The sequence below is a fragment of the Mustelus asterias genome, chromosome X (assembly GCF_964213995.1).
Source record: "Mustelus asterias chromosome X, sMusAst1.hap1.1, whole genome shotgun sequence".
NCBI lineage: Eukaryota > Metazoa > Chordata > Chondrichthyes > Carcharhiniformes > Triakidae > Mustelus > Mustelus asterias.
Window position 1 is genome coordinate 14874738 of NC_135834.1, and position 286334 is coordinate 15161071.

A 286334-nucleotide genomic window follows, 5' to 3' on the forward strand; every position below is an offset into this window, starting at 1 on the left:
ACATTTAGGAGCGTTTTATGTATTTGCTTCAAGTTTTTTAAGCTTGCAGCTACCCACATAACCAAATACAATGTCATGTGTTTCGTTAAACTGCTGGCTCAGTTGGCTGAGGAATTGGTGAGAGACATTGATTTAAATACTTACCTAATTGAAAAGGGAAAGTCTTGTTTGGTTAATTATACAAAGACTCTGCTGCCCATCTTAATTCCTTTGCCAATAGTTGGCAGCAAGAAGTCCAAATTGGTGATATCTTCTACCCTGTCGTACTTGAAATGTTGCCGCTACAATGCACACAGTGGTTTGTGATATGATGTCACTTACTCTGCCATTCAAAATGTAAAGTTCATGACCTGAAAGTTGAAGCATGGATGCTGGGTAAGGGAGCGCTGTGGAGATGTGCAGAGCCATTTCTTTCTTAAATTCACTCTATTACACACTGGAATCCTGGACAATTATTGCCGCTTTCCCAATTCAAGTTAGATTTGCAACTCCTAATTTCCCGTAAACCTTTACACTGCAATGTTTTGACTACCTAAAATAAAGAGTTTGAAATATTTCTTTCAAAGTTGGGCGAAAAATGATGGGGCGATTTTCATCTTCAACATGCAGCCGGTAGCTGCAGATTGCCTGCCCAACTTTAATCCAATTGAGCTTGATGTCAGTGAAAATGAAAATAACCCTATGTCTGGCCTTTCTAGACAAGTGTAACAGGTGTTTCCATAGTTAACATCTAAAACTGCACCATTTACTAACATGAAAATCAACAACTTGAATCATAAGTTGAGTCTATATTTCCAATTGGATACTACCCAACATTGCTCATGCTTACCCAAATAGGCGTTTGAATGAACAACACTTATATTGCACTGATAACCTGCTTCTATGTTCCTGTGCTACTGATTCTGTTCATTTTTTAATTGTGCACTGCATAAGATTTTTTTAAAGTTTACTTTTTTGAGATTTTTAATATGAAGATGATTGTCTTAATTCAGTAAGTATTTTTATTTTGAGATGTACTGTGAGTGGATATATGCGTTTGGAGTGGTAATGAGGATTGTGTGTATATTGGGCTCAGTTTTGGCTAATTTCAATGTGGGAAAAATGATAAAACTCCTGAGTATATGAATAAAAATATTTTGTATTCCTTTTGCCTTGTTTTTTAATACAAGCACTGGTTGTGCTGTTTAATGACAATACAAGAGGGCTAAGACCTGAGGGGTGATGGTATGACGGGTGAATTAAATTTACCGACATAACATGTTCCATGTCCACACGTTCAGAGTTTTCAGTTCCCTCTCTGGAGATCAACAATGGCACATAGTGCTTTCAATGGAGGAAAGTCCCAAAGCGCTTCGCAGATGGATGATCAGAAAAAAGACACTGAGCTAAAGGATACATTGGGTGGGACAACTAAATGTTTGGCTAAGGAGGTAGGCTTTAGCGGGGGGGGAGCTCTTGATGAAGGAGAGAAATCAAGAGTTTGGGGTCTTGATGGCTAAAGGCAAGTCTGCCAGTGATGGTGCAAAGGAAGGGAAGGACACACAGGAGGTCACTGACAGAGGAAGAGAGAATGCAAGGGGAAGAGGGGATGGATGAGACTTTGCCGCTCAGTCTAATCCATAGCATCTACACGTTATGAAATGAGTTAAACTTCTTCACAGAGGCTCATGTTTCTTCCTGTGTGAAGTATGTTTCTGGGCTAAGATGCCACCTAAAATCTACCCTTTTGGTCACCTGTACTGATATATCCTGAAGTGGCTGTGTCAAATTTCATCTGATAATTCTCCTCTTCTGCAAGTTTAGGGACCCTGATTCTATTCTGCTTCTACAACAGTTGTATTTCAGTCTTTGCTTTTAAAATAGTTCCTGAAAGCAGCTTGGTTGGAATTGGAGGCTGGGTTAATTGATCCTATCATTTTTAAATGAACTAAGCGGCTGGAGTTTCAGTTTATATTTTCTCCTTTTGTTCATTTTTCTTCTATTTATAATACCACATGCCATTTGGCAACAAGAAGGCAGATATGCAAGCAAGCAAGCCCATGCCATTCCTACCTTGTTCTAAAACTGGGAGACATACAAGCCTGGCAAGTTTGACTCTCTCACTATCTTGTTACAGTAGAAATTGGTAATGGACCCACATGTGCAAGCAACTGATCATGCTAATTTGTGCACCTGATTCCATGAGAGAAATCAGGCCATCAATCGACAGGAGACATACCTGGCAGAAGAACTTGCACAAAATGAGCAAGCACAGTCATGAAACAGAAATGCTTTAATGTTTTAAATTAAGTCCTCAGAAATAATGGGACTGATTTTAATTTGGATAAACTGCTGCTAATAATGCCCTCAAGTTGTGGCTGATAGACTTGCCTCTCCATTGATGCAATCACCCCAGCCACTGCCATTTTTATAGGGGCCTACCGTGGGTGGCTAAAACACCTGCCAGATAGATCCAGTACTCCAGGGTACTGTTAACAATTAACCAACTGAGGTGGCTCACCCTGGAAGGGTAGATCTTCCTGTATAATTGGGGGAGGGGGGCTGGAATTCTTCCCACAGCTCCAGATAACCATACAAGCTGATGCCCTAACAGTTAGGGTGGTCCTAATCTGACATGCACTGAGAAGCTTTGTTCTTTCTGGTACTCTGTGCTACATGTGGGCTTTTCCTTTTGATCTCATAGATAGAATCATAGAATCCTACAGTGCAGAAAGAGGCCATTCGGCCCATCGAGCCTGCACCGACCACAATCCCACCCAGGCCCTACCCCCATATCCCTACATATTTTATCCACTAATCCCTCTAACCTACACATCTCAGGAAACTAAGGGGCAATTTTATCATGGCCAATCAACCTAACCCGCACATCTTTGGACTGTGGGAGGAAACCGGAGCACCCGGAGAAAACCCACGCAGACACGAGGAGAATGTGCAAACTCCACACAGACAGTGACCCGAGCCGGGAATCGAACCCAGGTCCCTGGAGCTTTGAAGCAGCAGTGCTAACCACTGTGCTACCGTGCCGCCCCAAGTGGTGAGGGAAAAGACTGAACAGAGGCTGGGCTATGCATTCATTGGAGAGGAGAGCCCACTTTGGCAGGTTCTAATCCATGATGTGGAGATGCTGGCGTTGGACTGGGGTGGGCACAGTAAGAATTCTCACAACACCAGGTTAAAGTCCAACAGGTTTATTTGGTACTTGTGCTACCAAATAAACCTGTTGGACTTTAACCTGGTGTTGTGAGACTTCTCACTAGGTTCTAATACAACAGAGGTCTGCTTGGCCTGTTTCTCCAACTACCTTGGCAGTATCTGCATAGATGAGATTCCCATCAACAACCATGGAAATTGGTTCTGGAGCAGGATAGTGCCACTTGTAGACAGCCTTCTGCATGAAAAGTGGAGCCAAGACAGCACTGAACAAATCTGGAAGATTTACCAGTGTGTTCAACATTTTTGCATCCACCCCCTTCTAGTCTGTCTCCACCATCAGTCACCAACTGTGGCAGCAAATCTTTTGCCTCATACAGCCTTTTTAAAGGTTATTTTAAAAATCTCTTTCCAAAAGACTTTTTAGCCATTTTCTTTTCATTATCTTCAGTATAATCTGCATTAATGTCTGTCCCCATTTATGCTGCCACTTACCTTCAATTTTCTCACAAGTTAATGACCCCTTAAAGATGACATTTAATTTCCTGTCGTCCTGCTGGGCAAACTTCCAGTACCTGCTCCAATCTGGGCCAGGAGCTCACATGTATATAATCCTGAATATGTGAAATCAACTGACTACAAAAAAGTCTGTCACACTCTGCCTTTAGCTGAGGTTAGAAAATTCCTGTTCTCAGGACAAAAGCAGAGATTGAGAGGGAATGTTGAAAAAGATCAAATAGGGCAAGGGGTGCTCAAGACTGCCAGTTTGACGCAAGATGCGCAGCCACAAGTGAAGCGGGATCACTTATGGTCCTTTTGAAGTAAACTAGATTTTTCTTTTAGATTTCTAAAACAAGGAACCTGGTTACTTTTGATAAAAGCAAAATCCTGCAGAAGCTGGAAATCTGAAATAACAGAAAATACTGAAAAAAAACTCAGGTCTGGCAGTATCTGGAGGAGAACCAGAATGAATGTTGAGTCCAATATGACTCGTCTTCTGAATTCTTCCATTCCAAAAAGGTCATATACGACCCACAATGTTAATTCTGATTACTTTTGATGCTGCAGATTAACATACTTCCAGCAGATTTTATTCATTAGGTTAATTTCACAGTAAAGAAGATTCATTGTTCCCAAAGATCACATTTACACATGCATCTGGACTGTTACATCTGATGTACTCCTGCAGGATTGAGAGTCAAGTAAAGATTGGCACCTGGAGTCAGATGGACCCCCTCGCCCTCCACAGTACATACAGTACAGCACAGGCGCCACGGTGGCACAGTGGTTAGCACTGCTGCCTCACAGCACCAGGGACCCGGGTTCGATTCCTGGCTTGGGTCCCTGTGTGGAGTTTGCATGTTCTCCCCGTGTCTGTGTGGGTTTCCTCCGGGTGCTCTGGTTTCCTCCCACAGTCCGAAAGATGTGCTGGTTAGGTGCATTGGCCATGCTAAATTCTCCCTCAGTGTACCAAACAGGCACCAGAGTGTGGCGACTAGGGGATTTTCACAATAACTTCATTGCAGTGTTAATGTAAGCCTACTTGTGACACTAATAAATACTTTAAACTCTCCTGGGAGTAAGGGCCACCACTTGCCAAGCATGTAACAGTATTGGCAGTGGTCACCTGGACCTTTTTGTCTTAACTGCTAGTCTGGTGAGGAAGGAAAGCCTTGAACTCCAAAATAACAAGACGATTTTGCTACACTTTCACTGCATCAGATGTTGACTAACCAAAAAAAAGGGGGAGGGGAAAAGGTTTCTGTATTTTTTTACACCAAGAATGTGGCCCTTTTCAGTATTTTATATGGGGTGGAGTGTGCTTGTGTGACTAAAGAGGGAAAAAAACAGCATCATGACCCCTGCACAAATGTGAGCCCTGAGGTTCACAAGCTCATTCTAGTTTTGTCTCCATCACACAGATAGCACAACAAATCTAATTAAGGAGTTTCTGAGTGTCAAAGTTCCAACAACCTCAAGATTAGATCCTAACCTTGAGAATCATCTTTGGTCCTGGTGTGCAATAATATAAAAGGTGCTAATAAACCACTACAAATGATTACAGTGTCTCAGTTGAAGAGGTTTCCATCAATATTAAATACATGTATAAAAACACTGCAGCTGTGTCCATCACACTTGCTAGTCTGGCCTCAAGTTGACCCGAGGAGCTGCAAAGAGCAACCAGTCTTCAATTAATCCACGGGACAGAGCTTGGACCCTTAAAATTCTTAGCACTATCAGGATTGATTGATGGAGCAGGTCTATGCATTGTGCTCTATTCAGCTTGGGGGACAGCCATTCTCTGGTTCATTCCCCGTGGCAATGCCTTGACCAGCGTCAACCTGCCTGGTTTGAATTTGAACAAAAGCTTAGCAGTTAACTGGCCCCTAGTGCATTCTCCATGGCAACACCTCTACCAAAGACTCCAGTTGCCAACCAATCAGCACTCTCTTCTCATGCAGTACAAATTGTTGCTCTCTTGATACTCTTGCTGTCCTGATGAGTGCAAGATGAAAAGCTACAACAGCATGTCTCTTTCTCCAGTGATTCTCAAGTTCTGTACTACCATTTTTTTATTGTAAAAAAGTGTTTTCTTTTTTATAATCGAACATTGACAGCCTTGAAAGAGGAACTAAGATGAGAAAATGTACCAATATTTTTTTTTAAACTCTAAATTCTCACTTTGTTGCCAGAAAGGTCACTTAATTCAAATAATGATTGGATAATTCATTTCTAGTGCAAAAAATTACATTGTTATCAGGAGGAGCATATTTTTGTTTTAAGGCTTCGTTTACGTATCGAATTGAAGGAGAAAATTAATTCACCATGGCGACGCAGCTTTTTGACAGCACCATCAAGCATCTGTAAAATGTATCCACACCTCAATCGAGCCAGGCGATGGGGGAGGGGAGTCACCAGTAATCCCAAGGACTTTGATTGGACTTTACAGTGTGCCTTCTTCAATGGACCATGCAAAAAAACTCTGCAAAATGGACAACTGTGTAAGAATGAGCTCCATTCAAGAATAAGGACTCTCTAGGTATTAAAAGCTATTACTTTGTGCTTTAATGAGCAACTTGCCCCACATTCCTGTGTAGGTAGGTGACATATAGTAAAAATAAGAGATTTTAATGAGACAGATTTTTGCTTGAAAGGTCAGAGTACACTTGTAGGATATAATTTAAAAGAATTCAGAAGTGGTATATTTTTAGATTTAAAATCAAGAAGTGCAGTCTTTCCTCTCTTTAAATGTTGATGGGCATTATCCCGATTCTCAAGTGCCTCAGGTTTGACCTGCATCCTTTTAACTGTTAATAAGATCTTGACTGACAAGTGCATTACCAGAGCTCAGTAACAAATCACAAGCATGTAAAGAATATCAAGCTTGCTATTGATTGCAAAATAAACAGCGAGGTAAGATTATTTAGTTTAAGGATCTTAGTTTCTTTATCAAACGATAAAGCCTTTGGTGGTGAACAAGCCTTTTCACAAAACAAAAACAGAACCTGCAAGGATCATATGGACTTGAAACATTAACTCTATTTTCTCTCTCCCCAGATGCTGCCACTCCTGCCGAGTTCATAGAAATCATAGAAACCCTACAGTACAGAAAGGCCATTCGGCCCATCGAGTCTGCACCGACCACAATCCCACCCAGGCCCTACTCCCATATCCCTACATATTTACCCACTAATCCCTCTAACCTACGCATCTCAGGACACTAAGGGCAATTTTTAGCATGGCCAATCAACCTAACCCGCACATCTTTGGACTATGGGAGGAAACCGGAGCACCCGGAGGAAACCCACGCAGACACGAGGAGAATGTGCAAACTCCACACAGACAGTGACCCAAGCCGGGAATCGAACCCAAGTCCCTGGAGCTGTGAAGCAGCGGTGCTAACCACTGTGCTACCGTGTCGCCCAACTGAGTTCCTCCAGCATTTCCTGTTTTGCTTTTATTTTAGCCTTTTCATGAGTTTGAGGGGCAGCACAGTGGTTAGAACAAAGAACAATACAGCACAGGAACAGGCCCTTCGGCCCTCCAAGCCCACGCCGTTCCCTGGTCCAAACTAGACCATTCTTTTGTATCCCTCCATTCCCACTCCGTTCATGTGGCTATCTAGATAAGTCTTAAACGTTCCCAGTGTGTCCGCCTCCACCACCTTGCTTGGCAGCGCATTCCAGGCCCCCACCACCCTCTGTGTAAAATACATCCTTCTGATATCCGTGTTAAACCTCCCCCCCCCTCACCTTGAACCTATGACCCCTCGTGAACGTCACCACCGACCTGGGAAAAAGCTTCCCACCGTTCACCCTATCTATGCCTTTCATAATTTTATACACCTCTATCAGGTCATCCCTCATCCCCCGTCTTTCCAGTGATAACAACCCCAGTTTACCCAATCTCTCCTCATGACTAAGCCCTTCCATACCAGGCAACATCCTGGTAAACCTCCTCTGCACTCTCTCTAAAGCCTCCACGTCCTTCTGGTAGTGTGGCAACCAGAACTGGGCGCAGTATTCCAAATGCAGCCGAACCAACGTTCTATACATCTGCAACATCAGACCCCAACTTTTATACTCTATGCCCCGTCCTATAAAGGCAAGCATACCATATGCCTTATTCACTACCTTCTCCACCTGTGCCGTCACCTTCAAGGATCTGTGGACTTGCACACCCAGGTCCCTCTGCGTATCTACACCCTTTATGGTTCTGCCATTTATCGTATAGCTCCCCCTACGTTAGTTCTACCAAAATGCATCACTCCGCATTACTTCGTTAGCCCTACTGCCTCACAGCGCCAGGGACCTGGGTTTAATTCTGGCCTCGGGTGACTGTGTGGAGTTTGCACATTCTCCCCGTGTCTGCGTGGGTTTCCACCGGGTGCTCCGGTTTCCTCCCGCACTCCAAAGATGTGCGGGTTAGGTTGATTGGCTATGCTAAAATTGACCCTAGTGTCAGGGGGATTAGCAGGGTAAATATGTGGGGTTACAGGAATAGAGTCTGGGTGGGATTGTGGTCAGTGCAGACTCGATGGGCCAAATGGCCTCCTTCTGCACTGTAGGGATTCTATGATATGATGCAAATTGTAGTTAATTGTTGGCTAAATGCAGGAACATGAGACACGACAGGGCCAGAAAAGATGTTGCAAACCATCGCACCCGGCCCAAAATCAAAACCTGCTCTCTCATCCCACAAATGTTTTCCAATCCTTTAAATGTTCTCGCACGACTGCCTTCGCTACCTTGTGTAAACTAACTAAATCTACACATTTGCTCCTTTGCTTCTGTAAATCCCCAGCCCACGTCCCCAAATTCTAGAGTTTGTGGCAATCTCACACATATAGTTCATTTCAGGTTCATTTAATCAATTCCCTTTAATAATCCCTCCCGTGTCTTCTCTTCACCAGAGTAAGAAGATGCAGACTTTTCACCCCGTCAGTTTGTTTGTTTTCTCTGCACTGCAGCCAATGCCTGGGTATCCTTAGTGTCATTTAAAGTTTATTTATTTAGTGTCACAAGTAGGCTTACATTAACACTGCAATGAAGTTACTGTGAAAATCCCCTGGTCGCCACACTCAGCGCCTGTTCAGGAGAATTTAGCATGGCCAACGCACCTAACATGCATATCTTTCGGACTATGGGAGGAAACCCATGCAGACATGGGGAAAATGTGCAGACTCCGCACAGGCAGTGACCCAAACTAGGAATCAAACCCGGGTCCCTGGTGCTGTGAGGCAGCAGTGCTAACCACTGTGGTGCCTGTGCGTATATGTACTGGGGGAGGAGGGGTGGGAGGGGGGGTGAAGGGGTCCATCTGGCTCCAGGTGCCAATCTAATTGACTCATTTCCTTGGCCCCAGAGCCTCGCATCATTTAGTTTAGATTTCAAGTCTGATCTCTCTTCCTGAGTTTCGTTACTTTACATTAATCAGCATTAAGTGAGATTTGCCACTTATCAACCAAACATTTTCACTCCCCTGTGAATTTGCACACAGTTTGGACAGCTGTATTTTTGGTCCCTGTTCCAAATCACTGGGATCAACCAGATGGATTAGATTGGTCTTTTCCAGCTCAGCACATTTATACCTACTCTGTAAACAGCAATGGCCTTGAAACTGGTTGCCAATTAAATGGCTGGGTAACCATAGTATTCCAATGAGCAAGAGACCAGAAGTCTGACCACTGACTCAACATCCATACAGGGATCTTACAGGGAAGGATTACTGACTCCCCCAGCATACCTAGCCAGTCCAGTCAGGCTGCGTTACTGAGTTACAAAGAGGGGCTTTGTGAGAAGGAAACCTACCCAGAGTGCGACCCACTGAACAGTGCAAAAAATTGGTTCAAAAGCAAAATACTCTGTGCTGAAAACCTTGATTAAGCATGAAATTGTTTTGACTCGTGCTGCTAAGACTTGCATTTATATAGCACCTTTCACAACTTCAGGGCATCCCAAACTGCTTTCCAGCCACTGAAGTCTTTTTGAAGTGTGGTCACTGCCACAATTTACACACAGCGATACAGCAATATTATACCCAGATAATCTATTTTTAGGTATTGATTGAGGGATAGATTTGGCCAGGACCCTAGGAAAGGTTTCTCTACTCTTCAGTTTTCTTTTCATTCATTCATGGGATGTGTGCATCACTGGCTAGCCCAGCATTTATTGCCCATCCCTAATTGCCCTTGAGAAGGTGGTGTTGAGCTACTTTCTTGAACTGCTGCAGTCCATGTGGTGCAGGTACACCCACAGTGCTGTTAGGGAGGGAGTTTCAGGATTTTGACCCAGTGACAATGAAGGAACGGCCGATATATTATATTTCCAGGTTAGATGGTGAGGAGGGGAATTGCCAGGTGGGGGTGTTCACATGAGCCTGTGCCCCTTTCGAATGTCCCATGTCCTTTTAGATGGTAGTGGCCATGGTTTTGGCAGGTGCTGAGGAGGCCTGGTAAGTTCCTGCTATATGCATCTTGTAGATGGTACACACTGTTACTACTGTGCATCAATGGTGGAGGGAGTGAATATTTGTGAATGGGATGCCAATTAAGTGCAGCTGCTTGGTTCTGGATGGTGTCCAGCTTCTTGTGTTGTTGCAGCCATCCAGGCAAGGGGAGAGTATTCCATCACACTCATGACTTGTGCTTTGTAGATAGGTTTTGGGGAGTCAAGAGGTGAGTTGCTTGCCACAGGATTCCTAGCCTCTGACTTGCTCCTGTAGCCACAGTATTTATATGGCTGGCCCAGTTCCAATTCTGGTCAATGGCAACTCCAGGGTGTCGATAGTGGCATGGCATCTTTTGCATTCATCAGAAAGAGCCTTGCTTTAACATCTCATCCAAAAGACAGTGGAGTGTCAGCCTAAATTAAGTCTCTGGCGTGAAACTCGAACCCACAATCTTGACTTTTAGAAACAAAGAGAAAGACATCGCATCACACTAAAAACAATACAAGGCTATTTCACTGAGGGGGAGCAGAGCCCACACCAGAAAGTTGAAATGCTAAGTAATCACCTTGCTTTGCGCTTAATTTTAAGTGGAACCCAGTCAGTAACATTGTCACACAACAGAAACTGGACTCGTGTTGAAGGAAGTCAACTTTGCAATAACGGTTCAAAGAGAGAGAGACTTTATTTTTTAAAAACGTTTTGCAGTGTTTGCTAGCCGCTGAACTCAACGTTGCAATTTGCGTCAAGACAACAATTTTGCGACACGCTGGATGCATTGCGATGGAAATGGTGCCGAGGGGTTTGTGCGTTTTCATGCCTGGAGATGGTTTGAAGGGAGGATGTGACCCCTTTACATTTGCGCAGGAGAATAGGGTCGAGGGAATGAGAGAAACAGGAAGGGTTACAACCAACACAATAACAAAGCACAACAGTCAGAAAGAAACAACTTAGATATGAACCAGCTTGCATTTGTTCACATAACACATCGTTTCTTGTTGGTCGGTGTAGAAGCATTCTGCTGCTGCCCATACTGCATTACAGGCTCGTAATCTCCAACACTATAGTAGTCTGCGGATGGTCACATTGTAAAGATAAGTACTTTGAAGCAACTAACTTCAGGCCACCCCCCAAACGCAACACTCAATCCTTCCCTTCTGGCCCCTAAAGCCCTTTTACACACTAAACTTACTGTAACATGTGGTGTATAAATCACACATTGATGCGTCTCCGTTCTCTACAAATAAGCAACTGATACAATGTGGAAGATTGTTACAAAAAAAACTGCTAGCAATGTATACATTTGCTTTACAGTAGCTTCTGGTGCAGAACTCTTTGGATGTTGGACAAGTAATGTAGCTAAGTTCGACCTTATGGTACATTTCTACGTTTGCTGCTCTGGCAGCACAATCTTTGCAGTTCAAAGTCTTTAAGGCATTGAGAATGCAGTGTCGTGAGTGACATGTTACTTTCTCCACGCACCCACTAAAAACTCAAGCCACTGCACAGACTCCCACCCAGTTCAAAACTGTTCAGTCGTGAAGCTGCATTTCTAAATACCTCTGATGAGGCACCCATCCAGTTTTGAGTCATGTTGCACCAACAGTTGCAATTCACAAAAGAAAACCAGGTTTTAGCAGCTATGCAATGGCAGAGGGGTCTGGGGATTGAGTTTGGAAGCCATCCTGCTAAAGTTCTGCAAAAACAAAACAGCTTCAAAGTTAATGCAGAAAGAATTTCAAAGTGTTACAGCACAAGTGACTTGCAGACTTACCCATTCACCAATCACTAGCCTGTTTGCTCATTGTTGTCTGGAAGATTTAAGAGATTTTTTTGTCTCAATGTCTGCTGCTGCAGTATAATTGTAATGTTGATTTTCCCATGAAGGGGGCAGCAGTGGAAAAACTCTGATCCATACAGACCCATTTGCACAATTCTGGTCATAAGGCTGCTTTCAAAGTGCAATAGTGACATCTGTTGGCCGAGAACCTACATTATTCAAATCTCCTTATTTCTTTCACTTCATTTGTTTAAAAGAGCAAATACATTTATTAATCACTGGATGCGAATTCTTGAATCTCCCTGAATACCTGGTGCTGAACATATTTTGTTTTGTGTACGAGTTTTTCTATCAAGCAGTCAAAGTAGTACAAGAGATTTAAACGCAGGATCAAAATTTCTTGATTGCATCCTAACAAGATACTTACAATTCCAGTTTCAGAACTGAACCAATGCCGCATCTTTCCACATAAACCATCTCTATGACCGTCAAATAAGACTAGGCCTGAGGCTCCACCCTGTCCTTTTGGACACACAGGTTTATTTTTCAACCATCTGTTGTCACTTGTTTGTTCTCTTCTTTCTATCCCAACTTTGCAAACCAGACAGCAGAAATTCAACCGTCATCTGCTGACTTTCAAGGCCTGTGGCTTCTTGGCTATACATAGCTGCACTCAATTCGCACACTGCCCTCACAAACATGGCACCTGTTCAGCTTCAAACATGATGTGCTCACACATGCAATTTTGCTTTTTTTAAAAAAATGATGACCCTACAGTAACACTCACTACATTTAAAACAGAGCTCCATACTCAGCTGTTTCTAATATTTCTTTATTGGGGGGGGGGGGGGGTCTTGTTGGTGTCAAGTGATCCCTGGACATGCCAAATTTAAAAAATAGTTTTGATACTTAATTCACTAAAATCATAACTATTTAAATAAATAAAAGATGCTCCCCACGTATCAATCTGGTTTGCCAAAATGTTTTTCAAGCAGGTTGGATTCCACACGTGGTTAAACATCAGGCTACCTCCCGCAAAAGAGTAGGTAATTTAAAAATAATAATTAAATAGGATCATGTACTTAAGATATTTGTTTTGAAGTATAAGCCCCCTTTGGGAGGGGTTGGATGAAACATGCAGGATTTTAAAACAATGATTGATAGTAAAGTTGGCTAAATAACTCCCTCCCCCACACATCAGAAAATGGCAGCCTTTCTCAAGCATACAGCTTAAATCCTCTGTACAAGTTTGGGCACACCCATTGGGAATTGGACTAAAATTAGTTGAACGAGTGTCGCATGCAGCCCTTAAAGTAGGCAGACAAGAGACAAATTCCATCAATCTTAAGTCAGCTGCAATCCCATAATGAAAGGGTTGTGCACTAATCCTTCTGACCCACTCAGCCCTCACTTGTCTGAAACTGCCCTGACATCAGGGAGCAGATCTCTCTGTGAAGCAGAGTATCACTCAGTGGCTACACATTGGCAACTCAAACACCAGCTCCGCAGGCTGATGGGATGAAGGTTTGTGCCCAGAATTTACACAGTGGTACAACTATCGCCCTGTACAATGGCACCGGGCAGGCACTGGGAGTTTATGCGCCGAGGAGAGGAAGAAAGAGAAAAAAAGATACAGTGAGCAACTGCATCAACGGCATTCGATCTGGAAAAAGTGCGAGTTGAGAGGAAAGAACGTCCACTTTTCTTTTACTAAATAAAACAGCACCTTGTTAAACAATAGCGAAGGCAGAACTTCAAGTAACATATGCTTAAAACAATTAAAATAGCTGTTTAAAATTTAAAAAGAAATATGCTGAATGATGCAGATTAGTTGCAATCTCTGCTAGAAACCAGCTAAGCAGCTCTTTGTTCAGGGTGGTGGGGGTTGGGAGAAAGGGCCATTACACGTGATGGTAACATTAGTCATGATTTCTGTAGTGACATGTCACTTGAAAATGGTGTGCCTGAGAATACTCACTTATCATTCACACAAAAGCCATTAAAATCCCATTTTTCAAAAATGACAACTACCAATTTTGATATGGGAAACCCACAAAATGTCCACTTCGAAACCAACGGCTTTGAAAGTGTCAGGGTAAAGATAGAAGCATTGAGAAATTCCACTTACAATGGCTCAACAGGCCAATCTCCTGAAATAAAAGACATTGTACAGAATGCACATCAGCCCAACGGGGCAACAGGCAGAAAGAAGTATTTCTCCAGTGGATTGAAGTTTAAAACTGGAAATTTTGATCCCACCCCAGACTGAACTTGAAAACGATTTCTTCGTTAGTCTCAGATCACTTGCCTTGCGGTATTTTAAAAAATTAGAAATAACATTGACTCAATCAAACTGGCACTTCATTCTGGCTGCAGGTGAGACCACAATCAGCTATGATCTTACTGAATGGCAGAGCAGGCTCAAGGGGCAGAATGGCCTACTCCTGGCTCCTGATTCTTGTGTCTTCTATCGCCTTACATCTCTAGCAGAGTGTTTCACAAGTTGGGCTGAATTTAAGGGTTTGTGCACCCAGGAGGACACAAAGTATGGCAGGATTTTCCAGTTCCGCCAGCCCTGAGACCAGAAATTCCCATGGTCAATGAATCTTTAAATGGTCCGTCAAACAGCCTGTCCCGCCTGTGACGATTCCCGCGGCAGGGGGGACCGGAACATGTACCCTCAACACTTCTGGCAGGATGAGCGACCTCCAGTGCCAGTGGTTATTTTCAATCTGGTCGACCCACCTGAAGCATAGCTAGTTTTGGAGGCTGAAAGTACATGCACAGCCCCCAGTCAGAACCAGATATACAAAAGACACGGATGCGCACAGGTGGCACGCACGCGCGCACAGGTACAGGTGCGCACACAATTGGCAAAGTTCCGTAATAGGATAAAACTGAGGAATAGATAAGCAATTGGTAATTGTTAAGGAAGTGCTTAGAAAATCAGAAACACAAAGGGACTTGGGAGTCAGTGTTCAAGATTCTCTTCAGGTTAACGTGCAGTTTCAGTCAGCAGTTAGAAAGGCAAATGCAATGTTAGCATTCATGTCGAGAAGGCTAGAATACAAGAGCATGGATGTACTTCTGAGGCTGTATAAGGCTCTGGTCAGACCCCATTTGGAGTATTGTGAGCAGTTTTGGGCCCCATATCTAAGGAAGGATGTGCTGGCCTTGGAAAGGGTCCAGAGGAGGTTCACAAGAATGATCCCTGGAATAAAGAGCTTGTCGTATGAGGAACGGTTGAGGACTCTGGGTCTGTACTCGTTGGAGTTTAGAAGGATGAGGGGGGATCTTATTGAAACTTACATGATACTGCAAGGCCTGGATAGAGTGGACATGGAGAGGATGTTTCCACTAGTAGGAGAAACTAGAACCAGAGGGCACAACCTCAGGCTAAAGGGATGATCCTTTAAAACAGAGATGAGAAGAAATTTCTTCAGCCAGAGAGCGGTGAATCTGTGGAACTCTATGCCGCAGAAGGCTGTGGAGGCCAGGTCATTGAGTGTCTTTAAGACAGAGATAGATAGGTTCTTGATTAATAAGGGGATCAGGGGTTATGAGGAAAAGGCAGGAAAATGGGGATGAGAAAAATATCAGCCATGATTGAATGGCGGAGCAGACTCGATGGGCCGAGTGGCCTAATTCTGCTCCTATGTCTTATGGTCTAAGTGATGTTAGGGGTGAGAGGAAGGGTTGGAAAATATGCCATGTGCGGTGCCCCAGGATCAATGTTGGGATCCCTGCTTCTAATTCACAACAAGAACCTAGATTCTGAAACTGTGCAATCTGGTCAAATTTGCAGATGACACCCAACTAAGGAGAGTTTGATTTGATTTGAAAAGGCAATAAGGAGCTACAGACAGGTTTGCTAAATTAGAAATGGGGGGATAAATCATAGAAATCATAGAAACCCTACAGTGCAGAAGGAGGCCATTCGGCCCATCGAGTCTGCACCGACCACAATCCCACCCAGGCCCTACCCCCACATATTTACCCGCTAATCCCTCTAACCTATGCATCCCAGGACTCTAAGGGGCAATTTTTAACCTGGCCAATCAACCTAACCCGCACATCTTTGGACTGTGGGAGGAAACCGGAGCACCCGGAGGAAACCCACGCAGACACGAGGAGAATGTGCAAACTCCACACAGACAGTGACCCAAGCCGGGAATCGAACCCAGGACCCTGGAGCTGTGAAGCAGCAGTGCTAACCACTGTGCTACCGTGCCGCCCAAGTTTAGACTCAGTTTAGACTAAAGGAACCAGCCAGCCTACATCACAGGTGGGAAACATTTGCACAGTTTTAATTGAGCTTCCGGCTATAGCAGAAAGACTAAAACTCCTCTTACAGACACTAATTTTGCAATCCCATGAAGAGAGGCCACAGAATCAACATCCTGGAGGTTACCATTGATCAGAAACTGAACTGGACCCAGCCGTATAAATACTGTGGCTAAAAGGAATCCTGCGGCGAGTAACTCACCTCCTGACTCCCCAAAGCCTGTTCCCCCTCTACAAGGCACAAGTCAGGAGTGTGATGGAATACTCCCCACTCACCTGGATGGGTGCAGCTCCAACAACACTCAAGAAGCTCAACACCATTCAGGACAAAGCAGCCCTGCTTGATTGGCACCACATCCACAAACATTCACTCCTTCCACCGACACACAGAGACAGCTGTGTGTACCATCTACAAGATGCACTGCAGCAACTCACCAAGGCTCCTTAGGACCTTCTAAACCCATATTCCCAACCATCTAGAAGGACAAGGGCAGCAGATACCTGGGAGCAGCATTGCCTGGAAGTTCCCCTCCAAGTCACTCACCATCCTGACTTGGAAATATATCACCGTTCCTTCACTGTCGCTGAGTCAAAATCCTGGAACTCCCTCCCTAACTGCACTGTGGCTGTACCTACACCAACCTCCCCCGATCCAGTGCTAGATAACACCAAGATTCTTCCTGTTCACCCCCTGCTTGTTGTGGTATCCTAACCAGGGTCATTTAAATAATTCCACACGGGAAGGTCAAGAAAGCAGGTTTCTCTGTTTCAGCTGCAGGTATGGTTTATGATAAATTATAAACTGTCCTTGTGTCCTTTCCCCCACCAACCTGCCACCAGTTCTCAATCTTCATTTTGCACATAAAAGCCATTCTTGATTTGTGGTTTAATTATTGGCTCATCTCTTTTTGTCCGGACCAATTCACCCACTGAAAAGCTACACTGGCAATACTCAGTTTTTAATGTTACCACTGGCTGGTTAACTGAGGTGTGATGTTCCTCATAAGAGGCTTTTTTCACTCCATCTGACGAAGGGGCAGCGCTCCGAAAGCTTATGGTATTTGCTACCAAATAAACCTGTTGGACTTTAACCTGGTGTTGTGAGACTTCTTACTGTGCTTACCCCAGTCCAACGCCGGCATCTCCACATCATAACCCTTGAGAAGACAGTGAAGAAATCAATTAGATCTCTGGTCAGTCCACACATCTTTAGTCTTATAATGGCTGGCAAGAAACCAGAGAGATATTTAAGTGCTGGAGGTGGTGTTGGGACAATGCACAAGGCTGAGGGTGGAGAATGAGAAACGACTGGTGAAACTGGAGTTATTTATCCTTGAAATGGAAAGGTCAAGAGGGAACGTCCTAGATACACAAGTGGTAAATCCAGGACTTCAAACCTTTTAGTTTCTGTGAGGATACCACCAAAGCTTGGCTAATTTTGAACCTTTGACTTGGCCTGACTACAGTTAGCTGAGCTCCCTCAGCTGGGCCTACAGTTTTAAAGTTCCTTACTGGCTGGTTACAGATTACATTTCTGAAACGCTGCTGTTATTTCTGCCTCTGGTTACTCAAGTTTTTTTTAAAAAGTCCTGTTTTGGAGGAGATTTTGGGGGGGTGCGAGGAGAGCAGGAAGAGGCTGTTTCATGCTTAGGGAGCACAGGCCAACAAAAGATAAGCTGTTCAGAGCAGTTGTAACAGCTAACATTCAAGCTAGGAATGCCGCAAATACCACGGAGTTATTTGTAAATGTGATCATTTCACCTGCTGGTTTTAACTTGATGCTGATCAGAGTTGGGCATTTTTATATGACAAAGGAAGGATATGTTTATTCAGTAGGCTGACACAGGGCTGCAGGGACAGGCTCTCTTTCGTAAGGTGCTATTTGATGAATGACCAGGCCCAATAATCATCTGTTGGCCCACATTCACAAGCGTGCGCACTACGCAAGGCAAAAACTTAAATCACAGGCTGAAACCCAAGTGGCTGCTGAGGCCTATTACACAGGCTGACATCAGCATACTGCAAAGATATTTGTTACAAAATATTGAGAGTCCTGGGAACGCACAAATGATTATTTTTTTCCGAATAGGGAGCAACAGAAAAACAAAATCTGATGAAGCAAGTGACACAAACGTTCACATCAACACCCTCTTCGTCACTGAAAGTTGAGAACAGGTTTCAAGTCGCTGGTATATTCTGATTTTGACTTTTCACTAAAGCAGGACTGGTGAGGAGCAATGCAGCACTTGTGTGGATATGTAGGTTCCGTACAACTAAAAACGCAAACCCAATTCGAAGGGGAGGGGCACACACTCTTATGAAAAAGGCTCACCAACAATATATTAATTTTTTTTAAAAATCACTAAATGCACAACACCATAACAAATGATGTCAAAACACAATACGGCACTTGTACAAGATTTGATATTAGTGGCTCTTCCCTCCCTCCCCCCAAAAAATGTTGCCAAATACTTTTAATAAAGACAATGCCTCTTTGAAGCTGCACCCAACGCAAGTAACCAGTAGGAAGTGTTCCAGTATTAATTGTGATTAGTGCAAGAAGCAACTTCTGTCAAGCTTGGAATGCTTGTTGGTGCATTCAATTTTGGGAACAACCAGACCCAGGATTCATTCAGAAAAGCAAACGGTTCACTGGACAGAACTGCAAAGCTCCAGCTACTTTGGACACCCCAAATTGGCCCCACATTTCGAGCTGCCAGTTTTTGCCTTGCAAGATTTCTGTCCGAGATCACGCATCCCCTTTGGGGAAACATCTACTCAAATTACTCAATCTGCCTTGGAGTTCAGAACAATGCAGCCTCTATCCTAGGCCACAGCTCCCTTACACAGTATGTAATAGCACAGGAATATTAGAGAATGCACTGATGGAAGAAAATTGATTCAAAATCCTGACAACACAAAACGCAGTCTGAAGCATTCCCTGTACAGGAGTTAACCATTGTTCTCTGTGCATGCACTTGTGCAACAAAGGGGCAGTAATAGTTGTAAAAAAATTAAAAGTTAGTTTTTTTTAAAAAAAGACTAAAATTTTAGACACTGATTCTGCACCACAAACTAGAGATTAAGTTGCTGTGGCCTAAAATTATTTCCTACCTCCATCCCCTGTGTCAGGTAGGTTTAGCGCCAGAAAAATGTGATATATTCCCCCCCTCTCCCATCTGATCTAAACATTTTTCGCCTTTTTTTTAAGTCCTAACTTCAGTCTTCAGCTACGAGATTTATTTTTTTTTAATTTTTGTGTTTTACTGCAAAAACATCCTAAATAAATAGACATTTAAAATCAGCAAAAAGCTACAAGCAATTGTGCAAACTAGCTGCAGAAATGCATTACATAGTTAGTGAGTTTGCTGCAGGGGTTTCCTCTGCGGATCTCGGACCTTCAGACTGGGAACACACGTTCTCCACAGTCAGCTCAGGCACACAAAGGTTCCTATCAGAGGCCCTGGGGAAGCCATCTTGAAGCTTTGAATGCAACTGGAACTCCTGCTTAGTATTTTCAGCGTACGCATTAGTACCATCTACTGGGGAATTGTCATCTTCTATTGAGGGAAATTGTACGTCACTGTATTTAGAGGTCCCTGTGTTCTCAGCAAAGTGCCCTGTGACAGGCACGTAAGGTGCCAAGGAGCTATTGGTAGCAGCAATTAAATTTTCTATAGTGTTTTCCTTTGTGTAACCGGATCCTAATTCTGCTTGCACATAATTGGTCTCCCTATCCCTGCAGTTCACATCTACAGCACAGGTCTGATCTATCTGATAATATAACACTGTGGAGTCGTTTAAATATGTCTGTTGCTCAGGCGTTGAGCTACTTTGAATAGCGCTGTCAGCAAAACACAGCACAGGAGAAACAGGAGTCACTTCTGCCTGGATCACAACAGGTGTTGCTAGCCCTTCACAGGCCTCATCAGGTCCAGTCACCGGATCTCCTAATATACAGACTTCTAGGCTTTCTACACTGGTATCCATGGTTACACTAGAACTGGTCAAGTCATCCTCCTCCTCCTTTTTCCTGTCCAGCTCCTCAGCAGACTGTAAATGCAGAACCGCAGTTTCATTCTCCAAGTCATAGTTTTCTGCCGCGAACTCCTGGTAATCCTGTACCTCTGTGTGTCTGTCATTGGAGCAATGGGAGATGGCCGGCAACAACTGCTGATGGTGGTCGTGCTGCTTGTTTTCCAGTTCCAGTTTCATGATTGTGTGCAAGTAATGAGTTCGCACGCGGATGGGGTTAAATTCAATCCGGCCAGCCGCATTAGCGCATCCATCTTTGGAGCACCCACAGGGAAAGGACATCCTGTCCACCTGAAGGAGAAGAGATTGATATTAATAATTAGGGGACAGTAGCACAGCGGTTATGTTACTGGACTAGTAATCCAGAGGCCTGAACTCATGTTCCAGAGACACGAGTCCAAGTTCCACCATAGCAGCTGAGGGAATTTAAAGTCAATTCATTAATAACACATCTGGAATAAAATACTAGTCTCACTGACTCTTAACCACCCTCTGACAGAACGTGGCAAGCTGTTCAGTTGCAGGCAGCTCACCACCACATGCTCAAGGACAATAACTGCTGATCTTGCCAGTGATGCTCACATCCCATTTTCAAAAGGCCCAGAGGACAGATCTGTAGTTATATTGGAATACCTTCTGGATACCCTGCCTCAAAGCGGAGGAACAGTCTGCCACAATAAACTCATTGCAAGTTTGCAAAGAAACTCATTGTACTTCCAAAGATGTGCGGGTTAGGTGGATTGGCCATGCTAAATTAATCCTAGTTTCAGATAAATATGTGGGGTTACGGGGATAGGGTGGGATTGTTGTTGGTGCAGGCTTGATGGGCCAAATGGCCTCCTTCTGTACTGTAGGGATTCTATGACTGAATCAGCCGTGGCTCAGTCACCCGAGTCAGAAGCTTTAAGTCCCACTCCAGAGATTGGAGCAGGAAGATTTAGCTGACACTCCAATGCAGTATCCAGAGTGCCCTAAGCAGAGTTGTCAACTTTCAGATGAAACATTAAACGTTCAGATGGATATAAAACATTCCAGGGACCTCCACGTTTGAACCCCTCCAATCAGGTTTCCACCCCTGCCACAATGCTAAAACAGCTCTGATCAAAGTCACAAATGATATCCTCTGAGATTGTGACAAGTGCAAACTTTCCCTTCTCGATCTGTTTGCAGCCTTTGACATGGTTTGACCGCCCCATCCTCCTCCAATGACTCTGTCATCCAGCTGGGTGGGACTGCTCTCATCTGCCTCCAATCTTATCCATCAAATCAGAGCCAGAGAATCACTTGCTTTCTCTTCCTGCTCCTCCACTGTTACTTCTGGTGTTCCCCAAGGAGCTATCTTTAGCCCCCTCCTATTTCTCATCTACATGCTGCCCCTCAGCACAACATTCAGCTTTCACATGTACATTGATGACATCCAGCTCTCCCTAACCACCACCTCTCTCGACTGCCCCACTGTTACTAAATTATCAAACTGCTTGTCCCACATCCAGTACTGGATCAGCAGAAATTTCCTTGGAAACCACTGTTTTCGGTCCCACTCCAAACTCCATCCCCTTCTCTGGCAACAGTCTGAGGTTAAGCCAGTCTGTTCACAACCTCACTGTCGCATCTGACCCCGAGATGAGCTTTTAACCTCACGCCATCACTGAGACCACCTATTCCCACCTCCATAACATCGCCCGACTTTATCCCCGTCTCAGCTCAATTGCTGCTGAAACTCTCATCCATGCCTTCGTCATCTTTAGACTCGCACATTGGGACACACTCCTGACCGCTCTCCCACATTCTACCCTCCATAAACTTGAAGCCATCCACAATTCTGCTGCTCTCGTCTGAACCCGCACTAAGTTCCATTTCTCTATCACCCTGTGCTTATTGACCGACATTGACTCCACGTCAAGCATTTCAAAATTCTCATCATTCTTCAAATCTCTCCATGATCTTGCCCCTCCCCATCTCTGTAATATCCTCCGGCTTCACATCCCTTTGAGGGATGTACTTCTCTAAATCTAGCCTCTCGAACATCCCCAATTTTAATTGGCCCACTATTGGCGGCCATGCCTTCAGCTGCCTGGACCCCAAGCTCTGGAATTCCCTCCCTGAACCTCTCCACCTGCCTTTCCTCCCCCAAGGCAGTCCTTAAAAAAACAGACCTCTTTGACCAAGCCTTTTGGCCACCTGACCTAATATCTCCTTATGTGGCTTAGTGTCAGGTTGCTTTGTAACGCTCCCGTGAAGATGAGGGCAGTGCAGTTGATGTTGTCCACATGGACTTTAGCAAGGCCTTTGACAAGGTACCGCATGGTAGCTGGTTGCATAAGGTTAAATCTCACGGGATCCAGGGTGAGGTATCTAAATGGATACAAAATTGGCTTCTGTCGGGTTGTAGAGAGTTGTTTTTCAAACTGGAGGCCTGTGACCAGCGGTGTGCCTCAGGGATCAGTGCTGGGTCCACTGTTATTTGTCATTTATATTAATGATTTGGATGAGAATATAGGAGGCATGTTTAGTAAGTTTGCAGATGACACTAAGATTGGTGGCATAGTGGATAGTGAAGAAAGTTATCTCCAATTGCAACGGAATCTTGATCAATTGGGCCAGTGGGCTGATGGAGTTGGAGATGGAGTTTAATTTAGACAAATGCGAGGTGATGCATTTTGGTAGATTGAACCAGGGCAGGACTTACTCAGTTAATGGTAGGGCGTTGGGGAGAGTTACAGAACAAAGAGATCTAGAGGTACATGTTCATAGCTCCTTGAAAGTGGAGTCACAGGTGGACAGAGTGGTGAAGAAGGCATTCGGCATGCTTGGTTTCATCGGTCAGAACATTGAATACAGGAGTTGGGACGTCTTGTTGAAGTTGTACAAGACATTGATAAGGCCACACTTGGAATAGTGTGTGCAATTCTGGTCACCCTATTATAGAAAGGATATTATTAAACTAGAAAGAGTGCAGAAAAGATTTACTAGGATGCTACCGGGACTTGATAGTTTGGGTTATAAGGAGAGGCTGGATAGACTGGGACTTTTTTCTCTGGAGCATAGGAGGCTGAGGGGTGATCTTATAGAGGTCTATAAAATAATGAGGGGCACAGATCAGCTAGATAGTCAATATCTTTTCCCAAAGGTAGGGGAGTCTAAAACTAGAGGGCATAGGTTTAAGGTGAGAGGGGAGAGATACAAAAGTGTCCAGAGGGGCAATGTTTTCACACAGAGGGTGGTGAGTGTCTGGAACGAGCTGCCAGAGGTAGTAGTAGAGGCAGGTACAATTTTGTCTTTTAAAAAGCGTTTAGACAGTTACATGGGTAAGATGGGTAGAGAGGGATATGGGCCAAATGCGGGCAATTGGGATTAGCTTAGGGGTTTTAAAAAAAGGGCGGCACGGACAAGTTGGACCAAAGGGCCTGTTTCCATGCTGTAAACCTCTATGACTATAAGTGCCTTGGGACATTTAATTCCATCAAAGGTGTTATCTATCATACATGCAAGTTGTTGTCGTATTTCAAAGAGCAAGGGAGGTTATCCCCAGTGCTATGGCCAACATGTTATCCCTCAATCAGCGTCACAAAAAACGTGGTCATCATCACATTGCTGTTTGTGGGAGCTTGCTGTGCACAAATTGGCCACCACACCTCCCAACAATACAACAGAGACCACACTTGGTAAATAACTGGCTGTAAAGCATTTTGGGTGGGATATCCTGAGGTTGTGAAAAGCACTATATCAATGCAAGTTTCTTTTTCCCTTATGGACATTTGAGTAACTTCCAATTAAATACATTTGCCTGGTTACATCTAAATGTTACCAGAGCCAACAGGAGCTGCCTCAGTGGGAGCCTCATATGTTGTAACATGGAGTGACTGGTCACTCCCTTCACCATCACTGCTGAGAAGCAGACATTGGAGGTCCCAGCAGGGTTCAGACAGGGGAATATTTGATTCAGGAGGATCTCCTGCAACCAGAAACTCCACCCATAGCACAAGACACCTGTATATTTTCTGGGTTCTCAAATTCTAGAGGCAGCGACATGGATATGAAAATCGACGTTATCGCTGAAAAGATATTACCAACCAGCAGACCAGGATATGTTACTGCTGAAGGTCACAATGCTTCATGTTTCCTGACAGCCTCTTGGGTCAATGCTGATCTTATGAAAAGCTTGCTTTTCATCATTGTATAACCACGCTTGCAAATTTCATTGCAAAGCTTTTCAATAACTGTACTGGGGCTTAAGCACACAGCCCCAATTAAAGGGACACACTTTTGTGGGCCCTTAATGTAATGTTCAAGTTGGCCTATGCTCAATATAGGAAGCAGGAAATTAAGGTGTTGGGAAAAGACCTACATTCTAAGGGCCGTGGGAGGTAGTGTCAGCTCCAAGGATCTGCTTAGAAAATTGTCTGAGGGACGAAATGAGCTGAAGATTTCCGAGGCTTCTCACACCTGTTTAAAGTTACTTTGGTGCAATTAGCTACAAGCAGTAATATTCAGGGCATTTGAGGACATTATCCCTCGAACTAGCTTTAATGTTTAATCATTTTGAGCAGTCTGCTTGGATTGCTGATTGTGACCCAATGTGCTGAATGACGCAGTGTTACCTCTGACCCCAACCACTGAATAATCAAAAGTAAAAATCACCCTTTTCAAAACTGCGAGTGCGTTGCTTCCGAAATCGCTTTCCCTGGGCAGACATGAAAGCATTCCCGGTGCAGCCAACCGCATCCCCGGAGCCAAGCTCAGGCCAACCTGTGATAACTTTCACTTCTGACTAAAGGAGTCCTAGCTTGCCCACAATCCAACACAGACCCCGTGATTAAAATTCATTACTGGGTGTAATGTGTCATTGAACAAGGTTAAACTTGGGGCTGTCCTCATCAGGACAATCAACTACTTGCAGTTATATAGCATGTCCCAAGGCACTTCACGAGACTAATGATCAAACAAAACTCGACACCAAGCCACACAAGTATTAGGTCAGATGACCAAAAGCTTGGTCAAAAAGGGAGGTTTTAAGGAGGGTCTTAAAAGAGGAGAAAGAAGCAGAGAGATTTGGAGGGGAGGGGGGAGAATTTCAGAGCTTAGGGCCCCAGATAGCTGAAGGAGCGGCCGTCAATGGTGGATTGATTCAAATCAAGGATGCACTAAAGGAGGAGTTACTGAAGGAGTGTGGAGTTCTTTGGAAGGCTATAGGGCTGGAGGACTGGCACGGGGAGAAGAGAGAGAGAGAGAGAGAGACACTGCTGGACTGAAATGGTGGTCAGCGAGCACAGTGAGTGATGGATGAACAGGACTCAGTGTGAGTAACGACTAGGGCAGCAGAGGTTTGGCTGAACTCAATTTATGGAGGGTAGAAGATGACGGAAGCATTAGCAAGGACCACTGAAACCTCGTTGATAGTTGGAGGTACGTTGCCGAATTGTACTCTGAGCACCAACAAAATTAGAACCAGCACTACTCAATTTTCACAGCGGGAAATAGTGTTTAGTCTGTGGTTATAGACAGCCAGAGTTATCATCAGTGCTATTCTGATTGCTGTACAGTCTCAATATAGGGAAAGGGCCCACTTGGATATTATTTTAGTCCAGCACAGGAAACCTGTTCAGACAATCCAGGAGGACAGAACTGAACCCCGGTTTCTCTTTGCTTTCATGTAACCAAATAAACTGTCTACTTTTGATGCTGGAGATTTAAAAATGAGAGAATAAAGTCTTCAGTCTAAGTGAGGCTAATCGAAGGCCTTAAAACCGCCAGTTTACAATAGTTAATTCTTTTCAAAAATCGTTGCTCGCAGTTCAATTCTTACCTAGAACGTGTTAAAAGTTTTATTATATCCCTGGTCTGCATTAAGCAGATCTTAGCTACAACAGCAGTGCGGTGCTACATATTGCTATTGTGTTCCCAGGCCAAAGAGAGAAGGGGAAAAACAGCCATGACTCCTGGTCACTATTCAGTGGGCCTTGCTGGAAAACACAAAGGCAGGGACGTTTGCTGAGATGAGGATTAGGCTTGCTTGGCATGGTGAAAATGGCTGTCAGCAACTCACTGTGAGCCAACAATCCAAGATACCAGAACTGTGGCCCAGCAAGAGGAAGTGGAGCTGAAACTGGTCACTGGCAGCACCTCAAAACTGATAGCAAATCGCCATTCAGTTTTCCATGGTGCCAGATTTGCATTTCCATTGAGTTTGGGCCGCGTGGTTCCAATTTCTCAGCCTCTCAGGAAGGAATTCAGATTTGTAACTGCCACAAGAGAGATGGGATGAGAACTCTACAGGGGACAAGCAATTTCACCGTGGAAGTATTACTTTAAGAGGTACACCCAAAATGCTAGCAGAAGCAAAGGGTTTTTTCTTCGACTAATCTTTAGGTGAACACAGGTGTTAAAGTCACCGAGTTCCTTTGCCCGAAAAGGGTTTCAAATTTGTGCTGTAGTCTTAAAGAGTTTATTATTGGGATAATCAGCCTTTTGATATTAGACTCTTCTCAATACAAGGGTTTACATAAAACAAAAGCCGAATGGATCTCTTCAGGTAGTATAATAGTCATTTCTATTGGCCATAAGCTTTGACCTTACCTGGCATTTGATTCCCGCTTTGCTACAGGGGCACGCTTCAGGATCACAGTAAAACCTACAGTCGCACCCGCATTCCTCCCTGGACGAGCGAATGGCTCGCAGCTCATGCTTTTCCTCGGTATCAATCCTGTTGACGCCCGATGCACGTAATAAAGCTCTTCGCCTTTTTGTGGGTAGTGGTTGTAAAAAGAAATAGTCATCTACCTCAATACTGTCCACATCAATGTCATCATCAGAAACGTCATCAATGGTGAGTACATTGGCTTCCTCCGACTCAACTGTACCGTTTTTGGTCAACTGTTGAGAAAAGTTTAGAATGGTTTATGGTTAGGCAAGTGTGGTACAAATAACCTGCCTTTTCTTCCACAACTCTTGCAATTTTAGAACTAAAACCTTAATGCTTTTTAATTCACCTAACACTTCCTCCCTCATAATGATGACTTGTTTTAAAGGGTTTACACACCCCTCCGAGACACCATCCATCGACGTGTCCCTCTCCTGAAGGGTTGACAACCCAATGCAGTGCTAATACACTCATACCACAAGCTAAGGTGTCCATAACCAAGTCAATTCACTGAACGAATTGCTGATGTAGATCAGTAACTGCAGTGCTACAGCACTGGGACCCCAACTACAGGACTCAGATTTGAAAACCCATCTCAATAACTGAACGGTGTCACTTAATGACAATTTTAGCACAGGTGACTAGACAGAGTGGCTGAGGACTAATCTTTGGTAGAAACACGGAATGGAAAATGACAGAGTCCTCTTCAGAAAAGGGTGCCACCAGTCTGCAGATTAGAGCCTAGGAGTCTAACAATGACTCTGCTGGTGAGGGATGGGCATGAAGGATATCACAGAATCCCTACAGTACAGAATGAGGCCATTTGGCCCATTGAGCCTACACCGATAACAATCCCACCCAGGCCCGATCCTTGTAACCCCACATATTTACCCTAATCCCCCTTACACTAAGGGGCAATTTAGAATGGCCAATCAACATAATCTGCACATCTTTGGAGTGTGGGAGGAAACCGGAGCACCCGGAGGAAACCCAAACAGACATTGGGAGAATTTGCACACTCCACACAGACAGTCATCCAAGGCCGGAATTGAATCTGGGTCCCTGGTGTTGTGAGGCAGCAGTGCTAACCACTGTGCCACCGTGCCACCCATATCAACATTGCCTACAATCCTAGGGATGTGCACAATGCAGCCTGAAATGGCAGCCTCCATCTTTTCAATCACGTTGCTTCGAAAGTCAAAATGACTTCATCCAAACATGGTGGCCCATCCACTCAATTTAGGATGGACAGCAATAAGGTGAAGGTGGAATTGCCATCCTTATTACAAAGTGGTTATAAATCAAAACTCTTACGTGAGACTATATCCACAACAATCTAGAAACCTAGCAACAGCTGGCCGAGCCCCCAAAAAAGCTGATAACTCAGTAACAGCCTTGGCTACCAGTCTATGACGCACAAGAACAAGTTGTTACACAGAGTTGGACCTTAAACTCTCAGTATAACAAATATTCCTTCAGCAGTATTGAAGAAGCAGAAACAAAGTACTGACAGACTGGAGGGTGAAATACAAATATCAAAGATACATTTACTTTCCAAGTGAGTCTGCAAGAATGCTCCTTCTAAAAAGTACTGGTTTCTGACTGGCACAACAAGCATCGGCACTACAATTCTTATCTTTTACAGTCACTGAATCTTATTGAAAACGGCTTGCTATTTTGGAATGAATTGTTTCTCTTTACACTTTCTCCCAATGGAAGGGAATCTATAATCAAAAGAAAACTGGAATTTTAAAAAACCCAAAATAATAGAACAGAGGGCTTCCAGTCAGGACCTGTAATGGCAAATTTGAAATGTGCACACCAGGTCCAAATACAGTCCCCTCTCGGCACACAGCTGCAGTCACATATCCACCGAGTCGGGACATTAATAGCAGCACATTCTAGTTGATTTTACATCCACACAACTGATCATCTTTGCTCCTTCATAAAACAGTGCTTAGCACTGCTGCCTCACAGCGCCAGGGACTTGGGTTCGATTCTGTCCTTGGGTAACTGTCTGTGTGGAGTTTGCACGTTCTCCCCGTCTCTGCGTGGGTTTCCTCCGGGTGCTCCTGTTACCTCCCACAGTCCAAAGGTGTGCAGGTTAGGTGGAGTGGCCGTGGTAAATTGCCCCTTAGTGTCCCAAGATGTGTAGGTTAGGTAGATTGTCCATGCTAAATTGCCCCTTAGTGTCCAAAGATGTGCATGCTAGGTAGATTGGACACTAGGGAGCAATTTAGCATGGCCAAAGATGTGCGGCTTAGGTGGATGGACCATGGTAAATTGTCCCTTCGTGTCCCACGATGTGTAGGTTAGGTGGATTGGCCATGCTAAATTGCCCCTTAGTGTCCAAAGATGTGTAAGTTAGATGGCTTAGGTGGTAAATGCACAGGGTTATGGGGATAGGGCAGATGGGTAGACCTGGGTGGTTTGCTCTTTCGGAGACTTAGTGCAGACTTGATGGGCTGAATGTCCTCCTTCTGCACTGTAGGGATTCTATTCTATGGTACTTCCCCTTCCCCCCAATCATACCACAGTTCACAGTGGCACTGCACCCACTCCAGAACCCCAGTCTATTTACTCCTTCCTCAAGCCTCCCAGTTCAAGCTGGTACTCTGGTTCTCTTTCCCTTCCTCGACAACATTCATACAGGCTTTCTCCCCCATCCACCCACTCCCAATTCAGCTGCCACCCTTCCTGCCCACTTCCCGCAGTTCAAACTGCTCCCACTTCCTCCCACATCTGCTTCCTCTTTCATTTCCCCCGACCTTTCGAATGAGATGTTCAACCAAGACTCGGGAGACATAAAAGATCCTATGGCGTTAGTTTGAAGAGGAGCTTCAGTTTTCAGAAGAAGACTTCACTGAGGAGATGGAGGGAAATAGGTAAGGCTTGTGTCAAGAGTAAACAGTGTGTGGGAACCAAGATGATTTGATTTATTGTCACATGTATTGGGATGCAGTGAAAAGTATTGTTTCTTGCACGCTATACAGACAAAGCATACCGTTCATAGAGAAGGAAAGGAGAGAGTGCAGAATGTAGTGTTACAGTCATAGCTAGGGTGTAGAGAAAGATCAACTTAATGCAAGGTAGGTCCATTCAAAAGTCTGTCAGTAGCAGGGAAGAAGCTGTTCCGAGTCGGTTGGTACGTAGATTGGGTCGTAAATGCACAGATTTGGTTATCTTAAATTGTGCTGATTTTCAAAGCCCTGTGAAGATTTGGTGAATCTTAATTGATGTTGAAAATCCTACCAGAGAAACCCTATCTTGGAAGTGTCAGCCATGCTTCCAAAGAGAAGCTACCAGAACTCATTCATTTCCAAGGTGCTGACAGGTTCTTCAGAATTTGTCGGACTCCAAATAGTAATGGTCATTTTAAAAGAGACACAGAGCAGGTAGAAATGGAAAAATGTATCAGAAAATGAGATTGAGGCATTGTAATGTGACATTACGCTAATGAGCTCAGCTTCTCCATTGATGATACAAAGTAAGCCAAGAGATCCAAACTATGTTCTATCTGCTACGTGCAACTGTAACATTTTGTTCTGTACACATAACACTGTTAAAGAACAATCAGGTCTTCAAACCATTATGAACAGACAAGGCAAAACGAGGAGCAAACTTGCCAAGATCTCACTGAAAACTATTCAAACATCTCTGTTTGCTGCTGGACTTTGTGCTTGGATGTGCAGCTGTCCCATTTTATAACTGTACCGCTACGGTACTCTGTGTCCAAAAGAATTCACATGTTGCTGGTGAAATCAGCCATGGGTTAGAAATGTGAGCAGCTGCCAGAACTCCAGCAAGGTACACTTGCACCTCACTCCACCCTTTCCTCAATCCACCTTCCGAGATTGAAAGGAAGGACCTATCATGCCACTCAGTGAACTTATCAATAGGCCAAAAGCAGTCCTCAGAGGCCAGGATCCCAAGGCATTTCAGAGAGTGGGCCATGTTATAAGAAGGGGGCTTGTCTTTTTTTGGGAGGATGTTGCGATTAGCCCCAAGCTGAACGACAGTGAAGTTCATTACGGGAAAAGATCTACAGATTGATGTACTTTGGAGGCTAAACTGTGACGAGCAATTTTGATGGGCAGTTCATTCACTGCAACCTTCCAAACAAGGAAATAGTCCAAATCACATTAACCCACCCTGTCCCCAGATCTCCCTTTCCTTCATCCACTTATCACCATTCAGATTAAACTGGATTTTGTTTCTGCTTTCACTAACCACACACCCTCGAGATGCAATCTGCAGGTTCACAATCCACTCTCAGCATTTAGCTATTGGAAGCATTGCTATTTAGCCCTCTTCACACACTGCATTAAACTTGCAATGCATCCTGTGTCAGCCAAGCCATCGGAGGTATGGGGAAACCAATCTTCCACGACTACGTCCTGAAGGCATTCTCCCTCAGAAGGCCATTTCTTTGGCCCAGTGTGGACTCAGACTGTTATCCTCAATTAAAACCAGCTTGTTTCATAAAGAGAGATTAGTTCGATAAACTATTTGCATTCCATTTAAAACCATTGGTTTTCTCAGGAAGCAGACGTCATTGGGAAGGCCAGCATTTGCTGTCCATCCATCAAGATGGTGGTGAACAGCAGCCTTCCAGAAGTCCTGCAAAGGTTTGGCACATTAGAGTTGCTCGCTAGGCCATTTCAGAGGGCAGTTAAGCACATTGCTGTGGCTCTGGAGTCACACGTAGGCCAGATAAGGATGGCACATTTCCTTCCGTAAAGGACATTAGTGAACCAGATGGGTTTTTACAACAGTCTTGTAGTTACTTGGTCACCATGGTTGCTCGCTTTTTAAATCTAGATTTGTTGGTGTCAGAGTAATATTTGAACTGATGTCACTGGAGTCCAGGCCTTTGGAATTACTAGTCCAGTAACGTAACCACTATCTCTTTGAGCATGAAATAATCAAACAAGATGATGCCAAGGCTTCATGCAGCCGAGAATTACTCTGTTACATTGCCAAGAGTGTGGTGAAGGAACCTTCAAAGTTCTGTCAGAACAGCTGCTAGGTTCAATTTAATCCAGTGTTAGATTTAGGTACAATATATGGAATTGTCAATCGTCTGTGATTACATTTCATTCAGCTCAAAGGGATCGGTTATGCAGCAGGATTTTACATCAGAGGAAATGTCGGGAACAGCAACAGAGGAGGGACCCCGACCCTGACACCCCCACCCCCCTCACGTGCCTGCCAACAGCCCCAATCAGGCATGCCTTTTTACCTTCATTTTCCGCACGTTGAGTTTCTCTTCCTTCAAGTGGTCGCGGAGCATTTCCCGATGCAGGTGCTCTTGCTCCTGTGCAAACTCGCACAGTGTGTACCTGCGGATGCAGTTGTGGCGCCGGGCCATGCCCAGGGAGCTGCCCCCCTGGCTCGGCACGCTGGTGAAGCCTTGGCGGCGTGTGAAGTAGTAAACAGTGACCTGGTCGAAGCGAACGTTCTTGGCTCTCAGCCGTTTCTGCTTCTTCAGGATTGAAGTTGCTGCAAAAGAGTTCAAAAGTAGTCAACGACTGTGCACTGAAATCAGAACAAGCAGAAACATTACAGGAGGGGAGTGGACCAAAAGTGTTAAGAACTTGTGTACAGGCCACTCACTGCAGTTTAATCCATCCACTTTTAAACTCCTTTGTGGAAACTTGTGTGCGCAAATTGACTGCCGTGTTTCTGATATGACAATAGTTACTACACTTTAGACTTTATAATAGAGAAGGACACAAGTTAATAGACTGGGGAAAGCTAATTTTGAGGGGCTGAGAATAACATAAGAAACAGGAGCAGGCCACTCGGCCCATCGAGGATGCTCTGCCATGCGACACGATCATAGCCAATCTGATTGTGGCCACTTTCCTGCCTGTCCCCCATAACCCTCGACTCCCTTGTCGATCAAAAATCTGTCTAACTGAGCTTTGAATATATTCAATGATCCAGCCTCCACTGGTTCTGTGGAAGAAAATTTCAAAGACTAATGACCCTCAGAAAAAATTCTTCTTCATCTCCGTCTTAAATGGGAGACCCTTTCTTTTTAAACTATGCCCCATAGTTCTAGAGTCCCCCCACGAGGAGAGACCCTCTCAGAATCTTATATGCTTCATTAAGATCCCCTCTCATTCTAAATTCCAGTGAGAATAGGATCCCAGCTGCTCAACCTTTCCTCATAAGATAACCAAAAGTAATATTTCCAAGTTTGCTGACAACACAAAACTTGGTGGGAATGAGAGTGGTGAGCAGGATGTTAAGCGGTTTCAAGGTGATTTAGACAAGTTGACTGAGTGGGCGAATACATGGCAGATGCAGTATAACGTGGATAATTGTAAAGTTATCTACATTAACAGGAGAAACAGAATGGCAGAGTATTATTTAAATAGTGATTGATTGGGAAATCGTGATGTACGCCAGTGAAAGCAAGCATGTAGGTTGAGCAAGCAGTTAGGGAGACAAATGGTATGTTGGCTTTCATTGCAAGAGGACTTGAGTACAGGAACAAGGATGTCTTACTGCAGTTGTATGGGGCCTTGGAGAGAGAATTGCACGCAGTTTTGGTCTCCTTACCTAAAACAGGATATATTTGCTTGAAGGAGTGCAGCGAAGGTTCACCAGACTGATTCCTGGGATGGCAGGATTGTCATATGAGGAGAAATTGGGTCAACTAGGCCTGTATTCACTGGAGTTCGGAAGAATGAGAGTGGACCTCATCGAAACGTCTAAAATACCGACTGGGCTGGACAGACTGGATGCAGGGATATTGTTTCCTCTGGCTGGAGGGTCTAGACAAGGGGTCACAGTCTCAGAATACGGGGTAGGCCATTTAGGACTGAGATGAGGAGAAACTTCTTCACTTGGGGAGTGGTGAACCTGTGGAATTCTCTATCACAGAAAGCTGTGGAGGCCAAGTCACTAATTATATTGAATGGCAGAGCCTTCTCAAAGGGCCGAATGGCCTATTCCTGCTCCTATTTTCTATGTTTCATCCCAGGAATCAGCCAAGAGAAGCTTCTCTGAATTGCTTCCAATGCCTCCTTAAGTAAGGTCACCAAAACTGTACACAGAACTCCAGGTACAGTCACACTAAACCCTGTACAATTGTAGCGAAACTTGCCTACTTGGATACTCCATTCTCCTTGAAAGAAATGGCAAACTTACATTTGCTTTCCGAATTGCTTGAAATGCTGTACACCTGCCTTTTTGTGATTTGTGTACCAGAATACCCAGATCCCCCTCCGTACCACAGAGTCCTGCAGTCTCTCTCCAATCAAATAACATTCTGCTTTGTGATTCTTCCTGCCAAAGTGGACAACCTCACATTTACATGGAAGAACATGAAAATAGGAGTAGGCCATTCAGCCCTTTGAGCCTGCTCCACCATTCATTATCATGGTTGAGCAACCAACTCAGTAACCTGCTCCCACCTTCCCTCCCATATCCTTTGATCCCTTTAGCCCCAAGAGCAATATCTTTCTTGAAAACAAACAAAATATTTTGGCCTCAACTGTTTTCTGCGGAAGAGAATTCCACAGACTCCCTGCTCTCTGGGTGAAGAAATTTGTCCTCATCCCAATCCTAAATGGTTTACCCATTTCCCCACATTGTACTCCAGCTGCCAAATTTTTGCCCACTCACTTAACCCATTGCTATCTCTCTGCAGACTCTTTATATAGAACTTGAGAAAATAAAATGATCAGCTATTCTGGCAAGCATGGATGTGCAACGACAATGGCAAATGTTTAAAATGGTGATCAGGGTGCAGGAAAAATATATTCCGCTAAGAGGAAGGAACAAATTAAACACTAATGGGACTGTGTGGATGATTAAAGAAGGGAAACAACTGAGGGTTAGGAAAGAGCCATACACTATGTACATGGACGGCAAAGTAGTGCAACACAATTAGGAAGACAAAGAGGAACTATGGAGTTAAATTATCCAGGATCAAACAAAATAGTAAAATACTTTACAGGCATATCAACAAAAGGGAAAGCTGCGAGGGGGAATTAAGGACCATGAAGGGATAGACAGGCAACAATAGAGAGATGGCAGAAATACTAAATACTTATTTTGCTTTTGTACTTACCAAGGAGATAGAATAGATGGACATGACACTGAATGATGAGATGAGCAATGAGAGAAGTACATATAAAATAAAAAAAGAACGGGATGTATTGAATAAATTCAAGGAGGATTAAAACCCTGGTCCAGATGGATTGCATCCACATATTTTAAAAGAATCTAGGGAAGAGATAGCAGAGACATTACTACTTATATTTAATAATTCATTAGAAAAAAAGTGTAGTGCCAGAGGACTGGCTAAAAGCTACAGTAATTCCTACATCTAAGAAGGGGAACAGAACATGTCTCAGCTTAACATCAGTGGTGGGAAAAATAGTGGAATAATTACTGAGGGAGAGAATAGAAGAACATTGAGAAATGATTTTCTTTTATTATTTGTTCACGGGATGTAGGTGTCTCTGGCTAGACCAGCATTTACTGCCCATTCCTAATTGCCCTTGAGAAGGTGATGGTGAGCTGCCTTCTTGAACCGCTACGGTCAGAGGTGTAGGTACACCCAGAGTGCTGTTAGGGAGGGAGTTCCAAGATTTTGACCCAGTAACCGCAAAGAAACGGTGATTATATTTCCAAGTCAGGAAGGTGAGGGACTTGGAGGGGAACTTGCAGGTGGTGGTGTTCCCATGCATCTGCTGCCCTTGTACCTCGAGGTGGTAGAGGTCGTGGGTTTGAAAGGAGTCGAAGGAGTCTTGGTGAGTTGCTGCAGTGCATCTTGTAGACAGTACACACTGCTGCCACTGTGCATCAGTGGTGGAGGGAGTGAATGTTAGCGGCAGTGGATGGGGTGCCAATCAAACAGCGCTGCTTTGTCCTGGATGGTGTCCAGCTTCTCGAGTGTTGTTGGAGCTGCACTCATCCAGGCAAGTGGGGAGTATTCCATCACACTCCTGACTTGTGCCTTGTAGATGGTGGACAGGTTTTGGGAAACAGGAGGGGAGTTGCTCGCAGGACAATTCCCAGCCTTTGACCTGCTCTTGTAGCCACACTATTTATATGGTTAGTCCAGTTCACTTTCTGGTCAATGGTAACCCCCAGGGTGTTGTTGTGGGGGATGCAGTGATGGCAATGCCATTGAATGTGATGGGGAGATGGTTAGATCCTCTCTTGTTGGAGATGGTCATTGCCTGGCACTTATCTGGCACAAATGTTACTTGCCACTTGTCAGCCCAAGCCTGGATATTGTCCAGATCTTGCTGCATTTGGACATAGACTGCTTCAGCATCTGAGTCGCTGCAAATGGTGCTGAACAGTCATCAGCAAACAGCACCACTTCTGTTCTTATGTTGGAGGGAAGGTCATTGATGAAGCAGCTGAAGAAGGTTGGGCCTAGGAGACTACCCTGTGGAATTCCTGCAGTGATGTCCTGGAACGGAGATGATTGGCCTCCAATCACCAAACCATCTTCCTTTGTGCCAGGTATGACTCCAACCAGTGCATCGGTTTTCCCAATTCCCATTGACTCCAGTTTCACTAGGGCTCCTTGATTCCACACTTGGTCAAACGCTGCCTTGATGTCAAGGGCTGTCACTCTCACTTCCTCTCGCATACAGCTCTTTTGCCCATGTTTGAACCAAGGCTGTAATGAGGTCAGGAGCTGAGTGACGTGGCGGAACCCAAACTGGGTGTCAATGAGCAGGTTATTGCTGAGTAAATGCCGCTTGATAGCACTGTTGGTGTTACTTTCTATCACTTTACTGATGGTCGAGAATAGACTGATTGGACAGTCATTGGCCAGGTTGGATTTGTCCTATTTTTTGGAGTATAAGACATACCTGGGCAATTTTCCACATTGACAGGGAGATGGTAGTGTTGTCGCTGTACTGGAACAGCTTGGCTAGGGGCGTGATTAGTTCTGGAGCACAGGTCTTTGGTACTATTGCCAGAATATAAGGACCCATAGCCTTTGCAGTATCCAGTGCCTCCAGCCATTTCTTATCACGTGGAGTGAATTGAATTGGCTGAAGACTGGCATTTGTGATGCTGGGGAGCTCAGCAAATTACAGGAGGACATTAATAAACTTGTAGAATGGGCAAATAATTGACAAATGAACTTTTACACAAATAAATGTGAGGTAGTACATTTTGATAGGCAGAGTAGGGAGGTCACCAATTACTTGTGGAAGGTGCAGAGAGGAACAAAGGGATCTCCGAGTACAAATATATCAATCACTAAAACTTGTACCACAGGTTAGTAAGGTCATTAAAAAAAGCAAACCAAGCACTAGGCTTTATTTATAAATGGATAGTATTGAAAAGTAAGCGTGTTATGCTATTCCCTGTATCGAGTCTTGGTTAGACCACAAAAGAGCAGTGCACGCAGTTCTGGTCACCATATTATAAAAGGTTATAGAGACACTGGAGAGGGTGCAGGGAAGATTTACAAGGGTGATACCAGAAATGTGAGGATATACACATCAGGAAAGGATTGATAGACTGGGTCCCTCCTCCCTTGAAAAAGGAAGCTATGGGGTAGAAGTTTTTAAAACTCTGAAAGGATTTGATGGAGTGGATACAGAGAGAGTGTTTCCTCTTGTGGGGAAGAGCGTAGAGGCCATCAATATAAGATAGTCACCAAGAAATCCAATCAGGAATTCAGGAACTTCACCCAGAGAGGGATGAAAATGTGGAACTCTCTCCCACAGGGAATGGTTGAAGTGAAGAGTACAGATGTATTTAAGGGGAAACTTGACAAGGATATGAGGGAGAAGGGAATAGAGTTACCATGATAGATTTAGGTGAGAAAGACAGGAGGAGACTTCAGTGGAACATAAACACCAGCATGCACTGGTGGGGCTGAAGGGCCTGTTTCTGTATCGCAAGTCCTATTTAAGCCGATGTAACATCAAAAAAGTACAACACTGGCTATAAAGCACCATGGGGAGGTTGTAAAAGGCACCACATAAATGCACATCTTTATTTTTAAATAGGCGTAAGGGTTGGTTACAGGCCCGCAGCAGCAGAGCCAGAAATTGAGGTGAACTTTCCCGATTCCATAAACCTATATAGATTTTACTGCAATGGGAGCTCAAGTTACTGATCATTAAAAGCCCACCACAGTTAAAATGCTCCAACTGATGGAAAGAAAACACTTTCAATCAAATAGCAATCATGAACCCAAAGGTCAGCGTCAGCACAACTAGTTTTTCAGGGTCCATCAATCATTTCAAGCACTAAGGAAGGATTACATCAAAATAAAGTGGCTTGTCCCTTTGTGAAAAAACAGACAGTGCCTGACTAAGGGAAATCATCTGTGAAATGTCGTTAAAATTGAACAGAGCTTTTCACAGAGATGGGAAAACAACGTTTATGAGAACGCTATTCCCACATTCAGGAAAGAAACACCATTTCACCAGTTTAAAACTGGGTTTTCATTGAATTTGTGTGAAGACCAAAAGCTGCAGAAGTGTCACTCACTACTTAGCTTGTGCTCAGCTCCAGCTAGTTGAAAAAGCAGCCAGTCAGCTCTTTGCAAGCTACTGTTATCACTCCATCCTTCAATTCAAATGCATTAGTTGCCTGTCTCCGACCTTGTCCACCTACTCATCTGTGCCCAAAGGTCACTGTGAACTCTTTTGTGATTAGTATCCTCTGATTAAAGTTCAAGTGAAGCAACTTGCAGAGGTACGGAGCAAACCCCAGTCACCAAGCAACTGTAAATCTCTCCCCAGCCGTGGTGCACACTGTTGCGAACAGTGGGGAAGAGCCAGGGAAGCATTTCGCCAAGCAGAGATGCTAAATACGCGGACACCCGCTACATGGCCCATTTGATATTCAGTTCCAGTGAAGTGAACCAACTGAATATCGTGTAACAGGGAGCTGACATGCTATTGCCCATTTTGAATACCGCCCAAAGACCAATGTGCAGCAAGAAGTCAATGAAAATAAGCCCAAGTACCATCCAATCGGGTTATTAGTTACTTCCGGCAGCACAAAGAACAATGTGCATGGTTCCCAGTTTCACTGTTCTGAAAGCATCTCCTTTTTGCATTTATTAAGGTTAGGAAACTTCAAGCTGGTGAATAGAACACGCTCACTTTCAGAACTCAGCGGGTGAAACTGGTCTACGCTAATAGCGTAAAACATGCTGCTGATTGACTTTAACCATCCAGTGTAGACTCGAGATACTGGCACCATTTCCCCAAGAACAGAGAAGGTGAAGAGGAGATTTAATCAAGGTTTCTAAAATGAGAGAATCGGGAAAACGGTTGGGGGGGTTACAAGACAAAAGGTCATCAAATTAGAATTGTTAAAAAAAAGATTGAGGAGAAGGGTGAAATTCAGTGTCAAGTGCCACCACTGATCAAGTGGATTTAAGTCAATGGGAAAAGCAATATTCAGTGGATGGATAGTGTGATGAGAGATGTATTTTTAAAATATTTCTGGGAGGATTATATCGATATTCTGTTTAGGTGAAGAAAACTCTATGTGGGGGTGTGTTCAGGGTTTTTTAAAAATACTTTTCCAATTCAATCAAATCAAATCCAATTCAGAGTCTCAACAAGTTGAGACATTTCAGATCCAGGCTGACAAGACAGGGCGAGCGACCAAACCACCCTGTCCTGGGCCTGATCTACATGAGCCAAGCTGATTGGAGAAGGGGGAGGTTCCTCCTCCAAGACTTGAGCTCATTTGCATCTTAGCCAAGAGGCCGAGATGCCGCTTTAAAAAATTGCTTCATATGAAACATATGAAGCCTCAGCGTAACCTAATGACCTCAACCAAGTGCGGCCGACCATGGGCTGCCGATCATACTACACTTGATCTTAGCCAAAAGGCCGAGAAGGGTTTATTTAGCAGGGGAGAAGGACTCGAGACAAGTTGTCTGCGAGGTCGAAGAGATGAAAGGTTAAAGGTGTTAGGTTGATGCATTTGTAATGAGAGGTTATGAGAGTTACAAGTAAATAAGTTGGATCTAAACATTGGCATTGTAAGTGGGAAACCTGGTTTTTCAGCTGTTGAATTTCAAAAGGGAGTTCAGGGTGACTAGGAACATTTGCATCTTCCAAAGGTTCCATGAGTAAACAGGAGAATATATATTAAATTTCACTGGCCCAAAAGTAGAAACAAAATAGAAAACAAGAAAGGTTTTTATATTTGGAGAAATTGAGTTCAAAGTTGGTTTTGAGGAACCGGAGATGAAAGGGGGAAAGATATTTATGGAGAGATGTTTAACTGAGTGGGATAGCTGTGGGAAAAAACCCTGAAAACCAGTTCCTTTGTGTGTGAGCTGCTGGGAAAATGTTGAATTGGAAGCAGCCACCAGCGTTAAGCCAGATTTTGGAAAAGTTTGTTTCTAAACCCCCTTTTGGAATTCCAAATCAGAGTGGAAGTGTTTGAGAAGTCATGCGGTACACCTTTACTAAAGTGATAACAATTCCTTGATCTGGGTAATATTACTGGATCTTTATGGTTATAAGGGGGCTGTTGCCAAGAACGCATCTGCGTGGGTTTCCTCCAGGTGCTCCGGTTTCCCCTCACGGTCCAGAGATGTGCGGGTTGGGTGGATTGGCCATGCTAATTAACCCCAGTGTCACGGGATTAGCAGGGTAAATATGTGGGTTTACAGGAAGAGGGCCTGGGTGGGATTGTGGTTGGTGCAGACTCGATGGGCTGAATGGCCTCCTTTTGCACTGTAGGGATTCTATGATTCGAAGGTAGTTTACTTGTGTACTTTTGACCAAGCAGGTTTTTTTGGGGGATTGATCTGTAAGACTGTTTTAACTGTGTAACTTTAATCTTGTGTGCTTCCATTATTTTTCGCTCAAAATAAATCTTTTAATTTTTCAAATTCTAAAGGCGGTACTGGAGTTCTATGCTTTTGGGGTCAGTAGCTTTTCCTCCTTATTTTCACAATTAAAAAGAAAGGTTTCTGATCAGTGAGACAGAACTCACTCTGGGATAAAGACAAAACACGACAGATGCTGGAGTCTGAAACAGAAACAGAAAATGCTGGAAAACCTCAGCAGATCTGACAGCATCTGTGGTGAGAGAATAAAGCCAACATTTCGGGTCTGGATGCCCCTTCGTCAGACCTCAATCTGGGGTCTGGTTTGCCCAGCAATGACATCTGCTGTGGAAGTAACAAGAGCAAACTAGGCCGCAGCCTGACCTGTCTCATAAGGTGTTTGGCGGTTTAAAGAGTTTCCAAGCAAGGATGAGATGCATAATGCCCCACAGGAAAATACCGAACATTTAATATACTTCAATTGTTTTCCTTGGCCCCCCCTCCCCCCCTTGGCTTATGAAAGCTGAAAGGGACCAGGTTTTGACAACACTTCAGACAAAGGTAACTACAGACGATAATAGTAGGGCAGTTGAGGGCCTGTTAGTTTGCTATAGGTTTCTTACACATAGGTCTTCACAGGGAGTGATAAGGAGAAGAAAGCCAAAAGAGAAGGTAACTTTGAAATAGTTGGCTTCATAGCTCAGCGGTTAGCGCACTGGTCTTAGGGCGGCATGGTGGCACAATGGTTAGCACTGCCTCACAGCACCAGGGATCCAGGTTCGATTCCCAGCTTGGGTGACAGTGTGGAGTTTGCACGTCCTCCCCGTGTCTGCGTGGGTTTCCTCCGGGTGCTCCGGTTTCCTCCCACAGTCCAAAGATGTGTAGGTTAAGTTGATTGGCCGTGCTATATTGCCACTTAGTGATGGGGGGTTAGTAGAGTAAATAGGTAGGGTTATGGGATAGGGCCTGGATGGGATTGTGGTCGGTGCAGACGCGATGGGCCGAATGGCCTCCTTCGGCACTGTGTAGGGATTCTATGAACTTTGGTAAGAATTAGCGGAGAACTCTGGAAAAGGCTGATAGCTGCCTCCTAACCTGTTGCTACGCTACAAAGAGTTGGTGCATCACCAAAAGATGCAGCTTGCTTTGAGGCAGCTTTTCAGTGTCCTACTTATTGTTTCATTGTCAAGCAGATGTCTCCATGGTGAATTGAAATATTGTGTAAGGTGTTTCCTATGTTTGAAGGCTTTTAAATAAAGGACACAAAATCTCAGCAAAAACAGGGACAAAGTTACATAGAGTCAAAAGGCTTTGTTGAATATTGCCTTCTTGGACATTTTTTTTGCTTAAGATCGGTCACACAGCAGCTGTAATCCAGTCATCTGACTGGGGATTGATGTCTATTCACACAAATATCCAACATTTTCCTCTTTTAATATCAAGTCCTGAAGATTTGATGTTTAGCATGCAGTTCCCGCATGCAGGTACAGTCCTACAGATGCCTGTCACTCTCTGGTTATTAAGCATTGTTGCCATTTTTCATGCGTAACCATGTTGGGAGTGCAAGCAGGACATTCAACAATGGAGGGCATCACAGATGACCCAATATTCTCCGCACTTTACATCCACACATGTGCGCTTTTCAGAAGATAATGTTCAGGAGTAGGAGTGTTGCAGTACTTTTCCCTTCTCAGCTCCAAGAGATGCCAAGGCGAATAGTAGGGGTCTCCCCACTATCCTAGCTATGGTTAACAACCAAAATGGCAAACAAACCTCAGGCTTGCATGTGGTGGTGCATGCACTGATTGAACCATTAGTGGATGACCAAATTGAAACATTTCCGTCAGTGGTAGACCTATGCACAATGTGGGAAGGCCGTCCGGGACAAGTTGCACTGGAAGAAATCAGAATTCACCTACTTGGCGGATCAGTGGGGTTTAGAATTTATTTCACAACTGAGAACTGAAGTTGTTGGGAGCAGGTGGCCAGGGCCAGAACCACAGATTAGTAATTCAGGCCTTGTTTCTCTGTGGAGCTGCCAACATTACACAATTATCAACACAAATCTCACACTTCACGGGAGCTGCTTTTATACTGGCACTCGGTTAGATTGGATTTCAGGAGGCCAATATCTTACGAGTTAACTCTGTTTCACACTGCTGCATCAAAATCCATCCCAGGACAGTCAGACCCACACACAAAAAAAAACACAGGACACATGAGTCAACTGGTAAGAAAGCCAAGATTTAGTCCTCGGCCTTCTCTTACACTATTGAGCTGAAAACACGCAGTACGCCTCTCCTCCCAGCACCAGCACCCCCAGCATTCCCGAGAGGTATATTCTTAGGCTTCTCTACCTCCTCATCTGCTCACTGGTCCTCAGGAAGATTTGCTTTTTCTTCCAAGACAGCACGTAATAACTTAGCTCGCTCCAGTTACGCGTTATAGTTGTGAATCCAAAATGAAAGCCTGTCTCTTTTAATTGCCTTAGACACTTACGGCTCAGCTCCCTGGAGGTGGGAGGGTTGAGGCTGTCACAGCTGTCTGCGCTATCACTGCTGGAAATGTCATCATCCGATTCCTTGGGTGAAGAACACAGCGACGAACCGTCTACCTCTTCGAATTTTCGCTTTATGCTCCCACTGACAGCCATCTCCATTTCTTGCCCTGTTGAAGAGAATTGAGGACATGACTGGAAACTTCAAATGCACTTCTGACTTTGGAAAAGGCGCACTTCACTTACCACCTCAGCCAACCTGCATCACTGCGAAGACATGAAAAGCTAACTGTACTTCAATTACCACCTTCACAGCTCTCCCACGTTACAACAACCTCCCAAAGCAAAAGGAAGTAAAGAACTTGCATTTATATAGCACCTTTCACAACCTCAGGATATACCAAAGCACTTTATAGTCAATGAAGTACTTCTTGAAGGATAGTCACGGTTTTAAAATTGGAAATGTGGCAGACAATTTGCACACAGAACAATCCCACAAATGGCAATTAGATAAATGACCAAATCATCTGTTTCAATGATGTTGATTTCGGGGTAAACGTTGACTAGGACATTGGGGATAACCCCCCTACTGCACTCAGAATAGTGCCATGGGATCTTTTACATCCACCTGAGGGGGAAGAGAGGGCCTCAGTTTAATGTCTCATTGGGAAGATGCCACCTCCAACAGTGCAATATTCCCTCAATATCACATTGGAGTGTCAGTAATAACTCATCACTGATGTACTGAATGAAAATATAAAGTATTCACTTAATTTCCTTGAATCTTAGGTGTCTCCTGGGCCTTTTGGATAACTTGTGTGTAGCGCTGTCTAGCTTCAATGTTCTTCCGCCCCCCCCAACCCACTCAATAGCTTCCCACAGACAGCTGCCAGGAGTGTGAAATGTGAACTTTACAAATCATTTGTTAATCCTTTGTCCTCACCAAAACAAATCAGACAGTGTTAAAAAAGAATCCACCAGTAAATGAGCTTTCCTGACTCGTCATACAACACTGGAATGTTGGCTCTAATTGATCGCTCAGTACTTCCAAGTCACCTAGGGCGATATCTTTTCTTTCTCTCCCATTCACTTCTGATTCCCGCCCCCAAATAAAACAGCAGCTGCCCTCCCCCCTCAGATCATCAGCTTGGCTCGGTAAGCAGTGCATCCACCTGAGTCAGAGGTTGTGGGTTCAAGCCCCAATCCAGTAAGAGTGGGTAATCAAGGCTGACAATTCAGTGCAGTACTCAGAGGGTGCTGCATTGTCAGAGATGGCGTCTTTTGGCACAACATTAAACCATATCTGCTATTCCGGTGGAATTACAAGATCCAATTCCAATATTTGAATGGGAGTTCTCGCTGGTCATCATTCCTCACTCAACCAAATGCCACAAAATGCAGACACACCAGTCACTCATCTCTGCTGTTTCATGGCATCATGTGGCACACAAAATGGCCACCACAATTGCCAAAGTCATCATCAGCTGACCCATCGATTTGAGGACGGCATCTATTCAGGGTCACAAGTTTCTGCCATAGGTTTTCATTTGACTGAACAGGTTGATTCTCGACCAGAGATCTTTTGAGAAAACGGGGCAGGACGTTCCATGAGGTAATAGGATCCCAAGTGCAGGATTTGGTTCCTTTTCTGCCTCATCATTAAGATGTTCGGACTCAAAGCATGATGCAGCGTGATGGACAGGTTCTTGAACGATTGGTAGCAAACTCCTCCCAGTTATTGTCAATGCTGCCGTGCTTCAAGCAGAGCTTCAGAGTATCTTTGAAGTGTTTTTCTTGTCCTCTTTGTCCAGTATTGAAGTTGATTTTGCAGGAGTTTTCCCTGAGTGCTTGCAGAGCTGGCTTCAAGGACACCAGCATTTGTTCAGCCGTCTTCCCACTGAATCTGGAGAATGTGGGAGAGGTATCGCTGATTGAATCTCTCCAGCACTCCTATGCGTTGCTGAGCTCAGGTCTCACTGCAGGACAGCAGTGTGGTGTTGCCAACTGCTCTGTACAATCAGGCCTTCGTGGAGGTCTTTGTTATCAAACACTCTTTGCTGCAGTTTGTAGACAGCCGAGGTGACAGTCAATCCAGTGTTGGATCATAGAATCCCTACAGTGCCATTTGGCCCATCAAGTCTGCACCAACTTTCCAAAAGAATATCCCACCCAGGCCCCTCTCCTCCGCCCTAGCCCCATAACCCCACACATTTAGCATGGCCACTTGACTTAACCTGCACATCTTTGGACTGTGGAAGGAAACCGGAGCACCCAGAGGAAATCCACGCAGACACGGTGAGAATGTGCAAACTCCACACAGACAGTCACCTGGGGAGGTGATGGCCTAGTGGTATTATCGCTAGACTATTAATCCAGAAACTAAGCTAATATTTTGGGGACCCGGGTTCGAATCCCGCCACGGTAGATGGCGGAATTGGAATTCAATAAAAAGAATCTGGAATTAAGAATCTACTGATGACCATGAAACCATTGTCGATTGTCAAAAAAACCCATCTGGTTCCCTTTAGGGAAGAAAATCTGCCATCCTTACCCAGTCTGGTCTACATGTGACTCCAGAGCCACAGCAATGTGGTTCACTCCCAACTGCATTCCAAGGACTGACTGACTGACCAAGCACAGGTTGATATGAGTTTTATTTTGGCAATGTTCAAAGACAGGCTGAGTCTCTTGTATATGGGTTCTGACAAAGGATCATCCACACTCGAAACATTGGCTCTACTCTCCACAGATGCTGTCAGACCTGCTGAGATTTTCCAACATTTTTCTGTTTTTGTGTACATGGACATGAGGGTGGCTTTCCAGTAGGTGTAAACACCAGCTTGTTCCTTCAACTGCCCCATCCCAGGAAAGTGGCTCTCTGAGGCTGGTGATGTCAACGAGGAATCCTGACAGCTCACGTGACACAATCGCTGCTCTTCTTTCCGGACAGTCACTCTCGAGATTATCCATAAGTGTTCAAACATTCCAAGTTGCAAAATTGAATGTTTTCTTTTTTTGGCCACAAAGATGGTGCTTCCGCAGGGCGTGGCTCCCCAGCTCGGAGAATGCAGGACAGCCTATTGTTAGAAATGTTTTCTAGCCCCTTACTCGTTTGAGGTGAACAGAGAACATCCTAAAGAGGACTGCTCAGTCACAGATGCTGCTGCCCAAAGACACCTATGCTTTCCACGGGTGTCCAGGACCTTGATGAAGCTCGAGTGCAGATCCTTGACTAGACTCAGGTTCACAGCCCTGCCTCCGATCCTACAACACCACAGGATTTGGCTGATGGAACCTGGTACAAGCCTGCACATGACTTTGTTTAACCTGGGGACTTTGGGGCACCTTAATTGTCAAGCGGTTTTGATGGGTGGCCAGACTTTGGTGATGTGTCACACTATGAGTACTGGGGTCAGCTCGCTGCTGCAGCCTTTGCACAGTCTTCTTTCGCCTGCTCCGCTGTTCAGGATTTTGCGGACTGGACTTTCCCCTGACCTTGCCCATGGGTGGCCCTACCAGGAGCAAAGATTTCCCGACAGCGTTGCTCAAGGAACTGGAGTGCACACAAGCCTCTCCGCCACGCCAAGATCACAATCCACCCAAGTGATTGCGGTAACAGCAGAACCACAATTACCAGCAAGCGTTAGCAAACTGCTGCAAGGACGCAGCACGATATTTCACTCCTCTCCCAATTTTCACACAAGAGCCACTGAGAGCGCTTCCTCCCAGTTACCCCTTGCTCCAGTTAAGCATAAGAGGCATTTTTAAGGTGTCTGCCTCTGCCACCCAATCATTCAATGCAGAGAATACGACTCAATCATTTGGAATTGTACTGTGGCCTGACCAGCACACAAAACAACATGGGATTGGGGTTACCAGTGGTAATTTAGGAAAGCATCAAGGCAGCTAGACCAGAGTTTTGGTCCCCCTTTAACCAAAATCAAGACGTTTTACTACAGAGAGTATAACTGATGATTTAAGATCCAGTCCAATCTTGGTTCTCTTTGGAAGAATTCGCAATGTGGAACAAACAAAAAGCTTTTAAATTGCTTGGGTTTTCTCCCCCCTTTTATTTGAACTGCACACGCCCATTTGGACTAAACTTCCATTTTCTTGGCAAGAAAAATGAATGCAACTTTCAACTCAATCATGGAGAAACTGGGACAAGACTCTCAACTGGTGAATTGAGACAATGCTGCACGTACGTCAATAGCTTTTAAAGTTAAATGGAGGTGGATGTGAGGTAGGAAAGTGCAATAAATTTCATTTGCCCAGGGAACAGTTCAACTCTGTTCATTGCACCAATGAAGAAGTCATCTATGTTGGGGTCAGTTCGTTCACTGGAAAACAATCGACACCTTGAGGGCCATGAGCTTGTGGGCCGATTTGTCCAGTTTGCTGGTGGTTCCCAGATGGAACATTCTGTCCCTGTATCTGGAATACAGACAACATGGCTGCCACTTTTCTCCTCTCCATAATTAGGTAACTTCAGTCCATTGAAACAAAGAACTGTCCAGGGACAGTCTCCTATCTCAGACTTACAGTTAAGAGTGAAGTAAACTTCACTCTTTCTCCATTGCAAAGTGTAATAGTTGCTGATTCAAAAAGAGCTTTATGATTCATTAGTAGTAACACAATTCACTAGATGGAACACCAGTAGACAATTCTTAGAATTTTCTGAAAAATTCATTTTCCTTTAGGTTTGTCCTTATGCTCTCCACCATTGGCAGTGTTCATGTTTTATTTTTGGCCGACACACAATAATAGACCAATCTGTTTCCTCTCTTCACGCAATGTGTCCTTGGCATCTGCTCCAAACAGATGTTGTTAGCTTTGTGATGTAGGGAATGGGTGCCCCTAGCAACCAGATCACATGCTTCTCTACACCAGTCAGTCGTCGTGTTCTGCACTTAAAGGCCACTTCAGACCCTAGTGCTGAATGCAGGTTTAATAAATACATATGAATGTCCAAGGCTAAAAATATGAGTGCTGTTGAGGTGATTTGCATTCCCATCATTCCAGAATCCAGCATAATTTACACGTGAAGTGACAACAGTGGAGGGAAGGACGGATACTGAGGCTAAGGATGGAAGCTAAGAGGCTGAGCCTTCACTCTAGCTGTCCATCCTTGATTTCAAATAACTGAAAGCAGGAGGGAGTGATTGGAAATCCATTGCATCCAACTCCTCTTTGAGGAGTTTTCTTTTCAAGTGAACTCTGAAAAAGCTCATCAAGGTTTAATTTCCAATGAATTGGAACTTTTAAGTCTTGCATATCACCGGTGACCAGCAGTGCCCTGTAATCACCAAGATTCTCCAGTTATATGGAATTGACTCAGCTTCCAAAGGTGGTCAAATGTGCCTCATTTTCACCTCTCTCGTTCTGCCACCAGTGACAATCCTTTCATACCATGACTGTTTGTTTACGTGGCCAGTGTTCCATTTATTGCAATGTTGTCCAGTAGAAAAGGCTGATTAGCCAGCGGTGTGGCTGTGGTGGTACCAGTGTAGCCCCATGCACTATTAGTAAATGTCTTACACATTCACTCATGTTACGGGTAGATATACATATGTATACTTTCTCAGCAAACATCTACAATCATTCAGTAACCAAAGGATAATGATTAAAATTCATATCAGTTTACCAAATGTTCAAAAAGGTTATAGTTCACATGTATACACTGAGCAAATAAGAGTATTGCGATCAACAAAGGTGCTTATTACTCAATTTGTATTTATTAATCAGCAATGTAATTAGCCCAATCTAGATTTCCAATTAGCTACATGTGGTTTTTGGCTAATGTTGTAGGCAACACTTACTTCTAGCTTTCACAGAATCCCTACAGTGCAGGAGGAGGCCATTCGGCCCATCAAGCCTGCACCAACATCAATCCCACCCAGCCCTATCCCCATAACCTCATGTATTTACCCAGATAATCCACGTATTTACTTTAATAATCCCCCTGACACTAAGAGGCAATTTAGCATGGCCAATCAACCTAACCCGCAAATCTTTGGAGTGTGGGAGGAAACCCACGCAGACATGGGGAGAATATGCAAACTCCACAGACAGTCACCCAAGCCGGGAATTGAACCCAGGCCCCTGGCGCTGTGAGGCAGCGGTGATAACTACTGTGCCATCATGTCGCCCTGAAGTCAAACATTCAGTTTGACTTATTAATTAAAAGTGATCTGTGGAATCACTCTAAGGGATTATGCGCTGAAGAGTGGCCAACTAAAGGATCAGAAGGGATGGGTTGGATGGCGTGGCAAATCTCCTTTAATTGATATCTTCAGCCTCCAGTGCTTCCATTAATGTCCCTCAACGTCCAACAAAGGCTCCAACCTGTGCACATTTCCACAGGCACAGGAAAAAACAAGGAGGAGAAAGGCATGGCATGAGTGCCATGGAGGTTCATACTCCGCAGAGAGCACCTTCTAGTGGCTGGTTGCAGTACATCATCAGCAGAGAGCTACCCTCAGGCAGGTGGCGTTGGAGGAAAAGAGCCTATAAACGATGGAAAAAAGTTAGAGGAGATGTAGATTAGATTAAACATTGATTGAGCATCCTATATAGGCATTGCACAATTTCACAAAAAGAGCTGAAGTAACTTTGACAGTCCAGCATATTGCTAGTTACACTATTTTCTGCACAAAACAGAATGTTGCCTCTTTGGAAGGTTACAAGAGTGGTGATTGAAGCAACCTTGAATCACAGCAATACTAGTGCCCTCAAACATAGCCCACCCCCACAGCAACGCAGTCCACAAGTAATGTGGTATTCTAGTTAAGCTTTATCTAGCCAGTCCTTGGAACTAACCTTCACAAGTAGCTGTAAAGGAGCCCTAGATCTTGTACGAGGAGCAGCATACTGCCAACTTAAATTCCCCAAAACCTGAACTCCCGAGGAGTGTCATAACTGCCCAGCACCATCAGCAGTCCTTTCCGGAAGATAATGAACTTTCCATAATAAGTTTGGCTCCACTTTGTCCCCTGAAAACAACAGAGTGGAATTTCAATACTCCAGGTTAAAGGTTCAGACCAATCTGAAGACGATTTATTGACAAAGTAGTGTATTCCTATACAAATAGCTTCCTTGCCTGCAGAATGTCACAGTCATATTTTGCTCCCTCCAACCCTGAGCGCCTTGAATTCTCCAGGAGAAATTCCTATTTGTGGCTTTGATCTGACAAGTCCATTTCAATGGGCCATGCTGTCAGGTGAAGTCTCTTGACACACCGTGTGTCAGATAGTGCTGCTACCCACGCCACTATATTTACATCTAAATAAAGAACATTCTGCATTGGCAAGACAAATCGGTTCCCAGAGCCCAGATAATCCCAGTCCCATCACATCCATCAGTCCAGCAACAGGCCAAGGGCTTGTTGTGTGAAAGGATAGTTTGGAGGTGGAACCCCAATTCATCAAACACAGTCCAGCACCTGCTATTCCCCCATCCCCCCCAAAAAATAGGTCCCAATCTTATTTATACCATTTATTGAGACACCGCGTGGAGGGCTGGACACTTGATAATAATTCCAGAGACCTAATTTAAGTATCAGTCGCTCTTGCCTCAGAGTTAGAAAGTTGTGGGTTCAAGTCTCACTGCAGACTTCCCAGTGCAGTGTTGAGTGAGGGATGCTGCACTGTCGGAGGTACCATCCTTCAGATGAAATGTTAATGAGACTTTGGGCCTGATTTTACCATTTTGAGTCTAAGTGCCGAAACTGGGCATCAAATGGATCCGAGCCTGGAATACTCTTTGCAGCGCGCCCATACGCGTTTTGCCAGCTCCAGTCCAAACCGCGCTGTGGGCGGGGCTTAGCACTGCCAGAACGATCGGAGCTCAAAAAAATCCGAAGCAGCGCGCCCGGGCGCGAAAGAAAAAACAGCAGAGGGAGCGGGGGGTGGGGTGTGGACTTGGGAGAATCTTGCAAACTGCAAATAATGTAGCATCTTCTTTGTGCTAATTATCTATGGGAAAGGTAATTAAACTAGTGTCCTAGTGAGCAATTAGTGACCTGTACAATACATTTGTGATCTGTAACTGGATTGTTGATGCTCAAATGTTCAGAGTCCTATGGTGAACTTGGCAGAAGTGTCCCCGTGTTGAAACTTGGTCGGAAATAAGATTCAAGGAGATTACTAAATCAAAAATTTGGGAAAATATTTCAAAATATGGATGGGGGATATATATTTTGAAATATTTTCCCAAATATTTGACTGTCAGGTTTTTAGTTCCTGCGATGATAATTTTGACATTATCTTCCAAAGGAAATTCCTCTAATTCTGTGCAATGTTCAGATGAAAACAAGATTTAGTAATCTCTTTGAATCTTATTTCCAACCAAGTTTCAACACGGGGACACTTCTGCCAAGTTCACCACAGGACTCTGAACATTTGAGCATCAACAATCCAGTTACAGATCACAAATGTATTATACAGGTCACTAATTGCTCACTAGGACACCGTAGTTTAATTACCTTTCCCATAGATAATTAGGCAGCACAAAGAAGATGCTACATTATTTGCAGTTTGCAAGATTCTCCCAAGTCTATCCCCACCACCCCCCCACCAGAGATGCATCTGAGCCCGCCCCCCTCCTCCAGCAGACGCCAGCGGAAGGCCAGGAAGGTGCTGCAGGCTCTCAAAGGGCTGCAGGTCGGAAGGATGGTGGAGGGAGACCAGCGATCGAGATAGGTTGGGGGTGTACTCTGCTGAGGGGGGGCCTGCCTCCCAGGGGGGTCTGCCGGGGAGAGGGGGGGGGGGGGCCTGCCTCCTAGGGGTGTCTGATCCCGGGGGGGGGGGGGGGTCTGCGAAGGATGGTCGGGGAGGATGGGCTTCGGAGATTCCCCTGCAGAATAGAAATCCGCTTCGGACTTTTATTCTGCAGGTCGCTAAAAACGCGGATCCGGATTGGGCCGCGCGGTGGTAAAGTGGGATTTGGCGGTAGAGTTGGGCGCGCGGTTCATTAAGTCGATTTAAATGCATGCATAATGCATTTAAATCGTCGGGCTGCCCAATTCGGGTGTGGGCCGGACCCGCGCCCGAATCGGGTGTCAGTAAAGCCGCAATCTGCTCGGATTCGGGTGCAGATCGCCTTAAAGGCCCGACGCCCAACTTTACCGCGATGAAAACAATTTTTGGTAAAATCGGGCCCTTTGTCTCCCCCTCTGGGTGGAGGTAAAAGATTCCATGGCACGATTCAAAGTGCAGGTGAGCCGTCTCCAATGTCCTAGCCAATACTTATCCCTCAACGAAACAGGTCATCTGGTCATTGTCAGATTGCTATTTGTGGGAACTTGCTTTGTGCTACTTTGCCGACATTACAACAGTGACTTCACTTCAAAAGTACTTCATTGGTTGTAAAGCACATTCTGACAATTGTGAAAGGTGTTGCCCAAAAGGCAAGGCTTTTTTAAACATTCTGCATTAGTATGGTTGCAGTAATCAAAATAAGTCTTTAGAAAAATGGAAATGAGGATCAATGCTATTCAATCCTTTAATGATGTTGTGATTGAGTAAAGGAGAGACCAGAAGTCTTCTAGGATTTGTTATGTTTCATTTAGCTGCTCAAATGGGCTATTCACATACTTTAAAAACACCATTTAGAACCAGTCATGAAACAACTTTTGCAAAGTTGGAAGACGGAACCAAAAGTTGACAATAAGCAACATATAAGCTACCGAGTGAGCTGTAAATCGGACATAATCTTTCAGAAAGTATAGACTTTATTGTTGATGGCAAAGAAAGTCATTCTTTTCATTCTCTGGATACATTTATTGCCCATCCCTACCTGCCTCGAGAACCATCCCAGCTGTAGCAGGTTCTTTGATACAACCGAGTGGCTTGTTAGACCACTTTAGGGGGCAGTTAAGAGACAACCACTTTGCTGTGGGTGGGGAGTCACATTTGGTCCAGAATGGTTAAGGACAGCAGGTTTCGTTCCAGAAAGTACATTAAAGAAGCAGTTGGATCCCTGCTTTAAAAGGGTGAAGGAACCGAGTTATTTAAATGGTCACTTTGGATCAAATGGTGTTGCTACCCACACCCAACTGGAGATTTGATTTCCAAAGTCCCCTTTGAGTTGCACATGTGGCTATGGAGAACAGCAAAACACAGGTCATAACTCTAAGCAGAGTCCTAAACAGTGGAAACAACTGGTATTTATACAATAACATGTGTAATGTATATTTCTGTGGTAAACAAAGATGGGATATGATATACACAAAGTATAGATTCAACTTAAAACTATTTTGATTATTGAGCATCATAATGAATAGTTTCAATTGTTGGATTTAATTTAAAAATCCTAAATTGTTGTATTGGGTCAGCAGAGAAGGTTGCACAAAGCGTTCTGCAGTAGGTGTCACCCCTGGTCAATAATTCTTCAAAATCAACTTTTGGCAAAACAATTTTCCCAGTGCCCGCAAAACCCAAATTCCCTTTTCCTTGTTACATCTTAGGGCAGAGCGCCATCGAGAGCTGCTTTCCTGGAGTGGCAGTCACCTGTTCAGTTTAAATGAGAGAGAAAAAAAACAGAAAGGAAAACTTGCAGTTATACAGCAGGTCAAACCCCGCGGCTTTGCACTTGGCGATTCAAGGCCATGTGTCATCTTCAGTGAAACGGGTTGAGCGCAAGGGCCAACTGGACCAGGACACTCAGACACAATTCAGACCCCATTTAATCCTCATTAAATCAGTCCTTAAGGATTTATATAAACATAAAATTATATACTGCTGAAATAAAGATGTAGAAACATAGAAAACTACAGCACAAAACAGGCCCTTCGGCCCCACAAGTTGTGCCGAACATATCCCTACCTTCTAGACCTACCTATAACCCTCCATCCTATTAAGTCCCATGTACTCATCCAGGAGTCTCTTAAAAGACCCTATTAAGTTTGCCTCCACCACCACTGACGGCAGCCGATTCAACTGTGTCTAAACCTTTTGGTAGGACAGTTTGTAAGATTACCAATAGTAAAGGGAACAATTTATAATTCTTTTTTTTTTATTCGTTCATGGGATGTGGGCGCCGCTGGCTGGACCAGTATTTGTTGCCCCTCTCCAATTGCCCTTGAACTGAGTGGCTTGCTACTGGCCATTTCAGAAGGCATTTAAGAGTGGCTCTGGAGTCACATGTAGGCCTGACTGGGTAAAGATGGCAGATTTCCTTCCCTAAGGACGAGTGAATCAGATGGGTTTTTAGAATCGAGAATGGTTTTGTGGTCATCATTCGACTGTTCATTCCAGATTTTTATTGAATTCAAATTTCACCAAAATGCCATCAAACCCAGGTCACCAGAACATTACCGGGGGTCTTTGGATTATTAGTCCAGTGACAATATTACTATGACAGAATGTGTGTAGACAAATATTTTTAACACATTTGATTAATATATTCTCATGTACCACAGGAGAAACGATACTTAAACCAACACATCCAGTGCTACTATTAATTCACTTCGACTTGTATCCATCCATTCTAGAATTATACAGCTCACAATGCTCTCTCCAAACACATCTCCAGTTCACTGGGTGTTTTTACAGTGGAAACAGATATGCAAATGACTGAAATCCACATTTAACATACAAGTACATTGCACTGTGAAAACTCTGCACAACTGAAATCTCACTTGCAGTCCCTTTTAATCACACACAAAACCTTTTCGCCAAGAGCTGTCACAATAAGCACAAAGCCTTTTAAAGAATTTTGCAATCACCTATATGAGCAGAGGTAGCATTAAAAAGACACGGGATGGGATTTTGCAACACCCCATCCCGGGCAGAATTCTCTGGTCCCGCTAGAGCCAATGGTGGTTTGAACGGCTCGCCACATTCTCCAGCCCCGCCCGCTGCCATGATGGAGCTGTAAAATTCCGCCAAAGGAGTGAGGCGTTTAAAAAAGATTTTTTTTAAAACCCGGGGCAGCACGGTGGCACAGTGGCTAGCACTGCTGCCTCGTCATGCCAGGGACCTGGGTTCAATTCTGGCCTCGGGTGACTGTGTGTGTGTGTGTGTGTGTGTGGAGTTTGCATGTTCTCCATGTGTCTGCGTGGGTTTCCTCCCACAGTCCAAAGATGTGCAGGTAAGGTGGATTGGCCGTGCTAAATTGCCCCTTAGTGTCAGGGGATTAGCAGAGTAAATACGTGGGCTTACGGGGATAGCACCTGGGTGGGATTGTTCTCAGTGCAGACTTAGGGGCAGCATGGTGGCTAGCACGGCTGCCTCACAGCGCCAGGGACCCAGGTTCGATTCCTGGCTTGGGTCACTGTCTGTGCGGAATCTCCATGTTCTCCCCATGTTTGCGTGGGTTTCCTCACGTTTCCTCCTACAGTCCAAAAGACATGCTGGTTCGGGTGCATTGGCCATGCTAAATTGCCCCTTAGTGTACCCAAACAGGCGGCGGAATGTGGTGACTAGGGGATTTTCACAGTAACTTCATTGCAGTGTTAATGTAAGCTTACTTGTGACTAACAAATAAACTTTAACGGGCTGAATGGCTTCCTTATACTCTAGGGATTATATGAGCAAAACTGTCTTTTGTGGATTGCAAGTACAGCAGTAAACAACCTAAATATGAACTCCCAGACTGGTAACATTCAATTACACAACAATTTAGGAAATAAAAGCCTCTCTTCCGCTGTGCAGCCATTTCCTTCACTGGTAGAATGTTTGTGGCCTGTTTATTTTTAGACCGAGAGATTTTTTAGACCTTCTTCACAAAAAACAATTTCTTCTCTTGCTTCTGCAGCTGCTTGAGATTCGTCATCAATTCAACACTCTCAGCACATATGTTTGTTGTTCCCAATAAGTCTTCTGCCAAGTGTCTACCTGAAAAACTAGCTGAATAAACAGTGATGGGCTGAGTGGACAGACTTTCATTCTTTACACATAAAAAATGTTTCCCTCCCCTTTCCAGTTCGGAGCAGTCCATCCAACCTCTCAAACGTGTTCTGCCATTTGATGGTTGATCTGAGATGCCTTTTCTCCGCCTCCCTTGATAACTTTACCATCTATAATCATCAAAATGTAATTTTTAAAAATACATAACAAAGGGGATTCAATAGATTTTGTGGGAGATCCTTAGTGCAAGAGATGTTAGCCCTGGACAACGGAGTGCCTCCAAGCGAGCCATCAAATATCAGAGGTGTCATCCTTAAGATGAGACATTAAACTGAGGCCCCATCTGCCTGTTTAGGTGGACCCCACAGTGCTATTCAAAGAAAAACAGGGAGTGTTCTCATGTGCTGGGCCAACATCCCTCCCTCAATCAACACCAATGAAAACAGATCAACTGATCCCTCATCTCATTTGTGGCACCTTAAGTGCTGCAGATTTGTTGAACCATTTACCACAGAATAATGCGTTGTATTTGAGGTGCGATGAGGCCCTATGTAAAGGCAAGTCTTCATTTCTTTCAAAGAAGATTGTTCTTAATACTGAAGGAACGATTGGGGAAAATACAGAGACCCAAGGGGGAAGACAACATCAACCCAGTCACTGGAACCTCAAGCTCATGCAACCAGACCATTTAAAAATCATAATTATCCTCTGCATTATCCAAATAGCCAATGGAAATTATTAAAATAAACCGGTTATTTATTCTGCTTGGATTTCACAAGACACAGCTCGGCTTGTAGTGAGCTCCCTTAAGCACAGGCTCTGCAAACAAATGAATGTTACCGTGGAAACACGCCGCCACAAACTATTTAAAAACATGTCACATGCTTTCCATTCTAACTTCCCTCCAGGTCAGGTCACTGTGTATAATTTACAAATGTTTGAAGTCCAACACTAATTATGTAAATCTATTTGGCTACTGTTTAAATGTATCCAGTTTCAGACACTCCCCAACAATATGGTAAATTTTGAGTTTTCCACGGCCTTTCAAGTTCCACACTTGAAAGCAAGACTCATTTGGTTTAAAAAATGTGACATATTTTAAACATATGTCGCATTGGAAGAAAAAAATCTAAACACAGCTCCACACATTTTAGATGCATTTGCAATCTGTGTCACCGTTTTTGATCTTCACACAACAGTGACAGCTCGGGTTGGACAAGGATCGCTTCACGCAGGTTGAATTTAAAAGACCCATTGCTAAGGGGAACTTGCTTTCATTGTAAAGACACCTCAACCCCACCCCATCCCTCAAACATTTTCACAAAAAAGACAATTTGTCTCCGAGAAGATGTGTGCAGGAGAAGCAATCCTACTGAGTACTAATCTTCTGAATGGCATTGTTGAAACAGCATTAGTGGCCAGACCTGGGAAGGACAGCACTCTCCCACTCACGGAAATAGCAGCCAACTAGAGATGCATTAGAGTGACTCTTTTCTCTCAGCTGGGAAATATTCATTGTTTTTGGTTCTAGGTCATGCCTGGGGAGTAGGAAGAATTTTACACAAAGTATTCCTCTCCAGCCCTTGAGATTACTTAAGAACTCTTATTTGCATAAAACCACATTAAATAAAACAATGCTTTCATCATTTTGCTGGTATTAATTCTCATTTCATCTTTTGCCAATTATTTTTGTAATATTTCACCATCAATATGCCAACTATCCATTATTTTGGGAACATTCCACTCACAATATGAATCTTTGGCTGGTTATGCCAAACAGGCTAACCCAAGAAACAACATGATGTCAAAACTGAGTTTTACGTGGAGAGATATTTTTCGTAATGAAACCATGCTAAAACTACAAGTTACGGAGGTTGAATCTTTCCCTCATTGCTTTTCACATAATCACAGAATTGTTACGGCGCAGGAGGCGGCCATTTGGCCCATCATGTCTGCACTGGCTCTCCAGATGAACATTTGGATTTAGTGTCATTCCCCTGCCTTTTTCCCTCAACCCACATTTTCCACGTGTGACTACTAATTTCATCCCCAACAGTTGTTTCTAGATGCTTCCCCACTGGTAAAGTTTAACTGACTGGTCTGTAATTGTTGAGCTTGTCCAGTCCTCTGGCACCTCCCCGTGTTTAGGGAAGACTGAAACGTTGTGGCCAGCGGCCCTGTAATTTCCACTCTCACCTCCTTCAATATCCTTGGATGCATTGCACCTGGCCCCAGTGTCTTGTTCACTGTAAATACACACAATCTATCCAACACTTCCTCCTAATCAATTCTGAACCCTTCTAATGACAGAATTTCCTCCTCTGTTACCATGGCCTGGATAGCATCCACTCTCTTTGGTAAAGGCAGATGCAAAGTTTACATTTAATACCTCAGCCACACTTCCTGCCTCCATGCATAAATTACCTTTTCCTAATGGGCCCTACTCCTCTTATCACCCAGAGAAGACTTTGGGATTCCCCTTTATGTTGCCTGCCAGTCTTTTCTCTCAATCCCTCTACATTTTTCTAATATACTTTTTCATCTCCCCTTTGAACATTCTGAATTTCTCTTGGTTTGCAATTGTATTTTCTACCTGACATCTGTCATAAGCAGACTTTCTTCATTTTAATTTCTGTCTTCTTTTTCATCCAGGGAGCTCTGGATTTGTTTGCCCTACCTTTTCCAATTTGAGGGAATATACCTTGATTGTGTCCGAACCATTTCATTTTGAAGGTAGCCTATTGTACAGCTACGGTTTTTCCCACCAACCTTTGGTTCCAGTCTATCCAGCCCAGCTCAATTCTTACCCCTTGGAAGTGGGCTCTCCCCCAGCTAATTCTTCTCGCTCTGGATTGCCTGTTGTGCTTTTCTACTGCCATCGTAAACCTTACGATACAATGATCGCTGTCTCCTCAATGTTCCCCCACTGACACCAGGAATGTTTGCCCCACTCCACCCTTTACACTACCACTATCCCAATCTACATTCAAGTCATTAAAGTCCCTATAACTACACTACAATGTTTGCATCTCTCAATAATTTCCCTGCAGATTTGTCCTTGTACACCCTCCCCATTAGTTGGCAGTCTATAGACTACACCAAGCAATGTATATGCATGCTTAACACTAGCCAAATTGATACTGTCCTTGAACCTTCTGATGTTGCATGTAAAACTGGTTTCAATTCTCAGGATGAGAATTTTTAAATCAGGACATTGGTAAAACACCAGCCAACATAGGTTAGCAAGGACAGAGGTGATAGGAGGACACAACTTTGTACGAGTTAGGATACAGACACAGTCTTGCATGAGTGCAACTTTATGGAGAATGGAAGGTGGGAGGCCAGTTAGGAGAGTAGAATAGTCAAATGTGGAGGTACATAAAGCATGGAAGAGGGTTTCAGCAGCATTGGGTACCACAATGAATGCAATAAAATTAGCACGTTGGAGACGTTGAAGGAATGGAAAGTAACAGTGGACTGCTCACTTTCAATGTTGAGACAATGTGGAGAAGAACCAAAACTTTTGGATTCCAAGACAAACAGAGCACAAGAGGCTATTCACTGCTTCTTCCGCTCTTTTCTACCTACCAGGAAGTAGGTGGAGGAGGAGAAACTATGAAACTTTGAATACAATCACACAGGTCACATTTGGATGGTACACAACTAATCAACTTATTAGACATTTATAATACCTGGAAGCTGGGTCTCTGCCCACTTTCAGCTGCAGGTGTCAGCCTAGGTAGACAAAACAATACTTTGAATAATTCAGTAGTAACATTTATTTGAAATCACTGCACAGGAGTATGGGGGCGGGAGTGAAGTAGTTACCTTCTGAGCTCTTCTGCTCCAACTCAATCGAGGGATTGAGTTTAGGAATCCGGGGATAATGATGCAGCTATACAAGACCCTCGTCAGACCCCACTTGGAGTACTGTGCTCAGTTCTGGTCACCTCATTACAGGAAGGATGTGGAAAAGATTGAAAGGGTGCAGAGGAGATTTACAAGGATGTTGCCTGGATTGAGTGGCATGCCTTATGAGGGTAGGCTGAGGGAGCTCGGTCTTTTCTCCTTGGAGAGACGTAGGATGAGAGGGGACCTAATAGAGGTATATAAGATGTTGAGAGGCATAGATCGGGTGGACTCTCAGAGGCTTTTTCCCAAGGTGGAAATGGCTGCTACGAGAGGACACAGGTTTAAGGTGCTGGGGGGTAGGTACAGGGGAAATGTTAGGGGGAAGTTTTTCACACAGAGGGTGGCGGGCGAGTGGAATCGGCTGCCGTCAGTGGTGGTGGAGGCAAACTCAATAGGGTCTTTTAAGAGACTCCTGGATGAGTACATGGGACTTAATAGAATGGAGGGTTATAGGTAGGGATATGTTCAGCACAACTTGTGGGGCCGAAGGGCCTGTTTTGTGCTGTAGTTTTCTATGTTTCTAAACCACATGGCTCCACAAAACATGACACCAACTTCTAGCAGACTAGGTTCATGCGATATATCCAGGTCCCATCACTGGTGATAACTAAACAAATGGTTGGAGCCATACCTGGCACAAAGAAAGATGGTTATGGTGGTTGGAGATCAATCATCTCAGTCCCAGGATATCACTGCAGGAGTTCCTCAGTGTCCTAGGTTGCTTCACCAATGACCTTCCCTCCATCATAAGGTCAGAAGTGGGGATGATCATTGATGGCTGCATAATGTTAGGCACCAGTCACAACTCCTCAGATGCTGAAGCAGTCCATGTCCAAATGCAGCAAGACCTGGACAATAACCCAAGGTTGGGCTGACAAGTGACAAGTAACATTCATGCCATGCAAATGCCAGGTAATGACCATCTCCAACAAGAGAGAATCAAATCATCTCCCCTTGACATTCAATGGCATGACCATCACTGAATCCCCAATTTCAATATCCTGGGGGTTACCATTCATAGAATCCCGACAGTGCAGAAGGCGGTCATTCAGCCCACCGAGTCTGTAATGACTCTCCAACAGAACATCTTACCCAGACCCACCCCTGCCCCATTCCCTTAACCCCACACATTTACCCCACTAATCTCCTAACCTACACATCTTTGGACTCAAAGGGGCAATTTCACATGGGCAATCCACCTAACCTGCACATCTTTGGATTGTGGGAGGGAACTGGAGCACCCGGAGGAAACCCACGCAGACACGGAAAATGTGCAAACTCCTCACAGACAGTGACCCAAGGCTGGAGTCAGTCCTGGTACTGTGAGGCAGCAGTGCTAACCACTATGAGGCAGCAGTGCTAACCACTGTGCCACTCTATGACCAGAAACCGAACTGGAGTAGCCATATAAATACTGTGGCTACAAGAGCAGGTCAGAGGCTGGGAATACTGCAGCAAAATCTACAAGACACAAGTCAGGAGTGCGATGGAATACTCTCCACTTGCCTGGATGAGTGCAGCTCCAACAACGCAAGAAGCCCGACACCATCCAGGAAAAAGCAGCCCCGCTTGATTGGCACCCCATCCACCACGATAAACATTCACTCCTTCCACCATCTACACAGTAGCAGCAGTGTGCACCATCTACAAGATGTGCTGCAAGGCCTCTTCAACAGCACCTTCCAAACCCACAACCACCACCATCTAGAAGGACAAGGGCAGCAGATACGTGGGAACAGCACCAGCTGCAAGTTCCCCTCCAAGCCCCATACCATTCTGACTTGGAACGATAATCGCCGTTCCTTCACTGTCACTGGGTTAAATACCTGGAACCCCCTCCCTAACAGCACTGTGGGTGTACCTACACCACCGGGACTGCAGCGGTTCCAGGATCTCACAGGCAATTAGAGCTGGGCAATAAATCCTCGCCTAGCCAGCAACACCCACTCCCTGTGGACGAGTAAATAAACAAAGTCAGCCCGTCGTCCACCATTAAGCTGAATCACCAGCACATTCAGTTTCAACATTGATCAAAATGATGGTTAATATTTAAAAACACAAATGCCCAGTAATGCAGCATTCATCGGAAAGCACTTAAGGCTGCAAATTTAAAGCCAGCTAGAAAGAAATGCAAGGTTCAGCTTCTGAGCCAAGTACTCTCTTCTGTTCTGTCCCTTGTGCCTCACTGCAAATGTATTACTGTCATCGTCAACATTTATTTCTCAGAGCAGCTGGTCCACTGTAAATAGGGCGGCACGGTGGCACAATGGTTAGCTGTGCTGCCTCAGTGCCAGGGACCTGGGTTCATTTCCATCCTTGGGTGACTGTCTTTGAGGAGTTTGTACGTTCTCCCCGTGTCTGCGTGGGTTTCCACCGGGTGCTCCGGTTTCCTCCCACACTCCAAAGATGTGCGGGTTAGTTTAAAGTTTATTTATTAGTGTCAAAAGTAGGCTTGCATTAGCACTGCAATGAAGTTACTGTGAAGATCCCCTGGTCGCCACACTCCGACGCCTGTTCGGGGGTGGATCGCCCATACTAAATTGCCCCATAGTGCCCAAAGATGCATAGGTTGGCGAATTAACAGGGTAAATACATGGGGTTATGGGGATAGGGCCTGGGTACGAAGCTCTGTCGGAGAGTCAGTGCAGACCCGATGGGCCAAATGGTCTCCTTCTGCACTGTAGGGATTCTATGAAATAGAAAGCATCAATTTGTCAATTTTGGTGGCCCATTAACTGAATAGATTACTGGACAATTTCTTGACTGAAGTTCTGGAAACAGCCAGAGATCTGAAGTCAGACTGTCCCTTCAGCGAAAGCATTGTGCTACCCACAAGCCTGACGGTCTGTTCAGGATTCAGGGAGCACTCCACCATGTAGAAAGACATGTAAAAGGAGCTGTAGAGATACTCCTTCAGTAAGCCTTTTTAGGAAGCCCCTTGGGATCGAGGATGACTTGCTTCCTTTCTTTAAGTTACAAAGCCAATGCACAGAGTGGACAGGGAAGCCTTTAATCCATCTCCTTGTTTGCTCCAAAAACCAATTCAGATTCAAACTGAATCTAATTCATGGTCCCCACAAGAGAGACAAACAAGATCCAAGCTGACAAGAAAAGGCATTACACCTGATCTTGGGCTTGATCTGACACGTGATCTTAGCCAAAAGGCCGAGAAAGAAAAAATATGGAACACTTCACAATTGTTTGTGTCATCCCTGCGCCGGGACCATGCTAATCTTCTCTGCATTGTACCAATTTTAGTGTATGTGCTGCCGAAGCAAGCATAATAAACTCCCCATTGGGGAATTGAACCCTGGTCTCCTGTGTGACAGGCGGATGATTTGCTTCCACTCCAGTTTGATTGGTTCTGAGAAGTCCAATATGTGATCTGCAGACTTTGCCAAGAATGGAGCAGGTGGTGCTTGAAGGGTCAGGTAGATGGGCTGTTTGGAGGTTTGCGTGCTCTCTCCTAAAGCTCGACTTTACCTGTGTTCTAGACAAAGTCTCTCAATCTGTTCGGAGCCTTCTCAAATGAACCTCCTCCATTTTGCGCGGTCACAAGCAGGATCTCCCGTGACTTAGTCGGACGTTTGACCTCTACGGGAATACTTTGACATCCCAAAAGCATTTCCATTGTCATCCTGGGAGTCTACTCCATGACCAAGTTCCGAATAGAGCAGTTGCTTCCTGAGCAGAGCTAGTTTTAAGTGACTAGCGCCTCAACACCGGGCTTGGGAATGGATGCTGCTTTTGGACCGTCTTTCTTACCACTGGATTTGGAGGATTTTATGGAGGCACCGTTGGTGGTACTTCTCCAGTGCTTTGAAGTGCCTGTTGTAGGTTATTCAAGTCTCCAATACATATAGGAGCGCAGGGATCACTGCTGCCCAATAAGGAAGGAATGTGGTATTGCCTCCCACAATGATCTCGGTTCATTTTGCCAAGTTGGCTGATTTCAGAGGCAGTAGTAGGGGAGCTACAATTGGCATCAGCACACGAAACACAGGGTTCCTGCTCCTGATTACTATCCAGCAACCTCTTTGAAATTGGTCATACATGGCTGTTGGGCAAGATGAGATGGAGAGGAGAGAAATTGGGTATTTGATGCCAGATCTCAGTATTGGCTTGCCTCTTGAAGTTCAGACATGTTGGAAAAAGAGAATTTGCCATTTCATCCATAGTACACCCCATCATACATTCCTGGTCAAGGCATTTAGTTAGAAAATCCACATCCAGCCATGCGCTGGATCATTCCTCAGGGCAATGTCTTGAACAATCAGAGTCAAGCTGCCTGGTTTAAGTTTTCAAACAATGCTTGACAGTTAACTGTCAGTCACCATCAACTGATGCATTTTCCACAGCACCATCTCTACCAGAGTCCACTTGCCGACCAATCAGCACTCTCTTCTCATACAGTATAAAGTCATTGTTTCCCCTGATATTCATATTCTTGCAATTCACCAGATGAATGCAAGATGGAAAGCTTTAACAAAATGCCTTTTTTCAGCAATGCTCAAGTTCTGCATTATCAAACAACTATTTTCATGACGAATACTTGAATTTGGTCTGTGAACCTGGGCTACGTTGCCACAGTCCCCATTGGGCTTTTTTCCCCAACTATACTAGTGAAAAGCTCAAGTATTACAATGTGTTAAAATCTGGTCTTAAATTATCAGTTTCCACAAATAGCCAAACAAGAGTTGTACTTGGAGATGGCACTTCTAGAGAAATAACTCAGAGTCCGGGATTTGAACAAAAACACTGCTCACAAGCTTAGTTTACCAAGTGAATAAAAGTAGATAAGAAAATTTACATATCGCTACCAATATTTGACAAAATAAACCACTTTCACTTGACCTGTGATCAAAGCAAGTGTAGATGCTCACTCACCCATCATAAGATTGACAATTTTTAAGAGCTTCGCAGTGATAGGAATAAAGTACCACCCATTTAATTCCCCAAGTCAAAAGTGCATTGTTTCTGCTACTAGTCTGAATGCAGCCATTGATCACAGCGAGTTTTCCTTCAGCCCTGCCTCTTATCAGCAGAACCATCAGTATATAAAAAATAGTACAAGGCAGCTGAGAAATGACACACTTCATTCCTGTCTACTGTGTGCCACTTGCCTTCAATTCCTATGGAACCACAAAGGTAAAGTACCAAATGCAACACAGTGCCCTCTCCTCCATTTGTTTGATGGAGATGGTTGCATACAGTTACATCACTATTCTCAGGCACAAGGAGAAGTGATTGGGTAATTTTGTCCAATCGCATGGAGACCACCAAGTTTCTGGGCTTGATTTTGCAAACATTTTATATTACGTAACTATCTTCCGCTCGCTACACCTTGAAGAAATAATCCTGCTTTCGTTGGGGATCCTGCTGTACTTTTAGTCGCGTGTTCTAACTTCTGCTTGCTGTTAGTCCAGCCATAAGGCCCACCCTGCCTTGAACTTATTGGCTGACACAGTGGTGGCAATGCGCGCTTCATTTTGTTTTAAAGACACAACCCATGCCATGCGAGACTCCTGTTGTCACTAAAACATAATTTGCTGTGGTTGAGTTAATTCTATTAGATACCTTTCCCTGAAAAGGGGATTCCTACAACTAATCCCAACCATTACAGGTTGGGCCTCTCTTGGACGGCAGAGTGGCACAGTGGTTAGCACTGCTGCCTCACAGCGCCAGGGACCCGGATTCAATTCCCGGCTTGGGTCACTGTCTGTGCGGAGTCTGCACATTCTCCCCATGTCTACGTGGGTTTCCTCCAGGTGCTCCGGTTTCCTCCCTCATGTGCATTGGCCATGCTAAATTCTCCCTCAGTGTTACCAAACAGGTGCCGGTGTGTGACAACTAGGGGATTTTCACAGTAACTTCATTGCAAGCCTACTTGTGACACTAATCAAATAAAAAAATAAATAGTTAAGGAAATGTATTCAGATCATAAATCACAGCAAAACAAATGTTAAAAAAATCCAAAAGCATTCATGTTAAAATTCTGTGGTGACAGATGCCATCATCAAAAATTAGGAACAGTAAATGGCTAATTGTTCAATAAGTATCCAGTATTCCCCAAGACCCTGAAGAGAATGATCAGGTACAGAATGTGCAATTGACTAAGGAAGGGAATTCCACACTGACGGCTCAGTTTTGGCACCACGTTAGCCAGGCTACAATGCGTAAAGGATTGCTTGGGTTCCCATTAACACAACACTGTTCCACACAAGTATCTCCTTTATTCAGGAGAGTGTCTTACCATCATTGTATTAAGAATCAAGACAGAATAAGGGTGGGCAGCTGTCATTTCTCTTCACCTCAAAGAGGTGTCTGCTTTGAGAGAGGGTGTGCTGAAGAGGATCATTGCCTACTGTAATCACAGAGGCAAAACTGTTAAACCTGACAAAATAGTCATTTATTTGTCATTAGCATTTAACCATTCTATTCACGTGTCCATTTTAATGATGGTCTCAAACTGGGAAAACTAACAATGGAATGTAGACCGGATTATAATTACAATACTGTTTCTTTAAATAATGGGCAAAATCACGGAGCACAAGTATTAGCGCCTGACGAGGCAGTTTACACACCTAAACAAAGTACTTGTCACGGTGATTGCACAAAGTGCTCAAACCCCAGCACCTGATGAGCTGGAAAAGACTCAAATATCGCTGAATTGGTTCCTAGGCAATTTTCGCACCTCAATAAAAATGCTTGTAAAAAAGCTATACATCGATTGTCATAAAGGGCTCAACACGTGGGCTTTACTGAGGGAGTACTATGTGAATAAATGCAGACTTTCATTTAATGTTTTATTTGTTTAATAGGGGCAAGAATCATCAGAAGACAGAAAAGGAAATGTGAATCAGGATGTTATTCTTTAATCAACTACTCACCAATTTAAATGTGCCTGCCTGCAATATTGACAGCACCTAACTGTGGAGTCACCCTTCTTTCTTGCTTCTAGCCAATATGGGCGACATCAGGACAGAGGCATCACTGAGCTTGAGAATGTCACCTGTTGCTGAATTCATGACTGTAACTCAATGGGTGCTTATTCAACTCCCTCACATGACCAGGTTCAGCAATGCCTGCCATTATCAATGAAGGCCTCAGTGGTTCCTATCAAAAATCAAATGCGCTTTGAGGTTAAAAAGTCAAGGATTCTGAGCTCAAACAGGTCAGGAACTATTACATAGCCTTCATACTTAATACGTCCTACAATATAAATGTATGGGCTATGCTCAATGGGCAGGGGCTACATAAAAGAACAAAGACCTTTATTTGTGACAAATATTCTCCAACAGAAAATAGCAAAATCACTTGAGCCTCATTGTCGATCTTTACTCTGTATCAAGTAGACATTGAAGGGACACACCTACTTTAACACCAGAAAATACCTTGTGTTTCGGATAACGCCCTCGTCCAGGGCTGCTTTTAGAATCGAGTCAATGGGAATAGAACAGATGGGCCCAATGTGGAGCAAGCCCAGAACAGGCATAAGAACATAAGAAATAGGAGCAGGAGAAGAGCACATGGCCAGCTCCTTTTTTTGGGTTATTTCTGGCTAAGTTAACTGGCTAAGGATGCATAAAGAGCTCAAGATTGTCCACTGTTCAATGAGAAAACTTGAGCTTCAAATGTTTGATCCAATTCAGTAGTGAATCTCTTTACATAAATGACGTTGGGCTGGTTTGTCCTTCCTGATAAGAACCAATGTGGGCTATGTGATCTCCTGGACTGGCTTCAGTCAACCTGAAGCGGATTGGCAAGACAGTTTCCAGCGTATTTTCCTTCCATTATTGGCCTGGAATCTCCTTGCCTGTCTCGGAAGATGACATATCTGGCTTGATGACGCAACAGGAGGATATATGATTTTGCTTCGACTTTTTTAAGATGCTAGGGCAGAAGGGAGTGCAATATTAGTGCCCAAGGCTGCATCATTTCTTTTGGGGGGAGGGCGAGGTGCTACAAATGTATTCTTTAGTATCTCCCCAGTTGTGTTTATGAGTAAATTAAAAAAGCACATGCAGACTTTTGAATGGACCTACTTGTATTAAGTTGATCTTTTTCTACACCCTAGCTGTGACTGTAACACTACATTCTGCACTCTCTCGTTTCCTTCTCTATGAACGGTATGCTTTGTCTGTATAGCGCGCAAGAAGCAATACTTTTCACTGTATCCCAATACAGGTGACAATAATAAATCAAATCAAATCATCTGATTTTTCGGGTGCTCCAAACTCTTGACCCAATTACTAACTTATTAAGTTATCATGCAACATCTCTCAACCACAGAGCCAGTTAGTGAGACAATCAGCTCTGCCAGTCATCATCTGCTGTGGTGGCTGAATTTGGAACTTAAAGAGCGCAATCATTTTCACAAGTGATGCTGGAAAGAAAATCAGAGAGCTTCGGGGGACTCGAATACAACACCCCACACGTTAAAAAGTTCTGACCCCTTAATCTGGTACTTTGTTCAAAGAATCTGTACAAGTAGGCGGTTTATATTGGCGCACATTGTCTTTATTCAGTAATCTTCTTAACTTAGTAGGTCAAGGGTCATGAATAATTTTCAAATGTGCCCTGGACTGTTGCTCCTCAAGCCATTTATGTGAAATGTTGACTTGTTGCAGTGGATAAGGATTGGTTCTCTTTTGTAAATTAATAGAATTTGAAGCTATTTAAATGACCAAAAGCTTGCGTGGGGGTAGGGAACAGAAAGAAGAATCCCTGGCACAGCGCAAGAATTTAAACAGTTACTTGCTTGTGCTTATTGAAGCTTATACATCTTGCAACACAATCTGTGGACTTTAGCAAATGGATGCAACCATTCATGACAATCAGCAGGCTGAACAGCCAGTTAATGCCTTGCATGCAAAGTAAACCATGTCATTGAGGGAAGAGCACAGCAAGAGCCTTTTCTCATCTGCCGAAAGTGGGTGAAAGGAAACCTGTACATTTCATTTCCTGTATGGATAGAGTGTGCTCTAGGTGACAAACTAAAGGCTTTGCAAATGGGGAAAGATTGCTGTCTAAGACCTTTCAGTCATAGTACACCAAGGGGCTGGAAAATTTGTTAACCCCCTGGGCCCAAAGGCGGACACAGAATGTATGTTGTAAATATTACTTTTGTACAGAAGTACCTCAAAGTGGAACATGCTGTATGGAGACAAGTTGAATTTTATTGCACTCACTGTAAATTGAAATGTTTTGTAACGTACTGTTATAAATTTGATGAATAAAGTATATTTTGGAAAAAAAGGCTAACTAGAAGTTTTGTATGTTAAACCAAGTGGCTGCAAAGAGAACAGTTATTTTCCCTTCCCTTCCCATGACATTCAATAGATAAATAGGTGTTAAAGTAGACAAAGTTGGTGGGGATGCATTGATCCCATAAATCAGGTAGGTGGCAGGCTGCAAAACTGGCTCATTTGCAGTCTTTGTTCGATGGCTGAATACAGATGTTGTCTCTTTATTCAAACCAATATATACAGTACCATTCGTCTTGGTTAGCAATGTGTATGGCATTGTGCCTTACTTATTATTTGGGTACGAGGTGGTTGAGCTGCTTTTTCCCATCGCTGTTTGAGCTCAGCATTAAGGAGGTTTGGAGAGCACAAATGGTATCAATGGATCTCTAATTCTTCCTTGTGGGAATGTGCCAGGACACAGCTCTACATCTCCACACTGAAGAAACACACAGCTCAAGAAAATTGGCAAACAAGTATTTGTCAGTACACGCCCACATTCTACTTCTGTCAAAGCAGCCAAAAGTGCCAACATATTACTTGTCTCACCTCAACAACATCGCATTCCTGGTGCAAATGTCTGAAGATATTGGTATCTCCATTGCATTCACTAGTAGTTGAATGGGACAACTTTGAGAAACAGATTTCACCTAACTGCCAATTTTACCAAATAAATACAACTTCCCCCATCACGCACATAGACGTGATGTCTCTCCACTTCTCTCCCCTCCTTTTAAGATGTTCCTTTTACCTCTTTGACCAAGCTTCTGGTCACCTGTTTTAATATCACCTTTGGTTGCTCAATGTCAAATCTTGCTTGATAATGGTCTTGTGAAGCAACTTGGGTCATTTTACGACATTAAAGGTGCTATACGAATGCAAATTGTTCTGTAGTCTTTTCATCTGTAGGAAACCTTCTGAGAATAGGCCCAGCGGAGCCCAGTCATTTCAGCAATAGATATAAGTTGAAGCTCAACCAACTTGCGCATCTTTCACTCCCATTACCCACTATTAGGGGTTGAGCCTTCAGCCATCTAAGCTCGGAAATGCCCCCTCTCTCTCCTTACAACCTAGCACTGACCAAGTTTTTAGTGACCCCTCCTAATATATCCTTCTTTTGGTTCAGTGTGGATATTTTGTTTTTAATTATGCCTGTGAGCTGCTTTGGAATGTTCCCCTACATTAAAGGCACCCTATAAAAGCACATTTATAGCTCATTCTCCTTCTGGTTCCATTAACACAGAACTGTCATACCTGTAACAAGTCTACTGAACATAATTTTACTTGTACTGATGTTTTATGCCCATTATGTGTGGAGGTTTAAAAAGTACAGTCTTAAGGATGCCTTGTACAGGAGCACATTGGAAAAACAACATTGTGTCAGGGTTTTAGAAGGACTAAAATCTACCAGGTGTGATAGGGGAATTTCATAGTAACACCATTGCAGTGTTAATGTAAGTCTTACTTGTGACTAATAAATAAACTTTAACATTATCAATCTCACCCAGCCAAGTGTCAGCACACGCCTGTTGCCTCATCTCTGCCAAATCCAATTTGCAATAGTAAAGCAAGATGCCTACGAGCAGCATTTCTTTTTGGGATATGGGCAACACTGGAAAGGTTGGCATTTATTGCCCCTCATTAATTAATCCAGAAGTTGGTAGACTTTCTTGAACTGCTGCAGTCTTTGTGCCAATGGTGCTCCCACAGCGGGCAGAGAATCCTTCCCTTTTACTTACTTGGTTTTCAGTCAGGAAGATGGGAAGCCTTCTGGGTTCCCAAGCAATCCCACTACAAGTTAGTAAAATGTTATTAATGGCCAGAAAGGATTGACATGCAAGGTGACTGGTTTTCATTTTTCTCAAGAAAGCAAAATCATACAACACAATCCCCACAAGATGGATCAGAAAAACCCCAGAGCTTCATGTATTAACAGAATTTGATTTATTCATAAACCGGTGACCATTTATAAGGACAGCAACTCTTTTGTGGACACGTTTTTGGTTTTCATGGAAAAATGGAAGGAATTGAAGAACATGATCCCTAGAAAAAGGTGGCAACGGTTCTGCAATCCCAAGCAATAACAGAATAGAATGGTTACAGCAAATGAAGCAGCCATTCAGCCTCTCAAGCCCATAGTGGATCTTTGCAAGAGCAATTCAACGACTCACATTCCCTTCCCCTGCAATTTTTCCCCTTCAGGTGCTTACTCAATTTCCTTTAGACACTTTTTTCTCAATTTTACACCATAAACCAGTGAACCCAATATGCTTTGAAACCACGAGACCCAGAAATCCTTGCATATCAACGTCTCAAAATGGGGTCCTTTTCTGAACAGTCCTTCGCTTTGGCGATTAGGAAACTACAGTGTTATGAGATGAATCTGTGATTAATAATGTGTCCATTTTGTTTCCAGTGGCAGTATTACAACTGTACGTTGCCCTGGGGCAGGAATCCATTAAAAAACAAGCTTTATTAGGATAGCCTGCACAAAATCTCAAATAAACTGCTTTTTCTCATCTGGTTCAGCGACAACTTAGTCTTTTAAAACTCTTTTTTAACCAACAGCCTTGCTGGATTATTCACTGCTATACAGGACTGAACGTAAATCATAAAATAAAATCCCCTGAGACTTTCAAAGCATATCCAGCACTCCCCATAACATTTTTACTGTCATTAAAATACATAACATATCCATTGCCAGAGTAGCTGAACTCTTCATTCACACAAGTGCCATGTCACAATGTCAGTGTCTTGGGGGGATTGGGAGTAAGACTCCTTGATATTTACACACTATTAGTTGATTTGCTGGTAAATTTATATTAGAGAATGGGACTGTTGCGGATTTCAATAGAGGCAGAACAAAAAGGGTCCCCCAACTTATGGAGAAATATATAAAGGTGCGGGAGATATGAGAGAGTTCAGCAAGCATTAACACTGGATGCAAGTTATTTGCTCAATGTTTTACTGTACCGTTTACGGAGTGTTACAGGAAGAATGCCCTCACTACATTGCAGTTGACCCGCTTCACTGTAACTGTGGGCAAACTAGATTTGGACATTTGATTTGCACAACTAGTGGGTAAAGGGCAACGCCGCTTCAGTCAGGTAAATGGAGAGCAATGGGAAGGAGGTGGTATTTAACATGACATGATTCATCAACTGCTCACTGCTTCTGACGAAAATTCACCGGCGACTTTCCCGGAAACCGCATCATAAACGGTGTCAAGGCTTGTTTATAGCCCAGCCGAATCATTAAGCAGAAAATAGCATTCTGCCAGCCTTGTTAATGACGGACCAATGATCATGCACAAACAAGAGAGAGAGAGAAAAAAATGCATTCCCCTACCTGAAATGTAGATTATAATCGACAGTTTCTCTCCTATTTAAGTGCTGTACAGGGATTTAAATGGCGCTTGGCTGGGCGAGTCCCTTTTTTTTCCTCCACAACAGCTTTTCATACAATATAACATTCAACCCCCCCCCCCCTCTTTTCCCCCCTAAACAGATTCGTGTTAAAGGAAAGTGTTCTTTTTTTTGATGCCGGTGGAGGTGTCTGGGTTTGTTGCAATCAGAGGGAGGGTTGGCAGGCGATGGTTTGGATTGTAGGGTGGTGGTGGGAGAAGAAGGGAGGTGGTGGGGAAGGGAGGGTGTTGGAATGAAGGTAACTAAAGTTGGTGGGATTGGTGAGAGTGACTTGTCGCAGTCCGGGCTCTGAACAGCGACAATGTACCGAGCTGTCTAACAATAGGCTCGGCGTTCCACAGCGCCGCTATTTATAGACGTGACGCCACCCGCCCGCCCGGGGGGGGGGGGGGGGTGGCCGCGCGCCTGCGCGTGGGAGATGCCCGGAGCATCCTGGGAGTTGTAGTTCTTTTTAAAAAAAACTCCCTCTCTCGCTGTCAAGGGTTCAAACCCCCACCCCCCAAACCAAAAAAAAACTCGCACATTTATCTGAGCCCTTCCTAAAAAGGGACGCGCTTACATTCCAATTGTCGGTTTTAACCTTATCCATCATTGTAAATCCATCCCCCAGAACGTCGATTTTCGAGCAAACCCACCTTCGCAGCGTCAACCCAGGTAAACAATCGCTCATTCATGACACACGGGCTAAAGGTGTCAAAACCCCGAGAGAAATCGCCTCAGCGCCATAGGTGGGCAAAAGGTTAAGGTGAACGTTCACATATCTGCACAGTTGAAGCGTTCAAAGGTTTTTTCTCTCCTGTTCTCAGTTGTGTGCCCTTTTTTTTTAACGACGAAACGGCATGGAGAATAAAGAGGGCACGAGTAAGCCTGACTCTGAGGGCACTGTCCTGACCCCCAATGCGAGTGAGAGTGACCTCTCCACCACCGTCCAGCGCGCCATTGGAAAAATCGAGACAGCGCAGCTAGCGCGAGCAAGAGAGGTAAAGTCACCACTCGGAGAAATATTGTCAGGAAAAATATATGATCAGTTATCAAAAGCAAGTAAATATTTTCACGCAATTGGAGAAGGAATGTGAGGAAAAATATGATCAGTTATCAAAAGCAATTACATTATTTTCACATAATTAGAGAAAGTATGTGAGGAAAATATGATCAGTTACCAAAAGCTATGACATTATTTTCACATAATTAGAGAGAGAAAGTATGTGAGGAAAATATGGTAAGAAGTCTCACAACACCAGGTTAAAGTCCAACAGGTTTATTTGGTAGCAAATACCATAATAGTAAATACCAGTTATGGTATTTGCTACCAAATAAACCTGTTGGACTTTAACCTGGTGTTGTGAGACTTCTTACTGTGCTTACCCCAGTCCAACGCCGGCATCTCCACATCAGGAAAATATGATCAGTTATCAAAAGCAATGACATTGTTTTCACAATTGGAGAAATATTGTGAGGAAAAAGCAAAAGCAATTGTATATTTTCGCACAATTGGAGAAGGAATATGAGGAAAAATATGATCAGTTATCAAAAGCAATTACACTATTTTCACATAATTAGAGAAAATATGTGAGGAAAATATGGTCAGTTATCAAAAGCTATGACATTATTTTCACATAATTAGAGAGAAAGTATGTGAGGAAACTATGATCAGTTATCAAAAACTGACATTTTCACATAATTAGAGAGAAAGTATGTGAGGAAAATATGATCAGTTATCAAAAGCTATGACATTATTTTCACAATTGGAGAAATATTGTGAGGAAAAATGTGATCGTTATCAAAAGCAATTGTATATTTTCGCACATTCGGAGAAGGAATGTGAGGGAAAATATGATCAATTATCAAAAAGCAATGACATTATTATTACACAATTGGAAAAGGAAACTGAGGAAAAATATGATCAATTATCAAAAAGCAATGACATTATTTTCACAATTGGATAAATATTATGAGGAAAAAATATGATCAGTTATCAAAAGAAATTATATTATTTTCACACAATTGGAGAAAGAATGTGAGGAAAAATATATAAATCAGTTATTAAAAGCAATGACACATTTTCACACACAAAAAAGTCACTTCGAAAGTCGGTTCCTGGCTGAAATTCTTAGTGCTATTTAAGTTTGTACTAAAATTTACATTCGACGGAACACCCAGTGAAGTTAGAAGCGGGAGCATCATCTCAATTTCAACACTGCAACTTGGAAGGATACAACGTATTTATGATTCTGACTAAATATCTATATCCGAAACACGAGTCTTTTTTTTTACAGAAGCTGACTGACCTGCTGTAGATTTCTCGCATTCTCTACCTTTGTTTTCAGATTTCCTCCTTTTTTTCATTTTTGTTTCCCCATGACTTCAATCTGGGACCGGAATCTGGGCGGAAACATTGTATTCCAAAGGAGCGTTCCTTGACAGGAAGAAAGCAGATAAAGATGTTTATCGTGCTAGTGGCACTGCCCTGAAAAGCTCGTCAGCCTTGACATTTACATTCCCCTCCTCCGTTAAAAAGTGGTACTCGGTGTAACAGCGCGAAAATGCCGCAAAGTTGCGAGCACATGGGTCGATGCAGTGCTCTCTCATTTTTCCGATCTTTCTGCAGCCTTGGACAAGTAAGAAGTCTAACAACACCAGGTTGAAGTCCAACAGGTTTATTTGGTAGAAAACGCCACTAGCTTTCGGAGCGCTGCTCCTTCGTCAGGTGGAGTGGGAGATCTCACCTGACGAAGGAGCAGCGCTCCGAAAGCTAGTGGCGTTTGCTACCAAATAAACCTGTTGGACTTTAACCTGGTTTCGTTAGACTTCCTACTGTGTTTACCCCAGTCCAACGCCGGCATCTCCACATCATGCCTTGGACAAGAGCAGGTTAATCTGCTGGAAGCGTTCTGCCTTGGCAGTGCTCCTGAGTCCTCCTAGTGGCTATCCAGGGGGCACACAAGCAAAGAGTAAGGAAGCAAGTTACCTTTTGGCAACAAAAGCACGATTTCAAGCAGACTGAAAAAGGTATGGGATGGATGGAGATCACAACTTCATCATCATAGAATCATAAAAGAATACAGGCCATTCTGTCCATTAAATCTCCATTAAATCTGCATCAGCTCTTTCAAAAAATAATCCGATTGGTCCCACTCCACTTCTTTTCCCAGCGCAGGAGGCCATTCTGCCGATTAAGTCTGCGCCAGCACTTTCAAAAAGTAATCCATTCTGTCCCACTCTTCTGTTCTTTTCCTGGAAAATAAGGGCCATTGTTTTCCCTGTCACCATTTGGAGGATGGCCTACTAGTATTATCACTAGTCAATTGATCCAGAAACTCAGCTAATGTTCTGGGAACTCGGGTTCAAATCCCGCTGTGGCAGATGGTGGAATTTGAATTCAATAAAGAATATCTGGAATTAAGAATCTACTGATGCTCATGAAACCATTGTCGATTGTTGCATAAAACCTATCTGGCTTCCCCTTTAGGGAAGGAGATCTGCTGCCCTTACCCAGTCTGGCCTACATGTGACTCCAGAGCCACAGCAATATGGTTGACTCTCAACTGCCCTTGGGCAACTAGGGATGGGCAATAAATGCTGACCAGCCTGTGACGCTCATGTCTCATGAGTGTTGAGGGCTTTGTGGAGGTGTTAACAATTTCTGATAGGTAGAAATATTCTTCTTACTCCAAACTTTATGGGATCTTTTTGTTTAGAACTATTTTGGATCTTGAGGTTTTGTTGAGGAACGTTGTTGTATATGTTCACTTAGTTATTTTGATTTGCACAGAAACATACACAGAATGATGGCAAGTTTTAGTGACTAGCCAGAACTGGGAGTTGAAGATGATGTTGGCATTTTGTCTGCTCCTGAGACTGGAACTGTATTTTCAGAGAAACAGGGATGATTAGAGAGAATTGTGGGGCATGTTTTTAAAATAATCTTTGGAAACAGGAATTGTCAGTCACAGAGCTGATTAAATTTCTCATTGCGCTTGCTATATGTAGTACCATGACATTTTATTTTTCAAAATGTGAATGATGTTTGTGGATACTGTTATCTCAGGACAAAACTTCAAATTCTAAAATTGCCATTTTTCAGAACCCTATTGTTATCCATGGCCTTCGCAACCGGGTGTCACTGTGGCAGATTGTACGGAAACAAAACAGATCATTTTTCCTGCAGTGTTTTTAACTTGGTGGTTCATTTGGATTTTTTAAATTAAATCATTCGTGGGCATCACTGGCAAAGCCAGCATTTATTGCCCATCTCTCAATGCACAGAGAAGTGGTGGGCCTTCATGAACCAGGAATAGCAATTTTCGCTACAAATTAGTGGTTTGCTACATCTCTGTGTTAGATGTCTGATACTGAATAAGGTCTGCCATATTACGCACATGAGGAGGGAGAAACACAAACCTACTGGTGATTTTCTTTTGTTTTGGCTCGAACAAAGGATTAGCAAATTATTTGTATTTGTAAAGTTTTCACATTTTAGTACTCCTAGAGTTATCTGTGGGAAACCATTGAGTGGGGAGGGTATATAGATGAGAACATTGGAGTCAGACAGTGCTACACAGTACAGGTTATCAGGGAGGCACCAAATATTCAATGAAATAAAAATATTTTCTATTATCATACTGTACATTGGTAATGAGTCATTACCCCGGTTGGGAGGTAATGGGGAAGAGCTGGGATGATGGTGATTGAATAGGCGCCAAACTTTAGCCCTCAAGCAAAATTACCAAAAGAAAATCTGGTCGTTTATTTTATTGTTATTGTGGGATCTTGCTGAGCACAAATTGACTGCAGTGTTTTCTCACATTACAGTAAGAAGTCTCACAACACCAGGTTAAGGTCCAACAGGTTTATTTGGTAGCACGAGCTTTCGGAGCGCTGCCCCTTCATCAAGTGAGTGGAGGATTGGGTTCACAAACAGGGCATATATAGACAGAGACTCAATTTACAAGATAATGGTTGGAATGCGAGGTAATAACAGGTAATCAAATCTTTACAGGTGCAGACAATGTGAGTGGAGAGAGCGTTAAGCACAGGTTAAAGAGATGTGTATTGTCTCCAGCCAGGACAATTAGTGAGATTTTGCAAGTCCAGGCAAGTCATGGAGGTTACAGATCGTGTGACATGAACCCAAGATCCTGGTTGAGGCCATCCTCATGTGTGCGGAACTTGGCTATCAGTTTCTGCTCAGAGATTCTGCGTTGTCGTGTGTCGTGAAGGCAGACTTGGAGAAGGCTTACCCGAAGATCAGAGGCTGAATGCCCTTGACTGCTGAAGTGCTCCCCGACAGGAAGGGAACACTCCTGCCTGGTGATTGTCGAGCAGTGTTCATTCATCCATTGTCGTAGCGTCTGCATGGTCTCGCCAACGTATCATGCCTTGGGGCAACCTTTCCTGCAGCGTATCAGGTAGACAATGTTGGCCGAGTTACAAGAGTATGTACTGTGTACCTGGTGGATGGCATCCATGTCAATGATCCGGCACATCTTGCAAAGGTTGCTATGGCAGGGTTGTGTGGTGTCGTGGTCACTGTTCTCCTGAAGGCTGGGTAATTTGCTGTGTACAGTGGTCTGTTTGAGGTTGCATGGTTGTTTGAAGGCAAGAAGTGGGCGTGTGGGGATGGCCTTGGTGAGATGTTCGTCTTCATCGATGACATGTTGAAGGCTCCGGAGAAGATATTGTAGCTTCTCCGCTCCAGGGAAGTACCAGATGACGAAGGATACTCTGTCCGCCGTGTCCCGTGTTTGTCTTCTGAGGAGGTCGGTGCGGGTTTTCGCTGTGGCGAGTCGCGACTGTCGATCGAGGAGTCGAGCGCCATATCCTGTTCTTATGAGGGCGTCTTTCAGCGTCTGGAGGCGTCTGTTATGATCCTCCTCATCTGAGCAGATCCTGTGTATATGGAGGACTTGTCCGTAGGGGATGAGTACTGAACTCAATGCCGACAACTACCAATCTCCAGAGGCAATTCTACAACTCATCTGCTTCATTCTGGACCACAACCTCTTCACCTTCAACAACCAGTTTTTCATCCAGACACGTGGAACAGCCATGGGGACCAAATTCACACCTCAATATGCCAACATCTTCATGCACAGGTTCGAACAAGACCTCTTCACCGCACAGGACCTTCAACCGATGTTATACACTAGATAAATCGATGACATTTTCTTCCTTTGGACTCATGGTGAACAATCACTGAAACAACTCTATGATGACATCAACAAGTTCCATCCCACCATCAGACTCACCATGGACTACTCTCCGGAATCGGTTGCATTCTTGGACACACGCATCTCCATCAAGGACGGTCACCTCAGCACTTCACTGTACCGCAAGCCCACGGATAACCTCACGATGCTCCACTTCTCCAGCTTCCACCCTAAACAAGTTAAAGAAGTCATCCCCTATAGACAAGACCTTGTATACACAGGATCTGCTCAGATGAGGAGGGTCACAAGAGACACCTCCAGACGCTGAAAGATGCCCTCATAAGAACAGGATATGGCGCTCGACTCATCGATCGACAGTTCCGACGCGCCACAGTGAAAAACCGCACCGACCTCCTCAGAAGACGAACACGGGACACGGCGGACAGAGTACCCTTCGTTGTCCAATACTTCCCCGGAGCGGAGAAGCTATGACATCTTTTCCGGAGCCTTCAACATGTCATCAATGAAGATGAACATCTCGCCAAGGCCATCCCCACACCCCCACTACTTACCTTCAAACAACCGTGCAACTTCAAACAGACCATTGTCCATAGCAAACTACCCAGCCTTCAGGAGAACAGTGACCACGACACCACACAACCCTGCCACAGCAACCTCTGCAAGACGTGCCGGATCATCGACACGGATGCCATCATCTCACGTGAGAACACCATCCACCAGGTACACGGAACATACTCTTGTGACTCAGCCAACGTTGTCTACCTGTTACGCTGCAGGAAAGGATGTCCTGAGGCATGGTATATTGGCGAGACCATGCAGACACTACGACAATGGATGAATGGACACCGCTCGACAATCACCAGGCAGGAGTGTTCCCTTCTTGTCGGGGAACACTTCAGCAGTCAAGGGCTTTCAGCCTCTGATCTTCGGGTAAGCGCTCTCCAACCCGGCCTTCACGACACAAGACAACGCAGAGTCGCTGAGCAAAAACTGATAGCCAAGTTCCGCACACATGAGGACGGCCTCAACCGGGATCTTGGCTTCATGTCACACTATCTGTAACCCCCACGACTTGCCTGGGCTTGCAAAATCTCACTAACTGTCCTGGCTTGAGACAATTCACACCTCTTTAACCTGTGCTTAACCCTCTCTCCACTCGCATTGTCTACCTGTAAAGACTTGATTACCTGTTAAGACTCGCATTCCAACCATTATCTTGTAAATTGAGTCTCTGTCTATATATGCCATGTTTGTGAACCCAATCCTTCACTCACCTGATGAAGGGGCAGCGCTCCGAAAGCTCGTGCTGCCAAATAAACCTGTTGGACTTTAACCTGGTGTTGTGAGACTTCTTACTGTGCCTACCCCAGTCCAACACCGACATCTCCACATCATTCTCATATTTCAACAGTAACTACATTCAAATGGTACTTCAATGGTTAGCACACTGTGGGACATCTTGAATTCATGAATGACACTACATAAATACAAATCTTTCTTTTTTCATCATTGAGATATAATTACTTTGTCTTCATTTTACACAGCAGGGCATAGCTAGGCTGAGTGAAGTGATTTGTGTCTTTTTGGAGTAAATAACATTTCCAAAAATAGGTATGCTATTTTTGAAACTACTAATTTGCTGAATAGCTTGCTTTTTTTCATTTTTCTTTTAACATTTGCCAACAGGAAGTTGCAGAACGTTTGAGGGACATTCTGGACAAAGTGAATTCTGCCTTGAGCCACGCGAAATTTGACCACCAGCAAGTGCCAAAATTCACCTTTCCCCCTGAAAGGAAGGAAAGGGAGTGGTTGATAGATACGATCACTGAGTTTGCAACTGGCAGCAGCACCAAGGAGGAAATTTTAAAGTTTATTCTGCAATGGCTATCAGACAGCAGTATGCGATTTATTATAAACTAGTTAATCTCCAGTGGCTTTACATACTGAGGAGCAATTTTAACCTAACCGTCCCAAAGTGAGAAGCAGAGAAGTAGAGTTGGTTGGAGTGTTCGACTAACTGCAGTACAGGCTGAAAAGCTGGGTGATGTAAAAACAAGACATTTCAGCAATACAGCTGGTGGGAGGGTGTAACTACAGCGTGACAAGTTTACACTGGCAGATTCATTATAAATGTGGACAGAGGAATTTATCATGGGAAAGGTTAACATAAAATTTTAACAAAAATGCGATGAGGAAATAAGGTTTTGTACACAGAAAGTGTGCATAAATGTAAAATTTTTGCTATATTATTACAGATAGTGTATTGAATACAGAACAGTAGGGACTCAATAATTTGCATGCCCTATTTGGAATGCACGCAAGAGAAATGAACTTCCAGGTCATCCTATCAACCAGGATCCAATTCAACCATTTCATTTCATTTTGCACCACAATTCCCTTGCTCTCTGCTGGAAATGGGCCAGATCCAGTTTCAGTTCGAATACCTCAACAGAGGTATTTGTGTCACAAAGTGACAGTTTAGTCGACAAAGCGACACTCAGTGAAAATTATACTTTTTTGATTACCCAGTGAGTAAAGACACTGATATACAAGCTAGTAGGTGCCAGGTTTGATTCCTGGTCTGTGTTGCATTATCTTGGGCAGCTGTGGGAGCACTACATTTTGGTTTGTGAGGGGAAATCAGCCAGGGTTGATGAATATTTCTATTCAGCAGCTCTTGATGGAATATGTATTTGTGTGAATATCCAGTAAGAATCAAATCACAGTTAAATTGCTGAATATCATTAATTGGCAAAAAGCACAATGAAAGATACTAATTTAACAAGTTGGGATACATTGGGTGTAGGTCAAATATTGTATCGAACTGATGTTTCTCACTTGGTTAAATCACATATCAATCCCATGCACCTTAGGTGGAGTCAGCTGTAGGTTCGAAGGCAGGTTGTTGACTGTATGTGTAGACCTGGTTTGGAAGCTTTCAAAGTTATTCTCTCATGTTTATCAAGTGGGTCTTTGTGATTTTATATTTACTATGTAACCCAAAACGCATGTTTCAACACATCATTCAACTTTAAAAGGACTGCACAGTACGACTAATATTTCATTCATAATGCAACAATCATAAATATGAAGCCAAAACACTTCACGTGAACAGAATTGTAAATGCACCTTTAGTTGATGTGTCACACATAGACTCTTAAAATATGTACTGTGAAGCCTTTCAGGGACTGGAATGATGAGCCTTTAGGGTGAGCAGTCTTTGGATAAAATCAGCTCTTAAAATTCCCAGGTTTTATTTCAAGCCTAATAATGTGCTTATCAGGTTTTTTTTTAGAAAGAGTTATTTTTGTACAGTTTCACATTACTATGATGTGCATTAACACTGACCAACTAGACAGAACAATTTCTCACAAAGTAATATTTTACTGAACCAATACGGCCTTTTGGCTAAGATCAAGTGTAGACAGGCTATCGCTTCTCGGCCTTTTGGCTAAGATCAAGTGTAGTATGGTCGGCAGCCCATGGTCGGCCGCACTTGGTTGAGGTCATTAGGTTACGCTGAGGCTTCATATGTTTCATATGAAGCAATTTTTTAAAGCGGCATCTCGGCCTTTTGGCTGAGATGCAAATGAGCTCAAGTCTTGGAGGAGGAACCTCCCCCTTCTCCAATCAGCTTGGCTCATGTAGATCAGGCCCAGGACAGGGTGGTTTGGTCGCTCGCCCTGTCTTGTCAGCCTGGATCTGAAATGTCTCAACTTGTTGAGACTCTGAATTGGATTTGATTTGATTGAATTGGAAAAGTATAAAAAAAAACAATCTGATGTTAGCTTGGAGTCAGCCATTTCATCATAAATTCCCAATTTGGACCTAAAAATTATAGACAAGAGTATCTTTGAAATGGTGAAAAGCTAGGAACAATGGCAGTCCAAAGAGACTTCAAGGACCAGGTTTTTGATGTCATAAATGTCCTAAGCAGGTACAGAAATTAATCAAAAAGGCTAATGGAATGCTGATCTTTATATCTAAAAGACTACAATACATTAGGGTAGAAGTCTTGATTCAGCTATACAAAGCCCTGGTTAGATCACACCTGGAGTACTGTGAGAAATTCTGGCCATCACATCTTAGGAAATACATATTGGCCCCAGAGGTAGTGCAGTGTAATTTTGCTGGAAGAATATTCAGTTCAACCAAGAGTTAAATTGCAAGGAGAGATTACACATACAAGGATTGTATTCCCGCAAATTTTGAAGGTCAAGGGATGATTTAATTGAAGTTTTCAAATTTAAAAAGAGTTATTTTTGTACAGTTTCACCTTACTATGAATAGATTGGTTAAAGAGAAACTAGTTCCATTGGCTGGTTGGGGAGTCTAGAACTAGTGGGCATAGTCAGAAAATGGGAGCCAGATCTTTCAGGAGTGAAATTAGGAAATACATCCACACACAAAGGATGGTAGAAGTTTGGAACACTCTTCTGCAAGCAGCAAATGATACTGGATCAAATGTTCATTTTAAATCTGAGGTTGATAGATTTTTATTTTGATATGGGGCAAAGATGGGCTATATGGAGTTAGATTACAGATCAGCCATGATTTCACCGAATGGTGGAACAGACTCAAGGAGGTTAAATGGCCTCCTCCTGTTACTATTAATGGCACTCTTAATGATATCCTGAATGGAAATGTTGGGATAAGGGTGGAGTCTCATTAGAAAAAAAGAGGTTACATTTGTATAATGCCTTCCCCCATTTCAGGACATCCCACTTTACAATCAAAGCAATATTTCTGAATCATAATTATTAATGTCATGAAGGAAATAGAGCAACCAGTTTACACAGCAATATTCCACAAGCAGCAATTAAATAAATGATCAGATCATCTGTTTTGAGGGTGTTGGTTTGAGGGATAAATATTGGCTAGGCGGAATGGAAGGAATTGCAGATTGTGATCTCAAACAAGGCGGTACGAATATGGCATTCCTAAACAGAATTTGACTGAATCAGTCACAGTAAACCAGTGACCCTGGTCATGATTTGAAATTATGTGACCCAGCCTCTGGGATGGATGTGTTTAATGGGGACAGTGTAGAGGGACCTTTACTCTGTATCTAATCCCGTGCTGTACCTGTCCTGGGAGTGTTTGATGGGGACAGTGTAGAGGGAGCTTTACTCTGTATCTAACCCCGTGCTGTACCTGTCCTGGGAGTGTTTGATGGGGGACAGTGTAGAGGGAGCTTTACTCTGTATCTAACCCCGTGCTGTACCTGTCCTGGGAGTGTTTGATAGGGGTCAGTGTAGAGGGAGCTTTACTCTGTATCTAATCCCGTGCTGCACCTGTCCTGGGAGTGTTTGATGGGGACAGTGTAGAGGGAGCTTTACTCTGTATCTAACCCCGTGCTGTACCTGTCCTGGGAGTGTTTGATGGGGACAGTGTAGAGGGAACTTTACTCTGTATCTAACCCCATGCTGTACTATCCTGGGAGTGTTTGATGGGGGACAGTGTAGAGGGAGCTTTACTCTGTATCTAACCCCATGCTGTACCTGTCCTGGGAATGTTTGATGGGGGACAGTATAGAGGGAGCTTTACTCTGTATCTAACACCGTGCTGTACCTGTCCTGGGAGTGTTTGATGGGGACAGTGTAGAGGAAGCTTTACTTTGTATCTAACCCCATGCTGTACCTGTCCTGGGAGTGTTTGATGGGGGACAGTGTAGAGGGAGCTTTACTCTGTATCTAACCCTATGCTGTACCTGTCCTTGGAGTGTTTAATGGGGACAATGTAGAGATAGCTTTAGTCTGTATCTAACCTCGTGCTGTACCTGTCCTGGGAGTGTTTGATGGAACAGTGTAGAGGGAGCTTTACTCTGTATCTAACCTCATGCTGTCCTGGGAGTGTTTGATGGAACAGTATAGAGGGAGCATCAGTCTGTTATATTATACTTAATTTGAGAGTGTTCACTGCTAATAATGCTCCATGCTCAAGGTGGAAAGTGTTTCACTGACGAGCACTAAATTCTTCATCTTCAAACAAAGATATAAATCAGAATAAGTGTTCTTAAAACAGGAACAGCTTTATAAAGGCCGGATAGACTGTTTCAATCTAATTTACAAATATAATTTTATCTTACCCATGTATATTGCAGATCAAACATTAATCGATGAAGAAGAGTTCGAGGAGGATGGAGAAATTGAAGAACGGTCAGCTGAATGGATTGAGGAAGTGAATGTGAAAGTGCAGTCAAGCTTGGCTTCTTCACAAGAGTGTATAGACAGTCTCCATAAACTATCTAACACTCTGTTTAGTCTTCAACATGAGCGTATAAAGGAAAAATCAACAGGTAAATTTAGAAACGTATTAGATTTTGCCATGTGTCCTAGTGTCCAAATTAACAGGAGACATCCACAGTTTTGAGTCCAGGAAAATAATGAGATGCAATGTGGTAAGTGTTGATTTAGGCACAACTATACGATGGAAGGAAGAGAAAGAGCATATGGGACAGCAAATTATGAGCTTAGAAGTTTTTATTCCAAATGTATATGAAAATTCACATTTCAAGTTGCAGTGGACACTTTAAAATGTTGTCACTTTCAATCTCAGCAAAACACTTCAATCTCCAAACTTCTGTAGATCAGAACACCAGAATTTAAGGATGTAACTTTAAGAACACTTTGCCTAGAGGTTGCAGTCAATGCAGGAAGTGGCCATAGATGTGTACAGGGACATGAGCAAACCTCAACTCACCAGAAAACAAAATGAAAACTAAGCCAGGAAGCATCTTCTCCAGACTACCTAAGACCACCCCATTGAAGGCTGTTTAGAGCAGGCTAAATATTAGACTGACACCAGACAGGAACAAATGAGTTTTAAGACTGTACAGGAGGAAATATGTGAAGGATCGTCTCAGGAACCATGACATGCATGACCATGACAATGAAGCCAGTTCTCTCTCTAAACTAAAAGTAAAATACTTTAGATGCTGGAAATCTGAAATAAAAACAGAAAGTGCTGGAAAAACGCAGCGGATTTGTTTTCTTCATTTACAGGATGTGGGCTTTGCTGGCTAGGCCAGCATTCATTACTCAACTTTAATTTCCCTAGAGAAGGTGGTTGTGAGCTGCCTTCTTGAATTGCTGCAGTCCATGTGGTGTCATAGGTACATCCACAGTGCTGTGAGGGAGGGAGTTCCAGGATTTTGACCCAGTGACAGTGAAGGAACAGTGATATATTTCCAAGTCAGGATGGTAAGTGACTTGGAGGGAACTTGCAGGTGGTGGCGTTCCCGTTTATCTGCTGCCTTTGTCCTAGACGGTAGTGGGTTTTGAAGGTATTGTCTAAGGAGCCTTGGTGAGTTCCTGCAGTGCATCTTGCAGATGGTTCATACTGCTGCCATTGTGGTGGAGGGAGTGAATGTTTGTGGATGGGGTGTCAATTAAGCGGGCTGCTTTGTCCTGGACGGTCTCAAGTTTCTTTAGTGTTGTTGGAGCTGCACTCAACCAGGCAAGTGGAGAGTATTCCATCACAATCATAGAGTCATAGAGTCGAAAGAGGTTTACAGCATGGAAACAGGCCCTTTGGCCCAACTTATCCATGCCGCCTTTTTTTTACCATTAAGCTAGTCCCAATTGCCCGCATTTGGCCTATATCCCTCCATACTCATACCCATGTAACTGTCTAAATGCTTTTTAAAAGACAAAATTGTACCCGCCTCAACTACGACCTCTGGCAGCTTGTTCCAGACACTCACCACCCTCTGTGTGAAACAATTGCCCCTCTGGTCCCTTTTGTATCTCTCCCCTCTCACATTAAACCTATGCCCTCTAGTTTTAGACTCCCTTACCTTTGGGAAAAGATATTGACTATCTACCTTATCTATGCCCCTCATTATTTTATAGACCACTATAAGATCACCCCTCATCAGTTAGCAGAGTTAAACTTTTCAACTTCAATATGACTCTTCTTCAGAAGTTCCAAAGAAGAGTCATTTTGGACTCAAAATGTTAACCTTTCTCTCTCCACAGATGCTGCCAGACCTGCTGAGTTTTTCGAGCACTTTCTGTTTTTATTCCAGTTCACTCTCTGCTCTGCTCAGCTACAAGCCCCAGTTAATTTTGTTGAAAATGTTGAAGAAATTAAACTCAAATATATGAGTGATTTCATGAAGAATTTACGTAATCATAGAAACCCGACAGTGCAGAAGGAGGCCATTCGGCCCATCGAGTCTGCACCGACCACAATCCCACCCAGGCCCCACCCCCACATATTTTACCCGCTAATCCCTCTAACCCTACGCATCCCAGGACTCTAAAGGGCAATTTTTTTTTTTAACCTGGCCAATCAACCTAACCCGCACATCTTTGGACTGTGGGAGGAAACCGGAGCACCCGGAGGAAACCCACGCAGACACAAGGAGAATGTGCAAACTCCACAAAGTGACCCGAGCCGGGAATCGAACCCAGGACCCTGGAGCTGTGAAGCAGCAGTGCTAACCACTGTGCTACCGTGCCGCCCCTTGTACTAATACTTGACAAAATACTTGACCCTAATACTTGACAAAAACTCCCTCAAGTGTGAAAATTTAGATAGGGTTGATCCCTAAAGAGAACTAGGTCCTGTGGCACACTGCAGTGTGACTGTAACATTGTCAGATAAATAGTTTTTACAGACCTGATTTATCTAAAATTGACCTTGTACAAATATAATATGTGGAAGTCATGTGATGCAGTGGGTAGCAACCCCACCTCTGAAACATTAGTTCTGGGTTTGAATCTTACACAGGACTTGATGACTAAGGAAGGTGCTTTTATAACATGTCCAAACAGGTTGATTATCAACCTGCAAATCCTTTCAATACATGCCTATGACAGGCGTGAGAGATTCATGGTCAGCCATGTGATGGAAGGAAAGTTGGAGCCTCGACCATCACTATCCAGACTACCATGTGCATATAAAAGTGCATGTTGCCATAGCAACTTGGACTCCCTGAGTGATTTGTAACACACAATCACTATTTAGCACAAATTATTACCAGACTAATTGCTTCTCGGCCTTTTGGCTAAGATCAAGTGTATGGTCGGCACCCCATTGTCGGCTGCACTTGGTCGAGGTCATTAGGTTACGCTGAGGCTTCATATGTTTCATATGAAGCAATTTTTAAAAGCGACATCTCGGCCTTTTGGCTAAGATGCAAATGAGCTCAAGTCTTGGAGGAGGAACCTCCCCCTTCTCCAATCAGCTTGGCTCATGTAGATCAGGCCCAGGACAGGGTGGTTTGGTCGCTCGCCCTGTCTTGTCAGCCTGGATCTGAAATGTCTCAACTTGTTGAGACTCTGAATTGGATTTGATTTGATTGAATTGGAAAAGTATATATTTTTTTTAAAATTGTTAAACTTTATTATTGTATACATATTCTGATGGTTTTTATCTTGATTCATTTCAATGGATCTAGGTTGATTACTGTCTACTTTTGATGGATTTCCGCTGATTCTCTACCATACTGAAACCTGTACAGCAAGCATTATTAACTTAATACAAAAACGGAACATGCTGGAAACACTTAGCGGGTCAGGAAGCATCGATAGAAAGAGAAACAGAGTTAATGGGGACGATCTTGAGCCCACGCTCACTGTCCATGTGAATGCCAGTGGTGGCTCAAGATCCAGAAGTCACAAATCTCGCGGTGTCAATACATGGCCAAGCGTCAGATATGGTCAGATATTTACCCCAGGCCATGTATTGACACTGCATCAATGTGACGTCATTTCAGAGCAGTTTACAACAGGTTCACTAATGTCCTTAAGGGAAGGAAATCTGCCGTCCTTACCTGGTCTGGCCTACATGTGACTCCAGAGCCACAGAAATGCGGTTGATTTTCAACTGCCCTGCAAGGGCAACTAGGGATTGGCAATAAATGCTGGCCCAGCCAGCGACGCCCATGTCCCACAAATGAATTTTTTAAAACCCAAACGTGAACCTGTTGTGGGGATCTCCCTGGAGGCATAAAGATAGATATAGCCCACCCCCACCCCAGAAAGGGGGGGGGGGACATGACCAGGTAGTGGCCTGGCAATGCCCCCTGGCACTGCCACTTAGAAGAGGTTGGCACTGCCAGGTTGACACCATGCCAATGCCATCTTGAAATGATAAGCTGGCAGTGCCAACCTGTGCCAAGGGGCATGCCCCAGTGGGAGCCTCATGAGAAGGGGGAGGATTCATTGAGATGTGGAGGTGGCTGGGAGCAGACACAGATGCTGGGGATGCTGGCAATGACCGTTGTGGGGCGGGAGAGGTGGGTGCCAGCTCTGATTGGGGGAGGGGGGGCAATGATTGGGAGAGGGGAAAGGGCCGATGATCGTGGGGTGCAGAGAAGTGCCGAGGGGGAGGGAGGGGAGCTTCTGAGACCTTTAAACATGGTGCCCCAATCTCAGTGCAGCCGGGTTTTGCTGGCATGTTGAGACCCCACCACCCTGCGTGACAGCATGTATCACGCCCCTTTGACTTTTTTTTGGCAGTTCCGTAAGATCTGGCAGAAAAACTGGTGTGTTTCTCTGGAGAGAAAGACACCGGTTTTCTTGCTGGAAACAACACTCTGCCATTTTCTGGTAAGATTCCCCCCCATGTTTCAGGCTGATGAAATTTTTTTATGTGATGCTGGCTGGAAGGCAAGCATAAGCAAATCTGCATGTTTGACTGATGCCCTTAACAAGCCCTTAAATGCCATTACAGGACCTGTTAAAGCAAGGATTTGTCAAACCAATTGCTCCCCAAACAAACTTTAGGAACTTGGTCAGAAAGGAGGAAAATACTAACATACTAACATATTAAATGACATATTAAATGACCACACATAAATGGACAGAATAATTTCCAAATATTTTTATTTAAAAGCTGAATTCAAATTCTCAATCTCTCATGGTGAGATTTAAACTCATTCTCTGGATTATTAGTTCAGGCTTTTGGATTATTAGTCCAGTAACATAACCACTACGATTCTGTACCTGATTGCATTTGGTAAGTGTTTCTCACGTCCTCACGATGTCCCAAATTACTTTCTAGCCAATGATTTATTTCTGAAGTCTACTCACATTTTTATAGTCAAACATGGCAACCACATTGCACACGAACAGCAATAAAATAAATGATCAGCTAATCTGTTTGGTTGATGGACAAATGTTAGTTTGGATACCAGGAGATTTCATTCCCCTGCTCTTACTTCAAATCTTAACATCCCACTGAATGGAGAGGTGGGATCTCGGTTTAACATTTCACCTGAGAGATAGCACTCTTAACAATGCAGCGGTCTCTCAGTACTGACTTGCTGTATCAGCCTAGATTAGATGCTGAAGCCATGAAATGGAACTCAAACCCATGATCATTCAATTGAGGTAAAAGTGCTATCACTGAGCCAATATTTAGGAAGTTGTATTGTACAATGTTAAAATTATTCAGAGTAGGCACTAAATTACACAATATTCAATTTTGATTGAAAGAAAGAGAAAGACTTAGAATCGTAGAATCCCTACAGTGCAGAAGGAGGCCATTTGGCCCACCGAGTCTGCACCAACAACAATCCCACTCAGGTCCTATCCCCGTAACCCCACATATTTACCATTCTATTCCCCCTGACAATAAGGGACAATTTAGCATGGCCTATCCACCTAACCCGCACACCTTTGGATTGTGGGAGGAAACCGGAGCACCCAGAGGAAAACAATGCAGACACGGGGAGAACATCCACACTGACAGTGACACAAGGCCGAAATTGAACCTGGGTCCCTGACGATGTGAGGCAGCAGTGTTAACCACTGTGCCACTGTGACACCCCTTGTATTGATATAGCACCTTAAACACTGTCAAAACATAATCAAGTGTGCAATAATTGGTCTTACACTGTGATTTTATTGCAGGTCCTGGTGGTAAAGGTACTATTTTGAAATGGTGGAGAGAGAAAAAGATGGATCCTAAAACGCTCATGCATCTTCTGGATATGCAGCCAATGAGTACAGCGAAAATAGTGGAACCAAACATTGCGAAACAGTTGGACGCAGCAGTGGGAGAGATTGATATGATACTAACAGACATCACAAAATCTCCACCTTGCAAGAAGGCCCAGACAATTGCTTTCAGATACATCAGGAAATTCATAGAGAATCTTCACCAAGCATTTAACATTCGGTCACAGGAATATTTTGAGGTTGAAAATGAATTGAGAAAGTCAGACACATTTGGCTCCCAGGGTACTGAAGATAATCTGGTGAATGAGCTAAAACATCTTCGAGAACACAGCAGTGCACTGAAATCACGAGCTGAAATAGCAGAACATCATTACAGGGAAGCAAGCAACACTAACGACAATCTGGAAAACACCATTAAACTTTTGAGGTCCAAAGTTGAACAGCTGCAAAATGCTAAGAAAACACACTCTCGTGAGCAAATCATTTCAGAAAATTTCTCTCTATCTGACGATTTGCAAATAAAAACAAAGCAGATGCCCAAAGTAAATAAAAAAAGCGCGCTAGTGAAAAAATCAAAGGACAAAATCCTTCCTGTAGAAAGTCTCAGGGGAAAATACCCCTTCAGTAAGGAGCACACAAATATTTTGGTTGATGGACATGATAAAGCTGATGAACAAAGGCATGTCCTTGTAAAATCCACAGAAAGAAATATTTCCTCTGGAGAACCTGAGGACCAATGGGCTAATCTAGAATTATCCAAGGAAGGAAATGTTTCCTTTGGAAAACCTGAGGGACAAGGAAATAGCCTAGAAATAACCAAGGCAGAAAACATTCCTGAAGGGGAAAATATTCCAACAGAAGTCTCCAATGAAGAGATCACTCCCACAACTCAGCCCAAATTGAAGAAGGCTCTTAATGAAACAATGGAGGGTAAGATGCATAAATCTAATCCGAATGCAGAAAAGAAACGGAGAGTGTCAGCTCGGAAAGAAGAAGCTGTAAAAACCAAGGCTAAGCAGATGGTTATAGACTTGCTCACGGATTTTCAAACTGCTGTTTTGTATTCACTGGATCACGGATTGAGCAGTGGCAAAGAACTTTCGCCAGATGACACCTGTAAGGTCCAAGCTCTTCTCAAATCTGCTGAATTAAAAAATCTTTATGGAGTGATTGAGAAAACAATCAAAGAAATATTTGCCAAGCCAAGGCAGAACTTTAAGCAAGAGGATACTAAGCAACCTATCCAAGTACTAAAGTCACCAAAGGAAAGCCTGGTGGAGAAATTGAAGGATAAACAACCCGAATCCACAACTTTTACTGAACTTCTTGAAGAAATTTCCAGATTCAGTATCGTTCAAGAGATTGCACTTGATGAATTAAGTGCCCAAATTCAGAATTTCAATGAAGAGGCCAAACAGGACAAAACTGTATCCCAACAAGAAGTCCGCTTCTATGAAAAGACCCTGGAAGCCTTAGACACAATTCTGACACTTGAGAAAATGTCCTCTCGGGCTGGAATGGATCAGTTAATCAGGATTCAAGAGACAACCAAGAATCTCTACTCTGTCAACAGCGTCCTTGGGTTTAAAGGAAAGGAAATTAAACTACAGGCAGAACATTGTAAGAAGGAAGGTGTTCTTTTGCCCACTATGGCAACAGAGACAATAGAAAGAACAATACAACCCAGAGGAAGTGAAAGAATTGTGGATGGGTCATATATTGTAAATGTAACATACCTCAGAACAAATTACAAAACTTTGGACCAAGCAGTGTATAATGGTATAATTTCCAGACAACTCCATGCCATAGCAACACATCTTATTCATCAAACCTTAACTACAGTTCAGCTTCGACTGGCTTACCTGTTCAAAAAGTATATCACCTTCCGTCATATCCAAACCCTTAGGTAGATACATATCTGTCATTAGTTTTAAAGAGTAGCTGATACCATTCTGACCAGACTATTGCAGCTTTCACTAAAAGTTCTTGTTGGGTTATATTTATAATACATATCAGTTCAAATACTGAATTTGGATGTTTGAAATTAGTCAGAAGTTGACAAGTTTCCCATGAGAGTATCAGCTTGGCTTAATGAGGCACCTCTGAGTCAGCAGGTTGTGGGTTTGAGCCCCATGTGAGTACATAATCTCATCCAATACTCCCAGTACAGTATTAAGGGAGTTTTGCTCCCTCAAAAGTGTCATCCATCAGATGAATTGTTGTAACCAAAAATGATATAGATTGCATGACGCTGAAGTAAAGAAGGGTGTTTTCCTGGCCAACAAACTTCTCTCAACCAACAACACTAAAGAAAGAAGAAACGGTCATTTGGCACCACATTGCTGCTTGTTGGACTTTGCTGTTGGCTGTAGGCAAAATGGCTGTTGTGTTTAGCTCTGTAACAGCAATTACTGCAATCCACTGTGTATGAAGTGTTCTGGGATGTTTCTGCGAATTTCTTTCTTAGAAATGGAAATATTATAGATTTTCTCCCTCTCCTGAAGGAAGTGACTTACTCTTGGATGTGGCTCCAGAAAATGTCCAGAACTTCATCTGTTCCTGTCCTTCATGTGAACTAAAACAGTTATAATTAGATCTTCCAATGGATGTGGCAGTAGTAAACGGATTACTGCTGACATTAAGTTGGCACCCATTGGAAAATCTAGTCTTGACTGTTAGCAGGCTATTTGACTATGAATTATGGCCAAACCACATTCTGTTTTACCCAACATGCACCTATCATTGCATAGTGATCGGGGGCATGGTTCCAGGCTGCTTTTTATCCTTCCTGAGTTCAAGGATGCTGCTACTGTTTGTTGCAGCATCCTATTATTGCCCTACTCGATAGCTACTTACTGAGCACAGATTAGGAATCAAACATGGGACTTTACTCATTTGTATATACCATATTATATTGACCCAGTGACCCACTGGAGTAGTGGTAACATATTTAAGCAGTAAGCTTCATCCCTGTAGAAGAGAAATGTAAACTCAGTGTTAAATTACTTTGCTAGCTCTGTGTGACAGGTTCATGTCTGTAGCACCCATACCATATTTTGCTGAAAAAATATACAAGGTCACCCAATCTCTTAGTGAGTACTAGGCAAGATAATAGAACACAAAGAATGTCAAAATTGAGTTCATGTTAAGATAGTGTGGGCTTCCTCTTTGACTTTTATATTCATACGTTCTGAAGTACTGTCATGTGTAATACGAAGCCAATACAGCAAAGGAAGCTCCTATGTTTTATTCCCAATATGTGCAGAGTCAGTTGATTTCAGCCAGGACAGGTCCTGGTGTGTGATACAGTGGATCTTGATATTGCTCTGCTGGAGAAGAGCAAAATTAGCAAGGATTCTTGCTTCCAGTGATCTTGCTGGGAAGTGTTAAGTGCATGAAGATTGCTTGAGGTCAGGATTGGCTTCAGTGGTGCCCTTTGTGGTTGTACTGGAGGCACCTGGGACTAAAGCCCACTGTGGGTGCTTTTCACCTTTAGGAGATGAGGAGAGAAAAGAAATAAAAGTCTGGAAAAGGATTTAGAGAATAATTTTAATAGCACCTCCCCCTGGATTTCTTTGGGAAAGAGACTGTGAGGTTCTTGAGCAAATTGACATAGGGAAGGACAAGGTATTGGAGGTGTTGGCAGTCTTAAAAGTGGACAGATCTCCAGGTCTGGATGAACTATGTTTCAGGCTGCTGTGGGAGGCAAGAGAGGAGATTGCAAAGGCTCTGACCCAAATTTTTAATTCCTCTCTGGCCATGCGGGTGGTGCCAAAGGATTGGAGAACAGCTAATGTGGTTCTGTTATTTAAGAAGGGTTGTATAGATAAACTAGGGAACTACAGACCAGTGAGTCTCACGTCAGTGGTAGGGAAACTATTGGAGAAAATTCAGAAGGAGAGAATCTATCTCTACTTGGAGAGGCAAGATTTGATTAGGGATAGTCAGCACCGCTTTGTCAGAGGGAGGTCATGCCTAACAAATTTGATTGATTTTTTTGAAGAAGTGACCAGGTGTGTAGATGAGGGTAGTGCAGTTGGTGTAGTCTACATAGATTTCAGCAAAGCTTTTGACAAGGTCCGACATGGGAGACCGATAAAGAAGGTAAATGCACATGGGATACAGGGTAATTTGATAAGGTGGATTCAAAATTGGCTTAGTCAGTGTCCAGTGGCGTACCACAGGGATCTGCGTTGGGTCCCTTAATATTCATCATTTGTATAACGACACAAAGGATTAGTAAGTTTGCAGATAACACAACGATTAGCCGGGTGGTTAACAGTGAGGCTGAGTGTCTTGGGCTTCAGGAAGATATAGACGAGGTGGTCAAATGGTCAGATAAGTGGCAGATGGAATTTAACCCTGAAAAGTGTGAGGTGATACACTTTGGAAGGAGTAATTTGGCAAGTATTCAATGAATGGCATGACACAAGGAAGTTCTGAGGAACAAGGGGACCTTGGTGTGTTTGTCCATAGATCTCTGAAGGCGGAAGGGCATGTTAGTAGGGTGGTGCAAAAGGCATATGGGACACTTGCCTTTATCAATTGAGCCATTGATTACAAAAGCAGGGAGATCATGTTGGAGTTGTATAGAACTTTGGTGAGGCCACAGCTGGAGTAGTGTGTGCAGTTCTGGTCACCACATTATAGGAAAGATGTGATTGCACTGGAGGGGATGCAGAGGAGATTCACAAGAATGCTGTCTGGGATGGAACATTTAAGTTACGAAGAGAGGTTGGATAGACTTATGTTGTTTTCATTGGAGCAGAGAAGACTGAGGAGGAGCGGGGTGGGGGGGCGGGGGGGGGGGCGACCTGATCAAGGTGCACAAGATTATGAGGGGCCTGGACCTAGAGTGGATAGGGAGCAGCTATTCCCCTTAGTTGAAGGGAGGGGACATAGGTTCAAGGTGAGGAGCAGGAGGTTTAGGGGGATGCAAGGAAAAACCGTTGTACCCAGAAGGTGGTCATGGTCTGGAATGCACTGCCTGGGAGGGTAATGGAGGCAGGTTGCCTCACATCCTTTAAAAATTACCTGGATGAGCACTTGGCACGTCATAACATTCAAGTGCTGGTATATGGGATTAGGTGGGAGGTCAGGTGTTTCACACGTGTCATGCAGACTCGATGGGCCAAAGGGCCTCTTCTGCGTAATTCTGTGATTCTGAGTGTTTGTTTGGTCTTAGTCACTGTGCCAGGAGGAAGGGCAAAGGAGGAACTGACAAGATAAAGTGCTGCCTTTCAGCCCAACTGTGGCACAAAGTGAGAGTGAGGAATAGACCCCAGAGAATGGTGGCAAAGGAGCACCTAAACTGAAGCAACAGATTCACTTACTCATCTTTATGTCTTTCTTTCTCCTTTAAGAAATTATTTGAACAGCAGAATGTTGGATGTTAGCAGTAAGGATGAAGCAGTTGCTCAGGATCTGTACAGATTTGCCAACAGACTTGAAACACGTGTAAAGTCCAGCATGCAGCACTGGGACGCAAGACAGCAACTAGTTAATCAGAGTCGCCAAAGGCACTTGAATCGAATGAATGACTTGTTCAATCAGGTGTGTTCTGATTTTAAGATGATGTACATTTAGTACAGTCTGCTTTGTTTAATTTATGAGTTTTGCTTCTCGTTTTTAACCCCACTAATAACCTTTGTTGTAAAATAAAAACAGAAAATGCTGCATATGGATCACATGGAGCATTAACTCTGTTTCCCCCTCTGCAGATGCTGTCAGACCTGCTGAGGTTATCCAGCATGTTCTGTTTTTATTTCGAGCACCCGCAGTATTTTGCTTTTAATAACTCTTGTTGGTTCTATGGAGGCAACCGTCTCTTGTTTTTTAGTCATTCTCGCCCTTTCTGCCCAATTGGATATTCCCAAGTTACACAGCCTCCACAGTTGGCTGGAATCCTCCAAGATCCAAGCCTTGTGAAAACTGTTACAAGGAAGTAAACAATTTGGGAATGATTCCCCCAATGATATTCCTTTGTAACTTCAATGCAGCAAAAAGGTTAAGTTGGGAATTCTGGAAGCTTTAAACAATCATACCTAATATTATGATCTAATAGAATGGCAGAACAGGATTGAAGGGTTAAATACCCTTGTTCTTATGTGTAGATGGCAAGGGAAATCATATTGAGGTGCAGCTAGAATGCATTGTTATCTATCCCTCTTCTGGCCCTAGCTGTTCATTAAAATGACTACTTGGATAGGGAACCAGAGGGTAGCCGGAAACCGTGTAATGTACCAGCAATAGTCACTGCCTTGAGAACCGAAGATCACAAATAAAAGTTGATTACTATTGTATTCATATTCTTTTTAAAGCTTAAACACTGTACTGGCCTTCACTTGTTCAGTCCATTTCTGGCCAAACCGCCAAATGCAAAGACTAGGAAGCAGATCAGATCCCCGCTTCAGCCGACGTTTCTGATAGCATCCAATAGACCGTATCAGCTTCACGGTCAGGGCAACTGTGTTTCTTCTGCTTTTCTTGGAATGAGGTACGAGTTCAGTGTTACAGTTTCAAGAATTTCAACTGAATAATGCTAAATAATCCTCACCCTTCTTTTGGCAAAAACAGAGTATGTTCGGACACTTTTTGTAATGTCCTATGTTAGGGGTGTTGGTTTTACACAAAAAGAAAAAGATATGGCCTGGGATTCTCCCAGTCTGTTGTGCTGCTCTGGTACAACTGCTCCCCACCAACGGGGACCAGACGTGCTCACCCCGCGAGTGGAGACAGAGGCCACTGAGGCCCCCTGGGAGGTCAGGGGCTGTGGGGTGCCCCTTGGGCAGTGCCCACTGGGCACCAGGCAGAGCCAATTGGGAAGGTCAGTGATCGGGAGGCCAGCGATGGGTGGGGGATGGGGGGGTGGGGGGTGGGGGGGTGGGGGGGTGGTGGGTGGGGGCGGTGGTGGGTGGGGGGGTGGTGGGTGGGGGGGTGGGGGGGGGGGGGGAGAACCAGTGCGCATGCACTGATCTCCCCACTGACAGATCGACGCACGCACAGTGGCCCACTCAGCATGCTGACTCCGGCCTCTCCAGCGGAATGAGGGTCTGTCCCCCACATTATGGGCGTGAATTCCCCTGAGGCACTCTGTGGAGCACAGAGTGCCAGAAATTCAACAGACTAAGTATGTCCAAAAAACAGGTGGGAAATTCTCCTGTTTTCCCGTCCATTGGACACTTAGTTTTTTTGGGAGAATCCCAGCCATGGTTTGCATAGATAGATTTAAAGTAACACACAACAGTTTTACTCTAGAAGCTCTTGCCGGTACAGAGTAGTAAATGAAACTGAACAAATCATGTGACTGGCTCTTAAAGCAATCGTACAACCACAAATGACCTTGGATTCGCATGGCTTCATTAAGTGAACCCATGACCTGGTCATAGTGACTCCTGGCATGGTTTTTTCCGGGCGTTTTCAGCTTTCCTCTTTGAATCAGATTCAGCAGACCACCGTTTTATGGGCAGTATGTAGTATCTTTGCAAACTAAACGAGAGGAAAGTGAATGTACCCTACTTTGCAAATTATAGCATCGAGAGGATATAAGAAAGCATTTGATAAGAAATGTGGCTGAATATGTCACCCTTTTCTTGTAGAGGAAGATCTGCATTGTACCGAAAGCTAACTGCATTACTTAGCCAAAGAGCATCCAATACTTGTGATTGCAGTGAGCAATTGTAAATGAATCCATTTACCGATGCCAAAGAGTAAGGATTAATCAGGTCATTAAGCTGGTGGGTGCGCAGCCAAACCAGAGGTTGAGATTACTTGCTTGAGAGCTGTTAATGATTTATTCCTGTCTTGCTCCCTTGCCTTGGTGGCGGACCTGAGGAGAAGAAGAGGGCAGAAAAGGATTTTCGGCTCACTCCTGGTAGAATTTGATTGCCAATTCAACACTGCCTGATGGGGGAAACTTGAGTAGGATTGTAAATGTAATTTCAAATATAGGTTTTCTTATTCCTTGCTTTCTTGACTTAACAACTGTCATCAAACTGTAAGGCTGATGGAGGAAAGAGGACAACATGATTAAGCTAGAACTTAAGCTAAACCACTGACTATATTGAATCCAAGAAAGGGACAAAGAGGACAAACTGTTACTGAAACAAAAACACAAAATGCTGGAAAAATCTCAGCAGATCTGACAGCACCTGTGGAGAGAGAATAGAGACAATGGACCCGATTTTACCATTTTGTTTCTAAGTGCTGGGCGGACTTGAAACTGGGAGTGTTTCAGGTCCGACTGTTAGACCCGTTCTGAGGCGCCCCCATACGGACTCTGCCTGCAAAAATTTCAGTGATTCCAAATCGCGCTGCAGAAGCCTGTGGGTGGCGTTTAACGTGCCCGAAACCCTGCAGCTCCAATCGGCGCCTCCACCTACACATGTGCAAAAAAAAGGATAGAATGGGGCTCCCTTGCCACATCTCTCTCGGACTGGATAATGCCTCCCCCTGGCCCCCACAAACATTGCCCCATCCCCCCAACATTACTGACCCCCCCTTATCCCTCCATTCCCTCTGCCACCCAGACTGATCGCGGGCCCCTCCCCCCCTTCGCACCCCACCGGTCACAAGCAGAGTGGCAGCGGACCCCCTCTTCCCCCCCACTGATCTCAGGCAGAGTGGCAGTGGACCCCCCCCCCACCAATCTCAAGCAGAGAGCCATCGGACCCACCCTCCCCCTTCCCCCCCACCTTCTCAAGCAGAGAGCCATCAGACCCACCCACCCCCGTTCCCTCCACTGATCTCAAGCAGAAAGCGATCAGACGCTCGGCACTTACATCCTCACTAACTGGAGTGCCTGAATCAGACTTTTGTGGAGCATGTCCGTTTCACGTCGATTCTGGATGGGCGAATGTGGTGGTAAAGGGGGAAGTGCCGGTAAAGTTGGGCGTGCAGCCCATTAAGTCAATTTAAATGTATGCAAATACATTCAAATGGCCGTTGCACCCGTTTCAGGCACGGTCCCGATCGGGGCCATTTTCGGGCCTTGGTAAAGGGGGAATCGGTGCGGCAACAGGCACAGATCGCGCTACTCGCCTCACGCCCAACTTTACCAAGTTTTCGCGCACGAAAACGAGCGCAACTTGATGGTAGAATCGGGCCCAATGTCTTGAGTCTGGATGACCCTTCAACAGAAGTGTTACTGAGCCTTCATTTGCACTGCTCAGTGTGGGATTACTGGCATCCTCTGATCGGGTCATGTTTGCAGGATGTTACCTATATTTCCATCTTTATATAAGTTGTAGGACTTAATGCAGCCTGCTCCATGCAGACTCTAGCTAAAAGACAGTCTTTGTTACACGTGAACAAATATTGTGTGGTAGTCACATACTAACATGACCTGTAGCAGTTGTTAACTGTGTTCCTTGGTGCCCAGTGTACACTATTTAACACAGTTTGTTGGCAATCCCTGATTTTTGGTGCAGTAATAAAGACTGATAATATTTGCTCTTATCATTTATGTAGCCAAAATTAAAAAGTATCAGGTTCATACTAGTCTAACCCAGATTACCCCAACAACTGTAACAGATTACCATCAAAAAGTGACTTTAATTGGAATGCATAATCATCACTAAACAAAAGTCATTGGAAAATCAGGCTTTAAGATTACAGTTTATAAGAAAGTCTAGCCCCCAATGTGCTCAATATCACATGGGGGTGGGGCAGGACTGTGGAACTGAGGCAGAAGATTAGCCGTGGTCTTCTTAAATGTCAGAGGAGGCTCAAGGGGACAGATGGCCTCCACCTGCTCCTATTCCTTACGTTCTTATGTAAGTGTACACACAATACTTTGGAAGAATGGATTTTCTGAATTCCACATTTTGCCTGTAATGGCTCCCTGTGTGCTTGGTCTTGTCAGACACCCATACCACACTTACACATTAGTAAAAGTTTCAAGTGATGTGACTGGCACACATTGAGGTGTTTTATGTAAAACAGAAATTACTGGATATTTAGGTTGTTATAAATACAGTTTCCTTTTTTAAAAATAAGAGTCAAGTCCAGATTGATGGCATTATTTACTATGAAAGAAAATGCATTGTGCCCCTGCACATTTCAGCGATGCTGTACTCCATGGCTACGCTATGCAGCAGGTAAAGACTGAGATTCTGATAAGAATCCTCTACGCCACCAGGAAAGATCATTTTTAAGAGACTGGGAAATCCTGAGGGGAAGCTGCCCTGAATTAGGTCAACAGCGACTTTCTGCCAGTGAAGACTTCTGCTGTAATTTGCCTCAAATACACATATGTAGTTTACAGAATATTACAAAAATAGATTTTGTACCATTTATTTTTCACTCATGTTAAATACAACACAGATATTTAAGAAAGATTGTAATTAGATGCATAAATGCTGAAACAGAGGCCCAGATATCAAAATCAAAAGTCCAATGACTCCACCTTTTGACTCTGAAACAAAAGTGTCTGACTTCAAAAGGAGAAACTAGACCTAGTCACACAGAACAATAGTGACTCTGCATGTATCAGAACACCCAACAGAGTTTCAAGAAAAATAAAATCAGGCCACCCTTGATTCAATGTTTTTTTTTCTGAAGTACATTGTTATTGCTTAATCACATGATCTCTATATATTATTCAGCACTGGAAAAATAGCCCATTAGCTCTTTACATAGGGCATGTGCAATTTAGGCATGCACAAAAGGCCAGAATTGGAGGAGGGCAGTGATCTTGAAAAATTGTGTAGTATAAGGGTGTGTTTGGCTTAGCAAGGGTTAATGTGGCACTGGAGAACAGTACCACTCACAGTGTTACATAAAGGGCCGCCACACACACACACGCACACCACAGAGTCGAACAAAAAAGTGAAAAGAATCCCTACAGTGCAGAAGGATATTTACCCTGCTAGTCCCCCGACACTTGGGTTAATTTCGAATGGCCAATCAACCTAACCCACACATCTTTGGACTGTGGGAGGAAACCGGAGCACCCGGAGGAAACCCATGCAGACACGGGGAGAATGTGCAAGCTCCACACAGACAGTGACCCAAGGCTGGAATTGAACTCGGGATCCTGGTGCTGTGAGGCAGCAGTGCTAACCACTGTGCCACCGTGCTGCCCCGAAGTGTCCTTTGATTGTCTTCAAGGCATAGATTTTAAACATTGCAGCCGATTTGGATTGGCTGGTTTGGTGGATGTGGTCAGATGTAGAAGATGTTACGAGTAGTATGCGATCTCAGTTTACTGGTGGATTTCCCGTAAAGTTGTCTTCCGAAGCAGGCTTTGCAATCTCTCTGAAGTGGCTGCAGCCTTGTTTTAAATACTTCACCCATTGTTTATTTCCAAGGGATTTTGGATGGGACTGTCTGTGGCAGCCATTGTTTGCATTTAAATATCTCTTAGGTAGTGACGAGTTTTGATGGGTGTCTGAATTATAGGAAATATCTCTTGGCACTCCCTAAAGGGTGATTTGTTTATTTTGTATCTTCACCTTGGAAGGTGGCCTTTTTAAGTAGTTTGTTCTGTCTCATTTCAAAGTCAGTTAAAGATAAAAATCATATTTTCAAAAATAAAGGAACGTCTTGAAACTGTGCACATGAAAAGCCAAACCAGGTCGAACATAGAGTCAAAGGACTAAGCCAGATCACAAAAAGGGTGAGCAAAATTCACTTTTTTAGTGTGTGCAGTAATCACAAAGCCAGGCAATAGTTTCCGCAGTGACTAAATGGAGCTCTCTGAGCCCTCCGCTGAATTTTGTCAGGAGGCAGTCTTCAATGTTGTCAGTTATTGATTGGGATGTACCACAGCGGCAGTCTGGGTTCCCTGAAAGGACCCACTTGTGCCAATTTGCTGCACAAAAGACTTGGCCAGTGCAGAAATGGTTGAGTGCCCAATGTTGGCGTGGCAAGTCGAAGCTGGGTCGGCTGTGGGATCTGTGATGAGGAAATGTTTTTTAACGGTGGCCTCTTTGTTCCATTCCTGCTGTCACAGGACCTCTGCTGTTATTCCTTGGTACAGTCGTCTTAAACATCCAGGCTGTGATGGGAGGCAAACAGCAGGTGGATTGGTAAGGTTCTTGTGTAGCGGCAGGCTTGGGTTGATGTAAACCTTCTCAAGGAGCTTTCTTGTTGCAATCTCCCTCCTTATGCGAGGGGATGGGAGCTTGCTCAGGACTGGGAGCCAGGGGTGTTGAGTTGATTGGTGAATGTCCGAGATGAAATGCATTGTTGTGTTAAACTGGGTATCTACAGGACTGATAAGGGATGAGTTGTAACAGGACTCTGCAGTTGAGTAGACGATGGCAAAAGCTGAAGTCCTTAAGGATTTAGTGTCTGAAGAGCCATGGAGAGCAGCAAGTTTGCTGAAGAGGTTGTTTTGCCTTTTGATCTTTGCTGCTATCTTGCTCAGATGTTTTTTGTATGTCAGTATTTGGTCATGGTTAACACCAAGATAAACGGGATGTTGTTTGTGATTCAGTCTCTTGCCATTCAAGGAGATGTTGAATGTTCCTCTTGGCGCTGGCATTGTGGGGGTGGAATATAGTTAACTATATAGAGACTGTTTTGTTGCTGCTGGGCTAAAGATGTCATGTCTTACAGTAGTTGGCCAGCTTTGCAACTCATTTTTTAATGTTGCCTCTAGTTTAGAAAATGTCTGAGTATGAGAAGCACAGCAGATATTGTTAGCATTGATGAACTTCTAAGACAGCATTGGAGGCATTGATATCGAGATTGAAAAGGGTTGGGCTAGAACCAAACCCTGGGGAAGCCCGTTGGACTGTTTCCTCCAGGCACTTGTTTTATCCCCCATGTGCACCCTGAACCATCTATCTCAGAGTAATATTAACGCAGGAAGGAGGACTCTTAAGATTTTGACAAAGAGACCAGTGTGCCAGATGCTGCAGTGAGATCGAGAAAGACAGCGCCTGTTTTGAGGTTATTTTCAAAACCATTTTCAATGAAGGTGGTCAGAGCAAGGACTTGGTTGCATGTGCTTCACCCTCGCCAAAAACCAGCTTGTTCAGCTTTCAGGATTTTCCCACCCGGCTCTATCCGCTGTAAGATGAGACGCTTTAAGACCTTGCAGCACCTAGCAAAGATATTGGTCGGTAGTTTTATTCACTAAAGGCTGGACTTTTCAAAATAATAAGCGCATTAATTAAGCAGAGCATACCAATTGTTTAACCACCGGAGCTGGAAGAGGGCTACAGCTGGGTCTAGCCAACCATATCACCACCGATCTCAAAAAAAGTTTTTAAAACGACAGCCAGAATCTAAAATCACCTTCCTATCGAGGTTTTATGCTTAGAAAACCCATCCCTGACCCAAGCTGCTGAATTTTATCATTTCCTGCCGAATCAATTAATTTAAAGAATTGGGCTCGTGACCACTGTAGGAACCTGCCAACGGGTGCAGAAAGAAGCATCGAGAGGACATTTACTGTAGTGCCAATTTGGAAGAAAAAATAAATTAAAATTGTACTCCCCTGTTTAGAAAATGGCCATGGATGGTAAATTAAAACCACCAGACCAATTTGAGCTCATGCAAGGGCTAAAGCAGATGCGAAATTGGACGTCATATAGAAGAAATTTAAGTTACTAGAGTACGACAAGATTAAGTAGGAAAACAGAGGAAGTCCAAGTTAATACGTTTTCATATTTATTAGGTGAACTCGATGATGAAATAATCCCAATGCAAGGCACTGATGAATCCTCAGCTAGCTTTCATGAGATATTAAAAGCCTCTGACAAGAATTTAATCTTCATGTTGTGGAGTGAGCAACCCCAAGAAAACAATGAAAGGGCAAAAGACAATACCCAAGTAAACCACAAGGTGAAAACCATGTCAGTGGATTTAAATGTACAAGCCGAAGAGTTTAATGCAGAGGAAAGAAGAGGCTGAGAATCAGTTTGAAGGCTTAGAAATAGATCTTTTTGAAAATGCCGATACATTACCCAAACTGCTGTTGCAGGTGGCAGTGCTGAGCCATTTGCTCTGATTAAGGTAAAGTGGTAGAGAGCATTCCAAGCTGAGTGGATACCAAAGTCATTTACAGAACTGAAACAAGTTAAGACTTAGCTCGAGACAGACCTAGCCAACAGTGAAACCAAAATAAAGGACAAGGACAAAGCTATGCTGCAGATAGAGAAAGAAGACAGAAATAAAATCAGAAAATGTAAATCTGACACTGAAGATCAAGGAAATAGAAGGAAAAGCACTGGATGTCTCAAATTTACTGAGAATCACTGAGTTGTTGAAAAATGAAATAGCTGAAATGAAAATCAAGAACCTAGAATGGTAAGAGAAAGTAGAAGTTCTCACAATAGACCATGAAGAGTCTCAGAATTATGCAAGCTTAACCTTCCACCACCTTCTCAAGAGCAACTAGTGATGGGCAATAAATGCTAGTCTAGCCAGGGACACCCACATCCCATAAGTGAATAAAAAAAGGCCATGGAGCGATTGGGATATATGGAGTTGAGGTGCTGCTGGACCAGGATCCAATTAGGTCAGCAAGCCCCAGGGTGATGGGTGAAGAGGGATAGTGGAAGAGGGATATGGGCAGCAGAGTTCTTGGTGATCTCAAGTTTATGGAGAGTGGAAGATGGGACGGCATTCAGAACAGCAATGGAATAATTGAGCCTGGCAGTGAAATAAAGGGATGGACAAAGGTTTCAGCAGTAGATGGGCTGAGGCAGAGGTGAAACCTGGCAATATTATAGCAAGTAGAAGTAGGTTATCAGAGAGAAGAGAGAGGGTTGAAAGCTCAGCTTATGTTTATATAGTATATTGGAGGTTGCGAACAGCTTGCAAAGTCACAAAATATCTATCCATTTCGAAAGCTCCACTATTCAATCATGGCCAGAAGCTCTTCACAGTTAGTCAGTCTGTCTCCTTGTTCCCCAGTCTGGATCACTGTGCACGTATTATGATTTTGTGAGACCATGAGCAGGATTTTCTGGCTGTGCGTACGTACCCCAAGACCGAAAAATCTTGCCCGAGCTCAACAGACCTTTCAATAGTCTGCCTAATTTTCTGTCTTGCCTGCTACAATTCCCGTGGTGGGTGGGACGAGAAATCTTTGGGCTAAATCTCCAGTGATCTCCATGTGCAGGTTGGTTCAAGAGGCTCTGTGATTGAAGGACACCAGTGGAGCAGCAGTTCTAATGGGATGAGACTTATGGCCTACTCCTGCTCCTGCTGCTGTTTATGTTCTTACAATCACTGGCTGATTAAATGTCAAATGTTGTACTCCATTAATAACAAATCTTATCCTTTGTTAGCAACTCCCACATGTGGTCCACAAACATTGTAGATGGGAGTTTTCCAATTGCCAAGAAGAACTCTGGTATTCCAGCTTCATTTCCAGGGACTCCTAAATTAGTGACAATGGACAGGTAAGAAGTCCATTGTTATTGTTTGTTATCCTGTTCATCCACTCCCTAGATCCTGTTCTCTATCTCATACTTGAAAGAAATTGAAAGTGATAATTTTATGTTCATTCACAGCAGTTTCAGTGCTAAAGTGTTGATACTTTTTACTTTCCCTTTGTCCTGTTTGATAACTAAATTGGGGGGTTTGTGCATGGCAATAATCTAAAGGATGAAATAGTCTGGGGCCATGTACATGGCAATGGTTTGGGGGATGTACATGGCAATAATCTGGGCTGATAAAGAAAGCTAAAGGGTCCTTTGCCTAAGTCAGTGCTTCCCAAACTATTTTCCAATGTGATCACATTTTAACACTTGGAAATTAACACGACCTCAGACATCAACAAAAAGAGAACAGCAATAAAGCATCATAATAACATTCAGTATATAGTTATTAAAGTTTGCATTTATCAATCAACATATTCTAAGGTACTGTGTGGAGTTTGCACATTCTCCTCGTGTCTGCATGGGTTTCCTCCGGGTGCTCCGGTTTCCTCCCACAGTCCAAAGATGTGCGGGTTAGGTTGATTGGCCATGCTACAAAATTGCCCCTTAGTGTCCTGAGATGCGTAGGTTAGAGGGATTAGCGGGTAAATGTGTAGGGATATGGGGGTAGGGCCTGGGTGGGATTGTGGTCGGTGCAGACTCGATGGGCCGAATGGCCTGTTTCTGCACTGTAGGGTTTCTATGATTTCTATGATTTCTATGATATACTGGTAATAAATTATATAAATATGAAAATCTGTGATGAAAATCCCAGACCCTCAGTGACCAAGCCACAAACTTCTCTCATCCAAACAACCCAGCAAATTGCTCCCCATCCCCCAGTGCCCCAATCAACTGATCCAACCGCCATGCCACCCAACAACCCACTGCTGCCAAAGTCTACAGGGAAACCAGTCGTGCAGTATCAATCCAAAGGAGGCACCCTCAACAGATACAACCTGAACCCACACCCCCTTTCCCATCAATCTAAAAAAGTAAATTCTCAATAACCTCTGCGCCCCCTAATCGCATTTGTTTCCTGACCCCTTCTGCTAACATATCCCCTTCTAGGTAATAGTGAATAAAGTGTGTCTGAAATCAAAAATTATTTCTAAATTAGCAGCACTATGTATTACTCAAAGAAAGCATGTGAACCCGGCATCTAAGAGGCTGTTTTATGAATTCTGGATTGGATATCAGACTTGCACTCCTTTAATGAAAGTTCTAAGGTACTGCTAGAACAAAATAGAGATCACAGGTTACAGATCGCAGTTCTTTCCTTTGGTGACTTGCTGGTTGTTAAGAGTCATTGTTGCACTTGGCCTGCTGTATGTTTTTGGGCATGATGGTGACTTGCTCGGCATGGATGGTGCACAGATTGGTGTCCACAAAGAGCTCCACCAGGTAAGCCTCATTGGCTTCCAGTAAAGCCACGATGGTCGAGCTCTGGAAACACAGGGTCTGGCTAGAATCCTTGAGTGATCTCTCACATCAGGTGTTGGGCAGGCATTTTGCAGATGGGCAGGTCACTGGATTTCTGGTAGCGATGTATCTTGCTCAAAGCCACAGGGCCAGGCCTGTCACAATGAGACTTCTTTACTCTGCTGCAGCACTCTCTTAGGCCACTCTGTCAGAGATCACTGAGCAGTAATTGGCTGGAACCAAGCAGATTGAAGTCAAACTCTGAGTAAGAAATGAAACACTGGCTACAAGTGGCTGATTTATAATTATTCATCAGTGTCAAAGATCCTGTCAATTTCAGTGCAGGAAACAACTTTTTCAACAAAAGAAAGTTGTTTTTTATTCTACATGTTAATATAACTAATTACCAAAAACATTTGTGACCCCATTTGCTATTACTGCAACTCCAATTGGAGTTACGATTCACCGTTTGGAAACCGCTGGCTGAAGTTCCTTTACCTGATTTTCCTTTTCAGTCCCATTCAATTTCCTCCCAGCCTCTCCTGAAAACAATGATGCATACAGTGTTAATTGTATCAATTGAGGTTAAGTACGTACAGGTGGGGGCACTGATTGAATGGTTACTTGACCACATATAAGGAGAAACTGACACAAGTGTAGAGATTGGAGACATTTGGAGTATTGCGTACAGTTCTGGTCGCCATTTTATAGGAAAGATGTGGAAGTGTTGGAAAGGGTGCAGAGGAGATTTACCAGGATGTTGCCTGGTATGGTGGGAAAATCGTATGAGGAAAGGCTGAGGGGCTTGAGGTTGTTTTCGTTAGAGAGAAGAAGGTTAAGAGGTGACTTAATAGAGGCATACAAGATGATCAGAAGATTAGATAGGGTGGATAGTGAGAGCCTTTTTCCTCGGATGGTGATGGCTAGCATGAGGGGACATAGCTTTAAATTGAGGGGTGATAGATATAGGACAGATGTTAGAGGTAGGTTCTTTACTCAGAGAGTAGTAAGGGCGTGGAATGCCCTGCCTGCAGCAGTAGTGGACTCGTCAACATTAAGAGCATTCAAATGGTTATTGGATAAACATATGGATGATATTGGAATAGTGTAGATTAGAGGGCTTTAGATTGGTTCCACTGGTCGGCGCAACATCGAGGGCCGAAGGGCCTGTACTGCGCTGTAATGTTCTATGTTCTATACACTCTGTGAATAAGTCTATTCCAGGTAGAAGACTGGCTCATTCCTTCACCAACTGGCTATCAGGAGTTTAACATGGAGAAGTATAACTCCACCAACCATCAGTCTTCTTATCTCTCACAGAGGTAGCCTAGAGAATGAGGCATAGAAATTGGTGAACGTGAGTTTTTGAAAGGCTTTGCAGAGAGTGGCCCTGTTATAAATCCCAGGATGTGGGAAGGTGGAGTGGTAATATGGCGAATGGGATGACCACAAGAACTGTAGAGTGTGAGGATCACCCCTGCTCCTCTTGACTCCACAGAAACATTTATTAAAATAACTTATTGGCAGTTACTTTTAGGTTGCAACTTAAACATTCTGAATGGACCAGACCCAGTGTCTGCTCTAATTCTCACATCAATTTTGGCTTAAGTCAGACATTAAGGGCTGGGTTTTTGCAGTTGTGAAGACTCCCAGACCTTCAAAAATTGCAGGAGGGATTTAGATGTGGAAGCCCTGCCTCCATTTCCAACAGATCAATTTTTTAAAATATAGAATGGGAAAAAGGACAACGTGATTTGCACTCAAGGGAAACCTGATCTCAGCAGAGCTTTTGAATTCAGTGCTGACAATGGCCTTAACCTACAGTGTGGAAGCCACAAATTTATGGAGTAGATGTAAATGGTATTTGAGGATAGATAAGGTCTGTTTAGTTGGAAGTTATATAAATCCTTAGCTATTTAAAAATGAAGAGAAAAACTTCAAGTGTCAATGAGAATTTTTTTTTAAACTTCATTGGTTAGATTGACAGGGCAGATGGTGTAGGATCTGTTTTAGTGGTTTCAATAGTTGTTTGTTGACACTTCCCTAAGGGTTCTTTGAATGCTTGACTGATTTCCAAAAGATATAATCTTGGTGGGGGAATTGTGAGTTCCCAGTTGACTTTGCAGGTTGAAGAATCTATTAAAGGATTAATTGTCTTTGATTTGAGGTATGAATTGAAGTGTTTTCATAAGAGATTAAGCACTTGGAATTTTAAAAAAAGTTTTGAATGCACTTTCATGGATGGGATTTTCTTTACTATCATGTCTGTACAGTGGGAGTTACATTCTATTTTTAGAACTTATCTCCATATGGCTCTGGAGATCTGCCCAGGGTGGATACTGGATGAGTTGGCATGGGGAGTACAAAAGGACCATGAGGGTTGGGAGGCATGAATTGGCATAAGGAGCCATGGGTTGGGGGTGCAGAAGTTGGCCTGGAGTGTATAAGGCCCATGGGGTTGGTAGGGGCTGAGGGATTTGAGGTGAGGGCTATCTTCTAACACAACAGAGATCCTTCTGGAACCTTTTAATTCAGCCCGCCTCAGCACTTGGCTGCTTGTGGTCACCTGCATTTTATTTCTGGGGTTGCTGGACCCAACTCTATCTTGCTCTTGCTACCCACCCACTTTAGGCAGTTGCCAAGGTGCTGAAAAAAGCCTCAACCAATAGCAGGTCTTTCAAATGTTCTTGCATTGCAGGAAGATGATTTCCAAACTTGGTCTACGTTACACCTATATTATACCCATAAAACAGGCATACAAGGTCCAATTAACCCCCTGAACTTTAGCAGGCTGATTGGCAATGGGGAACTTAGGGTATTCATCTTGAGACTTTTGACTTTGAGTGTCAGCCTTGTTCAGTACCATACATAATGGCGCAATTACTAATAGAGCCACCACAGACCTCCAATTTTCTTCATTTTATAACTGGAACCTTTTAAAGATTTGTAAAGACTCAATTGTTTCTTCTCCCTGCAGTTTTGTGTAAATATGTTTAATCAAGATTTCAATTTCGTTACCAGAAAGAATTCTTTCAGGCAGATGTTGGCGAAGACACAGATTAGTATTGTAGGAGAGAGCCTGCAGATACCACCAAAGCCTTTCCATCTCACCTGAATCATATTTTCAGACAAATGACCTTAGCCCTTGCTACATCTCCAAACAAGTTTAATTTCTTTCAGCAGGGGTAAGGAGTTTGTTGGAACAATTGTTCTGCCTCAAATGTTGTGCTCTTTGTTCCATTTTTATTTCTGTAACTGTTTTTTGCTTCAATAAAATATAAACAATACTTACAGATTTTGGTTCTTTACTTCAGCTCTTTTACAGCCAGATCTGGAGACAGGGATTGTTTTCAGCCGCCTCTTTGTGATGTCTCGTCTAGTGCTTCCACTGTGTAACCTTTTCGTTTGTCCAAGAGATCTTTTTGGAACACCTCCATTGGGGTAGATGCTATCTACAAGCTCAATTATAATGTTGGTCAGCTCCACTGCTGTGAAGTCACAATCATGCCCTGAACACGCTGCATCTACGTATGAAGTGGTCAATGCCCTCTGCTGCCAAATGGACATGAATGCCAGATGGTACATTCTGAATTGAACTTCACTTTGATCTTCCAGTATTGACCATATTTTAGCTGGATGCTTAAGATAGCTGTTGCATAGACCTGATGTGTTCAGACTGCAAAGGCCTTCGTTGCCTATAGCAGTTTTAATGGCCTGGTTTTGCATTATTGAGGTCCAGAAAACACAGTTGACACATTGTTGGGAGAAAGGAAACACTGATAGGAGATCCATTGCTTTCCAATTGAGTATTGGGAATGGTGTGGTTATCTCTTAGCTTTTAGAAGGATTTTTAATGCTTTTTGGTAGCAATCCAAGTTTCCTCTAGCTCTTAAGAGTTAATTTGTCTGAGTTGCAGTATCTTTAGTGGCCTCTACCTTAGCTGGTCATTGGTTACTGCGTGACAGCTCTTTCTGATTTTTCTTTTCCTGGTTTTAGCTGTGTTCTGCCCATGAGGCAGTGATTTGGGCAAAAAGGTGGCTGTAGGTTCAAAAATGAAAGCAAAGTGAAAAAACTTCTTCTAGTTGTTAGCTGTTATCAGATAGCCAACCTGAAAAAGAACTCCTTATCCCTGTTAGCCAATTCTCTATCCATGCCAATATACCACCTCCATCACCATGGGCTCTTATCTTACGACTTAACCTTTTGTGAGGTAACTTGTCAAATGCCTTCTGGAAGTCCAAATACAAAACATTTACTGGTTCTCACTCTGGTTAACACTTCCTCAAAACTCTAATAGTCAGACATTAATTCCTTTTCACAAAGCCATGCTGACTCTGCTTGATTAGATTCTGATTTTCTAAATGTGTTGCTATTACTTACTTAATTCCAACAATAGATGTTAAGCTAATCAGCCTATAGTTACCTGCTTTTTGCCTCCCACCCTCTTTGAATAGATGGGTCACATTGGTAGTTTTCCAATCCTCTGGCATTTCTCCAGAATCCAAAGATTTTTGGAAAATTACAACCAATGTATCCACTATCTTTGTAGCTACTTTTAGGATCCAAAGATGCAAGCCATCAGGGCCAGGGGATTTATCTGTCTTTAGCCCATTAGTTTGTCTAATACTACTTCTCTAGTGATGATTCTTAATTCCTCCCTGTATTTCTTAGTATTAATGGGATGTTCAAAGTATCTTCTGCCATAAAGACTGATGCAAAATATCTATTTAACTCCTCTGCTATTTCCTTTTGCACCATAACTATCTCCCCAGAATCACTTTCTAAGGGGCCTTTGTTCACTTTGACCTCTCTTCCTCATGTTTAAAGAAGCTCTCATTGTCAGTTTTTATATTCCTTGCTAATTTGCCCTCATAGTTTATTTTCTCTCATCTTTTTAGTCATCCTTCATTGGATTCTGAATTTATCCCAGTCTTCGGGGCTATCAGTGACTTTTGCCTCCTTTTATATGCTTTTTTTTTCAACTTGATACACTCCTTAACTCGGTTAGCCACAGTTGGTTTATTCCTCTTAGAATTGTTCCTCCTTGCTGGGATATATTTTTGCTGAGAGTCATGAGTTACCTCCTTAAATGTTTCCTGCTGCTTGCTTACAACCTTTCCTGCTAATCTATCCACCCAGTCTACTTTACCTAACTCTATCTTCATTAAGTTAAACAGTTGTTTCAGACCCAAGTTTCTCACTCTAACTGAATATCAAATTCTATCATATTTTGATCGCTACTTCCTAGGGGATCTTTTACTCTTGAAGTCTTTTATTAAACCTGCCTCATTATCCATTATAAGATCCCAAGTTAGCATGCTCCCTGGTTGGCTCCATGACATATTGCTGTAGGAACCTACCCCTAATGCACTCTGAATTTGTCGTAGCTACCCTTCCCAACTTGATTAACTGAATCAACATGAAGATTAAAGTCATCCATAATTATTGCTCTATTCTCTTTACATGCTCCTATTTGCTGATTTTAAACCCTTTCCTACAACATGATTACTGTTTGGGGGGGGGTCTATACACTATTCCTACCAATGTCGTCTTTTCCTTGCTGTTTTTTACCTCCACCCAAATGGACTCGGTCATCTGAGCCTAGATTGTCTCTCTCAACTGACCTCATTTCATCTCTTAACAGTGCTACCCCACCTTTTCCTTCCTTCCTGTCTTTCCAAAGGTCAAATATCCCTGGATATCAAATTCCCAGTTTTGATCTCCTTTTGCAAGAGATCATATTCGTATCTATTTACCTTGATTTGTGCCGTCAGTCAGCTACGTTATTCCAAATGCTTTGTGTATTAAGATGCAAAGCCTTTAGTCTTGTGTTTTGCCATTTATAATCATCCTAACTTTTTTTTTATTGTGGCTCTATTTGCCCCTCACCCTTGATTATCCTGTCTACTGTATTTGCATTTCACTGTTCTTTTGTTCCTGCCCTTGTTTCTCTTTCCCTTGTCACCCTGCTTAGGTTCCCATCCTCCTCGATCACACGAGCAAATACCTGCCCTCGGACAACAGTCCCAGTCCTGCCCAGGTGTAACCTGTCTAGTTTGTACTGACCCCACCTGCCCCAGGAATCAGTCTCCCCCTTGCTAAATTGTTTCATAATAAAGCAATGATTGTGTTTGTTGAAAGTAGCCTGGTTAAAATCATTTTTCTAAACCACAAGTTATCCAGAATGTTGGAGTCTTCTGTTCTCACCTGAAATCTTATCATTACTATCCTTGTCAAGCTCCACTGAGTTCTGAGATTTGACTTTCCGATTGTTGTTCTCATTTGGAATCCTACCATGATTCACCCTTCCCACCTTACCCCCAATCCCTGGAACCCTTTCTCTCTCCATCACTGCCTTGCCACCTCTCTCTAATTCCAGTAACAGGGTTATTGTCCCCTCAGGACTTTTTATCCAACTTCCTCCCTCCAGCTCAGGGTCCATCCTCTATCCCTTTCTCCGTAAGTATTAGAAACATAAAAATAGGAGTAGGCCTTCGTGCCTGCTCTGCCATTCATTATAATTATGGCTGATCATCAAATTCAATATCCCAATCCTGCCCCCCCAAATATCCCTTGATTCCTTTAGCCCCAAGAGCAATATCTAATTCCTGATTGAAATCATACCATGTTTGGCCTCAACTACTTTCTGTGGTAGTGAATTCCACACATTCACCACCCTCGGTGAAGAAATTTCTCTTCACCTCAGTCCTAAAAGGTTTACCCCTTATCCTCAAACTATGACCCCCTAGTTTTAGACTCTTCCAACATCAGGAGAGACATTTATCACTAAGCATTGGGTGGTACGGTGGTTAGTAATCCTACCTCACAGTCCAGGGACCTGGGTTCAATTCCCAATTTGGGTCATTGTCTCTGCAGAGTCTGCACATTCTCCCCGTGTCTGCATGGGTTTCTTCCCACAGTCCGAAAGACGTGCTGGTTAGGTGGATTGGCCGTGCTAAATTCTCCCTCTGTGTACCTGAACAGGTGCCGGAGTGTGGCGACTAGGGATTTTCACAGTAACTTCATTGCAGTGTTAATGTAAGCTTACTTATGACTATTTAATAAATATTAAACCTCAATGGAACTGTAATTTACGAACTGAGTATCATGTTGCAAGCAGGCAATATAATTTGCGGGAAGTTGGATTAACACATGAGGGAGAAAGGATTAGTCAAAAGATATGATGATGGGGTGAGATGAAGTATGGGTTGAGGAGGTATAAACCTGAGTGGCCAAATGGCCTGTTTCTATGCTGTATTCAATGTGGTTATGGTATAGAAGGAGGCCATTCAGGCTGTTATTTCCTTTCCAGCTTTCTATAAGAAGTTGCTTATTCAATTCCCTTTTGAATGCCATGATTGAATCTACCTCCACCACTCTGTCAGACAATTGTTGGGATTTTCCACCCAGTTGCGGGGCCGTTGAAATCTCACCGGAAGATCTGGCATGAGGGGTGAGAAAATCCCATCCAATGGTCGGGACTTTCCAGCTGCAAAGGTCAACAGACCTTTGCATAGCCCATGCCATGCTGCCCCTGCCCCCCACCCCCCCAGCTCGCCATGATTAGTGTGGCAGGGAGTGGGTGAGAAAAATCCCACCCAATGTATTTCACATCCTGACCACTCTGGGGAGGGGGGAATAGCCTCATGTCTCCATTGCTTCTTTTACCAATTACCAGGTGTGCTCTCTGGTTTTGAATCCTTCCACTGAGGGGAAAGGTTTCTCTGTCCAGACGAGACCCCTTCATGATTTTGAACACGTCTTCTCCACTTCATCTCTCTCCAGAACAGTAAGAAGTCTCACAACACCAGGCTAAAGTCCAACAGGTTTACTTGGTATCACGAGCTTTTGGAGCACTGCTCCTTCATCAGGTGACTGGAGAGGAAGGAGCAGCGCTCCGAAAGCTCGTGATACCAAATAAACCTGTTGGACTTTAGCCTGGCGTTGTGAGACTTCTTACTGTGCCCACCCCAGCCCAACGCCGGCATCTCCACATCATCTCTCTTCAGAACGTGGGACAATCCAATGACTTTGCTAAGAAACAAAGTGCAAATTTCTAAAAAAAAGCGTGGCATTGCTGGTGAAAACCAGCAGGTGGTGTAAACACTGGAACATTCGTGTCTCCCAGTCTTGCAAATGTTGTTCAAGAGGACGACGCATCCGCGCGAGGCGATGGTTCGCTGGCGTCGGAGGGCTGCGGGCGCCCCCTGCAGGCTCGGAAGACCAACAAGGATGACTTCAGCTCCAGTTCTGACGCGCTGAGGTCATTCGCTGGTGCGTGGCTTAAAATCTCGAGACAGTGCCGTCAGTCTGGGAAATTGGAACTGGGCAGCAGAGGCAGGTGCGGTAGCCGGGCAGTGAGTGTGGGAGAGAAAAGCTTTCTCTTCGCTGCGATAGAAACTTTCGTTGACATTTGGAAAACCGTCAGGGGCGAAGAGCGTCGGACAGGTGAGGAGAAGGAAATCCAGAAAAAAAAGATACACGATATTGAATAAGTTTTCCTCTTGAAAAGTTGTTGAGTAGTCTGAGGTGCTGTGAAAAGTCAAGCCGTTCTCTCTTAGACTTGTGGTCAGCAGAACATTCTGGATGTCTTTCAAGGACTTTGGTCTATTAAGTCACTTCAAAAAAATGAGTCTGGGTGTTTATGAATTGGTTTCCTGGTTTTGTTGTATGCTTTCCCTCCCCAGTTCTGCAGATTTGTGTACAGGCATCCACCTGTTAAGGTGAGTCCCCACCAATTCAGATAAGAATTTTATAAGATTTTTTTTTTCGTTGATGTTTTTTAATTGGGGTATTAACTTAAAAATGATTTGGAAAAGCTCTTGAATAATTCTAAAGGGAGAAGGTCCAAAGCAAGTGGTTTAATACGTGAGATGTTTACTGTTTTTTAAAAATTCTGTTTTGTACTTGCTGGAAATGAAATCCTGACCATACTTTAAATTGCACTTTTGCCTTCACTTTGTTTCTATCCAAATTTGCTTTCTCAAACTTCTAGAGTGGGCATTGGTAGTTTTGAGAGAGATTGAGACAACAGTTTTTTGTATTAGGAATACACTGAAATAAATTGTGTAGTCGGCAGCTAAATATTTAATGTGATGTAATCCAATTTATTTTTCTTAACACATTTGAAGTTCAAATGCCTTTATCGAATTCAGAAGATGCTTCTGTATTTGTTTACTGACTGATGTAATTGATTGACTTTGAACAAAATACAGTACTGAGTAAAGGAATTAAATACAGACTTAATGTTTTCCATTTTATAAATTTGACTAATTCCTTTTATATTTTGTGTGACCAGTAGTGTTTTTATGTTTTATACCTGAAGAGGTAAGCATTTTTATGGTCATTGCTTGGTGTTGCCATTCAATAGGTTTCCTGGTGTCCTAATGAAGATCAGGAACTTTTTTATATGTATGGTTCTGATTCTATGCCTTTATGTGCCAGTATGCTGTGCTACATGGCTGTTGTATGAAACTTGTAATGTTTAATAAAATATTATGGACTTAAAAAAAAAAATGATGCAGGGACTTGCCAGAAGGCAGTAAGGATATAAAAGTTGTCTAAACAACTTGGAAGATATGAGTTGATTTTAAGATATTAATCAGACATTATTTTTATTTGCCTGACCAAGAAGCTTCTCTAAAACTTAGATACTGTGGAGCTCGGAGGTGCTCCTCTTCATATTGCATGGCCTCATCGGAGGAGCTGCTGAATCTGATGGTCTAATGGATAAACACCAGTAGCTGATGCTTTTTTTCCAGCTGCCCTTAATTCAACTTCAGAACATTCTCTAGCTACTTTCCACAAGCGATGCCATCAGCATTTGCTGTTTAAAAAAATGTATTGTACTTTTGAATTTATGCTGATGGAAAAAATCTGGTGGACCTGAATTAAAATGTAGACTGTTGGCTGGAAATCACTTCCACCTTTCCTGGTGCGTCAGTTTAATGAATTGTGTGCTTAAGGATGCATTGTGCCAGATGTTTTGTGTGTGGTGCCAGATTATTCAATACAAAAACATTGGCTATTCTGTTGACATGACCTTTAGTGTAACTGACCTCCTGTGCCATTGGGTTAAAGTCTTGCTTCATGCTGACACTTGGAGGGAGTGCTGCCTTGCTGGGATAAGAGTTGCCATTTTTAAAATGTATTTAAACTGAAGCTTTAGTTAGCTGTTCAGATGGAGGGGTAAAATAAACATGGCATATCAAGACCCAAGGGTGTCCTGGCCAAGTGTAAAATATTTTATTAACGCCACCGAACCAAGGGTTGGTCAGATCAAGCATTTATTACCTGTGGGATCTTGCTATGTTCAAATTGACAGCCAAATTTGCCCACTTAAATGACTACACTTCAAAAATACTTAATTAAAAGCATAAGATATAGGAGCAGAATTCGGCCTGTCGAGTCTGCTCTACCACTCGATCGTGGCTGATTTTCTCAACCCCATTCTCCCACTTTTTTCCCTGTAACCCTTGGTCCCTTTACCAATGAAGAACCTATCTATCTTTGTCTGAAATGCATTCAATGACCTGGCCTCCACAGGCTTCTGTGGCAATGAATTCCATAGATTCATGACCCTCTGGCTAAAGAAATTCCTCCTCCTCCTCACCATCCTAAAGAGCCATCCCTTTACACTGATGACTCTCTCCAAGGCCAGCACAACCAGAGCCTTATAAAGTCTCAGCAGTACATCCCTGCTTCTAGGGTACTTTGCAATGTCCAGATGCCTCTGGACAATCAAATGCAAGTTGATCATTCTTTGGGTTGGACTAGTGGTGTTTCCTTTACTGATCCATGCTGTAAACCCATGTGTGGTTGTCTGGTGGGAATGAAACTGTATTTAACTAAATTTTATTTTTCCCCTCCCCTAGTTGAATTGCCAACTGACACTTCACTTTATCTACGTGCCGGGTGAGAATTACAATGTGAATCATGCATCTGTAGATAGAGGGAAGAAGTTGCTGTCTTGCTTTTGAAAAAAAACAAAATTGTCTGAGTAATGGATAGTATGACAGCACAGCAAGTTGCTCCAAAATAGTTATTACTGGACACTTGGAAGGTTTGATTTGCTGATCTGCCAAAGATTGTTTCATAGTGTTGAAAAGTTGCTTTTGTTCAAGTTTGTCAGCAGCTGTTGTTTTTATTTTTCAGTTGTGCAACAGTGCTGCAAAACCAGCATTTTTAAAAAATCTGTTGTGCAATAATGTATCTTTCCAAATTTCCTTCTGGGCAGGTTGTTACTTGGGAAGTGAGAGGTACAATTTTCTTGAATTGTGGGGTTGTTTGTGTGTAGACAATGAAATATGAGGAGGTTTTTTTGGTACACGGATTATCGTGTGGTCTGGGGTGGATGGAAACTACTGAAATGAAATCACTACGTTCTCCCACCTTTCTATGTTCCCACAATTGTTTATTAACTCGCCTGTAATCTCTTTTAAAATCGTTTTGAAACAATTCCAGCACTATATCACAATTAACTTGGATCAGTGTGCCTTTCATTGGTGGTAATGTATTTGTCTCTCGAGACTGGGGCTCGAAGTCACAACAATCTTGACTCGAGCATGTGATTTAGACTGACGATCTTTTTTTTCAGAATGCCATTGTTGGAGGTGCAGTCTCTTGAATGAAGCATTTAAACTGAGGCCCTATCTGCTTAAATGTACAAGATCTCGTGGTGCTATTGGAAGAAGGGTAGGGTGTTTCCCTGGTGTTCTGACTACTTGATCTCCTTCAAGTAACATCCAACATTGCTGTTTGTGGGATCTTGGTTGGGTGCAAAATGGCCAGCATGTTTTCCTTCGTTCTCCCTGTGTGTCTGCGTAGATTTCCTCCGGGTGCTCCGGTTTCCTCCCACATGCCACAGATGTGCGGTTTAGGTTGATTGGCCATGCTAAATTGCCCCTTGGTGTCAGGGGGACTAGCAAGGTAAATGTGTGGGGACGCGGGGACAGGGCCTGGGTGGGATTGTGGTCTGTGCAGATTCGATGGGCCGAATGGTTTCCTGCACTATAGGGATTCTATGATTCATAAAAGTGACTGCACTTCAAAAGTATTTCATGGCTTGTGAGGCACTTGGGGTATTCTATGGATATGCTTTTTTCTTTCTATCCGATTGCACCGGCGTGTTAAATCCTGACCGTGAGCTCACAAGTTATACACTAGATTTGAAAGAGAGAGTGTATGAGTTTCCATGAGCAATGGCACAGGCAATCTGCTAATGTAATGTCTTCTGACAGGTGTAACAAGCAACCAGCCCATGTCAATGATACTTTGATCAGTCTTTTGAGGTGTACTGTTTTTGTTTTTGCCATCCTTTGTGACAAAGTAAGCCAAGAAGCTTAATTGAAATTAGTAGAGACCATGCATGCTCTCTCCAATGGTTATGCCAACTCAACCCTATAGTTTTGATGTGTTTGAAAAGTGCCCGAGAGTCCTGGTCATGTGGAAACTGTTTTTTTTTCCTTTTGGAAAAGTGCAATTGTGTTTTTCTAACTTTTCTCTTTGCCTGGCTGAGGTGTACTTTTACTGATCTCTGCAGGGAATAGGTGAACTGCTCATTTAGCTGTGGGCCAGACAATGCAGCTGCCCATAAAAACGCTCCTTGACGGCACAGCAAAATAAGTGCATTGGAATAAAAATCAATGCTGAAAATAGGTCGGAGAATCTATGGAGAGAGAAATGGTTAACATTTCGGGTAAATAACCTTTTTTGTCAGAACTGGGAAAAGTTAGAAATTGTGGTGATACTGTGCCTTTACGAAATATATATTTCTTGTAAGGGGTATGTTTAGAATTCAGATCTGTTTGTCTAACAAAACCTTTTTAAATTGATAGCGGGGCGCACAGAATAAGTACTCATTTTAGACCTGGAGTGTTTAATCTAAATTAATGCATTTGTGTTTACTTGGGTCTCCCCTGGGGATTTGAGTAGAGTTTTGATTGGGTTGATTAAGCACATGACTCTGTCTTGGTCAATGGAAATGAACTAAGCTTGCAGGGAAAACCGTTTCCCTTTCTTTTGTTAAACAAGCAGTTATAGTGTGGTTTTGAGAGAATCAAGACATATTTCTCGCTCGAGATTGTCTGAAAGCTCCAAAATTGGGTATCTAAGTACAAGCAGATGGGCCTGAATTTTGCTGACATTTTAAAGAGAGGGCTTAAGTCCATAAGAGGAGTCATGTTTAAGTATTCCATTCTAATTTTATGCTAGTTGATTTGTTATAGTTAAGCTGTTGTTAAATAAAACTTTTTTTGATAAAAGCTCCTTGGTTTATCAGTAGAATCACGTCTGGAGTGAAACCTCATATCATCACTATGCCAAAATAGCAAATTGTTGGGGTCTAATCTGACTTCATAACATACCTTGGGATTTCTGATCTGGTATCCTAACAAAATACAATAGGTTTTAAGCAAGTGAAAGGGTGGAGAGTAGGGAAAAAAAACAATTGAAACATTACAGGGTTGGGGGGGTGGGCTGAGAGCGGATGTTAGACAACTGGAAATTGACTCGTGTTTCTGGACTGAATGGAGGTATTCTGCAATTGCAAAGCAGCCACCTAATGTGTTTAAAAATTCATTCATGGGATGTGGGTGTTGCTAGCTAGGCCAGCACTTATTGTCTATCCTTGATTGCCCTTGAGAAGGTAATGGTAAGCTGCTTTCTTGCATCACTACAGTGCATGTGGTGTAATTACACCCACAGTGCTGTTGGGAAGGAAATTCCACAATTTTGACCCAGTGACAGTGAAGGAACGGCAATTATCGTTCCAAGTCTCTCTCCATGGATGCTGCCAGATCTGCTGTATATTTCCAGAAATTTGTTTTTATTTCAGATTTTCAGTATCAGTAGCATTTTGCTTTTGTGTAAATGAATTTGAATCCCTGAGTAACCAGATCATTATTGTTAAGCAGCTGGAGTTCTGGCTGTAGTGTACGACGAATGTGACTACCTTCGACCTGGAAGCAGTACAGTGAAGACCTTTTGTAATTTCTTGTGATATTTTAAGAGTTAGGATCGATTGTAATTTTCTTGGATAATAAAAAATACTGGTCCTGGTGATCCTTGATCTGGAAGCAGTACCATCTGAATAAGACCAGGGTGGCTGGCAAACACAAAAACGCTGCAGACACAAAAATGAAAACTACAATCCGAAATGTACAAATGAAAATAAAAGAACTGAATCCTAAAAAGTGCTGCAAATATCCCTGGCATGCAAAAGAAAAGAGTTTGCATCAGAAGTGGCCAGGCAGTGAGCTGGGATATTATTGGTTGGTCAGTTGAAAAGGAACTCTTCAAAAGCTCCATCAGAACTGTCGTGACTGGAGGGGGAGTGAGTATATAGAAGTGTCTTGCTGATGATGATCTCACTGTGAACTCTTCATGTGAAAGCTATTGTTGAATAGGACTCCTGACCTACTCCATGTAAATAAGGAACAGCATATTGTGGAACTGTGTAGCTGCCACATGTCTGTGGGGAGTGGAGCAAATGCTTGTGGTTGTGTAAGACCTAAAGTGAAATTTACCTTTTTATTTGAAGTGTCATCTGCCTGTTTAATTCATGTTCAATTTGTGTAAAGCTAAAAGTGAAAACTTGTTGGTAATTGCTTCTTTGGTGATTTATTTAGTTTATGATCCCCCACTATTATGGGTTCCTGAAGTTTCAAATGCTGAGTACTAGGAATTCAGTGATGGGTGGGACCCATTCTTTTTGAATCACTTACTTTTGCTGAAAGGGTACAAAATGTGAGATTGTGGGAGGGAACTGATTTCGAAAAACTTCATGTTAAGTCATGGTTGCTTTTGAAGGATGCTTCTCATTGTCTTGTGATAGCGAATTGAGGAACAGGGAGAGAGTGCAGTTAAACATGTGGTTGCAGGGAGGGTTTCAGATACGTGGATAATTGGAACACATTCTGGGGAAGGTGGGACCTGTACAAACAGGACGGGGTGCACCTGAACCAGAGGGGCACCAATATCCTGGGAGGGAAATTTGATACGGCTCTTCAGGGGGGTTTAAACTAATTTGTTGGGAGTGGGAAAAGGAGTTGTAGTCCAGAAGTCAGTGAGGGTGGTGAGGTATTGGGGAAGGTAACAGGGTCAAGGGTGGGCACCAGTAGACAGGAAGGTGGGTTGAAGTGTGTCTACTTCAATGCAAGGAGCATCCGGAACAAGGTAGATGAACTTGGGGTGTGGATTGGTACTTGGGACTACGACGTTGTGGCCATTACGGAGACATGGATAGAACAAGGACAGGAATGGTTGTTGGACGTTCCGGGGTATAGATGTTTCAGTAAGTGTAGGGAAGCTGGTAAAAGAGGTGGAGGAGTAGCATTGTTAATCAAGGATAGTTTAACGGCTGCGGAAAGGCACTTCGAGGGGGGTCTGCACACTGAGGTAATATGGGCTGAGGTTAGAAATAGGAAAGGAGCGGTCACGTTGTTAGGAGTCTACTATAGGCCCCCAACTAGTAATAGAGATGTGGAGGAAGAAATTGCTAAGCAGATTTTGGATATGTGTGGGGGTCACAGGGTAGTTGTCATAGGGGACTTTAACTTTCCAAATATTGATTGGAACCTTTGTAGGTCAAATAGTTCGGATGGGGCAGTTTTTGTGCAGTGTGTGCAGGAGGGTTTCTTGACACAATATGTGGATAGGCCGACAAGAGGTGAGGCCACATTGGATTTGGTACTGGGAAACGAACCGGGCCAAGTGTTAGATTTGGTTGTGGGAGAGCACTTTGGAGATAGTGACCACAATTCGGTGTCTTTTGTTATTGCAATGGAGAGGGATAGGGCTGTACAGCAGGGCAAAGTTTACAATTGGGGGAGAGGTAATTATGATGCGATTAGGCAAGAATTAGGGGGCATAAGATGGGAACAGAAACTGTCAGGGAAAGGCACAAATGAAAAGTGGAACTTTTTCAAGGAACAAATACTGGGTGTCCTTGATAGGTATGTCCCTGTCAGGCAGGGAGGAAATGGCTGAGTGAGGGAACCATGGTTCACGAAAGAGGTGGAATGTCTTGTGAAAAGGAAGAGGGAAGCTTATGAAGGGATGAGGAAACAAGGTTCAGATGGCTCGATTGAGGGTTACAAGTTAGCAAGGAATGAGCTGAAAAAGGGGCTTAGGAGAACTAGGAGGGGACATGAGAAGTCCTTGGCAGGTCGGATCACGGAAAACCCCAAGGCTTTTTACTCTTATGTGAGGAATAAAAGAATTACCAAGGTGAGGTTAGGGCCGGTCAAGGACAGTCGTGGGAACTTGTGTATGGAGTCAGTAGAGATAGGCAAGGTGATGAATGAATACTTCAGTGTTCACCAAGGAGAGGGGCCATGTTTTTGAGGAAGAGAAGGTGTTACAGGCTAATAGGCTGGAGGAAATAGATGTTCGGAGGGAGGATGTACTGGCAGTTTTGAATAAACTGAAGGTCGATAAGTCCCCTGGGCCTGATGAAATATATCCTAGGATTCTTTGGGAGGCAAGGGATGAGATTGCAGAGCCTTTGGCTTTGATCTTTGGGTCCTCACTGTCCACGGGGATGGTGCCAGAGGACTGGAGAGTGGCGAATGTTGTTCCTCTGTTTAAGAAAGGGAATAGAAATGACCCTGGTTATTATAGACCGGTTAGTCTTACTTCGGTGGTTGGTAAAAGGTCCTTGGGGATGGGATTTACGACCATTTAGAAAGATGCGGATTAATCCGGGATAGTCAGCACGGATTCGTGAAGGGCAAGTCGTGCCTCACAAATTTGATAGAATTTTTTGAGGAGCTAACTAAGTTTGTTGATGAAGGTAGGGCAGTTGAGGTCATATACATGGATTTTAGTAAGGCGTTTGATAAGGTCCCCCATGGTCGGCTTACGATGAAGGTGAGGAGGTGTGGGATAGAGGGAAAGTTGGCCGATTGGATAGGTAACTGGCTGTCTGATCGAAGACAGAGGGTGGTGGTGGATGGAAAATTTTCGGATTGGAGGCAGGTTGCTAGCGGAGTGCCGCAGGGATCAGTGCTTGGTCCTCTGCTCTTTGTGATTTTTATTGATGACTTGGAGGAGGGGGCTGAAGGGTGGATCAGTAAATTTGCTGATGACACCAAGATTGGTGGAGTAGTGGATGAGGTGGAGGGCTGTTGCAGGCTGCAAAGAGACATAGATAGGATGCAAAGCTGGGCTGAAAAATGGCAAATGGAGTTTAACCCTGATAAATGTGAGGTGATTCATTTTGGTAGGACTAATTTAAATGTGGATTACAGGGTCAAAGGTAGGGTTCTGAAGACTGTGGAGGAACAGAGAGATCTTGGGGTCCATATCCACAGATCTCTGAAGGTTGCCACTCAAGTGGATAGAGCTGCGAAGAAGGCCTATAGTGTGTTAGCTTTTATTTTACAGGGGGTTGGAGTTTAAGAGCCGTGGGGTTATGCTGCAACTGTACAGGACCTTGGTGAGACCACATTTGGAATATTGTGTGCAGTTCTGGTCACCTCACTATAAGAAGGATGTGGAAGCGCTGAAAAGAGTGCAGAGGAGATTTACCAGGATGCTGCCTGGTTTGGAGGGTAGGTCTTATGAGGAAAGGTTGAGGGAGCTAGGGCTGTTCTCTCTGGAGCGGAGGAGGCTGAGGGGAGACTTAATAGAGGTTTATAAAATGATGAAGGGGATAGATAGAGTGAACGTTCAAAGACTATTTCCTCGGGTGGATGGAGCTATTACAAGGGGGCATAACTATAGGCTTCATGGTGGGAGATATAGGAAGGATATCAGAGGTAGGTTCTTTACGCAGAGAGTGGTTGGGGTGTGGAATGGACTGCCTGCAGTAATAGTGGAGTCAGAAACTTTAGGAACATTTAAGCGGTTATTGGATAGGCACATGGAGCAAGATGGTAGGGAGTGGGATAGCTTGATCTTGGTTTCAGATAAAGCTCGGCACAACATCGTGGGCCGAAGGGCCTGTTCTGTGCTGTACTGTTCTATGTTCTATGTTCTCTCGCACATTCCTATCCCAATTTAAGACCATTTCCTCGCTATCTTATTTTGCTGAGTCAAGTAGTTTATGGAAGGGGTATAAGACCATAAGACCATAAGACATAGGAGCGGAAGTAAGGCCATTCGGCCCATCGAGTCCACTCCACCATTCAATCATGGTTGATTTCAACTCCATTTACCCGCTCTCTCCCCATAGCCCTTAATTCCTCGAGAAATCAAGAATTTATCAATTTCTGTCTTGAAGACGCTCAACGTCTCGGCCTCCACAGCCCTCTGTGGCAATGAATTCCACAGACCCACCACTCTCTGGCTGAAGAAATTTCTCCTCATCTCTGTTCTAAAGTGACTCCCTTTTATTCTAAGGCTGTGCCCCCGCGTCCTAGTCTCCCCTGTTAATGGAAACAACTTCCCTACGTCCATCCTATCTAAGCCGTTCATTATCTTGTAAGTTTCTATCAGATCTCCCCTCAACCTCCTAAACTCCAATGAATATAATCCCACGATCCTCAGACGTTCATCGTATGTCAGGCCTACCATTCCTGGGATCATCCGTGTGAATCTCCGCTGGACCCGCTCCAGTGCCAGTATGTCCTTCCTGAGGTGTGGGGCCCAAAATTGCTCACAGTACTCCAAATGGGGCCTAACCAGTGCTTTATAAAGCCTCAGAAGTACATCCCTGCTTTTGTATTCCAAGCCTCTTGAGATAAATGACAACATTACATTTGCTTTCCTAATTACGGACTCAACCTGCAAGTTTACCTTTAGAGAATCCTGGACTAGGACTCCCAAGTCCCTTTGCACATTTGGTATGGTGCACATTTCCACTGAGAATTTGAAGGGAGTTTGATTCCTGGAAAATAAATAGCTCCCCCAACTACAGGTACATTTTTTCCTTCTGTACAGCACTTGAATAATTCCACACATGGGGGAGCATCTTGGTGGTGCCTTGTCCAGCTGTTTGGATGTCTTTTTACAAGATAACTGATAGTGCTTGTGTATTTAAATTGAACTTTTTGATATGTTTTCAGTTCGGGACTTCCATTCAATCCTCCATGCAAATTTTAAATAATGACAGTATAGAACAGTCCAATCCTTGATTGAGAAGGATGTCATTTGGCCCACTGCCTATACGCACTGGTTCGAGGAGCCATCAAATAGCCCCACTGCACCTGCTCTTTTCCTGTTGCCATGTAAATTTCTCCTTTAACGTCTATAATCCCTTTTCCCATTGAAAGTTACTTTGAATCTGTGTCCACTACCTTTTTTCCCCAAGTAGTGCATCATATCATTAATTTGCTGCCTTTAAAAGAATTCTTCCCATCCTTGGGGGATTTGTCCTCCAATTCTCTATTTTTATAGCGGTAAGCTATTTTGGCTTTCAGGTCAAATGAAAGCAGGTTCATCACTGGGGAAGGATGAAACTGCTCAAAGGTTTCATCTGAAAATTTCTTTTTGAGGCCAGGAGGAGCAGTGATACTGCTCTAGGCTCCACGAGGCAAGTGATGGCTTTCAAACCCACCAACTACTTAAATGGGAGCCTGTGGGAAACCAAAAACCATACACTCTTCAGCCAAATTGTGCTCTCTGGCAGCATTTAAATGAGATTAAAATTGCTTTGCAATGGTAATAATTTGGAGTGATAATCTGCAGTTCATTGCTAATCCTGAAATGTTACACTTTTTGATTTTGTGGTGTTATTTATCATGTTGACGGGGGTGATCTCGTATATGAACACCGAAGTGAATTTCGTCTATTCTTTTGAAAACCAGTGGCGTCCATTTGTTTATAATGGAATGCATCCCTCAACGTTTGCCTTTTAATTCAAGTTAGACACATATTTCATCTTGCTATATCCTTGTTGCTACCAAATAAACCTGTTGGACTTTAACCTGGTGTTGTGAGACTTCTTACTGTGTTTACCCCAGTCCAACGCCGGCATCTCCACGTCATAGCCTTGTTGTGCCAGGGTTGGAAGGTGGTAAGGGGAACTACCTGCATTGCTTCTGGTCCTGTGTCAAAATTGAATCCAAGTGGTTTAATATCCTTCAAGAACGTGAGTGTTGGGCAGGTTGTATGGCACTAGAGCTGTGATTTTTTTTTTTTCTCACTTTTTTAATCCTTGCATTTATAATGGTGGTATATACTATATGGTATCCTTTTACTCTTGTCTTGGCTAATGTGCATAGAGCCTCCTGCTGGGGGGGTGGAGGTTGCAGGCATGGTCCAATAAGTGTTCGTAGATGGTGAGGGAAACCCCCTTTAGAATTGTTGGGTATGTGCAAAAACTACACTTTTTCCAGCTTTCTCACTGAAGTGTGGTGGGTATAAATGGACACATTTTAAAACAAAACAGTGTTCTAGAAGTCATAGAAACCCTACAGTGCAGAAAGAGGCCATTTGGCCCATCGAGTCTGCACCGACCATAATCCCACCCAGGCCCTACCCCCATATCCCTACATATTTTACCTGCTAATCCCTCCAATCTACTTATTGGACCATGCCCCCCCCCCCCCCGGCGTTGGACTGGGGTAAACACAGTAAGAAGTCTCACAACACCAGGTTAAAGTCCAACAGGTTTATTTGGTAGCAACAAGGATATAGCAAGATGAAATATGTGTCTAACTTGAATTAAAAGGCAAACGTTGAGGGATGCATTCCATTATATAAACAAATGGACGCCACTGGTTTTCAAAAGGATAGTGTGCTGGAGATGGGGAAGTATGCTTTGGTGCGCACCTTAGCGTGGTGTGAGAACTTTGGCTATCCAGTCTTTCTATACCTGCGACAATATCTTGTATTCTCCTTGGCGGAATACACATGGCAGTAGTTACTTCAAAAATCCGGAATGCGTGGCAAAGACAATTTTTTAAATGGAATGCATCCCTCGGTATGCTCCTTTGGATGAAGCGGGGGAGACTTAGCCTAGAATAGCACACCGTGTGCATTAGTTTAAGCCTAAGACACAGATTTGATCTTGTTGTATCCTTGGTGTGCTGGGGATGTGGGGTGGGTGTGGGCATCTACCCATTTTTGCCTTTGGCTCTGTGTCAAAATCAAATCCTGATGGTTTAGTATCCTTGAAGAGCTTGAGAAATTATCTTGGCATTGGCAGTATGAGGAAAATATCCTTTACTTATGATTGGTGGAGGGTCTCCTTTGGAGGGCATGTGTCGGCTGTATGGCACTTATCCAATCAAAGGAGGAAGAAGTTTTTTTTTTAAACGGGAGAGGGTTGACATAGCTTTCTTCCCAAGAAATCCTCCTGGAGAGTGGGGAGCGCCTCAAACTGGAAAAGTGTTGTATTTGATCTGCCTCCCTTGTAGGCAGCTGTGTTGGTAGTTTTTCTGAGATATTCCATTTAACTTCATCCTTCAGACAGTTCTTCTTTGGTGTTAAGCTTTCCCTGGTGGGGGAAAAGAAATCCTGTTGTCTGTGGAGCCTTAGCAAATATTTTGCTTTGGATCATGTGAGAGTTGGGCTCTGCATTGTCTGACTAACTCCCGTAACATTTTCCATAAGTTACATGGTTCTCTCGCTGGTATCTTGAGCGAGGGCACCATTATGCCATGTACTCATGGCTTTATTTTATCCTATTTTCTCCCAATCTCTGAAACATCCTTGGAGGTGCTGTTTGTAATGAATAATCCAAACCAACTGTCTTGGTGCTCTCTTGTCTCTTTCTGTATGTATATGTGGTGAAATGATTGTTGTGCTGTACCAATCTTTGCAAGTTGGTTGTGTTTGTAAAATGGGGAAATTAAAAAAAAAGAATTGCTGTACACCTCTCTTACTGAGGGTAATTAACTTCTTGGAGCGGTGTCCTGCCAGGGCGGCACGGTAGCACAGTGGTTAGCACTGCTGCTTCACAGCTCCAGGGGCCTGGGTTCGATTCCCGGCTTGGGTCACTGTCAGTGTGGAGTTTGCACATTCTCCTCGTGTCTGCGTGGGTTTCCTCCCACAGTCCAAAGATGTGCGGGTTAGGTTGATTGGCCATGCTAAAATTGCCCTTGGTGTCCTGAGATGCGTAGATTAGAGGGATTAGCAGGTAAAATATGTAGGGATATGGGGGTAAGGCCTGGGTGGGATTATGGTCAGTGCAGACTCGATGGGCCAAATGGCCTCTCTCAGCACTGTAGGGTTTCTATGACTTCTAGAACACTGCTTTGTTTTAAAATGTGTCCATTTATACCCACCACACTCCAGTGAGAAAGCTGGAAAGGATTGTGCCTTTGACACAGAGCTCCATGGGTAGAATTTGAGTGTTCTACCTCCCTCGGATTACAGAATTATGTCAAATGACTTTCAACCAAGGCTTTGGGAGGTTTGCTGTTTTAACTGTTGCCTGCCTCCACCCCTAGATAATTAGCAACCCACATTTCACAAATGAACTATGCCTCTTTTACCCTCCTGACTATAATCTTGCTGTAAGATCTTTGGAACACAATTGACATCAACTTGTAAATTGTGTGCAAAACAGAAGATTCATATTTTCAGAAAACCCCTTGTACAGTTAATTAAAAATGTTAGCTATTTTTGGTATCTGTTTCAATCCAATTATGATCCAAACAATAGTACAATTAAAGATGAGCTTAAATGGACTGTAAAGCTTTCCCATGAGGTCCCATCCACCATGTAATAAGATGCTGTTTACTTGAATAGTTCAGGAAACCTGGGCTTGTTTTGGTAAGTGAATAATTCAGGCAACTGGTTGCATATTCCAGTATTGTATTGCATGAAATATTCAGCAGTGAAACATGTATAGCATGATGAAATAATTGTATGTAGGGCATGATGGGTGGTCTAGGACTCTCTTTTTTTGTTAGTCATGCAGTTGAAATATTTTCCTCTGGATAAGTATCTTACTCCATTTCATTGCTCGAGAAACCCATTGCAAAGGTCCATTTTATAAGCTGGCCTTGGTACAAGTGGGCAAGGTTATCAACACTGGCCAAAGACAATTTTTTGGCATACTGTCGAGGTGTAACACTGTTTGCTCAGGATTGAAATACTTAAATAAGTAGAAGATCTGGGCAAAATGTTGAAAAATTACATTTGTAGTTATCACATGCAAGTCCTCCTGGGCTGTCCCCCCAGAATCATAGAATCCCTACATGCCATTCAGCCCATCAAGTTTGCCCCAACCCTTCAATGGAAAATCTTACCCAGGCCCTGTTTCCGTAACCCCACATATTTGCCCCAATAATCCCCCTAACCTACACACCTGTGGGAGGAAAACGGAGCAAGCACCCAAGGAAACCCATGCGCACACTGGGAGAATGTTTGCCTGTGTGGAGTTTGCAGTCACCCAAGTCTGGAATCGAACCTGGCGCTGTGAGGCTGCAGTGCTAACCACTTGTGCTTGGCAAATATTCTGAAATGCATAAAACTGCATATCAAACAAAAATTTAGATCTTATTTATTTGTTCATGGGATGTGAAGGCTAGCATTTATTGCTCATCCCTAATTGCTCTTGAAGGTGGTGATGAACCGCTGCAGTCCATGTGGTGTAAGCACAGTGATGGGGAGAGACTTCCAGGATTTTGATCCAGTGACAGTGAAGGAACAGCAATCTATTTCCAAGTCAGAATGGTGTATGACTTGGAGAACTTGCAGGCAGTGATGTTCCTATGCATCTGCTGCCCTTCTGGGTAGTAGAGGTTGTGGCTTTGTAATATACTGTCAAAGGAGCCTTGGTGAGTTGCTGCAGTGCATCTTGGTGCACAATGCTGCCTTGGTGGTGGATGGAGTGCCAATAAAGCAGGGTTGCTTTGTCCTGGATGGCATTGAGCTCCTTTGGTGTTAGAGTTGCACTCATCCAGGCAATATTGCATTACATTCCTGACCTGTGCCTTTTTATATTGATGTTGGACAGGCTTTAGTGGGTCAGGAGGTGAGTTATTCACCTCCTGGCTGGTCAATGGTAATGCCCAGATTGTTGGTAGTGGGGGATTCCGTGATGGTAATGCGATTGAATGTCAAGGGGCAATGGTTAGATTCTCTGTTGGAAATGATAATTGCCTAAACTTGTGTGTTGCAAATGTTACTTTCCACTTGTCAGCCCAAGCCTGAACCAGTTGTGTTTTATATGGACGCTGACTACTTCAGCATCCGAGGTGTCACAAATGGTACTGAATATTTGCAAGCATCAGTGAACATTCCTGCTGACCACCTGATAGGAAGTTTATTGATGAGTGACTGTGAAGATGGTTGGACCTAGGACACTACCTTGAATTCCTGCAGTAATGTCCTGGGACTAGGATGATTGACCTCCAACCACCTTAGTGATGGGTATGACTCCAACCAATGAAGAGTTTCCCCCGATCCAATTTACTCCAGTTTTGCTAGGGCTCCTAGGAAACACTGTGACCTTCCTGATGATCCAGCTGAAAGCAGGCTAAGGAGCAAAGTCTTTTAATTCCTTTGGTGGAAAGAAAGATGATGTAATTTATTGCCAGAGGAGCCAAGTTTGCAGAGAGCATGTGCTGCCTAAGAGCTGACTTTTTTGTGTACGTTCCTAGTTTGCTTCCACAGTTTTTTTAAAAACCTGGAATTTGAACACTTTGCAATATTTGTTTTGAGATGAGGTCAGAGCCAACATGCATCACAATATGTTGATAGGGTGTGGGGCAAGTACTTTCATGAAACGTTTAGATAAGGTCCGAGCTGGTGCTAAAGTTCTTGCTTTACTGCACATGCATTTCTGTTTTATGTTGATTTAACTTCTATTTCAGGGATCAGAAAATCCCTGTCCCTTTAATGCATCAGTCCTGCCTTTTCTTTTGGTCTTGAGTCCTTTTTCTCTGCAGAAATGCATCTAATTGCCTTTTGACCTTCAGTACCATTGGATTTCGATAGCCTTCCTACTCCTAACAGTCTACACTACTTCCATTTCTTACTACTAACTTCCTAGGTTTTAGCTTCTACCCTGTGGTGCTGGAGCTCTTCCTTGATTAACTTTGTGAATTTGTCATCATAAACTTCTTTTGAGCCCCCTTGAGTTCTCTTCTGCAGTTCGAATTCTTTTAATCGTTCCTCAAAGCTTCCAGTATTTAAGTTTTAAAAAAAAAATCTAATTGGTTTGCTGTGTTTATCTAGGAGTAGTTGACCCATATCTTCAGGGAAGTCCTACGTTTGATCTCCGGTCCCTGTTGAGTTAGCTGAGCTCAAGTGCCAACCCTGGATTAAGGAAGGCATAATTGGCCAAGGTGCTCAAAACTGCTTGTTATTTATTGAAGTTCTCTTTCTGTAAGAGTGAGTTTGGATGATGACTGAAAATAGGATCTGCTCCTGAGTCAGTAAATGCTAAAATTTGAAGAATGGCTATTTGGATAAAAGGATGACTGTGCAACTTCACTAACACGCAGTTAATCGCTTCAGGAGGGAGCAGTGTGAGGGGCGGGGTGGATGGGCAGGGATAGGAGGAAAATAAATGCTCCCAGGTTATCTGGGAAACTTAAGATTTTGCAATAAATTCAAGACTTTTTAAAAAATTATGTGCCTTCCTTCATAAACCTACCTTGATCTTGTCTTCTCTCTCTGCTCATTATTTTGTGATGCTTTATTAAGTTAAAGTTGCTATAAATGTGGTTTTGAGTGACCTTTCCTTATTTTTCTTTTGTTATCCAGAAGAGAGCAAAAGTTGTTTAACTGTCTTTGGTTCCTTTTTGACCTCCCAGTTGAGAAGAACACAGCAGTTTTAAAAACAACTGGTGCTTATCCACGGGAAGTGGAGGAAAGGATATGTCAGGAGATTCTGGATAGGTGCAGAAAAAATCGGGTTGTTGTAGTGGGGGACTTTAATTTCCCTGGCACAGACTGGAAAGTGCTTAGAGCTGGGGGTCCGGACGGGGAGGAATTTGTAAAATGCGTACTGGAAGGTTCTTTGGAACAGTATGTAGATAGCCCGACTAGAGAGGGGGCTATACTGGACCTAGTTCTGGGAAATGAGCCCGGTCAGGTCGTCAAAGTTTCGGTAGGGGAACATGTGGCAAATAGTGACCACAACTCTGTTAACTTTAGGATAGTAATGGACAAGGATGAGTGCTGTCCTACGGGCAAGGTGCTAAATTGGGGGAAGGCTAACTATAGCCGGATTAGGCAGGAATTGGTGGATGTTGATTGGGAGAGGATGTTCGAGGGTAAGTCCGCGTCTGGCATGTGGGAGTCTTTTAAGGAACTATTGATAAGGCTGCAGGATAGGCATGTGTCTGTAAAAAGGAAAGATAGGAAAGGTAGGATTCGAGAGCCGTGGATAACCAGGGAAATTGAGGATCTGATTAAAATGAAAAGGGAGGCGTACGTTAAGTCCAGGCAACAGAAAACAGATGGAGCTCTGGAGGAATACAGAGAGAGTAGGAAAGAACTCAAACGGGGAGTTAGAAGGGCAAAAAGAGGTCACGAGATGTTCTTGGCAGGCAGGATTAAGGAGAATCCTAAGGCATTCTATTCATACGTTAGGAACAAAAGAGTTGTCAGGGAGAAAATCGGACCTCTCGGGGACAAAGTAGGGGAATTATGCTTAGAACCCAAGGGAATAGGGGAGATCCTAAATGAATACTTTGCATCGGTATTCACGAAGGAGAGGGGCGTGTTAACCAGGAGTGTCTCGGAGGGAGGTGTTGACCCGTTAGAGAAAATCTCCATTACAAGAGAGGAAGTGTTAGGTTTTTTAGGGAACATTAAAACTGACAAAGCCCCAGGGCCTAATGGCATCTATCCTCGACTGCTCAGGGAGACGAGAGATGAAATTGCTGGGCCTCTGATGGAAATCTTTGTCGCTTCTTTGGACACGGGTGAGGTCCCTGAGGATTGGAGGATAGTGAATGTGGTCCCGTAGCAGGGATAACCCAGGAAATTATAGGCCGGTGAGCTTGACGTCCGTGGTAGGGAAGTTGTTGGAGAGGATTCTTAGAGACAGGATGTATGTGCATTTAGAACGGAACAATCTCATTAGTGACAGACAGCATGGTTTTGTAAGAGGGAGGTCGTGCTTTACAAATTTGGTGGAGTTTTTTGAGGAAGTGACAAAAACGGTTGATGAAGGAAGGGCCATGGATGTCGTCTATATGGATTTCAGTAAGGCATTTGACAAAGTCCCACATGGCAGGTTGGTTAAGAAGGTTAAGGCTCATGGGATACAAGGAGAAGTGGCTTGGCCATAGGACAGTAAGAAGTCTCTCAACACCAGGTTAAAGTCCATTGGCACCTCTTGTGAGACTTCTTACTGTGCTTACCCCAGTCCAACGCCGGAATCTCCACATCTTGGCCATAGGAGACAGAGGGTAGTGGTCGAAGGGTCTTTTTCCGGCTGGAGGTCTGTGACCAGTGGTGTTCCGCAGGGCTCTGTACTGGGGCCTCTGCTATTTGTGATATATATAAATGATTTGGAAGAAGGTGTAACTGGTGTAATCAGCAAGTTTGCAGATGACACGAAGATGGCTGGACTTGCGGATAGCGAAGAGCATTGTCGGGCAATACAGCAGGATATAGATAGGCTGGAAAATTGGGCGGAGAGGTGGCAGATGGAGTTTAATCCGGATAAATGCGAAGTGATGCATTTTGGAAGAAATAATGTAGGGAGGAGTTATACAATAAATGGCAGTGTCATCAGGAGTATAGAAACACAGAGGGACCTAGGTGTGCAAGTCCACAAATCCTTGAAGGTGGCAACACAGGTGGAGAAGGTGGTGAAGAAGGCATATGGTATGCTTGCCTTTATAGGACGGGGTATAGAGTATAAAAGCTGGAGTCTGATGATGCAGCTGTATAGAACGCTGGTTAGGCCACATTTGGAGTACTGCGTCCAGTTCTGGTCGCTGCACTACCAGAAGGACGTGGAGGCGTTAGAGAGAGTGCAGAGAAGGTTTACCAGGATGTTGCCTGGTATGGAGGGTCTTAGCTATGAGGAGAGATTGGGTAGACTGGGGTTGTTCTCCCTGGAAAGACAGAGAATGAGGCGAGACCTAATAGAGGTGTACAAGATTATGAAGGGTATAGATAGGGTGAACAGTGGGAAGCTTTTTCCCAGATCAGAAGTGACGTTCACGAGGGGTCACGGGCTCAAGCTGAGAGGGGCGAAGTATAAGTCAGACATCAGAGGGACGTTTTTTACACAGAGGGTGGTGGGGGCCTGGAATGCGCTGCCAAGTAGGGTGGTGGAGGCAGGCACGCTGACATCGTTTAAGACTTACCTGGATAGTCACATGAGCAGCCTGGGCATGGAGGGATACAAATGATTGGTCTAGTTGGACCAAGGAGCGGCACAGGCTTGAAGGGCCTGTTTCCTGTGCTGTACTGTTCTTTGTTCTTTGTTTGTTCTTTGTTTATTGCAGTTGAACTTTGCATTCTCCCTATTTTTATCAGCTTGAACTTAATCAAGAACTCCTGCCCTCAAACACTCATTGTTCAAAGAAAATAGCTCATAAAATCAATAAAGGCTGTGTCTGGGAGGAAGTATAGCAAAATCGTTGCCGCTGAGCAAATTGCCTGATTAAAAAGGCAATCGCAGTTTTCTGCTGCTTGTAACTTGGTCTGATAATGTAAAACTTAAGGAGACTTCTCTTGCATTATTACAGTACACTACTAGGGAAAGCTGTTCTCTTTAGTGCTGCATTCTGCAAATACCCACGTTATTTGGATCTGGTGATACTTCCTAGTCTGCTGAGTTGATCTTTGGGCAGCAGTAGAAATGTTGTAATTGGCGGGTGGTGCCTTCAGCTGTCTAGGTTCTAAGCTCCAGAATTCCCTTTCTTAAAGTACCTCCACTTCTCTTTTTCAAAGTGTTCCTTGAAACTTGGCTCTTTAACCAAGCTCTTGGTCAGCTGTCTTAAATGGCTCTTTTGGTTCATTTTTTTTGTGAGAAGGGGACCCTGTCTGCTTTCTCTTGTTTGAATCACCTGATTTTATGAGCCATTTTGTTTGAATGTGATTAATATCACTGCGTGAGGTCCTGGAGGACAACTTTGCTGTGGAACTGTACCCTAGCAAAGATCAGTGTCCTCGAGGAAGAAGGGGGAGGAAAATAGCCAAAAAACTCGGACGATTCTCCGGCTCCATTAGCCCCAGCCCCAGTTGGGCCGGTGAATTTGGCGAGAGGTCTGAAACAGGGTTTGCACTGCGTGTTAAACAGTTTCTGGTGCCCCCGCCCATTCCACTTGGTGCGAGTCGAATCTTGTGTTGCAGGGGCTAGTCTTCTCTCCAACTTTCAAACACTTTGAAGTGCTTTGTTTGCATTCCATTTCCAAGAGAAAGAACAAAGAGAATTACAGCACAGGAACAGGCCCTTCGGCCCTCCAAGCCTGCACCGACCATGCTGCCCAACTTAACTAAAACCCCCTACCCTTCCGGGGACCATATTCCCATCCTACTCATGTACTTGTCCAGGCGCCCCTTAAAAGTCACTATCATATCTGCTTCCACCATCTCCCCTGGCAGTGAGTTCCAGGCACCCACCACCCTCTTTTTCAAAAAACTTGCCTCATACATCTTCAAACCTTGCCCCTTGCACCTTAAATCTACGTCTCCTAGTAATTGTCTCTTCCCAGGGAAAAAGCTTCTGACTATCCACTCTATCCATGCCTCTCATAATCTTGTAGACTTCTATCAGGTCTCCCCTCAACCTCCGTCGCTCCAGTGAGAACAAACCAAGTTTCTCCAACCTCCCCTCATAGCTAATGCCCTCCATACCAGGCAACATCCTGGTCAATCTTTTCTGTACCCTCTCCAAAGCCTCCAGATCCTTCAGGTAGTGTGGCGACCAGAATTGAACAGTATATTCCAAGTGCGGCCTAACTAAGGTTCTATAAAGCTGCAACATGACTTGCCAATTTTTAAACTCAATGTCCCGGCCGATGAAGGCAAGCATGCCATATGCCTCCTTGACTACTTTCTCCACTGGCATTGCCACTTTCAGTGACCTGTGTACCTGTACACCCAGATCCCTTTGCCTATCAATACTCTTAAGGGTTCTGCCATTTACAGTATATTTCCTATCTGTATTAGACCTTCCAAAATGCATTGCCTTAACCTTAAATGCATTACCTTTACCTTACCTTAACACCCCATTAACTTTTACAACTCCCTTGCGTGGCAGCTCCTGGGTCTTTCAAAGGAGGGATTATCATTTATATAGCCCTTCGTGGTCCATTAATTTTGAAGTGCTTTTTCAAAGGCACAGCTGTTCTGTAAAGGGAATTTTTTCCAACACTGAAGTGCTTCCTAGAAAGCACAGGTGTACAACCCAAGTTCATTGGATTTTTCTTTCTCTTGTACCTAAACAGCATGTTTTTAGCATAACTCAGACATTAAAATCCCAATTATTCCTCAGCCACATGTTGAATTTGCTGGATAGGTCTGATGACCATGCTGGCATTTTGGGGGCTTGGAGGCTATTGCAGCTCCCAGTGGTCAGGGACATGGCTACGTAGCGTCAGGTTGGTACTACCAAGGAGCTTGACTTGAAGGGGGGGGGGGGGTGCTGCTGCTGTTGATGGTCTGATGCCCCAATGCCAGCGAGGATGGGGGAGGGGGGGAAAGAGGAGGCAAGCAACCTGAACTGAAGTGGTGGGGGGGGGGGAGGACTTTAAAAAAATGTCTAAATATGGGTGGATTGTGATTGGGATCCTGCCAACCCAACTGGTGGGAATCAGTCTTCCCTCTGGAGATCACACTTAGAAATATTTTGGGAGAATTATGCCCTTGATCTCTGACTTGAGATGTTTTTAAAATTTGTGTTTCTATAATTGCCCTGTGCAGTATTTAACAATCCGAGGGTGGGGAATTGAATACCTTTTTAAATAGTTTAGGAGGTGGAGGCTTACCTTGTAGCAATTTTTTTAATGGTCGTCTTGTTCTCCTTGCCTTTTACGTGGTGGGTTTTAATTTGGGTCTGTAACTGGGTGTGGGCTGAAACTACTGAGAAAGGTGCCAACTGCAGTGTTGTGGCTTTTTAAGTGTGTTGGCAAGCAATGATGGGAATGACTTTCCAGCCAGGTTTTGTGCTAATAACCTGTGCTGAGGGTCAGCTTTATACCTGTCTCCATCATAACTGTCCTTGGGGATGTAGCTGCGCACAGACATTAACATTTTCATACTTCAACCAAACTGCCAGATGGAAAATTCGGAGGTCAGGACATTTTTAATGAGTGGAGTGTTGTCATGAATTTTGAATTGCTTTCTTTCTAATTAAAGAAGCATGTTGTGTCCTTTGATCCTAGATCAGATTGTGTTTTTTGGTTTACATTTCAAAGTGGTCTGTTTCATGGATGGGTTGATTAGTGGTTCGTGGGGACTTATATAATTGGGGTTTGCACCTCCACAGACATATATGCACAGTTATTTTTGGATGTTATAAATTTTTCTCTCACTCAGCTGTGCAATTGTAGTTTGCAAATGCAAATTACAAAACTTTTTTGAAAATTGTGATTTCAAAATGAGAGGTTAAAATAAATTGCCTCAACAGTCAGTATGCAGTATCTTTAGATTTCTGGCATCTGGTCAGGTGAGATATTATGGAAACAGATCAAATGAGAGTATTTTAAAATATGATGCACATAATGCAAATGGATGGAATTATTATCAGGAGATGAAATTTCTCCAAGAGAAATGGTTCTTGTCATTTGTTTGCACAGATGTTCAGCAAATGTTACCAATACTTAATATTTTGTCTATCAATATACTCATTTTGCCCTTCAACCAAGTGCCCACCTCAAATAGCAGTCGATGCTGTAATACCCTAAACTCCCCTTTACCTTATTGCCTTTCTCTTGCATCATTAACAAGTAGTTGCCCTTCAAAAAATACTTTTTGATATTTTACAGCATCTTTTGATGCAATAAGTATCGATTGTTGGTCAGAATGGTGATGGGGCAGCTTTGTTTGGCCAGACAGCAAAAGAATTGGAAGATTTTCAACATTCCATTGTAATTTCCAGCACCCTCTGGCCTGCGAGGCATGTGAGAGTTTGTAGATACTTGCAAAAACAGGTTTGGGGAATTGAGCATTCCTTCAGCAATGTAGGCATGTCATTTATTTGTGTATGTTTATTGTTCCTCTTTCGTTTGGGTTGGGGGGTGGCAGGAGGGACCAAAGATTTGTATTTTTCAGAACTACAGGAACCATTCTGTTTCTATTGTGTTGAGAGACTGCAGTTTCACTCAAGATCAGATTTTCACTCTCTCTCTCCCCCGATTAAACAAAACTGCCACCCCCTTTCCAAAATCCCAGTCATCAAGAACCTGTCTGATTTATGACCTTAATGCTGTAATGTCAAATGATACTGTCTCCTGAAAGAAACAGCTTGAATGAATTTGACATTTGAGACTTTTCCAGTGTGGAAACATTCCCCTGAAGTCCTGTCTCTTAAATTCTTTTACTGACTGAAGTGCCATAACTTGAATAACCAGACCGTGGAGCTTTGTTTGCCAGCACAATACTCGTTGAAGCTTTCATTTCAATGAGAATAATTCAAAACAATCTTTGACTGACTGGAACTCGTTCAGCCTTGCTTTTCCCAAACTAGAATACAAAACCAACTGGAGTTTGGGTGGAAGAGGGTGGTGAACGGTTCTCTGTGCAAGGCCACTCCCTTGCTATGCAGCCTGTGTGCTGCTGTTCTCAAATGGTGCTGGAAAATTGCTAATCTGACTCCATTGGCTGCCAATTAACTTTTTTAAAAATTGGGTGTATAGCAGTACCACCCAACCAGCAGCACCAATAATTTTCTATTCCTGCCACGCACACGGCTGATTTACAAAAATCTCTCCAGTGTTTCAGTACTGTTAAGAATATTTCTCTGTTTGTCATCTAATCATATTCAAATTTGATACTTCACAAGGTCTTTTTAAAAGTAGTAAGAGACCTCTAAGACACTCTAAACAGGCCAGTGTGCTGTGGCTTACATGGAAATTGTTTGGAGTGAATTTCTTTTGGGGGGGGAAAGGTGCAAGTTTGGTCCTAATATTTTTTAATCTCATTGGTATTAAGCAGCAGTTTAGTGCTGTTAGACTATATCAATGCTGGGCTATATGAGTGGAAGAGTGAAGTAATGAAGTTTTCAGCATTTTATATGTTTTGCAGATCATGCCCAAACATCATCTGTAGGCTGTACAGGCCAACAGAGAGGATTAAAGTTTGATATTTATTTCCACTAGCTCATCACTCCAGTTCTTGCATAAAAAATATATATCCTCCTGCCTTGGCTAGTGGCTTCTGTACATACGGTGCTTGTTTTAATGCTGTTGTCCTATCTGCGCTATTTTAATATCTAAGTTGTAATATGAAGCTGAGTTTCTAGAGCATGGAATATAAGTAGGTTATAATGAGCTACACAATGTCCTTTTTCAAGCCTGGCACTTGCTTTTCTTTCTATCAGTTGGGGCTGTACTGTATGATTCCATTGGCTTGGGAACAGATTGGTTGTTCTTGTCCAGATAAATGTGATGAGAGAAGTTGGCCTTCGTTATCTATTAATTTTGATTTATATATTCATTTGTTATTGGTATAGGCTAACAATGGTGTATTGGGCAGAGTTGGTGAGGGGGTTCCTTTCTCCAGGGGAAAAGATTAGGATAGTAGGTTGGAATTGGACAGGATGGTGAGGGAGGCCTGGAAATGATCCAAGGCTGCCTTGTCTGTAATCCAAAGCAGTGAGGTCTACATAATGGTCAAGTCAAGGGGGGAGGCCTTGAGTATGGATTGGGCAATTAAGATGTAGGGTGTGGTTGCAGTGAGGACAGAAGAGCAGAGAAGTCTGTGGAAAGAAGGGTTTGAGTAAAAGTTGAAATCACTGAGAATAAGGAGTTGCTCGATGTAGAGGCAGATTGTGACCACAGTTAACTGAGCACCGGACTCAGCTGTGGTGAGGCACAACATGGGTGTGTCTCCAAGATTGGGAGGAGGGAGAATTTAGTGGGTGGACGAACCTAGCTCACTCATGCCGCCTCCTCTTACACCAGCAATATTGGCCAAAAAGATAAGAACCTAAAATGTTATCATTTGCTGGTGCACTGACATTTCTCTCATTTTTGTGAAGCTTTTTATAGCAAGTCTGTTTAGTAACATTCTTCCTAAACCAGGGTTAAATGCATTTGGGCTATATTGAGAGGAAGAGGTGAGGTCGTGAAGTTTTCAGCATTCATGTGTGTTGTGATCAAACTGGGAGTGTGCCGCATACAGCAGATCTGTGACGTAAAAAATGTGTTTTTGTGGGTTTAGTTAATGGGTTGAGTTATTGGATTAGTCTCGAGTGCAAGACCAGTCCATGTGTTTCAGTTGCAATGAAAAGTGACACTAAATGGCCCAAGCTATTCCAATTCCGAATCGGGAATTTCTTTCTCTAGAACAAACTTGTATTTGACAAAAATATCCCAGGGCACTTTACAGTCAACTGATAAGCAATTGTGGCAGCCAACACTTCAGCTTCAATGTGTGCACAGCAAAGTACTGCATGACGAACAGCCCAGGCATACTCTAATTTTTGGTAAATTTAATTAGCCAGTTAATTTTGTTTTTTGGTTTTGAGGGTTGACTGTGACATTCCTTGTTTTCTGTTTGGCTAGTGCCACAGAACCTATTGCATTTGTCAGAGTAGGCAGATATGGCCTCTGTTTGACATCTCTCCTTGCCCAAAAGTGGCACAGCTGCCAACACATCACTCCCTCAACTTGCATCACATACTGAAGTTAGTGTATAATGAGTCTATGACTTTTTGATCTAAAGTGAAAGTTCCATCAATTGAGCTAAATTACACTCTTATGAAATCAATTCATTGTTTATTAGACTCCAACAACAAATATTATCCTTTTTATAATAGAGTAAAACATTCCAAAGTGTTTCATAGGAGTATTATTGACAAAACTTGACGTTGAACCACATAGTGGGGATATTCGAAATGACCAAATACTTGGTCAAATAGGTAATGTTAAGGAGCATCTTGAAGAGTGAGACTTACGGATGGAATTCCAGAGCTGGGAGCTGAAGGCATTGCAACCAATGGTATGTAGAAAATCAGGCACAAGAGGCTGGAATTGGAAGAGTGCAGTGGTCTCTTGAGGCTTGTCAGGCTGGAGGAGGTTATTAGAGATGGGGATGGTCAAGGCCATGGATGGATTTGAAAATGTGGATGAGAATTTTAAAATTTGAGGTAGTGCCAGACCAGGAGCAGTTCTGTTGTGATCCTGGTGGTGTTGGATGAACAGGACTTGATGCAAATTGGGATAGGTACAGCAGAGTTCATTCTTTTTAAAATCCAAATTCTGACTAAACAACATTATGACTTGCATTTTGCTTGTGTTCTTGTTATCTTTCCCAATTGTTAATAATCTCACTTTTTAAAAATTGGTTAAGATCCTCTTTGACCACATTGGTTATGTACACATTAGTCTCTAGTGCAGCAACTTTGAGTTCCTAGCTATTTATCGATACTTAACAGCTATAACAATATATAACATCCCTCTTTCTATAAAACTTAATGTCCCTATCGATGAAACTGTTCCAGTCATTAACATCTATAAACTAAAGATTATGAATCGACCGTTGGAAATCAAATGACTCGCTTCTGAAAGTCTTTTATAGTGTGTCTTGCTTTCTAAAATATTAACCATAGTATCGCTTGGGTCATGTTGTGCCTCCATCTTGTAGATTTGGCATTCATGGCTCTTAGTGGTGAGTTGATGTTTCTGATGTTGCAGGAGTTGTTTTGCTGTTGCCTCATTTTCAGGTGGTGATATTGATGTTTCAGTGTTGGCCTTTTCTGTTTTTCCAGCTCTGGTGTAGGTTGAATATGGACTCTGTTCCTCCTCATTTGCTTACCAGTTTGGGTCTCCATTATATATGACCTTGGTGTCTTGGCTTCAGCAACAACCTTTGCTGGGCTCCAGGTTTTCATGATTAGACCCTGTTCATGGACACTTTGTCCTTTTTCAATGGCTCTAGCAGGGATTTTAGCATTTTTGTTAGAGCTGTTTTTTTTCCCTCCCATGTTTCAGTGAGTCTTGCTTCTTCCCCGGTCACTTGGAAGAAGTATTTTGCTTGGCAGAGCGGTCTTCTATTTTCATCCATTCAGCAACTCTGTATGCTTGTCTTGACCTTGGGAGGTGTGGATTGGACTAACAACATGGCACGGTTTGGGTTTACCTTTGTCTCTCAGCATTTCGCTGGGGTTCTTTTTTGACCATCTGGACATGTCTTTCTATGAACCTGTGTCCTCGAGGGTGATGTAGCGTTGATGTTGCATCCATACTGTTTAGTGAATTCCTTAACTTCCCTGGGTGTGGACTGGGTGCCATTGTCACATATATTGGGAAACCTTGCTCAGCAAACAGCGCATGCTGCGGAGATGACTGGCTCTCAAATCTTTGAGCTAAAAGAAACTTTTGAGCACTAGTCTGTCACCAAGATATCATAATTGTGTGTAAATAAATCTGCTCCCGCAGTATGCCATAGTTTGGGTGTTTCTGTGCTACTGGCACACATTGACGCAATGTCTTTGTATACTGGATAGAAATATACAACTGATCTGGCTCTTAGCTTACATTTCCCCATTCCCATGTGGCCTTAATGTGTCTTTTGGAGACGTTCTTCCTGCATTGTCTTGGATAGGATTATTCTGGATTTGGCCAGTTGAACACCATTTTTTCTGGTGAGCTATCATCCCTGATGGACCTGTATTGCTGGCTGTGTTTGTATTTTAGCATGCTAACACTTGATCACTTGTTGAGAGAGCATCTGTAACTCTTCGTCTTTGTTGGTCTCATCTCTAGTTTGACTCCTTTTTTGTATTCACTGGGGGATGGATCTTTATCTCTAGATCTTCTATCTTGTATTTCTCCTGTAGCGGCAACTGAAAATATCTGCCAGCAATATTTCTCTTACTGGTTTGTATTTCAGTAAAATCATAACTCCTTGAAGCCTCAAGTAACCTCTGTAATCTTGCGGGTGCTTTTATACAGATTAGCTCGGTGGACAATGATCACTATCCATTATGAACTTTCTCCTAAAGAGATATGTATGGAACTTCTCACATTCATACATGACTGCCTAAAGCTCTCCTCCTGTTTTGGCAGACCTGAACTCCGCTAAGGTGAGAGCTTTGGAAGTGAATGCTATTGACTTTCCCACCTGTACCAGGGCTATTCGCAGTCCTTTTGTAGAAGCATCCACTTGCAGAATGACAGGTTTCTTTGTCATTATATGGCAGACTTGTCTCCTCGCGTATTAGCTTTTTAAGTTAGTTGAAACTCCACTTCTCTCATGTAATTCTGACTACTGGTACTCTGTACCATCTTTGATCAGCTCCTGCAGGTTTGCTCTGTGCTCTCTGATATATGCAGTATGAAAGAGCTCTTGTATTGGATCAAACCAAGGAAACGTCTCAACTCTCTCATCTCCCTGGGGTTTCCATCCCAGAGATAGCTACAATTCTTTCAGGTCTATACACCATTCCAAAGAACTGGCATTCTGTCACTATGCATTTACCTAGGTTTAACTTGACCCTAGTTCTTTCCACGACTTTGTGTAAATAAATTTTACACTTATGATATCCTGGTGACTGCTCTTTCCTGTATGTCTCCTCTACTTTTCTGCTGGCTCTTTAAGGGCAATAGGTCGGCACAGGAATTTGTACCATCCAAAGTCTGTGTGTAATGCAGAAGGGCAGTACTTCCTTGCATGTATGTTTCATTGCCTCTTGGCCAGAACTACACAGTGAGGGACATGCAATATGTTTTCCAGAAGGCATCACACTGGAACATTCAGGGTGGGTCTAAAAAAAAATAGGAGCTTGAACAGAGGCACCTGTCTAAGTGCCTACGGAGGTAAACGGACATAGAGGGTGGCTGGTGTGCAACCAATTTGTTTGACTATCTGACTTTGTTTGGCGTGTGTCTGTGAATTAGAATATGAACTGGCTTAGAACCTGACCCGAACTTTCTGGACACTGACTAAGAGACACACTCTATGGTTTGACTGCACCAGTAAATAGCTTAGCTATCTGGTTAAATGTATAGGGAAGATAATCAACACTCAATGAAGTGCTCAGTATTTTTGTTTTGTTTTATTTCCTTATTATTTTGAAGGACCGTGCTTATTTTAAACAGACTTTACAAGCACAAATATACAGTCATTGTGCTGTTCATGTGAACTCCCATGTTAAAGTATGCTTAAACTCACTGCTGACAAGATCCCTACACAATACCATTGGCAGTATTACAGTTAAATGTTGTCAACAGTGAAGATTCCATGTCTGGATTCACATTGCGGTGGTACTGAAAACCATTGCCCCTGCCAGTTTCCAATGTTAGATGGGGTAGCGATTTTTCTTAATGACTTGATTAAGATATTTGGAATCCAGGCAAATTCTTAGCCGTCCATTTGGCTTCTCTCTCACCATGATGGAAATCACCTTTTGTTCCCCCTCTTGCAGCTCTCTTTTTCAAGGTTTCCTTTTATTTCTGTTGGTACTTTTACATGGGTGATGAATCATGGTTTAATTGCTGGATCAATAGTGAAGTGATATTCAAAATCTTCAAAGTATCTAACCGTCTTATTGAAATATTGGGTATGTTTGCATCTGAAAGGAGGATGCTTTTCAATGGGTCTACTCTCTTCAACCCTAGTGTCGCTTCCATTACCTAATGGTTTATTGAGATGATCTGCAACTGCTGAACCTGGACAGCAGGGCCATCTGTTTCAGTAGTGTAGTTAATGTTGTGTGCCTTTGGGTTGTTCCTTGCTGTCAAATCTCAGTTTTTCCCCTATATGCTTTTAGCATGCTGTTGCTTGGTTTCTTTGGATAACGATTTTCAGAAAAGATCTTCTGGTATAGTTTTGAGCAGGATGATACTCTGCACCCCAGTATCAATTTTCACCTTTTATTGTTTCGGGCTTTTCTCTTCCTCTTTTTCAGATCTGAATGGTTGGTTATGTGAACTCCTTTTCTCTGGGAACTGTCACACGCAGCCATTTGGTATTATTTCTATGTCTATCGTGTAGTTAAACTCACCACCTCCCAGGCTATGGATGTTTTTGTTTCTTTACTTGTCCATTTGCCCAGTTTCTCTGGCTCTGGTGTCTCATCTACCACCGTCTCCTTTTTGTTCTGCACATCTTTTCCCAATTATTGGCCATTCCACAACATCTGCAGATTGATTTCATATGCAGAATACTTCTGACTGTCTGAATTCATGTGGCCATCTACAGCTCCTGCATGTCCTTTTCTGTTTGGTGTGCCTTTTGTTGTTGCTGCTGCACTGCATCTACCTTGCTGCCGTTGAGTAGCTGGTGTATTCATCTGTCTACTCATGGCTTCATGTGTTCTGACTACAGCTTGTGATTATTGTGAGCTTATCCTTCCCAATTAGCACTTGCAGTATTGCATAACCCCAAATTAATCAATCTATCAGCACTTCATCTTAAGAACATAAGAAATAGGAGCAGGAGTAGGCCCTCGAGCCTGCCCCGCCATTCAATAAGATCATGGCTGATCTGAAGTGGATCAGTACCACTTACCCACCTGATCCCTATAACCCCTAATTCCCTTACCGATCAGGAATCCATCTTTCCGTGATTTAAACATATTCAACGAGGTAGCCTCCACCACTTCAGTGGGTAGAGAATTCCAGAGATTCACCACCCTCTGAGAGAAGAAGTTCCTCCTCAACTCTGTCCTAAACCGGCCCCCCCTTTATTTTGAGGCTGTGCCCTCTAGTTCTAGTTTCCTTTCTAAGTGGAAAGAATCTCTCCATCTCTACCCTATCCAGCCCCTTCATTATCTTATAGGTCTCTGAACTTAAACTTTTCCAGCTGCATGTAAAATTTTGTTACAAAGTTATCAATTGGCTCACCTAATTCCTGTCTGAGACTGGTAGATCTGATTCAATTTTTGGCTGAAGATGGGTGATATTTCAAAAATTTTGTCTGGATATTTGCTGTCCTCTTTAATCTCCCAGGTGTTAAATAAAATCCTGTATCCACTGCCCACAGAAGGGTGTAGCTGACCCCCTCCATTGCTAGTGCCTTTTAGGAAGCTACTGAATGTCAGTCTGCACTTCACAAATGCTTCTACAATATCATCAGCTTCCCAGTTCACCCTGGGCTGAGCCTGTGCATTCATTTTTGTGCCAGTTGACATTTCATTTTTTTTGCACGATTCTTTAATTTTTCCTTCTCGCAATAATATAAGTTACTTTTCCAAATCCACACAATCAATTTAAAATGCTTTTAGGTTTACTCTGATACTTGCTGCCACCATGCTGTGTTTTTTTTTGTTGTCTTTTGGTTCCCAGATGTTGTTAATCACATTTTTTAGGTTTGCAAAGATCAGAAACTTTGTTTAATTTGGCCATGCTGTCTGGTTCAAAAGAATGAGATTGAACTGATTATGTACACATCACTTCTGTCCCTATTGCAGCTATTAAGTGTGGCCCCTTGGAACACTTGCACATTAGTTCCTAGATATTTATAGATATTTACAGATAATACAACAAATATATAGCACATGTATTCCATGTGTAACCTTGCCTGAGGGATACAGCTTGAGATGACAGGATGTGTATAGTTTAATGGATATGTTTAACTACTCATAACACTGTACATATATACAGTATGATGTTTAAGCTAGGAACTTGCCTCTATAGATGTCACTTTCCAGTAAAAACAAGACTGCTCTTTAGGCAGTTTGAGCAGTACTGTACCCAGTCCCACATTAGCCCTTTTCTATGTCAGACCCTTATACTACAGTGATTTCTACCAAGGGGTATGGGACATCTGGGCTGTTCATCTGACAATATTTATTCCAAGAGCGGGGCTAGCGAGAGCTAGATTCAACTATGATGTCATTTTCAATTAACTGTACTCTAGTATTCGTCTAATTCACTATATTTTGTAAATAGTTTAGATTGAATTTCCTGCTCTGTGTAATATTTTCTGTATATCCAAGTTGAGTGTGGGAGCGCTAAATCACTCCACAATTGATTTTAGTAACAGTTCTGCACCTGGCATAAATGTTGTTTTGTAGGATGGGAAATTAAAAGCAGATTTCTGAGCTCTACCATCTATTATGGAACATTCAGGTCATTAAACAGACACATTATGCACTAACAACCTGAGATTGTAACCAGGTCTATTGTCTGTTGAAAAGGTTTCTTTAAAAGCCAAGGTGTATTTCAGTAGTTAGCCTTGATTCATTGCTACATGTTTTGTCGCACTTGATCTGGCAGCCTTCTATTTTAATCAGGATTGCCTTGCCTCCATTCCTCTGTAAAATGCATGCATGTGCATGTTTCTTATTGTCTGCATCTAATAGGGGTAGGTTGGGTCCAATAAAGACATTCAGAATGATGCATAGTCAATGGTTTTATTCTATTGTGGAACTGAAACCTGGTGATCCCAGATCCAGACCACGTGACTACACATGCAAATTCAAGAGCCCCCATGACCAGTTGGTCATCTGCATGCAATCTGGAAATACTTGTGTGATCTAGTCATTTGGGTGGCTGATCTAATCAGGTTGTCAGGTATTCTGATTTTTGGAAGAATGCCAGTATCTTTTTAAATTTGTGCACAATATATCCTATCACCTTGGAGATCTGCATTATCCATAGTCAGCAGTTGATATTGAACCCCCCCCCCCAATCTGTCTATGCAATACCTGATGTTGGTACTGTGCAATGATTTGGTATTGTAGACTTGATATATCTGCCCTTTAAATTTTGTTTTTTAAAAAACCTTCAGAATATTTTTAGAATTATTTTGGTATTCTACGAAATCTATTTGACAAATGTCCATTTAATAGTCTGTTGTAGAGAACTGTTTTCTTTTTAAATTTAAAACATTAACACTAGCTTTTTACAGGAAATCTTACCAAACTAGGCAGGCGCATTGCATTGGCTGTTAGTAACATGACCTGATTATTTGGCTATAAATATAGCCACAAAGTAACATAATTCACAAACAATGCAGCTTTATACTCCTATTTCCCATATAGGATATTTCGATGCTTTTTGTATTATTGATATTTTGATGTACATTGCAGTTTTGTGTAAATTCATGTACGAACGTTTTTATGGTTCTGATGTACACCAGAAAATTGCTAGAGTTCTCCTGGTGGCTCAGTAAATTTATCCAACAGTCAACGATGGCTCCATTGTGGGAACATCACTAAAAAGATTAGAGCTGTTCTGAAAAGGTCTGTTGCCACATTCCTGTGCAATGAGAGATGGGAATTAATGCTTGCCTTGCCAACATCCTGAGAGCAAATATATATTGGGTCTCTGGTTCAGTCCTTTGTGTAGTTGGGTGAGGTAATGCCTCCTGCGCCTATCTTCACCCAAATCGGATAGCTTGACAGCGCTTTGTCGTTATGTCGAGACTTGTATAATAATTCTGCGCTCTTCTCATGTAAGTCTCATTGATGGAGGAGGGTTCAGGGTTTTGAAATTGGTAGGTGATTGGATGGTAGTCCATAAAGCAGTGCCTTTTTATAGGCTACTGGTCATCACTGCAAACTGATACATTTGCTGTAGTCTCCAGTGTCCAGGCAAATATCCTTCTTTGTATTTTTCAAACGTATTTTGCATTTTCTGCAAACTCTTAAATGGTGTCTCAATTGCTCTTTTTAATTGTGTAGAAAACAAATCTGACTACATTATCGGAATTTAGTTTCCTGTCCCTCGTGGGCTCTCCGGATGCCATTTATCCCAAATTCCTGTGGGCAATGACTGGGGAGATCGCTAAAGGTCTCCTTTTGCTATCCTTGGTGACTGTGCAGACACTCTGCCTCAAGGGAACAGCACTGGCTGGCACTCTGTTCTGCTCCTCTAGCCTTGTCAGTTAGAATTGGTCACCCTGTTGTGAACTGTTGTTGCTGTTGTATAGTTGCAACGGTGAAATGCTTTGGAACATCCTAAAGTTGTGAATTAAGCTGTATAGATGCAAATTGCTTCCTCCGATCTTGTTGTTCAAAACTGAAAGAAACAGCACATTGAACCTCTTGTTGTTAAATGACTGCAAATTGACCTTTGTTTTCAAATTGAGAAAACCACCTTGGAATTTGTGGCAAAGTATTTGTGCTCTTTATTTTCTCCCTTCAATGGTTAAGGTGACATTCTAGAATATTAATTTGGACAATAGATTTCTGTCCCCATAATGTTCTGCTAAAGTTTGCATGAGGAAACAAACTTCAGTATTGGGACATTGGAGTGAATGTTTTATTATGTGTTGCAGCTTTAAGGTGCGGATGTACTGTAGATAAGAGTAACTGATAAAGTTAGTTGGCTATCGTTGCTTCTGATTAACACTGCATCAATGGGCAAAGTTCGACAATTTTAAACCTTTTTCTGTTTGGTTAAAAGTTGTCTAACTTTTGTTTGTACTCTGATTACATTTTGTGTTGGGAACAATTCATTCTGCACCAGTTTATGGGAAGAATAAAATTGAAGGAGCAATCCATTCAAGTGAGCTCATGTATCTTGTAGCAAACTTTTGCTGAGTGGTATTGGCAGCAATGCTTGGGCAGGGCATTGCCTCACCTTTTTTTAAGCTGGTAAATAATACATGATTTTTTTTTCGCAGCGAGCTCAGGAAAAAGCAGATAGCATCACAAGTGAGTGGGTGTACAAAAGCTTTTTGTTAATCCAAATGCAAAATTACAAACTCTCCCAAGGTGGAAGTGAAAATGTTTAAATTTATTTATTAGTCACAAGTAGGCTTACATTGACACTGCAATGAAGTTACTGTGAAAATCCCTTAGTTGCCACACTCCAGTGCCTGTTCGGGTACACCTAAGGGAGAATTTAGCATGGCCAATGCACCTAACCAGCACGCCTTTTTGGACTGGGAGGAAACCAGAGCACCTGGAGGAAACCCACACAGACAGAGACCCAAGTTGGGAATCGAACCCAGGTCCCTGGCACTGAGGCAGCAGTGCTAACCACTGTACCACCATGCCGTCCAGCTCACAATCTATCCTAAAACTGATTTCAATATGCCAGTGCAGGGTAAGGATATACTTGAGTGAATCCTCTTGGCTGATATCACTTTGAGGACAAGTGGGCATTTTTTTCTTAAAATATTGGACAAATGATTTGACAGTTTTAAAAGCCAAACAGGAACCTGAAATGTACCTAAGGGATCTACTGAAACATGCTTCTTAATTTTAAATTAGATTTGTTACTTTTCTTGTAAAACTATTTCCTTGTCACATGCTCTTGTAACAACCTTATGCCACAAGCTTCAAGGCAGGCTTTTGACCCTTGTGTTATATATCTTAATTTGCCATTTTTCAAGTGGGAAATTGCTTGCCCTCTAACTTTTAATAACCATATTTTCTTCCAATTGTGTTTTTTTAAGATTAATTTCAGTAACTGCTGTACTTCTGTGTAAAATCCATACCTATTTGCAACAACTGACCTGTGTAATGCAGTTTATGCAGCAATTACTATTATCTTGTACTTTCTTTAGAAGCATTGCAAAGTCCCATTTGCAGTTGGGTTATGCTACTGCATTGTCAAAACAAATACCTGAAATTTATAAAATTAATATGTTGGCTATTATGGACAAGGCCTACACAAAATTATCTTGCTGTTTTGGTTGAAACATTTCAAACATAAATTGCCAACACAGGCATGATGGGACTAATGGCCTGTTTCCGTGCTGTATGCATCTGAGGAGTTCACTGAGCTGAACGGAAACTAGGCATAAGTGAGGAGTGTAATGGAATATTCCCCACTTGGCAGGATGAGTGCAGCTCCAACAACACAAAAGCTCAACACCATTCAGGACAAAGCCTGCTTAATTGGCATCCCATCCACCATCTTAAATATTGGCGGATGATGGCAGCATTGTGTACTATGTACAAGGTGCACTGCAGCAACTTGTCAAGCTTCCCTTTACAGCACCTTCCAAACCTGTGGACTCCTATCATCTGGAAGGACAAGCATTGCCACCACCTACAAGTTCCCCTCCAAACCACCTTGACTTGGAATTATATCACTATTCCTTCAATGCTGCCAATGTTGTGGGTACGCCATATAGACTGCAGCGGTTCTGGAAGGGGCTCAGCACCATCATCTTGAGGGCAATTGGGAATGTCCAACAAATGCTGACCAAAGCAAAGATGAACACCTCCTGTAAAAGACTCTTCAGAAAACACATTGTGACAGGACTCTATTGGAAGAGGTCGAAACACTATCAGGATGTGTGCTTTCAAACAGAAGTTTATTTTTCCCCCTCTTTATGCCATATTTCCTTTTCCCCTTCTCCAGCGCATACTTCTGAAGAATGATCTCAACAACAGCTTGCATTCATAGGGTGTCTTTAATGTAATAAAATGTCCCAAGGTATTACTTGGCTGCATTCACTTTACTTCCTCCTTCTGCCTGATTATAGGATGTGGGATTACCCATGTTACTGTGGTTAGCTCTTGTCTGTGCTTGGGTGATTCTTCAGTTTTTAACTTTGATATCAATGGACCTGGTAACCTGTTCCCAATTTTCTGTGTTGCATCTGAGATGTGCTTCTGTAACTTTTTTAGGAGTTTCATGTGGCGATAGCATCTGGTGTAGTTATAACATTTAATTTTTCCTTTCTGTACTCCTACCTGCAAGCATTCCCTGTTTCTTTTTAATCCAAAGGGGTAAAACTGAAGTTTTTAATTTGAGCAGTGAGTCGGGTTGTGTTCTATTTTCTTTCATGCCCAATTTCAGTCTCTTTCCATGTTCACTGATATTAAAAGATTTTTTAACCAACATTTAACGATATTGTGTATGTATCTTATTGCATCCAATGAACACGCCAGTCATTGTGATGGGGTATAAGAAAGAAAACTTGCATTTATGTAGTACTTTTTATATACTCTGCACCAAAACACTTTACTGTCAACTTTTAAAATGTAGTCACTATTATAATGTTGGAAGCACTGCAACCAGTTTGTGTGCAGTAAACTCCCACAAACCCCATTTGTGGTAATGACCTGATAATTTGTTTTAATGACAATTTGAGAGAATAATATCGGCCAGGACACTGGGGATAAGATAATTCCCTTGTTCTAATAGTACCTTGGGATCTTTTATATCCACCTTTGAGAAAACAAGGTCTCAATTTAATGTTTCATCTGAAAAACTGTATCTCTGACAGTGCAGCCCTCTTTACTGATACATTGTGTAATGTCAGCCTAGATTTTTGTGCTCATCTTGAGCGGGACTTGAATCTGTAACCATCTGACTCACGGTGGCACAGTGGTTAGCACTGCTGCCTTACAACACCAGGGATCCAAGGTTAGATTTCTGGCTTGGGTCACCATCTGTGTGGAGTCTGCACATTCTCCCCGGGTGCTCCAGTCCCCTCCCACAGTCTGAAAGATGTGCTGGTTAGGTGCATTGGCCGTGCTAAATTCTCCCTCTGTACCCGAACAGGTGCTGGAGTGTGGCGACTCGGGGATTTTCACAGTAACTTCATTGCGGTGTTAATGTAATCCTACTTGTGACACTAATAAATAAACTTAAACTCTGAGTGTGCTACTGACTAAGCCCATGGCTGAGGAATGTTACTGTTAAGTTTTCTTCCCCCATTAACTTTTTTTTTGGACCACTGTCCTCCAAAAATGTATGAGTTCTAGAAATATTGTTTACACAGCTATGCTTTAAAGATATCCTTTCTCCACTTTGCTCATGACATGGAATCTCTTCAATGTGGATGAACTAATGTGGGGAGGTTTTAAACAAAATTGCTTACTGAATTGGAGGGGTGGGAAAGTCAGTGTGTCAGTTTGTACTGTTCAATGTGTGCACTTGCCATCCAATCTGCTTCTGATTTGATTTTAACATGCATTTTGAATTAAGTTACAGAATTGCCCTGAATTACAAAAATAAAAATTAAGCTACATGTTTTGCTATATTTGGTAAAACTGTCTTCATCCCGGTACAAGATGTAGTCCAGGCAACACAACTTGTGAAATGACTTTGGGTGGTCTCTTTTCACTTCCATGTAGAATTTGGGCATGAATACAGATTTGAAACATTGTTTAGTAAGACTGCAAGGATGGCTAGGAATGGAAAGATTTACAGCTGAACAATAGCACAGGTGGCTAGACGACTAGTGTGTGGATCAGATTAGCACCAACAGTGTGGGATTTGATCCCCCATTCCAGCTGAGGTAGACTTGGCCTGTCTCCTTGCCCTACTTTTCTAGGTTCTCATTCTGTCTTGCCACCCCCCCCACACACACGAGTTCTACTCTTGAAGGTACTGACTCGTGCTAAGAAGTGGTCTCATAATTGCTAGCAGCCTTGTGATTCCAAGATTAAATCCGCATTGAATTTAGCTGATTACTCAGCCATTGGTGAGATGTTGGAACCTTTCTAATTGGGTGCTCTGCCGCTATACTCACTGATACTGCTGGATAATCGGGTCCCAGAGCAGAACCCTGGCTTGATAGACCGTAACTCTTATTTTTGTTTACAGCATGAATGAACAGAGTCACAGGACTGCTGAACTATTAACACACCTTTATTAAACAAGATTAAATATTGTACACCTTCACCCCATCTCTTAACAGTTGTGCACAGATTTGTAAGGGTAACACATTATAAAATCTATCTTGTACTCTAATATTTTCAGTAAGTACACAGTAGTCCATGTAAACCAACAGGTTAACTATGGTCAGACACACCACACACTCTCTGAAACCAAGTGATCTTTGCCACCCAATTCAACTCCTGTGGATTTCTCATCAAATCCCCCAGATGCTTATTGCACTGAGCCAACTGGTCTCACTGGAACTCTGACTTCCACATGAGGGTTTCCAAACTCCACTTGAAAAGCATGCCTTGAATCCTCTCCCAAACAACACTTTTTCCCTTGGATGCCTTCACCAAGAATCCACTTCCAGGATTTCAGTCTCTACTTTTAGTATTCCTTGGATTGCCACATGCATTCAAGCTTCCACACAAATCTGCCAAGTGAACAGAACAGTACTGCGTCACAGACTATTAAGATGTCACCAAATTTTTGATTTACCTCCCGTTTGACTTCTCACCTAGCTGACTTTAAATCTGGTTCTTACAGCTGTTTCTTTAACTTGACTGTCTTCCTGAGATCTACTACTCGCCAACTCCCTGGTTTCTGGACTTTCTTTCTTGTTCTTTAGGGAAGTCTGCTCCTTGCAGCTCCCTTCTCCTGTCCAGTTTAGAAACTAACTCGAAAGGTTCTTTCTGTCCTAGGTTGGCCCCTGATTCCTACGCAACATCCTAGTTTCCCTTTTTAACCTCTGTTTGCTTTCAAGTCGTAAACCCTCATTGCCATGGATGCATCAAACCAAACTGAAGTCATTAATCCTTTCAAATACAGGAACAGAAAATTCAACTTGAAGCCAAACCCGATTTTCTAATATCTACAAATATAGACTACCTGTTTCCTGACATCACTAAGCCAATGAGGCAGCTCTATGCTGGCCTGGTTGAGACACGTTGGGTCATGTAGAGAGCTTTATGGATGAACATTGTGCTGACAGTAACAAAAAAATGTTGTTCTCACTTCTGTAATGCATTCTGAAAATTGTTTCCACATTCATTCCTGTGTTTTTGTTCTCATGGTGGTGGTTTTTCTTTCCTCCATCCCCTTTCCCATTTTTGTTTGGTTCATTCTTTCTCTTTGGTTTGCTTCTTTTCCCTTCCTGGGTTACTAGAGCTGCTATCCACCAGCAGTAACATTGTCAACATGACAAGACAGCAGTTCAGTGAGACTCATTATTTGAATTGCTTGATTGAACTTTGTTATGCAACTTGCTAACCACCTGTTAGCCCCATTGACAACTTGGAGGTGTATCTTCTGTCCCAACTGTTGCATTTTTCTTTGTGTAATGAACTAGTGTACATTTAAACATAATACAGTGTACTGAATCTTCTATTTCCAGGGGTACTGCTCTGAATAGTTTTCATACACCAGACTTGGGACTGAGAATAGCCCTTTGTGACGTTCTGCATGTTATACAGGTTGTAGCCCCTTTGTTTAACCTTCATTAGATCTATTAATAGCAATTTTGTATTTTCTTTATGATAAAAGCATATTTTCCTAATCTGTCCCTGGGTAATGTCATTGATTTCCTCTTTCACCTGGCCGAGGGCATTTTTAAGATGCCTTATAAGAGAGAAAAGCAAATCTCTCCCTGCCCTCCTTTAAAGTCAAAGGAAACCTTTGTTGGATTAGGGTTGATTGTATGTATTGGCAACAGCAGGAAGTTTATATTTTGATCAATCCTTTTTTAATCACTCTATGAAAGGTGGATTTCCACAAACAGACAAGGGCACAAGTGTCTAGATTGTGTAATGTTTCTTATTGATTATATTGTAGTTGGCAGTTTGTGTAACCTAAGCTGCTGACTGGGCATTTACTGTTGAGTCCCAGGTGAAGGTGCTGGTGCTTGAAGGACCATTCTAAGCCTGGAATAACTTGCTCCATCAGCTTAGAATGATTCTAATGCACAGCAAGGCACTGTCCGGTTGGAGCCTCCTCTGTTCTCTTGGAGTTAATCTGCACATGCTCTGAAAGGATTGTTATCCTCTGCAACATGAGAGCCTTGTTCCAGGAACAAAGCCCAGAACAGAGTTGTCCAAACCTGCTCCAATGAGCAGGACAGGCTGGGCTATAAATGGACTGTTGCCTCCTTCATTTATTAATTTGTTTTAAATCAAAATACTATGAATGGACTGTTGCGCAAACTTGCAAACTGTGGGCAAATGTTGCACAATCATGCCTCCAGGAATACAACCAAAGTTGGCAATTCTAGTTGTACGTTTTGCACAATTAATGGTTGAATATTATTTTGGGGAACAATGGGTTGGATACTGGCGTTTGATCTTCAGCCTGTGTTCCAATCCAGTCGAGACTGAAGGCCTCCGATCTCTTGCTGGCTGGGAGGATCTGGCCCTATTTTAGGTTTTGTGATCACATTTTTCATGCATTTTGAGACTGAGGTATGTTTGTTTTTTTAAAACATGAATTTGCGTTGCATTTTGTGGGAGGGAAAACTGCTGCACATGTTGAAATTGTGCAACAACCAGATTGAGCAGTTTGTGGAATCTCTCAACACAATGGGGCAAATGAGACCTGCGTGGGAGTCTTTCGGGATATTCTGGGTAGTGTTTGTAATTTGGTGTTTGCACTAACGGACATCCATTTTTTTTATTGCAGTGGTTACTTCTGTTTTTCTTGTGATTAATTGGAAAACTGGCAAGCTCTTGACCTTACTTCAGCAATGATCTAATGCCTCCCAGCTTCCAAGTTGACCTATCAAGGGTTCTAAGTTTTGGTACTTCAGGACAGCAGTAATAATTTGATGCAATTATAATGGACCAGTACATTGCTTGCAAATATAACCATTATATAATCTTGTCTGGCCCCCAAAAGCACATATTGAGCTGGAGGGGGGAAAGAGAAGTTTGAGGAGGTTGGTGTTGATTTTGTGCAACTCTGCAATGAGTGGAGACAAGCCCAAAAATACAGGGGTAACCAAGCGTACATTTTGCAAAAAGTGATGAATAGAATTAAATGGAAGCATAGCGGTGATTGTTATAGGAATAACTTTTTTTTAAGCTGTTATCCATGACCCCAGTTTTATTGGTGAACAATGAATTAAAGCATTTTGTTTCCCTAATGCAGCCTTCTCATGCTTCAAAAAGCCACACCATCTTTACTGGAAACCATGCCATAGATCCATTGATTATGTATATCCTTAGAAAATGTCTTCCTACTTGAAACTAATTTAAAAGAAAAATGCCAGTTCAATCCAGTGGTGACTTTTGCCACCTAAGGGAATATCCTAATTACATGTAATCTGTTATAATTCATCTGAGATTTCACTTTCATGTTGACAACATGATCTGAGTTTGCTAGACTACATTTGTGTGGGTGAATCTGCCAAAACTGGCAGATTTCCTCCCTCGCCAAACATCTGCATGTTTTAATGTTCTCTTGCTGGAATTTCTCACCATTTTCTTGTTGGGAGGGAAAGGGATCAAACCTGGAACTTTTCTGTGTCCTCACTGGATGTTAGTGATGCCAGGAACTTGCCAAATGAACCATCCAAGAAGCTGCTTCTTATAAATAAAATTTACACATGTTTGAAACTGGTTTCCTCTGAAGCAGTTCATATTTGTGGGCAGGAGGAATCCTGTACCTTTTTTTGAAGTGTTTTTAACCAGAATAACTCCTCCACTGTTTACGATATCTGACATTTTCCCAAAAGCCAATTTACTGTCCAAAAATTCCCACATCTACTCCACTTCACTGGCACTCATTCTATAAAGGTAATTGAAAAGGTTGTACATGGAATTCAGGAATTTCCGTTTACTCTAAAGCCCAGGGAAATTCCTTGGTCAATTTAAAAAATATATATTTAGTTTTTCCATTTTTATAAATAATGCAGCACACCTTCTAAACTGGTACAGTACAGCCTGATCATTTTTTAAAAAATCTATTTATTAGTGTCACAAGTAGGCTTCCATTAACACTGCAGTGAAGTTACTGTAAAAATCCCCTAGTCGCCACACTCTGGTGCCTGTTCGGGTACACTGAAGGAGAATTTGGTATGGTCAATGCACCTAACCAGCACGTCTTTCAGACTGTGGGAGGAAACCGGAGCATCTGGAGGAAATCCACACAGACACTGGGAGAGCGTGCAGACTCTGCACAGACAGTGACCCAAGCTGGGAATCGAATCCAAGTCCCCGGCGCTGTGAGGCAGCAGTGCTAACCATTTGCCACCATGCTGTCCCATCTATAACTATAGAAAAAGACAGCAGGAAACTAATGCAGTTGAGTATATCCTGTGTACCTGGTGCTTCCACATGTATGGAAAAAAAGGAGGGACAAGTAACAGGCTGGGCGGAGAAGAGGACAAAGCCATTGAAATGTGGCAAAGTGATGCATTATATTAGAGGCAGTACTACATAGCCTACAGAAAACCTTGTAGTAAGTCAAATACTGCGTGTCCTTGATAGGTATGTCCCTGTCAGGCAGGAAGGAAATGGCCGAGTGAGAGAACCATGGTTCACAAAAGAGGTTGAATGTCTTGTCAAGAGGAAAAAGGAAGTGTATGTAAGGATGAGAAAACCAAGATTCAGTTGGAGCGCTTGAGGGTTACAAGGTAGCAAGGAATGAGCTTAGAAAAAAAGGCTTGGGAGAGCTAGGAGGGGGCATGAGAAGTCCTTGGCGGGTCAGATCAAGGAAAACCCCAAGGCTTTTTACTCTTGTGTGAGGAATAAAAGAATGACCAGGGTGAGGTTGGGGCCGGTCAAGGACAGTAGTGGGAACTTGTGCATGGAGTCAGAAGAGATAGGAGAGGCAATGAGTGAATACTTTTCAGTGTTCACCAAGGAGAGGGGCTATGTTTTTGAGGATGAGTGTGTGATACAGGCTGATAGGCTGGAGGAGGTAGATGTTCTGAGGGAAGATGTATTAGCAATTTTGAAATACCTGAGAGTCGAAGTCCCCTGGGCCAGATGGGATATATCCTAGGGTTCTTTGGGAGGCAAGGGATGAGATTGCAGAGCCTTTGGCTTTGATCTTTGGGGCCTCACTGTCCACGGGGATAGTGCCAGAGGACTGGAGAGTGGCGAATGTTGTTCCTCTGTTCAAGAAAGGAAATAGGAATGACCCTGGTAATTATAGGCCGGTTAGTCTTTCTTCAGTGGTCAGTAAGTTAATGGAAAAGGTCCTGAGGGATAGGATTTATGACCATTTGGAAAGATGCAGCTTAATCCGGGATAGTCAACACTGATTCATGAAGGGCAAGTCTTGCCTAACAAATTTGATTGAATTTTTTGAGGAGGTAACTAAGTGTGTTGATGAAGGTAGAGCAGTTGATGTCATATACATGGATTTTAGTAAGATGTTTGATGAGGTTCCCCATGGTCGGCCCATGAAGAAAGTAAGGAGGTGTGGGATAGAGGGAAATTTGGCCGATTGGATAAGTAACTGGCTATCTCATAGAAGACAGAGGGTGGTGGTGGATGGAAAATTTTCAGACTGGAGATCAGTTACCAGTGGTGTACCACAGGGATCAGTGCTGGGTCCTCTGCTATTTGTGATTTTTATAAATGACTTGGATGATTTTTATAAATGACTTGGAGGGGGCTGAAGGGTGGGTCAGTAAATTTGCTGATGACACCAAGATTGGTGGAGTAGTGGATGAGGTGGAGGGCCGTTGTAGGCTGCAAAGAGACATTGATAGGATGCAGAGCTGGGCTGAAAAATGGCAGATGGAGTTTAACCCTGATAAGTGCGAGGTGATTCATTTTGGTAGGACAAATTTGAATGCAGATTACAGGGTCAACGGCAGGGTTCTGAGGAATGTGGAGGAACAGGGAGATCTTGGGGTTCATATCCACAGATCTCTGAAGGTTGCCACTCAAGTGGATAGAGCTGTGAAGAAGGCCTATAGTGTGTTAGCGTTTATTAACAGGGGGTTTGAGTTTAAGAGCCATGGGGTTATGCTGCAACTGTACGGGACCTTGGTGAGACCACATTTGGAGTATTGTGTGCAGTTCTGGTCACCTCACTATAAGAAGAATGTGGAAGCATTGGAGAGAGTGCAGAGGAGATTTGCCAGGATGCTACCTGGTTTGGAGGGTAGGTCTTATGAGGAAAGGTTGAGGGAGCTAGGGCTGTTCTCTTTAGAGCGGAGGAGGATGAGGGGTGACTTAATAGAAGTTTATAAGATGATAAGGGGGATAGATAGAGTGGACGTTCAGAGACTATTTCCTCGGGTGGATGTAGCTGTTACTAGGGGGCATAACTATAAGGTTCATGGTGGGAGATATAGGAAGGATATCAGAGGTAGGTTCTTTATGCAGAGAGTGGTTGAACAAAGAACAATACAGCACAGGAACAGGCCCTTCGGCCCTCCAAGCCCGTGCCGCTCCCTGGTCCAAACGAGACCATTGTTTTGTATCCCTCCATTCCCACTCCGTTCATATGGCTATCTAGATAAGTCTTAAACGTTCCCAGTGTGTCCGCCTCCACCACCTTGCCTGGCAGCGCATTCCAGGCCCCCACCACCCTCTGTGTAAAATATGTCCTTCTGATATCTGTGTTAAACTCTTTTCCCCCCCCCCCCCCCCCCCACCCTTCACCTTGAACCTATGACCCCTCGTGAACGTCACCACCGACCTGGGGAAAAGCTTCCCACCGTTCACCCTATCTATGCCTTTCATAATTTTATACACCTCCATTAAGTCTTCCCTCATCCTCCGTCTTTCCAAGGAGGACAACCCCAGTTTACCCAATCTCTCCTCATAACTAAGCCCCTCCATACCAGGCAACATCCTGGTAAACCTCCTCTGTACTCTCTCCAAAGCCTCCACGTCCTTCTGGTAGTGTGGTGACCAGAACTGGACGCAGTATTCCAAATGTGGCCGAACCAACGTTCTATACATCTGCAACATCAGACCCCAACTTTTATACTCTATGCCCCGTCCTATAAAGGCAAGCATGCCATATGCCTTCTTCACCACCTTCTCCACCTCTGACGTCACCCTCAAGGATCTGTGGACTTGCACACCCAGGTCCCTCTGCGTATCTACACCCTTTATGGTTCTGCCATTTATCATATAGCTCCTCCCTACATTATTTCTACCAAAATGCATCACTTCGCATTTATCAGGATTGAACTCCATCTGCCATTTCTTTGCCCAAATTTCCAGCCTATCTATATCCTTCTGTAGCTTCTGACAATGCTCCTCACTATCTGCAAGTCCTGCCAATTTTGTGTCGTCCGCAAACTTACTGATCACCCCAGTTACACCTTCTTCCAGATCGTTTATATAAATCACAAACAGCAGGGGTCCCAATACAGAGCCCTGCGGAACACCACTAGTCACAGGCCTCCAGCCGGAAAAAGACCCTTCCACTACCACCCTCTGTCATCTATGACCAAGCCAGTTCTCCACCCATCTAGCCACCTCCCCCTTTATCCCATGAGATCCAACCTTTTTCACCAGCCTACCATGAGGGACTTTGTCAAACGCTTTACTAAAGTCCATATAGACGACATCCACGGCCCTCCCTCGTCAACCATTCTGGTCACTTCTTCAAAAAACTCCACCAGGTTAGTGAGGCATGACCTCCCTCTCACAAAACATAGTTGGGGAGTGGAGTGAACTGCCTGCTGTGATAATGGAGTCGGACACTTTAGGAACTTTCAAGCGGTTATTGGATAGGCACATGGAGCACACCAGAATGACAGGGAGTGGGATAGCTTGATCTTGGTTTCGGACAAAGCTCGGCACAACATCGAGCCTGTACTGTACTGCTGTATGTAAGTCAGACAGTATGGAACCTGTATATTTGATATAGGGGCCCCATGCTTTCCAGGATGCATCCGAGTTAGATTGGAGTATGCAGGTTAGGAATTCTATTGGGATGCGTTCCATAATTTTATACCAATTTTGAACAGAAGGAGACTTGTTGCTAATCCAGGAGTGCAGGATATTCTTCCACGCTGCAAATGTTAGGATATAATACAGCCTTTTTTCATTGGCGTCAATTATCTTTTTGTCTGGGAGCTCCAGAATCAAGTACAAAGGATCAAACTCTAAGGCCGTATTAAATATCTTCTCTGGTTCTAAATATGCACAACCAGTAGGATTTAATTTTGATACCAGACCAAGATCACATCACCAAGATAGAGACGGAGGATGAATTCCCTTGAATAAAAATTCCAGGAAGACAAGAGGGTGATGGATCACAATACCTGTAGAGCAGGAGACCACTGAATATAATGTTTTTGGCATGGAAAAAAAAACAATTCTAGTTTACATTGGGGAGCAGAGAAGGTGAACCCTTCACCTTTAGGATGCGATGTTCTCCAAACATCCAAGCACCCCACTTCCTCACATACCGATGCTAATGTCTTTGCCTGTTGAGGGGGAGAATTCCTAGTTGTAGGAAGTTTATCCATGAAAGGATTAAGATGACAGTTAAGTCCCCACCTTTGAAGGCGTTTGACGCTAATTTGGCAAATTCCATAAAGATTTTCAGTACGAATAATTCAGAGGGGTGGGGGGGGGGGGGCGGGGGTCATTGACACTTCATTACCAAAATGCTGTCCCCATGCAGCAGCCCCTTAAGCCCATTTGACCCCCTCCCCCACCCCAATCCTTCACGCAGTTCTTCAATCTAAAAGGCATATTCTTCTTAACTAAAACTGCAACCTCTTGGCTACCAGTTACGAATGAGGCAAAAATCACCTGTCCCACTCGGTCCCACTTCAATTTCAGGTGCTCCTTGTCATCTAGATGAGTTTCCCGCAACAAAGTTATGTCAACTTGCTCTTAAGGAAAGACTATCCCCTGTACATTCCGGGAACAAAGTTTCAAAGTAGCTACTGCCATTGTTTATTCCACCAAAGAGTATAGAATATTAACACCCAGAATATGGCTTGCTTGACACGGATTTTCCTGCCCCATCTGGGCATGCATCAACCCCAGGATAATACAAAGTGAAACCATTAGTTCTGAGGGGGTTTTCCTCACCAAATGTGAGGCCCTGCAGGGCTATACCTAAAACTTTCCATAATTACACCAAGGTGTCTTTCTCATCCCAAAAAAAGAGACAAGATATGCCATCAAAAGGTCGAGTACGGAATGCTCCTTCTGCATTTTAACTCCTCTTATCAAGACTTGAGCCACTTGTCCACTTCTCAGCAGTGCTGCTGCTCTTGGTTATCATGATCCGAGCAAAGGAAATCCATAAAAGATATACCACCGTTATAAGCGTACAGAAGAAAGATATTTTTATACAGTCCCAGTGTTATACAATCTGCACAGCATGTTCTGTAACTAGAAGGAGCTGCTGAAGAAGTCCCTGCCAATCTTGAGGATTAAGACTCACAGTAGCGCTCAATTCCTAGATTACCCGTCAGAATGATAAATGCCAACACAGAATCAGGAAGGAATTATAATGACAAGGGATATAGTCTGAATTTTAGTGAACTGCAGCCTGCTACTCCAAATCATTGCCTTCCATGGAGTTCACAAAAGCCATGGCTTCAGCCAGATTAGAAGTCTCACAACACCAGGTTAAAGTCCAGCAGGTTTATTTGGTAGCACAAGCCACTAGCTTTTGGAGCGCTGCTCCTTCATAAGGTGAGTGGGATTTCAGTACACAAACAGGGCATATAAATATAAACTGTCGGTTCCAAGTGGAGAGGATCTCCAAGAAGACCGCGCATATCGACACAGACATCCAGTTTAAATTGAGTTTGTGTCTTTATATGCCCTGTTTGTGAACTGAAATCCCACTCACCTGATGAAGAGCTCTGAAAGCTAGTGGCTTGTTCAGCCAGATTGTCAGAACATCTTTAGTGTCAAATGTCACTTCAGTTTAGCAGGATATAGTAGAGAAATCTTGAAAGAAAGAGACCCTTGCTCCATCATTGAGCAAGGCCCCATTAACCCTAGCTGCCTCCAATACTCTTTGGCAATCCTTGAAGTTATGTAAATACATTAGTACAGGCTAGGATCATTGTCCCTATGCCTCCATGACAGGATAAAATGTGCCCTTTCTAACTTTATAAATTAAGGAAATGTGGCAGTCAGCTCTCAAAGAATTTAACTAGGAACTTGCCCTCAGGTCCTTCTGACAATCTGGACATTTTTCCTCTGGCCTTGGTTCTCCAGATTGTCAAGGAATTTTGACATGCCATTCAACTGCTTTTCCAAGGATTCTAAGCAGGTTCAACCAAGGAAGTTACATTTTCGACAGTAACCATTCTCTCCTCCGCTTCATCAAAAGCCTTTTACCAGTATTCTGCGGTTCTATAGTATGAGCTCTGATATTTAGCGCAAGTTTATCAAACTGAGTTTATCATCAATGAGCTTAATATTAGCAGTCAGTTGTAATGCCTTCAAGAGTGCCGGATCAAGAGCCTGTTCATTTACTAAGTCTCAATGTTCAGGAATCTGATCCATCCCATCTCCATCTTTTGTCAACGGCTTTCTTAATAATTTCCCGGCATTTTGTCAACAATGTTTAATCAGAAATCTTCCAGGGTCATGATATGGAGTTCTCACTCCTGGAATAAGTAAATGCTTTCTGTTGTCACGCTTACACAGCTTGTATTACAGGCTGAGTAGCACCAGAGCACTCGGAAATGCAGCTATTCCTGAACATGTACTTGCAAATGTGCAACTCCAAAAACTGTCTGTTTTTCTTCACACCCCTACCACAATCCTTCCAACAACATCCTGTCTGTGCTTACAAGCTCCTAAACCCCAAAATAATCTGAGGATGTTAGATACGGAGTTCAACAGTGCGTATTAATGAGAAAAATACTACTTTGATAATATAGTATCTGTGGACAGCAACAGGCATCCAAGGATTTTGATGAGGTGAAGATTGCAAAAGTGGATATTTTTCCAGAGATGGTAATGATTTTGAAGGGGAGAGGCAGGGGGAACCATTTTACAATAGCAACCAAGAGTATAAATTCTGTGGAGTAATGAGTTTTATTCCACTTTTATGCTTTCATTTTCCAAGGTCATGGCAAGGCGCCATTGGCAACACAAGTACAAGAATGTCCCCACTGCTGGGTTAATGATTGACAGACTGAGCAGGCTAGCATAGTGTTTTATGCTAGAAATCCACAAGACCCTTTGTTTAGGGAGCAAAAAAATTGATTGCAAACACTGATCTCAATTGACTGCATAGACCATCTTCTCTTGTCCACGAGTAGTTACTCGGGCAAAATATTGTTGGCTGCCAGTGTTCACTGAACTGCGCATAATCCTGTATGAGTTGGTGCCGTTTGAGAAGGGAGAAAATTGAAATTTTAAAAATCGTGATGGGGAATGTTACCCTGAGCATTACTGGGGGCAAAGAGCTTGTTGTCATGTCAGAAATCCCTGAAGTGTGTTGCTGTTAATGAATTACTTTGGAAATGCAGTCATTGGAAGATGGACCTTTTTTAATTTTGGAACTTGTATTCTATTTCAACTGGGAGCACTGTTACACCCAGTATATGAGGAGTGTGCAGTTTGACTAGCTCCACTACTCCACATTAGTTTTAAGTTTGATTCCCTCACCAAAATGGCCAATTGTTTACCTTTGCTACTGTTGTCCAGAATAAAATAGACTTTAGCTAGTTGCCTTTTCAATAAACAACAAATTTACTTGTTTATCATTAAAACCAGTCTTGTCAAATAGACCAAAGCTTCTTAGCATAGAGTATGAAATCTGTCTGTCTGTCTGTCTCTCTCGCACACCATATAAATGGGGGGAATTCTGCCAAAGGTTAAAGTCAATGGTTCAAGGGAAAGATCATTGGAGTTCTTGAAATGGCATCCAGGTTATGACTTGCTTTGGTTTTCAGGCAGGAGCGAGGAACATTTGCAGGTACTCTATTCCAGCCTGTAGAGCAACTTGGGAGCAGCTTATTCACTTCCAGCTGTGAACTGGCACTGGGCTGCAAAAAAAGGCTAATATCTTATTTTCACAAGCAGTTGGTCCTCCTCCTTAAAGCAAAACTGACTTTTAAACAGTTTTCTGCGCATGGTTTGTTTTATGGAGCCATAAACTACCATGTGACCCCTTTGTACACAGTCCACTAGGATCGAGGGGTTTCAGGATAAACATGGACAGTCTGTCAGTGTTTCCCAAATGTTTTCCCAGTTTTGAGGCTTGACAATTGCTGTGACCCCACATTGAGAGTCAAGTGGTGAACTCGGTTAAAAAGCAAGGAATTAAGGGGGCTTTGCAGCTGTTAACACTCCAGTTGAAGCTCCATCGCTACCTCTGCGCTTGCAACCCACAGTTTGGGAAGCACTGGTTTAGGTGACGGAAACAGTATTTGACTTCTCGTACAGACATCAAGGAATATTCCAGCACCAAGCACCTTGCCTACTTCAGGCTTGATGTAAACAGCAAATTCCTAGAGTTGGGTGTTGCCTCTGAGCAATCACCTGGAAATTCCCCATTGGTCAGTAGCTAGTGAAATGTCTGTCTTTTTAAAAAGTGTGCAAATACTATTGGTTTTGAAACTGAAAATATTACACATGCACAGATGAGTCAATACCTGTAACTAGAAAAAATTAGTTTGCGGTGTAGCTCTTTGCCAGGATGAAAATTAGGTCAGAGGGGTGGAGTGGTTGTAGGGTTTTGGGGAGGGGGAGAGATGGCCAGGGAAACGCACTCAAACCAGAAAGAGGAAGTTGATGGATTGCATGATCTAAATTACTGAATAGAAAACTGGAAACAAAATCACTTATGGTAAGGCAGGATAAAGGCATAAAGTTGCAGGAGTCCAAAGCGTGCACACTTGAAATGCACGCTAGGTCTGTTTCTCCCCAAAAAGAGAAGGAAAAAGCAACACTCCCAATAAGAGTTCTGGTCTGAATTTACTGAAGTGTGTTCAGACCAGGGTGCATAAAGATTTGCATTTAAGTAGTAAAATGTTCCAAAGTGCTCCACAGGAGCATAATTAAAACTAAAGTAATGGCTGCAAGGTGCTTTGGACATCTTGATGTGAAAGGCACTATATGAATGCAAGTCATTCTTTATCCTTATCATGTCTTTGATCTCCAGACATCCCAATGTCCAGGAAAATATTTTTGGCTCTTAAGCCTATTTGGAACAACATAGTAGGCCAAGAGGTCAGAGGCAAAAGGAGGGAGAGTTAAAGTAGGGCACCACAGGAATGTCCAGGTCAGATGTACAGACAAGAGGGGCATTTGACAAAGTGGTCGCTTTAAAATGCCTTTGTTCTCTTCAACGTAGGAGATGCAGTACTCTGAGCAGTTAACAAAGTATAATTTTAAAAATACATGTAAATTGCCTTGTACAGAAGGTGTCTTGGGCACTGCTATGACGAAGGTAAATGATCAAGTATTTTGTGAGCACGGGAGGAGGTAGGGGCTATAGAAGGGTTAAGAAAGCTATCAAGAGGAATCTGTCCCACAAAGTAAGGAGGAAGATGATTTACTGGTGGTTGGATCATGAAAAGATAAGAGGCAAGTAGGGCTGAAGATGAGGGGAGGGTGAGGGAAGAGGTAGGGGTATTGGTGAGGATCAGACTATGGGTTCTGTTGACCCCTGTTATGGGGGTGGGGGGCGGGGGTGTACGCATCATCTCCAGCTGAAGAGAAGAGATATTTCGGAAGCTTGTCAGCAGAAAGTGAAATATTCAGAATCCATTTACTGGAAGTGGAACAACTGGGGGAAGAGTGGAATGATTTAGCGGATCAGATGACAGCGAGGGATGGGTGGAAATGTGAAGCATAGTTATAAAGATTGGGATGAGAGTCGAAAGCAGTAGCAACACAGCTGTTAATATAACAGGAAGTGGTCAGGGAGGACGTTTTACGTAGGATTGGAACAGCATTCCACCCCTTCTACAATAAGATGGGAATAGCTGGAACTCGTGGGTTCCCACGGCAATGTTTTCTGAAGGAAGTGAATAGAATTGAGAAGTTGTTGAAGGAAAGAACTTGTTCAACTAGTCAGAGGATGGGGAAGCTGTGGCGTAGTGTTGCTGTAACCAGACAAGTCACCTAGGGCACTACTCTGGACCTGGATTCAAATCGAATTGAAGTTTAATGATAACCATGAAATTGTTGTTTGTTATTTCAAAAATAAATCTCATTCACCTAATGAAAAGAATCTGCCATCCTTGCCTGCTCTACATGTTACTCGAGGGCCACAGTAATATAGTTGATCTCAAGTGGTCTAGCAGGTCAACGAATTAACAAAAAGCTGAACCAGAATGATTGGACAACTGTTCAAGGAAGATGCAAGTACCACATGATGGATGGAGATATGATGGGTCTGTGGGACCAGAGGAACCAAAATTTTGGTGCAGAAGAAGCAATTCGACCCATTGTGCCTGTGCTGGCCAAAAGAAGAAATAAACTAGCTGCTCATTTTAATTCCATTTTCCTTGCATCACGTAAGGTACAGATCTAGGTTCCTTTTTCAATGAATTAAGCATTTCTGTCTCAACCACCAACTTGGGCAGTGAATTCCAGGTGCCTACCACTCTAGGTGAAAAGGCTTTTCCTCATGTCCTCTCTAATCCTTCGATCAATCACTTTAAATCTAGGCCCCTCATAATTTTGTACACCTCAATTCAGTCTCCCCTTAGCCTCCTCTATTCTAAGGAAAATGACCCTAGCCTATCCAGCCTTTTCTCGCAGAGTAATTTTCAAGCTCTGGCAACATTCTTGTAAATCTCCTCTGCATCCTCTCCAGAGCAATCATATTCTTCCTGTAATGTGGTGACCAGACCTTTATACCAAACTTGAGCTGTGGCCTAACTAGCCTTTTGTACCATTCCATCATTACATCCCTGCTTTTGTATTCAATACCTAGCCCAATAAAGGAAAGCATTCCATGTGCTTTCTTATCCACCTGTCCTGTCACCTTCAGAGGCCCATGGACATGCACTCAAAGGTCTCTCACTTCCTTCCTTGACCGGGTGCTCCGGTTTCCTCCCACAGTCCAAAGATGTGCAGGTTAGGTTGATTGGCCAGGTTAAAAATTGCCCCTTAGTCCTGAGATGCGTAGGTTAGAGGGATTAGCGGGTAAAATATGTGGGGGTAGGGCCTGGGTGGGATTGTGGTCGGTGCAGACTCGATGGGCCGAATGGCCTCCTTCTGCACTGTAGGGATTCTATGATTCTATGACACCTTTTCAATTTCTTTCCTGTTTATTAAACATTCCTTTGCTTTGTTTGCTTGCCCCAAATGCATAACCTCTCACTCTTCCCAATTAAATTCCATTTGCCACTTCTCTGTCCACTCAACCAAATCATAGCTGTCAACTTCAGAACGATATCAACTCACGGCCAATTTTTGTATCATCTGCAATTTTCTCAATAATGCCACTCATATTTAACTCTAAATCATTAATATATACAACAAACAGCAAGGGCCCAACAGTAAGCCCTGTGGAACGCCACTGGAAATGGTTTTTCCATTTGCAAAAACAGCCATTGACCATTATCTTTTGTCTCCTGTCATTGAGCCAATTTTGAATCCAACCTGCCATCTTCCCCTGTATCCCATGAGATCTAATAATTGGTCAAAAAACCTGAAACTGTTGAAGCAAAAGAAGGCGAGGAAAAGAGCTGAGAAAATGTAGTTCAAGAAAGAGGAAACCAGTAGGACAAGAGCAGGCTGAAATATTCTGGCCACTGAGGCAGTTCTGTTTGTTTTGGGGAGTATTTGAAATCGGTCTGTGTAGGGAGTCGTATGAAATCTGCAACAGTCAGCTTGCTTAGTACTTGAGGTGAGATGGGTATTGGGAAAGTGTAATCTATCTGCAATTATGGAATCATTAGAATGGTTATAGTGCAGAAGGCCATTTGGCATGTCATGAATGTGTGCACTGGCTCTCTGAAGGAGCAAATCTGCCAAATGTCACTCCCCTGCCTACTCCCTGTAGTCCTGAACATTCATCCTTTTTTTAGGTTAATGATCCAGTTCCCTCAATACCTTTTAATTGACTCCTCATCCTCCACGCTCCGTGCATTCCAAATCCTAACTACAAAAGAACATATGAGCTAGGAGCAGGAGTAGGCCATCTGGCCCCTCGAGCCTGTTCTGCCATTAAATAAGATCATGGCTGATCTTTTTGTGGACTCAGCTTCACTTACCCACCCACTCACCATAGCCCTAATTCCTTTGCTGTTCAAAAATTTATCTATCCTTGCCTTAAAAACATTCAACTAGGTAGCCTCAATTGCTTCACTGAGCAGGGAATTCCACAGATCCACAATGCTTTGGGTGAAGAAGTTCCTCCTCAACTCCGTCCTAAATCTGCCCCCCTCTTATTTTGAGGCCATGTCCCCTAGTTCTAGTTTCACCTGCCAGTGGAAACGACCTCCCTGCTTCTATCTTATCTATTCCCTTCATAATATGTTTCTCTAAGATCTCCCCTCATTCTTCTGAATTCCAATGAGTATAGCCCCAGTGATGCGCGATATAACTCGCGAGGCTAGAGATGCTCGAGGAAATAAAGGCTTTTATTGACTACTACAATAGAGCTACCATATATAATACACGATCCCAGACTGAAGGGTCCCAGACAGAGCAGTGATCTTTATACCTCTCCCAGGAGGCGGAGCCCAACTGGGATGTACCATAATAACTATATTACAGGTAGAACAGCCCAACCCTAACCCCAACAGTAACATATATACAGACTCATAGTACTGGCCAGACCCTGGCTCAGCACTACCTGGTGGGAACCAACGATGGTTCACCACACCCAGTCTACTCAGTCTCTCCTCATAAGCCAAGCCTCTCAACTCCAGAATCAACCTAATGAATCTCCTCTGCACCCCCTCCAGTACCAGTATATCCTTTCTCAAGTAAGGAGACCAAAACTGTACATAGTACTCCAGGTGTGTCTTCACCAGCACCTTGTACAGCTGCACATTAATGGGAACAGTTTCTCCCTATTTACTCAGTCCAGACTCAATTTTCAATACTTCTATCGAATCTCCTCTTAACGTCTTCAAGGAGAACAGTCCAACTTCTCTGATCTATCTACGTAACTGAAGTTCCTTGTCTCTTGAATCTTTTCTGCATCCTCTCAAATTAGCAGAAAATACCAGAAATTACCCAGGTTAGGTAGCATTTGTGGAGAGAGAAAACATTAAGTTTTTGGGTTAGTGATCTTTTATCAAAACTGGGAAAGGTTAGATGGAAATGTGACGGGTTTAAAGCAAATATGGGGTAGAGGGAGGGGAAAGAACACCAAAATGTTTGGGGTGGTAGGTAGGAGAGATTAAATGACAAAAATGGTGCAAGGAAAAAGGAGCTGGTAATGGAACAAGTTGAGAAACCTGATGGATGGATCTAAAGGAGGTGTAAATGGCGAAAGCAGAATCATCACAAACCACGGCCCCCACTTTTTTTGGATAGCGGCAGTTTATGATCTGAAAATATTGAACTTGCTGGAAGGCAGTGAACTTAGTTACAGTACAGTATGTCTGTCTCCTTGAAACGTATGAAAAATTCTGACAGGACTCGACTCTGGAATGATGTTCCCTCTGGCTGGGGGGGAGGGAGAGTGAGTCTAGAACAAGGGGTCACAATCTCAGAATACAAGGTGAGGACTGCGATGAGGATAAACTTCTTCACTTGGATGGTAGTGAACCTGTGGAGTTCTCTACCTCAGGAAGCTGCAGAGGCCAAGTCACTGAATATATTTAAGAAGGAAATTGCTTTCTGAAGGGGTTTCGGGAGAGCACTGGGTATGGCACTGGTAGGAAGTAGGAATGAAATGGAAAGTAAATGATTGGATTAAAAATATAGCGGAGGGCCTAGCCTAGTAGCGGGGTGAAACAGAACTTTGTTAAGCAAAGTGGGACCTAGAAGTCTAGGGACCTAGATCGTAGGCATGCTCAGTTGCAAAGCAGAGCTCTCTTTGAGAATTAAGCTGTTGTGCAGAAGCCTTTCTGAGCTAGACCCCCAGAAGTTCTGCTCTAAACTAGAAGAGGTTTCCTAAAAGTAAGCTAAAGGTTCTGTGCGGTAATTATTTGATGGATTTGGCTCCGTATTAAAACCTATGGGATGTTTTGGGGATGATGCATTCTTGGAGTTTAGGAAAGTAGATTTGGATTGGGTAGTAATTTAAGTATGCTATTATTGGAATTAATTGTAAATGTTCTTTACTGTTGCTTTTCTTGTGTGTTTTAAAGTGTAATAAATGATTTGTCATTTAAATAGTTACAAGACTGCTTTGACAAAGGGTCATCTGGACTCGCAACGTCAGCTCTTTTCTGTCCTTACAGATGCTGCCAGACCTGCTGAGATTTTCCAGCATTTTCTCTTTTGGGGTCAAGACTGACCCTTTTCCTCAGTTTTGTCTCTCTCCTCTTTTTCTAAATCACAAAAATACAAACCAGCGTTCCAAGTTTCACTTCTGGAATTTGGGATGCCCTTGCATTGAACATCAGTGGGGTTCATAACGATTGAGATACAGGGTCAATCATGATCATTTTTTAAAAGTTCATTCATGGAATGTGGGCTTCGCTGGCTGGGCCAATATTTATTGCCCATCCTTAATTACTATTGAACTGAGACACTTGCTAGACCATTTTGGAGTACATTTAAGAGTTAACCACATTGCTGTGGGTCTGGAGTCATGTAGGCCAGACAGGGTAAGGATGGCAGATTTCCTTCGCTGAAGGACATTAGTGAACCAGATGGGTATTTATGACAATGGTTTTATGGTCATCACTAGACTTTTAATTCTGGATTTTGTTCGACTGAATTCAAATTTCACCATCTGCCTTGGTGGGATTTGATCCAGGTCCCCACTCGGGGTCTCTGAATTACTCAGCCAATGACTATGCCACTGCACCTGGCAGAGCAGGCCTAAGGGGTTAGATGGCCTACTATTTTCTATGTTTCAATGTCTGTTTCTAGAATAGAAAAGAGTGAAGTTAGCTTATGGGTGCGGCATCCAACTGATTTGGAAGCTGTCCAAGAAGTAGGTATATGGTGTGGAGAGTAATGCGTTAACACTTGTCCGGGAAGTGACCAAACCAGTAAGCACATACTGTAATTTCACTGCACACTTTCTGTCTTACAGGTCCTTCAGACAAGTGCTGCAGCTGACGTTACAGTTTCGGGGGAGAAGTAAACTTTTGTTCAGGTAATCAATTAATGGCAGACAAATGTGTTTTGTGTGTTTTTAAAGTATCTTTGTCACTGCATTTGTCATTGAATCGGGTTTGTTGCATGTTGTTCAAGAGTTCCTGAAATGTTTGTCTCATCGGACGCACCTGTTCCAATGTGCTAAAAGTTTTACCATAGGTAATTTTGTATCAATCCTTTTAAAAATTGATTTTAAAAACTATTGCAAGATTTTTCTCTCTGCCTATTTTTCTACGCAATTTAGGGTTGAAACTCCTGGCAGGGGTGCTGAGATTTGTGGCCCAGGAAGGTTCCATTTGATGTGGTCTTTTAATTAGCTTGCCAGCTTAAACACTTGAATTGTAATGAAGATGAACATGACACAGTTTCTGGCAGTATTTTCCAGTTTTGTTTTTTTCTGTTAATGTTTAATTTTAAACTATGGTACTTATCTCTACTTGTTGAATGATTAGGAAATCTACTGATAACTAATACTCCATGTATAACCACACCAGGAAACTCGAATTAAGCTATGTTAAAACTCATTCTGTTGATTGAAAGTTCACTTGTATGGATAGATGGCAGTGAGTGGGAATATAACAGCTGCAGTAGTAGATATTATCATATTAAAGTTTGTAAGATGGTGAAGCTGGAGTCCTTCATGCTATGATCTGAGGCCAGATTTTAACTTGCCAGTTTTTGTACTTTATAACTTTGAATCGATTGCACACTCTATAAATGTCTTTAGAGGGAGGGAGAGACTGTAGTACTATGGAACTATATTACCAGTAAATAATGCAGGTGTGAGCAATGAAACCATATCCTTGTGCTATCTATCCCCTCCTTTGGTGTTAACTTGCATTTGATTTGTATGTAATCCCTTTTCATTTGCTTGACTCTAAACTGGGTGATTGTGTTCCACAAGGTGGCAGTAGCACTTTGTAGGGCAAGTCGTGTTTGTAGTTCACACATTGCAGACTTGAGACCACCCTTAAAATGTCCAGCATTCAATTTTTTTTAACCTTCTTGTACAATGCCAGTCAAGAGTGGATACCTTTTTGAATGAAACGGAAGTGGTTGCGAATTTGATATTAATGGAATTCTGAATTTGCATTTCTTTTGCTGTTCCTGCTATTGTATTATTCTGTTTTGTTAACTAGAGATTACACTGACTGAATCCTTGTCGGCTTTATTGCAGACAGGCTCCCTGAATTGAATGGCTTTCCCCAGTATGTGTCAAATTTTAAAACTTGGGCCTGTCCAAGAGGAGCATCTGTTGGGTGGGGAAATGTGTAGAAATCTATCTCGTATACCATAATAGATAAGGGAGTCCAGGGTTATGGGGAGCAGACGGGAATGTGTAGTTGAGGCCACAACTCGATCAGCCATGATCTTATTGAATGGTGGAGCAGGCTCGAAGGACAGACTATCCTACTCCCGAGTCCTATGTTCTTATGAGTATTTCACTATTGCATCTTTTTCTGCTATCATATCTGACCCTGATGTGGAGTCCTGCATCTGGCTGGGTATAGAGTGCAAGGAAGATAAATGTGTGGAAGAAGGGAAAGTGATATATATCTGACTAGGATTTAGTTTCTTGGGTTGGGGGGTCAAGCCTTGATCTTTAATCATACAGCACCAGTTTTGTTTGGGTTGGCGGCTCATGCTTTGAAATCCAGACTTCAGCATGCCAGTGGCAATAGCTAACCTGCATTTGCAGTTCTGACTTTCATTTGACAGTTGCAGACATTCATTCATGCAGGTAACTGATGTGGAAACAGCATTATTGGTCTGTATACTCCTGGAAGTTACAGCACAAAAACATTTGGCTCCTCTCACCTGTGTTGGGTCTTCAAATGCAATTATATTTTCAATCCTATTCCACTGACTTTTTCTCGTATCCTTTTTAGATTCCAATTGTGTCATCAGTAGGTCTGGTGGGCTTTCATTCTGCACGTTGAGATGTGCCAGATTTGGCTTTGTGCATTCATGTTGCTGCAGCAGGAGATACCTTTTATAGAATCTCCTTTATCTAGGTGTATGATGTTGCTGGTTCTCTCCTGATTAGATTGTTTGTTTTATAAACTACAAGTGCAGCCAACAGGGAATAACCATGCATTTATTGTCTGACACTTCTCTCTAATATAAAAGCACCATAATTATATGTTCATTACCAGTGTAAGATGTTTTAGGCTGATCGAGGGCTGAAGTTGGCTTTCGTAGGGCGGTGCCACCTTTTCACCAAAGCTGTTGGCCTTAGTGAATTTGGCACATCTACTCTGGTGTCTGGTAGCTGCATGAGGTGTGGTGCCTGAAGACATTGAACACTTCATTAAATATAAAAGTCATGTGCAGATCTGTCATACTTCTGCAGAAGTATAGATTCAGTTCGAGAAAGTGGGAAGGATGGTCACCTCATAGCATCATGTTGGACAGTTGCTAGCTTCCCAATCCAAGTGCATTGTCACCTCCTAGAATGGGAACAAGTTACCTAACGGCCCCATCGTCCGAGACTGATGCGTTATGCAGAGGGAAATACAGATTTAAAATGAGTCAAACTGCTTAAAATGTCCAAGTTTTGTTCAGTTCTCCTCTTCCTTCTCTCTCTCTCGCTTCCCCCCCCCCCCCATTATGTGAAATTCTTTAATTTTGTTTTCCAACTTTTGTTGCATAAATTCCACCCCCTTTTATTTTTACTTTGCCCCCTCTTCCCCTACTGCAATAAACCAAGTCACTATGCAATTCTTGGGTGCTAGTGACCCTCCTGTGTCTTGCAGGAGTAGTAATTCTTTGTGAGTTGGGACAAATTTATCCAATTCAGTATGTGCCTGATGTACTGTTTTCCAGCACTGGATGGCAATCAGGAGCAGGGTGACTGGCTATATTTATCTTCTCCTAGTCTTCCGGGATGCTGAAACTAATTGTAGCTACATGGCTGAGGTCCACAAACTCTGCATAGACCTAGGATAGAATCTGTACACTTGTGTCTTTGTCCTTATCTTCTCGCCCTATTTCATGTAACAATGGGTTCATAAAGCTTTGTAATTTTGCAACTTGAACCATGCGATACACAACTATACAATACTTAACTAGATTATTAATTTTTCAAACTTCAGTTTTTATTTTAAGGAGGGGACATTTTGAGCTGCACAAAACTGATAAAATACTGGTGGCTGAGATCTCTTTGGGCAGTTTGGGATGTTTTAGATTCCTTCCATGGCATTGCCCCTCCCTTTCTCTGTAACCTCCTCCAGCCTTCAGTGATATCTGCCCATGTCCAATTTTTTTTTTTCTCTTTTCATGGCTCCACCATTGGCTGTTGCCAAGGTCCTAAGCTCTGGAATTCCCTCAAAAACAACTCTGATTTTCTACTTTGCGCACTCTTCCTCCTTTTTAGATGCCCCTTAAAATCTGCCTCTCCCCAGGCTTTTAATTATTTATCCTCATTTCCTTGTGTGGCTGTGTCAAATAACCTCCTTGGGAAAGGTGCCACAACTATGATATTTCTGTAGTTAAATCTCTATTTGGGGCATGTATATATGGGTCTGATTGTATGTACTGAAATTTTATTAGTCTATTTGACATTCTGTTGCTGATGCTAAACCATTTGAGGGAGATTTTGTATAAACTGCTAATTTCTAAATTGTTTGAAGGGCATCTCTCTGTACAGGATGCAATGAGCTAATCTGAGTTTAGATTTGAGGCCCGTATGGCTTAATCTCCAACCATTCTGAATTACAATGTTAGGGCAGATGAAATGGTTGACCCATGCTCTGTTTTAACTGTTGCCAGGTTGATGCATATTGTAATGTATCCTGACTGTCCTGACCCTTCACACATCTGGTTATTTTTCAATCTGAAGGGCGAGGCAGGAAGCCTTGACTGCAGGAAAATAGATGTAGTGTTCCAATTGCCATTTGTCTATCCATAAAAGATTAGTTACTTGTGTCACTACCCCTAAATTTGAAAATAAATTGCCTGTGGTATGTGGTCTCTACTATGAGTGCCAAATCTTATCCGAGTGTCTCTGGTAAGCATCAGCCACTGACTTGACTGTAACAATACCACATCTGAACCCAATCCTGCCATAGAATTGGACAGAAACACAGAATCTCTACAGTGGAGAAGGAGGCCATTCAGCCCTTCATGTTTGCACCACCTTCTCGCCACCCCCCCCCCCCCCCCGCTCTTTTTGGTAGAACTATCCAATTAATCCCACACACCTCTTTACCATAGCTCTGTAAATCTCCCAAGCACCTCCTCCCAAACCTGCAACCGCAAGAACAAGGCAGCAGGTGCATTGAAACAACACCTCCAAGTCGTACATTATCCTGACTTGCAATAAACTGTTCCTTCATTATTCCTGGGTGGAACCCTCTGCCTAACAGAATTGTTGAGTACCATTGCTGCGTGGACTACAGTAGTTCAAGAAAGCAGCTCACCACAACCTTCTTGAGGGCAGTTAGGATGAGCAATAAATGCTGGCCTTGCCCATGACACCCACATCCTGTGAGCTAATAAAAGAATCTGGTTCCACCACTGCTGCAGACAGGTATTCCAGATCACAATAGCTCATTGTGCTTGTTTTTCCTCCAGTCACTTCTGGTATGTCCTCTGGTTACCAACTCCTGGCACTGGAAACAATTTCTCTTTTTTTTATGCTTTGAAAACAACTGTTCATGATTTTGAACACCCATCTAATCTCCTCTTAACCTTCTCTGCTTTAAGGAGAACAACCTCCGCTTCTCTCTCTCAATAATTAAGTCCCTCATTTCTGGTAGAATTCTAGTAAATCATTATAAAACATTTAGAAATGGCCATCCGAGCATGCAATGATATTTAGTTTTTCACCTAGATAATGTTGTACTCTGAGGTGCTTCAATATAATTAGAACATACAATCTTGGAAGTTCATATGTATACAGTGAAAGATACATAGGAATGTATTAAACAGGCCAATGGTAATTCCCAGATTTATACTAAACTGTGGTCTATTCTGTTGAAGTGCAAAGATCAAGACTTTGCTCGCAAACTCATTTACATGACATTGTTTAAAGAGCCATTAGCTTTTGTCTCCCTCGTGGTTAAGCACTGTTCCACTGCAAAGTGGATGGACCAGAGTCTGCATTTCAAGCATAATGTAATTGCAAGGGGGATTTTTTGGAATTCCCAATTAAATTGAGCTGCATCAGTATTGATGGGATTGAAAAGAAGCCAATGTGCTGTAAAATCCTGAAGAAATTCTCTATCGTCCTTAGCTACCTCTGCGATGGACGTAATGTTACCCAGATTTACAGATTGACTTGGAGTCATAGGGGTTTACAGCATGGAAACAGGCCCTTCGGCCCAACTTGTCCATGCTGCCCTTTTCTGTTTTAAAACCCCTAAACTAGTCCCAATTGCCCATATTTGGCCCATATCCCTCTACACCCATCGTACCCATGTAACTGTCTAAATGGTGATGGAGTACAAATGTGTCTGTATAAGGAAGCTTGTCACTTCCCCATTTGATTACACATAATTCCAGAGGTAATGCTATTTATACTTGGATTGCACAAGTACTTTTTGCTGGATACCACTTTGGGATGTTCTTTAGTTTGACATTGGGGAAAACAACTTCTCTGGAGAATTTCCCCCTCGATGAAGATTGAATTACAAATATTAGCAATTGGCTACACAGACCAGGAAGGTCCTTTTTTAGTGGGGGCAGCTCTAATCTGTTGAGATGGCAGTAGAGGCACTACAATTGCCCTGGGTTCATGAGGGGAAAGATTTAGCCCAGAATTCAGTTTTTTAAAATCCCCATTTAGTGGCTTAGCTATAAACGTGCTAGTGCTGACATCTGCTTTTGCCCTCCAGCAAGGAATTGACGATGCTATGCACTGCCAAAAAAGCAAAGTACATCAGGGCACCTCGGAGGAGCTGGCTGACTGGACACAACCAGTGGAGATTAAGGAAGGTGTCTGAAGAGGCAAGTTGGATAGATTTGCATCAGCTCAAAATATCACCAAACTGACCTGCCAAAGTGTTTCCGCTCCGATGTGCCCTGAGATTGCTTTTCTGTTTTGGGTCTGCATGGATTTTCCCTAGTCACTGGGGAAAGATAATTAATGACCTAATAGGAAGTATCAAACATTAATTTCTTTGTGCCTTTACAAACCCCAAGTGTTTTTTTGGTTGAGCCATACTGGGTGGGTCCTCAACTGTGTGAACATTACTTTGCAAAACTTCAGGTAGTACATGTCTGAACATGATTTCCTTTTAAGATTGTCGAAGTTGTTTACTGTAAAGGGCAGTGTTTCACTTGTATCTGTGTTTTACATTTATAATTTGACTAAATTAAGTGGGTGAGCTGAATTTAAACATTTAATGCACTCTTACCTCCTTTATCTGCTTCAGTGAAATAAAATGTCTTGTTTTTGTTTTAAACAGTAATTTATAGGCATTGCTTTATATTTTCAGTTGAATCCTCTTGCTCTACCAGATGAGGGATTGATTGCTTAATATGTGATCAACATGTTGAAATGTGCAGATATGATCCCAGTAAATAGATGTACTCAACACCAAAGAATGTTTTCAGTAATGCTTCCAATTGCTGTAATACAGGTTATTAACACTTGTTCTGCTGAAAGTTCAACAATTGGATTGCCAGTCTGCACTTTATAAAAAAAGATGTATAATAAGATTGTCATTGACTTAAATTAAATCAGTCGCTGACTCAACCTGTCCCGCCCCCACTCAAAACAAAACCTGAACCCTATGGACCAGCATTGAAATTAAGTTGGCAAATGTGGACTGTGACACCTGGATTTTGGAGGAAGCCATACCTATGACCATTTATTCATTCATGGGACATGGGTGTCACTGGCTGGCCGGCATTTATTGCCCATCCCTAGTTGCCCTTGAGAAGGTGGTGGTGAACTCCCTCCTTGAATCGCTGCAGTCCATCCTACTTGCACTGCAGTGTTAACACCATAAGTTCATAAGATATATAGGAACAGAATTTGGCCATTTGCCCCATCAAGTCTCCTCTTCCATTCAATCATGGCTGATATGCTCCTCATCCCGATTGGATAGGTAACTGGCTGTCTGATCGAAGACAGAGGGTGGTGGTGGATGGAAAATTTTCGGATTGGAGGCAGGTTGCTAGCGGAGTGCCACAGGGATCAGTGCTTGGTCCTCTGCTCTTTGTGATTTTTATTGATGACTTGGAGGAGGGGGCTGAAGGGTGGATCAGTAGATTTGCTGATGACACCAAGATAGGTGGAGTAGTGGATGAGGTGGAGAGCTGTTGTAGGCTGCAAAGAGACATAGATAGGATGCAAAGCTGGGCTGAAAAATGGCAAATGGAGTTTAACCCTCGCTTCTCGGCCTTTTGGCTAAGATCAAGTGTAGTATGGATTGGATGCTGCACTTGGTTGAGGTCATTAGGTTACACTGCAGCTTCATGTGTTTCATATGAAGCGATTTTTAAAAGCGGCATCTCGGCCTTTTGGCTAAGATGCAAATGAGCTCAAGTCTTGGAGGAGGAACCTCCCCCTTCTCCAATCAGCTTGGCTCATGTAGATCAGGGCCAGGACGGGGTGATTTTGGTCGCTCGCCCTGTCTTGTCAGCCTGGATCTGAAATGTCTCAACTTGTTGAGACTCTGAATTGGATTTGATTTGATTGAATTGGAAAAGTATTAAAAAAATAAAAAATAAATGGAGTTTAACCCTGATAAATGTGAGGTGATTCATTTTGGTAGGACTAATTTAAATGTGGATTACAGGGTCAAAGGTAGGGTTCTGAAGACTGTGGAGGAACAGAGATCTTGGGGTCCATATCCACGGATCTCTGAAGGTTGCCACTCAAGTGGATAGAGCTGTGAAGAAGGCCTATAGTGTGTTAGCTTTTATTAACAGGGGGTTGGAGTTTAAGAGCCGTGGGGTTATGCTGCAACTGTACAGGACCTTGGTGAGACCACATTTGGAATATTGTGTGCAGTTCTGGTCACCTCACTATAAGAAGGATGTGGAAGCGCGGAAAGAGTGCAGAGGAGATTTACCAGGATGCTGCCTGGTTTGGAGGGTAGGTCTTATGAGGAAAGGTTGAGGGAGCTAGGGCTGTTCTCTCTGGAGCGGAGGAGGCTGAGGGGAGACTTAATCGAGGTTTATAAAATGATGAAGGGGATAGATAGAGTGAACGTTCAAAGACTATTTCCTCGGGTGGATGGAGCTATTACAAGGGGGCATAACTATAGGGTTCCTGGTGGGAGATATAGGAAGGATATCAGAGGTAGGTTCTTTACGCAGAGAGTGGTTGGGGTGTGGAACGGACTGCCTGCAGTGATAGTGGAGTCAGACACTTTAGGAACATTTAAGCGGTTATTGGATAGGCACATGGAGCACACCAGGATGATGGGGAGTGGGACAGCTTGATCTTGGTTTCAGATAAAGCTCGGCACAACATCGTGGGCCGAAGGGCCTGTTCTGTGCTGTACTGTTCTATGTTCTATCCCCATTTTCCTGCTTTCTCCCCATAACCTTTCAACCCATTACCAATTAGAAATCTGTAACTCAAATTTACACTGTCCCAGCATTCACCACACTTTGGGATACTGAATTCCATGGATTCACAACCCATTGGGAGAAGTAGTTTCTGCTCGACTCTGTTTTAAATTTGTCCCTTATCCTAAGACTATGACCTCTTGTCCTAGAATGCCCCACCAGCGGAAGCATCTGCTCCACGTCTACTTTATCCATACCTTTTTATCATGTATACCTCAATTTGATCTCCCCTCATTCCAGAGTGTCGGCCAAAACTGTTCAATCTCTCTTCATACGATAAACCCCTCCTCTCTGGAATCAATCTCGTAAATCTCCTCTGAACTGCCTCTAATGCCACTACAGCTTTCCTCAAAAAAGGGGACCAAAACTGTGCACAATACTCCAGGTGTGGCCTCACTTTTGTATAGTTGCAACAATATTATCCCGGGGATAATGATGCAGCCACATAAGACCCTTGTCAGACCCCGCTTGGAGTACTGTGCTCAGTTCTGGTCGCCTCACTATAGGAAGGATGTGGAAAAGATTGAAAGGGTGCAGAGGAGATTTACAAGGATGTTGCCTGGATTGAGTGGCATGCCTTATGAGGATAGGCTGAGGGAGCTCGGTCTTTTCTCCTTGGAGAGACGTAGGATGAGAGGAGACCTAATAGAGGTGTATAAGATGTTGGGAGGCATAGATCGGGTGGACTCTGAGGCTTTTTCCCAGGGTGGAAATGTCTGCTACGAGAGGACACAGGTTTAGGGTGCTGGGGGGTAGGTACAGGGGAGATGTTAGGGATAAGTTTTTCACAGAGGGTGGTGGGCGAGTGGAATCGGCTGCTGTCAGTGGTGGTGGAGGCGAACTCATTAGGGTCTTTTAAGAGACTCCTGGATGAGTACATGGAGCTTAATAGGATGGAGGGTTATAGGTAGGTCTAGAAGGTAGGGATGTGTTCGGCACAACTTGTGGGCCGAAGGGCCTGTTTGTGCTGTAGTTTTTCTATGTTTCTAATACTTCCTTACCGTTATATTATATTCCTTTAGCTATAAATGCCAACATTCCATTCACTTTCTTTATTATCTGCTGTATCTGCATGCTAGTTTTCTGTGACCTCATGAACAAGGACACCCAGATCCCTCTGCACTGGAGTATCCAAAGTGTCTCCCCGTTTGGATAATGAGTCACCTTCCCATTTTTCCGACCAAAATGCATGACCTCACTCATCCACGTTAGAAATCATAGAAACCCTACAGTACAGAAAGAGGCCATTCGGCCCATCGAGTCTGCACCGACCACAATCCCACCCAGGCTCTACCCCCATATCCCTACATATTTTACCCACTAATCCCTCTAATCTATGCATCCCAGGACACTAAGGGGCAATTTTTTAACATGGCCAATCAACCTAACCCCCACATCTTTGGACTGTTAAACTCCATCTGCCACATTTTGGCCCACTCTCCTAACCTATGTCCATTTGTAAAGTTCTTATTTCCTCATTGCAACTTACTGTCCCGCCTATTTTTATGTCAACGGCAAATTTGACTATAGAGCCTTCTATCCCTGTATCCAAGTCATTAATAAATACCAAATGGATGCTTAATAGTTAATTTAGAAGGAAAGTATACCAAGTTGGAGTAGAGTGGTACAGGTGGTAAGCAATCAATTCATGCATGAAATTTCCTCTGTGCTTTCATACTGACACTTGTTTTGGTTGGAGTCCAGTGTTTGTCCACTGACTCATGGAGTTAACAGTAAATCTGGTCCCTTCATGCTGGCAGTAGACTTCGACCCATGTAAAAGCTGCCTATGAATTTGCTCAGTAAGAAGTTTAACAACACCAGGTTAAAGTCCAACAGGTTTATTTGGTAGCAAAAGCCACACAAACTTTCGGAGCTGCAAGCCTCTTCTTCAGGTGAGTGGGAATTCTGTTCACAAACAGAGCATATAAAGACACAGACTCAATTTACATGAATAATGGTTGGAATGCGAATACTTACAACTAATCAAGTCTTTAAGAAACAAAACAGCATGAGTGGAGAGAGCATCAAGACAGGCTAAAAAGATGTGTATTGTCTCCAGACAAGACAGCCAGTGAAACTCTGTGGGAGTTACAAATAGTGGGACACGAACCCAATATCCCGGTTGAGGCCGTCCTCGTGTGTGCGGAACTTGGCTATCAGTTTCTGCTCAGCGACTCTGCGCTGTCGTGTGTCGCGAAGGCCGCCTTGGAGAACACTTACCCGAATATCAGAGGCTGAATGCCCGTGACCGCTGAAGTGCTGCACCCCCAACAGGAAGAGAACAGTCTTGCCTGGTGATTGTCGAGCGGTGTTCATTCATCCGTTGTCGCAGCGTCTGCATAGTTTCCCCAATGTACCATGCCTCGGGACATCCTTTCTTGCAGCGTATCAGGTAGACAACGTTGGCCGAGTTGCAAGAGTATGTACCGTGTACCTGGTGGATGGTGTTCTCACGTGAGATGATGGCATCTGTGTCAATGATCCGGCACATCTTGCAGAGGTTGCTGTGGCAGGGTTGTGTGGTGTCATGGTCACTGTTCTCCAGAAGGCTGGGTAGTTTGCTGCGGACAATGGTCTGTTTGAGGTTGTGCGGTTGTTTGAAGGCAAGAAGTGGGGGTGTGGGGATGGCCTTGGCGAGATGTTCGTCTTCATCAATGACATGTTGAAGGCTCCGGAGGAGATGCCGTAGCTTCTCCGCTCCGGGGAAGTACTGGACAACGAAGGGTACTCTGTCCACTGTGTCCCGTGTTTGTCTTCTGAGGAGGTCGGTGCGGTTTTTTCGCTGTGGCACGTCGGAACTGTTGATCGATGAGTCGAGCGCCATATCCTGTTCTTATGAGGGCATCTTTCAGCGTCTGGAGGTGTCTGTTGTGATCCTCCTCATCCGAGCAGATCCTGTGTATTCGGAGGGCCTGTCCGTAGGGGATGGCTTCTTTAACGTGTTTAGGGTGGAAGCTGGAGAAGTGGAGCATCATGAGGTTATCCGTGGGCTTGCGGTACAATGAGGTGCTGAGGTGACCGTCCTTAATGGAGATGCGTGTGTCCAAGAATGCAACCGATTCCGGAGAGTAGTCTATGGTGAGTCTGATGGTGGGATGGAACTTGTTGATGTCATCATAGAGTTGTTTCAGTGATTGTTCACCATGAGTCCAAAGGAAGAAAATGTCATCGATGTATCTAGTGTATAGCATCGGTTGAAGGTCCCGTGCTGTGAAGAAGTCTTGTTCGATCCTGTGCATGATGATGTTGGCATATTGAGGTGCGAATTTGGTCCCCATGGCTGTTCCGTGTGTCTGGATGAACAATTGTCTGGATGAACAATTTCTACATGGCAATTTGCTGCCATGTAGAAAAGAGCTGGATTTAGTGTTGATTTGAGCAGGGTATCGGCTGTCTAACACTGTTCACTTGGAATCTGACCCAAACAAGTGGCACTTTTTAAAAAAAAAATCTTCAAGTTCACAATCATAAGGACTTTGAACTGAGGCCAGTATTTCCTCAAGGAGAAGGAATTTCTTTGGCTGTTGTTTTTAACTCCCAAGAGATTGGTTACTAAAAGGGACAAAGCAGGAAACCGGAGTCCATATTGTCTTGACTAGTAATGGGGGGTGTGGTTTAGGGATAGAAAGTGCATCTTTTTTTGTAATTTAAATTGTGACTATCCCCCTTCCATTGAGAAAGTGGAGAATTTTAGACATCCTTTTTCATGTAAAGGATGCAGCAACAGTATTCGAGGAAGAAACTGGAAGGATCAAAAAGAGATGAGCCTGAAGTACTGTGGGAAGCTGAATGAGTTGATTAGGAGCAGCATACGGCTTGAAAACTTTAGTAGGATTTTTCTCAAATTCAAGTGTAGAATTCCATTAAAATGTTAATTTCATATCACAGTAGGGGGCTGTGTTTGTTGTTTAAATGCTTGGCTTTGCACTGAGCCATTTGGATCAGCAGGGATCCATCAAAAACACTGATTTGATTAAGTACCTTGAGATAGTTTACTGTACAAGTGCAAGCTGTTGGTGTAACCACTTTGCACGTGATAACCAAGTTTTTTTTTTTCCCTTGTTACCTTGTTTGTATAGCAGTGTCAGTGCAATGTTTTTCATTACACACTTATTTTTATGCAGGCAAACCTAGAGGGCATGGAGCGATCACCATTCAGCAGGGGGCAATGGACCTCACAGTCCCTGCGGATTACTGCCAAAGAGCTGTCTATAGTTAATAAAAGGGGAACAGCAGCCCTCAGGGAGCGTTTTTCTAAGTAAGTACATTTACATTCACTGTGATTGAATAAGCTTTTTAGGTACACAAAAGGTTGACTGCCTCTGTTTTCCTTGTGTGCCATGTGACATTTTTGCCTTTTTGGCCATCTTGAGTCTGCTTGGTGGACTGGATTAAACACAGTAAGAGTTTTAACAACACCAGGTTAAAGTCCAACAGGTTTATTTGGTAGCAAAAGCCGCTTTTGCTACCAAATAAACCTGTTGGACTTTAACCTGGTGTTGTTAAACTTCTTGCTGTGTTTACCTCAGTCCAACGCCGGCATCTCCACATCATGAATAGCCTCAACCCAGGTCCAAGTGGTCGTGGAATTTTGCACTAAGTTGCCACCCATATGCATAGCTAAAGTTGGTATTGAAAATAGACTGTTCTCGGTACGTGGGGAAATGAGCTTTGCTGCCTAACCTTTATCTTGATGGGGTGCAAAAAGGTATCATCGTCCCTTGCCCTGTTGAACGAAATGCTATACACCATCACCAAGATAATAGTTGGATGCTTCCCTTTCAAGCATCCATGGTATTTGTGGTTTAAAAACAATGGAATGTAGAATGTGTGTGGTGTCTAAGCTTGCATACAACTTGTAGCCTGTTCAGATTATTGAAATAGATTTTGGTAACTTCATTGCAATGAAATTCCTGTCATACATTGCCCTTTAAGAAATTATTGATCCCCAAAACAGTACCCTTTCTTTCATGAAACTAAATCAATGTATCATGTTATGATCTCTATGGAGACCATTAATGTTTAAAGAGAAATTTGAACACCCAGTGAAGGACTGAAAAAAATTATGCTGCAAGATTGTACTTTTAAACAAACACACTTTTTATATTAAAAAAAAAAGTACTAATTTAACACTAAAGTAATTCCTTGTACTCAAAACACAATCACAGGTACTTCATGCTAAAATCTTCAACTGAACCTTTCTCTTTCTATTTTGACCCCGCAGAAAGTTTTTGGCAATTTATCAGGCCCTTCACTTCCTTGGGACCAGCTCCAAATTTTTCCACAGCTGCCTTAAAGTCTGGGGCTTTTTAGCTCAAGTCTAAGCCTCACTTGCAGTTCCTGCTCAGTGACCTCAGCAAAAGATTAGAAACACCCCTGGTTTCTAATATCTTTATTGTCCTGGCTTGCAGCTGTTCCACATCTCTTTGCAAATTCCTTTCCTGCCTTCTCCAAGCTGACTGCTCACAGAGCTCCAACTTCCGCTATGAGGGTTATTGTCGATTTGCCTAGCTTGGAGCTAGAGAAATCTTCCTGGCTCTTTTTCCTTCCACAACCTTAATGGAGGTGTATAAAATTATGAAAGGCATAGATGGGGTGAACGGTGGGAAGCTTTTCCCCAGGTCGTTGGTGACGTTCACGAGGGGTCATAGGTTCAAGGTGAAGGGGGGGAGGTTTAACACGGATATCAGAAGGGCATATTTTACACACAGGGTGGTGAGGGCCTGGAATGCGCTGCCAGGCAAGGTGGTGGAGGCGGACACACTGGGAACGTTGAAGACTTATCTAGATAGCCACATGAACGGAGTGGGAATGGAGGGATACAAAAGAATGGTCTAGTTTGGACCTGGGAGCGGCACGGGCTTGGAGGGCCGAAGGGCCTGTTCCTGTGCTGTATTGTTCTTTGTTCTTGACTCCCAAGTGAAGTTGAGCTCCCACCTGCATTCCACAATAAAGTTAGTACCTTGTTGCCTAAGGTGGAGGCCTGCCTAATACTTCCACCCCCCCCCCCCTCCCTGTACTCAAGTAAGTTGCAACTGTCCCTACCTGTTCCCAAACTGAACTGCTGACTGCTTGCTTCTGGGGGCAAAAAAATGCCATGCAACTGATCTCCATGACGGCGGCACGGTAGCACAGTGGTTAGCACTGCTACTTCACAGCTCCAGGGTCCCGGGTTCGATTCCCGGCTCGGGTCACTGTCTGTGTGGAGTTTGCATATTCTCCTCGTGTCTGCGTGGGTTTCCTCCGGGTGCTCCGGTTTCCTCCCACAGTCCAAAGATGTGCAGGTTAGGTTGATTGGCCAGGTTAAAAATTGCCCCTTAGAGTCCTGAGATGCATAGGTTAGAGGGATTAGTGGGTAAAATATGTGGGGGTAGGGCCTGGGTGGGATTGTGGTCGGTGCAGACTCGATGGGCCAAATGGCCTCCTTCTGCACTGTAGGGTTTCTATGATTCTATGACAACATGGCATACTTTGGAATGTTTCAAACAAATGCAAATTAATTATTGTAGCTTCAAAACAGCCCTTTTGATTTTCTGATCGGTATTAATAATTTGTATCTCTATTGAAGTTTACACCCTTTCTCCAGATTTGCCAGTCCCACCAAGGAACTCCCTTGCTTTTAGCTTTTCATCTGGGAAGTACATAGAATAATTTAAGTATTTTATTAAGTGTAACAAACTTAAACATTGGATGATTTATTTAAGATTTCTCACTTCCAATCCTGACATTTAATAAACACTCAGACCTGAGGTAATTACAGTTCCCAAGTGTTTCCTTTTAACTTGCAATTAGCACTTTCATCTCCAGCCTAACAATTGTATTCTTAAAACTAAAAGTTAAATCTCAAACACATGAATTACAAAACCAGATATTCACAGCAATTGAGTTTCTAAAACGGGCAGTCCCTACTTGTGTTTTTAAATCTTTTATCCATTTACTTTTCCCTCTACTGCTGAAGGTGTTGCCTCCTTTGCAACAATTGACCGTTACCCCTGTACTGGCTAGCTATTGGACTGCGGATGGCAGAACTTTGTGTCCTTTTGTTGCAGCACGGGTCCAAAACAAAACTCGGCACCTTCCTGGTGACTCTACCTCTTAAGATATTTAAATAGCTGAGCAAACTTTGGTTACTGATCAGCATGAGAGCAGTCTGCTGCTAATTGTGTATGGCCATTCATAGAAATCATAGAGACCCTACAGTGCAGAAACAGGCCATTCAGCCCATCAAGTCTACACCAACCACAATCCCACCCAGGCCCTACCCCCATATCCTTACACATTTACCCCCTAATCCCTCTAACCTACGCATCTCAGGACACTAAGGGCAATTTTAGCATAGCCAATCAACCTAACCTGCACATCTTTGGACTGTGGGAGGAAACCGGAGCACCCGGAAGAAACCCACGCAGACACAAGGAGAATGTGCAAACTCCACACAGACAGTGACCCAAGCCGGGAATCGAACCCAGGTCCCTGGAGCTGTGAAGCAGCAGTGCTAACCACTGTGCTACCATGCCGCCATTCTATTGCTTCTTGTATAAACTGGGTAGTTTATGGATAGTACCTCTTACAAATAAAACCGGTGATAACACTGATTAATGTGTGGGGAGAGGTGAGAATTTTTTGGTAACTATTTTAAAAACATTGCTAGAATTCCGTGCTTGTATCCACTCCAATACTAAGCAGGGAGGGATGTTTTTACATGTACTGGCAGTTTGTCAGCCAAGTTTTTTTTTGTTTTGTCACCAAGCTTTGGACAAATGTCAAGGGACATCACGCAGAGCTTGGTGTGGTCCCTGATCATTGCCCTGGTTTGAAGTTGTACCCATATGGTTAACCTGGGTACAGAAGCCCCTCTCTCGCGCTCTCTCTGACACCATCTTCCCCCGCCCCCACCTTTTTTGCAGTTGTACTCAAAATTGCTGTCAAAAAATAGAAGCGAGAGGAGGCACACTGAAGCATCATAGTGTACTATTGCTTTTGAGCAAACAGTCCCACCTTGTTAATGAATTGTCTAATGAGGTGTTCAGCATCCTGTTGTGTCAAAATTCTTCCTTGCATAATCCATATTAATCCCAGTCCCTTTGCCTTCAGGTATCAGAAGGCAGCAGAGGAAGCAAGCAGTGAACGAAAAAAAGGGGTAGGTGCATTTTCAGATTACTTAAGTGGTTTACTTTTGCTTCCTTGCACATGCAGAGGATGTGCAGTGAGAGGGATTTGCTCTATGAACACTTAGTATCCAAAAATAAATGCATACTTTTGTAATGTAGCAGTTTTTTATGCCCTAGGTGTGTACCTAATCAGGAATTATAGTATGCATGATCAATAAGTGGCTCTTCTCAAAGTCTATTGTCCTGCATGTAGTTCCATTCTCCTAACCCTTTTCAGATGTTTTGGCAGGATTTGTTCTGGATGTACACATGAGTCAGTTTCCCCAGAGCATCTACTGACTGGTCAGTAGGATATATTTGCATTGACCCAAGAAGAACCATTCACAACAGTTGTTGATTGGGTTGTGCTATTTAAAGGACAATGATGTGGGGTTGAGCTTTTTAAAAACTGCCTTAATTTCTATCCTGGACTGACAATGATGGATTTTGAAAGCTCCTTTTACAGAGGGTAGAAGGGAAGAATTCACAGACGGGAAACTAAAATCTCTTTCTTGTGGAATTTCTTTTGCAGTCACTGTGGTAAGTGTTTCCAAGTTCTGTCTCGCTATCCCAGTAAGTGGATTGTAAGTTAGAGTGTGAGACAAGGCAACATAGTCTAAACAGCAACCTACAATCCATTTGCATTACTGGGATAGTGAGACAGTTTTGAATCACTCACCAATATAACTACTGTAAAATATCCCACAAGGAGAGGATTTTAGTTTTCTGTCTGCAAATCACTCTCTCCCCTTCCTGCCATTCTTGAGATCCAGGCTTCGGGCTCTGGCTGTAACATCTGGATTTTTGCACATGTGCAGATGGGTATCAGTGGCCATCTTGGGTGGAAACGCTGTAACCAAAAATGGGCCAACAAATGAAGAACACTCTTGTCACTAACATCCAATGCATAGAAGCTGAACTATATATTACTTGCCTCCCCATTATAAAGAATTACTGGCCACAAAGCTCCTCCAGAGACTGATTCTATGCTAATTGATACCCTTGAAACTGTTAGAATAGTTTGCAGAATCTAAACTTCAGCAGCATAGTTAATTGAGAACCTGGTGGTGTGTTGAAGAGTTGGACTTTTTTTTAACGAAAAATAAAATCCACACTGGGAAGGGAAGAGGTCGAAGAATTATTTGTTGCTCGAGTTCCTAAATTGGATCGGTGAGTAGCTAAGTCATATGAACCAGGTGAATCCTATATTTGGTTCCTGAGCTGTGCTGAGTTAATTGGTAGAATTTGGAGGTGCTACAATTGATCTCAAGCCTACTGAAATAAGAGAAAATTGGCCAAAATCCCTGTTGGCTGTCCAGTAACCCATATTGTGGTTATTTGGTGAAGATGGGATCAAGCTTGGTTGTGTGCCCAATCTGACGTACAAAGAAACTTGGACAGTGAGAGACTTTATGTGGAATTGCAGACAAAGTAAAGGTCAGCACTTTTTTAAAGGGTGGAAAGAGCAAGGAAAAGGGGACAGAAAATTGACGGAGGAGGGAAAATTTTATTAATTTTAGATTCTAAAAATGTTTGCTTAACCTGGAAAACACAAATAGAAAGCTGTTGTATGTTGGGGAAAATGCATGGTTTAGTAAGTAACAGTTGTTTAAAAAATGATTTGGTGGTTGAGAATTGCAAAATGGTGACCCTAGTTGAGGTCAGTCATGCTCCCCTTTCTCCCACACCCTAAATCCATTCAAGGGGTCTTTTAGTTCCTGTTAAATGCAAATGTTTTTGTCTGGGCCTTCTGTTGAATTCATGGATTACACCATGGCTATTTGGATTTGAAGAGTTAAATTTCTGAGGTAGGCCTCAATCCCAGTTTATCCAATAATCCCTTTTAATTCCTACAGGTTTTATCAGGCTATTTTTCTCTTTCAAACTGTCTGTACGGTAGAATAAAAGGAATATAAGCACCTTATAATGAATTACAAGCAGGTATAGTTATTTCTAATGTTCAATTCTAAGTTTGTTTACCTTTTTTTGAGAATTATGTTTAGGAGATAGCATTAAAGTAGCAATCACAGCAGCTACTGGGGCTACCTTTCTTCCTGCTTTGTATGCATTTTTTAAAAAAATGGAATGTTAAGCATAATTTAATAATTGGGACATGTCTAGGTTGAACTGTTGCAACAAACTTAAACTGGGTGTCCTTCAGTCACCTGGTTATCATTGTTTAAGAATGTAGTATTGGAAACCAGTAAGACCCAGTGTCTGTAAGATCTGAAGTTTTAGTATTTTGATGAGGATATTTAGACTCTGCATATACTTTGTCTTATTTCTCATTTTCCCCAATTTATTGAAGTTGGGCTACCAAAGGAGTTTAGGCAGCTGGATGGAGTTAACATACAAACCAACCAGAATCCAATTGAATGTTGGAACAGGTGCAAGGGGTAAATGGCCTACTTCTGTTTTGAATATCTAGTTGCCAGGTATGGTTCATTTTAATTCTGCTGGAAAGTGTATTGGGTTGTTGGTGAGGACAGTATTGTGATTGGTTATGACACCCCCGTCCTTCCAAGTTCTGTTGTTTAGACTCGTGCATAAAGGGTACCATTTGGTTGATTTTTCTGAAGGGTGGTAGTGGAACTGTACGAGTCCTGCCTTCAGAAGGGGAAGAAAGAGATGTTTCTTCTTAAATAGCTAAGATCAGACAGCGATCGAGAGAATTGCTGTGTGTCTGCAATCCATCACCCCACTGTACCAGACACACATACATGTCCCAGCATATCAATGATGTCATTGACTTATTATGTCAGTGGCTTTACTGTTCCACTTGACCAACTCTGCTCAATTAGCAGGCTTTGCTGGTTGAAGCCTGCTGTGTTAAGACTGTGCTTACTGTATGTCCATTATATAAACGATGTGATGACAGGAAATGAGTAACCAGGCATAAAGTGTAGATGTAACAAGCAAACTTTACATCTACAAGATGTTCTGGAATTGTGCCAGTTTGAATTTGTTGTTTGAGAGATTTTTCAGCTATAGATGGCTCTTGTGTAATGATACTGTGTGACTCTTGGTATGGCCGAGATAGACTATGAAATCCTTTGCATTGCATTGGGTAAAACTAAAGGAAAGGTTTTAGAAAAAAAATTGATTTTTTTTTTGTATAAAATCCTTTCAGAGCCAGACAAAGGATTCAAGCAAGAGGCTTGCAGTGGAGCTTGAGAAACAAAGTACAACATTGTTGGAGCAGGAGGCATAAGGAGTATATATTCTACGAGTCGCAGTGAGGGTTAGCATGTTTATAAAGATTCATTGGGCAAGCTGTGACAAGAGCAGATTCTAAAGCCTGGCCAGGGTATGCTACATTTTGGGTTTATTATTCCCTGGCATGTTGTACAGCATGAAGTTAGTTGTGCAAAATTAATTATCTTTCTTTGATAAAAGTAGAAATTGTTTTATGGAGGTGTGCAATGACAGATTTCCATGTCCATTGTTGGGGATGGGTGTTGCAGAGGCCAATCGTGCCTTTCTGCTGCTGCAGCTAACTTGCCAAAGCGGGATTTGGCCCTTGCACAGTAGTGCTATTTGGTATCTAGTAGGAATGGGAGAAAGTTTAGCTGTAAACCTTTGGCTCAGTGTATACAATTAGTAGGTTTAGAAAATGTTCATTTTTTTTGACAGTTGGCATAGCTTGCTGACCTACTTGTGAAGCTGTTCTAAGTTTGAGTATTGTTTAAAAAAAAACACGCTGTCAAAGCTTTTTGTCCTGCGCTTATCAGGACAATTCACAAGAATATCAACTGTAAAAGGAGCAACAGTTTATACTTTGGTTGGCAAGTGGACTCTGGCAGCGGTGTTGCCATGCAAAATGCACCAGTTAACTGATGACTGACAGTTAGCTGCTAAGTTTTGTTTCAATTCAAATAGGCAGGTTGACTCTGGTCATTGCTCTGGGGAATGAATCAGAGAATGGCTGTTGTCTACTTTGTTTAGTTGAAACCGGTACAATTAGTGACATGTTCTTTTTGTCTGCAAAGAACAGGACCCTGTGTATTATTGTATCCGGTCATCAGTTAACTGGTGCATTCTCCATGGCAACACCTCTACCTATTGAGTCCACTTGCAAACCAATAAGCGCACTCTTCTTGTGAAGTATAAATTGTTGTTCCCTTAACATTTGGTATTCATGCGAGTTGTCCTGATGAGTGCAAGACAAAAGATTTGACAAAGTATTTTTTCAGCAATACTCAAGTCCATACTACTAAACAACTATTTGTTCAACATTTGTTGTAGAGCTTTTGCTCGTTTTGTTTTGCAATGCTAGTGATGCATCAAAGGTGACCACCATATTTTGAACATTGTAGAAAGCAAGAATAGTTGATGTCAAATATACTTGATGCCACAATATTTTCTTTCCTTTTCTCTCTTTCTTCCCTATATTTTCCCAGCACCCTTCCTTAGTCCTTTTTGGGTATGATTTCAAGGACATTGTATTTCTGGTATTCCATCAGAAATGGCCATAATTTAAAGCCTAAGTTATTGCCTTCCACAATAAAGGTCGGCATCACTGAATTCGAGAGGGAATTGGATGATTAATTGAACAGAAACAATGTACAAGGGTACGGGGTAAAGGCAAGAGAATGGCACTAAATCATCATACTCTTTTGGAGAGCCAGTGTAAACATGGGTTGAATGGCTTCCTTCTGTGCTGCAACAATTCTGTGATCATTGTGGAGCTTGATTCCTCCTTGTTTGCTTTGCAGTGAGAGTTGCTAAATAGCTACTCGAGCTAGAATCCCAACTGATTTCCCTTCTCGAGCCCAAGGCCAATGGCTGCTTGATTGAAATTGATTGTGAATTTGTTGGGGACTGAACCTGCCAACTTTGGGTTTCTGAGGCATATCCCTATACCAGTTAGCATTTCACTCAGCCATTGGGGATGCACAAATTTATGTAGCTGTACCTTTTCATAGAATCTTGAGCACTGAAGGAGGCCATTCAGCCAATTGTGCCTGTGACAGCTCTTCAAATGAGCTGTGCAATTAGTCCCCCTCCTGTGCCAGTTTACCTTTCTAATTCATTACCATAAGACATCGGAGCAGAATTAGGCCACTCGGCCCATCGAGTCTGCTCTGCCATTCAATCATGGCTGACTTTTTTTTTCTCATCCCCGTTCTCCTGCCTTACCAAACGCTTCCATCACTTCCAAAGATATGTTTTTCTGTTCTTCTAGATCCATGCAAGTGGGACCCCTGTGAACTGCTATGGCATTGTTGCCTTGGGGAGCTGGGAGTTATTGAAGTTCATACTGAAACTGACTAGGGGAGGAGACATTTTTCCAGTCCCTCTTGATAGATGACTGCCTCATCTTCTCTCTGCTCGTGGTGGTTTGTCATAATTCCTTCTGAGCATTGTTCCATCTAAGCGACTCAGCAACCTGGAAGTTCCTATGCAAGCCAAGCACAAATCAGTCCCTTTAATTTACTGTATGGCTGCACAAAGCAGTTTAAAGAGCCCACACATTTAAATAGGTTGCACACAACAAAAAATAATTAGTAGGGACATGGCCGTAAAGACAGGTTTCAAATTCTGCTTCAGAAGCTTGAACCCACAATCCAGGCTAACACTGTTAATGCAATATTGTCAGAGGTGGTGTACTTTTGCACTGGATGTTAAACCAAGGCCATGAATGTGAAAGATCCCATGGCTGTATTTTGAAGATGTGGAGATGCCGGCGTTGGACTGGGGTAAGCACAGTAAGAAGTCTCACAACACCAGGTTAAAGTCCAACAGGTTTATTTGGTAGCAAATACCATAAGCTTTCGGAGCGCTGCCCCTTCGTCAGATGGAGTGGATATCTGTTCTCCAACAGTGCACAGAGACACAGAAATCAAGTTACAGAATACTAATTAGAATGCAAATCTCTACAGCCAGCCAGGTCTTAAAGGTACAGATAATGTGGGTGGAGGGAACATTAAACACAGGTTAAAGAGATGTGTATTGTCTCCAGACAGAACAGCTAGTAAGATTCTGCAAGATCAGGGGGAAAGCTGTGGGGGTTACTGATAATGTGACATAAATCCAACATCCCGGTTTAGGCCGTCCTTATGTGTGCGGAACTTGGCTATCAGTTTCTGCTCAGCGACTCTGCGCTGTCGTGTGTCGTGAAGGCCGCCTTGGAGAACGCTTACCTGAAGATCCAAGGGCTCACGGGCATTCAGCCTTGGATCTTCAGGTAAGCGTTCTCCAAGGCGGCCTTCACGACACATGACAGCGCAGAGTCGCTGAGCAGAAACTGATAGCCAAGTTCCGCACACATGAAGACGGCCTAAACCGGGATGTTGGATTTACGTCACATTATCAGTAACCCCCACAGCTTTCCCCCTGACCTTGCAGAATCTCACTAGCTGTTCTGTCTGGAGACGATACACATTTCTTTAACCTGTGTTTAATGTTCCCTCCACCCACATTATCTGTACCTTTAAGACCTGGTTGGCTGTAGAGATTTGCATTCTAATTAGTATTCTGTAACTTGATTTCTGTGTCTCTGTGCACTGTTTGAGAGCACATTTCCACTCCATCTGACGAAGGAGCAGCGCTCCGAAAGCTTATGGTATTTGCTACCAAATAAACCTGTTGGACTTTAACCTGGTGTTGAGAGACTTCTTACTGTATTTTGAAGAGCAGTGTCCTGAACAATATTTATCCTTTTAGCCAGCATTGCTTAAAAAAAATCTGATCATATTCCTGTTTGAGAAACTCTGTAAATTGCCTGCTGCTTTTCCTACATTGCGACAACAGCTATACTTCTAAATACTCGATTGGCTGTAAAGTGCTTTGGAATACCCTGAGGTTGTGAAAGGTGCTATATAAATGCAGGTTATTTTCTTTTAGGAAAGGGAACTTGGCATCTTTATCCAGTCTGACTTCCTCATGGCTCCAGTTCAACACTGTTTTGACTCTTTAATATAAAAAGGCAGCCCACCACTACCTAGAGATGAGCATTAAATGGCTCTTTGCTCGTGTTGCAAATGTCCTGGAAATAACTGCCTCTCACCTGGTGAGAAATTGGAAATCCAATGCTGACTAAGGTCATTAAGTAAAATCTTCTGCTCAGGTTTTTAACTCCCCGCTGATTATGCTGGCAAATCTAAAACCATCAACTTGTCCAGCAGCAAAACGAACAACTTTTTTTGTGCATATGTTGCTTGTGAACTGCTGCTGGATACATTGGCTGCACTTTGTTGCTTGGTATCTGGAGAGATTCTAAGTGAGAATATAAAGTTGGGGGAGCATTCTAGTGTTGCCCTCCTAAAATGGAAAATACAAAGTTGAAACTTCTATTCGCTGGAAATTTGAAACCAGGTCATCCTAGTGCTACCAAGTTATCCTAGAGTACACTTTTTCATTTTGGATTGCACGGTGTAAAACCTTGTTTTATGTACTAATTTAATTTGATAAGTGAAATCCTTAACAATTCCCTTCATTGTTCTTCCTTTTTCCTTATAAGGAAACCCTGCTGTTTTATCATTTCCTGCTTCAGTTTCCTGACTCTGCTATACCCTGAGGGAAGAAATGCCTGTACAAGTTGTAGCATTAAATGATTGCAGCTGCCTAAGTAACTCAAAGCACTGGTGACACGTATGTGTGTGTGTGTGTGCGCGCACTATTTCCTGTTTGCAAAGCAACAACAAAACTTTTAATCCATCCTGTGGGCATTTGTTTTCTGTAATGGGTTTCAAATTCTGTCTTCTTGCAGAACACTGAAAATCTTCCCCCGACTCTGAGGAAAGGGACATTGAGCATCTTGAAAAAGAAGTGGGAAATACCAGAAAATCCCTCGGCACAGCCAGTGCCTCAAAAGTCGCCTGTCAGAATTAATCGTTCAGATTCCCGGGCTCAGGTTGCTTCTGTCAGCCCAAAAGCAGACGCCAGCTTTGTGCCTCTGAGTGAGTCGGATCAAAATTCGGAGACCACCATAAGAGTCAAGTCTCCCAGGAGCCCAGGGGTCTTGAGCAGATTTCCTTATCCTGGTATAGAGAGTGAAGGCCAGGCTGAGTTAAAGATGGAAAGAATGCTTGTGAAAGAGGGGAACGAAGTGGAGAATGGAACAGCACAAGATTTGACAATCTCCCCTAAAATCGAGAAGTTTAATGTCCCACTGAACAGCTTGAAGATGATGTTTGAGAAGGGGGAAGTAAATGTTCAGTCCAAATGCAGACACCATGAAATCCCAGTCAAGGTAAGTGTGTTTGCCACAAGTCATTTGTTTGAATTAAGGCTTCCTTTGCGCACAATTCATCACTCTGAGCTCAAGTGTGTGTTCAAGTAGAATAGTTAAATATAGACCTTGTGGCTCCAAATTTAGAATTTGTACTGGTTCAACTGTACTCATTGTTTCAATTTTGAAGTAACTTCTTGAAGTAATTAAGAAAAGCAGTGGTCAGCTTTGTCATTTGATGCTTTTCAGAAATAAAGAAAAGAGGAGTTTGTGCAAGCAGCCTGGGCTGCATCATTTTCTTAAAGCACAGCATAAGTGTCTGGAAATCCCACAGTTGAATTCTAGCTATAAGCTGGTGTTTGTTCACTTAATTTTAAATTTGGAAAAGAGGGGAAAATATATTTTTAGTTGCTCCAAAAGAAAACACTAGGAATACAGACTGCCAGAGTACCAGGATCAGTCCCTTGTCTGTACTGCATTAGCTGATTTTGGTGTACCATTGACGATGCCTGTGGGCTGGGACAATGAAGATAATCCAGGGTCCTCTATCTTGGAGGCTATCTGGTGATGCTACCTGGAGAGTGGTCGTATGTAGATGCTGGCTACCGTCAGTTTGTGATGGGTTTTCCTCAATGTAACATAGACTGTGCATACTTGGTGTTTAAAGCCCATATCCTCTGTGTAACGTGGGGTAGGGATGCTGGTGCCTGCAGGACAGAAATATCAAAATGACTTTCCACCACCTTGAAAAAAGGGATGCAAATGTTTTTTGGATTGCTGGCTTAAACATGCAGAATGATTTTCTTCCTTTCCTCTCTCCTCTCTGATATGATCGCCTCTCCCTTTTCCCAAAGTTGTTTGCAGATTTGGGGGTTATAGTTCATGGACATAGATTGCCTTCCTCTCTCTACTGTGTCCTTGATGATTTTTCTCCATGTAGTTGGGGGAGCTGGGGTCAGTTGTAGTGCCCTTGCCACAACCATAACCCAGCTGAGATCACCTAAGACGAGCCCAATTGGGAATTTAAGTTTTCTGATCTTTGCTGTATGGTTCTAGATTGTTTGAGCTTTTTGTCGCCTTAATTGTGTAAAGTAGAATTTTGTGGACTATGTGAATGAAAGTGAAAGCTGTATAATGCCTTTCAGGATGCCCCAAAATGCTCTACAGCAAAATGAAATGCTTTTGGAAGTGTAATCACTGTTGTAATCTGTGAAATTTAAATTTCATGTTGCCATTAATTTGCAGCTCAAGCCACTGACATTTGGTGGTTGAATTTTAAGATTTCTTTGCAGTAAATTGAAAGTGCTAACCTGTCCCTTTCCACCTGCCGCCCATGAAACAAACCAAAGAGGGAGAAATCTAGGCATCAATAGAGCAGTGCTGCTGGATCTTCATGAGCTGTTCTAATTAGTTTGGGGTATTTGGAAAGTTGCCTGCATGTATATTTGCAGGCTATTTCTTTTCACAAAGTTGGTCTGTGGGAGAAATAGAAAGCTAATATTTTCAGCATGTAAAGCTCAAGTTTTTTGCTCATTACATCTGAAAACTCATAGTAAGAGATCGGCTCCAAGTGGATTCTGGTTACCTCCTAAAGTGAGGATGGGTTTTGGGATAATTGGCGTGCTACTATATGTACCGTTTTAAAGCCCAATGCGGTTTTGCAGTTGAGCGGAAATTCGGCACTCATCTCCATTTTCTCATGAGTTTTTGCAAGAATCATGAGAACAACAGCCTGCTGTGTAGAGAACAGGGCTGAGTGCTCTGATGAACTGTTCTGGGTGTGTATTTTGTTCTGTTCTCTGTTCCCTTGAACGTCCTTCAATTTGGCCTCACGTTACACTTAGCAAATCCTTACGCTGAAAGCTCAGTGTTACAAGCACGAGGACATCAGTCCACCCCAAGCAGCTGACCACAGTTCCAGAGGGCCTATTATTTGTCAGGAGCTGATTATCTGAGGTTCCACTGCACAATGTATTGGAGTATTTAGAAATTACTGATACCAAATAATTTGTTAATGTAACTATTTGATGACTTTTGGATCTATTGAGGATGTATGATATAATCTTCAATTTAAATTTTTTTAAATGTCGCTTATTAAACCTATTATCTTAATTATAGAACTTGTAGTATGAAGCAAAATGTTTTAAAATTAAATGAAAGCATCTTGACCTTTTGTATCAGTAACATTTATGATATGGATATATTATTTTGTATCATACAGTTGGTGCAACTTCATGAGTAGTCTAGTCACTCTTGGAAGGAATTTTGCTTTTACAAATTGTGTTGGGATGGTTGGAGCAGCCTGACATGAGTGTAGGATGCTAAAGTTCACGCACCAGCCTTTCCTGATGCTCAGAGTTAATGGGTCTGAGCAGTGCCTCAAAAGGGATGGTTCTCAGTGGCAGGGAGCCCATGTTTCTTGTATGAAGAGGAAGTGTTGCTATCAATAGTTGGTTTCTCCACGATAAATGCACCTTCTGTCAGTGAAGCAGTTGTTGTGCCTTATGCAGGTGATGGCCACTGTTCGTGTCTGATGGTCCACAGTGCAAGTTCCTGGTCTCTCTCGTGCCATGAAGTAGGCTACCAAGCGGAGGCTGTGCACTTGCCTACACAAGGCAAGTTTGTGAAATCTTGCTTTGTGCAAATTTACTGGTGAATTTCTTACCTTGTGACAATGACTATACTTGGCTGTAAACACGTCTGGGGTGTCCTGAAATCCTAAAAGGCACCATGTTACTTCAAATTTGTTCTATAAGCCACTGTGGTTGAGGGCAAATTGTCGGAACCTCTTGAGACATTTCAACAAGAAGAATGCTCTTAAATATAAATCATTTAATCACTCATCCTCTCATCCTTCACGTTGAGACTACCTTTGGACTGCTTTGCCAAGCTGGTTCGCGTGCTAGCCTGTTGGCACATAATCTGCATGCCCCCTGATCTAAGGAAACAATGTTTTCTTGAGACCAGGAAGCAAAACTAAGCTTTAACAGTGCAGAAACAGTAGCTGGGAAAGAGTCTATAATCTCCCATCTGATCTGTCTGGTTAAACCGCATGGAAGGGTACTGAAGGGAGAAAGTGTTTATCACTTTTTTTTAAAAAGTCAAATGATTCACATGGTATATGCAGTCATACAACGAAACACTAGGCTCTTTCTGTCGACTCATCTTGAGCACATGATTTAGCTTTGCAGTTACTACTTGCTCACCCTTAAATATCTTTTCTCTTTCGCTGGGTGGGGCATGAAAAACTTCTTCCAAACTTCACTGTAGAACTAGGTTAGTGTCTTAGTCTTTTGATATGTTACTTCACTTGGCGACTGCTGTGTTTGTGCATGTTTGGCATTCCGTATCTTTTCAAATGGCACCGAGCTGATATGAGGGTTACCTAGAGATCTGGGGAAATTTGATACTCTGATTTAGTATCTTATAAACAGTTCATATCCCCAACTTTCTTGCTGATGGTCTGTTTAGTTGTCAAACTTTTGTCTGTACTTTTTGTCTTGAAATTTAATCCCTTTATTCCTGCAAGGAATGAGAGTTGCATGCTTTTAATTTTTAAAACTTCACGCCGACCCCTAAAATCAAATTTCCGCAGCTGTGAACCAACTATCCTGGTCTCTGACACCCCAAATGGTTTTTGATCACTCGGCAAAAGCAACTCCTGCAGTAACATGCTTGGTAAACGTGCCATGTATGATATGCAGCCATAGAAACCAAAGGTTCTGTTCTTAGTTTTTGCTGTGTTAGGTGATCTTCACCAGGCACTACAATAGCAAGGAGAGAGATTAAACCAGCCAGGGTTCTCCATCCTGATTTGTGGTGCAGGGATGACTCTGGCCAGAAAATGTGTGAATATCAAGTGAGGACAGAATTAGATTTTGTTGTGATGTTGTTGGGACCAGCTGATAATTGTCTGACTCGGGGTCCCAGGTCTTGTCTGATCATGAAGGTCATCAGTCCCTCGAGATGTGGATGACTGCTACCAGGCATCATGATTTGTCTCCAGGTGTCTCAGCAGGCTGATTCTGGAGCTATGAGTCTTTGGACATGGCGAACAAGAGTTGCCCTGAGGAAGAGGAGTTCTCAAGCCAGGTTCTACTTGCTCTTTGTTTTGCCATTGCTTTGCAGCAGGGTTTATCTAGTCAGTTTCTGACTTGTGTAGCTTGTTGAGTGAGGGGCCACTGCATGGTAGTTTGTTACAGGTTCCTCTCCTGCACTGATTTATCTCCTTTTTCAGTGGGGCCTTCAGAGTGCCATTAATGTTTTCTCTGCCTTCCTTACATTAAGGTGCTATCCTTAAATTGTGAAAAGAGGATCTGCTTTGGAAGCCAATTATTTGGCATGCTGTGCCACAGTGCCCAGACGTCCGGAGCTGATTTTGCATGATTGTGGCTGGGATTCGGGAGGAATTGGCTTTGTTGTGGGTGTAGAGTTTGTCCACCTGTCTTACCACTTGATTTTGAGTATCCTGCAGAGATGCTGCTGATGAAAATCCTCCAGTGCCCGGCTGTGCCTTTGGTATGTAACCCAAGTGTTTCTGTCGTATACAAAGGTGGTGACAATAACAGTGCTGTAGACTAAGCCCCTTTTTCTCTTGAGGGTACAGTTGCGCAATTTTTGGAAGGCTGTGCAGGTACAGCTGATTCTGTGCTGGATATTCTCTCCCATGGTGACCTTTTGAGGATGATGGTTGCCAAGATTTGGGAAGTGTTTGGCTTAAGTGCCCCCACAAAACACAATAGATTGCCCAATGAGCCTATTGCTGTAGGGGATTGAAAACAGTGGCACAGTAGTTAGCGCTGCTGCCTCACAGCGTCAGGGGCCCAGGTTCGATTCCCGGCTTGGGTCACTGTCTGTGCAGAGTCAGCACGTTCTCCCCGTGTCTGCGTGGGTTTCCTCCGACAGTCTCAAAGACAAGCTGGTTAGGTGCATTGGCCATGTTAAATTCTCCCTGTGTACCCGAACAGGCGCCGGAGTGTGGCGACTAGGGGATTTTCACAGTAACTTCATTGCAGTGTTAATGTAAACCTACTTGTGACACTGGAACTTATTCTGAGCCTCTGAATTATTCTTCTCTATTAATTTTATCAATTCTGGTCTTTTAATTGTAATGACATTTTACAGTATTTTGCAGGAGCTGAAACTCGGGTGGGTGGAGGAGGAAGATGACCACTGAATGGGGGAGGGAATTAATTAACAATCTGATTTGGTCTACCAATGTAACATTTAGTTTTAAACAAAATGTATTTACCCAGCAATGTTTCTAACAAATTCCAGATCACTAGCATTCGTGTATTGTTTTTGTGATCTAAACACAACAGTGCCATTTCACACTTAAGGGCATTAGCAATATCCCAGGTGCTCTCTTCTCGCCTAGCAGATGAATATGGAATACTAATAAAATAATTAACACAAATATTTAATGTCTCTGTACAGCTGTTAAATTAGTCATCAGTGCTGGATTGTCTGAAGATTTTGAGTTCCATAAACAGCAATGACTCTCATTTAAGGCATTTTACATTTGAAAAGTGCACTGCAAATCTGCTGACCTGATGAGTAAACACAGTAAGAGTTTTAACAACACTAGATTAAAGTACAACAGGTTTATTTGGTAGCAAATGCCATTAGCTTTCGGAGCGCTGCTCCTTTGTCAGATGGAATGGATATCTCATGAGTAAGCCAGTGTTGGTAATGAAAGATATGGAAGCTGGTGAAATTGATCTTGCTTTCCCTCATTCTGAGAGCTGTCCCATAGACTAGTCAAGTAACAGTCTGACGTAGTCATCCTCACAGTATCGTACCTTACAAATACTGTCCCAGGCACCACCATCCCTAGTTATGTCCTGTGTCACTGGCAGGGCAGAGCTGGTGGCATGATGGAGCGAGTTGCCCTGGGGGTCCTCAACATTGACTCTGGACCTCATGAAGTCCGATGGTGTCAAGTCAAACATGGGCAAGTAAACCTCCTGCTGATAAATCAGTGCTCCTCTATGTTGAACACTGCTTGGAGAAAGCATGAAGGGTAGCAAGGTCTGGGTAGAGGACTTCAATGTCCATCTTCAAAAGTGGCTTGGTAGCACCACTACTGACTGAGCCAGTAGAGTCCTAAAAGGACATGGCTGCTAGATTGGGTCTGCTGCAGGTGGTGAGAACGACCATCACAGAATTTAGAGCCAATTTGATTCACTCCCCGTGATGGCAAGAAACTGCTGAAGGCACTGAATACTGCAAAGCCCCTGACAATATTCCAGCAATAGTATTGAAGACCTGTGCTCTAGAACTTGCTGCACCTCTAGCCAAGCTGTCCCTGTACAGCTGTGATACTGGCATCTACCTGACAATGTAGAAAATTGCCCAAGTATGTTCTGTGCACAAACAGGACTAATCCAACCCAACTAGTTAAAGCCCCATTAGTCTATTGTGGATTGTCAGTAAAGTAATGGAAGAGGTCATCAACAGTGCTATCAAACAGCATTGACTTGGTAATAACCTGCTTGCTGATGCTCAGTCTGGGTTTCACCAGGATCACTCAGCTCCTGACCTCATTGCAGTCTTGCTTCAAATATAGACGAGCTGAACGCCAGAGGTGAGGTGAGAGTGACTGTCCTTGACATCAAGGCAGCATTTGAATTAAGTATGGCGTCAAGGAGCCCAAACAACACTGGGGTCAATGGGAATCTAGTGAAAAACTCTCCGTTAGTTGAATGTGTACCTAGCACAAAGGGAGATGGTTGTGGTTGTTGGTGGTCAAACATGTCAGCTCCAGGACATCACTTGGAGCTTCTCCGGGTAGTGTCCTAGGCCCAACCATCTTAAGTTGTTTCATCAATGACCTTCATTCCATCATAAGGTCAGAAGATGGACATTCACTGAATGTTCAGGACCAGATGTGACTTCTTGGATACCGAAGCAGTCCATGTCTAAATGCAGCAAGACCTGGATAATATCCAGGCTCGGCTGACCAGTTGCAAGTAACATGTGTGGCACTCAGGTGCCAGGCAATGACCATCTTCAACAAGAGAGACTGACCATATAAATGCTGTTGCTGCAAGAGAAGGTCAAAGCTAGGAATCCTGTGGCAGGTAAAAACTCGCCTGAATCCCCAAAGCTTGCCTATGATCTACAAGGCACAAGCCAGGAATGTGATGGAATTCTCTCCCCTTACCTTGAGTGCGGCTCAAACAATTGAAGTTGACACCATCCAGGACACAATTGGCACTGCATCCACAAACATTCACTCCCTCCACCACTGGCACACAATATCAGCAGTGTGTACCATGTACAAGATGCACTGCAGGAAATGGCCAAGTGTCCTTGGGTAGCACCTTCCAAAACCACTACCATCTCGAAAGGCAGTGGTAGTAACTAAATGGGACCACCCCCTCCTGGAAGTTCCCCTCCAAGCCACACTCCGTCCTGACTTGGAACTATAATGCCACTTCACTGTCGCTGGGTCAAAATCCTGGTACTGCCTCCCTCATGCATTCTGGGTGTACCTACACTGCAGGGACTTCAAGAAGGCAGCTGATCACGTTTTTGGGGGCAATAAATGTTGGCCTAACCAGTGAAACCCACATCCCTTGAATGAATGAAATAAAATCCAGACTACTGAAACAGTATGTGTAGAAGGCACTGACATACACTATAACTTATGGGCGGCATGGTAGCACAGTGGTTAGCACTGCTGCTTCACAGTTCCAGGGACCTGGATTCGATTCCTAGCTTGGGTCACTGTCTGTGTGGAGTTTGCACATTCTTCTCGTGTCTGCGTGGGTTTCCTCCGGGTGGTCCGGTTTCCTCCCACAGTCCAAAGACATGCGGGTTAGGTTGATTGGCCATGCTAAAAATTGCCCTTGGTGTCCTGAGATGCGTCGGTTAGAGGGATTAGTGGGTAAATATGTAGGGATATGGGGGTAGGGCCTGGGTGGGATTGTGGTCGGTGCAGATTCGATGGGCCGAATGGCCTCTTTCTGTACTGTAGGGTTTCTATGATAACCTCGGAGCCCCTGAATGCAACAGCAAACCACACTTTTTAATTAATTGTGTAACCTTTTGTCAGCATTGAGTTGGCTTTCAAAATTCATCCCTTTCTGATAAGGTAGTTAAGAGATGCATGCCCAGCAGCTTGTATATGATTGGACAAATCAGCTATTTTGATCTTTCGAAAATAGGTGGTTTAAATTCATCCTGCTCGTCAGAATCATGAGGCCTCTGTCCAGGGTTTGCCCTGGTGTATCTCCCAATATACTGTGGTAGCAGGGTTTGTGACTGGTTGCTGTAGCTTTGGGGTTTGTGGGCTTTGTTCTATTTGTTGTGGCTGGCAACCTTTTTTTGAACTATGCTGTTATGTTGGGGATTCTACCAATGTCTGACTTTTGGACGTGCCAGTTTCAACTCTGCAGATCTTGTTGATTTTTGAAAATTAACAGAATCCATCTAACAAATTTTAAAGCATGACTTCTAAAATGACTGAATTTAAACATCAAGATGTCTGTATTTAACATCAAGATGTCTGTATATGTCTGCACACAATCCTAAAACATAGCTTGACGTGAGTGTTATTCTTGGCTTTTTGATTAATCCATAACCTTTTAGTCTGCACTCATTGATTAAACTTTTAATGATGAAACTGGTGAAAAGATATTTGGGGAGACCAGAAAGTCCCAGCTTAATTCTTTTTGTCTTGGGTGTTACCTGTTGGTGCATCAGAAAGGGTACAGCAATTGATGCCTTCCTTCCCCAGACCAGAGAGGGCAGAAAAGCATCACAAGGTTTCCTCTCCAATTACCCTGATTAAAAATTGTGATATATGTGGCTACCTGGTGAGGACAAGATTGGATTCAACTAAGGCTTTTTGTGATTCTATAGTTTACCTAAACATGCTGCATAAAGAATGACCACTTAACTGAAATATTTGAATGATAGGCCTGGAGTTCCAATTTCCTATCGAAGTTATGATTGAATCTGCTTCCACCAACCACCCTTTCAGACAGTTCATTCCAGATCATAACTGCATAAAACTTTTTTTCCTCCTCCACCTCTGATTCTTTTGTTAATTCCTTTTAAATATGTAACCTCCAGTTAACTGACCCTCCAGCCGCTGGAAACCATTTCTCCTTCATTACTTTATCAAAACCCTTCATGATTTTGAAGACCCACTACTGACACTTGTGAATGTGGACTTTGGCATGACCGTACATCTCCAGAATAGATGGGCAAGCCACTAGAGGGGCAAGTGACCTAGAAAATCGATCTAGGAGCATGCTGCAGCAGTAGCTACATTTGATTCAAGTCCTACAGTGCAACTTGCATCATAGCCAAATGTGTATGAGGTAAAAGTGATCGTTCAACAATACAACCTTGGGAAATGTGGCTCAGAAGGTGTGGTGAAAAATCTTGGAAGGCTTTTGAGATGAGAGAGCGAAAGCAGCAGTTTACAAAATGTTTGTATATGGTCAAAACCACTAAAAACTCTGCTACCAGTAATGGAACTGAGGAAAGTAGACCAGAATCAGTTAGGTAGAGGATGCGCTTAGAAAAGCACACGAGTGGGATGAGGCTCATGGAAAAATAAATTTGCATGCAAAGATGATGACTGAGTGTTGGGGGATGGGATGCTATGTAATGTGTGGTGGTGAGGATTTAATATAGGATGTAAGAAGTAGAAGTTTGTACAAAATGAGTGCCCAGTTCAATACATGGATGCTGGCAGCATGGTGGAGTTATTCACCTGAGCAATTGATGTTACATATACAGTGCCCAGAAAATACTATTCTGAAGAAGAAAGCCCATTTAATTTGAAGACCACACCTTTGAGTTGGAAGGGGATCTACTTTAAATTTTGTTCTGTGACTGAAGCAAATGACTAAATATTTGCTGAAGATGCCCACAGTACACTTTTTAAAAAATGTGTTCTTTCATGGGATGGGACATCGTTGGCTGTGCCACCATTTATTGCTTATCCCTAGTTGCCCTTAAGGTGGTGGATGTGAGCTGCCGCTTTGAACTGCTGCAGTCTATATGGTGTAGATACACCGAAGGTGCTGTTCCTTTGTCGCTGGGTCAAAATCCTGACAATCCCTGCCTAACAGCAATGTGTAACTTGAAGGTGGATGTGTCACAGAATGCAGCTGTACTACAAAACATTTCCCATCCCTTTAAGGGGCTGCCCCTTTAATTTGTCCTTCAGTTTATTTGATTTATTTGAATTGGTTATTTGATTTGATTTGCTTAAAAATAGGATAAACCACAAACCTAGAGCAATGCTCTGGGGTTCTAGGCTCGAATCCCACCACTGTAGATGATCAATCGTCCTGTGGCAGGCTCGGGCGAGGTCATAAAATCCCACCCAAGGCCAACGGAGATTTCCATTCTGTGAGACTCGCCCGCCCTGATTCTGGGGCGGGCAAGGCAGTAAAGTTCCAGCTATTAACTATCCTTGTCACTCCTGGCATTTTATCATCACCCTGTTTTTGCTTTTATAAGTCATGCTGTTTATTTTCCTGTGTTTGTCGTTTTTCCCCTTCTTTGTTCTGTTCTTTTTGTGAATGCTGCCCATTTACAGTAGTTCTGACTGAGGGTCCACATCTGAAACAGCAACTTGTCTGTTCGGTCCACCAACATTTCAGTTTACCTTTCTGATTTCCAGCAATAGTTTTGTGTTATCAAAAGTGTTAGGATTTCAGTGAAGCAAGTGTGTGTAAAATTTTGGATTATAGTATAGATGTCTGTCCTTCCACACTGTGCTGTGCCAAGAGTATTAATTTCACCTTTTAGTGTTGAGAGTTCTGTCAATTGTAATTACTGCAAGGCATGGTTTAACAGTACCTGCACAATATGGACTGCAGTGGTTCAAAGGTAGATCACCTCCACAAGGAGCAATTAGGGATGGGCAATAAATGCAGGCCTAGTCAGCGACACCCATATCCCATGAAAGAACAAAAATGTGAGCAATTCCTTGGCATTGTTCAGAGACTATCGTGGAGTCCAGTGTTTTGATAAACCCCTCATCGACCAATGCTGCCAAGTTATTTAATTCATTCATATATTCGTGGGATCTTGCTGTGTGCAAATTGTTTGTTGCATTTGTGCTTTAATCCATCAGTTGTAAAGTGTTTTGAGAAGATCTGAGCATATGCATAAGATGCAGTCCAAATGTAAATTAATTCTTGTAAACCTATTTCAATGTGTCAAATAAGCACAATAACAAATGTTGGAAATCGGCATCTGTGGAGAGAGAAACAAAGTTGACCTTTCAAGTTGATGAACTTCCATCAAAAGCAACAACAGTAATATTTGATGTGAATTTTATAAACAAAATATCAAAATCCATTCAAAAGAAGATCCCAATGAACCATACCAAACAGATTGAACATGGAAGAATAATCTCAGTTTTGTCCTTGTTTAGTCCATTCTGTCACGATAATTCTCACTCTCTTATGAAATACACCATTGAGACTAGAAAGGTCCCAGGTTTGGTTGCTGCGGTCTTGCTTTGTAACCCTGCAGGATCAAAATTCAGCCACTACTGATCATCATCCTGTGACCCTGCTGAAAAATACACATGTTCAAGACAAAATTGGGCTGTTATGTCCACTACTGTTGAAAAGCCCACCCAAACTTGTTGTCCAGGCTTGTATGCAGATTGGCTTCTTGGGATGTTGATGGGTGGGATTAATTGGGTAGAGTGGATACAGGAACAACAGGCCAAATGACCTCCTGTGCCACTCTGATTCCACTTGCTTGCCACAATAGAACTGTGCCACGACAGTAGCTTATGCTTCAGGAGAGGCTGGGAGAAAATTAATGGGGAGGAAGGCTTTTTTAAATTATGTAAAACAAATGAGAAAATGCTGCACACACAGATGAGCCCTTTTGATATGCAGAGTGTTTTTATGTTTGGAATTGGAACAGCTGAGGCAAATCTTTCTGCTGTCTGCACGGTACTGAAGCTGCTAAAGATAAGCAGATGTGAAAGGTACCATTAGAGTTAGTTAGCACACTGATCTTTCAGAAGACTTTAGCTTGTTGAAATGCATACATCAGCAAAAGAATTTTTTAAACGATTGCTTCTGGCAAATATAGGTAATTCAATTACCAGTGGCATCTGGAGTTGCAAATGAGCATAGGTACCAGTCATTTTTTTTGGCCATCTGGAAATGGAATTAAAGGGGCCCTGTGATCACTGCAGATGGGATCAGTCTTGTCCATAAGCACTGCAAGGCTATTGAACTCTGCTAATCCAGATGGCAGTACAGTACTCTCATTAGCAGGGTGTAGGTTTATTAAGGCTTGTGGCTCAATCATATGAGTTTGAACCTAGGCAGACGGGCCTCAAAATGTTCAGTTCATTGTCTGAGTTTCTTTTTACCCTTTGTAGGGATTTAAGTGCAAATTTAGTCTGGTAGTGTTTTTCAGCCGGGCAATATACTAATCACAATGGGCAGACAAAGAAGATTTGGCTTAAATAAGTGATGTGCTTTCTTCAACAAAGATAATGTCATGAGCAAGGTGATTACCTTCAGTTGTAATTGATAGTCAAATCATGTGCTGTGCTTCATTTTAATGAGACATAGTGTGTCATTCTGAAGTGCTTCCTCCCAAATAAATGCTCAGGGTTGAACATGCTGGATGTTTTTGTTCTCTCGAGCAGGCTACCAGAGATCAGCATTTCAAGTCTGATGTTTCCAAGAAATGGTTAGACAAGACTATGGAAAGCAGCTGTTTGATTGAAGACGTGGAGAACAAAGCCAGGGAGGGAAGCACAAGTGCTTTAAAATCAAATGACTTTGGTAAGGATTTGTTTTGTTTTAAATATAATGTGTGGGGAGGTGGTGGGGAAGGGATGTTAGCAATTATAGTTTATGTTCTTGCCTTTACCATGTTCACTAAATGATTTTCATGTTAGTGGTTAATGTTAAGTTTGGAAGGGGATTTATTTTTACATTCTGGAGGAGGTGAGCTGTAGTGAGAGTTTCCTTTTGTAAATTGTGCATCATTGCTTCCCATTCTGTAAAAGGAGCACTGACTTTGAGTCATTAATTTGGATACTGCAAGTTATTTAGCACAGGTGTACTTTGTTGATATGCTTGCTGCTTTTATTTTTGCAAAAATATACTTTATCCATAAAATATCTGAAAGAGCATTACAAACATTTCAAAATGGCCAAAGTGAAATACTATTCAGGTTTTCAACATAAATCATGTTGTACTCTGAAGTGTTTCAATAGTCAAAGAAACGTTCCAGACATTTCAAAATGGCCATTACAAACGGTACAAGGGTATTCAAGTTGTCCTTCAAGCCAATAAACTGCTTTGTTGTTGCATTTATAGTGCAGCGGCTTAAAGTGGCTCTGTAATACTGGTTGTCTCCCTGATGCAGTAAATGCCGTGATTACGTTACACATTGTTTCCACAGCAGCCTGAAGCATTTCGGCCTCTTGGCCACATGACTAGCTGTTTTAAGTTTTATATTGCTGTTGGACTGAAAGCAGCTCTTTTAGCAATGCTTGCTGTCTTGAATGGCATGAGTGCCACTTTGCAAGTTGACTGACTTTAGAGTGACAATGTAAACAATGAGTGATTCTCGTTCTGTTTTCTAAAACTAGCTTTATTGACAAATGAGACTTTCGTTATGAAAATAGGCATTTGAGGAAATCAACCTGAATGCCCCTTGAGCATCAGTCTGCCTTTATTCTGTTTTGAGTTATAGTATTAAATATTGCTACTAATGATGCCATTACCATCTTATGGTGTGTGTGCTTTAGAACTGACTTGCCATTGCTTAGATCAGCAGAACATTGTATGCACTCGTGTCACTAAGTGAAACTGTTTGAAGGGATGCCATTTTTCTGGGGAATAGGCAATTGTTTATCAGCTCTTCAGAGTAACTGTAGTTGTTATTTATTGGATAGCTGCATAGTCCAGGGTTGTCAAGTTTCTCAAATTTCTTTGGTAATTACTTGCTGATCATGAGGCTGGATCTTATCAACCTCTGGTTTATTGATATCATTGGCTGTTGCAGTGTTGGGAAAATCTGGGAATGTCTTTGGCAAAACTGAGAGGTTTCAGAATCATTGGGTTTTGCTAATGAATGATCTTGGAGAAATAAGCTTTCCACGGTTTCACAATCTCTGGATTTTTAAAGACAAACGTATGACTCTGGAACAAGAGGAAGCCACTTGGCCCCTGAATCAAGAATCTGTCTACCTCTCCCTTTTAAAAATGTTCAGCTTCCATTTTCTTTTGAGGGAGACTCTGGAGAAAAAAATTCTCCATTTCTGGAGAACTAATATTTTTAAACAGTTACTTCTAGTTCCAGATGCTCCGAGTAATATCCTCTCCACATCCACCCTGTCAGTACCTGACAGGATCTTAAAGGTTTCATTCAAGTCGCATTTAACTCTGGACACAATCCTAACCTTTCCAAGCTTTCCTCATGAGACAATCCGCTAGTTTCTGATATTAGTCTAGTAAACCTTCTCTGAACTGTTACAGTGCAGAAGGAGGTTATTTGGCCCATTGTGTCTGCACTGGCTCTCCAAACGAGCATCATGACTTGATGCCTTTTCCCTGTACCCCTGCACATTGTTTCAGATCAGATAATCATCTAATGCCCTCTTGAATGCCTCGATTTAACCTGCCTCCACCACACTTCCAGGCAGCGCATTCCAGACCTGAACCACTCGCTGTGTGAAAAGGTTTTTTTCTCTCACACTTGCTCCTTTTGCAAATCACTTTAAATTTGTGCCTTCTCGTTCTTAATCCTTTTACGAGTGGGAACAATTTCTCCCCATCTGTCCAGCCCCGCTGTGATTTTGGACACCTATCAAATCTCTTGCCTGACTTCTTGCCAAGGAGAACAATCCCAACCCCTCCAATCTATCCTTATAACTGAAGTTTCTCATCCCTGGAAACCTTCTTGTCAACCTCTTCTGCACTTGCTCCAACATCCTTCCTATAGTGTGGCATCCAGATCTGTACACAATAGTCTAGCTAAGGTCTAACTGGTGTTTTGTATAAGTACATCATAACTTTGTTGCTTTTGTATTCTATGGCCCTATTAATAAAGCCCAGAATACAATATGCTCTGTTAACTGCTCTCTCCACCTGACCTGCCACCTTTAATAACTCGTGCACTTGGGTCTCTCTGCTCCTGCATCCCCTTAAGAATTTTATATTGTCTCTCTACGTTCTTCCTACCAAAATGCATCGCCTCACACTTCTCCACATTGAACTCACCTGTCTGCCCTTTTTGAGGTTCTACACTGTCCTCTTCGCAGTTTACAATGCTTGCAAGTTTTGCATCATCCGCAAACTTTGAAATTGTCCCCTGCACACCAAGACCTAGATCACTAATATACATCAGGAGGGAGTCGGTTAGCTCAGTTGGTTGGACAGCTGGTTTGTGATGCAGACTGATGCCAACAGCGTGGGTTCAATTCCCATATCAGGGGAGGTTATTGATGAAGGCCCTGCCTTCTCAATCTTGCCCCTTGCCTGAGATGTGGTATCTTCCAGTTAAATCGCCACCTCAAAGGGGAGAGCAGCCTACGGTCATCTGGGAATATGGCAACCTCAGTTTTTGGCTTTTTATAGCAAGGAAAGCAAGGGTCCCAATACAGACCCCTGGGGAACACCACTACAACCCTTCCTCCAGCCTGGAAAATCCATTGGCTGTTGCACTGTTTCCTATTATTCAGCCAATTTTGTATCCATGTTGCCACTGTCCTTTTTATTCCATTTGCAATGACTTGAAATAAATGTCCTGCATTTGGTGTTGTGATTGACTTGGTTAAGTTCTTATCTGATCTGTGCAGTATTACGGTCTCCATCTCCACATCAGTATTACTGTCTACAGTTAAGGTGGGCTAATGCTTTTTGGTGTAAATGAACCCACATTTGGCACTGGTTTTGGGGTAGTGCTGCTGAAAACTTGAATGAGTATAACTGAGGCAGCTTCACTGATCTTCCTTCACCATTTCCTGGAATATATCAGTGGCTTGATATCCTTTCGAGGTATGAATCATTCATGCTGAATGTTCTACCATTTCCTTAAAAGCAGTTTAATAGAGGCACTTTTCCATCTTTTTGGCTCATTCCTCTAGAAGTGCTCGTGCGTTTTGGCTAAGATCGAGCCCAAGATCAGGAGCAATGCCTTTTCTTGTCAGCTTGGATCTTGTTTGTCTCTTTTGTGGGGACCATGAATTTGATTGAATTTGAATTGGTTTTTGGAGCAAGCAAGGAGATGGATTAAGTGCATGCTCTGTTTACTCTGCTCATTGGCTTTCTAACTTTAAGAATGGGGTTTTTAAAAAATCTATTTTTAAATGTTCACTAATTTTACAGCTACTGTACTGTCCTTTGGAAAACATACTGCTTTCTAAATGTTTTACAACTCCTGCATAATGTCAAACACTCAAATGGACGTGTACACTAGATATTCTTGCTACCTTGGACTTTCCTGAATGTTTCATGGCTTGTGAATCATGTAGCATTTGGTTATTTCTCCCTCCCACTTTGTGTTGTAATTTTGAATGCCTTGTAAGTTTTTAAATACTGCTCTGTTGCGGTCTGAGGATATCCCAAGCTGAATTGCCTTTTTTCTCGTTGAAGTCTGACACTTGCCTTACTGTTCCATTATATCCATGGATTTTTTTTTGAAGTGTATTTATTAATGTCACAAGTATGGTTACATTAATGCTGTGAAAATTCCCTAGTCGCCACACTCCAGCGCTGTTCAGGTACACTGAGGGAGAATTTAGCACAGCCAATGAACCTAACCTGCACGTCTTTCAGACTGTGTGGGAGGAAACCGGAGCACCCAGAGAAAACCCACGCAGGAGAATGTGCAGACTCCACACTAGCAGTGACCCAAGCTGGGAATCGAACCTGGGTCCCTGGTTCTGAGAGGCAGCAGTGCTAACCACTGCCACCGTGCTATTTATTGCTGAACCATACCTTTGTTCTAGATCTAAGCTTGTCCCTGTTTTGGGTTCGGGGAAAAATGGATATTGAGATCTATGTTTGCTCTTCCTTCATCTTTTTTGATTTATTTCATCCCCATGTATCAACCATTCTTCCACCTGCTGTGTCCTGAGGTAAAAAAAGAGTTGGAGCCAATTTAGCAGTTGTCTCATGAGAAGAAAAATCCCTCTGGTCCCTGATGGGCAATCAAAGTCCCAGGTGGTTCCAAATGCAATTCTTTACTTGTGTATACAATGATCAATTTTAGTAGTCTATCTGTTGCTGCTTTGTATAGGAGGCCAGTAGGTTATCCTATCTCCAAGTTCTACAGACTCCTGTTCCACGTTCTGTCAACTTCTGGGAAAAGTGAAGCTTTCAGATATCCAATCTACCTGACTGTTTTCTCATTATATGGATGGCCCTAGGCATTATCTATTCCCATTACCTCAAGTACACTATATACTTGTGTCTTGTCTCTCTCAATAAATACCTCGATCCAGTCACCTTTCAAGCCCTTGGGAGCCTCCAGTGAATACAAACCCAAGGCACGTTCCGTTTTTCATCCTGCAATGATTTCAAGCTGTAAACCTTCTTTGTGCATCAGTGGTAGAGAAAGGCAACAATGTCTCCTGATGAGATGGTGTGGTGTAATGCCAGAAACACACAGCAAATGCCATTAACATCTGAAAAGAGCAAAGTCTGGTTGATATTTTCGATGTGAATCCATGCTCGCCTATCTGTTAAATTACAACCTTGTGTACTATCTCTAGTAGTTATGCCTAGAGGAGGCAAAAATTTGGATTGAATTTCAAGGCATTCCAGAGGCATTTGGGTTTGATCCAAGCAAAAATGATTCTTCCATGATTCACCAATAAATGTACTTGGAGACAATCGTGGCACTCTCTTCCTCCTCTTGCCCTCATTCCCCAAATGCTTGGGAGCATAGGACTGCATCCTTCAATGTCAGAATCATCTGAAAATTTGCACTGTCCATCACTAAGACTGCCTCTTTTCCCCTCTAACATATAAACCGTATTGCTTCTCTTTAGCTGAAACCTTTGCCCACATCTTTTTCTCTAGACTTGATTATTCCAGTGCTCACTTGGCTGTTCTTCCACATTCTACCTGCCAGAAACTTTAGGTCATTGTTGCCCAAGTCCTACCTTGCCTCCAGTCCTGTTTACCATCACCCCTGTGCCCATTGACATCACTGGCTCCCAAATAAGCAACACCTCGGTTTTTAAATTTTCACTTTGTTTTCAAATCCCTGAACCTGCCCCTTCCTACCTCGATGCCTACAACCTTTTGATATCTGTGCTCCTCCAATTCTGGCCTGTTGCACTTTAATTGTTCCACCACCTGTGACCATTTTTTCAACTGCTGAGACCCTAAACTCTTGAACTCTCTCCCCTCTTTTTTTTAAGATGCTCTTTAACATCCACATCTTTGACCAAGTTTTTGGTCATTTGTCCTAACCACTCCTTGGGCGGTTTGGTGTCACATTTTGTTTGATATGTTCCTGTGAAATGCCTTGGGATGTTCTCTGGTAAAAGTGCTATATTAAGTTGTTAAAACTTGTAACATTCACTTGAGCTGTTCCACACTGTCACTGAGTGAAGTTTCATCTTATTTGAATCCATGTACCCCTCTCTGTAGTTGCTTTGGGACCTTAAATATCAAACCCTCTTTTTTAAAAAAAAAAAGCAAAAATCCAGTATCTGCAATGTTTCCTCAGACCTCAGCTGTCCAGTCCCACTTATCAACTTGCCGTTAGAGTGCAATGTCCTCTCTTTTTCCAGGTGATTTGATTTCCAGAGCTGTGCAGAATGTTCAAGGCGAGAGAGTCCCTTGTGCTTTGTGAACAGAATCATGGCCTGGGGTTTGTGCTCCATCTCTCAAGCTATGCATCCTAAGATCACATTTGCCTTTTTCAATACTGTACATCGTAGCAATTTTAGGGTGTTATTCTACTAAATAATCTCCAGATTCCCCTTCTGTGTAATTTGCTGTAGACTGTTCCAAATTTATTTGGGACTGCCAAGGTTTGTTTCCTTTCTCCAGTTTCATTACTTGGCATTTCTCCAAGTAAGGTCGTTTTCCTTTGTGGCAAGTCGAGGGTTTTTCTAAAAATTCATTCATATAGTGTTTTTGATTAACCAGGGAATTCAGTAAATTTAAAGCATCTACTTTATTTCCATTTGGGTTCTCTCCATTCTCTGTTGTTGGGACATGTTCTATTATTTACCCACCACACATTCCAACTAGCAGGTGTGTAGTTATCCTTTAGTTCTTTTATAAATTGGAACCACGTTTGTGACTTGGTCATTGGCCGTATAACTTCTGCCTTTAGTAATTCTCTTTATTGTAGTTTATCAGGGCTGGAGTCATTAGTCACCTGCCACCACCTTGATGACTACTACTTAATCATTTTGTTTTGTTGCTTTGTTATCAAAATCAATCTAAATAAGCAAGGCTTTCCTCACTATTTGTAAGGCCTGATAAAGGAATAAGTAAGGGCATTCTTTGATCATTGATTAAAACCCCAGGATCCCTCCAGGTCCCCCCTTTTTATTACCTCCATTCCTCTGAGGAAAAATGCACTGGGTGGGGAAATCTGAACACAAATTGGGCAACTGCTTTGCTGGACATTGTTCTGTCCAGAAGTTTTCCTGACTTGCTGTTTTGACTGTGCCCCATCCTATTATTCAAAGTCCCATGACAAATAGAACATAGAACATCGAACATTACAGCGCAGTACAGGCCCTTCGACCCTCGATGTTGCGCCGACCAGTGGAACCAATCTAAAACCCATCTAACCTACACTATTCCAATATCATCCATATGTTTATCCAATAACCATTTGAATGCTCTTAATGTTGACGAGTCCACTACTGCTGCAGGCAGGGCATTCCACGCCCTTACTACTCTCTGAGTAAAGAACCTACCTCTAACATCTGTCCTATATCTCTCTCCTCTCAATTTAAAGCTATGTCCCCTCGTGCTAGCCATCACCATCCGAGGAAAAAGGCTCTCACTATCCACCCTATCTAATCCTCTGATCATCTTGTATGCCTCTATTAAGTCACCTCTTAACCTTCTTCTCTCTAACGAAAACAACCTCAAGCCCCTCAGCCTTTCCTCATACGATTTTCCCACCATACCAGGCAACATCCTGGTAAATCTCCTCTGCACCCTTTCCAACACTTCCACATCTTTCCTATAATGCGGCGACCAGAACTGTACGCAATACTCCAAATGTGGCCGCACCAGAGTTTTGTACAGTTGCAGCATGACCACCTGGCTCCGAAACTCAATCCCTCTACCAATAAAAGCTAACACACCATACGCCTTCTTAACAACCCTATCAACCTGGGTGCCAACTATGTAATTGCTGCTTGATTACATCTGCCACCATTCCCAATGCATTGCAACCCTTATCCCCCTCAAGTCTGCGCCTCTTGTTAAAATGGCTGTGCATAATTTTTTCTTAACAGCGCCATGTATTTGTGAATATTTCCGGCATTGGACAAAGAAGCTAAAGTGATCCTCTATCTGCTTTTTCAACTGAGCAGGCTGGTAATTTTGAAGAATGAAAACTAAACAGTAAAAGCTTTCCATTTCTGCATTTCATTTCAAAGAATCTACAAACAGGAGTTGTCCATTTTGAGTTGGTGTGTGGGCCGACACACGGCTATTCCTTTTAAAATGCCCAACCACCCCCCCCCCCATTGGGCATTGGTAACAGATAGGAGGGAACTGCTGCTTCAGTGCAGTATGGAAAATTAATCCACTGCAAGCTACATTTCTGTCCCACAGGCAGAAGTAATCGCATTTTCACCTTGTGGTATTTAGAGAGAGAGAGAGAAAGAGCAAGATGCCCAGTTTCTATCTCTTTGATCAGAGTCCTGAGCTGTGGGTGGAGTTTGTTTGGAGCAACCATGTTCTGAAAATGCATTCCTAATGCTAGGCCACATTGGCATGATGTCAGACTTCATCAAAAAGACTTGAGTTAATATGTAATTGCAGAGTAATTCGGGGAGGAGCCACATTGTACACCAGATGCTCGGCATCTGAGGCTTTTTGTGGTGTAGCAATTTGTCATTTTAAAAAGAAAATGGTCTTTGTGGCTTCTTTTTAAAGATGAATGTTTTAGGAGTGTGTCAGTGCGCTAAACACACTGCACCGTGGGCAAGGTGTGACAAAGGCACTTTAATTTGGCATGAACAATCTAAACTGAGCACAATCTGGGGCAAGTGAGGTGTGAAATTTCAGAAACAAAGAAAAAAACTGGAACACAAGCCAACCCCGATGCTGTTGTTGTCCTTTCTAACTAGTTTGATTGAAGGGCAAAGCAGAAGCCCAATGAAACTACTCGAATTCATGGCTCATATCAAACTAGTGATCGGGGGCGGGGAGAGGAGGAGATAGTTGAATGGTAAAACAGCAGTGAAAGACCTTGAAGTTGGATTATGTTGGCGAGTTGACAAATTGCTAACGCATACTTGGTTTAAAATGGTTCTGGTCAATGTCCAGACACTGGAGCCAGAGTCAGTGAAGCAAGCCATGTCAAATTATCTGGTTTAAAATATGGGATTCAAGTCACTGGGAAGTAAAGGACAAACTGTACAGTGTGCGTGACCAGGTCTTAACGATGTCCAAAATCAAAACACACAATGCTGGATGAACTGCAGCCCTGGTAGCATCGGAGGAGAGAGAAACCAGTAACGTTTCATGTCCATATGACCTTTTCTACACAACTAGTATTTTGCCTTTGCATGATTATGGCCAGAATTCTCCAATCTCGTTTGCCCTGTTACCAGCGAGAATGAAGAATTTGGTGCTCAGCCAAACTTCATTCACTGCGGCAGGACTCATCTGGGAGCCACGGGTGAGGTCGGAGACCATGTCTAGGTCTCTTCAATTGAGACGAGATGTGAAGGTACTGCAAAAAAGAGCATCTGAGCACCAATATTAGAGAACGGAGCTGAGGTAACGATGGGGGTGTTGGAGGCTTGGAGTTGTTTGATCTATGAAATGGTATCAAGAAGATGTATCCAGAACACTACTTGGATGAATGTGACAGAAGCACAAGGGGCACAGGTTCAAACTGATGAAAGGTAAATTTATTACTGATAGGGGGTTCTTTTGTTCTGCAATCAATGTATGGGATGGACTTGCCAGTGGAATGGCAGAGGAGAGAATACTGGAATTGTTTACAATGGGTGCTGGGATTGGGCGAGCGGTGGGCTGGGGCCTTTTCACCCTCCAGTGATCTTGTAATCCGAAGTATAGCAAAATGAAGGAACTCTTCACAGCTAAACAATTTTAGACTGGTTTCCAGCAAGAGCCACTGTTCTGTCGCAATGTAACCTTTTCTATCTATGTTGCACTGCAAAATAATCTGTCCAAGCGTCCTGCAGTCTTTCTTTGTTTTCCAAATTCAGCTCAATGTCAGTATTCTCAACTTGTGTCCTGAATTATTGTCCCATTACATCTGTAACTTATCTTCAATAGTTTTATCACTACAATAGACCTTATTTTCTTAAGGGTCTATTAGCTTTTAAATACCAAGATGACTGTTTCACCTCCCCAGGCATGGGTGTTTTGGTGTTTGGTATGTCTGGCATGCTGAGCCTGAGCGAAGGAGCTGCATTGATGAGAAAGCATTCTGAACTGTGGACTACAGATAAATGTTATGTGTTTAAAACTGGGATTTAGGCCTGTAACTGGAACAATTCTGTGTCTTTAGTTTTATTTTCCAGCCTCTTCCTTGTTGCATTCCCTTTTCTTTAATAATTTCTCCACTGCTGCCTTCCTCACTCCCCACTCGAGTATCATTTGTGATCTGAACAAATGACTAATGGAAGCTCTCTTCTCGTGGTCGCCTATTGAGAATGGAATCGGGCTGTCTGCAAGAAAACAGATAAGATTAATTTGCGAACTGTGCATTGTCTCCAGTATCAGGCATTTCCTGGGGATGTGTAAACACGTGCTCCAGACACTCCATTTGCATCTTTGATCAGTCTTGAGTGACTGTTTAGTATTCTGAGCTCCTAAGGCTATGACCAAATATGTTTTCACCAATTCCACAATCCACTAAGATGAACCATATTGTCAGGTCACTGGCGAGATGGAGCTCCGCGAACTAAAGCTGGCAGTTAAGTAAAAAAACAATCTAGACTTCAATTAAAGGAGGGGCATCCAAGTTTTTTTGAGCCACATCTCTTTCCCCCACTTACTACTCCTTGTCCAGTAATTGCATGACTTGCAGCTAAACATCTGAGCCCACCAACCATCTGTTCCCTCCTGTTGTTGATGTTCCCTCTGCTGCTTCTGCACCAACTGCTATTGGGGGCTTGTCGATTATGTCTGAAAGTTTGCAAGTTACAAACTCTTGACCTCCTGGGCCTGCAAGCTGCTTCCTGGCCCTGCATTTATACAAATGAAGGAGCAGCATTTTCTCTCTCTCTCTCCTGCCGCCCCCCCCCCCAAAAAAAAATCAGGAAGCAGTTTTTGAAGTTTGGAAGGTGAAACCACATTATGTCAGTATAGCCTGCACACAGGAAAAAAAAACAAATTGTGGACCAGGTTGAAGAGGCTTGTGAGCCAAATGTTCTAAACTGCCAGCTTAAAGTGCTAAATTTCAAAATGACTTGGTGAATTTTGACCTCCAACACAGTATAAAAGTTAAGTATTGGATTGTTTTCTCATCAATTTCTTTCTTACAATAAACAATTTATCGCTTGGCCTGAGAAATTGTCTTTTTTTTTCTTCCCCCCCCCCCCCCCCCCCATCTTCTCTCTCCTGAGATCCAGAGGATGCTGTACTGTAGCCATCTTGTACTATATCCAGTCTAACACCACAGCAAACGGGTTGATTTTCTGGGCACTGAAGCGCAATGTATCTCATTCACTGCATATGCAAGACTGTTTCAATTCAAGATGTGGACCTGCTGAGGGAGTAGTCCTGCTTGAGCACGGGTGAAGTGTATTGGCAGATGGCCCAAATTGTAGTAACATGAAAGTCGTAGTTTGGCTCCTGAGGCACTCGTGGGTGGAAAACCTCGGTCTTTGATTTGAGATTCATACCCCTTCCTCTCCCCTTCCTATTGTCTTCACTACATTGTCCACTTGTAATCCAGCCTTGCTTCCAGTGCAGTTGCAACTTTTCATTCACACCTTGCCCTTGTGTTAAAAGATGTTGTGTAAATGCAAGTTATGCATTTCATACAGTATGAGACTTGCCACTTTGGGGAAATAAAGTGAATATTATTTTTGTTAGTACCATTCAGATGCTCATGCTGTTTCCATGCTTACTCTTGCTAAAGGATAATGGAAATGAAAAGAGTAACAAATTGAAGGAGAAAGTTGTGCATCCTAATTAGGCAACTGTTATAAAATTGGATGTGAGCTAGAATCATTGCTGGATGGGTGAAGCCAAATCTCCCTTTACCCTGGTTGATGTTGACAGAAGTGTAACTTTGATGGAAGGGGTGGGTGGTGCAGAATGTGCCGTATTAAAAGAAGACTAATTGTATTAGCATTTAAAAGGGTGTTTTTTACTTTTGATGTGGAGATTCATTGATTAACGTTGAACCTGGCTCTGTTTGCACTTCATGCAGACCATACCTCGCCTGGAACAAGCCCTGATAAAACTGAATCTAAGGTTGGTACGGAGTTGGCAGATATGCAGGAACAGACATCAGTGAAAGACAGAATGGCATTATACCAGGCTGCTGCATCACAGAAGGAGACCAGCATCCAATCTCCTACAGTAAACACCTTTTGAATACATTTCCATCTGCATCACAGTTGATTGTAATGCATTATTAAAAATGTTATTGAGGATGATCCTGTTCTCACCATAAAATTGGAACTTGCGAGAAGACATTGCAGCTCAGCCCATTATACCATTGCTAAAAATCATACTCGCACTTTGTAGCAGGAATAGCTACGTTCATAACTAAGTCTGTAAACCAGGCTGTTATCCCTGAGCATCTCCCCAACCCTTTCACCTTCTAACAGTGTGAATGAACTGCACACTTGGCACCTAGAGTAACTTGAAAAGTGGGAATCCTGTTTATTCCGGTCTCACCTCTCTGTATGCAAACAAGAAGTACAGCAGCTTTGATCTCATTATGACACTGCTTGCCATGTGTCTACAACATGTTGTAATGTGCTATGAAACTGCCACCATCTATTTGTCTGATGATAGTATGAGATAGTGCAAGATTATGAATTTGCATTTGTATGGTGGATTTTTATGCCCTCTAGATATCTGAATATTTCACAGCCAATCAATGAAACTGTAGTTGCAATTGTATTTTGCAGGCAAACGCAGCAGCGGCAGCCAATGTGCGCACAGCAATATGCCACAAACAACATGCAAGATGAATTGCCAGTTAATGTCTTTCTGATGGTGTTGGTTGAATTAATGTTGTAAGAAGTCTCACGACACCAGGTTAAAGTCCAACAGGTTTATTTGGTAGCAAATACCATAAGCTTTCGGAGCACTGCTCCTTCGTCAGAGCCACTCCATCTGACGAAGGAGCAGTGCTCCGAAAGCTTATGGTATTTGCTACCAAATAAACCTGTTGGACTTTAACCTGGTGTTGTGAGACTTCTTACCGTGTTCACCCCCAGTCCAACGCCGGCATCTCCACATCATGAATTAATGTTGCCAGGACACCAGGATAATTTCTTGCTTTCCAAATAATGTCATGGAATCTTTCGCCTCCATCTGAGTCAAGTAATGGAGCCTTGGTTTAAAGTTTCATCCCAAAGTTGGCACCTCTGAGAATGCATCACTCCCTCTGTACTTCACAGGGATGTTCACCAAGTGTGTAACCTGAACCCATAACTTTTTGACTTGCAAGTGAGCATTACACTAGCTAAGCCAGGCTGATGCTACTGGTTAAGGTGGCACTGTTCCCACATTTGTGTGAATAACTAGAACAAAAAGTTAGTCCCTCAGCCAGACTTTTTTTTCCTGGAAAGTAAATTGGCGCAAACCTTTCTAACTATGCATTGGCTACAATGTCTGGCTTCTTGGATTTCCAATAACATTTGGATATGCACTGCTTCATTTGTTCAGATATATTTGCGCTATTTGCTCTATGCTCTTGCAGCAGCAAGTATCCCCCAAGTTGTCTCCCCAACTGTGCGCCAATCATCTCTCTTGGACCAACATTTCTTTTGCTTGTTTTTCAACTGTATTACAATTAAAACCCCTTGTCTCCCTGATAAACCTGCTAGATTCTCCTCCCTTTGCTTCCAGTGCTGTAACATTTACCTGCAATTCTTTTCTAAACGACTAGGTGGAGGCTCCTTTTCACAATCTCGCACCATCCAATTACTTGGAGAGACTGCATGTTTTCCCCTTCCAGCCTGTGTCCTGTGGCTTCATCAGGTGAGTGGGATTTCAGTTCACTGTGAACTGAAATCCCACTCGCCTGATGAAGGAACAGCGCTCCGAAAGCTAGTGGCTTGTGCTACCAAATAAACCTGTTGGACTTTAACCTGGTGTTGTGAGACTTCTTGCTGTATTTTTCTGACCCTCCAGAAGCAAGTCTCTCAATCTAGGAATGCTTGTGTCTATTCCAGTAAGCTACTCTGGAAGAGGGTTATCAGCACTCAAACCTAGGCTCACATTCTGAATTAATGAACTAGGTTAATATATAAAAATGTGTAGCACAGGCAGATCAGCTTCAGTTTATTCACAATGACAGCAGTAAAACACCTGACTTTAAAAAAAATACTGTCAATCCTTAAAAGCAGTGAAGAAAGTGAGTCTTTTTAAAAATCCAATTCAATCGAATCCAGTCCAATTCAGAGTCTCAACAAGTTGAGACATTCCCGATCCAAGCTGACAAGACAGGGCTCTCACCTCTTGTCTTGGGCTTGATCTACATGATCCAAGCTGATTGGAGTAGGAATAGCTCCTCCAAGGCTTGATCTCATTTGCATCTTAGTCAAAAGGCCGAGATGCCGCTTTTAAAAAATTGCTTCAAATGAAGCTAAAATGTAACCTAATGACTTCAACCAAGTACAGCATGTCGATACTACACTTGATCTCGGCCAAAAGGCCGAAAAGCGAGTCTTTACTAACGCTCCTATTCACCCTGGTTCCCAATCTGTCATGTTTCATTCACGGCATCTCCACATCATGACTACCATCAACACTGCAAACTGCCGGCTCCAAGTGGTTGGCATCTCCCAGACGCAGGTTTATATAATCCGTTAGTTTTGAGCTGGCTGGAGTGCATATTAATGGGTTAATGCTTTCTCTGATAAGTCTCATTTCAGGTTGAATGTTCTATAGATGGGTGGTGTTTACATAGTATTAACATATTAATTAAGCCAGGAAGACACTATGTAGAGGAAGACCAAAGCCATCTCCTGGACATTAGACATGCTGGAGCCAGTGGCCATCTTGACCATTAAAAGAAACACTTAGCTTGCTTTTATATAGCAATTATTACATCTTCAGGTCATTCCAAAGCACTTCACAATCAACAAATTTGTTAGTGCCTTGTGGATAAACGCAGCAGGAAACTTGCACATGGCATGTTCCCACAAAAGAATATCCAATCAGTTATTTGCTAAGGGACTGTTTGACCGGGACCCCAGGAGAAATCCCTCAGTGCAACGGATCGTTGCATCCACTTGAGCAAGCAGTGGAATGTCAGTTTAATGTTTCATAGAAAAAAAATGGATTCACTTAGAATTTGCACAGATTTGTATGTGCATTTATATGGAAAATTCATTTGTGCTTTAAACACCTTAGAATTTTGCAGCAGTTTTATTTTGAAGTCTGTGTATCAAAACTAAGTTGAAGTGTCAGCCATGACCCAGTAGGTAGCACGCTTGCCTCTGAGTCACAAGATTGTGGGTTCACCCCACACTCAAGACCTGAACACACAGTCCACGCTGACACTCCAGTGCAGTACTGAGGGAGTACTGCATTGGTGCCATCTTTTGAATGAGATATTGAAACCAAGGCGCTGTCTGCTTCCCCTTAGATGGACATGAGATCTCGCTGCGCTAGAAGAGCAGGGGAAACCTCCTGATATCCTGGCTAACATTTATCCCTCAACCAATATCACTAAAACCATCAAATTGATTTTGTAGAAGCTTGCTGTACGCAAATTGGCTGTTGCATTTCTCTACAAAAGTACTTCATTGGCTGTGAAATGCTTTGGGATGTCTTGAGGTCACAAATTATGCTATTTAAATTCAAGTCAATTATCCTAAACTCTGCTTCTCCTGTCTTAACTCGTAGCAAATCTCTGTGCTCACTTACCTACACTGGTTCTTGGTAAAGCAATGTCTCCCCTCCCTATCTCTGGAATCTCCTCCAGCCCCACTTCCCTTGGAAATATCTGCCCTGAACGGCCAATCATAACTGCTGTGCCCATCGGGTTACCATGCCTTCAGTTGTCTGTGCTCTAAACTATGGAATGCCCTCCCAAACCTCATTCTTTACCTCATTTTTCCCACTTCCTTAAACCTGATCTCTTTGACCAAGCTTTGATTATTTGCCCTAATATCACCTTGTATGTCTCTGTGTCATACTTTGCTTTATTATTGTTCCTGTGAAGCACTTGGGACATTTTACTATGTTTAAGCTGCTTTATAAATAGAAGTTGAAATCCAAATGGGAGTACTGCTAACTAAGTGTTGCCTTGAAAAATGCTTAGACTCTGGAAGAACAGATGCTGTCTGGAGAAACGATTAGTACCAAAGAGCTGTGGGAAAGCAAAGAAGTACCAGATCCTAAGTTGCTGCTGCAGGTAAAGGAGAATGCTTCCTTACTCATTGGTTTTATTTCTGAAATGCCTTCTCTCTGTTTGTGGGTTGGGGGCAGGGGATTTGGTGGTGGAGTTGATTTGACTCTTAGCCAGAATTAAGCTTTTTGTTTGGAATACTGATCGTGAGTATTCTGGGGGGCGGGGGGGGGTTGCCGCAATTTTTCTCTTTCAAAAACACTAACTCCGAGCATGAGTCTGTAATTGTCCCGTGCAGCAGCCCTCTACTTTTCCAACTAAGTGACCATTTCTGTGGGGCACTTCGATCACTTTTTGTCTGCATATAGCCTGACCATAGGCAGAAGTATTGTAGCCAAGTCCCATTCCACTCCCTCTTGATGTCCATCCCCACGCTGGATAGTGATTAGGAATAGCATTTTTTTTCTGGGGGAAAAAAAAAAGCAGGAAGTGCAAAAGAACAAAAAGAAATCTGTTATTGCGGCAGAGGAGAGATGAAATGGCAAATCCGAGAACATTGTATTTGTGTATGTAAAATATAGAAGATGAATGACAAAAAAAATTTCTCTTTAAAATGTGCCCTTCATTTTTTCCTGTCCTCCTCAAATAAAAATAACATTGAATCAATATAGCATAGAAAAGGCATCAGGAAGTAAGACTGAATTTAATTTTGGGAGCAGATAGCCTTTGTCAAACTATTTGCTCTGGTTTGTTGGGTTGTTGCATTGTAACTGAGTGCAAATGTCCATTCTGTTTGCAATTTCATCTCCTCCTTCAGTACATTATGTTGACAGCATACTTCATACATTGCGATTGCCTGTTTATGTTGCTCCCACTGGAGTATTCCTGTTGTTTAAAGTGGCTGGCAGTTCAAGCGCCATGCAAATAATACTGCCCCTGTTTAAACGAGGCTATTGTGACACTCTCTCCTTTTTTGTCTTAATGCTTGTCATGTATGTTTTCTGTTGTAGTCTGACATCAGTACTATTAACCTTGAAATAAATGCTGGCAATGGGAACGAACAAAAAGAAAATGTGCCACCAGTATCTTCAACCAGCACCTCTCCCCATCATGCAGAACTGCAGAAGGTATGTCAGCAGACTCGTTCGAATGCCTATGTTGCTGATCATAGGGAGAATGTAAATATATATTTGGATCCTTTTTTAAAAAACTTTTATTGACTTCCGAGTTCCAAGAATCCACCAGTTTAGCTTTATTTTGGTGTCCTGAGTGTGACTGGAGATCGACTCTTCCACCTTTTGGGGAACAAATGTGCAACCTGACGGCACGGTAGCACAGTGGTTAGCACTGCTGCTTCACAGCTCCAGGGACCTGGGTTTGAATCCCGGCTCGGGGTCACTGTCTGTGTGGAGTTTGCACATTCTCCCTGTGTCTGCGTGGGTTTCCACCGGGTGCTCCGGTTTCCTCCCACAGTCCAAAGATGTGCGGGTTAGGTTGATTGACCATTCTAAATTGCCCCTTAGTGTCCCGGGATGCATAGGTTAGAGGGGTTAGTGGGTAAAATATGTAGGGATATGTGGATAGGACCTGGGTGGGATTGTGGTCGGTGCAGACTCGATGGGCCGAATGGCCTCTTTCTGCACTGTAGGATTCTATGAACCTTGTCTTTTGCATCTTCTGACTCGAGGACTAACATTGTGACTGGGAACTTACTGGTGTGAGGGAGGGAGGATTGAATCAATTCTTTTGGAAGTGTTATAGTTATGGAATTTATTCCCGTTCTGTTGCTTTTGTAACAACTGCCCTCTTCTGGTCAGCCCAGGTTCTGCAGTATCCACTTCAAAAGATGGTTTAGCAGACTTGAACTGCATTTTTTTCAGTTGGGATATTTGCACTGTTGTTGCAAGTTGGCAGCACATAAAACAGATTATCTGGTCATTTTCACATTGCTGTGCACAAATTGGCTGCTGCATTTCCTGCAACAATGACAGTCATTAGGTATAAAGCGCTTTGGGACATCCTGAGGCCAAGAAAGGTGCTATATCAATTCCTTTCTTGACAACTTTGCAAGCTACTTGTGGGAAGAAGAGTAAATGCTCTAGATAATGTACTTTGAGCTCTGGATCTCGGATGCACAAACATGTAGGATTTCTTCCCCACGCTTGAAAATTGCCTGTTTCAGTGGCAAATATGTGGACTGCAACAGGGCCATTAGGATGAGCACAAATGCTGGCTTTATCAGTGCTCACATCCCACAAGTAAATAATAACTAGCTTTTTAAACTGGAGTCCCTGATTCCTATGAAGAAATCTCAGATTACAAGGCAAACTTTCCCTGACCTTTATTGGTCTATTATTTTGGTTTGCAATATGTTCACTGGTCAGCTGGTTTACATTATGGAGTGCAGCCAAGCATTGAGCATCTGTAGCCAGGTGCACTCTAGTGTAAAATGTCTATTAAGTGGTTATGACATGACTCAACGTATCTTGGGTGTTCACATTTGCACCAAATCCAACACAACTGTCGAATCCCAGTGCATTGTTCTTAACAGGAGCCCTCCATAACAAATGGCTTGATTGCGTTGCAGTTAAGACTCCTTCCCTGGCATGTTAATTGTAGTGAGAAGTCTCACAACACCAGATTAAAGCCCAACAGGTTTATTTGTAGCGAACGCCACTAGCTTTCGGAACAGGCTGTTCCTTCGTCAGGTGGGTGGGAGTTCTGATCACAAACACGGCACAAAGACACAAACTCAATTTACATGAATAATGATTGGAATGCGAGTCTTTACAGCTAATCAAGTCTTAAAGGTACAGATAATGTGAGTGGAGGGAGCATTAAGCACAGGTTAAAGAGATGTGTATTGTCTCCAGACAGGACAGCTAGTGAGATTTTGCACATTCAGGCAAGTTGTGGGGGTTACAGATAGTGTGACATGAACCCAAGATCCCGGTTGAGGCCGTCCTCATGTGTGCGGAACCTGGCTATCAGTCTCTGCTCAGCGACTGCGCTGTCGTGTGTTGTGAAGGCCACCTTGGAGAATGCTTACCTGGAGATCAGAGGCTGAATGCCCGTGACAGCCTCTGGTCTCTGGGTAAGCGTTCTCCAAGGCGGCCTTCACGACACACAACACGCAGAGTTGCTGAGCAGAGACTGATGGCCAGGTTCTGCACACATGAGGACGGCCTCACCCGGGATATTGGGTTCATATCACACTATCTGTAACCCCCACAACTTGCCTGGATGTGCAAAATCTCACGAGCTGTCCTGTCTGGAGACAATACACATCTCTTTAACCTGTGCTTAATGCTCCCTCCACTCACATTGTCTGTACCTTTTTAAGACTTGATTAGCTGTAAAGACTCACATTCCAATCATTATTCGTGTAAATTGAGTTTGTGTCTTTGTGCCCTGTTTGTGATCAGAACTCCCACCCACCTGACTAAGGAACAGCCTGTTCCGAAATCTAGTGGCTTTTGCTACCAAATAAACCTGTTGGACTTTAACCTGGTGGTGTTAGACTGTGTTTACCCCAGTCCAACGCCGGCATCTCCACATGTTAATTGTATGCAGCTAAGAGATGATCTGTGCAGTCAGATCATTGTTGACTGGAACCAGATAATCTTTGTGCTTTTGGTTTAGACAAAAATAGTAAGAATTGAGTCATTGCATGGTTCAACCCCTGTTTGCTATTGTACACCGCTGGATTTCAAAGAACCCAGTTTAACCGAACCACCTTCCAATCCCCCAAAAGCTTCAAGTGTGCAATTTAGCATCCATTGGTTTAATGTAAAGACAGCATTTTGTTGGGTGATCTGTTGTGGAGTTGAGAGTTGTAGTTTAGTCTCCCTGTATTGAGATGAGAATCGTTCTAATCTGGTAGCTTCAAATTTCTTATCAATATCCCTAGACCTGTCCAGCTTCATTCACTTTTTTAAAAAGCAATTTCCAACTATCAAGCTTTGGAAAAATAACTTCCACAATATTTAAGTAAGTTTCCAGCCTTGTGCCAGTCTTTTTGAATGTAGCTCTCACTTTTCAGTTTTTAAAAAAAATTCTGAATATATAATGGTGATCAGTTGGGAATTAAATTGGACAATGGGGTTTGGTGAGGAAGGAAGTATGACTGGATGATTGATTCATTGATCTGGCATGGCTGTGGGTCATGAGAAGTGGTTATTCAGATGGGAAAACTTCAGATTTATGAATCACTTTAGGTATTTACAAATGTGCCCTGCCCCACCTCAGTTGGGGACAGATGTTCATGACTAATGCCAGAGCTCAAACTTCACCAGAGCAGCCAATAAATTCTTGTGCAAAAAAAACTTCAATATTCTTTCATTATCAGTACTTGAATGATGGTGTTGACGAATACAGCTTAGTGAGTATAATTGTTCTTGTATTATTTTCCAGGGGTCTGTGATTGAGACCACTCCAAACTCTTGGAAAAGTTCTACTTATGAAAAGCAAGTAGATGGTCAAGGTGAGCCACGTTTGCCATAACACCGAGTGACATGCAGGTGAATGAGAGGATCCATGTGACTCTTAAATTTTACTTTTCCTTCAGTGGGGAAAGTGCCTCGTACCCATTTTGTCATCTCCAAAGCAGTGTTATTGAAATTGGATGTTTTGTGTGGAGATGTACAGGTGTAAATTCACTTCCAGCCAGTGGAGGTTTCAATGCTGTGTTTGCATTTCAAACAGAAAATCAAATCAGCATTGATCCTCTTATCGGCACTAACAACAAAAAATACTGATTTGAAATAAGGCTGTCGATTTTTTGGCTTTAATTCATGCTTTTAATCTTTTAAAATGAACAGTTAAGGTGGAAAATGAAGAAGGAACACCAAAGCTTTCAGCTCAGGGTATAAAGCAACAAAGATCAACCACAGAAATACAAAGTAGCCCAGCCAAATCTTTGAAGGTAAATATCTCTCTTCCATCTGGTCAGTCATTGACTTGTTTGGGAATTCATGTCTCTGATGCTCAACTTGACCAACCTGGGGATTGGCAGAAATAAAAGTACATTTTTTCTTTTTGAAGATTTTGATCATTTTGTCCAGTTTTCCTTCTTGAAAATGTTGACCTGGACTGTGCTAACTCTGGACACCAACAGTGCTCCCATAGTTCACTCACAAGTGGCCATTCTACATGTGTGAGCCAATAGGGGTGGCAACCAAGGATTTGGGGGGGGGGGGGTGGATTGGTAGAGGAAAGAGTCCCAACTGTCCCCAGGCCTGACTGCTGGCATTGCCATGCCCTCTTTCAAAGGCATGTTGCTAGATATGATCAAGAATGGGAACCCTACCTTTGATTACCATTTTCCCTTTCCCTTCTCTTAACTCTTCTGCCCCTGAGCGAGATTCTCTGGCCTCCCCTCGACATTTTTCTCGGCAGTGGTAGGTGGCATGATATTCACCTATGGCAGGATCCTCTGGTCCTACCTGCCGCTGTCAATGTGAATTCCTATTGAAGCCACCCCACACTGCCAGGAAATCTGTGGCAGGGGGTGCGGCATTGGTGGGACGAGAGCATCCTGCCAGAGTGAATGGCCAGAGAATTCTGGCCTGTCTTCAAAGCTCGGGTGCTGAAACCATTTGTAACACCCAGGGTAAGCTAGTTTTGCTCTGCCCTGGGATCAAACCCGGGGACATCCGACTATCATTGCTTTTATGGCCCCTGTTTGAGCTTGCATTACACCAATAAATCTCTTATCTCCATGCTAGAACTACAAGCAACATTTTGAGTCTCCCAAGCCTATCACCAGGATAAGGGAGCTGCATTAAACAATGTAAATTGCCTGGCTCCTGGACGCTGTTCTTCCACAATCTAAACAGACAGCTCCCAGCATGAAAGCAGCTAGTATCTATCCACACAGCAGGTGGCTGGCAGTGTAGATCCTTTCTCAGGCAGCGGGTGCTATGGTTACAAGATACGATGAGCTCATTGTTGCATCTGTGGCTCCAGCTGATCTGCAAGGAAGTGGAATTAGCTGTGTCCTAGAGAAGGTCCAAACAGATATTGAGTATCCTTTAGAGGATTGAGTAACTTCATTTACACAAAGTAGGCTACTTTCTTAAAGGGGGAATTCAGTGCTAGACTATATAACCAACATTTAGAGAACTCTGCCAATGTTTTATATTTTCAAATTTTTTTTAAAAGCCCAGTACTTAAAATGCACAGAATCTATTTTTGGATAAGTTAAACTTGAAAATTTGGCTTTCAGTAATCAAAAGTAAGAAATGTTTGAAGAATGTCTAATCCCTGGAACAATAGACTACTTCAATGTGATTAAACATGGTAGTATAACCTTTGTGATACTGTGTTGCTGTTTAGTATATTGCTGTTTAATCCTATTTCTTTGCCTATTTTTCAGCTTCTACTTCCTGTTCCTGAAGTATCCCTTTTCTCTCTCTGCATTCCTCTGTCTCCGATATGAGGTTCTATTTGCTCTTTTTAAAAAAAGACATGACTCCTGATGCTTGTTTACATGAACAAAAATACTTGGTCTAAATGGATGTGGCCTGACTGCGTTTTGTCTGAGTAGTATTAACTAAAATCCTGTGCTTTTTGATTTGAGTTCTGAGTCTGTGTGTAAGGGGTGACTTACTGCTCAATGGCATATGGGTGACCATAGTGCAAGGTGTATGCCAGTGCTGCTCCTTTTTAAGGGTTGGAGGTCTTGCAAGAACCTATTTTTTCAGTTTTCTACTTACCTACTTTTTGTTTATCTCTCCCCCCACCTTACCCACCCCCCCCCTCTATTTCTCCCCCCCCCCCCCCCCCCCCCACCCCCCCCACCCCCCCGCCCTCCAAATGATACTTTTGACTCCAGACCATAAATTTTATCATAGAATCCCTACAGTGCAGGAGGCCATTCGGCCCATTGAGTCTGCACCAACTCTCCCAACAGAGCATCTCACCCAGGCCCTATCCCTGTAACCTCGGGTATATATCCCACTAATGCCCCTCCACATACTGGGACACTAACCTGCACATCTTTGGACTGTGGGAGGAAACCAGAGCACCCAGAGGCAACCCACAAGATTGACATTTATGCAAGATTGCTATTTTTCAAGTTGACAAATTTAAATACATTGGCCAGTGACTTGGCAACATATGTCAACGCTGAAAACAACCCACAATGATACCTCGGTCGCTTCATGTGTGGCATTTGCGACAGAACCTGTCTCTCAAGGATTGGCCTCTTCAACCATCAGCAAAGGTGTGCCAGGTGTGCCATATGAAATGGATTTGTTTGCATGTCCATCATCTTTACTAGATGGAAGGATGCCAGATTGGAGCTCTACTTTAGCTCTTGCAAGGGCATCATTTCTTTTCCCAGATATTCACTGGCTACCAAAGTTTTTTTTAAAAAGTTGCCTTGTTTCTCCTCTTCCCACTCTCCACGTTTGTTAATTTTGAGTTTAAACAATAGTTGCTGACATTGGTGGGATTTTGGGGAAAATGTTTGGAGAAAACATCGAAAACTTAAGTCTAAGCTAAATTCACAAACCGCTGAAGTGACCCAATTTGCAGGAATACTTGCTTCATGTCGCTGACTTTTTCTAGGCCAGTTTTCTCACCATGATTGTTTGAATGTATGCAGTGTTGGTTAATCCTAATTCTAAAATGTGTTGTCACATTCAAAAGTGTCTTGCCATCCATGCAGCTTCCATAAAGTGACTAATGAGCCCATTCCTTTTTTTTGACTCTCAGAAATTTCAGCTTCCAGCCAGAGAGTTGTGTGTCACCTGCCAAAAGACTGTCTATCCAATGGAGCGTCTTGTTGCAAACCAACAGATATTTCACAATATCTGCTTCCGCTGCAGTTACTGCAACACTAAGCTGAGGTGAGGATTCTGATTCCTGGTGACTTTCACCTTGCTCTTACCTCCAAATTGTTTCAACCTGCTAACTTTGTTTTAGGTATGGAGTGACTAAACTTTGCATTTAAAGAGGTTTCCTGAGAGTTCTCGTTGCCTGCAAACTGCCCCCCTGCCCGCAGTGGCTTGTATGAAGAGGTGATGGCACAGTAGTATTGCTGCTTGACTAGTGAGCCAGAGTGGTGCTCTGGGGACCCAGGTTCAAATCCCACCAAGGCAGATGGAATTAAGTCTGACCATGAAACCATTGTCAATTGCTGTTAAAACCTATCTGGTTTACTAATGTCCTTACCTGATCTGGCCTACGTGTGACTCCAGATCCACAGCAATGTGTTGATTCTTATATTCCCTCTGAAATGACCTAGCAAGCAACTCAGTTGCATTCAACCGCGACAAATGGAATGACAAAAATGAATGAAACCGGACAGATCGCCCAGCATGAACCTAGGCACTGGAAATCCAGTCCTGTCATCCTTGCTAACATCTGGGGATTTGTGCAAAAATTGGGAGAGCTGTCTCTCAAACTAGTGAAGTAACAGCCTGATATAGTCATCCTCATGGAATCATATAATCATATCTTATAGATAATGTCAATCCCCAACATTGACTCTGGACCTAAAGTCTCATGGCACCAGGTTCCACCACTACTACCCACCCACCCCAGATAAACCAGTACTTCTCCATGTTGAATACCAGTTGGAGGAAGCACTTGAGGGTGACAAGGGCACAGAATCGCAGAATGTACTCTGGTTGGGGGACTTCAATGTCCATCACCAAGTGGCTTGGTAGTACCACCACAGACCAAGCTGGCCAGGTCCTAAAGGACATAGCTGCTGGACTGGGACTGCAGCAGGTGGCGAGGGAAAAACATACTTAACCTCATCCTCGCCAACCTGCCTGCCGTGGATGAATTTGTTCATGACGGTATCGGTTGGAGTGACCACCGCACAGTCCTTGTGGAAACGAAATCCCATCTTCACTTTGAGGATATCTTCCATTGTGTTGTGTGGCTTTGCCACTGTGCTAAATGGGGCAGATTTCAAATAGATTTAGTAACTCAAAATTGGGCATCAGTGAGGCACTGTGGGCCATCAGCAGCAGAATTGTACTCGACCACAAACTGTAACCTCATGGCCCAGGGTAGCCCCCACTCTACCATTACCACCAAGCCACGGGATCAACCCTGATTTAGTGAAGAGTACAGGAGGGCATGCCAGGAACAACACCAGGCATACCCAACAAATGAGGTGTCACTCTGGTGAAGCTAGAAAACAGGATGACTTGTGTGCCAAACAACACGAGCAGCAAGTAATAGAGCTAAGATATAAGTTCTGCCACATCCAGCGGTAAATGTTGATGAACAATTGAACAACTCACTGGAGGAGGCAAATATCCCCATCCTCAATGATGGAGGAGCCCAGCACATCAGTGCAAAAGATGAGGCTGAAGCATTTGCCATAATTACTGATGTCAACGAACAAGGAAAATTACAGCACAGGAACAGGCCCTTCGGCCCTCCAAGCCTGCACCGACCATGCTGCCCGACTTAACTAAAACCCCCTACCCTTCCGGGGACCATATCCCTCTATTCCCATCCTATTCATGTACTTGTCAAGACGCCCTTTAAAAGTCACTACCGTATCCGCTTCCACTACCTCCCCTGGCAGCGAGTTCCAGGCACCTACTACTCTTGTGTAAAAGATCTGCCTCGTACATCTCTTTTAAACTTTGCCCCTTGCACCTTAAATCTATGTCCCCTAGTAATTGACTCTTCCACCCTGGAAAAAAGCTTCTGACTATCCACTCTGTCCATGCCTCTCATAATCTTGTAGACTTCTATCAGGTCTCCCCTCAACCTCCGTCGCTCCAGTGAGAACAAACCAAGTTTCTCCAACCTCCCCTCATAGCTAATGCCCTCCATACCAAGCAACATCCTGGTAAATCTTTTCTGTACCCTCTCCAAAGCCTCCACATCCTTCAGGTAGTGTGGCGACCAGAATTGAACGCTATATTCCAAGTGCAGCCTAACTAAGGTTCTATAAAGCTGCAACATGACTTGCAATACTCCATATCCCGGCCGATGAAGGCAAGCATGCCGTATGCCTCCTTGACTACTTTCTCCACCGGCATTGCCACTTTCAGTGACCTGTGTACCTGTACACCCAGATCCCTTTGCCTATCAATACTCTTAAGGGTTCTGCCATTTACAGTATATTTCCTATCTGTATTAGACCTTCCAAAATGCATTACCCCTCATTTGTCAGGTTTCAGCCAATTCGATTCACTCAATGTGATATCAAGAAACAGCTGAAGGCTATGGGCCCTGACAACATTCCAGCAATAATACTGAAGACTTGTGCTCCAGAGCTAGCCACACCTCCGGACCAGCTGTTCCAATACAGCTACTACACTGGCATCCATCCAGCAATGTAGAAAATTGCCCAGGTATGTCCTGTACATAAACAGGACAAATCCAATCTGGCCAATTGGTCTACTCTTGACCATCAGTAAAGTGATGGAAAGGGTAATCAACAGCAGTATCGGTGGCATTTACTCAACAATAACCTGCTCGCTGACGCTCAGTTTGGCTTCTGTCAGGGTCACTCAGCTCCTGACCTCGTTACAGTCTTGATTCATGCATGGACAAAAGAGCTGAAATCCAGAGGTGAGGTGAGTGAATGCCCTCAACATCAAGACAGCATTTGACTAAGTGTGGCATCAAGGAGCCCTAGCAAAACTGGAATCAATGAGAATCAGGGGAAAACTCTCCACTGGTTGGAGCCACAACTGGTTCAAAGGATGATGATTGTGGTGTTTGGAGGCCAATCATCTCAGTTCTAGGACATTGCTGCAGGAGTCCCTCAGGGTAGTGTCCTTGGCCCAACCATCTTCAGCTGCTTCATCAATGACCTTCCTTCCGTCATAAGGTCAGAAGTGGGGATGTTTGGTGCACTGTTCACGACGACTTGTATTGAAACAGTCCATGTCCAAACGCAGCAAGGCCTGGACAATATCCAGGATTGGGCTGACGAGTGCCAGGCAATGACCATCTCCGTTGCCCCTTGATATTCAATGGCATTACCATAACTGAATCCCCCACTATCAACATCCCGGGCTTACCATTGGACTAGAAACTGAACTGGGCTAGCCATATAAGCCATACCGAGGCTACAAGAGCAGGTCAGAGGCTAGGAATCCTATGGCAAGTAACTCTCCTCCTGACTCCCCAAAGACTGTCCACCATCTACAAGGCACAAGTCAGGAGTGTGATGGAATACTCTCCACTTGCCTGGATGGGTGCAGCTCCAACAACACTTGAAACTTGATACCATCCAAGACAAAGCAGTCTGCTTGATTGCTACCCCTTCTACAAGCATTCACTACCAACACCACCGACAAACAGTAGCAGCAGTCGGTACCATCTACAAGATGCACTGCAGGAACTCACCAAGGCTCATTAGGCAGCACCTTCCAAACCCATGACCACTGTCATCTGGAAGGACAAGGGCAGCAGATACAGGGAACGCCAGCACCTGGAGGTCCTCCTCCAAGTCACTCGCCATCCTATCGCCGTTCCTTCAATGTTGCTGGGTCAAAATCCTGGAACTCCCTCCCTAACAGCACTGTGGGTGTACCTACACCACATGGATTTCAGTGGTTCAAGAAGGCAGCTCACCATCACCACCTTGAAGGCAACTAGGGATGGGCAATAAATGCAGTGACACCCACATCCCATAAACAAATTATTAAGAATGAGTAAACACAGCATGTAATTAACTCCGACAGAGAATGGTTCCTACTCCTGATACATCAATCTCTGCTGGGCAGTGTGGCTTTAGAGTCATAGAATCCCTACAGTGCAGAAGGAGGCCATTCGGCCCATCGAGTCTGCACCGACCACCACCCAGGCCCTATTCTCGTAACCCCACATATTTACCCTGCTAATCCCCCCAACACTAGGGGCAATTTAGCATGGCCAATCCACCTAACCTGCACATCTTTGGACTGTGGGAGGAAACCAGAGCACCTGGAGGAAACCCACGCAGACACGGAGAACGTGCAAACTTCACACACGCACTAACCCGAGGCCAGAATTGAACCCGGGTCCCTGGCACTGTGAGGCAGCAGTGCTAACCACTGTGCCGTCCCTTTGTGTCCACTGAAGGTATGATATGTCACTGCTGTGATGCACCACTTGCTCCTGCCCCCAGCACAATTGAATAGTCCCCTAACGGTCATTGCCCAGACTCTTGCTGGATTTCTTTCATCTTGTGATGGCATCCAATGGACAAACAGGTCAGTATAACTTCATAGGATATAAAGAACAAATCCACTTGCTGGATGATACGCTGTATGAATGTGTGCATTGTAAATGACCAATTGAAGTTTACTGGTGCCAGTTTTAAATTTTAAAAGTCTCAACATCTGTAATTTCTTTTGTACAGCATTGGGAATTTTGCTTCACTACATGGGAATGTGTACTGCAAGCCACATTTTAGCCAGCTCTTCAAATCCAAAGGTAATTACGATGAGGGATTTGGTCACAAGCCACACAAGGAGCTTTGGATGGCTAAAAATGAGAGTGACACTGCAGAAAACAAGAGTGAAGTTGCCATGGATAAACCTGAGGCCAAAACTGAGAACTCTGGAGTAGATGAGCTATCCATACTCAAGGTTGGTGTTTTGGCTGCCAGCATGGAGGCCTTGGTTACCAGTCCTTCACCAGAAAAAGTGGAGAAACCTGTAGAAACAAGAAAATTAAAAATAGCTTGGCCCCCACCGACTGAAACTGGTGGTAAAGGAGTGAATTCTGCTGAAGAGAACCTTAGAGTTAACAAACCAAAATGGCCTCCAGAGGATGACTTCCAACAGATGACAAAGAGAAACTCTGAATTCAGCGGTACTTCAAGACTGAGGCGAAGTGCTTCTCTGAAAGAGCGATGTAGACCATTTACCATTGCTGCCCCGCTGACACCTATAGCCATAAAAGAGCCGGGAAAAAATCAGCCTGCTAAAAATACAGCACAGAATGCAATGATCGGCAAAGAAAAGGAAGCCAAAAGAGAAACCAATGAACTGAAGAATAAAAACAAGCCAAGTCTGAAAAATGAGGATGAGCAACTAATGACTACTGAGCTCAAGGGCAAGAAAGAAGATTCGGTGACTGAAGAGGTTGTAGAAGTCAAAAGCAACAATGGAGAGCTGCTTCCAGATAAGGATGTAGAGGAGCTTCACCTCAACAAAGAGGAGGTCCGAGAACCTGACTTCCTCGAGTGTGAGGAGCAGCAATCCAAACAGCCAGTTAAGTTGCAAACCTCCAGAGAGACACTTGCCTCAAGTGAGCAAATTCCAGAGAATGAGAGAAAACTGGAAGATGTTGGTTTTTGGGATGGGGATGAAAATGAAGTGGAGGGAAATGAGGAAGTGGAGGAAACTGAGGAACTGTCAGTTGAAGAACAAATCAAGAGAAATAGATGTTATGAAGATGAGGATTAAATTCTGTGGGTGATTTACATCACATTTTAATTGGTGACTGGCCTTGTGGTTCATAGATGTTAGTATCAGCTCAAACTTCCTGTTGTAAAGTGGTTTATTCTAAGTGCCTATATTGATGTGGACTTCATTTTGAGAAGACAAAAACTGGTTGATTATATTTGGAGTAAGAAGAAGAGAGATAATTGCTACTTGTAGTTCTTTTAAAAATTGCTTTATTAACTGTACACTAGTGCCTAAAATAGCACTTGTGTATACTTGAACTCCCTCTCTTCACTGGTCATAACCTCCCAAAGCTAGATTTCATCGCGATCTAAGTACTGCCAAACAATTGAAAGAATGTGTATGGAATTATGGAATGTGAAGTGCTTATGTGAGGGCATGGGTTGTTATCTGATGAAATTCTTGATTATTATCCACTACCCAAGCAGGGAAGATTGGATTTCAAAAGACTGGCCTGGATTTTCCGGTCCCTCCTGTGGTGGGAATTGTCACAGGTGGGATGTAAAATCTGATGGACCAGCCAAAGATCCATTGATTTTGAGCGGGAGAGGGACCAGAAAATCCCAGCCTGTGTAAAGAAATGTCTAAAGGTTGTAACTAAACTCCATTCCACATTTGTTTACTTCACACTTTTACTGCTCTCCATGTAGTCTGTCTGTTTCTCATGGAAGCATTTAAGAACCGGAGTGTATTTCAGTACATCTTGATTGCCGATAGTGGTGGAGCAGTAAAGTTACTGTGGACCTGTAATGGCTCTTACATTCCAGTTGAAGATAGTTGGGCATTCTCTACCTTGTTGCCATGCACTTGCCTACATATGAAGTTTATTGGAGGCTGTGCTGTATTTGGTTCTGTCTATTTTGAAAATGGAGCCCATTTGTGAATGACCTGCTGGATTGAGCTCATTCAGCAAGCACGGCAGGGTGGAACCTCCATTGCAATAGCTGAGCTGCATAATGATCCTGACTTCAAACACATCTGTCTACTTCAACTACACTTTCCAATTTTGTAGCTCCAAAGATGATTCCAAAAATCAAAGGGAAGATTTGATGGATCCGCCCTACTTAGCTCTGTAATCTTGTTGTTTTAAAATGCCATGTTTGATTTTGGAATTGTGTAACTGATGCAGAAAAATGAAAATGGAAGCATTAGAATAACACCACTTTAATAGCAACATTGTGGGCTGTAAACCTGACTTTAGTCTTCAAACATTGTAAATTCCTCAACCTGGCTTTGTTCCCCACCCTTCAATGCTGTTTTAGAATTTCTTGGGTAATGCAGTATGATTTTATACATAAAATTGCTTTTACGTGTTGACAGCACATATGTGGGGGTCAAGATGCTGCTGAAAATATTAAGTGATTTGATTTTACTGTAGCTATTTTAGATAAAATGTGAAGAACTGGATAATAAATTTGTGCTATGGGATCTGGAGCGATGCAATTTTAATCTTCTGACATTCCACTACTCAAAAACACTGCACAATATTGTATGTCATGTGTTATCTTTGTGGTGTTGGATATACCACTACAGCCTTCTGACACCTGATTTGATTTATGGTGATTTAAATGGCACTGGTAAAGTCAGTCTTTTTATTACATTACACTTCATATTTAAATGATGTTTCTCACCTTTACTGCAGGTAAATAGTTACTGCGGACCTGTATTGGCACTAACATTCAAACCCCCCATGATTCCTGTTCATTTGAAATTAAGAATGCACTAAAACAAAACTTGCCTGTCTTTCCCCTCCCCACTTCATGGCGCTGGGTAATCTGAATACTTTCTGCTCGAGTGTCCACGTTGAGACAATCAGATGCCAAATGGATCTCCATATATTCCAACAGCGTGTATTAACTCCAAACTCTAAATAATGCATTTTACTTTGTTTTTCTGTATTTTGACACCAGCCAGCCTCAACAGGCTGTCTGCCAATTCCGTGTTCAATTGGGGCTGTTTTGTGTTGTGGCTCCCAGACTTGGTCATTAGGAACTGAAACTACTCAAACCGCTTCCTCTGTAAAACTTCTGTAGGCAGAAGATGAGGTAAGATTTCATTCCATTAATCCAGGCTGGAATCCAATCCAAGCCCCAGAAATGCATGGATTTGGGATACATCCTGGGCCTGCTGCACCCCTAGTTCTTTTATCCATTGATTCTTATACGAAGAAACTAAAAGCAGCTTGGAAACATTCAAGGTAATCAAGTGTTAATTATGTAGTAAAAAGAATTACCTGATCAATGCTGTTGACTTTCTTTTCAAACTCTATTTTACAGTTGTGTATTGTCTGTTGTGATTTCTGTTTAGCATGTAATGAATAATAAACTCTTCATTATAAAGATTACAATGTCTTTTTATTTTCTATTGTGCATCCAGTGACACTCAACTGAGAGTTTAACCTTAAATAGTAAACTTGAGCATGATACACTGCATACCTTCCAACATGTTTATCCTAACGGTTTACTTTGACCCCCAGGATCAACAGAGCACATATCATACCTATCCCACAGGTTTAATGCTGATATTAAGATGTCCATCACTACTTTGATTTGTGTACAAGTTTGAAAATCCAGTGTTTGGGCACTCTAAAGATAACCATTCAGCTGCTTTTGTAGACCTTGCATCAATTCAGTTTTTTTGGGGTCTGTACAAAACTTTTTAAAGGGAGAGCTGTTTTATTGATAGCAGGTTTGATTGTGTGCTGTGCAGGTCTGTACCCACCATTCATTACAGGGGACATGGAAGGCAGATACCAAACAAAGAAAATGCAGAGCTGAGGAACGGGCAAGAGTGAAATGAATTGGACCGCTCTTTCAAAGATCTAGCACTGAAACATTAGACCAAATGACCTCTTCCTATGCTGCATGATTTTGACATTTTTACAGTTGGTGACTTTTGCTTGGCTGAGGTGGATGGGCATCACATCCAGGTGCTCTTTACTCACCTGACTGTCCGGCACTGTTAGTGAGGAGTTGTTCATTTTCTTTTCTCCCCCCTCCACCCCTTCACAAGATTTCCCACAGATCATTTGACTATATGACCAACTTGATGTGCAATAAAACCAGAACATATGAATAAATTGGAGACTGGATTGTGATCAGGACAAATCCTGATTAGCATCAAGGATAATTTTTAAATTATGATTTATGCAGTTGAAGTGATTCAGATGTGTGTCTTCCATGAGTGCAACTTTTGTATAATGAATACCAGACCATTATTTCTTCAAGTCACTGACTATTTTGTATCGGAGTTAGCTCAAAAATAGTGAGCAGAACTGACAGTTTGATTTGGCTTCCACAATGTGCTTTCATTGTGGTGCCTTCCCTTTACACTTGCATCAAACCTTGGTAGAGGAGGGAATCCTTTTATTTATAGGTAATTTAAATAATCCTCTTTTTCTCCTGAAGTGAGTGCACTAATGCAGCTTGCTGCATGTTTTGGATGTGTATTATTCATTTGGTTTGAGTCTGCAAACTGATTTTAATTTGGAATGTTCAGACTGAAAAGCAGGTATATTTCTCACTCTTGTAGCCCCTTGGCTTCCAATTTAAGTGAGGCCCCATATTTCATGCAAAAAGAAATCCATACACTGCTCTCTAATTATGGAATTTCTATAAATCCTGTACTCCCAACACTTCCCTCCCAAGCTGTGGCAGTGCTGGAAATTTGAGAGCCGGACAGTACTTGAACTGGTAAGACATATTTTCCGAGGTTGATACCTTCATATAGCACACTGCATATGCTCCAAATTGGAGAGCTCAGACTATAGTCTATTTGCTGTTCCCCTCTCCACAAATGTGTAACTGAGTGATGCATCTCTATAATGGAAAGAATGAAAATGTCATCTTTTACATAGTGCATAGTATTAGCTTCTATTGAAGCTGAAACCATTTTGGGTCCTGTGGTTAATATTGCAATACATTTATTTGGTTGTAGAAAGTTTACATTGCAGAAAATAGTGCAGATACGTGTGGCTGCTTTTGATCAGGCTACTGCAAGAGCTATTATGTATCAAACCATAACCATAGTTGATTGGGTGGGGAGCTGGAACTGATTTTGAAAATGCCTTGCCCCACTCTTGCCTTTAAATGGAATGATTGTTTATACACTCACTGCCTGCCCACATGTTCTCAAATGTCTCTCATGGTGCAATAATACAATATAACATTGTAAACTAAGCAGGTCACCTGTGACCATGTCCTGTGGTCTACTTCAAATCCAGAGCTTCCTGCTTCTATTCCTGTCTCATTTTTAATCACTTGGATAAATAATCACTCTGTGAATTGGTCTCTAGATGCAAGGAAATGGCCCAGAGGGGTTTTGCCAGTTGTACGAGAAACCTCTTTCCCTCCCCCCTTTTTAGGAATGGAATGTGTGGTGAATTTGGAAGCCATGTCATCAGTGTTTCCCACTCTTACTCTTTTGCTGTTGGGAGTTTATAATTCCTCAAAATTTGCAAGATGCCAAGCTTAGCTTGACTTTGATCTTCTGTAACCAGTCCAAATTTTAAGTTATATGAACCAAACTGAATTACTGGGTGCAGTAATTGTACTTGTCAGTCATCACAGATGAAATCAGCAAAGAGGTGCATTAATGACATTACTTTATTTAACATTTATAGCATGTCTAATCATCACAAGCTTAAGCATTGAGAATTACATTAACTGCTTCACCCTAAATTAATCGACCATGGGGTCTTGTCAAATGTATCATCACAGTCTTAGCTAGGCTTTGCTTAATGACAGTATTGTAGAGCTATATTCAAGGCCCAAGAGTGCAGTATTGCTTTGCAAGTTTATGTATCACATTAAATGTGTCACTGATTTTTCAGCACTTGGCTATTCCTTCGACAGCGCCTTCCAAATCAGTGACCTCTGCCATTTAGAAGGACAAGGACAGCAGATTCATGGGAACACTACCACCTGCAAGTGCCCCTCCCAATCTACTCCCCATCCTGACTTGGAAATATATCACTGTCACTGGGTCAAAATTTTGGAATTTCCTCTAACAGCACTGTGGGTGTACGTACACCACATGGACTGCAGCGGCTCACCACTACCTTCTCGAGGGCAATTGGAGATGGGCAATAAATGCTGGCCTAGCCAGCAATGCCCATATCCTTTGAACAAATTTAAAAAGAATCTAGTTATAGTAGGTTGCTCTGGAATATTCTGCTTCTCTGGAAAGCATTTGAGTTGCCACCTGTAGAGTTGCTTTCCTTCAGCTGTCATTGTCTTATCCTACTTTAGCTTTGTTTTATCTTTTTTCTATACTATCAACTAAGTTTTTATAGACTTTACAAGTTTCACTTAAGGTTAATTAAACTCTTAACCACTCATGTTCCAACTTTTACCCAATTTTTTTGTAGAGCTACTTAGAATGTCAAGAAGTTGTAAATAACTGTTTCTAGAACTTTGAACTGAATCTTCCAAATGCTCTTTCCACCTCCTCTGAATTTAGAGATGGGGAAAAGCATGGCGCTTCATGTTATGAAATGTTGGCATCAAATAAAGAAATTAAGCCTTGTCACCTCAATCCTGAGGTGTTCTGTCAAACTGTTGTCATGCACTTTGATGGAGGTCAGGTGCTTCATTTGATTCTTGGTAATCGAGGAACTGAGTCTTTAACCCCAGTGGTTCCAAGACTCTTCCACTCATTTGTCCTTTATTTGTTACAAGGTTTTTCTGTTTGTCCTCAGCAGCCTCATCCACAACCTTGTTGCTTCATTTAGACACAGTTGGAGTGGAAATCTTCTCCCTTCACCTCCTCCTGGTAACATCTGGTTTAAGTTGTTTTCTAGAACTTCAGGATTAATCATTTGTTTTGCTGAACAGGCACAAACTCTGCTGTCACTTGTTGCTGGGTATCCAAATTACAACCTGCAAGCCCTTAGCAATCAACATAGCTCAGGCAAATCAATTCTATTTGCGCTTGTATTTCCTAATGTGTTGATTTTATGAGTCTGGAGGTTTGAATAGGGAAGGTCACGCTGTTGATCTATTGGCGGCTAAGTCCTTTGCAAGATCATGGAATTTCATCAATGGCACAATTTTGTATTAATCGATAGAAAATGCCAAGCAGAAAGCGTGAATAAGTTTGCATTTACATAGCGCCTTTTGCGTCCTCGATTACTTTTTGGAGTGTCACCTTATGTAGGCAAGTGCAGCAGCCAATTTGTAACACAGCAAGGCTCTAAACAGCAAATAATGAGTAGCCAGATAATGCATCATTGGTGTTGACTAGAGGAAGGATGGCCAGGACCCTAGGGCAACTCCCTGCTCTTCCTCAAATAGAGATTTGCACCCACCCAAGCAGGTGGATGGATGTTCGATTTACCATAGTATCCACAAGATGGCATCTCCAGCAATGTCCTCAGTACCGCTCTGAAACGTTGACCCGACATATGTGCTTGAGTTTGGTAGTAACTTAAACCCATGACCTCAGGCATGAGTACAATTGACTGAGCCAAGCCAATGAAAAGGTGAGATTTTGAATATTTAACTCTAATTGTTAGAATATCTCCAACATGAGGTTGGTACATATCTGCATCCGAGTCCAGGTCTCCATTGCAAACCAGTCCACATTGTGCACTGCTGAGAGAATACTTGACCACAAATGCTTGCTTTCATGAAGTGAAGATGCAATTAATTAGTGCAGAGACTCTGAACAATTGGATTGTGGTGATTTTACTTGTGGCGTTACTCAGATGATAACATGGAATGTAGGAGAGGGAGCAAACAAAAGATCGTAAACCATTTTTCCAACTCCTACCAGTTGACCAAAGCTCTTTCTATGGCACAAAGTGCTGGTTGTTGTACAGTTGGCTTTTGAAGCACAAAGCTGAAATGTTATTTGGTGTGTTTTTAAGATGCATCCATTTCAACTGTCCTTTTAAATGAAAAATATTTGTATATCCTCCCCTCTCCTGGCCCAAATGAAGTTCTCTGCTGTCCTGGCATAATTTAGGGTTGTCATTTCTCACCATTTGTTATTGGGACTGCAATGAGATTGCTAGCTGTAGATTGGTGAAGTGCTATCAGATTAAGTCAAGGGTTGGAGTGTTCCCCCTGTGCCGAGAGTGTCTGGTTCTATGTGCAAATGTGTTTGTGCAGATTGTCCTAGGGTGCTTTGTAGGAACACAATCAATCAAAAATACAATACTAAAACAAAGGAGGGGGTGCCCAAACTCTTGGTCAGAGGAGGGTCTTAATTGGAAGAGAGGGATGTGGTGGCCCTAATACTGTTTCCAACCCCAGCACTACTTTAGCATCCGGAATTGATACTACGACTGAAGTGTGCAAGTCTTAATTTCCCCAAAAAAGATAGGTGGGACTTTCATTCCTATCTTGTTGTTTTGGTATTGCTTTTATGCAATCTGTAATCTTCACCTTTTTATGTACTTGTGTGCTGGAGGAGAGCACCTACACTTGGAACAGGTACTGGACTGATCTGCTTGTATCCAAATTTAACCACTCATCTCTGCCATAGTCCGCAGTTTAGGTTTGAAGAACAGATCAGTCCAGAACTATGTAAACTTCACACTGTAACAACAGTAAATACATGTGGCGGTGGTAAGTTTGCAAAATGGAAGACCAAATACATAATTAACAAAACACAACTGCACACGTCACTGCCATAGTAAGAGCTTTTACAGTAGTGCAACAAGCTGGTTGCTGGCGTATTTTACAATGTCTAAGAACAAAAATCATTTGCAAAATGGTGGAATCCTTTTGCAATTCCCTGCATTCACATCAAGGACATTTAAATAAAATATTAGTCACAATTTTTGTAGTCTTCCATGAGGATACAGTATATCCAGTAACCATGGGATGTAAACAACAGCAGCATTAATACATTGAAACCCGTATACTAATTACAATGCTTCATACACATCTAGTACCAAGTACATCCTTCATGGAAAGCAGTAATACAAGGCACTTTCCTCAATCATGCACTTAATGGTTACTGAACAGAACTTGGTTTCCCTTCTATGCTTTGGAGATCCATACATCTAGGGTTGCCATATTTTGCCAAAATAATACCGGGTATGTATGGGATTGTGGCTTATGTTTGAGGTTTGCTATGCTGAAGAATTATTCATCACAAATCTCAATGACCTCTAATTGTTTCCATATCATGACACTGCAATACATGCAGGAAATTAATCTTTTTCATTCCTTTTGCACCCAGGTTTCCTGATTGGTATTTTAATATCCGTGGTAGCCCAATAGGTTAATGTTAGTGTTAAAACCATGCTGATCAAAAAATCTGGGCTTGCTAATATCAAGTTTATATTTTAATCTCTAGATACCTGGCTCAAAACTGGACAGATGGCAACCCTACAGCAAAGCATTATATCATATTCTCTGGGTATGAAGTAACTGTTCCAATCCCAGAATACTGGCTATTTCACAGCTGTGTTTGGAACAAAGTATCTGAGCACTGAACACACCCTCTTTGCCCACTTTAAATTGAATGCCTGGCATAAAGTTAAAGTAAAGTTGTCATAGTCCCAGATAACCGCAGGCTACTCTCCCCTTTTTATTTAACCTGAGGATCACCGCAGCTCAGGTGAGGGGCAAGGTTGAGAAGGTGGGGCCTTAATGAATGACAGTATGGGAATTGAACCTGTGCTGTTGGCATCACCAGCTAAGCTAAACTGACCCAATACCTGGCATACTGTGCCACTTTATGGCCAATTCTGTATCCCAGTTTATGAACTTGCAAATATCATGTTGAGAAAAGAATAGGGCAGTATTGAGTGAACCGATATAATTTAACTAGTCTTCCCCTTGTCTCTCCTCAAACCCCCACCCTCCCTCAAAAAAATGTTTTTGGATTGATGCATCACTGCTTCTCCCTTCCAGACCCCCTTCCCCTTTCTCTTATGAACACCTCCACCCGTTTACAGTGGAACTCTTTTTTTGTATTTCTCTGCAGTGGGTCCAGTGGTTATTTTTTTTCTCTAATAAACTGTATGCACACAAGTCTGAACCAGGCAAATGGGGGGTGGGTGGGGTCTTCTCTTTAGTAAGAGTGAAGGTCCAGATGTGTATTTATAATTTGGTTCCTGTATTTGGGCATGTTGGCCCCACTTGAGCATAATCATGAACATATTGTGACGATGGGCAGTATTTCCGATTCATTCTAAGTGCTTTAGTCAAAGAAATCATGCTCTTTAGTATATGAATATGTGTAGGGAGGAACGCAAACAGTATTAATCTGTGCCCAAACGTTTTGTAGTCTCTCTAATCTTCTTTACTGCTCAAACTATTTCGGCTAATTTAGCACAGGCCAGGAATCAATCCTGGAGCATTCTTGGTTCATGTTTCTGGGTACCATACTGGACTGTTATCGACAAGAATGTCTTGGAGACATTCACTGACAGTGGGATTGAATAAAACCCATTGAATAAGCGGTCACTATCTGGAGGCCACATACTTGACTCTTACAGATAACCCCATACTAAGATAAAATAAGCTTTTGTTCTATTTCCAGCCTGGCTGATATCATTGTGGTCAGACTAGTTAACTGGTGATTCAGAGGGTTGTCCTGCAGCTTTGCTTCTGAACAGGGTTACTGCAAATTCTATAAAATACGTTGAAACAGGAGATGTCCCATTTACTAGTCACATTTCTACATCCTGTCTTATCTTTTTACAGATTCTAGGTTTCATTTCATAAAAATGATTTCCTGTCCATCTATATTGGGTTTACACTCCATATTTCCTTCAATTTCCAGACCCATGGTCCACAATTTGTTTTGGAGGGGATCGGCTCACTTCTGCCACTCAAATGAGTAGCGTCCACTTCTTGCCCTCCATGTGCAGTGAAGCTGAGTTTGAGTCAAGTTGGACCACAACAACTGTAATTGGGCCCTCACACTTGCATTCATTCACAAATCATGTATTTCATCATCATCTTGGTGCACAGGATGGATCACTGCATCACACTATAAAACAGGAGCGTTCTGATGCAGGGATCCTTTGACTTGCATGATTAAAGTTGCATTCAGCAAGTCTTGCTTCCATGTAATGTGGTACAAGGAGACTTGAATATCTCATCAAAGTGGTGCCTCTTCTCCAGAGGAAGTATCATGTCATTGCTAAGTGCAGAATAAGTACTCTTAAGCATGAGCTGTGCAAATTCAACTCTAATTCGGAGAGGTGCTATACCTATAAATCTATGCTTTGGTGAACCTATCACTACTGGCACATGGGCTGTGGCTAAACTAGAGCCAAGACAACAGCATTCCAGAAAACCTGTGAAATCACAATCTGTGCTTTTATTTTGGGAATGCCACATTCCTTGAATAGAAGAATTCTGGAATAGGTGCTTCATTCACCTGCTTTCCAGAGTTTACGACCTCTATCTTCTTGCCCTTCTCTTCCTCCACCACTGCACCCCCCCCCCCCCCCCCCATCCTCATTTTGTTAAAAATATAGATCATATCTGCCTATTAATGCTTTAAACAGCTGAGAAAAACATTCTGCCCCACAACCATCTCCTCATCATCTTGTCCCTCCTGACTGACTGTTAAGGTGTGCACTAGATTGGCACAGAAAAGGCTCCTTTCATTCATTAAGCCAGGGGTGCTGAAACACGTTTTGAGGCAAGCTCATGTACGAACGTGCAATGAATTAGATTCCAAGCCAAGCGGAAATGCTGAGTGCTTTTCTATATTTTTGTTTTGCACGCTGAGCCACTTAAGATCAATAGGAAGAACCAAAGAGGAATAAATATCCTTCAATCCCACACGCAACTCAAGCCACTGGGCTATAGAATACCGAAGAGCCACATTTCAGATTTTAAACCCCATCATAGTACATAATGATTTTTTGTATTCTTTTGTCCAGTTCATTTAGCAGTAGGACTGAACTACATAAACTGAATTCATACTGTGGCTTCCTTAACCGTTTAGATCACCTGTTACAAATAAGGTTCAATTTTACAGGGAAAATTCTCTACATAAGATGTTTAAAGTGACCCAAGAAAGGTCTCCTAAGCAGCTGGTTTTGTTGTAACGAGTCACTGATAGGGCACCAACCATAGGGTTTATCTGAAAGAACTCTCAGATAACAATCCTTCAAAACCACGCTCACTGCTGTAGCAACTAATCTGTTAACTCTTCATCCATGTGCTAGAGACTGGCCATTTATAATTAGGAGCTCTTTAATCTTCCTATGTCACTGACTCACTTTTCCCCTATTTTAATTGATTAAAAGTAGCTATAACATGAGAATTGTGGAGTTGCACAGAACTGTCTTGTTGTAAATTTAATACAACCTTATACCTGGTGATACTGCAGCATATGTATATCTACCCTTCAGGAAAATTCAGCACAGTTAACACTTTTCATGTGCCAATACTTAACAGGACTAGAGGAGAGTAAAGATTATACTAATCCTGTGAATTAAATGGCAAATAATCTAAATGAAATGAGCTGAGTGCATTCATATTTTGAGACCTTACTCTGGTTCTTACCTTCAACCACAACCTAGGCTATAAGAGAAAGGGAGATTAAAATGGCTTTTTTATAATTCTAGAATTGAATTAAGACACTTTGCTCTATTTAAGGAGGCACAAACCCATTTTATGTGGTTAAGATAGTGGAGCTGATTCTAGGGCTGGGTATTTTGACAATCTTTTGAAAATCCTTTGAATATTGAACTATTACTACTACAGTATTGATAATATGCAGAGGACTAGAAGCAATGTAATTAAACAGCATGTATAAAGTGCTCATAGGGAGGGGCAGGGGAGATTCAGGTCGTGTTGATAGAGAGGCGTCCCAGAATTCTTTGGTACCAGTTGCTGAGGAGAATCGTCATCTTACGCTGAGTTGTGCAAATCCAATGAGTTTGGTTTCATCTGGGCTGTAGCCCTCACAGCCAGAGACCTGTGAGGAGAACGAGGGGGAAAGAGTGAGCTTCCAGCTGGCATTCCTTTCAATCATTTAGTTTTACATCTTGATTGGTCAGTAGATGCCAAATGGAGGGACGGGGCTAAAGACACAGCACCGTTACATGATTTTACACTCTCAGCTACCAGCTCAGATACTGACACTGCGCGTATCTTAAGAGTTTGCGTAGAGGCTGAATCTGCATGTGGTGAGACAATTGGCTTGAGTGGCTTGCAGCTAGAGCAGGGGGGCAAGGGTGCCAGCTCACTGGGCACAGATGTGTTCTGCGGCAGAGGACTCTAGTGAGCAATTTGATGGTGCAGCCTACAGAAGAATGTTGGTGTTTATGAAAAATAAAATGACTGACACATTGGGAAGCCTGACAGAAAGCCAATGTCAAGGAACATGGAAGAAACACAGAACTTTGCGCAGAACTTGAAACCCATCCTTTCCATGGAAATAGCACACAACTTAGTTCAGAAACTCTTGGAGCCCAACTTTGCACCATCAGCAGTCACCCAATCTCTGGGCTCAAACTGCTTTCACGCAATGTCATCTTGCTGCCATGCAAGCTCAGACTATTGCCTTAATGGTTGTGGATTAGTGTGCAAAGGGGTGTCACACTTCAGTCTCTTCCAGTAGTGACTTCGTAGAGCATGAACTTTGCTCCCTCGGGCAGACAGCATTCACTCTGCCAGTGCCCTTGTTGCCTGCCAGCCAGCACAAACTACTGCCATCGATGCCAAGATGGTGCAATCCACAGCCAGTCTTCTTGACCCAAAGCCTCCAGAGGGCATTCTGCAAGGCCGCCTGCAGTCTCCTCCATTGAAATTCAGAATCCTTCTTCCAGTCCTGCTTAAAGCTACTGGAGTTGCATTTTGCAGGAACGCACTGTGCAGGAATGTGAGGACTGATAAAGGCATGGAAGACAGACACTAGGAGAATGCACAAGGGTAATTAGTTGACTTTTGTATGCAATATACTATGATTAAATTTTTTGTTTTTGTAGTTTTTATTTTTGCATTGTGGCCAAGCAGATGCTGTGATGTTCAGTGACAGAAGTGGGTACGTTTTGGGAGTGTGGATGGATGGGGAATTGGCATTGTAGTTACTGGTATTACATTTGGATAGGTTCTTCACTGGCAGCCCAAGCAGAAAGGGGGTGTCACGATAGCTTCCGCATTTTCTCTTCCTGATCCTCCTCATGCTCCATAACTGCATGCCACACAACTGGTGGCAATAACAGTCCCCTCAAGATGGTGAGGCTGTACACAACAGACCCCCACACATCTAGACACATGCTCTGCCGAGTAGTGTAGGGCTTCTTCACAGACATCCAGGCGGTGTAAATGTTTCAGCATGCCAATTGTCTGCACTATCATACTTAGTATAGCAGCATGATTTTTGCTGCATGCATGCTGTGCGTGGGTTATGCACTGGAGTCATCAGCCATGTGGTGACTGGAAAACGTTTGTCGCCCAGTAACCAACTTTTGGTTTGAGTGATGATTCAAATGCAGCTGGCACAGAATGCAGGCATCTTGACTGCTGCCAAGATACTGGGTGTTGACCTGATTCTCTATGGACACACACCAGCTGGATATTGAAGACCTGTCTGTTCTGGTATAGGGCAGATGTGCATGCAATCTATGGCACCCTGCACTGCGGCAAAGCCTGCACACCCCTAGCAAATCGCATGCTTGCTCTGCCTGAAATGTATTTGGCTCTCGTTGAATAGGAAATATCAGTGACTTCCCTGATTCAGCAAACTACTAGATGCTGCAATTTTCTCCAAATCCAGCCTGGAGGGAGCCAGCGTAAAAGTTCATCACCATGGTCACCTTCCAGCTACTGGCAGTGTGCTCCTTGCCCTGCTCTAACGTTGTATTTGTTGCTCCAGCAAGTGTCAGATTTCAGTCAGGACGTCCTTGCTGAAGCACAGACATCTCGTATATCGTTCCTCCTCCTCCTTCGAGCAGCTTGTCCTGATTTCTATGGTCTCTGTTCATTCTCCAAGTCATACTCCATTCCAAGGGGAGAGCTTACTAGTATAGCGATGTCTGTCTGGGAGCAACTGGTGTTGGTGAGAAGCCTTCAGCACCTGCCCTACCATTCCCTGAAGACTTTCACAACTTGAAACGACTACAGAAAGTGGCAAACATTTGCAGAATCATAGAAGCAGCCAGAGGGAAATCAACCAGCAATTAACCTGTAAGTAGTTGATGTTCCCTTTAAATAGAGCTGGTGGAAGGATTCTTCCTGCTGCCCAACATGTTTAGCTCTGTGAGGTTGTTGGCTGGAGCTTTGAGCTCTAATGGCACTGCTGGCATTAAATCAGTGTTGTACACTAACTGATGTCAGAATCTGCCTGCTCTGCATAGTTCTAGCATCCATTCACTGCATGTATGCAAAGGTTCTCGCCAATGTGGCACATGGTGCAATTTGCACCACAGACACTGTTTCACAGCATTTGTTAAATGCTTAACCACTTGTCAAGCACAAACACGGTGCTAACAAGCCCAATTTCTCAGTGATATGTTTTCCAAGAAGTGTTTGATTACTCTTTGGGAGCATGTAATTGGTGATTGAACTCCGCTCTATTCTGACGGACGGATCCAATCTCCAGACCATTTACTCCGGGTTCTCACCCGGCAGCTTCAGATCACTGGCTTGGCGTGAATGATCACTCATGATCATCAACTACCTGTCATACTGAGGAGCAGTGCTCCGAAAGCTAGTGGCTTTTGCTACCAAATAAACCTGTTGGACTTTAACCTGGTGTTGTGAGACTTCTTACTATACTGAGAAGAGCAGGATTCAAAACCAACTTCATTCAAACCACATCATTTCAGAACTATTTTTACTTAAACTGTAAGACCAAACAGTTCCCAAAAGACTAAGCCGAGGACATTTTGCATTCTTGGGTGTTAACGAGACCCCATATACAGACATTTGATGTACACTGAAGAGTTGAGGTTAAAATTGCTAAAAAGTAGATAACCCAGTAAAATGTGGTAGAACACCCGTTGATGGTTTAGAACATTAGAAATAGGAGGCGTAGGCCAAATGACCTCTCGAGCCTGCACTACCATACTAAAAAAATGTGGCAGGTCTTTAACCTGGTCTTCAGACCCCTGGATTCTCTTAATCCAAAAATCTATCCGATTCAGCTTTGAATATACATAACAACTGAACGTCTTCAGTAAAGGTTAAAGGCATCAGGTGGTGTGACAGATCTAGTCACCTAGACCATAAAGGACCAAGGTTTAAGAACATAAATAATAGGAGCAGGAGTAGATCATCTGGCATTCAGTAAGATTGTGGCTGATCTTACTGTGGTCTCAACTCTCCTACCTGTCCCCTGTTACCCGTGACTCTCCTCTAGTTCAAAGAATTGACCAACTCATCCTTGAATATATTCAATGACACCGCTTCCACTGCTCTGTGGGGCAGAGAATTCCAAACATTCATGACCCTCCGAGAAGAAGTTCCTCTTCATCTATATGGGAGACCCGTTGTTCTGAAACTGCCCCCTAGTTCTAGATTTTCCTCCAAGAAGCATTGACCTTGTCAAGTCTCTGTACCTCCTGTAGTCTCTCCATTTAAATCCTATTCTGCTTTTCTATTCTTCCTACCAAAGTGGACAACCTCGCATTTTCACACATTGTACTCTGCCAAATGTTTGCCTACTCCCTTAACCTTTGCAGACTCTGTCTTCCACATAACTTGTTTTCCTACCTATCTTTATATCATTAACAAATTTGGCCTCAAACACATGGTCCCTTCATCCAAATCATTAATATAGATTGTAAATAGTGATGGCACCCACTCTACTAGTTATGGTTTGTCAAACTGAAAGTGACCCATTTATCCCAACTCTGTTTTCTGTTACTTTGCCAATCCTCTATCTATGCTCATATATTACTCCTAACACTGAGTTCCTGTGCAGTAACTTTTTATGCGGCACCTTATTGAATGTCTTTTTGAAATCCAAATACACTACATCTGCTGGCTCCCCTTTATCCACCCTGCTTGTTACATCCCTAATGCACTGTAATAAATTTGTCAAACACTATTTTCCTTTCATACAATCAGGCAGAGTCAGTGATTTTATTATGATTTTCTAAATGTCCTGCTACTACTTCCTTCATAATGGATTTTAGCATTTTGCCAATGACAGATGTTAGGCTAACTGGCCTGTAGTTTCCTGCTTTCTGTCTCTGTTTGATCCCTAGACTTAGTTGAGTGAGGTACCAGTGTTACTACTGGCTCCATAAGTCACTGGAGGACGAGATGGAAAAAGGTACCCACTTGATTCAAGAAGCATTCCAGGATTAGATCCAGCAATTACACGCACAGTGAAGTTCCCCCTCTCTGGCCAAAAGTGTTTTGGAGCCCCAAGCTTACCAAAATCACGTTTCTTCCCCATTCCCATGTTAGCTAGCCATGAGGCTGTGTAGCTGTTCTGAATTGTGCCTGGGGCTGACTTGAGGGACTGGATTGAGACTATCCAGTCATTTCACTGATGAACCTTCCCAGCCAGTCACTAGCCTCTCATCCCAGTTAAAATGTCTACATCAAGGTCACCAGTAAAAGGCTTTCTATCAATGCAGGCTGCAAGAAACACACAAACACTTGAGAAGTACAGCCAAGCAACAACTTGTATAGCATCTTCAACCAAATAAAATGCTCCAGAGCACCCGGCAATGTGGACCATAAGCAGATACCAAAAGGTTGTTGAGCACAGACAAGTGGGAGAATGAGACTTTGAACAGGAGAGGATGCGAGATGGCGTTTTGGATGCTCCAATTTATAAAGGGTGGAACTCAGGTGGCCAACAAGAGGAACACTGGAGTAACAGCCTGGCAGTGGGCCTGAGGTGGATGGGCTTGGTGGTGATGAGATGGAAACAGGTTGGCTTGCCAAAGGCAAGCTTGTGATATTTGAAACTTGAGTGGTCTTGACTTTTCAGATGGAAACATCAAGATTAGTGTTTGAGATGACAGTGGAGAGCAGCAGAGGAAAGGGTTGGGGGATAACTGTCATTGAGAGGCTAATCCTGTAGTAGCAAAAAGGTTTGCATGTAAAAGGAAGGTAAAGTATTGATTTAGATACTTGAGCCATGGTTAGTGGGATAATTGGAAGGTTCCCCCAGGACATGCCATTAAAGCATTGTTCACAATAGGAATCAAGCCTGCAGTTTTCAGAATGTCAAACGGTATCAGGCCTGTACAGTTCTGTTTGGCAACTCACAGCTTTGGTGCTACAGAAAATTAATTCTCCTGTTTTAAAATGATAAATCTGTCGAGAGTTAAATATCAGTTGTTGCCGATCCATGAACTTACGCACTGCTTGTGTGCAGCCCTTAAAAATATTTGAGAAGTTTGTAGAGAAGGTGTTTGTTAATTGGTCTCCTTACCAGTCTGAATGTGAGGCTCCTATTTGAATGAGGATCATCTATTAGTCTCTGCAGGTTGTTGGCCACTAAAGAAACAACAGAGAAAAAAGGTTGTCAGCTAACAGGACATTGTATCATCCAACAGTTCTACAGCTGGTGAGTGGAGTGTGGTGGGACACAGCCCTCAAGGCAACACATCAGAGGGGACATTTTCCCACCATCTCTCAAAGTGGCTGAGTGTTTGTGGTCAGGCTCTGATGGTGCCTGCAGCTCTCTAGTCAGATGCCCATGTGTGAACCTAGACTGAGTCAGCAGGCTATTTGACTATGATGAGCATTGTTGCCAAATCTACCCATGCAGGTAGGGTCGGGACAGAAGATGAATCTGTAGACCGTGATTAGGAGCAAGAATTCTGCCAGTTTTTCTGTCCCTCAACCCCTTCACCCGGTCACATTCGGGCCGACTGAGTTGCTCCAGTTGGGAGTCTGTGTTTTTACTCTTTTTCCATCCCCAGTCCCAGCTCAGTGGTACTGAGACCAATAATATCCTGACTGCTGCTGTGGGTTTACACGCAGCTGAAAGTAGAATATGATGGAGTTGTGACTTACCAACCATCATGTCAAACTCGTCCACTAAACCCGCAGAGACAAGCTCCTGAGAAACACCGACTGCAGAGTCTACAGGGACACATGTTTGAAATCAGTTCCAGTATCAAAAAATTGTGTAATTAGTGTAATCATTTAATACAAATCAGGGTAATAACAACCTGTTTCTTAAATTTTAACAGTCAATGAATGCACTCTCCTTGTTCATTGTGCATTGTGGTCCAGAACACCCACAGCAGTTTTGAAAAACTTTCCTCTCAATTATTTGGTTACTTCCATTCCCAGTTAGATTTCTTAAGCCATGCCTCATTTCTAATTAAGACAATGAAAGGGTGACTTGGCGTTGGTCTCTGCTAGCGCCATTCTATTACCAACCACTAAACATCAATGACTTGCGAAGTTTAATTCTCTGACAAATCATCTGTAATAAATATCACACTGGAACTTACCCCTCCCAGGAGTGAACTCAAATCTGATGTCGTTCAACTCCCTTCGTAAATTCCTGTGTAAACATGAAAACAGTTAATCCAATGTCATGTCACAGTTTCTGTATTAACTTTTCCAGTTCTCAAATTCTTCTTCCTTGATGGAAGGACTTGCCTCCAGAGTTTGAAAACATTTTACTTCTAAAATATCCACCCTATCCCACTCATTCCCCACCTTCTGAACAATCTGGTGCCTCTTGCCCTTAAGTGAACATTCCCCCGTACCCCCTCTAAGAGGACTGGGTGACGTAGGCCTTCACAGTCACCGCCAATCTCTCTGAGTGACTCTCATTCTGGACTCGCTCCCGATGACCAAGATCAGGACTAGCACCTTGTCAGGCTGCCTTGTTTAACTGCTCCACTGGAAGCCTTGGCACAGAAGCACTAATTCAACGCACGTTACTTATACTCATCTGAGGTGAACAGACACAAGTTCATCCATCATCAGCACCGCTTACTCCAGTCAAATGTTGGCCAGTGTCAGTGTGTGTGCACACACAACTTTCCACAAGGTATGGTGAAGGCTGAATCTTCCTTACCTTAGTCGCAGTACTAGATGCACAGAACTATCCTCGTTACTTAGATGAGATGGACTTTCTGACTGTTCCTGTCGAAAACACAAATGTTAAAATTAGTTGGAATATCGTGTGTCTCTGTCAAATCCCAATTTTCAAAGATGTGACTTGGGCTGCCTTGTTAGCTGAAGTTAGAAAAGATACATTTGTAAAAGAAACTATGATGATGTCCCATTTGACCCAGCGTATGAGAGCATTTACCTTGTGGGACTACAAATCCAAAAATAAAATGAAAACATCTTGGTCAACTGTACTCTGGAAAGAAATAATCCTTTGGCTCTTGCTAATCCTTAGGTTCACACAACAGGGTTGTAGTGTCCAATTTGTCTATATATCCCTAGTCTTATAGTATTTCTTCAGGGGCACAAGCTTATGGGTAATAACAACAGCATGGCACAAAAATGTATTGTGAAATGTCAGGGTAGTGTGAGGGTCTGGAGCTGATCCCTTATCAGCAGGATCATGATATTTGACGAGTGGCACTGTGGTTAGTACTCTGCGTTGTGGCCGCAGCAACCTCAGTTCAAATCTGAGTCACAGCAACAGGTATTTTATGGGCGGCATAGTGGTTAGCACTGCCTTCTCATCGTGCCAGGGACCTGGGTTCAATTCTGGCCTTGAGTGACTGTGCGGATGTTCTCCTTGTGTCTGTGGGTTTCCTCCGGGTGTTCCAGTTTCCTCCCACAGTCCAAAGATGTGCAGGTTAGGTGGATTGGCCATGCACAGGGTTACATGGATGAATGGAGGGGAGGGCCTGAATGGGATGCTGTTTGGAGAGTCAGTGCAGACTTGATGGGCCAAATGGCCTCTTTCTGCACTGTAGGAATCTATTTAAACTATGGGAAGCTCTGAGTTTTCACCATTGTCATCCCAACAAATTATCCAGTTCTTATTTGTACTTTTCAGTCAGCGTTAGTGTGGGTTTTGCCAGACACTAATTTTTGTTGTATTTGCCTCTGGCTGCTCTATTAATCTAACACCAAATAAAGCTGGAGTAACTGCTCAGAAACTGGGACAGGCAGCTGTGTGTAATAGCAGGGCCTTTCTCTCCCTCCTCTCACTTCCACTCCCTTCTGATTGCAAAGTGTTGATATCCTTTCTGGGGTTAGTTCCACAGGCACTAGTCACCCTCCAATTTCCTGTCCTAGTGCCTGTTCATGCATGAACCTTGAAGGTCCATGTTGGCAGGCCACCTGGCAGTTCTTGTGCTTCCAGCAGTGGCACAACATGCCTGAAATTCCCTTCCTGACAGAAGTATTGAGATCAATTGTAGTGGCCCAGCTATGAGCGACTGACTTTGCACAAACCTGGGACCAGTCTGTTGTGCTAAAGGTGACTTTACTGCTGAAGCATTGAGGGGTGCCAAATGAAGCCTTTCCAATGAGGGTGCAGTGATGCTGTCTTTGCTGAAATCAGCATATTGTGTCACCTCTGTGCAACAATCCGAAAGTGTAGGCTGTGGAATATATACCGAATTGCAATGGGAATGACAATTCTGGGGAGGGAATTTGAATAATAATTCATTTTGTAAAGTACACGCTCAGAGTTCAGTTTAAAAACAATTCTTTAGGCACGACCCGTCTGGTTAATCAAAGTATTAGTGATTCGTGACTCCATTAAGCACAGCTATAAATGCAGTGATGAGTTAATAGCAAGCTGGTTCCAACTAGATCCCTGATAATCCTGGAACTTCAATGTGAAACTGACAATAGGAAGCATATGATTTTGAATTGTGTGGCCACTGAGATTGTTGCAGTTGCTGATCTGTGACTGTTAATAGAACACGTTTGTGTTTGGGACACAAGACTGAGCCTGGAGCTGTGAAAATACTTCGGAGTACACGACTCGGAATGAAGTTAACTGATGCTCAGAGGGAGGCATAACGCACTAAATTATGACAATCATTAGAAACGAAGGGAGTATTTAAATATAACAAAGCCAAAGTGTTAAAATGAAATGTTTTAGGCTGTATGACAGGAAAGCATGTCGCTGCGCTCTCATTTTGTACTTCCCTTTGACTTTCTATTACAAATAAACATATTTTTAAATTCACTGAATAGCCTGTAATGTAATGCAGTTTGGAACAATTAATATATGTTGAGGTTTTTTTTTTACAGTGTCTCTTTAATCTACACTTTCAACAGAACCTTGTGTTTATTTTTTATTAAACTATCTTGTCTGGAGTACCTGCCATTATCGTGGGCTGAAAGTGAGAAATGAACACGTTTCCAACATTTGGATGATTTTATTCGGTTGATGATGTGAACCAGCTATTTTAGCAGCTGAACAAGGATCACCCAAAAATGGCCATGTTAGGAGATACTAGGGTTTGTCTGTCACCACAGGACTGCCTACACAATCAACCAGCTTTGAGAGGAAACATTTAAAACCAGGCAGTAAGTGAATAAACTGACCAGGTAGTATCGCTTTATATAATCAATTCAGAACCCAAAACTCAATTGACTGATTTTTATCCCATTTCCCCTCCGATTTTCTCCTCCTCCTCTGCTGAAGGCATCGATTCTCTGGGGTTTGAAGCAGTTTCACCCCTGGCAATAGACAGAAAAGAAGAAGTACTCACGGTTTTCTGAAAGGTGGTGGGTTTCTGTTCTTCATAAGCATCGCCTGATTCATCATCACTCCATTCCCAGCCTCCATCCTCTGTTTTATACAGATGACCACTTGATCCCTGCACCCGTCTCACCTATGGGCAATTACAACACAGGTGAAAGGTCAAGTGGCAACATTGATTTTTCTGGGGGGTTTTTGGGGCCATCTTCTCCGCTCTTCGGTGGCCTCTTGCCAGCCCTTCAACATCTGCTGTCCTGCTGTAATTAACTAGGTAATATCCAACGATTGAGTAACTTGTGATCTTTAACTTCACTGTAATTAGATTAACTTTGTTTACTTGGCGATAATGCAATGAAAGAGGAACACTGTGAAAAAATAAATATGGCTGGGTAGGTGTTAAGCTTGATTCTAGTTGATTTTAATGAAAGGAAGACTTTCATTTATATAGTGCCTTTCACAGCCACCAGATGTCTCCAAGTGGTTTACAGCCAATAAATTACTTTAAGTAATTGTTGTAACACTGTTGTAATGTAGGAAATGCAGCAGCCAAGTTGCGCACAGCAAGCTCCCACAAACAGCAATATGATAATGACCAGATAACTTTATGATGTTGATGGAAGGATAAATATTTGCCAAGACGCCAGGAAGAATTCCCCTGTTCCTCTTTGAAACAGTGTCATGGGAATTTTTACATCCAGCCGAAATGTCGGATAGAGCCTTGGTTTAATGATTCATCCAAAAGATGGCACCTCCAGCAATGCAGCACTCCCTCAGTATTGCAGTGGAGTGTCGGCTGAAATTTTTGTTCTCAAGTCCTAGACTTAAACCCATGACCTACTGATTCGGAGGCCAGAGTGCGACCCACTGAGCCACAGCTGGAACGGAATATTAAAGTATGATACTGTGGTAAATATGCCATGTGTCCAACATGTGAAGATGCCGGTGTTGGACTGGGGTGGGCATAGAAAGAAATCTCAACACCAGGTTAAAGTTCAACAGGTTGATTTGGAATCCCCAAATAAACCTGTTGGACTTCAATAACTCTCACACCACCAGGTTAATGTGTCCAACAGTAATGAAAGATGTGCATTTCTATAGTGCCTTTACACATCACTGAGAAACAAATTCCTTTTGAAATGCGGTCACTATTGTTATGTAGGCAATTGCAGCCAGAAATTTGAGCACAGTAAGATCCACAAACAGTGATTGATGGTGGAGGAATAAAGGTTGACTAGGAGAACTGCCCCCTCTTTTTTGAATAGTGCCATGGAATTTTCTTATGTCCACCTGCAGTTTAATGTCTTGTCTGAATGATAGCACCCCTGCCAGGGCAGTGCTCCCTCACTACTGCACTGCAGTGTCAATTTATGTACTCAAGTCCTGAACTCATACCTTTTGACTCGGAGGCAGAAGTGTGACTTTGTCAACTAAATCATACTGCCTTGTGCTTTTGGTATAGGCAAATTGTCATTTGAATTTGCATTGCCTCTGTTGGGTAACGTTCTCTATTGCTTTTCGAATACAGACCTCTTTGTTAGACTCTGGCTCACTCGCAGACTTTGGCACCGTGCCAGTAGCTTGGACTGTGTTGTCAGCCTGCAAGAAGACAGAAGAATTCTATTTGCGCAATGTATAGAGTTGAAAAGCCCATGGATCAATGCGTCCCTCTGCATCTCTGACCAGTGCACAATGTACATCTGTGAGTGGCCCACCATATCCCTCTTTGTTCTATGTCAAGAGTGCTTGTGCACCTTGGCCCAATCCTTGCGGAATTTTAGTATTGATTAAAATCTCAAAATATTGCCTCTTTTGACCGAAGAAAAAGTGGGAAGGGAACATTAGGTCTAAATAAGACCCAGTATTTAAACAAGACTGGAAGATCAACTATTTATGTGCGGTTCTCCTTATCCTTTGCACTGACTGTTGTGCAGGATACTCCCGTTTGTTGGGTGAGGCTTGAAGTGCAAATTGTTGCTCAATTAGACCTCAATATCTCTCCAGTGAACTGCTGCAATTTGGTCTGTCTACATTGTACTTCCCTGTAACAAACACTTCACTCTTTATAAAGAATCAAGTAGTTCTTTATGCTTCTGTTCCAAACCAACAGCAGTTCGTTCTGGTTCCATGACCCACAACCTTCACAAGCATCTGTCTTCTAAGTTAATATTGCCTCATTTGCATTTTGTTTACTCATCTGCTCATTGACGTGTTCTGAACATGAGAACTGCAACTATCACTGCCTCATTGCATTGCTCCGTTCAGCCAAGCTGGCAGAAAAAGCCTTCCGAGGCCAGAAACATTGTAATAATTGCAGGGCGTTGTCATTACCTTTGTGTCCTTTTGCCCTCCACTTAACGATTGGCCCAACAACTTCTCCATCAGATATTCTTTATTCTGAAACAAGAAAACAAGAGGTCCCATTGGTTAAAGCACTGGCCTCTGACTGTTGGAGACCTATGTTTGCATTCGGCCCATTGAGTAGACCCTGCTTTCTCACCAATAAACTGCAGTAAAATTAACTGTAGCTCAATAGTCCGAGATTACTATCAAAGGATCAGTCAAGGGCACTTCAATGTTTTGGAACAGAAGGGGTATTTAAACAATTATTTTCCCCTCTCTACCTGCTTACCTGACCTCCTGTTCATTCCCCTATTCGATGTTTTTCTGACACTTAGGCCAGGTGCCAAACCATGGGTTTAAAAAAAAGGTTTTTGTGAAACTTCTTTCACACTCCACAAAACAGCCTGTTGTCAGATTGGCCACCTCTCTCTTACCTTCATCATCCAATCTCTGTCACAATCTGTCTTGCCTTTCCTTCATTAATTATAATATGGTCAGTGCTATTCTCAACTTTCCTCTTTTAACCTCCATGTGTAGTGTCCTCTGTGCTCTTTCTCCTGAAAGCAAGACTCATTGCACAAACATACTGATCAGTTTCTCCTGTATGTCTTTAGTTATTCAATTACATAGTAGCGGACATAGTCTTGGAATGAACTGCCTTTCCTACTGTTGCGAAGTTGAGTAGAGTAATTGTAGATTGGTAATTGTAAAATACGAGGGGGGGGGGGGAAAGCATTGCATGGTCCCTTTAAGAGAGTGGTGTTTTTTCTGTGCTTAGAAAGTTTTTTTAAAAATGCAAGTGCAGATAGAGTGCCCAGAATGAAACATTTGTATCAGAAGGCCAAGCAGCAGGGTTACCGAGGCAACAGGCTTTCAGGCTTTTGAATTTTTTTTTAATTCAGCCAATCAAATTTGAATCAGGCACTTGGATACCAAGAACCTATTAAATTTAAATTTGATGGTTTTGGTAACCTGGGACCAATCATATTGTGGGAGATATTGATATGTCATGAGTATAAAAGGAAGGGGCAGTGCAACAGAGGAAGAGAGCAACTGCCTCCTGCCACAGCTCATAACTTTTAGCTCAAAGTCTCATCTCGATAGCGAAGGTACCAAAGAAGAAAAAAGTTCCATACAGAAGAATCAACAGAAAGGGCCCAGACGCAAAACCTGGTTGTAATTTAGAGAGTGACTAAAATTCTCTTTTTATTAATAAGTGGGAATTGTATTTATCTGAACAGCATTCCATTAGAATCATGTTTTATTCGGTTTGTTAATAGTTTAGTGAACTTGTTCACGGTTAGATACATTTGTTACTTGTTGACTTTCGAGAGGGTGTCAGGGAGTTATTTTGATTTAACCACTAAAAGTTGCTGAAGAGCAGATCGTACCACTTCACACTCACTTTTACAGATTATGAGGCGAGGTACTTCTCTGAGTGGTTAGGTGTTAGTTCTCAGAGGGGGGATCCACCTCCGCTTCATAACACTACTCTCTTGATTGAGAAGAGTGCTGGGAGATATAAACATGGGGGCGGTGGGGAGAGAAGGGAGGCATTTGCAATTCTCCACCAATTGAATGAGTTCCTGATCTTGGCCATGGGGGATGTATCAAGTGAATGATTAGCAGTTACCCACAGGGAAGAAAGTGAATTGGCAGAAGCCACCCCAACAAGGCAGCCAAGATCAGGAACGTAACTGTAGAACACTGCAGTACAGTACAGAAGGAGGCCATTCAGCTCATTGAGTGTGTGCAGCACAAAAATCAGCAATCATAATGCCTTCCATTCTAATATCAATAGCACTGTGTGTGTTACAGATCACTCGGAGTCAGAGTAGCTGTAGGAACATGCACTGTTACAGGAACTATGGACAGTGATGGTAGAGGCTCCAACTTGAAATTTCTCCCACTCTTACTGTGTCCTGCTGGGGGATGTTAGAAGGATTTTCAGGTTAATAATCACCTGTTTGCCACATTATGAACGCACCTTCCTTGGCCATCAAGTCCTCGAGTGGGACTTTAACTTGGAGCTTCTGGCTCAAAGGTAGTGACGCTACCCACTGTGCTACATCAACACCATACGATCACAAAATATATTGGGATAATTTTAAACTTTTGATAGTCAATCCAGTATTGTCCTGTGTTATACTAAGTTATATTCTTGAACGAAAAACCAAAAGAGCTATATAATAGGCAGCCAATCTGATGTCCCCTGTTTTATACCAAGGCAAAATTACCTCCATTTATGTTTGGGCAACTAAGGGAAATCTGTCTCGGGAGCAGGAAGGGCTTGGAAAAAACCTATTGGCCAGGCATGGACATTTTCAAAAGTCTCTTTGCTCATTTGCTTTTTTTAAGAAAAACAGAAGAACTTCTTTATGATTGACAAGTGGGTAAAGGTTTGGCACCGAGCTGTTCAGATAAGATCCCAGGTTTGATGTGCTGGGTTGGAGTCAGCTGAACTCATCTAGGTTTCTTTTCAGACTCGAAAGCACAAGTGGCAAAAGCCTGGACTTGGGCGCAGAACAATTAATTGTGCCTTTGTCATTTTCCTCTTTACATTCCCTACTGCTGCCATCTTTCTCCTGGAAAATCAACTCCAAAGGGTTAGTTGAGTTTTAACGGCCACTTGGGTTGGGATTTGAACACATTTACTGCCTCCTCTTGAAGAGATTATCAATGAAGATTATTTTGCAGAGAAGGGCATGATAACAGGAAACTGGATTTCGGCTGCACAGTCAAGTTGCTAACACTGTGTAAAAGAGACTCTCAGTGAGTGACACTTGTGGGTTTTCCGCCCGCCCACTCCCGCCTACCTTTGATTTCTGGAAGAATTTGTGTTTCAGGAGCTCCGCTGCCGTGGGCCTGGAAAACAGAGTTTATGGAGTGAGTTGGGACTTGTGCAGCAATTTGAGAGCCGCTCAGCCTAGAGCAGAATGTGATATCATTGCCATGTGTGAGATATCTCTCTGCTTGCCGCTGCAAGAACAGGCCATATTCAGAAATCAGTATCACATTTCTGAAGGGGAAAAAAAATGCATTTCACAAATTATTTTCACAGATTCCACAAAATCATAGAATCATATAACGCAGAAAAGGCCCTTCAGCCCATTGGGTCTGCAAAGGCCCAATGTGAAACATCTGAACTCCCACCTAATCCCACCTGCCAGCACTTGGCCCATAGCCTTGACTGTTATGATGTGCCTAGTGCTCATCTAGGTAATTTTTAAAGGATGTGAGGCAACCCGCCTCTACCCCACCCTCCCAGGCAGCGCATTCCAGGCTGTCAACACCCTCTGGGTAAAAAAGTTTGTCCTCACATCTCCCTTAAACCTCCTGCCCCTTACTTTGAACCTATGCCCCCTCGTGACCGACCCTTCAACTAAGGGGAACAGCTGCTCCCTATCCATCCTGCCCATGCCCCTCATAATCTTGTACACCTCAATCAGGTTGCCCCCTCAGTCTTCTCTGCTCCAACCTCTCCATAACTTAACTGTTCCATCCCAGGCAGCATCCTGGTGAATCTCCCCTGCATCCCCTCCAGTGCAATCACATCCTTCCTATTATGTGGCGACCAGAACTGCACACAGTACTCCAGCTGCAGTACTGTACTCTAGTTCTATACAACTTCAACAAAGCTGAGCTTTGACAAAGGGTCATCTGGACTTGAAACACCAGCTCTTTTCTCTTCTTACCGATGCTGCCAGATCTACTGAGATTTTCCAGCATGTTCTCTTTTGGGACCAAGGTCCCTTTGTTCCACGGAACTTTCTAGTGTCATGTCATTCATTGAATACTTCCTTCTCAAAATACTCCTTCCAAAGTGTATCACCTCACACTTTTCAGGGTTAAATTCCATCTGCCACTTATCTGCCCATTTGACCATTCTGTCTCTATCTTCTTGTAGCCCAAGACACCGCCTCATTGTTGGCCAATCTTTGCATCATCCGCAAACTTACTAATCCTACCCCCCACATAGTCATCTATGTCGTTTATATAAATGACAAATAATAGGGGACCCAGCATAGATCCCTGTGGTACCCCACTGGACACTGGCTTCCAGTCACTAAAGCAGCCTTCTGTCATCACCCTCTGACTCCTACAACTGAGCCCATTTTAATTCCACTTTATCAAATTACCCTGTATCTCATGTGCATTTACCTTTACAAGTCTCCCATGTTTTTGATTCAATTTATTATTGTCACATGTATTAGCATACAGTGAAAAGTATTGTTTCTTCCGCACTATACAGACAAAGCATACCATTCATAGAGAAGGAAAGGAGAGAGTGCAGAATGTAGTGTTACAGTCATAGCTAGGGTGTAGAGAAAGATCAACTTAATGCGAGGTAGGTCCATTCAAAAGTCTGCTGGCAGCAGGGAAGAAGCTGTTCTTGAATCGGTTGGTACGTGACCTCAGACTTTTGTATCTTTTTCCTGACAGAAGAAGGTGGAAGAATGTCTGGGGTGCGTGGGGTCCTTAATTATGCTGGCTGCTTTCCCAAGGCAGCGGGAAGTGTAGACAGTCAATGGATGGGAGGTTGGGTTGTGTGATGGATTGGGCTACATTCACGACCTTTTGTAGTTTCTTGCGATCTTGGGCAGAGCAGGAGCCATACCAAGCTGTGATACAACCAGAAAGAATGTTTTCTATGGTGCATTTGTAAAAGTTGGTGAGAGTCGTAGCTGGCATGCCAAATTTGCTTAGTCTTCTGAGAAAGTAGAGGTGTTGGTGGGCTTTCTTAGCTTTGTGTAGGCATGGGGGGGTCAGGACAGGTTGTTGGTGATCTGGACACCAAAAACTTGAAGCTTTCGACCATTTCTACTTTGTCCCCGTTGATGTAGACAGGGGCATGGGGCATGTTCTCCACTACGCTTCCTGAAGTTGATGACAATCTCCTTCGTTTTGTTGACATTGAGGGAGAGATTATTGTTACCGCACCAGATTCTCTGTCTCATTCCTGTACTCTGTCTTGTCATTGTTTGAGATCCGACCCACTGTGGTGCTGTCATCAGCAAACTTGAAACTTGAGTTGGAGTTGAATTTGGCCGCACAGTCATAGGTGTATAAGGAGTATAGTAGGGGGCTGAGAACACAGCCTTGTGGGGCACCAGTGTTGAGGATGATCGTGGAGGAGGTTTTGTTGCCTATCCTTACTGACTGTGGTCTGTGGGTTAGGAAGTTCAGGATCCAGTCACAGAGGGAGGAGCTGTGACCCAGGCCATGCAGTTTGGAGATGAGTTTTGTGGGAATAATGGTGTTGAAGGCTGAGCTGTAGTCAATAAATAGGAGTCTGACATAGATGTCTTTGTTATCTGGGTGTTCCAGGATTGAGTGCAGGGCCAGGGAGATGGCGTCGGCTGTGGACCTGTTGCGGTGATAGGTGAACTGTTGTGGATCCAGGTAGTCCGGGAGGTCGGAATTGATTTGTGCCGTGACTAGCCTTTCGAAGCACTTCATAATGATGGATGTCAGAGCCACCGGATGATATTCATTAAGGCACGCTGCCTGGCTTTTCTTTGGTACTGGGATGATGTCGTCGTCTTGAAACAGGTAGGGACCTCAGATATCCCCGCCAGCTGATCCGTGCAGGATTAGAGTGCTTGCCCGGGTATCCCATCCGGACCAGTCGCTTTCCTTGGGTTGACCTTTGAGAAGGCTGCTCTGACATCTGCAATGGTGACCTCAGACACAGGTTCATCCGAGGCTTCCAGGGTGGAGGACGTGCTCTCGCTGACCTCTTGCTCAAAACGGGCGTAGAATGTATTGAGCTCATCAGGGAGGGGTGCGTTGGAGCCGGCAATTTTACATCCCTTCATCTTCATAGAATCAGAGAATCCCTCAGTGCAGAAAAAGGCCATTCGGCCCGTCGAGTCTGCAATCCCACTCAGGCCCTATCCTCGCAACCCCACATATTTACCCTGCTAGTCCCCCTGACACTAGGGGCAATTTAGCATGGCCGATCAACCTAACCCACACATCTTTGGAGTGTGGGAGGAAATCGGAGCACCCAGAGGAAACCCATGCAGACATGCATAGACAGTGACCTGAGGTCGGAATTGAACCCGGGTCCCTGGCACTGTAAGGCAGCAGTGCTAACTACTGTGCCATCTTGTAGCCTGTTATGTCTTGCAGATCTTGTCATAGTCGACGGGGGTCGGTGTGGCTAGCCTGGGACTTTAGCTTGGTCTGGTACTGTCTTTTGGCATCTTTGATGGATCTCCTTAGATCATATCTGGCTTTCTTGTATAGGTCAGTGTCGCCTGACTTGAACGTCTCAGACCTGGACTTCAGCAAACAGTGGATATCCCTGTTCATCCATGGTCTCCAGTTGGGAAACACGCAGATTTGCTTGTTTGGCACACAGTCTTCTACACACTTACTGACCAGTAAGACATAACAAGACATAACAGGCTACAAGATGGTCCACTGACTCTAAGCAGTCCCGTGGAGATCATCCGATTCCTCAGACCAACATTGTATGACTTTCTTTGACGGATTCTCCCGTTTCAGTTTTTGCTTGTAAGCCTGGAGCGGGAGCACAGCCTTGTGGTCTGATTTGCCAAAGTGTGGGCAGGTGATAGAGCGGTAGGCATGTTTGATATTTGTGTAGCAGTTGGCCTCTGATGAAACAGGAGACGTGTTGGTGGTAGCTTGGTAGTGCGCTCTTGAACTTGGCCTGATTGAAGTCCCCGGCCATGATGAACAAGGCCTCGGGATGTTTCGTCTCAAGGCTATTCGTAGTGATGTATATTTCATCCAGCACAATCTTCATGTACGCATGGGGTGGGATGTAAACTGCCGTCAGGATAACGGAGGTGAACTCCCGCGGAGTGGGATCTTGTCAAAGGTTTTGCTGAAATCCATACAAGCTACATCAACTGCAGATTTCCACTCCATCTGATGAAGGAGCAGTGCTCCGAAAGCTAATGGTATTTGCTACCAAATAAACCTGTTGGACTTTAACCCGGTGTTGTTAAAACTCTTACTGTGTTTACCCCAGTCCAACGCCGGCATCTCCACATCATGACCTCCCTCGTGGCCAGAGGGGGATTGAAAATATGGGTCAGAGCCCCTGCAATCTCCTCCCTTGCCTCCCACAGCAGCCTAGAGCACAATTCATCTGGACATGGAGATTTGGGGTGGCACAGTGGTTAGTACTGCTGCCTCACAGCGCCAGGGACCTGGGCTCGATTCCTAGCTTGGATCACTGTCAGCATGGAGTCTGCACGTTCTCCCCATGTCTGCTTGGGTTTCCTCCGGGTGCTCCGGTTTCCTCCCACAGTCCGAAAGACGTGCTGGTTAAGTGTAGTGGCCATGCTAAATTCTCCCTCCGTGTACCTGAACAGGTGCCGGAGTATGGCAACTGGGGGATTTTCACAGTAACTTAATTGTAGTGTTAATGTAAGCCTACTTGTGACACTAATTAATAAACTTAAATTTATGCCAACACCTCTATACCTTGTCTTTCCCTATGTCAATTTGCTCAAGAACCTCACAGTCTCTCTTCTTGAATTCCATACTTTCTTCCTCATTCTCTTGGGTGAAGATGGATGTGAAGTCTACCAATGTCCTCTGGCTCCACCCACAGATTGTCCCCTTGGTTCCTGATGGGCCCTACTCTTTCCCTGGTTATCCTCTTCCCATTGATATAATTATGGAATATCTTGGGATTTTTCCAGCCAGAGCTTTCTCATATCCCTGCTTTGCTTTCCTAATTGCTTTCTTAAGCTCCATCTTGCACTTTCTATACTTCATTAATGCCTCCGCTGATTTACTCCCCTGGTACTTGTTAAAGGTCTTTCTTTTCCTTCTCATTGTATCCTGAATATCTCTGGTCATCCATAGTTCTCTGGGCTTGTTATTCCTACCTATTGCCCTGGAGGGAATATGCTGGCCTTTGACCCTCCCCATTTCCCCATGCTCCAGCCTCTGCCAATCTTTAATCACGCAGCCAGTTTATATTGAAACACTGGACGGTCAAATTCCATGAGGTGAGTTCCCTGATAAGTGTTCAGCAGTCTCAACTCAAGATGGCTTTAAGTGCAACTGAACAGGGGCATAATATTCCTGTTCATGTAGTAAATGTGCTCTATTCAAGCAGGCAATGGTCCCCAGCCACAAAGTTGGCAACTGGTGCTTTTCCATTTTGAATTCTGAACAGGCGTCCAGGAATTCCTCACTTATCATCATTAGTTGGTTCCTGAAAAATGCAATGTTATGTGAAACTATCTGTCTGAGCCTCATAACCCCTTCCCAAGATTTCCCATTCCCCACCTTACCCAAGATCCAGACCCAGTTCTCGCAGGCTGAACATGAGAATGTCCAGCGATGTGAACACAAATCAGTCGAACATGGGGTTCTGATTGGAGAGCATCATTAACACGTAAAAAAGATTGTGTGGGATGACATGAAGGGAGGAATTCCGGTACTTAATTGGCACCACAATTGGTGTGCCTGCCTGCTATGACACAAGATGGTTGCTGTAGGTTTGTGCCCACAGTTCCCACCTTTCCATGTCCTTCAAAGGTAACTCGTACAGATTTTACCATTCCCAGGAGTAGAGCCTCCTTTTGACTCCCAGCTGTAACTGGAACGCATTCAAAAGTAAAATAAGGTATGCACTCAATCGATTCTTGTCAATGCAATCAGCCATCATTCTACCAGTACTAATGCTACTTTGCAGTCCATGAACTGTATTTCTGCCTGGGTTTAGAATTTGGCTTTCACTTTGGAGACGATGCTGGGCTGAGCATCAAACTCACCCAACAGGAACAAGTGAGTGCCCAGATCAGTCAGAGCCAGGACTCTGACGTTTCATGTGACCAGAGCCCTGCACTGCACGTCTACCTGAGTTACTGCCCTGTCACTCACTAGCTTTGCACTTTAGCGCATACACACACCTCTTTGCTGGGTCTTTTTGCAGGCACAGGGCTATCAGTTTACGAAAGGACTTGCCGTACTTCTTGACCATTTCTTTGTCCTCCACCCCTGTCTCAAGAGTAGGAGGATCATTTTGCAGCGTCACCATCAGAACCTGGTAACAAATTAAAGGAGACGTAGATTATAATATCCAGTGGTACTGTCCTCCTACCTTTAACTGGTATCTCTATTATCATTTCCTGCTCCTTTGTTTTCTTTAATCTGATGATAAATAAAAAATCAGCTCCAATTTGACTTCATAAAATAAACACAGTTCAGATCAAATCACACTGCGAATCAGCTTCCAACTTGGATTAAGTTGAACCAAATTCCACATAAAATAAATTCTAATCAATTAGAATGAATCTAAACACGGAAAAGATAACTGGCTAATTGAACACACAACCTGGTTATTTTTAGAAATAAACACGCAACTAACACGTTATAGTTAAAATAACGAATGCTGGAGAATAATCAATTCAGTGTATCCCACATTCTGAATAGAATTTACTCCCAGATTATCCACATTCTGTACAGCTCAATGCCAAGAAAGTGGAGGGGTGACCAAGTCTTTAAAATTATGAAAGGTTTTGATCAAGTGAACACAGGAACAATGTTTCCTCTTGTGGGGAAGAGCATAACTCTTGGGTGGCACGGTGGCACAGTGGTTAGCACTGCTGCCTCACAGCACCAGGGACCTGGGTTCGATTCCCGGCTTAGGTCACTGTCTGGGCAGAGTCTGCACATTCTCCCCGTGTCTGCGTGGGTTTCCTCCAGGTGCTCCGATTTCCTCCCACAGTCCGAAAGACGTGCTGGTTAGGTACATTGGCCGTGCTAAATTCTCCCTCAGTGTACCCGAACAGGTGCCGGAGTGTGGCGACTAGGGTATTTTCACAGTAACTTCATTGCAGTGTTAATGCAAGCCAACTTGTGACTAATAAATAAACTTTAACTTTAAAACTGGGGAATCATCAATATCAGATAGTCACTAATAAATCCAATAAGGAATTCAGGGAAAACCTACAGAATGGTGAGAATGTGGAACTTGCTTCCACAGGGAGTGGTTGAATTGAATAGTATCGATGCATTTAAGGGGAAACTAGACAAGCATATGAATGGTTACAATGATAGACTTAGGTAAGGAAAGGTTGGGAGAAGGTTCCAGTGGAGCAGAAAACTGGCATAGACTGTTTTGTGTCATATATCCTATGTAATAACTCTGATTCTGTATATAATTCAATCCCAGATAGCCCAGATTCTGTTTATAGTGCACTCCCAGATAGCCCAGATTCTGCATATAATTCACTCCCAGATATTTTTGATTCCCTCCATGTAACTTACTCCCAAGTATCCATCATTTTGCAAACTGTTACAAGTTTACTCCCACCTTCATTGGTGGATACTTGTGATATGGCGCCGTTCCAGTTGCCAGTTCAATCGCTGTTATTCCGAAACTCCAGATATCTGCTTTGAAGTCATAACCTCGTACCTGCAATTAAATAAAAGGCAGGAATCTGTCTGTAACTGCCTCAGGCACAATGTAAACAAAATGCGTGCTAAGTGTTGTGCTCACTGCTGTAGTGGCCTCAAGTGACTTCCGATCTGCTCCAGATTATCTGCAAAGATCAGCTGAAGCAAAATACTATGGACGCTGGAAATCTGAAACAAAAACAGAAATTGCTAGACTTGCTCAACAACTCAGGCAGCATCTGTGGGGGAGAGAGAGAAAGAGAGTTAATGGGTCAGGTCACTCACCTATCAGAAGTGATAAAAACCCATTTGAGAACAATCTTTTCTCAAACAGTTAAAGTTTGAATGAAGAGCATGATTTGGCCAAAAAGGATCCTGTTTCACACTGAAATGATACATACATGCAACCTCTCTCCCATCCAAAGCTTCACTAGAAAAAAACAGCCAATATCTGCACCATTCCTTTCTGTTACTTGCTCTTCAGAGATTAAGGCTGGAATTCTCCGATCTCGCTGTGGCTGGGAATCTCCGGTCCTGCTGCAACAAATGGAGTTTTAGCTGAGTGCCAAATTCTCCATTCTCGCTGGTGGTGGTGGCAGGGTGTACGAGACCGGAGAATCCTACCAAAGATATTTGTCTGAGAATAATATAACCAAATACTTTTGCCTTTCACCACATTCAGCACCCATCATATAAATTTGTGGACTTGTGGATCTATAGATGCAATTTAAACTTCCATTCCATGCTTTATGATAGACCCATTCCCTGGTTTATAACAATCTTTCCCATGCTATGAACATATCCATCCCATGTCCTGTAAGTGATCCATCCCATCCTGTATACTCAATCCGTTACAAGCTTTGTGACAGATATGAATCTGACAGGAATCACAGTAATGGGCCAGAAGCAGCAGGAATATCAGTTGTGATCAGCAAAAAGAATGTACAAGATGATAAGGGCTGAGCACGTGTCTACTAAGAGTTGAACAGAAGTACGCTCGAGGTCTCAACACAGCACGCTGCTTTCGAAGCGGCTGCGGGGGCGATGAGACGGTCGCACACCTCCTTGTGGAATGTGCCTTTGTAAAGAAGGACTGGAGCGAGATGCAGTGGTATTTGTCGCGGTTCGTCCCGAGCAGCTCTGACGCAGGACTCTGTGCTCTACGGGCTGTTTCCGGGGACGCACACCGAGACAAATATCAACTGCTGCTGGAGGGTCATCAACTCGGTGAAGGACGCACTTTGGTCCGCCCGAAACTTGCTGATCTTCCAGTGCAAAGATCTGTCCTCGACCGAGTGTTGCAGACTGGCACATTCCAAGGTCCAGGACTACGTGCTGAGGGACACTGTCAAGCTTGGAAGAGCCGCCACAAAGGCACCATGGGGAAAGGCCACCGTTTAAAGCCTTTCAACAAGACAGACCGAGGGGCCAGTAACTGTAAAAAAACCCTTGGACTGCGCAACTGTGTGCAACTCTGTAAAAACAGCACACAGTGAAATGTGATGAATCTATATAGTTTGCTGAAGAACTGAACTGTCATAAATGTAATGTCTTGGAACTGAGCACCGTAAAGTATTGTAAATATGACTGATTTTTTTTTGCACTGTTTGTAATCATTGGAAAGGTTGTTTCTGCAGTGGTTTATTTCAGAGTATTTATGAATAAAGTATATTTTTGAAATAAAAAGAGAGTTGAACAGAAGTACTTTGTATGCACATTATATTCCCTGCATCATACTCGTCACACCTGACTTTTTTAAATCTCAAGATGTGGGTGTCAGTGGCCAGCTCAGAATTCACTGCCCATCCCTAGAGGGCAATGAAGAACCGACATTATTGTGGGAGTGCAGCCACACAGCAGGCTTCCTTTCCTAAAGGACGTTAGTGAACCAGTTGGGTTCCTTGGAGAGTTCAGCAGCTTCATTGTCACTTTTACTGAAACCAGCCTTTTCCTTTCATTTCAAATATTATTTGTAAGACTTAATTCTCAAGCTGCCTCGGTGGGATTTGAACTCATGCTCTGTGGATTATTAGTCAAGTAACATAACCATGATGGTACTGTACCCAGTTAGAAGGCGGTGGGTTCAAGGCCCAGTCTAGAGACTTCAACACGTTATTCAAGCTGACACTGCAATGTAGTACTCATGATGTGGAGATGCCAGCGTTGGACTGGGGTAAACACAGTAAGAAGTTTAACAACACCAGGTTAAAGTCCAACAGGTTTATTTGGTAGCAAAAGCCACACAAGCTTTCGGAGCTCTAAGCCCCTTCTTCAGGTGAGTGGGAATTCTGTTCACAAACAGAGCTTATAAAGACACAAACTCAATTTACATGAATAATGGTTGGAATGGGAATACTTACAACTAATCAAGTCTTTAAGAAACAAAACAATGTGAGTGGAGAGAGCATCAAGACAGGCTAAAAAGATGTGTATTGTCTCCAGACAAGACAGCCAGTGAAACTCTGCAGGTCTAGGCAACTGTGGGGGTTACAAATAGTGTGACATGAACCCAATATCCCGGTTGAGGCCGTCCTCGTGTGTGCGGAACTTGGCTATCAGTTTCTGCTCAGTGACTCTGCGCTGTCGTGTGTCGCGAAGGCCGCCTTGGAGAACGCTTACCCGAATATCAGAGGCCGAATGCCCGTGACCGCTGAAGTGCTCCCCAACAGGAAGAGAACAGTCTTGCCTGGTGATTGTCGAGCGGTGTTCATTCATCCGTTGTCGCAGCGTCTGCATAGTTTCCCCAATGTACCATGCCTCGGGACATCCTTTCTTGCAGCGTATCAGGTAGACAACGTTGGCCGAATTGCAAGAGTATGTACCGTGTACCTGGTGGATGGTGTTCTCACGTGAGATGATGGCATCTGTGTCGATGATCCGGCACGTCTTGCAGAGGTTGCTGTGGCAGGGTTGTGTGGCGTCATGGTCACTGTTCTCCTGAAGGCTGGGTAGTTTGCTGCGGACAATGGTCTGTTTGAGGTTGTGCGGTTGTTTGAAGGCAAGAAGTGGGGGTGCGGGGATGGCCTTGGCGAGATGTTCGTCTTCATCAATGACATGTTGAAGGCTCCGGAGGAGATGCCGTAGCTTCTCCGCTCTGGGGAAGTACTGGACGACGAAGGGTACTCTGTCCACTGTGTCCCGTGTTTGTCTTCTGAGGAGGTCGGTGCGGTTTTTTCGCTGTGGCGCGTTGGAACTGTTGATCAATGAGTCGAGCGCCATATCCTGTTCTTATGAGGGCATCTTTCAGCATCTGGAGGTGTCTGTTGCGATCCTCCTCATCCGAGCAGATCCTGTGTATTCGGAGGGCTTGTCCGTAGGGGATGGCTTCTTTAACGTGTTTAGGGTGGAAGCTGGAGAAGTGGAGCATCGTGAGGTTATCCGTGGGCTTGCGGTACAGTGAGGTGCTGAGGTGACCGTCCTTAATGGAGATGCGTGTGTCCAAGAATGCAACCGATTCCGGAGAGTAGTCCATGGTGAGTCTGATGGTGGGATGGAACTTGTTGATGTCATCATAGAGTTGTTTCTGCATCATAGAGTTGCGAAAAACCGCACCGACCTCCTCAGAAGACAAACACGGGACACAGTGGACAGAGTACCCTTCGTTGTCCAGTACTTCCCCGGAGCGGAGAAGCTACGGCATCTCCTCCGGAGCCTTCAACATGTCATTGATGAAGACGAACATCTCGCCAAGGCCATCCCCACACCCCCACTTCTTGCCTTCAAACAACCGCACAACCTCAAACAGACAATTGTCTGCAGCAAACTACCCAGCCTTCAGAACAGTGACCACGACACCACACAACCCTGCCACAGCAACCTCTGCAAGACGTGCCGGATCATCGACACAGATGCCATCATCTCACGTGAGAACACCATCCACCAGGTACACGGTACATACTCTTGCAATTTGGCCAACGTTGTCTACCTGATACGCTGCAAGAAAGGATGTCCCGAGGCATGGTACATTGGGGAAACTATGCAGACGCTGCGACAACGGATGAATGAACACCGCTCAACAATCACCAGGCAAGACTGTTCTCTTCCTGTTGGGGAGCACTTCAGCGGTCACGGGCATTCGGCCTCTGATATTCGGGTAAGCGTTCTCCAAGGCGGCCTTTGCGACACACGACAGCGCAGAGTCGCTGAGCAGAAACTGATTGCCAAGTTCCGCACACACGAAGACGGCCTCAACCGGGATATTGGGTTCATGTCACACTATTTGTAATCCCCACAGTTGCCTGGACCTGCAGAGTTTCACTGGCTGTCTTGTCTGGAGACAATACACATCTTGTTAGCCTGTCTTGATGCTCTCTCCACTCACATTGTTTTGTTTCATAAAGACTTGATTAGCTGTAAGTATTCGCATTCCAACCATTATTCATGTAAATTGAGTTTGTGTCTTTATATGCTCTGTTTGTGAACAGAATTCCCACTCACCTGAAGAAGGGGCTTAGAGCTCCGAAAGCTTGTGTGGCTTTTGCTACCAAATAAACCTGTTGGACTTTAACCTGGTGTTGTTAAACTTCTTACTGTGTAGTACTCAGTCAGAGCTGTACTGTCAGATGCGTTGTCTTTGTGATGTGACATTAACCGTGTTGGCTCTCTCAACCAACATCAGATCATCTGGTCATTTATCACCCTGCTATTTGTGGGAGCTTGCTGTGCACAAATTCACTCACATTACAACCTTGCCTACACTTTGGAAAAGTACTTAATTGATTGTAAGGTGCTTTGGAACATCAGGAGATCAGGAAAGGGGTTATATAAATACAAATTCTCTCTCTCTCTGATAAAATCTGGTTATTTATTCATTCCGACCAAGGCAGACAATGTCAATGAAGGCAAACTGCATGCTTTCTGTTTTGGGTGTCAGCCTCAGGTTACCTTCAGATGCAGAATAAAACTTCTTTACTCCCCACACTTATAACACACCTTACACTCAATACACAACAGTGCCACCTACTGTACTAAAGTTTTACCACTATTTCTTGGGATTGATGTCTTTGAGTGAGGTTGACGATTACCCCAATTTAGTTCACGTTGTTTCGGATTGTTACAGCTGTCACAAGATAAGACTTTGATTCAATCGGTATTGGAGGTGAAAGGGAAGTGCACCAACTCCCACCAGTTTCAGGAAACATGAAGCCCAGTTTTAATCTAACCCACCCGAACAGAAACGAGGCAGATTCGGGTGGGATACCTGAGGCTTGATTTTCCTCCCCTGGCATCAGGACTGAGGCTTCTGCCAATCTTAACAGATACGGGCAGATTAGCTTCAAATCGGAGCTTCGATTTTCGAACAGTAGAAATCATGGTAAACTCAGCCCCAGCTTTAACAAAAGGTTTTCTTGAAACCTAGGATTACCTGCTCCATCACTTCTGGGGCCATCCAGCATGGCGTTCCGACAAAGGTTTTACGCACTTTAGTTCTGGTCATATCTCCACCAGCAGCTAGAAAGGCACTGACGCCAAAATCTAATAGAGGAAGAAGTCAAGCGTTACAACAGAGTCATAGAAGTTTACAGCATGGAAACAGGCCCTTTGGCCTAACTTGTCCATGCCGCCCAGTTTTAACCACTAAGCTAGTCCCAATTGCCCGCATTTGGCCCATATCCCTCTATACCCATCGTACCCATGTAACTGTCTAAATGCTTTTTAAAAGACAAAATTGTACCCGCCTCTACTACTACCTCTGGCAGCTTGTTCCAGACACTCACCACCCTCTGAGAGAAAATAGATGTTGTATAAGAAATTCCTTACATCAGTAACTGTTGCCACAGGACACTGGGGTACCAATTAGGATGTCAGTGGAGGTCAGCCAGAGGTCACTCCACTGCCATCATGGCCTCAGAAGGTGCACAGTACAGAGAGACGCAGCTGGAGACTGAATAGAGATTGGGAGCCTCCCACTATCCCCTTCACATTCCAAATCTGTCCATCTGACTGTGAAAGGGTTGATGTCAAAATCTGTGTTTAATGAAATAGCACACTGGAGATTTCTTTGATTACCAAGCACAAGCTAAGCTCCATATTTGAACTTGCACCAACTCTTATTCATCCATCATCCCTGTGCTTGCCGACCTATATGGATGGCACAGTGGTTAGCACTATTGCCTCACAGTTCCAGGGACCTGGGTTTGATTCCCGGCTTGGGTCACTGTCTGTGTGGAGTCTGCACGTTCTCCCCGTGCCTGCGTGGGTTTCCTCCGGGTGCTCCGGTTTCCTCCCACAGTCTGAAAGACGTGTAGGTTAGGTGGATTAGCTGTGCTAAATTGTCCCTTGGTGTCCCAAGATATGTAGGTTAGTATTAGCCATGGGAAATGTGTGTGTTATGGGGATAGGGTGGGGGAGTGGGCCTAGGTAAGATACTCTGTCAGAGAGTCAGTGCAGGCTTGATGGGCCGAATGGTCTCTTCTGCACTGTAGTAATTCTATGGTTCCCACTCCCCTCACGCCTTCAATTTCAAATTCTCAACTTTTGCCCCTTCCTCTCTTTCTGTAACCTCCTCCTGTCCTACAACCCTCTAGAACAACGAGGCAAGCTTTTCTTGGAGGGCTCCTTTTACTTTCCTCGTTCACAGCCCAGGATGGTGCTAACTGGACATGGTTTGTGGAGGTGTCAAGTTTCGAAAGGCAAATGGTCTTTCCCACCTGTACCTTATGGTTTGACTGCGGAGTTTCGCCTCGCTGTGACTGGGATTATTTTGATCTTGTGCAATAATAGTTTGTTTTACATCTCACTGACTGCAATGGAAGGAAGAATGGGTGGAAATACAAAACAGACTTTCTCACAAGTCAAAACCGCCCCTGTGTTTTTGCTTTAATCTCTCAATTATTACTGAGAGTAAATAATGAGGATTTGGTGATGTGTGAGGTGTTTTTACTTCTTTCTATGAAAGGGTACAATCAGCATGCAATCAATAATAACAGTGCCGAGAGCTGGCTGTGAATCCACCGTGACATTTTACTTCTGCGTCACTGTTACTCACTCTGTAGGTCGTAACTGGGAATGTTTTGTTTCTAAAAGTCATGATTTAAACACGATCCATTCTGATAATCCTCTACTAGATTAATATAATATAACTCGCAGGAGAACACATTAAGGGAATTATTTTGAATTACTGCACAATGATGAGATTAGTACTGCTTATATAAACCTACCTGCAATTTGTATAGACCCATCGTCACCAAGTAGAATATTACCAGCTTTAACATCCCTGCAATTGGAAAACACATTCAAAAAAGATAACTATGAAAAGATTGGAAGGATTATGTTCTTATATTTTTAATGAGTAATAGGCTGAAGGGTTATGGAGAACAGGCAGGGAAGTGGAGTTGAGGCTGAGACAAGATCAGCCATGATTGCACTGAATGGCGGGGCAAACTCGAGGGGCTGAATTACCCTCTCCTGCTCCGAGTTCTGATGTCAAACATTCAGATCTTGTTTTGTGTCCCTCCTCTTTTTTTCCCCCACTTTTGTTTCAGGTCAGCCCTTCATTATTTAATGTAGCTGCCGGTCCTCCTTGTATTAATGAGCAAAACCTTTACCAAATTATAATATGTTGTCTTCCAAGATAACCCAGTAAAAGAGCTGATCCCTAAGGCATCTGTGTCAGCCATGAGTCCGTGGGTAGCGCTCTCACCTCTTGTCAGAAGGCTGTGGGTTCAAATCCCACTCCAGAGACATAATCTAGGCTCTCACTCCCGCTGCAGTGCTGAGGGAGTACTGCGCTGTTGTAGGTGCTGTCATTCAGATGGAATATTAAACCAAGATCTCAGGTGGACATAAAAGATCTCGCCATTTTTTGAAACAAGCAGGGATGCTCTCCTCAATGTACAAGCCAACGTTCTATGGGGGTGGCACAGTGGTTAGCACTGCTGCCTCACAGCACCAGGGTCCCAGGTTCGATTCCCGGCTTGGGTCACTGTCTGTGCGGAGTCTGCACGTTCTCCCCATGTCTGCGTGGGTTTCCTCCGGGTGCTCCAGTTTCCTCCCACAGTCTGAAAGACGTGCAGGTTAGGTGCATTGGCCATGCTAAATTCTCCCTCAGTGTACCCAAACAGGCGCCGAAGTGTGATGGGGATTTTCAGAGTAACTTCATTGCAGTGTGAATGTAAGTCTACTTGTGACTAATAAATAAACTTTAACTTTACTTTAATCCCTCAATCAACATCACAAAAACAGATTATCTGGTCATTATCATATTGCTATTTGTGGGAGCTTGCTGTGCACAAAGTGACTGCCGTTTTTCCTATATTACAACAGAGGCTACACTTGAAGGGTAATTAATTGGCTGTAAAACTCATTTACAGTGAAACTTGGGATGTTGCAAGGTCGTGAAAGGCGCTACATAAATGCAAGTTCTTAATTTCTTTTTCACCATAAGATACTGACCAATGCCCAGAATTGTCTGAATAAGGAATATGATACTTTGATAAGATTATCTGCAGCCCCCCAATAAAGGGCTAAATGCACCATTTCCTGTTTGTATAAAATTACTGAGTTAATTCCTTTAATTTCCTCAGTGCCAGCTCGCCACCCCCACCTCCCCTCCCCTCGCCCCACCATGAGACACACACATTCAATAAGAGTCAGAGATGAAAAAGTTCACCTGTGTATTTGTCCATTCCTGTGAAGATAATCCAAGCCCTCCAACACCTCTTTTAGCACTGTTGCTATTACTGGCTCATCTAGCACACCAGTCTTGTGTTCGTTGTTGCTGATCGTCCTCCTGATTATATCCAACATTGAGCCTGAAAAAGGGGTAGGAAATGTCAGGTCACCATGCGTCCAGACACAAATCTCTCTCATCTCCTCCCGCTATATATCTCTCCTGTGTTCTTCCTCTCTCTTTCCTACCCACACAATCTTGCTTTTTCTCTGTCTACACTACGTCCCCCCAGCACTCTCCACCCTCACTCTCTGTCTCTTTCTCTCTTTCTCTCTTCCTCATGTATCCAGATACTCTGTCCCTTCTGTTTGCTCTCTGACCCAGCGTTCACACTCTCTCCCTCCTGCTCTTTTTTTTAACGAACATATGACCTCAGAACAGGAGTAAGCCATTTGGCCCCTCGAGCCTCCTCCCTGTGATGATAATGTGCCTTTAAGAAATGTATTTATATCATGTTTCTTGTAAGGGGTATGTCTGAAATTCAGTTCTGTTTTATGGTGCCAATTTGTCTGCACCAGGCAGCTTACATTCTGAGAATGCAGAGTAATCATTGATTTTAGCTAATGGGGTGTTTGAGTTAATGCATTTTTATTTGTTTCTTTCCCCTGAGGTTTCAGAGTAGAGGTTTGATTAGGTTGATTGACAGGGGCATAGTCATGTGAAAGGGAGGTGCTAAACTTGCAGGGAAAACACACATAGTTTCTCTTTTATTTGGGGCGGCATGGTAGCACAGTGGTTAGCACTGCTGCTTCACAACTCCAGGGACCTGGGTTCGATTCCCGGCTTGGGTCACTGTCTGTGTGGAGTTTGCACATTCTCTTCGTGTCTGTGTGGGTTTCCTCCGGTTTCCTCCCACAGTCCAAAGATGTGCGGGTTAGGTTGATTGGCCATGCTAAAATTGCCCCTTAGTGTCCTGAGATGCGTAGGTTAGAGGGATTAGTGGGTAAATATGTAGGGATGTGAGAGTAGGGCCTGGGTGGGATTATGGTCGGTGCAGACTCGATGGGCCGAATGGCCTCTTTCTGTACTGTAGGGTTTCTATGATTTCTATGAGTTTCTGCCTGGTCCTGAAAGAAGCAAGAGGTGTCTTTCTGTCTCTCTCTGGAGACTGCTGTTTGGGGCTGTCAGAAGACAGGTGTCTCTCTGTTTCCAAAGGTGTTCAAAAAGCCCTAAGACTGTTAACATGTACAAGCACGTAAGCTTGGGGGTTGCTAACTGATTTTGAAGAGGGGTTTTAAGTCTATACGAGGAATATTGCTTGAATTGGAACTCATTGGCATAGGTTAGCAGTTAAAAAATGTATCTTGTTGTGTTTAAGCATTGTTCAATTGGTAAATGTTAAGCTAATTCATTCTTATTGTTAAACTGTGTTGTTCAATAAGGTTTCTTTTGATATAAAGCTTTCTAATGTGTTGATAGAATCGCACCTGGAGTGAAACACCTTATCCTCACATTAATGCCAAAATAGCAAATAGCTGGAGTCGAGTCTAATTTCATAACATACCTTGGGGTTCTGATCTCGTACCCGAGCGTCTGCCATTCAATGAGATCATGGCGGATCTGATTGTGACTTCACACTACACTCTTTATCCCCACACCTTCCCACTCATTCTCTCTCCTGCCACGAGTACGCTCTCTCTCTCCTTCCTGTGCTCTCGCACTCTCGCTCTCCCTCATTTCCCTCCTTCCCCTCCTCCCCTCCCTCCCCCTCCCTCCCCTCCTCCCCACCTCTCTCTTCCCCCCCCCTCTCTCTTTCCTCCCCCTCCCCCTCTCTCTTTCCTCCTCCCCACCTCTTTTTCTGACCCTCTCCCTCATTCCCTCTCACTTTCCCCTTCCTTCCTCTCTCTCGCTCCCCATCCCCTCACTTTTTGTCCCCCTCTTTCCTGCCCCCTTCCCCTCCCTCTCTTCCCCCTTTCCCCTCCTCTCTTCCCCCTTCCTCTCTTCCCCCCTTCCCCTCCCTCTCTTCCCCCCTTCCCCTCCCTCTCTTCCCCCCTTCCCCTCCCTCTCTTCCCCCCTTCCCCTCCCTCTCTTCCCCCTTCCCCTCCCTCTCTTCCCCTCCCTCTCTTCCCCTCCTCTCTTCCCCTCCCTCTCTTCCCCTCCCTCTCTTCCCCTCCCTCTCTTCCCCTCCCCCTCCCTCTCTTCCCCTCCCCCTCCCTCTCTTCCCCTCCCTCTCTTCCCCTCCCCATCCCTCTCTTCCCCTCCCTCTCTTCCCCTCCCTCTCTCCCCCCCCTCTCTTCCCCTCCCCCTCTCCCCCCCTCCTTCCCCTCCCCCTCCCTCCCCCCCTCTCTTCCCCTCCCCCTCCCCCTCCCTCTCTTCCCCGTCCCCTCCCTCTCTTCCCCTTCCCCTCCCTCTCTTCCCCTTTTCCTTCTTCCCCCTCTCTCCTACCCTCCTCTCTCTC

At 43.2% G+C, this 286334-nt stretch overlaps 4 protein-coding genes, 1 non-coding gene and 1 pseudogene across 7 annotated transcripts in view; 3 read left to right on the plus strand and 3 right to left on the minus strand.

Annotated features, from left to right (window-relative positions):
- The window catches only part of letmd1 (LETM1 domain containing 1), a 21120-nt gene extending 19974 nt beyond the window's left edge, over positions 1-1146 (plus strand). The window contains exon 9 of the mRNA XM_078200971.1: positions 1-1146. This exon is cut by the window's left edge and continues 1078 nt beyond it. The gene's annotated coding sequence lies outside the window, so the exon portion shown is untranslated.
- An 18281-nt stretch (positions 1147-19427) lies between these two features.
- On the minus strand, positions 19428-72724 carry LOC144481945 (cysteine/serine-rich nuclear protein 2-like). Of its 2 annotated transcripts, none has more exons than XM_078201118.1 (5): positions 72492-72724; positions 43141-43308; positions 32080-32339; positions 26774-27070; positions 19428-20488 (listed from the first exon to the last, which is right to left on the minus strand). In XM_078201118.1, exons 2-5 carry the CDS (start codon positions 43298-43300, stop codon positions 19511-19513), a joined length of 1695 nt encoding a protein of 564 aa, XP_078057244.1. In that variant the 5' UTR covers positions 43301-43308; positions 72492-72724; the 3' UTR covers positions 19428-19510. The 2 variants fall into 2 exon arrangements, with proteins under 2 accessions (XP_078057244.1, XP_078057245.1); XM_078201119.1 differs by having other exon boundaries at positions 26978-27070; positions 72492-72689.
- LOC144482050 (U6 spliceosomal RNA) lies at positions 63074-63180 on the minus strand. Its single transcript, XR_013495849.1, has one exon. It is a non-coding gene; the product is annotated as a U6 spliceosomal RNA (small nuclear RNA).
- A 9445-nt stretch (positions 72725-82169) lies between the features above and the next one.
- On the plus strand, positions 82170-82343 carry LOC144482042 (U2 spliceosomal RNA; annotated as a pseudogene).
- Positions 82344-115698: 33355 nt separating this feature from the next.
- Positions 115699-243342, plus strand: lima1a (LIM domain and actin binding 1a). Of its 2 annotated transcripts, none has more exons than XM_078200968.1 (13): positions 115699-115897; positions 174013-174075; positions 186730-186863; positions 190700-190745; positions 198467-198949; positions 211581-211719; positions 223514-223665; positions 227591-227683; positions 228628-228744; positions 232031-232100; positions 232438-232541; positions 235337-235470; positions 239949-243342. In XM_078200968.1, the coding sequence occupies exons 3-13, from the start codon at positions 186745-186747 to the stop codon at positions 240997-240999; spliced, it is 2508 nt and encodes an 835-aa protein (XP_078057094.1). In that variant the 5' UTR covers positions 115699-115897; positions 174013-174075; positions 186730-186744; the 3' UTR covers positions 241000-243342. The 2 variants fall into 2 exon arrangements, with proteins under 2 accessions (XP_078057094.1, XP_078057093.1); XM_078200967.1 differs by having other exon boundaries at positions 115764-115897; positions 211578-211719.
- Positions 243343-252825: 9483 nt separating this feature from the next.
- LOC144481852 (STE20/SPS1-related proline-alanine-rich protein kinase-like) overlaps positions 252826-286334 on the minus strand; it is a 45708-nt gene continuing 12199 nt past the window's right edge. Inside the window, exons 5-17 of the mRNA XM_078201002.1 lie at positions 283877-284018; positions 282426-282481; positions 280631-280740; positions 275183-275284; positions 273777-273910; positions 267690-267738; positions 264862-264927; positions 262544-262666; positions 259927-259994; positions 259352-259404; positions 258906-258974; positions 258319-258383; positions 252826-252897 (exon numbers count right to left, since the gene is read on the minus strand). Coding sequence (XP_078057128.1) covers positions 252826-252897; positions 258319-258383; positions 258906-258974; positions 259352-259404; positions 259927-259994; positions 262544-262666; positions 264862-264927; positions 267690-267738; positions 273777-273910; positions 275183-275284; positions 280631-280740; positions 282426-282481; positions 283877-284018 — 1109 coding nt within the window. The remainder of the gene's footprint in view (positions 252898-258318; positions 258384-258905; positions 258975-259351; positions 259405-259926; positions 259995-262543; positions 262667-264861; positions 264928-267689; positions 267739-273776; positions 273911-275182; positions 275285-280630; positions 280741-282425; positions 282482-283876; positions 284019-286334) is intronic.

Bases quoted from the DNA above. Each gene is read 5' to 3' on its own strand.
- LOC144481945 (XM_078201118.1), bottom strand. From the start codon at position 43,300: ATGGAGATGGCTGTCAGTGGGAGCATAAAGCGAAAATTCGAAGAGGTA. The intron at 32,340-43,140 runs GTAAGTGTCTAA...ACTCTTTTGCAG, and splicing joins CACCTCCAGGGAGCTGAGCC to CAACTTCAATCCTGAAGAAG. The intron at 27,071-32,079 runs GTAAAAAGGCAT...TTTTCTCAACAG, and splicing joins TCAACGTGCGGAAAATGAAG to TTGACCAAAAACGGTACAGT.
- lima1a (XM_078200967.1), top strand. From the start codon at position 186,745: ATGGAGCGATCACCATTCAGCAGGGGGCAATGGACCTCACAGTCCCTG. The intron at 211,720-223,513 runs GTAAGGATTTGT...CACTTCATGCAG, and splicing joins TTTAAAATCAAATGACTTTG to ACCATACCTCGCCTGGAACA. The intron at 232,101-232,437 runs GTGAGCCACGTT...TAAAATGAACAG, and splicing joins AAAGCAAGTAGATGGTCAAG to TTAAGGTGGAAAATGAAGAA.